At 48.1% G+C, this 251291-nt stretch overlaps 2 protein-coding genes across 3 annotated transcripts in view; one reads left to right on the top strand and one right to left on the bottom strand.

The window, feature by feature from the left end:
* The first annotated feature begins 16177 nt into the window (after window positions 1–16177).
* On the top strand, window positions 16178–209979 carry COL26A1 (collagen type XXVI alpha 1 chain). Of its 2 annotated transcripts, none has more exons than XM_081053623.1 (13): window positions 16178–16518; window positions 67111–67233; window positions 102292–102389; window positions 187748–187809; window positions 194809–194962; window positions 197192–197290; window positions 197923–198075; window positions 199083–199163; window positions 200974–201026; window positions 204725–204760; window positions 205924–205971; window positions 207639–207723; window positions 208464–209979. In XM_081053623.1, the coding sequence occupies exons 1-13, from the start codon at window positions 16361–16363 to the stop codon at window positions 208622–208624; spliced, it is 1311 nt and encodes a 436-aa protein (XP_080909749.1). In that variant the 5' UTR covers window positions 16178–16360; the 3' UTR covers window positions 208625–209979. The 2 variants fall into 2 exon arrangements, with proteins under 2 accessions (XP_080909749.1, XP_080909750.1); XM_081053624.1 differs by having other exon boundaries at window positions 16203–16518; window positions 102286–102389.
* Window positions 209980–248927: 38948 nt separating this feature from the next.
* Window positions 248928–251291, bottom strand: part of MYL10 (myosin light chain 10) — a gene marked incomplete at its 3' end in the record, with an annotated part of 8638 nt that continues 6274 nt past the window's right edge. The window contains exons 6-7 of the mRNA XM_081053398.1: window positions 249329–249377; window positions 248928–249026 (exon numbers count right to left, since the gene is read on the bottom strand). Coding sequence (XP_080909524.1) covers window positions 248928–249026; window positions 249329–249377 — 148 coding nt within the window. The remainder of the gene's footprint in view (window positions 249027–249328; window positions 249378–251291) is intronic.

The following is a 251291-nucleotide window of genomic DNA, read 5'->3' as shown; positions in this document are numbered from 1 at the left end:
GGTGGTCATTTGGGGCTGGTAGTTTATGAGCTGAAGACCCTTGCCTGGAGCCACTGGCAACTCAGACTTTCTGGGCTCTGTCTAGACACCAGCAGTGTGCCCTTGGGTAAGCATTAGTCTTGTTTGAGCCTCTGTAAAATAGGAATAGTAACCTGTACATTGTGGGATTATTGGGAAGATCACATGAGGTAATGGATATGAAGATGCTTGACACATATCAGGCAGAACAACCAACGGCCCTAGCAACCAACCGACCAACCGACCAACCAACCAGCATCATCATCATCATCATCATCAACAACAACAAAGTGGTTTGATCCAATCAGTTTGGGGGCCATCCAAGAAACATCACAACAAATCAGGCTGTTCCTGGCCATGGTTGGGTGGGTAGCTGTGTGAGGCAATGATGGATGTGTAAGGAGCTTGGGCTCTGCAGCTGGATAGCCTGAGCCCGCAGTGTGGCTCCACCACGTTCCAGAAGGGTGACTTTGAACTACTTACTTAATTGCTTTGTGCCTCAGATTTCTTGTCTGTAAAATGGCTATAATCATAGCACCTGCTTTATGTGATTGTTGTAAAAACCAATGTGCCAACCCAACTCAGTACAGTTCCTGGCACCTTGGCAGGGCTCCACCACTGTCAGCTTTTATAACGACGCAAACGTGGTCCAACTCCAGCAAGGTGCTGTTTCATGGACCCATATTTCACCACAGGCATGAAAAATTGCAAAGACAGGTACTTCTGATCAGTACAAATTAGGACCCAGGAAGAAGCTTTATTGGGTTGAGCAGTGCCATCAAATGAACACCGACTAGCTATCGTGTTGCCCCGAAAATAAGACTTAGCTGAACCATCAACTCTAATGCGTCTTTTGGAGCAAAAATTAATATAAGACCCTGTATTAATATTATACCCGGTCTTATATAAGATCCGGTCTTATTTTAATATAATATTAAAATAAGACCGGATCTTATATTAATTTTTGCTCCAAAAGACGCATTAGAGCTGATGGTCCAGCTAGGTCTTATTTTTGGAGAAATATGGTAAAATCTACCCAGCAAAGAGCAAACGTGAGGATTAATATTTCAGGAAAGGATTCCTTTAAATGTCCCTCACAAGCTTTTGGCCCATGGCACAGCTGTGGTGCCAAGGCTGGAAAGGCTGCTGGGCTGCAGAACGGCAGAGCAGATCATAAACCAAAGGCATGCTTTCTCTTCCATGGATGGCAGGAGAAGCTGCCCAGCACCACAGGATGGATAGACATGAGGTTCCCAGGGAAACGAAGCATCGGAGACCAACATCACGTCGCTTCTGTCATCAGCCAGTTATAAGGAAAGGCCGGAGAAGTTTGGCAAGTTCTTATTTGAAAAGAGATCTCTTTGCCCCAACTGAAGGCTCTCAAAATGGTGAAAGGGATTAATCAAATTGTTTGTGACAAAGACCATGAAAATGAGAATTTAAGTTGAAAATTAGGAGCATGTGAAAACTAAAAGGCACAGTTCTGGCCAAATAACTTGAGGCAATTCTTAACATTCATAAGGGATATGTTATGAAGCCAAGGAGAGGCTGGAAAGCAGGAGACAAATGCTTTGGCCACCAAGTTGTAGTGCATGGGGAACAGGAGACATTGTGGGCATGTGGGGGGAACCATCTGATTGATGGTGATGAAATCGGCTGACATTTGTTGATCCCTTACTTGGTGCCACACCCGACTTCAGCCACTTGGCACATATCAACTCATTTAAAATCCTCAACAACCTAATAGGTAGGTACTATTATTACCTTCATTTCTATTCGAAATGAAGAACCAAGGCACAGGGGCTAATCTGTTTGAGGCCGTCCAGGATTTGAACGAGGCCAGGACCCAAATCCCCGGCATTACCCTGCACTTCCACCTTGGTGGTGCCAGCATTACGGTGGAAAGTATGACACTTGGTGGCCTGGAAGGGAGTCTTGATCAGGGAAACAAAGCAAGCTGGTGACAAGACTGTCTCTTTTCAGAGGGAAGCCTCAAAACCCCTTAACAGAGAAGAGTGCACACCGACTTCCTTTTTCTCTTCCATCTGCTTCCTCTCCTCTTCCCCCTTCTTTCTTCTTAAGAAGAACTTGTTACTACAGACAATTTAAAATATATACCCATTATATGTTTCAACAATGATAATACATTTTCAGTCTCATCGTATCTACCACCATCATTTTTTCCCCTGGAGTATTTTAATACAAATCCCAGACATGTCATTTCACCAGTACATACATGGGTTTAACAGACGGGGACTTTTCAAAAAGCATAACCACTATGTCATTATCACACCTAATAAAGTGAACAACAATTCCTTCATATCATCCAATATCCAGTCCATATTCAAATTTCCCTGATGGTCTTTAAGATGTTTTCACAATTGATTTGTTCAAATCCGGATCCAAACAAAGGCCACACATTGTATCTGGCTGTTACACTCTTAAAATCTCTCTTTTTTAAAAAACTACCTTTTAATTTTGTAATAATTTTAGATTTACAGAAAAGTTACAAAGCTAATGCAGAGTTTCCGTATACCCTTCATTCAGTTTTTCCTAATGTTATTATCTAACACAACGATGGTGCATTTGTCAAAAGTAAGAAATTAACATTGGTACACTGCAATTAACTAAATTTCAGAGTTCATTTGGATTTCATCAGTTTTTCTACCAATGTCCTTTTTCTGTTCCAGGATCTGATCGAGAACACCAACCACAATGCATTCCGTAAGTCTCTTTTAATCTATAACAATTCACCTTCTTTTTTTCCTTCATGTCCTTGATGTTTGGAGAAACCATGTCAACTGGCCCGGAGAATGTCCTGTGCTCAGACTTGGCTGGTTGCGTCCTCCTGATGTTGTTTAACTTGTTCCTCTGTCTCCCGTGTTTCCTATACATTCATGGTTAGATGTGGAGGCTTCATTAGACAGAGGTTCCATTTCTCTCTTAGATACAACGTTTTCATGGGCAGTGCTGTGTATTTCCTATTACATCACATCACGAGGCACGTAATGTCTGGAGGTCCCACTTGCAGTGCTTTTGGGAGGATCTCTTTGAGCCCACATTAAATATTTGCTTTCGTTGGCTTAGTATTCTTTTTGCATTAGATTTTTTGTTTTTTGGAGATGTCTCGTGAAGATGTTTGTCTTTTTTTTTAAAATTTATTATTATTATTTTTTTAATGAGGGCACAGCGCACAGTGGCCCTTGCGTGAATCGAACCAGCCACCTTGGTGTTATCAGCACCACGCTCTAACCAATTGAGCTAACCGGCCACCCCAGGAAGATGTTTTTCTAATCAACACTTACCAGGGGCAAAATATCAATGCTGGTCATTCTACCCTTAAAATGAACACAGTCAAAGTTCTCATCATTATCAATGGTAAGAAGTTTGCAGAACAGGAACCAAGTTGGGCTACCTTTGTCCTGTTCTTCTGAGAGACACTGCAAAGATGGAAGTGCGAGAGGTTGAGCTGTGCCTGGAATGAAAGAGACGAAACGGACTTTGTGGCTTCGCTCAGCTCATCTCGTGGGAGGTATGACAGAGGGCTTAGGGTGGTGCAGCAGCCATGGGACATGGATGAGGACTCTGCCGCGAGTGCCAGGAGCTGGTTGACCTTGGGCAAATTCAGGGCCATTGGGTTTAGCTATGCAGAATGTGTGCTGCATAAATCCAGGGCAAAGCACTCCCATAGATTGCAAAGTGAATGGCAACCCTTGCCGTTGTGCAGTGTATAACCTACACAAATGTACGTGACCACCCTGGGAAGTTACACAGTGCTCAGTGGGTCCCAGTTTTATCTTCTATGAACTGGCTGCACCAGTCAGGGTCCTGGCAGGAAACAGAAAGGACCCCACATGGTTCAAATGAAGAGTCTTCAGTGAAGGAGCCTTAGAGAGGTGTGGGCAGGATCAAGGGAGCAAACAAGGGGTGGGGAAACACTTTGGGACTAATGCTGTTGGGGCTCACTGAGAGCTGGAGCGTGGAAGGGGCACTTGGCAGCAGCTGGAGACATGGAAGGACATGGTTATTGTCAGAGATGCCAGAGACTCGGGTGCTAGAGCCGGGAGGGAGCAGGGAAGAAATACCCTAATTTTGCTCTCGCTCTCCTCCTGGCCACCTCTCTTTGGCTAATTCCTCCCATTGTCTGGACCAAATGCAGCCAGAGGGGTTCAGGCTCCAGGCTCAGAGCAAGGTAGAGAAGGAGGTGGGTCAGCAGGGGTGGGGTGCCAAACGGAGAAAAGCCAGCACTTCAAGGGATCTGGGATTGGATATTAGACTTAAGACCCCTTACAACTCAGGACCGTGGGAAGACCCCCCCCTGGGTCCATAGGCACCCACTCAGAATGGAACACCTGTCTTGGCCCTGTGGACCCAGAGAGGGGTCTTGTTTCTTCACGAGCTTTCTTCTATGGCAGTACCCCTCTCCACCCCCCTATGATGGTTTCCAGCTTCTACTTTTGTCCCTCCTCTGGCTTCCCATGACCCTTAGAATGATCCAGACCTCCTCCCCCCGGCCCTTTGCTTGCTCCATTCCAGCCATAACAGCCTCCTTACTCTTGAAAGTTATCACGTTCTAGCACTTGCTGTTTCCTCTACCCGGAGGGAAAACATGCACTCCTTCTCATATGCACTCCTTCACGTCATTAAAGTCTATGCTTCACTGCCACCTCTTCAGTGTCACCCCAAAGGCCAGCCCCCGCCTCTCCATCGAAAGCAGCATCCAACATCCCTCATGACACTTGAAGTTAAAAAGTGGAATTCCTACTGTCCTCTTGTTTATTGCCAGAATCCCTGAGCAGAACACAAGTGTCCCGACGTGAGGGCCTTGGTCTGTCTTGTTACCAAACACATGGTGGATTCATTTCCAATGGTTTTACATGAAGTAGAGAACTCTCTTCCTTTCCTAACTTATTCTATTAGTTTTGTTAGGGATTTTCTTTCAAACGATTCGCCTGCTGCAATAAAAAGATCCTTACAGATAAGTGCCTGACATGTCCTAGGCACTCAATAAAGATTTGTCAAATGAATCAATGAATCGATGATCCTATATGTGTTGGGGGTGGGGCATCAGGGGTTGGGGGAAGGAGCCAGGGCCAGCCGAGTGGGGTGTAGTCCTGCTGGGTTCCCTCCTGGGCTTCTCGTGATCTCCTCCTCCATTTCTGTCTCCAGCAAGGATTTGCCTCCTGAGCTCCAGGTCTGTCCCTTCAGTGATTTTCCCGAGAAATCTTGGGTATCCTAGATGCCCCCCATATTCAACACATCTCCACATGTATTCCTTTCTTCTGTCACCCCTGGCCGCCTGCTCTCCATTCCCAGGCTCAGTTCATGACAATTCTAGAAGTGGGCAATATATGCAGTGACTAAGGGCCTGACCCTGGGTCCAAATCCTAGCTCTGCCCATGACCTCTGTGTGCTTTCATTTTCCCATCTGCAAAATGGAGATAATAACAGCATCCACCTCATTAGATTGTTGGGAGGAATAAAAGAACATGTAGGTAAGGTGCTTGGGACAGTATCTGTATCCAGTAAGCTGGGGCTGTGTGTGCCACCCATTCTCACCGTTAGCGTTGCTCTGTTTCCTGGGCAGGGACCCAGAGTCATCCTAGATACCCCTCCCCACTTCGTGGTCCTGCTATTCCAGCACCACCCAACAGAAACATCGTGGAAGCTTTGGATGGGATTTTGAATTTTCTGAAAGCCATATTAAGACACTTAAGATAATTAAGGAAAATTAATTTTAATAATTTTATTTGGTGCAATATATAAAAGAAGCTCATTTTAGCACAGAACCAATGTTAAAGTTATTAATGAGAAATGTTACATTCTTTTAAAAATTTGGAATACCACTTCAAAACATGGTGTGTGTGCTATACTAACAGGACTTCTCTCTTTGGACCAGCCACATCTCAAGAGCTCGATGGCCACATGTGCTGATGGCTATGATATGAGATGGTGCAGGTCCAACTGGCAGCATGTTTTGGGGATTCTCTCTAATCTGCTCCCTCATCACTGTGTCCACTAATCTTTCAGTTTCACTTATAACATTTCTCTGCAAGAGCTTCTGAATAAACTTTCCCAGCCTGTCAACCTTCCCTGCTCCTGCTTGCTTTACTTTCTGCACCCCGAGAGACGTTTCTGAAATGTAAACCTGATTACTTCTTGTTAAAGGACGTCCTGTTTAAACCCCTTCAGTGTGCCCATCCCCTGCGAACGGGACACCTTTGGCCCTAATGATGTGGCCCTGCCGGTCCAGCCATGTGGCATACCTGTAGACTCACTTAGCTATCTCCCCAACTCCTTAGGACAGGAACTGTACCTTTCTTGGCCTCTGGGTCCTGGCACTGAGCCACGTACAGTCTCATGTTAGCTCCTGCAATTTCCCAACCCTGTGGCTATGGCTTGCTCTGGGATTTATAACATGTAAAGGGAAGTGGTGAGAGATGATTTTAGAAAGGTAGTTTGGGACCAGGTAGTGACGGGCTTTGAATGCCAGGCCAAGGAGAGTTCAGACTTCTAAATTTCTTTTTTTTTTCAAGGAGGGCGCAGCTCACAGTGGCCCATGTAGGGATTGAACCAGCAACCTTGGTGTTATTAGCGCCCTACTCTAACCAACTGAGCTAACTGGCCACCCTAGAGAGTTCAGACTTTTAGACAGCAGGGAGCCACTGCAGGTGTTAGAGGGAGAGCAGCTGGGGCAAGGAATGAGGCCAAGAGGGCATTTTGACCTGAGTGTCAGGCTCAAAATGAGGTCAAATCCAAATCCTTGGCACCTTCTGCAAAGGCCTGGAGGGGAATGACATGATCTGCATTCTAGAATAATCTTTTCTGAAAGCCAGTTAGGGATGGGTTGGAGAGAGGAAGTGAGGAAGAGAACGAATACACCCTGAGCTTCTATAGGCCAGGCTCTTTTCTCACATTATACGTAGGAACGTATGTAGAGATGAATTTTCCTAGTGACCCTTGCAGAAACCATTCTTTCCCCCTTATAGAGAGAGAAGGGAACTGAAGTTCAGGGAGGTGAGGACATTGCCCAGAGCAACTAAGCTGGGGTCCTGTTGGGCCTGAATGCTTACTGGAGGGCCTGGCAGTGGCAGAACGAAACCAAGGAGACACTAGGGCAGGAGCAGGCTGGCACCGTACCCTGAGCACGACACCCACACCAGAGGGGTAGCAGCCTCTGGGTGGCACCAAGAGGTGTGCACTGGACTGTGGGGGCCACTTCCCCAAGGCCCAGTCTCTCCGGGTGGCCCCCTGAGGGCACCCAGACCAGACTGAAAGAGCCTCCCAGAGGAATCAAACAGCTGCATGGGGCTTTAAAACAAAAAGGGTTACTTACTTGGTCCCCCTCCTCCCCATAAGATTTTGATTAAATTGACAGGGTCTTCTGGTCACAATCAACGCCTTAGCTTTAATAATGCCTTGATTTTAAAATCCTTGAAATAATTTTTGGCTCTTTTAGCATGAAAAGATTTTCCCTCAAAGCCTTTAATTCCGCAGTCTTCTATTTTTCCAATCAAAGGAAAAATGATTCCAGGATGTTCATGGTCTTAATTAATGACTCTCTAATCAGAGTTCCACTCCGACTGCTTTATCTCCCTCTTCCCCCCTTTTTTCTGGTTTCTCAATGAAGGGCTTATCTAGAACTTTTTTCAACTTCAAACAGACACTTTATAATAGTAAATTGCAATAAGGTTTTATCAAGTGGAACAACCTTTTCATTCTCTTTCTTCTGAGTCTTACTATCAAAGCCACCCCTTAGGGAATATGGCCTGCCTTTCTGTCTGGTTTTCGGCAAAACATGCTTTCTGAGAAGCACGGGGAAGGTGTTTTAGATTATGTACAACAAAGACCTCCATGGTGTGAATCCTCATAAGATGATGGTGGGCTGATATTTACAAGGCTTTTTGGAGACTTTTGGTTTGACGATCACACCTGACAATTTGTAAGTGCTGAACTCAATAGTTTCGGATAGAGACAAGAGGAGAGCAGTCACCGCTCCCTCTTGGAATGAACGACGAGTTCCTTCTTTGGTCTGGTCATCTACAGGACCTACCTGACATTTTCATTTGTGGTTCTCTCTTTTTCTTTGTCACACACCAAGAAATAACAAGTAAAAATCGTGTCATTAAGGGCCCAAAATGTTCATGGATGTCTTCCAGATGCCACCCCTCAAAGGGCGGTTTGGCCCTGGCTCTCTACTTCCTGGGGGTTTGGGAGAATGATTTACTGATTTACTCAGATATAAGCTCATGTTTATTAAGCTGTGTGAGCTTCAGGCCCAGAGAGACAGAGATGACTGGGGAGATACCTTTGGTCTTGGTGTGTGTGATGTGTTGTGGGGGAGATGGCAAACATGTTAAGAAGTAAGCATGGCAAGGGGAGGTGGGTGTGGCCACAGAAGGTTGTGGAAAGATCTCTGGGAGCACAGAATGGGCATCAATTCTGTTGGAGGGGTTGGTGAAGAGCTGAATCCTGAAGAAGGCTCTCCAAGAGGAGACAGAGGGAGGGTGGAAGAGTGTTTTAGTCTGTTCTGGCTGCTGTAACAGAACACCACAGACCAGGGGGCTTATAAACAACAGACATTTATCTCTCACAGTTCTGGAGGCTGAGAAGTCCAAGATCGAGGCTCTGTCAGATTTGGTGTCTGGTGAGAACCTGTTTCCTGGTTTATAGACTGCCTTCTCCTTGTTGTATCTTCATGGTGGAAAGGGCAGGGAGCTCTGTGGGGTCTCTTTTAGAAGAGCACTAATCCCATTCGTGAGGGCTCCACCTTCATGCCCTAATCAACTCCCATAGGCCCCACCTCCAAATACCAACACATTGTGGTTAGGATGTCCACATAGGAATTTGGGGGTTGGACAGAAACATTCGATCTCTAGCAAAGGGCATTCCAGATAGAGGGAGCGGTCTGTCCAGTCATGATAATGGGAAAGATCTTGGCCTGTTGAGGGAACGCAAGTGTTGCTCTATGGCTGGAGCATAGGGACGGGGTGTGTGGAAGTGGGGGATGACAGAGGACTGGGAGGGGCATAACAGGCAGGCAAAGCAGACCAGAAACAGGTGGCAGAGAACGGAAGTGTCCAGTCAAGGAGGTGAGGATGGGGAGCTAGCAGAGGTCTGTTTCTAGAAGCAAAGGGATCACACAGTTTTGGAAAGAGCTTTCTGGCCGTCACGCAGGAGAAAGGGCAGAGAGGGTGACAGGAGGCCAGGGCACCTCTTGGGGAGTTATTCTAAAAGCCCGTAGAGGGCCTGATGAAAGCCAGGTGAAACAAGGGCTTTGGCCGAGGTTGTGAGAGCTCGCAAGGGTGGGAGCGTACAGGGAAAGGATCTAAGAGTTGGCTAGCCTAGACTGGACCTGGAGACCCTGACAGATATGGGGCAGAGGAGCTGGATTTCAGTCTGGGTGGTGGGTGCATGCTGGAGAGACCCAGCTGGGGTGGAAGTTGGCTCACAGGCTGTAGATGTCCTGCTTGTCTCTGCAGGGGGCTAGTGGGCGCTGACATCCAGCCTGGGCTCTGTGGACAGAGTCTGATGGGGGCTGTGTCCACCTAGGAAACGGGACACTTTCCCTAATTTGCACAAGTGTGGGGAGGCAGTGACCCTAGAGTGGGGTTCAGTTCCTCACCTGCCGAGTTTGAAGGAAGATGAGGATTGAGAGTCCAGGGGTGGCTCACGGCAGCAGCCTAGGATGCTAGGAGGATGGGGGCTTTCAGAACAATAGCACGGCAGCAGCAGGCAGCAGCAGTACGACCCTGAGGTGATAGTTCTTCGGGTCTGGGACTGGCCCCCTGTGGTGTTTGGTGTTTGCACACACTTTTGATTTTCCTCTCTGAATCTGTAATCCCCACCCAATTCAGCCCTCCGACCTTGGCTACCTGATGCCACCTCAGCCTGAGCATGGTCCCCAAAGTCCCACAAACAACTATGCCTCATGGTTTTCTCATGAGCCCTGGACTTTTCAGGGCTAGAGGTGAGGATGAAACCCTGCAGTCTGGTGGGAGGAGAAAGAGACAGACCGCATCACCACACAGAGCCCTCACCCTGGAGCTGCCTCTGGGAAAGGGCCTCACTCCAGCTGTTATTTGTGCCTGCAGGTATGTGCATGTACCTGGTGTGTGTGCAGGTGTGTTGGGCTGCGCATGCACTTTCTGCTCCACGCCAGCCCTTTCAGCACATGATTCTGCTTTTGCCCCTTTGCCCTGCTCCTACGGGGGCACCACCAGGCCCTCAGCCTCCACTTGCTCCTCTGCGCTGCTAACTTTGGATTATATGGCATCGAGGACAGTATCTCTTTATTTGTACACCTCCTAAAGATCCTGTAAGTCCCACTGAAGGCAGAAATGATGTCTAGCCAGGGTGGGCACCACCGGAGCCTAGCACAGAGCCTCACCTGTGCAGCTGGGTTTTTCATGGATGAAGGTTTGCTCAGTGAGAAGGAAGGACACAGCCGAGGAAGTGAAAGAGAAGAATACGACCTAGATCCTGCAAAAATGCAGATGGATAGGTATCAAAAGGTCAAACCTTGGGCTCCTGAGGTCATTTTCTAACAGCTTCTGTGGGGCGAAAGTCCCCTTTGCACCCAGCCACAAAACCACACCTATGTCCTTAGTGTACAAGTCAGGAAAGGCTGGGTGATGCTGCTGCAATGGCAACTGACATCTCAGTGGCTGAACAAAATAAAAGATGTCCCATGCTAGTTAGAGGGTGGGGTGGGTGGGAGGGAGTGTCTTCTGCACTCAGGGATCCAGGCTGACAAGGGCCAAGCCCAGGGAACATTCACTCGGACAGGGACAGACAGGGCTTGGGAAACCCATACTCCCTCTTCTCTCTTTGACCCAGGTTCCTTCTGCTCATAGCCCATTGGCTAGAGCTAGTCACGTGGCCCTGCCTAGCTGCACGGGAGGCTGCCAAGGGAGATTTTCTCTGTGCCCAGAGAGGACAGGGAATCCAGATGTTGGTGAGCACTAGTAAAACCTACTATACTTATTCATGCCTATTGGGGAAGATTCTACAGTTGCTCAGACTCCTTTCTTGACTTTAGAATCTAGAATCACAGTCTGAGGGCCATAGGTAGTGCATTCTGTTTTATTTCAATGTTTCTGCAAGGTGTTACCCTTCTCTGCCTGGATCCCTCTTGTGACGAGAAACTCAAGTCTCGCCCCCTATACTCCCACCACCCCAGCAAAATCCAATTGTGGACAACCTATTACAAATTTCTTCCTTATATTCAGCTGACATCTTTCATCCATTGGCTTCCAATTCATCCTTGGGGCTCAGGCAACAAATTTAATTTTTTTTCCTGCATGGCTTGAAAGATCTGTGTCACTTCCCTCTAATCCTTCTTCCTCTAATTCCAACATCCCTTTTGTAACCCAGCCCCTACCTGCCCTGGCGACTTCCCCCTTCATTTACTGTTGGCTTGTTTTACCGTCAGCTCTCGTGGGAGGAGCCCCAAGTGCTGAGCTGCAGAACTGGGTAGTGGAGGGGTGTGGAGAGCTGGGCAGGTCCTCCACCACAGGCCCTCAGCTCGGGGCTCTTTTGTACAAGACATCATGATGTGGATTCATTGTGTTTGAACCTCCTACTACCTTCATGCCTGTGTCAGGGTAAAGCTTTAGTCCCCTGCAATGGACTGAATGTTTGTGTCTCCCCACATGCATATGTTGAGATCCTAACTCCCAATGTGATACACGGAGGTAGGTCCTTTTGTTATGAGGTGAAGCCCTCCTGAATGTGATTAGTGTCACTATTCAAAGCACTCCTGAGAGCTCTCTCACCCCTTCCACCCTGTGAGAACACGATGAAAAGACAGCTGTCTATAAACCGGGAAGCAGGCTCTCACCTGACACTGAACCTGCCAGCACCTTGATCTTGGACTTCCAGGTTCCAGAATTATGAGAAATAAATTTCTGTTTTTTCTAAGGCCTGCCCCCGCCCCGCGCCCACTGTATGGTATTCTGTTATAACAGCCTGAACAGACTAAGACATCGCCTTTCTCATGTATCACCAAGTAATCTCATTAAGCTCCTAGGGAGGCATTTGTTTAGCTGTGTCTACATTAGCCAGCAGTCAAACTTCTTATCGCTACATTTGTGTTGGGCTTTCAGCGTTGGCAATTGGGCAGACTCCATATTTTTTAACGTTCTTTTAGGTTTTGCTTTCAATAGATTTTTTTTTTTTTGCCCTTCGAACGTCTGGTTAAGATCACGGACTATTTTGTGGTAGCCATCTATTTTGCTGTCTTCTGAATGCCTGCTCCACTGCCAATGTTTGGGCAAACAGGGTAGGCTTACACTTGTAGGTATGCTGAGCAAAGAAGCGTTCCTTTTATAGGGCGTGGGTGGAATTTGGGGGGTGTCCAGGTAAAGAAGAAAATTCAGGGTGGGCATCTTCCAAAATACCCATGTTTTGCTCATATTTTGCCCCAGCCAAGCACAGAACGTTTGGAGCAAAACAAAGAAGCCCTTCTGTTGTGACAGACCTGCTACGGTGAGTCAACTCCAGTCCATTTCTGTGCGGTCCTGGGATTGGAACAGCTGGGAACATAGAGAAATCAGTATGAAAACCACTCTGTTCCTACATTGCCTCCCTGAACTTCTGGGAGAACTGCAGACTCCATGTCCTGTAGGGCAATTGGGGGAGGGGGTTTCTGTTTTAGATTAACAGGAGGATTTATCATGCCAGAAGGTCAATATTTACCTTGGCTCCAGCTTGATGAGTATTTACTTCTCCGTTCAGTGGCTCTCTCTGCTGACTTCAGCAGAAGTGAAGATCTGCTTTTTGTCTGCTGAGGAGGATGCTGACTGATATTTTCTTATCAGAAAGGCCTGGAAACATAGTTGCGGAGGAGCCCACTTCTCCGGTGGTGGTGGGGGGTGGGTTTATCTTTCTCCACCAAGAAATCTGATCCCTCTTTGTACAAACAACCCCGTTTCTAAGGTGCTTCTGAACTTACAGAATGGGAAAAGCACAGGATCCCAGACAAATCACTTCTCTCATCTCCTCGGAGAAATCAGGATTATTAGAACGCCTGCCTGCCTGTCCATGTCAGTGTTGTGGTGAACGGTCGTGGAAATAAGGACTCCGTGAAGGCTCCCCCCCCCATTCTTACTTGTCCAGTTTCGATTTTATCGAGGTTCTGGGGGTTATGTGATCACCAAAGGTAACCAAGGAAGTGAGGAAGAAGGTGCCAGCTCTACAACTGGGGCCCCAACTCCAAATCTTTAATGCTTGATTTTTCCAGCTCCGGGGAACAGTGGCTTCTGCATCTACTGAGGTTTTAACATGTATTTAGGGAGCGACGCGAGCACAATTCTGAAAAATAGAGACAAGCACTTGTGTGGAAAGCTGATCAGAGACCAAGGAGGGGTGCTAACATTTGAAAATGCGCTAGACTTTCCGAGGGCACTGCCACGTCCTTTATTTTAAACTTTCTCACTTTTGCCACCCACAAATGTGTTTTATATTTAAAAGTAACATAAATTGCACATTTCACTTTATAATATTCCCGTTTAGTATTTGTTTCCAAATGAAGTTTTGTTATAAATTGTTGACCGTGCAGTAAGATGCATCAGGTTAATCCCAGGGCTCCACGTCTTCTGAGAAAGCTCCGAGCACTCCCAGGTATGAGCCTGCTGGCCTGCCCCACCCTGGGGGCTTGAAAAGGGTGGTGGTCTTCAATTTTATCCCTCACCAAAGTCTTGCAAGCACTAATAATTAAGCTTATTGGGCATTATATTGTGTCAGGCGCACCATTCCAAGTTATACAAATAATTCATTGAATTCTTTTAGAAAATCCATGCTGTTATTATTATGATTTTACAGATGAGGATGCTCAGAGAGGTTAGGTAACTTGTGCAAGGTCACACAGTTGGTACTTGTTAGAGTTGGACTCTAGTAACTGGTGTTCTCTGGGGGAAGTTTACAGTGTGATACCACATAATCCTCCAATCTTCTTGGATCCCACGGCCCCCTTGAGGGGTGCTACAGCTGAATATCTTGCCTAAAAGAGTGGCGACTTAATAAGGTTGGGTATAACCACAGCTGCCTTGGAGACAGGAAGGAGGATGAAGGGAAAAATGAATTACATGTGGCCGGAACTGGAAAGGTATTCAAAGACAAGCAAATCCATTCTTTATTGTTTAATCCAGGTCGCCTAGCAAGTTAGTGGGGGAGCCAGGAGCTGACCTGGGGCTTCTAGGTCTGAGTGGTGTGGGTGATATCACATTTCTTGATTTTATGCATTTTTGTCCTTTTCTCCCTCACCATCTAAATGGAACCTCCTCTTGTTTTGCAGATGATTTGTCCATACTGCCTGCTATCTTTTGAAGAAAAATGGCCATTTTAATGCCTTCCAAAAGAATAGTATAAGCACTTTGAGGATGAGAACCTTGTTATTTGCTTCTCTAACAGCCTTCGCTGCACCTGGCACGATGCTGGACACACGGAAATATCCCAGTAAACATTCGCGGGGCCAGAATGAACTTATTGTCCTTGTGTGAAGAGGAGGACCAAACTGGACAACTGCTTCCGTCCTGAAGTTTATGGGATATATTCATTCTTTTCCTAAAGCTTTTGTCCTCAAAGAATCTTGTGCTATATGGAGTAGAGTTATCCCTTCCTCTTCTTGGTCCCTCTAGCTTGGGTGCAGCCCATGCCACTGGATAAATGAGTTTAAGGTAAAAATAAAATTCTTGTTCCGTTACTGTAATGCCTGCAGCATGAAGGCAATTCACAGCAACAAAGAATTTTCTGGTCTTTAAGATCTCATTATGCAAGTAAAGGAGGGAAAGGAGGAAGACAGAATGCTTACAAATTCCCGGGGCTATGTGTGACCTCATCATTTATTGTATGTTAGCCAACTGCCCAAGGAGCACAGTTCAGATTCCTTTTGGGGGAGGCACTGAAAAATCCCCTGATAACCCAAATTCTCCAGATCTTTTAGGCCTTGGGAGAGGGATGGAGGATCAGATGAAGGAAGTGGTCCTAGGTCCAAGTTATGTTTCCAATTAGAGAAATTCTGAGATGGACTCTATTTATCCAGATTCCTAGATGGAGACTCTGGTCTTGGGAAGTGTGGAAGTTCCATTTAACAGGCCCTGGCAGGAGTTGAGGGAATTGAGTGGATAAGGATGGGTAGTTTGGGGAGAGGGTGAAGTGGGTTGGATATATCTCGGGATGTGTATTCCAAAGGTACCTATGGGATGTGTACATATTGGGATGTGCAAACAACAGGGCAAAAGCCACAGGAGTGCTGCAGTCCATCGAGCACTTCCATATTGAATGGGCTTTCCAGTCCTATAGGCATTTTACAGACAGCAAACTCCCCACTGTCAGCAGGGCAGAGCCATCCTTGGGCCTCTGCCAGCCTCTAGAATGCTTTTGGGAGAATTTGAAGGACTCCCAGCTTGGGGAGTGAGGCACATGATGGATTCAGGTCACACCTGTCCCTTAGGTGGGATACAGTGTGTTGGGGATCCTGCAGTCCAGAAAAGACCTACTTGGGGGCAGGCTGGCCATGGGCTCATGTGTGATCTGGGATTCAGCCTTTTCACCTGTAAAAGGTGAAATTGTATTACATCTCCCCCAGTTCCTTTCCAGATTGGATGCCTCACGCATCCGTGATTCTAGGGACAACTTCTCACCCAAATTGAGAGCTTCCCTCATTTCCAGCTACTTCTCACCTTGGAGACACAGCTGGAGAGGTAAGGGTTGGAGGTGAAAGGGGGAAAGGATTCTGGGGAAGCCTGGGTGTGCAATGGTTTGGTCCAAAGAACCCTGGACAAGGAGCACGTGTTTTTCTGGCTTACCTTTTTTGAGCCTCAGTTACCATCTCTGAAAAATGGGCATGGTACAGCCTCATAGAGAGAGCAATGTTGGTATTAAACAATTTTGCCAGGTGAAACTGCCAGGTACAGAGTGGGTGCTCCATAAGCGTTTGCAGACCCGAAGAGGGTTTGGTTGGGAAGGTTCTAAAGATTGTACATGCGGGGACCCAGGCGCAAGATCTGGCTTGCAGGGCATGCCGCTTCTAGGACCCCCAGAGGAACTCAAACCCCAGCTCTGAGGCCACTGACGCCTCCTCCGCCCCGGACCGCCGAGGGTTAATGAGAAAGCCCCACGCCCCCTTTGACGGCACAGAGCCCACCTCGCAGAATTTGAAAAGGCAGCCCTGGAGAGGCGTGGGCGCCCTCCAGACACTCCCAGCTCGGACCCGGGCTCTGCTCGCTCGCCGGCTCGCTCGCTCTGCTCCGGGCGGGGCCGCGGGTTCGGTCCGGCCGCCGGTGCGCTCCCGACTGTCCTCCCGCCCGGGACTCCGGGCCCCCGCGGGCGGCCGCGCAAGATGAAGCTGGCTCTCCTCTTGCCCTGGGCGTGCTGCTGTCTCTGCGGGTCGGCGCTGGCCACCGGCTTCCTCTACCCCTTCCCGGCCGCAGCCCTGCAGCAGCACGGCTACCCCGAGCCGGGCGCCGGCTCCCCCGGCAGCGGCTACGGGGGCCGCCGGTGAGTACGAGCGGCGGTGGGGCCTGGGGGCGCCGGGCGGTCGAGGACTGGGGGCTGGGGACGCAGAGTGGTCCGGGGCTGCAGACAAGGACAGTGGGGGCTGGGGGCTGGGGACGAGGACAGTGGGGGCTGGGGGACCGGGCGGAGGGCCTGAAGGTGCGGGGCCCACCCTCTCTCCTCTTTTCCTTGCTCTCACAACCTTCGCCCCTTCGGCTCCCGGCTGCTAGTGGAGGTGGCTGAAACCTGCGGCCGGGGCGCGGAGCAGGCAACCGCGGCCGGCTGGGGTTGTGCGGCTCCGTCCCCGGACGTGGCCCGGCTCACATGGCCCCGCCGCGCTTACCTGCGCGGCCGCGGCTTTGTGTTGGGCAGCAGGTTCCCGGGTTGCCAAGGCCGTGCGTCCAGGTCCCCCGCCTCTCCTGTCTGCTGCCCAGGGACACCGGAAGGGCGGTTCTGTGCGGTGTTTGGGGCTGGGACCTCGGAGGAGACGCCCCCGCGGCGCCCCAGCCTCCTGGGGACGTAGAACCGGCTCTGATCCGATGGTTCCGCGCTGGGTTTAGGAAGAAGCCGGGTCCCTGAGCTCGCGGTCCCGGGACCCACGGCTGCCTCCTCCTTCGCCGGCAGGTGGCGCCCTGGTCACCGCTGCGACGCTTAGGGCAGCATCTCCTCACCCGGCTGTTGAATTCCCCCAGAAAACGCGTTAGCACGCAAGTAAAAGTTGCCAAATGCCTCATTTGCGCAACTCACTCGAATTTGGCTTTTCTCCATTTAATAGTAATTACGACTCACACGGCTGTAATAGGTCTCTAGAACACACACCATGCATTCATACCGTCCATCTCTTTTGATCCTAAAACCACTCCAGGATTAGCTATTCGAGTGTTATCTTTCCTTTAATTGAGGAAACTGAGGCCCAGAAAGAGAGACAGAGAGAGAGAGAGGTCCTCAATTCGGTGGCAACTCAGGACTCGACCTCCTGAATTCTTTCTCCCAATCCTGTAATTTCTACGGCATCACTCCGCTTGTGGAGGAAGGCAAGAGACCCCAGTTCTTTTCTCCTCCTATTTACCAAACCCGGGAGTGCGACCAAGATGAATTCTGGCAATGTCTTATAGGAAGGAGACAGGGATATTTTGTGCTGGGAAGAACGTGCATTTAATGGCTGGATAAGGCGAGACTCAGAAAAGCTTATAAAAGTGCTCTGGAAAACTGCATGCAATTTTATGTCCCTCATTCTGTTTGGAAATACTTACCCAAAGCTTCTATTAGTATTATTCTCCAAGCACCCACAGTAGTGTGGCCTCTGCACACTTCCATATGAGAATAGTCTGAAAAATAAGCTTTTCAAGTTGCAGAATGATATGTGTAGCATGATCTCATTTATGAAAAAAAAATTCTGATCTATGTCTAGGTATATAAGTGCCTGGAAAGAAAACGTAGGAAACCGTTTTCACGGCTTCCTGTATGGAGAGACCTTGGGCTGAAGTGGGGGGAGGGGAGAGAGTAAAAGAGAATGTCATTTTTTTTTTATCTCTGTCTGCTTGTGTCTTGTTTGCATGTTTTACAAGAAGCGTATATTCATGCATTACTTTTGTAATTAAAAAGTGTAGGGGGGGGTGGTGGGGAAAGGCTCCTGCAGCCTGGAATATTAACTCTTACAGGAGCAAGAGGTGAAGCCATGAAGGAAGTGAGGGCATGAGGATGGGGGTCTGGTGTTTGGTGGGCTGGAACTTGGGGACCTCTGCAGAAACTTGGAAGGGATCCTTTTAGCACAAATAAAAAGAGGCCCAAACAAATGTGGTCATCTTCCAGAACTCTTTCCATCAAGTGGGAGCAGAGAGAAGGTATAATTAGGTTCAGGATGGATCTGGATGAATCTGTGGAAAATGGATTCCCAAATCGGATACCGGGAAGTGTTAAGGAGGTGTGGGGCAGGTTCCAGGAGCTTGAGTCTGACGCTCCAGCTGAAACAGCCCTTCCACGCAAAGCCCAGAGTGAGATTGCGGGCTTGAGCTGGCCTGGTTGCACATGTGCCTGTGTCTTAGGAGCTGTCAGTCACAGGTGGCCCTGTCCTTGAAATTCAAGAGCCAGAAGCAAAGGGCTTGGGGACAGCATTTGGCATGATACCCTTCACAGCTTTGGCTCTGTCCGTGTGTTTATAGTGGCTTGGTCTCAGTTGATGGGCAAAGCGACAGAGCTGTTTTTGACAAATAGTCTTCCTTTATTTCATGATATTGTTCCTGTTGGCATCTGATTTTTGGATGTGGTTTGTGTTCTCCCTTCTGTGTGTGTGTGTGTGTGTGTGTGTGTACTCGTGTGTGTGCCTGTCCCCACCTTCCTGGGCCAGGCAACGAGTGCTGGGGGCATCTTGCCTTACCCAGGGGTGTTTGGCTCTGGTCATCTCTGTCAGAAGCCCAGGGTGGACCCCATTGTTTAAGCTATTTTGGCAAAAAGAAGAGAACGCCAATACCTCAGAGGGCTGTTTCCAGTAGAATCTTGAAGCCCTGTGTATGGGCCACTAATGGTTTTCGCCAGCCACACAGCTGTTCAGATGCCAAATAAAAGATGAAGGGAAATGGAACATTAATTGACTGGAGGGCTGCACGAAGGATCCAACACCCCAACTTCCAGCCCCAGTTCTTCCATTCTACTCTAGTAAGTTTGTGACACTCTGTAAAGTATGCAAATCTCACTCACCTCTTTCCTTCCCTCCCTCCCTCCCTCGCTCCCTCCCTCCCTCCCTCCCTTCTTCCTTTCCTCCCTTCCTCCCTCCCACAGATGTGTAGCAGGGGTCTTGTCTGTTGTCTCCTCCTTACCTCTGTATTCAACCCAAAAGGGGCTAAAACAGCAGCTGGTGATCAGAGCTCAGGGCACAATGAATGAGACTGGAGAAGGGCCTGTACCTCATCCTCAGCTGGAGCGGGGAGAAGTTTTAACCTGGATAAAATATAAAGTTTAATACTGTGTTTCCCTGAAAAGACCTAGCCGGACAATCAGCTCTAATGGGTCTTTTGGAGCAAAAATTAATATAAGACCCAGTTTTATTTTACTATAAGATCGGGTCTTATATAATATAATACAATATAAGACCGGGTATAATGTAATATAATATAATGTAATATAATATAATACCAAATATAATATAATACCAAATATAATATAATACCGAATATAATACTGGTCTTATATCAATTTTTTTTTTGCTCCAAAAGACGCATTAGAGCTGATTGTCTGGCTAGGTTTTATTTTTGGGGAAACATGGTGGATAGGTAGCCACATGCTGCTGAGCAAATTACTTAAATTATCTAAGTGTGTTTGGAGCAAAAATTATAGTAAAATAATTATTTTACTATAATAATTTTATAATAAAATAATTATAGTAAAATAAGACTGGATCTTTAACATAATATAATATAATATAATATAATACCGGATCTTATATTAATTTTTGCTCCAAAAAACGCATTAGAGCTGATTGTTCAGCTAGGTCTTATTTTTGGGGAAACACTGTATTAGTTACTGGAGTGAGAGTATTCTTCTGACTAAGAGAAACCAGAAGAGCTGTGGGACCTGCTGGGTTTCAGCAGAGGAGAGAATGAATATATCCAGAGAGTGGGTCCATGGACAAAAAACAGCGTTCCTTTTTGCTTCTTTCCTGAAGAATGGTGCTCATTCCACAAAACACTTACTCCTCTATAGGGTCTGAGGCCCAAGGACAAATGGAAGCCACATACCATAGGGCTAAATATCTACAGGCTGTGAATTAAGCTACCGATGTTTAAATAAGTAGGTTCTGTCCTCCAACCTTGATGAGTATACCTTTGCAATGACCTGGAAAGCCAGGTTCAAATGAGGAGTTCTTAGATGCCTTAGAATTCTGGACTGGAAGATGGTGGCAAGGGGAGGTGCTGGCCCCGGGCCCATTCTCTACCCTGGATTCCTCCTACACTGTGAATGGCCTTATGCACAGGCTTATGCACCACCCAACCTGCATGTCCACACCCCTTGGCCTAGGAATGGGCACACTGGCTGTGGGGGTCTGCCCTGGCAGGATGGCCTGGGAGAAATGGCCCTGGAATTAGGCTCAGAGCCTTTTGGGCAGGGAACCTGGGTCCCCAGACCCAGGTGTAGAAGGAGGCAGGAGCCTGGGTGGCTGCTTTCTCTTGGGCCCTCAGACTCGTCATCTCACGGGAGGGGCACAGCTAGAGGAGACCAGAGCAGGGTCCTCTCAAGTGAAGGGCCCCAGGGTAGGGCCTCCTTGTCCAGGGTAGGGCCTCCCTATGGATCTAAAGGCCACTGCTCCTCTCACCGCAATGGGGTGGGGACTCTGGTGCTGCCCTAATTCATAATGTGGATTTGTACAAATTCTTTAACTTCCCTGAGCCTGTTTCTGGGTCTGCATGCTGAGTACTCTATGGAGACCAGGATTTGGGGTGTGAGGAGCGTTGCTAGTTGCAGGGGGCGGAGCCCACCATCCCTTGCGGGACTCCAGGAGTTGAACTGGCAACCTGTGGTTGAGAGCCCACTGGCCCATCTGGGAATCGAACCGGCAGCCTTTGGATTTAGGAACACAGAGCTTCAACCCCCTGAGCCACCAGGCCGGCCCAAAGGTTGGCTTTTTAAAGCCCATCCTAATATAGCTACGCGGTATTAGTTATTTCTCTCATGCCTCTGTTTCTTTGCATATGCTATTTCATTTTCTTGGAATGTCTTCCCCTGCTGAGCTAGATGCCCTCCTGGGAGCACCTGAAACAGTCTGCTTACCTCTATCTCAAGGTTTCTCCTTGAGTGCCCTTGACATGGTAGACTGGATAGTCCTTTGCTGTGGGACCGTCTGTGCATTGCAGAATGTTCAGCAGCTGCCCTGGCTTCTACCCACTAAAGGCCAGTAGCACAGACTCTACTTCGCAACTGTGACAACCAGAAATGTCCCTAGATACTGCCAGATGTCCCCTGAAGGGCAAAATTGCACCGTTAAGAACCACTATTCTCTCTGAAGCTGAACATTCTGATTTGTGGGACATTTAAAAAAAAATACTGTATTTAAATTTTTTCAATAGAAACTTTCAAGCCTACGCACAAGTGGATGGACCCTCTCTGAGATTTGCCAACCATTACATTTTGCCACACTTATTTCACCTTCCCTCCCCAAATACTTTTTGTATGTGTATATGCTCATGCATGTGTAGCATTTTAAAATAAATCCCAGACTCTTGTTCATTCCACTGGTAATATTCAGTATATGAGGTCAGACAATTAAGTTTGTGAATTTATTCTAGAAAAAGTGCTACATACCTCATTGCTGAATATCACTACGGTCAACTTCGAAGTACTCCCCTTGGGAAGCTATGCCCTGATGACAGCACCTAACCCACCCTTCAAAGCAACTTTTTGAATTCTGTCTGGAATGGCCATCAAAGCTGTCATTGAATTACCCTAGATGTCCTGAACGTCATCAAAATGTCTTCCTTTCAATATTTTCTTTATCTTAAGGAAAGAAAGAAGTCATTGGGGGCCAGATCAGGTGAGTAGGGAGGGTGTTCCAATACAGTACTTGTTTACTGGCTAAAAACTCCCTCACAGACAGTGCCGTGTGAGCTGGTGCATTGTCGTGATGCAAGAGCCATGAGTTGTTGGAGAAAAGTTCAGGTCGTCTACCTTTTTCACGCAGCCTTTTCAGCACTTCCAAATAGTCAACTTGGTTAACTGTTTGTTCAGTTGGTACAAATTCATAATGAATAATCCCTCTGATATCAAAAAAGGTTAGCAACATGGTTGCAATGAGTTTGCGAACTTAATTGTCAGATGGTGTTCACCTGATTCCTTACCACCATGCCGTTACTACATCTATGAAACTCACAATCATTCCCTACTACCTCTACTACTACTCCTCCTCCTCTACCTCCTCCTCATTATTATTATTTATTCCTTATTATTGGATTTAAAGTTCAATCCACATTCAGATTTCTCTAACAAAAAAATTTCTTTATTCTTTGTTCAAATTTGGATCAAAATAAAGTCCACTTATTGGTTGTTGTGTCTCTTTAGTCTCTTTTGATGTAGAAGAGTCCTTTCTCTTTAACAAGAGTGCTTTTCCCCCCATGACATGATTTGTTGAAGGCCTGTTGTCCAGTAGAATACCCATGTTCTAGATTTGGCTAATTGCTTCCAAGTGGTGTAATTAATTTGATCCTCGACTCCCTGTATCTCTTTTATATTGGTAATGAGATGTAAAGATTTGATTAGATTTAATATCTCTTTTTTTGGGGGGGGCAAGAATGCTTCATAGGTCCAATTTATCATATCATATCAGGGTGTGTTGTGAACTGAATGCTGTGCTCCCCCCAATTTCATGTGTTGAAGCCTTACCTGCAATGTGATGGCATTTGGAAGTACCATCTTTGGGAGGTGATTATATTTAGACAAGGTCATGAGGGTAGGGCCCCATGATGGGGTTAGTGTTTTTATAAGAAGAAGGAGAAAGATCAGAGGTCCCCCCGCCTCTTTTTCTCTCTGCCACGTGAAGACACAGAGAGCAGGCATCTGTCTCCAAGCCAGGAAGAGGGTGCTCACCAAGAATGGAATCTACCAGCACTTTGACCTTGGATTCCCTAACCTCCAGATCTGAGAAATAAATGTGTGTTGCTTCAGCCACTCAGTCTATGGTATTTTGTTACGGCAGCCCGAGGTGACTGGTATGGGAGGACACGATGTCTTTTCCGAGAGAGCTGGGTGTTATTCACCAGAACACCCCTGCCTGCAGGTTTCCCCCTGTATGTTTCTCTTTTCCTTGCAATTTATTGGTTGAAGAAACTAGGCCCGATATAGGGTTTTCCTTGTTCAGCAGTTTGTTGATTATATCCTCATGGTACCTGTTAACATGTTTCTCTGTCTTCGGTATTTCCAGAAAACTAAAAATAGGATAGAGAGGCTTGATTGGATTTTGCTTCTTCTCCTCTTCCTCTATCATTATTATTATCATTATTATTATTTTGTCAAAATTATCTCTTTGGTTGTGTACTAGTCGTCCATCAAGAATCATCTAACAATGTCTGGTCATCTCCCTGCCTTGTGATCTTTCTCTACATCATTATTTTGTGAAAGGTTGCAAAATGATCCTATTCTAATTGACATTTCTTTTTCATTTAATTACTGGAATACTTGTATAAGTAATTTTCCCATTATCTACTATTTGTAGGTAGCCATGTTTTGAATTGTTTTTCAGTTTATCTTTCCATTGTTTCTTTTTGCAAATGTAAGTGTGTGTGTTTGTGTGTGTGTGAATCTGCCTCCTCCTTTTCTTAAAAAGTGCTTGGCTTTTTTTTTTTTTTTTTTGCTTTACAATATGCTATGGAGACTGTTCTATATCAGGGCATAGATACCTTCTGCATTCATATTTTGTTTTCACAATTTTTTAAATTGTGGTTAAAATACACATTGCAAAATTTACCATCTTAACCATCTTTAAATGTACAGTTCAGTGGTATTAAATACATTCATAGTATTGTGCAACCATCAGCACCGTTCCTGTCCAGAACTTTTCATGTCTCCTGCATTCATTTTCACAGCTCCATGCAGTTTATTCAGCTCGTCCCCTACTGAGAGACATTGTGTTTTTCTAATCTTTTGTGTCACATATAATGCCACATTACGTTATTGTGCATTATTTATTTCATATTTTCGCTAATGAATCCTTAGTAGAATATATTTTTTAAAGTGGGTTTTCTGAGTGAAAGTGTAAAGACATACGTAATTCTGCTAGATGGTGTCAAATCACCTGCCAGAGGGGTTACACCATTTTGCATTCCCACCAGCACTTTTTCCTTGGGACACATTTTGAAGAAGCCACTATATTGATGCCGGATCAAAATGGCCTTGCGGGGATGAGAGTAGACTTCTCTGGCCTATACCACCTGGAAGCCCTGGCCATCTCTAACATTTGCGGGGCTGGAGGCCAGGGTACAGATGACTACCCACATACCATATGTCTCAATATTTAAAAGTTATTAAGTTTACAAACTGTTAAATAAAATATATTCTCTCATTGACTTTGACAAACACACCCTCCTAATGACCCAGGGGGCCAGGCTCATGTTTAGAAGCCCTGTCTCCCTTGAATTTTGTCCTGGACCCAGTGGTGCAGGGAGAGCCACCCTTCACTTTCCTTCTTGTCCCAGCTGACTCCTTGCCCCTGGTACACACATATTGTGGACACTTTGGCCCTAATCCAGACCCCTCCCCCACCCTAACATCTGCCACATGGCCATACCTTGTACTCAGCTGTTTGGGGAAGGAATTCCAGGTCCTTGGGTACCTGCGCTTAGTCTACAAGTGGGGTGTGGGCGCTGGGGGTCATGTGCTCTTGGCCGCATAGTCTCCTTGCCCTGTGGGGAGGGGCGTGGCTGGAAGTGGGGCCCTTGAAAGCACAGCGCAGAGGGTGAGGCTCTTCTTGCCCAGGTTGAAGGCAGTTCTGTGTAAATGTCACCTCTGGGGAGATGTAGAGGTAGCCCTGCGGATGGAGTGAGGACATGTGTATTCCAAACCTTCGAAAGTTGGATGACTTGTCACCAAATGTCCTCAGTCATAAAAGCTGTATCACAGTGACTGAGTTAAGTTGTTTGCGTTCCTTCTTAAATGTTTCCTTCTCCTATCTTTCCTGCCTTAACTGCTCTTCACCCCTCGGTAAACTGTGAGTGCCAAGGGGACATCACCCAGGGCTCAAAATAGAGTTCGGCTCTGCTGATTGTGTTGAGTGAACCCAATTGCATCCACCAGGGACCCACCAAGACCATGACGGTAGAGTGGGTGTGGGTCCTACTGAGGGTCACTCTTCAGTCCCCATGGCATCAGTCACACAGTGGTCCTAGACGTATAGACTCCTTTCAAAAATAACAAGGTGCTTCAGGAGGGAATGCTCCAGGATTGCTCACAGGGACTCATTTCTGCTCTTTTTGAAACACGACTATTCTGTTCAGGGATTTTGCCCATTTTCAGCCGATTCTAAGAAGTCATGGCATGGAATTCAGAACTTGCGACTGCTTTTTGTTTTCCATTTAGAAACTCTCTGGCAAGTCAGTTTAGGAAAGGGTCTGATCCCTGACACGACACTGCTGCAGCGGGACTTGTCTCTCTCCCCACTTCTCCTTCTTCCCTTTGTCTCTCCCTCCTAGTCTCCCCCCTGCATTCATGTCTCCCTAGGCAGGACCATTTGACCAGTGCAGAGTCCAGAGCCTTTTGCTAAGCAGAGTCCCATGCTTGGAGTTTAATGCTTTGTGCTCACCATCTTGAAATTCTCAATACTCTTATTTTTAAATATGTGCTTTGTAAGTGAAGTCTGATGAGAACAAGGAGCATACTCTGGGACTTGATCGTCAGCTTGTGTCATGTTCCACCTCACACCGCCTCCTAACCCCTCCCTGGGGAGGTTCGCAGCTGCTTGCTTCGCACCCTCTGGCACCCCAGGTCCACTGGCTTCCACCTGTCCACCCCTGCCCAATGACTGCTGCCACCTCTGCCTCTGGCTGGTGGTTTAGTACTTTTAATGGCACATTCTCTCCAGCTCTTTTTTTAAAGGAGGGTGCAGCTCCCAGTGTCCCTTGCAGGGATTGAACCGGCAACCTTGGTGTTATCAGCACCACGCTCTAACCAACTGAATTGCCCGGCCACCCCCATCTCCAGTTTTTTATTTGCACTGAGTCCTACAAATTATTTAGTTGGTCTTGCTCCCATGCTAGGAAGAGCATCCCCTAAAGAAGCAGAGCGCTGATGGGCTCATCATGACGAACTGGGGAGATAAAAGAATTGGATAGCCAGCCCTATCCCTCACTCAGGAAGTGCAGAGCCTGGAGATGGGTTTTAATGGCCTCCCAGGTGCTTCTTTTGGTGCAGCCAGGTTTAGGAAGCACTGCATGGAGAACAGAGTTTCTTGAGATTCTTTCATCATGACCCATAATAAGAAATACCTTTTATATGGTGACTGAGCATGCCTGCCGACGCACGCACACATACACATCTGAAACAAGTTTCACGAAATAATGCTTACTGTTACCATATGTGATACTGTCTTTTTTATTGTATTTCATAAAAAAGTGCTTGCCAAGACTCAGAAAATGGATTCCACAGCCCCTTCAGGTTAAGACCTGCTGTGGGAGACCCCACTTCCTGGGGGAACGCAGGGCACTCTGCTTCCCGCACTCCTCAGTTCCTGCGCACGTGTGCACACATGCGCGTGCACCTGGACCTCCAGATGATCTCTGACTCTGAAGTCTCTTGCTTATTGCCTCGGCTAAGCTGAGGTGATGAAGTGTCCCCTCCTCACTCCAACGCCTCTCCCATACCTCGGCTCCACCCTCTTCTGGGACAGTCACAAACACCCCTCCTTCAGGAAGTCTTCCCAGACTGACCTCCTTGCTCTGTTCACCTGTCTGTGGGCAGCTTCCTGCGCCTCTTGTATCTATGACTGATTGTGGTTTGGGTCCTGAGAACTCACTTCCCACCTCCCTTCCCCGCAGATGGAATCATTTCTCCTACCTGTTTATGTCTTAGCGTGGCCCTGACTGTCCTGCCCGGGGACATGAGTGCATGAGCCTGCGCTGCCCACCACACACCCCTGCCTCTTGGGAATGTGAGCTTATCCAGGCCTGGCACTTAACTGCCCAACCTTCACTGGACCCACAGTAGGCAGGCTGGAGCTGGGGACTGAAATGGGAGGGTAGGGGCACTGCCCCAAGGCCTGCACAGGTACCCTGGTGCCTTATTTCAAGAAGTTACTATGAAGCACCTACTGTGTACTTGGCGCTGGGGCTGGGGGTAGTGAGATGATTAATGATTCAGATCCAGCCTCTGCCCTTGATGAGCTCAGAGACTGGTTGAGGAAGGCAGACCCGTGAGCAAGTGTGGAATTTGGTACAAATGTGTGCAAAGTGGGGTGGGCAGGCAAGGGACATGTGAGCAGTTACTTGTCTAGGGGAGTTAAGGTGTGTGGGAGTTTGGGTGTCTTTGTAACTCAGTTTTCTCCCTCGTAAAATAGGGATGATCATAGTATTTACTTCAGAAGGTTGTTCTAGGGCTTAAGTGAGTTAATAAAGTGCTTAAGAAAACATGTAGTGAACCCTATTAGGGTTTGTGACGTGTAGTGTGCTAATGTGCTTTGCAATGTCGGAAGGATGGGATTGTCACAACACAGGAAGCCATGGAACCCTTTGTTAGGATGGTGTTCCAGACGCCAGGTGTTGGGAAACGCTGGCCTGGTGGATAGGGCTATATGCCAAGGAGCATATAGGAGTCACGTGTTAAGTGGGTCTTACAGGATGAGCAGGGTGGTCTCAGCAGTGACTGGGGCGTACATTTTGGGTGAACAGAACAACCATGTGAGGGCAGGGAGGCGTGACACGCCTGACATGTGGTTAGTGCAGTTGAGCTCCGAATGGCTGGAGTGTGGGCTGCGGGCAGGCAGGGGGCAGGCTGAGCCTTTCGAGCCTGTGTGCAAAGTCCCTTTTCTGCCACCCTAAGGAGCTTGGGTTTTATGTCAATTCAGGATCAAATTGGGTCTGGTGCCAGCTTTGCTGGTGGGGGAAGACGAGGCAGAGAAGAAGAACCAGAGGAGGGAGGCCAGCTAACAGTGTATGGAGACCTGAAGTTGCAGAGGCAGTGGCGATGGAACAGGGGGAGAGGAGCGCTCAGAGTCCGCAGCTGGCAGTACCCCGTCACTCTGTGGACTGGGGATAGGCAGGGACAGGTTGCAAAGTGGGGCTCCTGGCCCTCCCAATGCTTGGGGGCTGCTGGGGGACGGCTGCTTGCTTCTGAGAACATAGCAAAGACTCTTCAGTGTTTTCTCGGTTTTGACAGAAAGGCAGTCATGCACCCTGTGTTTTTGTAAAACACTTATGTTTTTCCTCCACGGGGTTTTGTAGCCAAATTTTAGCATCCAACACCTGGCTTGCATATACCAGGTATTCCATGGCTGCTTGTTGCGTGAATGAATGAACGAATGCCTTGACTTCTCTCCTCTGGGAAACTGAGACCATGGCCTCTGCCCCCATGCAGTTCTGTCATTCTGAAGGGTCCTGGAGAGAAGCCTTGTCTTCCCTTTGTCCCCACCAGGCCAGTTCTGGAAACCACATTTAGAAGAGCCACGGAGGCCACACGCTTTAGGGGTTCCTGCTTCTTCCTTTGAAGTAGGAGTGGGTGGAAAAGGGGGAGTTTTCCTGAAAATCACACTGAATGGCCTTTTCCTAGGCCCCAGGGTTTTCTGAATCTCCTCTCCCTTCATCTCACTCTCTCTCCCCCACCCCAGCTTGTCTGTTATTTTAAAATCCATTCCCAGAGAAACAATTCCTATGGCAATAAGAACACCACTCCAGGCTTCTCTTGGCTTGAACTGGTCCGACACTTCATTGCCGCTTCGAGAGTGTGTGAGCTGGACCCCAACCAACTCTGCCTGGGGCGGGGGAATAGAGTAACAATAACTAACTGTTAGAGGATTTTCGGGAATCCTGCAGCAGATCCTATGGAACAAGACACACGGCATACTGTTCTCCCCTCAGAGGAGTCAGAGGTCCCAGCCTTTCTTCCCTGGTCTTCCTTTTCTTGTCCCAGAAACCAGGCTCTAGATGTTTCTCTTCGGTGGCCTGTACGAGACCACCTTGAAAGGAGCTGGACATAGTCCAGGTTAATTCTGTAACACTCGGGGAGAGAAGAGGGGGCTCCCACAGGCTCGCGCCTTGCTGTCTGCCCCACCCCCAGCTGCCTCCAGAATGATCTGCAAAAGGTCAGAGCTGGCCAGGCTGCCTGCTGACCTTTGCCAGCTCCCCCTGCCTGGATGTTTCCGGAGCTTGTTCTGTCAGGTGTTAATGGGAGTTATGAGAAGAAGCTTGGAAGTGCTTGTGAAACAAACTCAAGAGTTTCCTTAATAAAAAGGGAGGGTGTGAAGAGCAGGCTCTGGAGCCAGGCTGCCTGGGTCTGAATCCCTGCTCTGGGTGGCCCTGCTTGAATCACCTGACCTCTTTGTGCCTCAGTGTCCCCATCTGTAAAACGGGGATGATCATAACATTTACTTTATCAGGTTGTTCTGGGGCCTAAATTGAGTTACTATTATTAAAGTGCTTAGGACAATATCTTGTAAACACTATGCAGCCTCGTAAAATGATAAAGGCTTTCCCAGAGCGGGCAGTGTGCTGATGGGCCTCGCAAAGCTTGGGAAATGGGGAATTTCACAGACGTGTGAAGCCACCAGCACCTTTTCCAGGGAGCGTTTCATTAAGATGGTGTGCCAGATGATGTGCTTTGGGAAACGCTGGGTGAAGGTTAGATGCCTCAGCAGTTTATACTGCCCCTCACCCTTGGGAGCTGGCCCTAAGCTCTCTCGCCAGGGTTGTTTCCAACCTCAGCGTGCAGTCACCTACCCTGGTGCTTTGGGGGAGCCAGAGGAATACAGAATCGAAGGTCCCTTGGGACTCCTGCTCAGGTTTTCAAGGCTTCGAGTGAGGAGTGGGGGGCTGGCCTCGCTCCCAGTGGAAGCACAGCCACTGGAGGAAGAACAAAAAGGTGAGCTCACCCCCAGAATGAGAATGGGGAGCAGGTTAGAGGGCCTGGGAGCCCGAAATGCCTATGGTGAGGTCAGGGGCCAAGGAGTTCTACCAAACTTCGTGTCCCAAGGGGTGTGACAGCCAAGGGAGCCCCAAGTGCTTTTTCTGGCGAGTCTCCTGCAGCTGGCCTGTCATGACTTGCCAGGGGACCCACAGTCAAAGAGGCACTTCCCTCATTGACTCGGTGCCTCACAAGTAACATGAAACTAATAGGATTGGGCTGAGATCAAATGAGGAAATGGGTTAAATATGCAGACTAATTATTACTCAGCGGTTCCTGCTCACTGGATAAAGGCCCCGCTTTACAGATTTACATCTCCCTCACTCTACTGCTACCTCTCTGAACAAAATTGGGGCGCACCAACACTTGCTGGAGGGTGTGTGTGTGTGTGTGTGTGTGTGTGTAAGTTGTTCGCACCCATGAAGGGCTGCGGTTTGCAGCTCAAATACTTTATGTCTTTGTTTAAAAGTTTCTGGCCCCCCACTCCTCCCCACTTTTGGAAGGATAGGGACTGTGTGGCATTTGCTGAGAAGCCCAGTTCGTAGCACTAGGAGGCCCAGCAGAGTCTTCTCTGCTTGGTGCCATTGTGAAAGGCTCAGGCTTCTCTCTTCTCTAGGGGGTAGCCTCTGGAATGAGGCCTTGCTGCAGGCTGCCTGCCCACCCTGCCACCCTGCTGTCCCCTGGAGGCATCAGGGCCTGTTATACACCCTGGGCCTGCCATTCGCATTTGGGAAGCCTTTGTGGGAAGGTGGCAGTTTCCTTCTGATTTGGCTCCGGCTGTCTATGCCCCAGCCAGTTGCCTCTGGCATCTGACATTTTTGTCATTCCTGCTCCCCTAGAAGGGCTTATCTAGGAAATCAGCACTTCCCTCTTCCTGTCCCTCTGTGATGGACTTGGTCACAAGGTTCTTGGGGTCTCAGAGATCTCAGCCTGACTGGGCACCTCTCCCTCTCCCCCCATTTCTGGGGTTATGAAATCCTGGGCCTCTACAGGGTTTGCCATGCCCTTCCTCTCATTTGTTCCACAGTGATGATGATAATTAAATCAGACCCTGAAACTCTTCACGCAAGAGCACTGAACATGTGGGTTTCCCTGGAGAAGCAGCTGAGCAGGTGGGAGAGACCCCTACTTCAGGGGCTGAGAGAGATCTCTGTCTTCACCCCTTGTCTCTCTGGGTGCTCTGCTCACCACCAAGTTTGCCTTTTAACTTCAAGCCACTTCCTGCCTCAGGGCCTTTGCACCACCTAGATCAGTCTTTGTTTTCTCTTGGCCTAGCTAACTTCTCAGAGATCACAGCTCAGAGATCAGCTTAACACATCACATCTTCAGGGAAACTTTTGCTGGCCCCGAAGGTGAGGTCAGGGCCCTTTGTTAAATGCCTTCAGAGCTTGTTCTCTGACTTAGAGGCTCATGATAACTGTAATATATAATTCTAGGATTATATATCAATCCTATAATTAATCAATTGATAATTAGTTAATAATTGTCTACCCTAAGGCTGTAAATTCTCTGAGGGCAGGGATCCCATCTGTCTTATTTGGCATTGTACCTCTAGGTTCTCGCAGAGTGCCTGATTACAGAGAATATCCAGAGAGAACAAACCACTTTGCAAGCTGTATTAGTTTCCTGTTGCTGCTCTAACAAATGACCGTAAACTTTGTGGCTTGAAACAACACAACTTGACTTCTTACAATTGTCAAGGTCAGAAGGCCGAAATAGGTCTCACTGGGCTGAAAGGTATTCCAAGGACTGATCCTTCTGGAGGCTCCAGGGAAGAGGCTATTTCCTTGCTTTTTCCAGCTTCTAGAAGCTGCTGGCATTCCTTGACTTATAGCTCCTTCGTCCGTCTTCAAAGGGCATCCTCCATGCTCTCTTTCCAACATTTCCTTTCTCTCTGACTCTGATCCTTCTGCCTTCCATCTTATGAGGACCCTGGTGATTAGGTGAGGCCCACCCAGGTGATCCAGATCATTTTCCGTCCTCCAAATCCTTAAGCACGTCTGCAAAGCCCTTTTTCCCATCTAAGAAAACATATTCACAGGGGTGGCCGATGAGCTCAGTTGGTTACAGTGTGATGCTGATAACACCAAGGTTGCCGGTTCGATCCCCACATGGGGCACTGTGAGCTGCACACCCGCCTTAAAAAAACAAAAACGAAACAAAACAACTCCCCCCCCCCCAAAAAAAAAAAAACACAACAAAACCCAAAGAAACATATTCACAGGTTCCAGCGATTAGGATGAAGACCCCTTTGAGGGCCATTATTCAGCCTACTGTACAAACAGAAATGAAAAGGGAAAGATACATCAGACATTTGGGGCCTTGAAGAGTTAGACTGATCCTAGATTTCAAACAGTATTAAGGACGAAAGTGGCTTTGAGCAACAAAAGCCTGTTAAGATTCAGCCTTGTGTGAAGAATCATGATAAAAGCATGACCTTTCCACACACGTTTTTGCATAGGCTGTGAGGTAGTGTTTAACTTTAGTTCCCGCCCAACCCCCCCAAACACACATTTCTATTAAATAATCCATTCTTTACCAATAATTTGAAATGCCACTTTCATCATATACTCAATTTCCCTATATACATGGATAATCCTTCTTCTGAACTTTTAACCTGATCTGGTGCAAAAACCACACTATTTTAATCTTTATTGTATGTTTTGTTAGTTGATAGAGCAATTCTTCCTTCACTGCTCATCTTTATCAAAATCATCTTAGCTGTCCTTGTACATTTTTCATTTGGGGTGAATTGTAGAATCATTTCTTCTAGTTCTATCAAACATGCTGTCTGTTGGGGTTTTGATCTAGGTTGTGTTGACTTGCGGATTAATAGAATTCAGTGTTTATAATGTTGTGTTTTTCGAGAACAAGGTATACCGCTCCATTTATCTAGATCTTGTTAGATTTTCTGCGGCATTTTATAGTTTTTATTGCTATCATGAACGAGTTCCTTTTGTTCCTTGACATTTGTAAATGTTTATGTCTGGCAAATAGGAAAACTGTTGACTTTATATCCAGCTACCTTCATGCATTTTAAAAAATATTTTATTGCTTTTTCAGGTGATTCTTGAGGATTCTCGACGTAGGGAATCCTATAGTCTCCCAATGGGTGTGTGTGTCATTGTGTGTGTGTGTGTGTGTGTGTGTGTGTGTGTGTGTATGTGTGTTATCGTGTGAGTCAAAACCTTGGTTGAGCTGGAAGGAAGGTGCTTTGTGTTTCTTACAAAGGATGACAGAAGTCAAGCAGAGAGAAAGGGGGTCTGGCAAGTGGGTGGTGCTTAGGTCCCATGCATAATCATCTCCTCTGCTCTCTCTTCTCTCATCCTTGTTCACTCTGAAGAGAGGCAGATGGTGTGTGGGTCCAGGACATGGTTAAAAGATGATAATATCTTTGCCTTGCTTCTTGGTTTATAGAAAGCACATTTCATGGTGTCAGGGTAGCCTGGATTCACCTACCTTTCCCTCCCCTGCCTTCCCCTGTTTATTAAATAAAAAGCCCAATAATGGCCTGTGGTTTCTAGACTCCTCGTAGGGCTGGTCGTTCTGATTTCAGGCTATTGTTTCTGCCATTATCGCCCATGTGTCCTCTCCCCTCCTGCCATCAGAAACAACTTATTTTTCCCGAAAACAGTGCTGGACGAGACCACGAGCTGTTAGCTTCTGTTTGGTTTTTCTCTGTCTCCCCAGCATCTGTTTGAGGGGCTCCAAACGCTGAGCTGGGGGTGGGGAGTGTGAGAGTTTACTTCCTCCCTCTGCCCAGCTTGTCCTACGCTGGGAGATACAGTTAAAATGAAAATCAAGGGCCACCTTGACTAGCAGAGCCAAACACATGAACCTGTGTCCGTCCACAGAGGTGTCGCATGTAGGTGCTGTCCCCCCAAAGTGCAGTTGGCCCAGAGCATTCCTAAGAGTGAGAGAACAATGTTTCAGACCGGCCTGACACACTCTTACAGGCTGATGCTAGCTGTCTTTTAGTCCAGGCGCTCGCCGTCCAGTTCCCTCAAATAGGCTGGGGCTGGCGGTGTAGGCTGCCTCTGGTCCCTCTGCACCTGTTGGTGAGCGTGTGGGGGAATCAGAGGGACAGCTGTGCCCTAGAGAATACAGAGGGCCAAAATAATGAGTGCGTGGAATCTTGGGACACCCTAGCAGAGAAGATTCTGGGGATTGTCTGCCTTGCTCATCACTGTATCCCTAGCACCTGCCAATATAGACCCAGAATTAAATTCATGCTTGAGGGGGGTGGGGCGTGGGTATCTGCTGGCCGTGCAGAGTTGGGTGGGTCAGTTTACAAAGGCTCAGCCAAATTGAGCTGTGGTGGGCGGGCCTGATAGCACAGACCTAATACTCAGAACTTTGGAGTCAGGCAAATATATGTCAGAAACTTGGCTGCCCCTCTAGCTGTGGGCAAGTTCCTGTTAACTTGCATCAGTTTATACATCTGTGAGATGGGACTAATCGAAGCCAGTGCCTATGGGAGCATTAGGTGAGCCATTTGAATCAGGAATGTGTGTGTTGCCCTTGGAATCCAGTGTGAGCAGTGTCCCCTGGAGCTGATCGAACTGTATTCTGGATTGTGTGGCACCTGGCCGAGTGTCTGCCATGAGCAGCTTCCCCCGGTTCTGGCCCGGCTTCCTGTACTTTTGTTTCATGCGCTTGTTCTGCACCTTGGCTGTATGCCCCCGGGGTCAGGAGCCCTGTCCTACATGGCTTTGTCTGCCAGGGCAGGTAACCCAGGGCCGAGCATGGAGTGGGGGCTAAAACAATCTCTCATTGATTCAACTACACCAGGACCAACTGGGCCGCCGCTGTGTTTACTTCCAGGCCGAGAAGTCCAAGTTGCTCAGGAGTTCGTGAGCCTGAAGTTGCATTCTAACCTGGAATGAACCAGAGAGTGAATAAGAAGCCCAGTGGACCCTGATGTGGTGTGAGGGCCCAGGCAGTTGCATGAGCAAGGGGTTTGGCAGGAAAGTCCAGTTTTCTGCCAGGTCACTGGCAGGAAGGTGGTAATGCTGGAAGTCATCTGCTTGCTGGCCTGGAGCAGCTGCACGTGGGGACAGCTGTCTGAGCTTCGGACATAGGATCTGCCCTGAGATTAATAACAGAGCCCGCCGGGAGCAGAGAGAGGCTTGGGTTACCGTACCAGGAAATTCGCCTGCCCTGCTGACAGTGGGTGGGTAGCCTGCAGGATGGATGGGCTCCGGGACCTGGGGGTGTCTGGGCAAGGCAGCTCACCACTGGTCGAGCCAAATCCACCCTCTTGGGATGTAAACTGACCCTCCCAAGAACTACTTTCTTTCCGCTGGACTCGAAACCAGCAGGAGCTGATCTCTAAGACTTATGTGAAGAGTTGGGAATGGAAACCAAATGTTGGTGTCAGGTAGAGAAAGCTGATGGAAGCCCGTGGCCCAGCAGGCCTAGGACTGGCAGAGGCTTGGGCTCTGGTGGCCAGCCCAGATGTTTAGGTGAAAGGGGCCTAACACATTTTCTTGAAGGAAAAAGTTTATTTTTTCCCCGATTATATATATTAGAGCTCCTTTGGAAATACGGAAAAGTGAAAAGAAAGAAATCATTTATAATTTCATTTTTTAAATTTAAAAATTTTCTTCTTTTTATTGTGGTAAAATACACATAACATAAAATTACCATCTTAACCACTTTTAAGTGTACAGTTCAGTGGTATGAAATACATCACATTGTTGTGCTACCATCACCACTAGTCATCTCCAGACTCTTTTCATCTTGCAAAACAGAAACTCTCCCCTCATTAGACACTAACTCCCCACTCTCCCCACAGCCCCTGGCAACCACCTTGCTACTCTATGTCTAGAAATTTGACTCCCCTAGGTAACTCATATCAGGCATCATACAGCATTTTTCCTTTTGTGAATGACTTGTTTCATTTAGCATAATGTCCTCAGTGGTCATCCATGTTGTAGCATGTGTCAGAATTTCCTCCATTTAAAAAAAATTATTAGTTTCAGGTGTACAAAACAACATAATGATTAGACATTTACACCCCTCACAAAGTGATAACTCCAACCAATCTACTACCCATCTGACACTGTACATCGCTATGACAATACCACTGACTGTATTCCCTATGCTGTACTCTACATCCTGTGACTATTTATATATTTTTAATTATAGTTGACATTCAGTATTATTTTGTATTCGTTTCAGGTGTACAGTGCAATGGTTAGGCATTTATATAATTTAAGAAGTGATAAGTCTAGTACCCATCTGATGGCACACATAGTTTTTACAACATTATTGAGTATATTCCTCAGACTGTATTTTCATATCCCCATGACTATTTTGTGACTACCAATTTGTACTTCTTAATCCCTTCACCTTTCTCACCCATCCCTCAAAACCCCCTCCCATCTAGCAACCATCAGTTTGTTCTCTGTATCTATGATTGTATTTAAATCTGCTTTGTTTGTTTGTTTATTCTGTTCTTTAGATTCCACATATAAGTGAGATAATATGGTATCTGTCTTTCTCAGTCTGACTTATTTCCCTTAGCATAATACCCTCTATGGCCATCCATGTTGTTGCAAATGGTAAGATTTCATTCTTTTTTATGGCAGAGTAATACTCCATTGTATAAATGTGTCGCGTCCCGCGTAACAAGGGCAGTGAGGAGGCGAGAAGGGGCGGTTTGGGTTAAGTTTTTAAGCAAGAAACAACCAGAGACTTAATGCAGTTAAATCTCTCCGAAGACCAGGGGTCTCAGTCTCGGAGGGCTGGAGCCCAGAATAAAGCTGGCTGGAGGTTTTTATTGAGAGGTCTACAACTACAAGAAAGCAACATTATTTCTTACAAGGTCTGTGAGGCTCAGACTTCCTAACAGAAAAATGTTTATTCCAGTTACCCTTTGTCTGTTAACAGTCGAAGCACAAGGTCCCAGGATGTTTTTACCTAACGTATGTACCTTTTCAGGATCATGTCTTTCACATTGTAACAACTCTGTTGAGAGAAGTGAAACCAGGTGCAAGGGGAAAGCCAGAGCCGGCAATAGACTTTCCCAAGCAGGGGGAAGGGGAGGCAAGGCCCCTTCCCATACCTGTCCAAGGCAACTCATTTGGGGTCCCCACTCGGTTCCGCCTGGCTTAGATTGTATCTCCCGTGAGATATCTTACCCGTCTTTGGCTGCAAACCATCTTTTGGGGACCAGACAGAGAGACATAAGGTGTAAACAAAGGATGGAACAGAGTCCCAGAAAGGCACAATTTCACAAACTCTTCTTTCCTTAAGGAAAGACATGAAGGGACATTTGGCTAGGCTGTTGTACGACAATATAAATGTATCACAATTTCTGTATCTAATTGTCTGTTGATGGATATTTCAGCTGTTTCCATATGTTGACTATTGTGAGTAGCACTGCAGTGCACAGAAGGGTGCATATATTTTTTTCGAATTAATGTTTTGGATTTCTTTGAGTAAATACCCAGGAGTGGAATTGTTGGTTCATAAAGTAGTTCTATTTTTAATTTTTTTGGTAACCTCCATACCATTTTCCATAGTGGCTGCACCAATTTGCAATCCCATCAACAGTGCATGAGGGTTCCCTTTTCTCCTCTTCCTCGCCAACGCTTGTTTGTTGATTTATTGATGACAGCCACTCTGACAGGTGGCTCATTGTGATTTTAATTTGCATTTCCCTGATGATTAGTGACGTTGAGAATCTTTTCATATGTCTATTGGCCATGTGTATGTCCTCTTTGGCGAAATGTCTATTCAGGTTGTCTGCTTATTTTTTAATTGGATTGTTTGGTTTTTCTGGTGTTGAGTTGTATGAGATTTTTAAATAAAATTTGGATATTAACCCCTTATCAGATGTATCATTGGCAAATATCTTCTCCCATTCAGTAGATTGTCCTTCTGTTTGTTGATAGTTTCCTTTGCTGTGAAAAAGCCTTTTAGTTTGATGTAGTCCCTTTTGTTTATTTTTTCTTTTACTACTCTTGCCCAAGGAGATATATCAGTAAAAATATTACTAAGGGTAATGTCTGAGAGTTTACTTCTTATATTTTCTTCTAGGACTTTTATGGTTTTAGGTCTTACATTTAAATTTTTAATCCATTTTGAGTTTATTCTTGTACATAGTGTAAGAAGGTGGTCCAGTTTCATTTTTTGCATGTATCTGTCCAGTTTTCCCAGCATCATTTATTAAATAGACTGTCTTTACCCCAATGTACGTTTTTGCTTCCTTTGTCATAGATTAAATGACCATAAAAGCATGGATTTATTCCTGGGCTTTCTATTCTGTTCCATTGACCTACATGTCTGTTTTTATGCCAATACCATGCTGTTCTGATTACTATAGACTTGTAGTATAGTTTGATATCTGGTAGCATGATACCTCCAGCTTTGTTCTTCTTTCTCAGGATTGCCATGACTATTCAGAATCATTTATGGTTCCATATAAATTTTAGGATTCTAGTTCTAGTTCTGTAAAAAATGCCATTGGTATTTGGATAGGGATTGTGTTGAATCTATATATTACTTTGCATAGTATGGACATTTTAACTACAGTAATTCTTCCTATCCATGAGCATGGTATATGTTTCCATTTATTTGTACTTTCTTTAATTTCTCTCTTCAATGTTTTATAATTTCCTGAATACAGCTGTTTTACTTCCTTGGTTAAATTTATTCCTATGTATTTTATTTTTCTGGTGCAATTGTAAGTGGGATTGTTTTCTTCATTTCTCTTTCTGATAGTTCGTTATTGGTGTGTAAAAATGCAACTGATTTCTGAATATTAACTTTGTATCCTGCTATTTTACTAAATTCATTGATCAGTTCTAATAGTTTCTCGATGGAATCTTCGGGGTTCTCTATATATAGTATCATGTCATCTGCAAATAATGACAGTTTTACTTCTTCTTTTCTCATTTGGATGCCTTTTATTTCTTTTTCTTGTCTGATTGCTGTGGCTAGGATTTCCAGCACTATGTTGAATAAAAGTGATGAAAATGAGCATCCTTGTTTTGTTCCTGATCTTAAGGAGAATGTTTTTTAGCTTTTCCCCATTGAGTACGATATTAGCTGTGGGTTTGTCATAGATGGCCTTTATTATGTTGAGCTATGTTCCCTTTATTCCCACTTTACTGAGAGTTTGTATCATCAATAGGAGCTGGATTTTGCCAAATGCTTTTTCTGCATCTATTGATATGACCATATGATTTGATTTTTCATTTTGTTTATGCATTATATCAAGTTAATTGATTTGTGGATATTGAACCAAACTTGCATACTAGGAATGAATATCACTTGATCATGGTGTATGACCTTTTTAAATGTATGAATGCTGAATTTGGTTTGCTAATATTTTGTTGAGGATTTTTGCGTCTATGTTCATTAGGGATATTGGCCCATAGTTTGCATGTTTTGTAATGTTTTTGTCTGGTTTTTGAATCAAGGTAATGGTGGCCTTGTAGAATAAAGTTAGGAGCCTTCCCTCCTCTTGAATTTTTTGGAATAGTTTGAGAAAATAGGTGTTAATTCTTTTTTGAATCTTTAGTAAAATTCGCCTGTGAAGCCATCTGGTCCAGGACTTTTGTTTTTTGGGAGCATATTGGTTACTGATTCAATTTCATTAGTAGTAATTGGTCTGTTCAGATTTTCTGTTTCTTCTTGATTCAGCCTTAGAAGATTGTATGCTTCTAGGAATTTATCCATTTCTTCCAGATTGTCCATTTTCTTGGGCATATAGTTACTTGCTTGTAGTATTTTCTTATTTTTATTTATTTATTTATTTTGTATTTGTGTGGTGTCTGTTGTCATTTCTCCTTTTTCATTTCTGATTTTGTTTATTTAAGTTCTCTCTTTTTTTTCTCAATGAGTCTGGTTAAAGGTTTGTCAATTTTATCTTTTCAAAACACCAGCTCTTGGTTTCATTGATATTTCGTATTTTTTTTAGCCTCTATTTCATCTATTTCTGCTCTGATCGTTATTATTTCCTTCTTTGTACCCACTTTGGGCTTTGTTTGATGTTCTTTTTCCAGTTCTCTTAGGTGTAAAGTTAGACTGTTGATTTGAGAATTTTCTTGTTTCTTTAGGTAGGCCTGCATTGCTATGAATTTCCCTCTTAAGACTGCTTTCGTTGTGTCTCATAGATTTTGGGTTGTTGTGTTTTCATTTTCATTTGTCTCAGGGTGTCTTTAGACTTCTTTCTTGATCTCATTGTTGACCCATTCATTATTTAGTAGCATGTTATGTAGCTTCCATGTATTTGTGTGTTTTTCAGTATTGTTTTTCTTGCAATTGATTTCTAGTTTCATACCATTATGGTCAGAGAAGGTGCTTGATATGATTTCAATCATGTTAAATTGTTTTGTGGCCTAACATGTGGTCTATCTTGGAAAATGTTCCATGTGCACTTGAAAAGAATGCATATTTTGTTGCTTTGTGGTGAAATGCTCTAAAAATATCAATAAAATCCATCTGGTTTAGTGAGTCATTTAAGGCTGCTGTTAAAGTGTTGATTTTATGTCTGGAAGATCTGTCCATTCGTGTAAGTGGGGTGTTAAAGTTCCCTACTGTGATTGTGTTACTGTTACTTTCTGCCTTTATGTTGATCATTATTTGTTTTATATATATATAGGTGGGTGCATAAATGTTTACTAGGGTTATGTCCTCTTGTTGAGGACTTGTCTTTTATTATTATGTAATGACCTTCTTTGTCTCTTATTATAGTCTTCGTTTTGTCCGATATAAGTATTACTACTCCAGATTTTTACTCGTTTCCATTTTCATGGAATATCTTTTTTCATTTCTTTACTTTCAGTCTATGTGTGTCTTTCAATCTGAGGTGGATTTCTTTTAGACAGCATATTCATGGTCTTATTTTCTTATCCATTCAGTTACCCTATGTCTTTTGATTGGAGCATTTAATCTATTTACATTTAAAGTGATTATTGATAGGTACATAGCTATTGCCATTTTATTATTCATATTTTTTATCTTCTTTGTTTTCTCCTTTCTTCTGCTTAAAAAAGTCTTTTTAACATTCCTTGTAATATTGGCTTGGTGGTAATGAATTCCTTTATCTTTTTCTTGTCTGGTAAGCTCTTTATCTCTCATTCAATCATAGCCTTGCTGGGTAGAGTAGTCTTGGTTGTAGGTCCTTGCGTTTCATCACTTTGAATATTTCCTGCCACTGTCTTGTGGCCTGCAAAGTTTCTGTTGAGAAATGAGCTGATAGTCTTGTGGGAACTCCCTTGTAAGTAACTAGTTGTGTTTGTCTTGCTGCTTTTAGGATTCTTTCTTTGTCTTTAACCTTTGCCATTTTAATTTTGATGTGTCTTGGTGTGGGCCTGTTTGGGTTCATCTTGTTTGGGACTCTGCGCTTCCTGGACTTGTATGTCTATTTTCTTCTCCAGGTTAGGGAAATTTTCAGTCATTATTTCTTCAAATAGGTTCTCAATTCCTTGCTCCCTCTCTTCTCCTTCGGGTACTCTTATGATGTGATTGTTGTTAAGGTTGATGTCCCAAAGATCCCTTAAACTATCTTTTTTTTTTTTAATTCTTTTTTTCTTTCTGTTGTTCCAGTTGGGTGTTTTCTGCTATCATGTCTTTAATTTAATTAATTAATTAATTAATTAATTAATTAATTAAAACTTATTGGGATGACAATGGTTAGTAAAATTATATGGGTGTTAAGTGTACAATTCTGTACTATGTTATTTATATATCACATTGTGTGCTCACCACCCGAGTCAGTTCTCTTTCCATCACCATATATTTGACCCTGTGTACCCTCATCTACCATCTCCCTCCCTCTACCTTGTCTTTTAAATTGCTGATTCAATCCTCTGCTTCATCTAATTTGCTATTGATTCCTTCTAGTGTATTCTTCATTTCGGTTATTGTATCCTTTATTTCCGACTGGTCCTTTTTTATGGTTTCTATGTTCTTCTTTATGCTTTCTATCTCTTTATTGAAATTCTCACTAAGTTCCTTAAACATTCTATTTTAGTATATGTGCTGCCGAAGCGAGCACATCCTTAAGCATTCTTATAACCAGTTTTGTAAACTCTGGTAGGTTTTATAGCTTTATTTCTGAATGGCTTTCTGAAAAGCCATTTCATAGTTTTATTTCTGGAGGTTTCTTCTGTTCTTTTATTTGGGACATGTTTCTTTGTTTCCTCATTCTGGCTGCCTCTCTGTGTTTGCTTCTATGTATTAGGTAGATCTCCTATGTCTCTCAGTCTTTGTTGGGAGTAGGTGTTTGCTTTATGTAGTAGGTGTCCTGTGTGGTCCAGGGGCACAATCTTTCTGATCACATATGCTTGTTGTTCCAGGAGTGTCCCTTTTGTGTGTTGTGTGTATTCTGTCATAGCTGAGCCTTGATTGCTTTTAGCATGCTAGTGTGTGGGATTGACTCCCAGGCTGACTGTGAGGATTGGCTATGCCCACAATGTAGGAGCTGCTGTGTGTGTGTGGGGTGACCCCTCAGAGGGAGATCAACCTTCATGGGCTCTTTTGTCTGTTGAGATCACTCTTTGGGGTTAGCGAGGTAGTGCTCTGGTGTGGTCTGAGGCCAGCCTCTGGGTGTGTTGCTTCTGGTGTCTCTTGGGAGAGGCTCCCATGCAGGCCAATTTCAGCCTTGCTTGTTCCCAGCCCGGGGCTACTTGGTAGGAGCTACAAAGCTATATGCAGTTGGTTGTGCCTGTGCTGGACCTGTAGGCATGTGGGGGTGGCTTCGCTGTGAACTGAGGCTGGCTGCCATCATTATTGGGCCTTAGCAAAAGAGCCAGGTCCCCCAGGCCTGTTGCTACCTGCTGGCTGTTCGTAAGGCTCAGCTGTTGAAAGAGCCTCCTTAGGTGCACAGGCCAGGCTGTTTGAGTTGGTGTTGAGAGTACCTCTGGTGATGCAGCCCAAGCTGGGTGGGGCAGGGTCCCAGGGAGTCATGAGGTGTAGCCGGTGGTTTTTACAAAGTTAATGCAGTTTCAGGTTTTGCACCAGTGCCGGGCACACGACCACTTTGCAAAATTGCCCTGCGAACACTGTGGCCCGCCATTGCTTGCCTCAGGCCCGCAGATCCCCGAGAGCTGCCCAAGAGCAGCTGTGGCATAGGCACTGCCCACTCCCCCAGAGTTCCCTGGGCCACCTTGGGATATCCACTACTGTAAAGGCTTCCGCAGTTTGTGGGCAAGGCCTGCACCCAGGAGCTGGGAGTGCCCCCAGCAATATAGTACTAGCAGTGCAGGGCAAGGACCCAGGGCATCACAAAGGTGGTGCACATGTGTGAATTTTACCAGACCAATGTGGTCTCAGATTTGGCCTTTTGGGGGAGTGTTCAAATAGAAAAGTTGGTGCCTTCCTGTAGGCTACCTGTGAGGCAGGCTCCACACAGGAACAATAGCTCCTGTCCCTCCAGCCTTTGGCCCAAAGCCACACAACTTAGTCTTTCCCGGTATGTCTCTGGCACCTCTTGAGTTGCCACCCCTCCATTGGAGACCAAGTGAGTGTTTGCAAACGAGTAAGTCTGTGTGTGGTCTGGGTTTCCAGCTACCTTCCATCTCACTGGGATGGACTGACAGAGTCCTCGCTGATTTTCACTGCCAGATGTTGTGGGGACTCCTCTTCCCAGAACAGGACTCCTGGGCTGGGAAGACCAGTGTGGGGCTGGGACCCCTCCTTCTTCTGGGGAACCTCTGTCATCAAGGTGTCCCTCCCGGTGTTCAGCCACTGTCTGTGGGTTTGGGGCCAGACTGTTTCATGTCTTCCCCTCCTACCAGTCTCGATGTGGCCTCTTCTTTATATTTTTAGTTATAGGTGTTCTGTTTAGCTTGTCTTCAGATGATTTGTGAAGTTGATTGTTCTATAATTTATTTGTAATTTTGGTGTGATCCTGGGAAGTAGTAGACATAGTGTTTACCTAATCTGCCATCTTGGATCTTCTCTGAATTTCCTCCATTTTTAAGGTTGAATAATATTCCATTGTATGGATATACCACATTTTGTTTATCCATTCATCTGTTGATAGGCACTTAGGTTTCTGTTACCTTTTGGCTATTGTGTGTATTGCTATGAACACGGGTGTACAAATATCTCTTTGCGTCTCTGCTTTCAATTCTTTTGAGTATATATACCCTGGGATTGTTAGATCATATGGTAATTCTATTTATAATTTTATGAGGAACTGCCATACTGTTTTTCATAGTGGCTGCACCATTTTACATGCTCATGAATAGTGCAAAAGGGTTCCAATTTCTCCACATCCTTGCCAACACTTTTTATCTTCTGTTTTGTTTTTTTTTTTGATAGTAGCCAACCTAATGAGTGTGAAGTGGTTATCTCACTGTGGTTTTGATTTGATTTATCTAATGGTTCTTGATGTTGAGCATCTTTTCATGTGTTTATTGACCATTTATATATCATCTTTAGAGAAATGTTTATTCAAGATTTTTGCCCATTTTTAAATCAGTTTTTGTTGTTGTTATTGAGTTGTGTTATTATATATTCTGTATATTAACTCTTTATCAGATATGTGTTTTGCAAATATTTCCTCCCATTGTGTGGGTTGCCTTTTAACTCTGTTTGTTGTGTCCTTTGATGCACAAAATTTTAAAATTTTAATGCAGCCTATTTTATCTGTATTTTCTTTTGTTGCCCATGCTTTTGGTGTCATATCCAAGAAATTCAATATAATGTATCTTTTGCCCTATGTTTTTTTCCTATGTTTTTCCCTAAGAGTTTTATTCTTTTAGGACTTATGCTTAGCTCTTTGATCCATTTTGAGTTACTTGTTGTATAGGGTGTAAAGCAAGGGCTCAGTTTTATTCTTTTACATGTGGATACCCAGTTTTCCCAACACCATTTATGCCTTTCCCTGTAATTCCATTTTTGAGAGTCATATTTCCTTTCGCTCTTTGCTCTGTGCTTGTTTGCTTACCTCTCTCTCTCTCTCTCTCTTTTTCTCTCTCTCTCTCTCTCTCTCATCTATTATTTTGCAGATTTGAGTTCACTCTGTTTAGGAGGAAGGTTAGTATATTTAGTTTGGGGTCCTGCCTTTTCTTTTAACACGTTGTCCCAGAAGCCTCAATGAAGTAGTCTTTATTCATTCTCTAGATATTCCAGATGCCCGTGGTTTACCAGGGACTGTCAGTTGTTGAGTATGGAGACATAATTCAGGAGGGGTTACTGTCAACGTCCAATAGAGGAGAGTAAATGAACAATTATCACAAGAGTCCTGGAATCACAAAGGTCTGGACAAAGGGATATGAAGAAATAGAGGCAGAAGCAGTGTGTACCCTGGAGACCTGGGGAGGCTTCCCAAAGGGGGTGACCTTTGAGGTGGCTCTCAAAGAAGAGCCAGAGAAGGCGAAGCCTGAGAACAGGGAGTCAGCAAAGTCTCAGCAAGGGTATGGAAGGGGGCCCTGGCATGGTGTGGCTCAGGGTTCTGAAAACAGGAGGTGGGAAGCAAGGATGGAGGTGAGCATGGGCACCTGATGGAGGGCCTGACCTGCCAGGTAGAGGAGCTGTGGTTCGTCCTGGGGACCATGAGGAGCCTCTGGAAGCCTGGAAGGAGTGGAGGGACGTGAGCCTCCAGATGAGATGCTGGGTCACAGGTGCAAATAACTGAGGACAAATTAAGGGACAAATGAGTGAAGACAAGACCACTCTCCTCTGGGAAACCGAGGCACTCTCTCCTTCCTCCAGAGGAGGCCTGTAATTTCAAGGGGTACTGGGGTGAAGGCCTTGTCTATGCTTCGTTCCCACCTAACCAGCTTTCCAGAAGCCACTTTAAAGAAGCCACGAAGGCCACCAGCTTTAGGGGTCTTGCTTTTCTGTTTGAAGTGGTAGTGGGTGGAGAAAAGGGAGTTTTCCTGAAAATTCCTTGAGACTGCCTCAATGTAAATATCTGGTGAGGTCTCAGGGATTGGGAACCACTTCTCTGGGGCTGGGCAGCTGCAGGGGGCTGTGCTGCAGGCCAGGCTATGCAGGGAGGGGAGCTTGCCAGTGAGCCTCTCACAGACCCCGAGTTCTGCGCCCCTCTCTCCTCCCTATGTGGCTTCAGAGCTCTCTCAGGAGAGCGTTGCCCCTCCTCAGGTCTCCGTTTTGGCCTGTGCCCTTTGCCCCTGCCCCGCCTCTCAGGCCTGACCTGCTAACGAAAGCCTTCTGTGTGGAGGTCAGCTCTGCCTGACTATGGTAACAGAGGCCTCACAGGGGACAGGGCAGCGGAAGGAAAGGGGGTTGGGGTGGGCCCCAGCCCTCAGAGCAGGAGCAGATGGTGAAGAAAAACATGGGCTTGTTTGCCTCTCTGGGGGTCCAATTCTAGTACAAGATGGAAGTTTCTCTGGTTTCTGGAGTTTGCTTACACACAGCGCATATGGGAGTGTGTGTGAGGGGTGTGGGTCACCCCCTTTTTTCTGGAAGTCCCAAGGTCTGATGGGGATTCTGGTTGTTTACCTTCCTGGGGGCCTGACTTAGGACTGTGAATTCACTGGGGCAGACCTGTGACTCACCTTTGGGCCCTGCATGTCCCGGGTATGTGTCAGTGAAGGGTCCTGGGAATGATAGTTGGAGCCAGGAGATTTCAGGAGAAACCTCATCTTCCTCGTCAGTCCTCCTAAGTCTTCAACATGATTCTCTGGGGGAAGGAGTGATCTCTGCATTTGGGCCCAATTTTAAAGGCCTTTCATATTCTGCAGGCTTTAGGTCGGGGATAAATGATAGCCTTTGTAGTTTTAGGCTGATGACATGTACCTGGGTCTGTTTCTCATTTCAGGGGCAGGTCCCCCTCTCCTACCCCACCACCCCAACCCCCTACTCCCTGACCCCCCCGCTCCCCGCCATGGGGAAATGGGCTGGGAGACGAAAAGGGACTTGTCCAAGGTCATACAGTGGGGGCATGACTGAGCCAGGGCTGGAATCTGGGTCTTCTGGCTTCACATCCTGCATCATCCACATCATGCAGCTTAAGGTATGCATTTGGATTGATGGGGTGGCAGGGTGTCATACCCTGTTTCCCTGAAAATAAGACCTAGCCAGACCATCAGCTCTAATGCGTCTTTTGGAGCAAAACTTAATAGAAGACCCGTTATCATATTATATTATACTATACTATATTATATTATACCCAGTCTTATAGTAAAATAAGACCCGGCATTATGTTATATTATATTATATTAATTATATTATATTATATTATATTATATTACATTATATTACATTATATTATATTATAATTATATTATACCAGGTCTTATAGTAAAATAAGATCGGGTCTTATATTAAGATTTGCTCCAAAAGACTCATTAGAGCTGATGGTCCTGCTAGGTCTTATTTTCGGGGAAACAGGGTAGACGCAGTATATTAACAGAAAATGCGAGGCACAGACATTGATTACTCACAGTTCTTAAGATGAGGGGCATGCCAAGCTACACAGGGCCACACGGGGAAGCACCACGGGGCAGAGCTGGAGGATGGAACAAGAGCCTTGTTGGTTTTGAAGGAACAGGTGAGTGAGGGTAAGCAGGTTTAGGATTGGCTAGTTTGGATAATTTCAGTGCGCTCTGGGATGTAATGGCTGTCCCTAGTTGTCTGGTAGCTAGTCCTGGGTGACTAAGGCCGGTGGGTAGTTCCAGAGTGTGAGAGACCAGAAAGGAGGTAGTTGGGATGTGGACTCTGGATTGACTGGTTTGTGTTTAAAGAGCATGCCTGGGGGCAGGACTGGGGAGGGTCGGCAGTGATGAGGGAGCAGGAGGCCAAGGCAAGGCGTGTCCAGCATATGCATGCAAGGCAGATGTTAAAGAAACTGGAAACATGGCTAATACCGGATCATGTGTGTGCCCATGTCTACACCAGCTCAGAAGCAAGTGTAGACATGGCTGTTGTGGCGCTTGGAGGAGCCCCAGTTTTTAGCTGACGTGGCCTCAGGAGGCAGGGGCACATGTTACTGCTATACGCTGCTTTAACTTGGTAATTAATTAGTTGACAAATTATTTGTTTAATATCTGTGTTCTCTGTTAGACTATAAAATTCCTGGGCTGAGAGACCAGGTCTACTCTGCTCACTCCAGTGCCGGAATATCCTAGATGCCTAATGACAGTGATCCACACTTCACTAGTGGTTACTACGTGCCAGGCGGTCTTCTAAGTGTGTTCGGTACATTATTAACTCATTTATTCCTCACAATGAACCCACAGGTTAGGTGGTATTATTATCTCCACTTTGTAGGAAACTGAGACATAGGGAAGTTGAATAGCTTCTGCGTCCGTGCTTTTAATCACCGTGCTACCCGACCTCTCAGTGCTTGAGAATGGAGGATGAATGACGAAGGAAACGCAGCCGAGGGTGACATGGTATGCCCGGCTGCGGGAGGGCCGTGTACACATGTGTCTGCACCCATACTGAGCTGTGGGGGTGCATTCCAGGAGTAAAGCAGAGCAGTGTGGGAGCACGGGGGGTGTGGGCTTCAGAGGGAGGAGCATGGAAGTGGCTGGGGAAGGAGGTCATTCTAGGCAGAGGACTGAGAAGTTGCTGGGGGTTTCACGGTAGAGCTGGGACTTGGGGCCGGGAGGTGGGTATAGGGGCAGGAAGGGCTCTCAGGTAGGTGGAAATGGCAGCAGCAGAGGTGCCCCGAGGGCAGTGGGTCTGGCCCTGCCAGTGAGGCATGTGCACGCGCCTCCTGCGTCCCACCCGTAGGGACCTTTGCACAGTTCCTTTCTGCAGTAGTTGTTTTGAACCACACACCCTCTGTATTAACTAGGGACCAAGTTTCAAAACCAGGCTTATGGTGACCTCTGGGAACCCCGAAAGGGTGATGAAGGTTTCTGACCCAGTTCCCACTTGTCTGAACTGTGCCTCCCTCCAGACGCCCTGTGTGACCACCTCCCGGCTCTTTGGCCTGGCCAGCTATGTGTGGGAGGCAGAATAGTGGCCCCAAGGATGTCCACATCTTACTCCCCAGAGCCTGGGACTACGTTACCTTATACCAGGGGTGTCCAAACTGCGGCCCGCGGGCCAACTGCGGCCCGCAATCCATTGTTAATTGGCCTGCAGCAAATTCCAAAAATATATTTAGTTTACTTAAATAAACCAGGTGAGGCAATATGTACTTCACCTCGAGTGAGTGGCCCGGCTGTTTGTGTATTTTACCGCATATGGCCCGTGGTAAAAAACGTTGAAAAAAGTTTGGACACCCCGGCCTTACACGATAAAATCACTTTGCAGATGCGATTGAATAAAGATGTTGAGATCAGAGATTATACTGGACTATCGCAGTGGGCATCTAATCACAGGGTCCTTATGAGAGGGAGGCACGAGGGTCAGAGCGAGCAGATGTGACAACTGAAGCAAGAGGTTGGAGTGATGTGAGAAAGGGTCCTTCAGCCGTGGAATGCGGCAGCCTCCGGAAGATGGAAAAGACAAGAACAGGTTCTCCCCTAGAACCTCCGGAGGGAGCTGGTCCTGCCAGTCTGCGATTTTGGCCCAGGGAGACGTCTGACCTCCAGATAAGCAATGTGTGTCATTTTATATCACTAAATTGTAGGTACTTCGTTACAGCAGCAACCACTATTGCCCTAACTTTCCGTCGCCGTAAAGCAGGTTTCTGCCCATCAATGGATGACGGGATAAAGAAAATGTGGTATTCACATGCAATGGAATCTTATTCAATCTTAAAAAAAAAAAAGAAGGAAATCCTGCCATTTGTGACGACATGGTGAACGTAGAGGACAGTATACTAAAATTAGCCAGACACAGAGGGACAAATACTGTATGATCCCAGTTACAAGAGGAACCTAAAATAGTCCGACTCATAGAAGCAGAGTGGAAGGGTGGTTGCCAGGGGCGGGAGGAGGGGGAAACAAGGAGGTATTAGTGAAAGAGTTCAGAGTTTCAGTTATGCAGGATAAATATACTGTACAGCCAGAGGCCTACGGTTAATACTGTATTGTGCACTTAAGCATTTGCTAAGAGGACATCTTATGTTAAGTGTTGTTGTCACCAAAAATTAACAAATAAGAGGGCAGGAGAAAACATTTGGAAGGGCTGTATGTGTTTATGGCATAGATTGTGGTGATGGTTTCATAACTGTATACTCATCTCCAAACTCCTCAAGTTGTATCCATTAAATACACACAGCTTTGTGTATGTCAAACGCCCTTCGATAAATTGGTTTAGGAAAAAAAAACCAGGTTTCCAAGACTCACTGTCATACGGTTCCAAGTGTCCTTTTGTGAGGTCTCTTCTGGAAGGGAGAAAACCTTATCCTGAGGAATTCTAACCAAAAGCTCAGCCGTCCCACCACAGGACTGATTAAAAGAAACCTTCCTAGCGGGAAAACTGCAAGTCATTAGTTTTCAGCTTTTTCATGTGTGACCATTGGGTGGCCTGGTTCAGAGCATTCTGCAGCTTGTGATGGCTTTAATTTTGTTTTCATCCCATGGTGAAACCACAAACAAATAGAAGTGCCTTGGCTGCCCCCCCCCACCCCCCCACCCTGGCAGCTGAGCTCCTGGGACTCTGTGAGGTGCAGAATCCCCTCCTTGCTCCTTGGAGTTGTCCTGTCTGCAGGGGTTCCCCGGAGGAAAGCTCCTTAGTCGGTGGGGCTGCAGGGAAATGGCTCTACAGAAACAAACCAAGAACTTGAGATGGGTCTCCCTCAGATACCGGCAGAGTTGCAATTCTTCTCCAGTGATTTTGTGCCTTTCTTGTGGCCGGATGAAAAGTGAGGGGTAGGTGGGCTGCCTGGCCAGAGGGCCATCTGCCTTCAATTAGAGCAGAGAACAAAGGGGGTTGAGGAATTGCCTTCGATGAGGGTAACTGGGATTCTATAGAGACTGCGGCCTTGCAGAGGGATCTCAGCCCCGGGGATCATGCACTCAGGGGCTGCTGGAGAAAACCTTCTAGAGCTTAGCTCTGATGGCTTCCGAGGCGTCATGCCAAGGTTCGAACCCCTGCGGCATGGCATGCAAGGCCTTTCGTGGCCTGGCTCTTCCCAGCCCGCTTTCCATCCTCAGTCTCCCTTCCAGCCCCACAGAGCTGCTCCACTGGCAACTCCAGAGCTTTTAGGCCTCTGTGAATGCCTGTCCTCCTCATGAACATTCCTCAGCCCTGACTTGGAGTGAGGCTGATACTGGATACTCGGAGGACACATGGCTGAGCAGGATCTGGTCCTTTCCATCCCTCTCAGCCAGTATGGATGGCCTGGAGGGAGCAGGATTTCATGTGTCCTGGGAGAGACCTGTGAGGCTTGGACCGACATGGCAGGAGTGAGAGGGATAAGCAGTGGCCAAGTGGGTGCTAAGGAGATGGCATGAATCTGTGACGTGGGTGAAGGGGCTGAGAGGAGATACCCAGAGAACAGTGCTGTTTGCTGAGAGAAGAGCTGTGGGAAGGGAAGCTGTTTTGGTGTGTGGGATGCTGAGTTTGCCTTTGAGCTCAGGAAGGTGCAGTGCCGGGATGTCCTGGGGAAGCTGTCCAGGGGCCTGTCTTCTCAGTAGAGGTCTGGAGTGGACAAGATCCCTCAGGGTGGGCATAGAGGGGGAGGAGGAAGGCCTCGTGGGACCTGGGGACCCCAGCATCCAGATGAAGCTCAGTGAGGAAGGAGGAAAAGCGAAGCTGGTGGAGCTCAGAGAATCATGAGGGGAGACTCAGGAAGCAGGGACTGAGAAGTGCTACATCACCATGAGGCTGGGGAGAGGACAGAGAAGAGGCCTGGCTGGACATTGCAGATGTACTTGTGGATGGGAGGGGCGGAAGGCCGGCAGGCAGGGGGCAGGTCCAAGGAGGATGCTGAACCTGGAGCGCAGACTCCTCTTTGGAGAACCGTGGCCCTGAAGAAGAGCAGGGGAGAGAAGGATGGCAATTCCCTGGCAGCTGTGGGGACCAAGGTTTGGGGTTTGATGAGAGAGTCTGGAGCATTCTGATTGTTGGAGCAGGAGCTAGTGGAGAACATGGGGGTTGGGGGACCCCAGGGAGTGCACTCCTGTGGGCTCAGTTCCTAGTGGATTGGGAGGTGGTGCTGCCGGGGGAGAAGGGAGAGGGGGGAGGGGGGGCCCCCTGGGGAGACCAAAGTGCCACCTGCATGGAGGGCCCTGCCCAGGCGGGGCTGTTGCTCTGAGGGCCTCCACGCTGTGTGGCTGGGGGGTGTTCCTTCCTCAGCCCAGGCCTGGGGCATTGCTGGTGGAGAGGGCTGAGTGGCAGGGGAGCAAGGAGTGAAGACAGAGGGGAGCCCATAGGTGCCTGGGTGAGGCTTTGGGGCGGGGGGTCAGAGTCCCTGTGCTGCCACCTTCCTGACCCTCCCAGGCTGAGCCAGACACCTCCTCCTCAGGGCTCCCCCAGCACCCCAAGTCCTTGCCTGTTCTTGTCACCTGCCATGTTTCTATAGTTCTTTGTGTCGTTTGTGTCCTCTTCCCACATTGTAGGTCTGCTTCTGTCAGTGTTGTCAGCCAGTGAGGTGTCATGTTCTGGTGCCTAGACAGGGCTTAATAAATGTGAATTGACCGAATGGCTTAGAGTTGCCCTATTCTGTTTTATTTTTTTTTTAAACCTTTTTTTCTTCAAAGCATGACTTAAGTACAGTAAAAGGCACAATCTTAAGCAGACGTCTCGATGCGTTTCCCTGTGTGGGCATTCTCACATCACCACCGTTTAGACCTGGAGAGAGAACATTTCCAGCACCTGAAGGCTCCGACAGGCCCTTGCCCGGGTAGCACCCCTCCCCACCCCTCTGGTGATCACTATTCATTGAATAGCTCTGCCTCTTCTTGAATTTCATGTAAACAGAATCATACAGTACAGACTGTTTTGTCTTCTCTCATCAGTACTATGTGTGTGAGATTAATTTATGTTGTCGCAGGGACCACTGTGTTCTTTTTCTGCTGTGTGGTGTTCACGGTGTGAATTCGGTACTTAAGTTCTTCATTCTCCTCTTGAGGGACCTGTGGGTTGTCTCCTGCCTTACCCATCTTATCACCTATTGGTGAATAAGAGCTGCAGCGCCTCGGCTCGAACCTGCTAGTTTCAAGTGAGATTGAGGCTCGGAGAGTAGGGGTCATCCCAGTTATCTGCAGTCACAGGCAGAGCCAGAATGAGGCCCCGTTTTCTGTCTCGCAGGCCGGAGCTTTTCCCCCAAAGAGGGCAGAAATATAGACGACAGAGCTTCCTCAGCGGTGCCGCTTACAGGGTTCAGGGCGGCCAAATCCATATGTCAGCTGATGCTTGATCATCCAGGGCTCTGTGAAAGTCAGCAGGTCACAGAGGCCTGGGCGGTCTGCAGGGTGTCCGAGTTCTCACCTCCTGACCAGCAATAACGGCGATAATCAGCGGTAGCAGCTGCCTTTCTTCCTGCTTTGATGTGAGCCAGACCTAGTGCAAGCCTTATCTGCACGATTTATCCTCGTTCCTGCTTCCTTGTCGGTGGTGCCAGGGAAGCGGGTTCCCAATTCCCTCCCTAATTGTCATCACTCCCCAAAGAGGGTGCAGAGTCCTCAGAGGGACTCTGCAGGGGAGGGGTGTGGACTTTGCTGATGTGAGGTCCTTCATCATTAGATCATAATTGGGTGGTGATCTGCTTACGTCGATCAATTGCCTGGCTAGAGTAGAGCGGAGTGGGAGGAGGGGCCACCAGCCAGGGGGAAGGTGGGCGAGGACTGTTTGCCCAGGGGTGGAGTGTGGCCCCCGGGTATGGGCAGGGCTCTAACAGACTCAGCGTGGGCTGGAATCTTCTAGATTAGAGATGACAATGTGTTTGTAGAATTAACAGAATACAATGGACATCCAGATGCGTCATCCACCCAAGGCCTAATTACAATTCTGGGAGGGGGATGAACAAGTATGAATAAAACTAGCTGCCATTTCCTGAGACCTTATCAAGTGCCCCACTGTTCTGGTACCCCAGAGGATTTCATCATTTAATCCTCACAACAACACTTTTGGTATTGTTATTATCCTAATTTTGCACACAGGGCATGAGGCATAGAGAGGTTAAATCACCTGTCCAAGGTGCTCAGGTTATACCTGTTTTACAGATGAGGAGAGCAGAGCTGGGAGAGAGAGGGAGGGACCTTTGATCCATGTCCCATGTCCCTTGTCTCATTCGCTGTGCCTTGGCTCCTGAGGGTACCCTCGGAGTAATGCGTGGTCACAGACAGCCAGGGAAAGGGCGACCCCTCCCTGTGCACCTGGCCAGTCACAGCCCCAGTTCCTTCTCAAACGCACCTGTATGTATTGCACTCTGCAGCGTTTCTTCTCTTGTATATTATAGAGGGTCTCTAAAAGTGGGCAAATATTTGTATGAAGAATCCTATTTCTAATGGGCTTTCATTCTAATTTTAAAGATGCTTTCCTATGGGAAATAATCTGATGGTAAAATATGCCAGACTTTGAAAGTAAGAATCCTAAAGTTGCTTCTTTCAGTACACACTTTATGTACATTCATCTGTACCATTGAAATCATTCATAGGCAAACATTTCACTATCACTTACTTGATGCCAGTGTCATGGAGATACAAGTCCAGTGGGTGTCTGCTCTCAGGGACTAGAGAATAGAGATGGTGGTGTGAGCCCACATGTGCCTTGTGGCTATGAGTGGGTGGGCAGAGTTAGGGGTACCAAAAGGAGAGCGTCTAGCTTGTCCAAAGGGACAGCAAAGATTTGCGAGAGGAGAAGCCGGGTGGGAAGGGCGGGAGGGGGCATTCCTGGAAGAGACTACTGGGGAGCTAGAGGCCCAGATGTGGGAGGGGATCAGCTCAGCCTAGGTAGGGGGTGGTAGGGCCCACGTTCCGGGGGGAGCTCGGAGAGGGCCCACCAGAGAGCCAGACAGGGCTCAGTTACAGGGGCCATTTCAAGGGATGGTGGCTGGAAATGGACTTTGTACTTTCCAGACCTTAGTCTACACCGTCTCGGCACCTTCTTCCTTCATTCATTTGTTCATTCAACACATAGTCACTGATGTGGACCCTGTGCTACATTTGGGCCAGGGGCCAGGGATGCAGGAGCTCAAGGTGTCCGCCTCTGGAAGATGCAGTTAGACAGGGCATGTAGACAGCAGCACACATCTGCACATGAGATGCCCCACACACGTGGCTGGGTCTTGCTAGAAATTCTCACCGAAACTTGGCTTAGGGATGATTTTTAGACGCAGCTGTTTGCAAACTACCTGCCTGGAGAGGTTGTAGGGCTAAGGCTTTCCTTGACACTTCTAGCTCCGTGGGCATTAGAAACCTGGCCCTGGCTGGCTGCAGGACAAGAAGAGGCCATTTGCTCAGCCAGTCTGGTTTGCCAACTGTCTGACTTCTGGATGAGAGGCAGCGTTGCTCTGGCCCTTCTGTCTATTGCTGCCATTCCTGCATTCCTGCTCCATCTGCTGCAGAGGAGGCAGAGGCCCAGAGAGGGTGGGGCCCGGTGCGAGCTCACACAGCCATCCTTACAGCTGGACCCCGACCCAGGGCTCTGGAAGCTCTTGTGAGGGAGAGCTCTGGAACCCACTGGCTTATCTTAGAGGGAAAATGCAGGTTCCAGTGGTATCTAACCCACCTTTCTTCCACCTGCTCAGGGGTTTAATGAGCTGCCAAGGATTAGTGCTACGTAGTGGCAAGGCGCCTCTTAGAGGTAGGAAGAAAAGGCAGGTTTGAGAAGTGGTGATGCCAAAGAAAAGGCAAACTTTGTAAACAGCAGGATTGAATGCACAATGCCGTGTTCATTCCCAGAATCTGAGTTGCTTCAAGTTTTCTGGGGCCTGCCCTTCCCAGGGGAATTGAGGAATTCCTTAGAGACACAGACAGCTGTGGATTGCAGGGGTGCCACTGTTCTTCTGGAAATGGACGCAGGTCCAGAAGGTGTCCTGCTCACGAGAGACTGGCTAAGTTATAATTGTGTGTGATCCTTTGGCGGGTATCAAATGCCAAATTCCACAGCCAGTCCCTTTCAGCAGTCACATTCCTCAGATTCTTATCAGTTTTCTTCCCCCCTTCAAGTGAACACTGGGAACCAGTCATCCCACTGATTGCAGGAGGATAGAAGAAAATTAAAAACACAGGAGTCTTGGCTTTCCTCCCAATTCTGCCACCAGCTTGACTCTGTCACCAGCTTGCTCGTGCCACCTTGAGTCCTTTACTTCTTGGGGCCTCGTTTTCACGCCTGTAAAGAGGGGGTTGGGACAAGATGCTTTTTGGAAGGCCCCCTGTAGTGCAAAACTTTCATAATTCTCCATTTAAGTCCACAGCGGGATGCTTTCTAGACAATATACCTACATAAAATTCTGTGTGTCTCACTGAGAGGGCGGCTTTTCTGGCACACGCACGGCAGTGGCAGCTGAGGAGTGGTGGCTCTTCCATGTGTCCCTCCCTCAATGGGAAATGTTACACCCCCTGAGATGCTGCAGCTGAGACTTTCAGGGACTGGCATTCCGAGTTCCAAGGGGGCAGGCCCTCAATGAGTTTGTATCTCCCTGCCCAGCAGTCCACTGTGTGGCCTATGGCTATACCTAATTGCAATCACAATCACGACAGTAACTACCACTGTCGTTCCTTCACAAGTGACAAACTGCTTACCCATTCATTTATTTTTGTTGATGTTAGGTGGCATGTTATTACTCCCATTTTATAGATGAGGCAACTGAGGCTCAGGGATGGTAAAGCCTGTCCAGCTAGGCAGAGTAGAACTGGGCCCGGAGGCTGGTTCTCTTGCTCCACCCAATTCCTGGGCCTCACACGGTGGCCACACAGCTAGCCTGGGACCTTGCATGAGACAGGGGCTCTGACCATTTGTAGAAATGGTGACTGATGCTACCTTGGCCCACAGCATCCGGAGCCAGTACCTTGGCTGGCAGTCAGCAGTGGGAGTCACGAGGTACATGCTATGATGAAGTTTATGGACGTGAAACATCTACTTCCCAAGGAGCCTAAAACCGCAAACCCAGGGGCTGGTCAAGCCAGAGCAGTCTGATCCTTACTGACCCAGATATAGGCTATGAGACTATCCACGAAGATGATCTAGTGGAAAAAAAAATGCAGATATCATATGGGCAAAGAGCACAGTTTTCTTTTGTTTCAGAAGAGAAGAGACTGAGCTAGTTCAGGATCGTGATTATATTTCCATTATGAAGTAATGGAAAATAATTTATAGTTTAGTAGTAACCCCTACTATCTGCCTAGAGCTTTACAGTCCACCAATTACGTTCTTATAGTTATTGCTCTTGATACTTCTGGCATCCCTTGGAAGGTGGTCTCCCATTTTGCAGATGAGGAAACTGAGGCTCTGAAGTTGAAACTTGTCTAAAGCCATGTAGCTGATCAGTGGTACAAGTAGGACACAAAGTAGGCCTCCTGATCTCACATTCTTATGCCTTGATTGTTCTGTTTGATAGCAGATTGTTTTGATTAGGATGCTTTCAGATGTGAGTCGTAAAAACCCTACTGACATGCGCTGAAACAACAAAGCCATTTAGTATTTCACATATTAAGAAACGAATGGCTTCAGGCCTGGCTAATTTGACCCCATCAAATGCTCAAGGACCCTGTTTGAGCTGTTTGCTCTGCTTTCCCCAGGCTGTCTTCCCTCATGGCTCTAAGATGGCTGCCATAGCTCCAGGCATCATGTCTTCACATAACTGTGTGCAGAAAGAAAGACGAGTTTCTCCTTGCAACCTCCCCTCCCCCATAGGAGATACTGTTTTTCCAGAAGCCTCTGAGCTTTCTCTTGTCATTGACAAGAACTGAGTGAACATGCACAAACCTCAACTAATGAGATTATGATTTTGCCCACATTTTTTGAACTTATTGATGCCCAGAGTCTGAAGAAAACTAGTGGATCTGTTAGCAAGGAGGGAGGAGGAGGAGATGACTTTTGGGGACCCGTGTCATATATGAAAGGTCAGTTATGTATGCCTGCCTCTCTCACAGTCTGTTCTAAAAGGCACAGAGTGCCTGCCGCAGGGGGCCCTAGGTCCCCTGTTTTGTACCATGTGACTTCCCTCACAGCTGATTGGACCAGGGGTGAGCATGTGACCCAAAGCAAGTAGGCCTGCTGGGGCCTGGCGTGGATGGAGGAGCTGGGCCAATCAGAGTCTCTCTGTGTCTCAGGAAATAGAACTTGGGAGGGAATGAGGTCACTCAAAGTGTGGTCTGCAAAGACATAAAAAAAGCTCGCACAAGCATGTTAACCAACTTTGTCACTAAGTGCACATTTTTCCTTTTTGGGAAAGTTATTAGCCTGTCTGGCTTCTTCTGCAACACAGGCATGGTGATAGGTCTTAATTGTAGGTTTTTATAAGGATTGCAGGAGGGAGATGTATCAGAGGCTTGCCACAGTGCTCAGTAAACGTTATTCTTATTTCTGTTTTAGTTTCTGACTTCCACCAGGCAGATAGGGTCACTTTCCTGCCTCCGCAGCACCAGGAAGCCTGTTATACGTGCATATCACTGGGCCCGTCCCCACAGAATCTGAGTCCGTGGTGGTTGTGAGAGATGGTCCGTTTGAGAAGGACCATCGAGGACACAACTGCTGGGTCCTTTCCTGATCTTTGATACACTGAAAGCTCTGGCTTCTGCAGAGGTTAAGCTCAGGCCAAATGCATCATGGTCCATGGTAGATGCTGAAGACTGTTGGTGGGTCCAGAACAAACGTGTAGCACCTTACTAGGTAAAAATGCTGGTCGGTTCCAGTGCTAATAGTGCGCTCTGTTTAGCCAGAGTGCTTCTCAGCACGTGGTCTCCCTAAATGTATGCAGGAACGCTGATCCCATGGAAGGCATTTGGCATCATCCTCTCGCAGCTTGTCGACTCTGGCACGCCTATTAATGGGAGTAGCTGTGGATCAGTACTGAAATGCTCAAAACCACATGGCCTGTTCGGCCAAATCATATACTCCCTGAGCTGCCCCCATGCGAATGGGAAATTCAATCCATAAGTGGCTGATGTTCCATGCGGGGTTCTTTCCAGCCTTCTCTCAGGTGGGGGAAGCCTCAGGAATTCTCCTCTGTGGAAGGTGCTAGAGAATGAGTGCAGACGATAATGAAGTGTGGGAGGAAGCTGGGAGGCGGCTTGCGGCACAATTGTGTGCTCTCGGTCTGGAATCCACACACCTCTTTCGTCCATTGGGCCTCAGCGCTGGACCCTGGTGTCCATGTTATCACTCTCCTTTTTTTTACTGAAAGATTGGGTCAGTTGCTGTGAGGCTTTCATTGAACATCCTTTCCCTCTGAACGTCCGTGACCTTGAATTTACTTAAATTTCCCCCAGTATTGCCTCGAAACAGATTATTCCAGTAAAAATGATCGTGAGGAAATCTACCTGCTTATGCAAACACACCTACTGGGTTTTGCACCCTAAAAACTGAGTGAGACTTAGTGTAACATACACTCACTTATCCTTACGTAAACAAAACCGGAGCTCTGGATAGTGGGTTAGATGGATGAGCGCTGGAGAGAAACCTCAGCCATAGAGAGAGACACTTACTTTGTTGGGAGATTGTGTGGTAGTCCAGATGTTGGCCTGTTTTGGGCCCACTTTGCCCGAATAGGGGACAGATGATGATGAAGATCACATAGGGGGCTGCGGCCATGAGTGCCTTTATCGACTGTGTCCATTTATCCCAACTAGGCTCAGCCTCCAGCCTCTGCTCACCTTTCCCTACCCCTCACCCTCACCACCAGAGGGTCCTTCTGGAATTCCAGAAGGGTTCCCCTCTAGTTAAAAAACCTCCCATGTATTCACCTCCTCTTCTCCAATAAGGTGCATCTCCCAGCTCCTCTCAGGTGGACCGTGTATCTCCACCTCTCACCCATTGATTGGCTGTCCTGCCTCTGTCACCCCTCCCAGGACAGGGCACCCACTACAAGCATTATGGGTAGCTCACTCTTCCCCTTGACCGGCTCTCCCAGGAGCAGGCCCCCTCCTTAGCTTTTAGGTTCTGACCTGACTCTGGGCCCTCTGGGGCCACATGAGCAAGTTTCATCTGGTTCCCCAGCAATATCCGTGCTGGAGAGCTGTACTCCCAGAGCTGCCCTCTCCTACCACAGCCCTCAGCTTCTGCTCAGTATAGCTGAAGGACCCATTGCCATGTGTCCTCACCTGCTGGAGATGGTGGCTATGTGTCCCAGGGCACGGGACCTTCCCCTCCACCTCCACAAATCTTGGGCTTCTGACTGTCCTCCTCCCGTGAACACTCACTGCTCTGCAGGTCAGCCTCCCCTTCTTCCCATGGAGTCCTGTCATTTGTTCGTAGGACAGTGGCCACAGTCCTCTCTTCCCCGTGCATTTGATGCCAATTTGTCTTTCTTCCTGCTGGGGCTCACAGGTTGACTCTCCAGGAAGCAGACTCTGCAATGGGCTCCAACATGGAGGATGGGCATCTGGAATGGCTCTTAGGAGTGATGCCTGTGGAAAGGAGGGGCCAGAAGCAAGTGGGTACAGAAGGAGTAGTTGAGCTGTGATGCAGGCCCAGTAACAGCTACTGATGACCTCCTGGGGAGCTCTGCAGCTAGGATGGCCCTTCAGAGTTGTCCTGATAACCAGGCACTGATGGGAACTGCCCTGGGAAGAGCCGAGCCTTGGGTGAGGCAGCTCCGGACAGCTGAGGCAGTACCGGGAGGGATGGCTGCTGATAGATGGCTGCTGACACTGCTTCTGGCAGTTGGGGCTGAAGGCCCTTCCTAGAAGGGGATCGGGGTGGCACGGCCTAGTATCCACCACACGTGGCTGGGCGGCGGGGAAGGGGGAGCAAGGGTGTTCTCAACGTTATTCTACTAAGATGGCCTGAGATTGCCTTTGTGCTTTGGAGGCCGAAGCACACACCTTGGACTCACACAGAACTAATTGTTGGTGAAAACCTCTATGCTCCATCTGGGGCTTGTTCACTGGGTGTCTGCGGCTGCAGTGCTAGACTCCACATTCACCCAGTCATGTTTCATCCTCTTAGATTTAGCTGGGAGATCTAGCTTGGATCCCGACTCTCTCCTAAGTCACAGACTCCGCCCTCTGTCTGCTAGGTCCTGCTCTTCTGCAGTTTCCGTCAGCAAGGCATGTGTGTGACATGGTCCCTGGGGTGTGAGATGGTCCCCTGGGTGTGAGATGGTCCCCGAGTGTGAGATGGTCCCTGGGTGTAAGATTGTTGGTGTGAGATGGTCCCCCGAGTATGACATGGTCCCTGAGTGTGAGATGGTCCCCCGAGTGTGACATGGTCCCCCAAGTGTGACACGGTCCCCCGAGGGACTCGCTGATGAGGGCCTGCCAGGGGATATTGTGTTTGCTCTCTGACTCTCGCTGTCTTCACTGGCAAGGTGGATGCAGCATAGGGTTTGGAATTAGAAGTCTGAGCTTCGAGACCTAAACAGACCACTTAATGTATGACCTTGAGGCTCCTCTAGAGTCTCAGTTTCCTTCTCTATAAAATTCCTACCTGAGAACTGTTGAGAAGATTAACTGAGGTCACATACGTGTGTTAGTTTACTAGGGAATGCCAAGACAAAGCTCCACAGAGAGGGTGGCTTAAACAACAGAAATTAATTTTCTCGCAGTTCTGGAGGCTGGAAGTCCAAGGTCAAGGTATCAGCAGTGTGATTTTTCCTGAGGCCTCTCTGCTTGGCTTGCAGACGGCCTCTTTTCCCTATGTCTTGACATCTTCTTCCCTCTGTACATATTTGCATCCAAATTTCCTCTTTTTATGACACCAGTCATAATGGATTAGACCCCCTGTCCCATGACCTCATTTTAACTAATTATCTCTTTAAAGACTCAATCTCCAAATACAGTCACAATCTGAAGTACTTGGAGTTAGGGCGTCAACATATGACTTTGAGGGTAACACTCCAGCCCATAACAGTATGCAAAGCTGTTTTGCCAACCATAAAACAGGTCTTGGGGTGCTGAGTCTGACGGCCTACAGGAAAGGGTCTCTGTATGGTCAGGAGCTGGGCCAGCTGTTTGTGCCAGAGTTGCTCACTCTCTCTGGTAGGGGCTGGGAGCTGGTTCTTCTGCCTGCATCTGTCCAGGGACCAACCAAAGCTCCATGGGCTCTGCTTCATGGGTGTGGCCTCAGATCCAGTTTGGCCAATGCCTTCAGGCTGAAAACCTTGGTTCTCACAGAGCTTTTTGAACTCAGCTGGAAGGCAAATCCCCTGGAATGGCCTTTCTGGGGGTCAGGCGGGATGTGGCCAGGTAATTAGAATGAGGGCCAGGTGCCAAGGGGCCTGAAACTGAATTCCCCTAACCTTGAGGTGGGGAACTGCAGCCATGGGAGCAGAATCTGCTGGGGTCCCAGGCCTGGCACAGCGGAACCTGGTGAGTGGATGTGGAGGGGAGAAGCTCCTTCTGGGACATAGGGCTCAGGGTCAGATGAGCACATCTCAGGGGATCTGCTCTGAGCCTGCTGTCCTCAGGAGCCATCTGTAGTCTTCTGGTATGAAAGGCTAGGACAGGGCCCTATGGAGCATGAGGTGGGAGTGCCTTCCTGGCTAGGGGGTCTTCCTGGAGGGGTTGGAGCCTGAATGGAGACTGATAGGGTGAGTAAGAGTTGGCCGAATGAAAGAAGGTGGGATGGCATGCCAGGAAAGACAGTGTGACAGTGTAAATCACAAGATGGAGCACGTGGTGGGAGCCATGGGGGGTGGGGTGGGGAGCTAAGAAAAGTTTCAAGAGGGAAGGTGACAGACAGCTTTGTGTTTGAGGGAGTGCCCTCTGGTGGCAGATAGCGGAGACTGCAGGGAGACCGGAGGGGCTGAGGCTGTGGTGAAAGATCAGCGTACCTGAGTGAGGAAGATGGGAGGAGGGCAGGGATGGGTGCAGGAGGTCGACTTGCATGGCTTGGGGGCTAACTGGCCATGGGGAGTGAAGAAGGAAGAAGGTGCAGTCTGGGGGCATTTGCCCCTGGGGGACCTGGGTAAAGGGACCTAGAGATTAGTGGTGCTGGTCACCAAGATGGAGCAGGTTGGGTGTGGATGGTGATGAGCTCAGTCCTGGACAGACTGAAATGGTGTGTCTTGAGGTGTCTCATGGGCTATGATGATGTGTGACCACTGTCCATCATGTTGGTGTTTGGGAGGAAGCTCTGAGGTGACTACGTGGGGATGGAGTGGTGCTGGACAGGGAAATGGGGGAGACAGTGGTCCTCGTGGAGAGGGATTGTCGAAGCCCTGGGGCTTGGTTCAGGCTCAGAGCTCAGGGTCCTGGGGATGGAGGGTAAGTGTAATATCGGTCCCTAAGGGAAGTTCAGCCAGGAATATGAGCTCAGGCCCGATGACGGGGAGGGGAAGTAAGGCTTTGGGGAGGAGGGCTGCTGCAGTTGCATTTCCCTGGGCGGCAGGCAGCATCAGACATGTTGGTTAGTTATGTTCAGAGGTGGGCATGGGTCAGGGGTGTCCGGAAGGCCCCTTGATTCCATTGTGACATAATTTCCTGAAGCCACTTAGCACTTGTTTTCCCAAAGGACCCTAAATTAAGGATTTCACAGCTCAGCCAAACAACGGAGCCAAACACTTAGTGAAAGCCTCTGTGGGAGCAGCCCACGAGTGTAGTGGAGCAGGGCCAAGTCCGTCACAACTCCCCTTCAGGGAGTGGGCCTCTTCTCATAAGGAACGGACCCGGAAGGGAGCAGGTTGGTCCCCCAGGATGAGAGTAAATTTCCCATCCTGGACCCTCCAGGAGAGCTCAGCTGGGGAGGAGGTGGGAGAAGACGTTGCTGAAATGATGCCCAAATATAACTCCAGTCCCCTCCCATTCTGATGAAGGCTGCTGAGGGTACCCTCTCTTCCCAGACAGTCGAGGCTCGAGGACCAGCTCTGCCACTTCCAAATTCTCTGCCCCTGGACCATTCCTTCTAGGAGGGTCATAAAAGGGGTGGACATCTCCCGCCAAACTAGTCTCTGGGTGGAGTTATCTGTAGCCCATACAACCCTGTTCACCCACCACTATGCACCCACCATGGACAATGGTGGAAGGTGAGGATGGGTGAGTGTGGGTGGTGGCATGATGTCACCTGCCAAACAAAAGATTTAGACATGAAGCTCAGGACACAGGGGTCCTAGGTGGTAGCAGAAGCTCGGATGAATAGGGTTTTGAATTCCATCTGAAAAGCCCTGGAGCCCTCTTTCCTTGTCTCTGCCTGCCTTCTTAGTTGTTTTTGGCCACATTTTGATTTGGGAAGCCATTTACAGCCCATTAAAAGATCAAATGTCTAGAGATGATGAATTGAGGCATTTGAAAATGATGAATTGAGGCATCTGAAAATGTTTTCCAATTCACAGCTCATTTCCCTATAGAAAGTCCTGACCTAGTGTGATTCAGAGGTAGGACAGTCTGTCTATTCTGGACTGCCAGGGGCAGATCTCTGGGTAGAGCACTGTTTTCAGATTGGACAGTAGTTCATCCTGAAGAGAATCCCACTGACATGGTGCTGACGCTCCCTGGTAGAGATGAAACAACGGTTCGTGAGGCTGTTGATGTCTCCTGCACAAGTTCCAGACCCAGGTTCCCCGAGTAACTGGCACAGGCGGGAGTCCTGGTTGGAGATGGGACCCTGCTGGTCCTCTGGCAGGAAGGCTGGATTCCCTTCCCAGCTCAGGTTTCAGCTAATGGCAACGAGCTTTAACCTCCCAGTACTTCTTTTCCCATCTGCAAAATAGGAAGGGCAATCCTTAGGCTCTTACGAACATTGTGGGGTTTCAGTAACCAGCTAATCAATAATGATATCTTAGGGTATGTAGTGACACACAATTTACACACCATTAAGCTGGATGTGCTCATTTATTCTTCACAATAACCTTGAGAGGTAGAAGTTTTCATTTAACTGAGGCTCAGAGAAGGGACATCTCTTTGCTCAAGTCACACAGTAGGTTGGCGCAGAACCAGGTTTTGAACTAGGTGCCTTTGAGGAGAGGGATGGTCTTTTGACTGCTTTTTCATTTTCTTCTGTGCCTATTGGTAATGTATATTTTCCTAGAAAGTTGTCAAGATTTTGAAGCATTTTGATGTGAGATTATATATATTTATTTTGTTTTACTTTTTCCTTTTGTGGTTGGTCAGTTTTGTGTCCCCTTTCTATCCTTGATAGTATTTATCCTCAGATTCAAAAATATATTCAATTGTGTATTTTTCTACTGCACCTAAAGTTACATAGCTTCTGTATCCTTTCCTTAAACAAGACAAAAATTTCAGCAGTTTTTGTTCCTTCTGTCCCCCATACAACTTCCCCTCTTTGCCATGTTCCATATTGCAATCATCTTGGATTTGAGATCAAGGCTGTTATTAAGTTTTATTATTGTTTCTTTGTTCACTCCTGCTTCTCACATTTAATATATTCCTCTTATGTTCTTTATCTTATGTTGCTGGAATACATCCTTCAGTAATTCTTTCAGAAAAGGCAACTGATGAATTTTCTAATATTTTGGGCGTCTGACAATTTCTTTATCTCACCTTTGCCTTTGAAGGAGGATTGCCTGGAGTTAGTCCCCTAGGAACTTTGAAGTTAATTGTGTCACTATATTCTTGATGTTGCTGATAAGAAATCTAATTTCAATTGATTGTAGATAATGTTTTTCTTTTCTTTCTACAGCATTTAGTAGTTTCTTTTCATCCTGCATATTCTGAGATTTCACCACAATCTGTCTGTTCATTTTGCTTGGCACTTTCAAATTAACGTATGTCTTTCTTTAGCTCTTGGAAATTTTATTATTTCTTTAGCTATATATTCCCTTTGCTCTCTCTGATCTTCCCTTCCAGAGCTACTAATAGATATATATTGGACCTTGGTCTGTCTTCTAGGTCCCTCACTTTTTCTCCCACAATTTCCATTTCTTTTTTTCTTTGTAGTGTGTTCTTGGAAAGTTCACCGCTCAGATTTCCAGCTCCTCAGCTCACTCTTGAGCTGCATCCATTCTGCTGTTCAGACCATCTGTTGAGCTTTTTATTTTCATAGCCATACATTTCATTTCCAAGATATTTAATTTTTTATTCCATAATATTTTTTAAGAGTGAAAAATTCTCTTATTATGATTTAAAAATTATCTCCATCTATTTGCTTTATTGTTTTTCCCTGAGGTGTGATTTAGTCTCTGTCAAGTTGGTGCCTTTTCATGGTGTTGGCATTTTTTTCTCAAGAAAATTTGAAATTCCTTGTACTTGGTGTTTTCCATTAGCTTGTCTCTATATCTCTGTTTACTGGCACTTTACCTCTTGGAGGGTTAGCGGCATAAGTGAAGGGTAGAGAGTGTGCAAGAATTCAGTTGTCTGACCTTGAGAGGGTCCCAGTTTCTCTCAGAAGTCGTCAGCTTTTAGGCACTCGGATCACATCCGCCTCAAAACAGGTGAGTCCCTGCCTGATTCTTGACATCAGCAGGGATGGGGATCTGGCTCCTTCCACTGTGGTCCTATGACAATCACCTCAGACCCACCCAAGGCAGAGTCCTTCGATGGCTTCCCACTGACTTCATGACAAGACCCACATCCAGCCTGGTAGTTACCAGCCTGTTTTTTTTTCCTGGCTCCTCCCCTTCCTCCAGCCTTTGGGCTGCGTCTACTTGCACGCAGTTCCCTGTGAGGTAGATGCATACTGTGGTCTATCTTACCTCCGTACCTCTGCTCCCTCCTCTGCTAATGCCACCCCCTCTCATTGCCCCCACACTTTTGGTCAACTGACTCTTATCCTTCAGGTGGTTGGCTTTCTTCTTAGGAGCTGGGTGGGTGGATGCCCTGCTCTGTTTTCAGAGCTCCCTCGTTCAGGACGTGGCTGTACCTCTGACCCTGTGTTCCAGTGGGTCGTGATCATCTCTGTGTCTGTCTTCCCCACCAGAGTGGGATTTCCCAGCAGGCAGGGGTACGGTCTTCTTCACTGATTCCACACGGAGTGTTTGATGACTGCAATGATGCCAGGGTTTTGTGGCCAAGGGGGGTGGGTCCTCTCCCTTCCCCTTAGACGTGGATGGAAAGTCTCAGTGGGCCTCTTACCTAAAAGGATGAGCCCCCACCCAGGCTTATAGCGGCGTCTTTTGACCCATAGTTGGCACCTCAAGAACAAGCAGTGCTGATGTGACTGTTGTTCTCCCCACAGGCACTGGTGCCATCACACGGTGACACGGACGGTGTCCTGCCAGGTGCAGAACGGCTCGGAGACAGTGGTCCAGCGTGTGTACCAGAGCTGCCGGTGGCCCGGGCCCTGTGCCAACCTTGTGAGGTAAAGGCTGCTGGGCTGGCCGTTCTGCCCTTCCTTTCTGTTCCCTTGTGTGAATCCAACCCGAGCACAGCTACTGGGAGAGGTGTGGCGAAATGATGCTCAGAAACGTGTTGAACATGCATTTATGAAACTCCTTTTGTGTACAGGGCATGGAGGGCGGGTGTATGTGTGTGCAAAGATGAAAGGGACTTGCTCCCACCCTGACAGAATCTTACAGTCCAATGGTCGATGAGTAGGGTGAGGGGATGGGAAGGGAGGAAAAGGGCCAAGTGAGGCTGAAGGGGGAACCAGCCTGCTGTGGGGCTACAGACATGGGCCTGTGATGCCCTTGGAAGTCCAGCTTGCCTCCAGCCCTGACTCTCTTATCAACTCCGCTCCCCTTGTAGCTCTACCCTCTCACCACGCCTGCGTCCTCGCCAGCTGCACCCTGGACCAAAGCTTTTAGTGGGTCCTCAGCATTCACAGGGAAAAATTTCTTTTCTTTTTTTTTTTAATTAAAAACTTTTAAATTTTTAAATTACAGTTGACATACAATATTATATTTGTTTCAGGTGTACAACATAGTGATTGACATTTGTATAACTTATGAAGTGATCACCCTGTTAAGTCTAGTAACCATACATAATTACTAAAATATTATTGACTATATTCCCTATGCTTTACTTTATAACCCTGTGGCTATTTTTATAACTGGCATTTTGTATCCTTCACCTTTTTCACCTATGCCCCAAACCCTCTCCCATCTGGCAACCATCAATTTGTTCTCTGTATCTATGAGTTTGTATCTGTTTTGTTTGTTTTCTTTTTTACATTCCACATAAAGGTGGATCATATAGCATTTGTTTTTCTCCGACTTATTTCACTTAGCATAATACCCTCTAGGTCCATCCCTGTTGTCACAAATGGCAAGGTTTCATTCTTTTTATGGCTGATTAATATTCCGTTGTATATATGTACCACATCTTTAGCCACTTGTCTGTTGGTGGGCACTTGAGTTCCATATCTTGGCTATTATAAATAGTGCTGCAGTGAACGTAGGGGTGCATATATCTTTTCAAATTAATGTTTTGGATTTCTTTGGGTAAATACCCAGAAGTGGAATTGCTGGATTATAAGGTAGTTCTATTTTTAATTTTTTGGAGGAAACTCCACATCATTTTCCATAGAGGCTGCACCAATTTGCAATCCCATCCACAGTGCATGAGGGTTCCCTTTTCTCCTCTTCCTCGCCAACACTTGTTTGTTGATTTATTGATGACAGCCACTCTGACAGGTGGTTCATTGTGATTTTAATTTGCATTTCCCTTATGATTAGTGATGCTGAGCATCTTTTCATATGTCTATTGGCCATGTGTATGTCCTCTTTGGAGAAATGTCTATTCAGGTCTTCTGCCTATTTTTTAATCGGGTTGTTGTTGTTGTTTTTTCTTTGCGTTAAGTTGTATGAGTTCTTTATGTATTTTGGATATTAACCCCTTATCAGACGTATCATTGGTGAATATCTTCTGCCATTCAGCAGGTTGTCTTTTCGTTTTGGTGAAAATTTCCTTCGCTGTGCAAAAACTCTTTAGTTTGATGTCTCATTTGTTTATTTTTCCTTTTGTTTCTTTCGCCCAAGGAGACATATCCAAAAACAATATTTCTTTTTTTGGGGGGGGGGTATCTAAAATTTATTGTACAGAACAGAGTAGGCACTCAATAAATATTTGTCAAATATGTGAAGTCTAATTAGTTAAAGTAGACTTACTATTTTGTTTTTAGTTTCTCAAAGAAAAAGAGAAATTTTCAATAAAATATGTAATAGGTAATAGCTTTAGATCCACACAGCGGACAAGTAAGCTATTTTAAAAGTATCTCAAGTTCTTCTCCTTCTCTTCTTCTTTTTAATCTTCCTTTCCTCCTTCCTATTTATTATCTTTCCTTCTCTTTCTTTTTTTTTAAGTTTATTGGGGTGACAATTGTTAGTAAAATTACATAGATTTCAGGTGTGCAATTCTGTATTACATCATCTATAAATCCCATTATGTGTTCACCACCCAGAGTCAGTTCTCCTTCCATCACCATATATTTGATCCCCCTTACCCTCATCTCCCACCCCCCCCCCTTACCCTCTGGTAACCACTAAACTATTGTCTGTGTCTATGAGTTTTTGTTTCTCATTTGTTTGTCTTGTTCTTTTGTTGTTTTTGGTTTATATACCACATATCAGTGAAATCATATGATTCTCTGCTTTTTCTGTCCGACTTATTTCACTTAGCATAATAATCTCAAGATCCATCCATGTTGTCACAAATGGTCCTATTTCATCTTTTCTTACCGCCGACTAGTATTCCATTGTGTATATATACCACAACTTCTTTATCCATTCATCTATCGAAGGACATTTTGGTTGTTTCCATGTCTTGGCCACCGTAAATAAAGCTGCAATGAACATTGGAGCACATGTGTTTTTATGGATAAATGAAAAACAATATTTCTAAGAGTGATGTCAAAGAGTTTACTGCTTACGTTTTCTTATAAGAGTTTTATGCCTTCAGGTTTTATATTTGTCTTTACTCCATTTTGACTTTATTCGTATATAGGGTATAAGAAAGTGATCCAGTTTCATTCTTTTGTATATGTCTGTCCAGTTTTCCCAACGTCATTTATTGAAGAGACTTTCTTTACCCAGTTTTGTATTCTTGCCTCCTGTGTTATAGATTAAATGACCATATAGGCATGGATCTCTGGGCTCTCTATTCTGTTCCATCGATCTTTGTGTCTATTTTTATACCAGTATCATGCTGTTTTGATTACTATAGCCTTGTATATAGTTTGATATCAGGTAGCGTGATACCTCCAACTTTGTTCTTTTTTCTCAAGATTGCTTTCGCTCTTTTGGGTCTTTAATAGTTCTATACAAATTTTAAGATTTTTTTGTTCTAGTTCTGTGAAAGATGCCATTGGTATTTTGATAGGGATTGCATTGAATCCGTAGATTGCTTTGGGTAGTATGGACATTTTAACAATGTTAATTCTGCCTATCCATGAGCATGGTATATTCTTCCATAAATTTGTATCGTTTCCCATTTCTTTCTTCCATGTCTTATAAATTTTCCCAGTTAAATTTATTCCTAGGTATATTTTAATGCAATTGTAAATGGGATTGTTTTCTTAATGTCTCTTTCTGATAATTTGTTATTGGTGTATAAAAATACAACCAATTTCTGAATATTAATTTTGTGTCCTTATTTTCATCATTTTTTAACAGAGAAGTTCTTAAGTTGGGATCCCCATTGCATGCAGTGTTTTTGTATAGCTCATTTTGCAAGGGGAATAGCTAAGTAAATGGGTATATGCGTCCATTTCAAATTTTTAGACAAAGGACTGCTTTTAAATGCTGTGTTAAAGTGATGGCCACTGGATCCATAATAATGAAAAAGATGCTGACCCCTCCCTTCCTTTTCAAGAGAGGGCAACGAGACCCTCCCCTCCCCTACGAGCCCAGGAACTGAGTTCTGAGGCTCTCCTGCCTTCTCATCAGCAGGGAGCTTCAGATGATAGATGGCCACCCCCTGGTCCTGGGAACATCTTCTGAGAAAAAGGGTCTTTGGAGTCTGGTCTACAAGTGGCCCTAACATGGTGGACTTTGGCTCTTGGCTCCATGTGAGGAGTGGCTGCTCTGCTCTTTAAACAGGGAAGCTGGCTGGCCCTGGAATGCATGGCACTGAGAAGCGAGGCTATGCTTCTGTGTCACAATTCTGACTCCTGTCAGTCTTGCTCTTTTCAACACAGAATTTGACTTCGGCAAACTAATATTGTATTCAGAGTAGAGACATAAACACGAAGAGTTGTGCATTTCTATAGATTTCAGCCAAATTGGACATTAGTTACAATCCCATGTGTTCAGTACACCCCATAGTGAGTTATCAAGGTGGAAGCAAAAATGTGCATGTGTGGGCACGCACACACATGCGTGTGTACACACATATGGGCACGTGCATGCCATTGTATTGTATTTGGGTTCAGAAAATAAACTTTAGGATTTCCTTTACTGAAAACCCTTAGAAGGAAGGAAACAGGGGGCTGACTTTCTTAAAGTCAGAATTACAAGTTGAGGTTTTTATACTTTCTAAATATAAGTAAAGGTTTCTAAATGTACCTTTAAGAAAAGCTGAACAAGCTCACTACTGAACCGCTGACAACGACTTAAAAAATTTCCAACGATCATTAATTTTCACAACTACCCTTTGCTTTATGACTTAAGCAATGATCTGAACACTGTTTCAGAAACCTTAGGGTCCGGTCTTCATTGTGGGGGTTTCTAGGCCTTTCATGGGCTTTCCTGACTCTCCTGGGAGTCAGGAACTGAGAGCAGAATGTTCCATCAGAGCGGACATGCATTTGTCATGAGTCTTCTCTTTGCGCTCAAAACTTAGCAGGGACTTTGTTAAGTAGAAGTTAATTTCCATTCTTTTAGAGGAATTCCATACTTCTGGTCTTAATTATCATTGTTACTTTTATTACTATTATTTTTTAAGGGAGGAAGGGTTAATACACTTTTCTTTCTCACCGGTAACTCATATGTAAGTTAGAATTGGGGTATACCCGCTCTGTGGTCTTGGGACCGCTGGCTGGGCAGGTAGAGGAAAGATGGCGGATTGCATCACTGCCAGTGATGCAAAGTGACTTACTGGTCCACGGTCACAAGCGCAGTCAGAACAGATTGCATTGGGTTTGACTCTGGCCCATCAAACAGGCCCCAACTGGATGCTCCTGAGGTTTCAAGGCCCAGCTCCCTTCCTCCTGCAAATAAATATTTGTTGACCTTCTCCTCATTGAGGCCCCATGGAGAGCATGGGGTGAAAATACAGACCAGTCCCTGAATCAGGGAGTTGACAGTCCAGTGTGGGGAAGAGTTGGGCATTAGTCGAAATGCCACTGAAACAGATGCATCGGTGTGTCTGTCATTGCTGCTGTGCAGGTACAAGGTGCCCTGAGAGCAGAGATGGGGTGGGGCTCCCGACCTGTGGGGAAGGCCTTCCTGAGCAGGGGCCATTCTGTGGAGGGGGCATTTACTGAGATAAGAGAAAGCTCAGTATTGTGCACCCCTGTCCCAGTATGGTTATTCTGCTTCTTAGTGTAACATTTTTTTAAAGTATAAGTTTTCTGGAGTCTGCCTGCTGCAAGAGTGTATATGCTGGGCTGACATCCCTGAGCAGAGCCCCAGGGTAGGAGGAGCTTGGGAGGAGCAGGTTCCCAGGATCATGACATTTGTGTCTGTTTTCCCATGTGTGTTACCGTACTTTGGGCTGAAAGCAATGGATGATATTACCAAAAGAGTCTTCGATAATGGGAGCCTATTAATCTTGAAATAAATATGGGAGAGGTGCTTTGTAAGAAGCACTCTGAGAATGCCAGCTGAGGCCACACCTTGGTGAGCTATGAGGCAGATCCCAGGCAGTTGCCCCCAGGCAGCTCCCAGTGGGCATTTAGGCCCGGGCAGCTCTGAGCTTCATTTCTCACTCTGATGTTAGGATGGCAAAGCCCAGTGGAGCCCAGTGGCTGCCTTGTGCCATATCATGTTGCTTATAATCCTGGCTGCTCAGCTGACTTGCCACCTCAGCAGTTACATACGTGTTTTTTTGTCTCCCCCTCCTACCATTTTCTGAAACTGTGTGGGACCTGGTTCTTGTTCCCTTTGAAACATTTTGGATGTTTTCATTTGTGTTCACACTGACCTTTTGCAGGGAAAACAAGATGGAGTATGATTATGGCATGGATTGATTGTAATCTGCTTCTCCCGGTTCTCCACTTCCTTGGTCCACTTCTTCCTCTAGTTTAACCATTGCTGCAATCTCCAGGTCATGGATATATCCTAGGTTTCCTTTCTTTCCTTCCTTCTTTCCTTCCTTCCTTCCTTCCTTCCTTCCTTCCTTCCTTCCTTCCTTCCTTCCTTCCTTCCTTTCATTTATTTAAAATTGAGATATAATTGACGTATGACATTGTATAAGTTTGAGGTATATAACCTGTTGGTTTGGTACATTTATACAGAGGATGCCAAAAAAAAAAGTATACACATTTTAAGAAAGGAAAACTGTATTAAAATTGTAATACTCAATATGTACTGATAAAAAAAGATGAACACAAGTCACATTTGACTTCTACAATTACAAGAGGTGCTCAAAATGGTTTCCATCAACGTCTAGACACTTCTGATTACTGAGAACTACTGCTTGAGCAACCTTGTATACATGTTTTTGGCACCCCAGGTATATTGCAATATGATGGTTACAGTAGCGTTAGCTAACACCTTTGTCACATAATATCTCGATTTCTTGTCATGACAATACAAGAAAGAGAAAGAGGAAAGATAATTCATTCTTATGAGAGCTGGTGCAAATTTGTCAGGATCCCTGTGATAGGTTTTGGTTGGCGCTGCTATAGTTTACCTTATGCACAAGAATCCATCAAATGTGTCATCTGAGATGAAGATATGGTTATATTTGAATGGATATTAGTCAATATCTCACTGGGAAAGGAAGAGGCTGTTCTCATCATCACATGAAAACAGGCTGCCCCTTGCTCCTTTTATGCCTCTCCTGTTTCCTTCTTCATTTCTGACTCTTGAGGAAGGAGTTTTTCTCGTGGCCCTGGGCACAATTCACCTGCCCTCTCTTTCTGTGGTATTTCGTTCACGTTTTTTTCTATATGTGTCACGTCTCTTTGCTGTCCTACTACATTTCCAGCCTGTTATGTATGGGTGTTTGGGGTGAGGGGTGTATAGTAAGGGGGACTTTGGAGTTGTAAACAAACAAACTAACTAACTCACTAACAAACTAATAAAACAGCCACTTCCAAATGGTGCCGGACCTGCCATTTCAGAGGAACTGCCTTGCATGTTTTATGTCTCAAATCTTTGGAACGTTAGGACAAAATACCTTTAGACTTGGCCTAAGCAAAAAGAAACTTTGCAAAGATAACAAGAAAGCAATTATTATGACTACTGGCCTCATGACCACTGGACTAAAAATTAAAAATGTTATTTAGAATTAACATCACTATGTGTGTTATCTGTACCAGTAGATTGTCCTTTTCTAATTGATGTAATGGTTCCCCTTCCCTTTCTCATAAATACCTATTGCCCTTGTCTCCTAATCAGAACACTATTAGGGCTTCTGCCTGGACCAGTGCATCCTGGGTAGCCACTCTGACTGATCTCAATAAATGCTTGTTGCCTCTCTCTTTGAAAGGCCTTTTATTTTCAGATTAGTGGAGTCAAAAAGACCAGCTGTGACTCTGAGCCCATTACTTACCCTCTCTGAGCCTTAACTCTAAAACAGACAACACCTGTTTCTTAGTTCAGTTGTTCGGATTCCAGAAGACAAATTGCTGGTTAGTGCTGTTCCTGGTATGATTTGGGACATGGTAATGACTGTCACTTATTAACTGTTATTTCTCCCTGGTGAGTGAATTACCTCTTCACCTTTGAGGTCCAGCTGCAGCCTCCGCTTTGCGAAGCTGTTGCCTGCACCCTCCCAGGCAGAATTGATAAGTCCTTCAGTTATGTTCCCCCAGAATCTTCTGTGTCCCCTCACAGAGCACAACTGGGCTTGTTCTGGTTAATTGTCAGCCTGTCTATCTTTTCTGCTGGAGTCTGTCCCTTGAGGTCAGGGATGTCTGTTGTTCATCCTAAGATCCCACTAATGCTTTTCAAGTGTCTGGAGAAGATTATCACCAGCTTCATTAAGTTTAGCCCCCCTCCCCCCTCCTTTCTGCCTCCAGTCTCCACTCCCCCACTGCCTGGGCTGCTCACACCCCATAGCGAGGGCTTCCCTCAGCTGGGTCCCTTAGCCAGAGGTGAGCCACCCCCCAAGGGAATTCCTATTTAACTGAGGGCTCCTGGATCAGGCCTCTCCCAGTCATGTGCAGAATTGTGGGCATTCCAACCAGAAAAGAGTAAGAATGACAAGGAAGCTTGGAGAATAAATGACTGTTGAAGCCAAGTCAGGGTGGGCATGATAGTGAACTTGACCCCCAAACAGGGGCAGTTGTTGGGTGTGATCCTGTGAAGACAGCCCCTGGAAGGAGGTGTCCACTGGCTTGTCCTTTTTTAACCTGACTGTGCCCAAGGGCAGAGAGCCTGCTGGTGGGGAAGGGCTGGTCAGTGGGTGAGGACAGGAAGTGAGAGCCAAGGCGCTCTGGGTGACACGTGATTGGATACTGTATGGGGAAGGGCTGCTCTCTGACCCATGTGTCCGTGTGTCCGAGCCCTGGACTTGCCTGGGTCTGTGGCTGAGTCAGGAGTACTGCCCTCTTCTGTCTGTTTGCTGACCTCCTCCTGCCTTCTCCCCTGTTTGGGTGTCTGAATCTGGGCCCAGACCCCAGCCCATTCCTCTCCCCAAGTCCACTCACTCACCATAAGCTGCACCAGGGAAGTGGCTTGGTGTGGAGTCAAGCTTAATAAATGGTTGCTGATGGACCAGCGCCATCACCTGGACACGGGGATTGCCTCCTTGGAGTGCTGGGGATATCGGGACCTTCTCTTAGGACACAGGGCTGTGCCACGTTCCCACCACTCAGAATCAGCGATGGCTGCGTCACATCTCTTTCTCCTAGAAATGAGCTTAGCTTTGCCTAAAAATAGGTGACGTGATTTTGAGGTGCTACGAAAACCCCCACCCCAAATAGCCCCTCCCAGGGTGCACAGAATGTCTTATTTGTTTGTTCACTCACTCACTCCCTCATTCACTTGTTTATTTGTTCATGCATTCATGTTTCCTTAGAGGCTGGTTGCATGACAGGCCTGGCTAAATGACGGTGTACTGCTATCTGTCTGTTTTTGAAGAGATCACGGGCAAATAAAGGATAGATGGTGGCTGGGGTCTGGGTTAAGCCAGTCTGCTGAGCGAGGGCCACCTCATCCTAATGGGGGCTCAGAGAAGGGTCCTGTGAGGAGGCGACATCTGAGCAGAGGCAGGGCTTCCCAGCAAATGGAGGGAACAGCTGGAACACCAGCACATGGTAACCATGGTGGGAGGGACTCAGGAGCTCCAGACCCCTGCGTGAGGCTGGGCAATGACAGATGGTAGGGGTCGGTGGATCAGGAGGGGCCACAGTGCCTGTCACACAGGCCCACCGCACTCACCGGAGTTGGGGCTTAGCTGGTCATTCCTCTGATTTCTGTATCATCTAGTCCAAGAGTTTCCAGTTAAATAGACTTATCTTTCCACCCTTCCTGCTGCCTGACGGACACCCTACTCCCCATGAAGGGAGCACCTTGGGCAGTGAGGGCCCAAGGAGTAGGAGGGTAAGGTGGTGAGAGCTCCCTGACCTGTTACACTCATGCCTGGAGCTTCCTGCTTGCTCAGAGCTCTGGGTTTTCTGAGAGGAGCATGATCTCCACATTTTGCCGCCTGTGGAGTTATGACAGATGGAATGGTACTTGGGCATGACCAGCAGCCTGCCTGACCCCCCAGGCCACAGAGCAGAGTTCCTAGGGTGTATGGCCCTTCCACTCAGGAAAGAGGAGCTCTTATTCCGCTTTAGGGAGGCCTCTCTGGCCCTCCTCCATCCGTGCCCATCCTCAAGGGGCAAGGAGTCTCCGAGGCCAAGGGTACGTGAGCATGAGGAGACTGCGTGCCTCTTCTGGGGACCTCTGGGTACTTCTGGGTACCTCTGCATTCTCTGGGTACCTGGCTAAACAGCCCTGAGTGGTTTCCAGGCCTGCACTGGCCTCTCCTCCGGGCCTGAGGGACCATGTCTGTTGAGGGCGCACCCAGAGCCCTAAGGAGCAGGTGGAGTGGAGGGTAGGGATGGAGCCGGGACATGTGAGCTGGGTCCACACGCAGTGTGTGGGTCAGAGCTGGGGGTAGGAAGAAAAGGGGTGGGGGTGGGCGTCTCACTTGTTTTGACTGTAAAATGATGACAGGGCCCTCCCACCTCATGAAGTTACTAGGGGTGATTCAATGTCTGCACTATGCCGTGTCCAGACCAGTGTCTGGCTTGTGATAAGCCCTCAGGAAGTCGGTTATGAGAAGAGGCACAAATGTCAAGTGAGCAAACAGTGGCTGGTGAGAGAACACAGAAGCTAGTTTGTTGCCTGAGAGCTTGGGACACCTGCATCAGCGTCTTCTGCTGCCCACCCCCACTCCGCGCAAAGTCTGGGCTAGGGCAGGAAGAAGGGGTTTCTGCATTTCTGTGTAGTTAGATTTGGGGATCAGCATGGCCAAAATCCTTGGTGGGGCCTCTCTTTGCAGAGGCCTATGAAGTCAGCACATTATTTCATTACATCCTGATGACATTTTTATGACAAAGTATGCAGGTGGGGGAAGGGAGGGTGTGGTTGTGAAAACGTGAGTGTAACAGAATCTGGGCACGTTGAAGCCTATTTGGAATGCACACGGGGACTGGCATGTGCCCCAAATTCCTCCCTGTGCCCCCACCCTCTCCCCTAGGAGCCCCATGTATGTATTTTCCTTGCATTTGTTAATTCACTCAACCTTTTCGACAAGTATTTATTGAGAGTGTACTATGTGGTGGGGGTGAGGGGAACAGGATGGAGAATAAAACCAAATCCTCTTTCTCATTGAGTTTATATTCACCAAATATGAAAACAGAAGGAAGGACCTCTCGTAATGAGTACAGAAAATTAAAACAGGGTGATGTGACTGAGCATGAATTAAAGGTACTTTAGAGGAGGTGGGAGAGAGACTCTTTGAAGAGATGACGTTGATGCTGAGCAATGAGTGTTGAGAAAGAGCCTCCACGTGAAGACAGGGTGAAGATAACCGGTGTGAAGGCCCAGAGGCAGGGAGGTCCTGGATGAAGGGACAGAATGGAGGTGTCTCCAGAAGCAGAGCAGGAGAGGAGGAGAGTATAGACAGAGCTTAAGTTTGAACTTTATCGTAAACGTGTTGGGAAGCCATTGAGGGTTGTAAGTCGAGATGTGAAATGACCTGATTTAGGTATTGTTGTTTTTTGAATTAAACTTTCTATTTTGAGATCATTGTAAATTCACACATAGTTGTAAGAAATAATACAGAGAGATCCCATGTCCTTTTATCCTGTTCCTTTCCATGGTAACATCTTACAAAACTAGCATACAATGTCACAATCAGGATTGACATTGATACAATCAAGACACAGAGCATTTCCTTCACCACTAGGACCCCTCGTGTTGCCCTGTTGTAGCCTTACCTACTTTCTTCCTGCTCTTACCCCTCCTTAACCTCGTCAGCTCTAGCAACCACTAATGTGCTCTCCATTTCTATAATGTTGCCATTTCAAGAGTGTAATCAGATAGTATGTAACCTTTTGGGAATGGGTCTGTTCACTTATCATAATTTTCTGGAGAGTCATCTCTTGGGTGTATCAATAGTTATTCCTTTGTATTGCTGAGTAGTATTCAATTGGATGGATGTACCACAGTTAGTTTAACCATTCATCTGTTGAAAGACATTTGGATCGTCTCCAGTTTGGGGCTCTTGTGACTAAAGCTGCTATAAACATTTGTGTCCATCCAGGGTTTTGTGTAAACATAAGTTTTCATTTCTCTGGGTAAATGCCCAGGGGTGCAATTGTTGGGTCATATGGTAGTTGCATGTTTAGTTTCTTAAGAAACTGCCAAACTGATTCCAGCGTGGCCGTATCATTTTACATTCCCACCAGCAATGTCTAAGTGCTATATTCCAGTATCCCTGCCAGCCGTTGTATTTATTTGTATTTATATTGTATTTTATCTTAGCCATTTTATGTAGTATATTTTATTGTGGTTTTAATTTGCGTTTCCCTAATAGACAATAATGTTGAACATCTTTTCATGTGTTTATTTGCCTGCTCTATATCTTCTTCGATGACATGTCTCTTGCCCATTAAATGGGCCATCTTTTGAGCATTTAATTGGATTGTTTGTTTTTTTACTGTTGAGCTTTGATATTTCTTTATATATTCTAGATACTAGCTCATTGTGAGTTATGTGGTTTGCAAATATTTTCTCCCACTCTGTGGCTTGTCTTTTCATCCTCTTCACTACTTCTTTTGCACAGTAAAAGTTTTTAATTTTAATGAAGTCCAATTTACCAGTTTTTCCTTTTCTGGATTGTGCTTTTTGTGTCAAGTCTAAGAACTCTTTGCCTAGCCTTAGATCCTGAAGATTTTCTCCTATGTTTTTTTCTAAAAGTGTTATAGTTTTTATGCTTGACATTGATGGCCACGGTCCATTTTGAGTTAAGTTTGGTATAAGGTGTGATGTTTAGGGTCAAATTTGTTTTTTGTTTGTTTTTTTGGTCTATAGATGTCCCAGTTGCTCCAGCACCATTTGTTGAAAAGGCCGTCCTTCCTCCATTGAATTACTTATGCATATTTGTCAAAAATCATTTGGGTGTATTTGGTCGGTCTATTTCTACATTCTCTTTTCTGTTCCCTGGATATGTAGGTCTCCAGTTCTTCCAGTACCATGCAGTCTGGATTGCTGTAGACTGATTTTCCCCACTTCATTCTTCTTTTCCAAAATTGTTTTAGCTACTATCGTTCCTTTGTCTTTTTATATAAACTTTAGAATAATCTTGTCTATATCTACCAAAATCTTGATGAGATTTTCACAAGAATTGCATTAAACCTGTATTTCCACTTGAGGAGAATTGATATCTTCACTTATTTAAATCTTTTTTGATTTATTTCATTTTCTTCATTGATTTCTTATAGTTTGCAGCATGCAAGTCCTGTTCACTTTTAAAAATAATTGTAAATAGTTGTGTTTTTTTGGTAAAATTGAATTTTTAATTTTGATGTCCATATGTTCATTGCTAGTATATAGAAATACAATTTTTTTATATATATATTTATCTTGTATCCTCTGACATTGCTAAACTCTTATATTAGTTCTGGGATATTTTTGGTAGATTTCTTGAGATTTTTTATGAACACAATCATGTCATCTGTAAATAGAGATAGTCTTGTTTCTTTCTTTCTGAGCCATATGTCTATTATTTGCTTTTCTTGTCTTTCACTGGCTAGAATTTCTAGCACTCATTGAATAAGAGTGGAGAGAAGGCTTTGTTCCTAATTGTAGGGGGGAAATGTTTCACCATTAAGTATAATGTTAACTGTTAGACTTTTGTAGATGTTCTTTATCAAGTTGAGGAAGTTCCTTCTATTACTATTTTTCAGAGAGGTTTTATCGTGGGTACTGAATTTTGTCAAATTTTTTCTTTTGCATTGATTTACATGGTCATATGATTTTCTTTAGTCTGTTAATAAGGGGATTAACATTAACTGATTTTGGAATAGTGAACCAGCATTACATCCCTGGCATAAAGTCCATTTGGTATATAATCTTTTTCTATATTCCTGAATTCTATTTATTAACATTTTATTAAGAGTTTTTGTGTCTGTATTCATGATGGATATTGGTCTACAGTTTTCTTGTTTTGTACTGCCTTTGTCTGATTTTGGTATCACGGTGTCATAGAATGGGTGAAGTAGTTCTCCCTCTTCTATTTTGTGGAAGAGATTGTGTAGAATTGGTATTAATTCTTCTTAAAGAATTAATTTGGTAGAGTCCTCCAGTGAAACCATCTGGACCTAGAGACTTCTTTTTGGAGAGTTTTTAAGCTACAAATTCAATTTCCTTAGTAGTTACAGGACTATTCAAATGATCTGTTTCATATTGAGTGAGTTGTGGTAATTTGTGTCTTTTGATGAATTGGTCCTTTCCCTCTAAGTTGTTAAATTTATATGTATAATGTCATTCCCTATTTAATTCCTGATGTTGGTAATTTGTGTTTTCTCTCCTTTTTCCTTTGTCAATCTTGCTAGAAGTTTCATTGCTTATTTTCTATTGTTTTTCTGTTTTCAATTTCATTGATTTCTGCTGTTATATGTACTGTATCCTTCTTTCTGCTTGTTTTGGGTCTCTTTTTCTCTCCTTTTTGGAGGTTCCTGAGATGAGCTGATTTAGGTTTTGAAAAGATCACTGCTTGCTTTGGGGAAAATACCCACAAGCAAGATCATGATGGCGCACACTAGGACGATAGCTGGAAAAGTGGAGAGAAGTGGGTGGCATCCTGAGGTGTTCTGGAAACTGAGATGACAGGAGTGTCTGATCACTTAAGGGCAGAAAGCAATCAGCGAGAACCCCAAATTTTTGGTTTGAGTGTCTGGCTGGCAGGGCATGCCATGTTACTGAGTTGGGGACATTGGCAGGAGGTCATCTCTAGGAAGTGGCAACCAACAGCTCGGCTTTGGCCAAGTGAAGCTTGAGATGCCTACAGGGCATCCATGGGGGGAGGGGTACCGGTAGGAGGTTGGGTGAAAAAGCCTGGAGTACCAAGAAGACTGGGGTCTATGGCCCTACTCTATTTCATGGATTCTAGGATGCCATTGGTAGGAAGAAGTGCCTTATCTTATGATCACTGAGAATGCTGTTAATTACACTATAGCACACTGTCAACTGTAATTGAATCCCAATGTCAGAGAGGTTAAAATGTAACTGTATGTGCATGTTAGAATTGAGGAAATGTGGTATGATTGAGAATCATGAGCATGTAGGTGGTATTTAAAGCTGTGGGCCTGGAGGTAAACATGGGATTCAATAGGTGGAGAACGGGTGCTGATCCTGGAACAGTCCTTGTACCTGAATCCTAGAGGTGGGGCTGAGGAGGAGGGGCCAGCTAAGGAGGGGAGGAGCATCAGGAGAACCTGGTGTCTGGGGAGGCGAGTTTAGGGAGAGGGAGGGAGAACATGCGTCTCCCAGTGCTTCTGGGTGGATGGCAGGAGAAGGAACAACGATTCACTATTGGATTTGACAAAGTGGGATCACTGGAGAGCCTGGCAAGTACAGTTTCGGGGAATGGAGGAGATGCAGGCCTAGATGGCATGGGTGGACGAGAAAAGGGGTGAGGAAATGGAGACTGGAAAACTCAGGAAGTTTTGGTGTGAAGGAAACATGAAATGAAATGGGGCTTGGAAGCTGAGGGCAGCCTCTGGTCAATGGAGGTTTTCGTTTGGTTATTTTTTAAGATAGGCGGTGCAGGAGCATGTTTTTAAATTGCCAGGAATGATCTGGAAGAGAAGGGAGAAGAGATGGCACAGCTGGGCAGAGGCTGGCTGTAGGATTCAAGTGTGGAGGAGCCCAGAGAGGGTGGACTGGGAGCGGGAAGGGAAGGGAGCCATGTCAGAGCAGCAGTGGGAGGGAAGGCCGAGGTCGGGAGCACCCATGACCCACGTGTGTCCACCCACGTGGCTCTGAAATGATCTGATTTGGGGGCTGATTCTGTCCATAACCCATGAGCGTCCGAGAGGCAGGACCGTGATGTCCTCGTCCCAGTCCTCCCGAGGCTCACTGCAGGGGCTGGCACATCAAGGTGCTCAACAGTGTTCATTACATGCATCCATCTGCTGGTTAAATGAAAAAACCAAAACAAAGAAAATTGTTATGCAACTGTGTGCCGTGTGGATTTTCCCATTCTGTGATTTTTTAAATTGGATTTTTGGACTGTTTGTGTGTGTGTGTGTGTGTGTGTGTGTGTGTGTGTGTTAAAGGGATGAGGATGGCACCCAAAACTAATGTTTAAGGACAAACATGAGGCCCAGAGGACCATGTCAGAGGCCCAGTCAGTCTACAGCTGGTGCAGAGAGAGGGTGAGGGGCCCTGTTAGGCTTGGTCTGGCCTCTGGGAACTCCGGCCTTGACTCAGGTTTCTCAGATCATGTGTTTGGTCTGTTCAGTTTGTTCAATCTTTATGGAGCACCCCAGTGCTAAGCACTAGTGTGCAAAAAGAACATGCGCTGGGGGGACATGTCAATCAAAGATTTACAGCAATGGGAAGCGTGTCCCTGCTATGAGACCTGGTGCTGATTTCCCTGGGGGAGCCACATTAGAGCAGAGACGAGGGTGATGAAGGGATTTCATGAGGGAAAGGAAGGTGGGAGGGGCAGAGGAAAACAGCCTGTAGGGCTAGGCAGTGGGCCCTAGAGGGAGCCCAGGCTTGGGGTGGGTGCCCTGGGCCAGTCCCCTCCCTACTGGCTTCTTTAGCTAGTTTCTTAGTGAGGGGCCTGGACCTGGACACTTCCCTGTGAGGGGACAGCTTGGGATTAAAGGAAGGCAGCAAGGACAAGCCATGTTTCCCCTTTCTGTGCTTTAGTTTTCCATTCTGGGAAATGGGGACAAAGCCCCTGCCTTGCTCTGGAGTGGAGATCAAATAGCTGCTGTGCCTTGTTCACTGTAGTGGGATGCCAGGAGTTATTGACATGCCCTCCTTGCCCTCCTGAGGCCCGGTTCTGCTGTAAGAAGGGGTGGGCCGGGCTGCAGGGCCTGGCAGACTTGGAAGGACCAGCTCCAGGGCTGTCTGGGTTAAGTTTCCCTTGCCCACTTCCCCTGCCCTCTGGTGTCTTCTGCCCCCTCAGAGCTCTTTGATGGCATTAGAGCCAACCTTTTCCAGATGTGCTGAGCAGAGGGGTCTGCCCGAACTCTCCAGGGCTTCATCTGCTTCCTTCATTCCCCTCCACCAGATGGTCCCCTGCCAGCTGACCTCCCCCCTCTGGTTGGTTTGCCTGTTGCCTGAAAGGCCACGTGAAGTCTTGGACTTAGTAATTTCTCAAAACATGGCCTTCTTTCTTGCCCCTCCTCCTTAGTTGTCCCATGTGGATCCAGAAACTTCCAAGGCTGCCTGCCCCAGCAGTGGGAACGTGTCTGGGCTGAGGCCACCTCCTTCGACCTGGCCACCCAGTGGACGGTGGTCCTGGGCCTGAGTGGAAGGGGACGAGCGGGGGGAGGCCTGGGCAGAAGACACTATTCCCTGGGCTGTTGTATTTTCTACCTGGCGTTTAGGGAAGACTGCCTTGGATTCTGGGGAGGCCAGAGGCTGGAGACCCCGCCTCCTGCCTCAGAACTGCAGTGGGACAGGCCCTTCCCCTCCCACTGGCCCACCGCTATTAATCAACAGATTAATAATCTACTGACTCCCTCTCTGAAACCCCCACACCCGTTTCCTGTTGAGTCTCCCGTCTGTCTCGGTACCTCCCAGTCTGGTCCTCCTAGCGGTGGTCCCTGGTGAGGAAGTGGGGCCAGGGTAGGAGCAGAGGCCTACAAGTTGAAATGCCCAGGGAGGGAGGGGGAGCCTGCTCCTCCAGGCAAAATCTCTGGGCTGGCAGAGTTGTTCCCTGTCCTGGAACCCACCGAATCACCTCATGATGCTTTGGGGACATTACCTTTGGAGGCCAAAGAGCCATGGCCTCTGCTCACAGACCTCCAGTGATGGGCACCTCATACCTCATGGCATCCCCTTCTTCAAATGCCCTCTCACGTGACTGTGACACCTGGGGCACCTTTGGGGACACACAGGACACATCTGCACATTTTGTACAGTTATTGAGCAGTTATTGAGCAGCCGTAGGACCTCAGCGGGGCCCCTTGGAGGACCTCATGACCTCGTGGAGGGTCCCAGGAGCCTGCAGAGGGCAACACTGTCCTCCAACTGCTCAGGGTTGAGGGGTCAGCTTCTGTGGGTTGTTGAGCAGATGAGAACACGCTGGCCCCATGCAGAGGCCTGTTTCCGGCAAACCTCTGCCACTTTATAATCTGGAGCCTGAGCCGCAGTCCCCTGCTGCACAGTGTGGCCGTTCACCCCTGCCCCGCCCCTTGTTTGACCAGCAGCCGCCAGACTCACTTCCCTGATTCCCTTCTCTCCCTTCCCATCTGGCAGCCGCAGGTGGGGTCTTGCTTGAAAGCTGGTCTTATCAAGACACTTCCATGGGCCACAGTCCCTGGGTGGCTTCACGATGGCCGGGAGGGGTGACACCACAGTGGGTCCACAAGGCTGTCTGTTGAGGGGTGGAAAAACCACATCAAATCTTATGTTTATTATTTAATCTAACAAATAAGAGTGAAATTAAGCTCACTGATTTTTTATATATGCAGAGATAGTAAATAATACATGTGCGAGTATATATACATGTATAAATTAATATGCATGTATTGTGAACTTCAAAGTAGTTTACTGATCCGGAGCATGTTCTGGAAAGCCTGGAGAGTACTGGCCAGTGCAGTGTCCACAGCCCTAGTCCACACTCTGCTTGCACTTGAGGCTTTCACAGCCTAGCTCTCGTCTGTGGCCTGGCTGCCTATCAAAGCACTCTGCTCCCCAAATGCACCAAATTTCATCCCAAATTTGGGCTCTTCTGGTGCTGGCTGCGTTCTCACCCTGAGGTCCTTCCGAGGTGGGAGGCTTTTTCTGACTTCTCCTGGTAGAAGTGGCCAAGCCCTGCCCCCAGGCCTGTTACCCTCCGTTTCCATGGGTGTCTCCCAGCCAGACACCCTGAGCTCCTCCAGGGAGCCACCATGTCTTGGTCAGCAGTGCAGTTCCCAGCTTGGGAGTCCGTCTGGCACACACTATTTATTGATTGTTTCACTCATTCCACCCATCTTTATTGAGTGCATATGATGTGCCCCACCCTGAGCTAGGCCTGGGGTGCAGCCAGCAGCTTAGTGGAGGACACAGATGTCAAGCAAATGATTGCCTGATGGGTGTATAATTATAAGGGTGATAAGTGTTTGGAAGAGAAATCACAGTTCTATGACAGTGTAAATTGAGGGGACCCAGTCGACGGTCGGGTGGGTGGAACTGAGAGTCGGCTGGTCAAGGAGGGCCTCTCAGAGGAGGTGGGCCTTCAGGAGAACCCTGGGGAGCCCTGGGAGTTATTGGGAGTCTCAGGCAGAGGGAACAGCAGATGACAAGCCCTGACATGGGAAGGAGCTCTGCTAAGAGCTCTGTCTGGGAGAAGGACAAGCAGGGAGGCAGCCAAGGTGGATAGTGGCCGGATCTTAGATGTCCGTGTGGTGTACTCAGGATTTGGGTTCTATCCTAAGATTGAAGAGAAGGTAGGCAGGGCTATGAAGGAAATTTGTGCTTTGAAAACACCACTGGCGCTTCTGTGTGCAGTCTGAAGGTGGGTGTGAAAGCTGGGGTGCCACTTATGGGCCATTGCTGCTGTCTGGGAAGGAGGCTCTGAAGGCTGGACAGAGATGAAAGGAAGTCTGTAGACCCTGGGATTACTGCTGTTTGTCTTATTGTGGGGGTGGTCAGGGTGCTGTTCTGACCTGAAAGGGATCGTTCCCTGGGGTGAGGGGTGGAAGTGGGGCAGGGGGCTTCTCTGCCCCTTGGAAACAGCCTTACCTCTTATCTCACATAGGCCCTCAGGACTCTGTGTGTGTACACTTTTGTTTGTTTCTTCTTGACAAATAAAAATTGTGTATATTTAAGGTATACAACATGATGTTTGGATATAGTATTTACACACTATGAAATGATTACCACAATAAGCGAATTAGCACCTCCCATAGTTACCATTGTTTTCTGTGTGGTGAGAACACTTGGGATCTACTCTCTTAGCAGATTTCAAGTATATGATACATTGTTATTAACTACAGTGGCCACGCTGTGCATTAGGTTTCCAGAACTTTCTCGTTTTATAACTGAAAAGTTGTACCGTTTGGTCAATACACCCTGCTTTCCCCCACCTCCTAGTCTCTGGTAACCACCTTTCTACTCTTTGTTATTCTGAGGTTTATCTAAATTTCTTTTTTCAGTTCCATGTATGAGATCATGAGACATTTGTGTTTCTGTGTTTGGCTCGTTTCACTTAGTATACTGTCCACTAGTTTTATCCATGTTGTCTCAAATGACAAGACTTCCTTCTTTTTATGGCTGAATAATATTCCATCGTGTATATGTGTATATAGATCACATTTTCTTTCTTCATGAAATTTTAAAATTAAATGTACTGGGATCACATTTTCTTTACCCATTCCTCTGTTGTTGGACACTTACATTATCTTGCCCATTATGAGTGATATTGCAAAGACCATGGGATGCAGATACTGATTTGGTTTCCTTTGAATATATACTCAGAAGTGGGATTGCTGTATCATACAACAATTCTATTTTTCATTTTTTTAAGGAACCCTCCATACTATTTTCCATAGTAGCTGCACCAGTTTACATTTCCACCAATAGTAATCTTCTTTACTCAGTCCACTAATGCAAATGCTAATCTCTTCTGGAAACATACTCACAGACACACCCAGCAATAATGTTTTACCAGATTTCTGGGCATCTCTTAGCCCAGTCAAGTTGACACATAAAACTAACCATAATAATAGCTAACATTTATTAGCCTTTGTATCTCCTTCCTGGAATTTGTATAAAACATTTAATGTAAATCTGTATTAGTCCACTTGGGCTGCTGTAACAAAATGTGATAGACAAGCTAGCTAAAGCAACAGACATTTATTTTTCATAGTTCTTGAGTCTGGGACTTCCAAGATCAAGGTGCTGGCAGATTTGGTTCCTGGTGAAGTCCCTCTTTCTGGTTTACAGACAGCTGCTTTCTGTGTCCTTACATGGAGGAAACAGAGAGAGAGCTCTGATCTCTCTTCTTTTTGTTATAAGGACATCAATCCCACCACAGGGGCCACACCCTAATGACCTCATCTAAACCCAATACTTCCCAAAGGCCCCACCTCTAAATACCAACATTTTGAGGGTTAGGGTTTCAACATGTGAATTGGTGGGGGGACAGACATAAATATGCAGTCTATAATAGCTTCATCTGTTTTTTATTTAGCATTTACATTTTATTCCTTTTTTCCCCCATGTATGAATTCTTTTTTATTTATTTATTGGGGTGACAATTGTTAGTAAAATTACATAGATTTCAGGTGTACAATTCTGTATTACATCATCTATAAATCCCATTGTGTGTTCACCACCCAGAGTCAGTCCTCCTTCCATCACCGTATATTTGATCCCCCTTACCCTCATCTTCCACACCCCACCCCCCTTACCCTCTGGTAACCACTAAACTATTGTCTGTGTCTATGAGTTTTTGTTTCTCATTTGTTTGTCTTGTTCTTTTGTTGTTTTTGGTTTATATACCACATAGCAGTGAAATCATATGGTTCTCTGCATTTTATTCCTTTTTGAGTGATTTAAAAGGCATAAAATTCAAACTCCAAAAAGAAGAAACAAGTATACAGTGAAAACTAAGGACCCCACCCACCCTGGAGGTGATCCCCGTCATCAGTTTCTTATGTTTTTTTCAAGAGATAAAGAATTCCAACTATGTCCCCAGTGAACATAGATGTAAAAATTCAAAATGAAATAACAGAAAATAGAATTCAGTGAGGCATAAAAAGGTTAATCCATCATGACCAAGTGGGACTTATCCCAGGAATGCTAAGTTGGTTTAACATCTGAATGTTAGTTAATACAATTCATCAAAATAACAGAATAAAGGAGAAAAACTATGTGATCATCTCAATAGATGTAGAGAAATCATTTCATAAAATTCAATGCCCGTTCATGATTAACAAAAAAAATCTCTTTTTTTTGTTAGTAAACAAGGTATAGAAGGGACTGTCCTTAATCTAATAGATAGTATCTACAATAAAACCTACAACTAACTTCATACTTAATTGATGAAATATTGTACACATTCCCCCTTAGTATGGGAACAAGAAAAGGATCACCATTATCACTTCTATTCAACATTATACTATAGGCAATAACACAAGGAGAAGAAATAAAAGGCATACAGCTCAGAAACAGATATAAAGAACTCTTTATCCACAGATGACATTATTGTGTACATAGAAAAATCAAAGGAATAGGCAGATATAGAACTTGAACTAATAAATGAACTTATCAAGGTCATTGGATACAAGTGTTCCCCACTCCTCTCAATTCATATGTTGAAATCTTAACCCCCAAGGTGATTAGGTCATGAGGGTGGAGCCCTCATGAATGGGATTAGTGTTCTTATAAAAGAGACCCCAGAGAGCTCCCTCGCCCCTTGCCACGTGTGAAGACACAGCAGGAAGATGGTTGCCTACGAACCAGGAAATGGGTCCTCACTAAATACAGAATCTGCCAGTGCCTTGATCTTGGTCTTCCCAGCTTCCAGAACTATGAAAAATTAATTTCTGTTACCCTGTTTCCCGACAATAAGACTTAATCGGACAATCAGCTCTAATGCGTCTTTTGTAGCCAAAATTAATATGAGACCCGGTATTATATTATGTTATGTTATATTATATTATATTTTATATTATATTACATTACATTACATTATATTATATTATAATGTCATATAAGACCCTGTCTTATCGTAAAATAAGACCGGGTCTTATATTAATTTTTGCTCCAAAAGATGCATTAGAGCTGATGGTCCTGCTAGGTTCTATTTTCGGGAAAACACGGTATCTATGAGCCACCCAGTCTATGGTATTCTGTTGTAGCAGCCTGGATGGACAAAGACACAGGTTAATATACAAATAATGAATAACTATTTACTAGCAGAAGCAAGTGGAAAGTGAAACGTAAAAAACCTTCAGGTACAGGGAAAAAAAAATAAAACCAAACCATTAATACTTTTATGGATGAATGTTTGTATCCCCCAAATTCATATGTTGAAGCCCTAACCCCCAATGTGACTGTATTTGAAGATGGGGTCCCTAAGGAAATAATTAAGGTTAGATGAAGTTACAAAGGTGGGAGGCCCCGATCCAATAGGATTAGTGTCCCTATAAGAAGAGACACCAGAATGCATGTTCTCTCTCTCTCTCTCTCTCTCTCTCTGTCTCCCTACAAACACACACACACACACACATACACACACACGGCCATATGAGGACACAGTGAGAAAGGGTCTGTCTGCTAGCCAGGAAGAGAGTAGAGTCCTCACCAGAAACTGAATTGGCTGGAATCTTGATCTTGAACTTCCCAGCCTTCAGAACTGTGAGAAAATAAATTTCTGTTGTTTAAGCCATCCAGTCAATGATATTTTGTAATGGCAGTCTGAGCAGGTGAAGACAAATATTTAGGAGTAAATTTAACAAAAGCTATGCACCCTGCTGAGAGAAATGAAAGATCTAAGTAAATGGAAAGTTCTGCCATATCATATTCATGGATAGGAAGACTCAATATTATTAAGATGTCAGTTCTCTAGAAATTGATCTATAGATTTCGTGTGATCTTTATCAAAATCATAGTGGGTTTTTTTTATTTTTTGCAGAAATTGATAAGTCAATTTTAAAATCTGGGAATGTAAAGGACCAAGAAACCTAAGACAATCTTGAAGGAGAATAATGTTGGAAGATTTACATTACCACCAGATTTTAAAACTTACTATAAAATTACATTTATTAAGACAGTGTGCTTTTGAGTGCAAGGATAGAAAAATAGATCAATGGAACAGAAGAGAATCCAGAAACAGATCCAAATTTAAACAATCATTTGGTTGTCAACAAGGCGCTAAGATACTTCAGTGGGAGAAAAGGTCTTTTTTTAAAAAAATATTTATTGGGGTGACAATTGTTAGTGAAATTACATAGATTTCAGGTGTATAATTCTGTATTACATTATCTATAAATCCCAGTGTGTGTTCACTACCCAGAGTCTGTTCTCCTTCCATCACCATATATTTGCTCCCTCTTTACCCTCATCACCCTCCCTCACCCCCCTTACCTTACTCTCTGGTAACCACTAAACTATTGTCTGTGTCTATGAGTTTTTGTTTCTCATGTTTGTCTTGTTCTTTTGTTGTTTTTGGTTTATATACCACATATCAGTGAAATCATAGGGTTCTCTGCTTTTTCTGTCTGACTTATTTCGCTTAGCATTATACTCTCAAGATCCATCCATGTTGTCACAAATGTTCCTATATCATATTTTCTTACCGCCGAATAGTATTCCATTGTGTATATGTACCACAACTTCTTTATCCATTCATCTATCGAAGGACATTTTGGTTGTTTCCATGTGTTGGCCACCGTAAATAAAGCTGCAATGAACATTGGAGCACACGTGTCTTTATGTATAAATGTTTTCAGATCTTTTTGGTAGATACCCAGGAGAGGGATTGCTGGGTCATATGGTAATTTTATTCATAATTTTTTGAGGAACCTCCACACTGCCTTCCATAACGGCTGCACCAGTCTGCATTCCCAACAACAGTGGATGAGGGTTCCTTTTTCTCCACAGCTTGTTACTATTTGTCTTGTTGATGATAACCATTCTGACTGGGGTGAGGTGATATCTCATTGTGGTTTTTATTTGCATTTCTCTGATGATTAGTGATGTTGAGCATTTTTTCATATGTCTATTTGCCATTTGTATGTCCTCTTTGGAGAAATGTCTCTTCAGGTCCTCTGCCCATTTTTCGATTGGGTTGTTTGTTTTTTTGTTGTTGAGTTTCATGAGTTCCTTGTATATTTTGGATATTAGGCCCTTATCGGAGGAACTGTTTGCAAAAATCTTCTCCCATTCAGTTGGTTGCCTCTTTATTTTGTCGATGGTTTCTTTTGCTGTGCAGAAGCCTTTAAGTTTCATATAGTCCCATTCGTTTATTTTAGCTTTTACTTCCATTGCCTTTGGAGTCAAATTCATAAAATGCTCTTTGAACCCAAGGTCCATAAGTTTAGTACCTATGTTTTCTTCTATGCACTTTATTGTGTCAGGTCTTATGCTTAAATCTTTGATCCATTTTGAGTTAATTTTGGTACATGGTGACAGATAGCAGTCCAGTTTCATTCTTTTGCACGTGGCTATCCAATTCTCCCAGCACCATTTATTGAAGAGGCTGTCTTTCCTCCATTGTATGTTTTTAGCTTCTTTGTCAAAAATTATCTGTCCATATTTATGTGGTTTTATTTCTGGGTTCTCAATTCTATTCCATTGGTCTATGTGTCTGTTTTTCTGCCAATACCAAGCTGTTTTGATTATTGTAGCCCTGCAATACAAGCTAAAGTCAGGGAGTGTGATACCTCCAGTATTGTTCTTTTTTCTTAAGATTGCTTTGGCTATTCGGGGTCTTTTGTGGTTTCAAACAAATCTGATGATTTTTTGTTCTATTTCTTTAAAAAATGCCATTGGGATTTTGATGGGGATTGCATTAAATCTGTATATGGCTTTGGGTAATATGGCCATTTTAACTATGTTGATTCTTCCAATCCATGAGCACCGAATGTCTTTCCATTTCTTTGTGTCTTCTTCAATTTCTGTCAAAAATGTCGTATAGTTTTCAGCATATAAATCCTTCACATCCTTGGTTAAGTTTATTCCTAGGTATTTTATTCTTTTTGCTGCAATTGCAAAGGGAATTGTTTTTTGTATTTCTTTTTCTGAGATTTCATTGTTAGTATATAGGAATGCAATGGACTTTTGTACGTTGATTTTGTAGCCAGCAATTTTACTGTATTCGTTGATTGTTTCTAATAGCTTTTTGGTGGAGTCTTTAGGGTTTTCTATATATAGCATCATGTCATCTGCAAAGAGTGATAATTTAACTTCTTCATTCCCAATTTGGATGCCTTTTATTTCTTTCTCTTGCCTGATGGCTCTGGCGGGGACTTCCAACACTATGTTGAAAAGCAGAGGTAATAGGGGACAGCCCTGTCGTGTTCCTGAACGTAGAGCAAAGGGCTTCAGTTTTTCACCATTAATTATGAGATTAGCTGAGGGTTTGTCATATATGGCCTTTATTATGTTAAGGTATTTTCCTTCTATACCTATTTTATTAAGTGTTTTAATCATAAATAGATGTTGTATCTTGTCAAATGCTTTTTCTGCATCAATTGATATAATCATATGATTTTTGTCTTTTATTTTGTTTATGTGATGTATCACATTGATGGATTTGCGGATGTTGAACCATCCTTGTGCCCCGGGGATGAACCCCACTTGGTCGTGATGAATAATCTTTTTAATGCATTGTTGTATTCGATTTGCTAGAATTTTGTTTAGGATTTTTGCTTCTGTATTCATCACAGATATTGGTCTGTAGTTTTCTTTTTTTGTGTTATCCTTACCAGGTTTTGGTATCAGGGTAATGTTGGCGTCATAAAATGAGTTAGGGAGTACTGTCTCTTCTTCAATTTTTTGGAAGAGTTTGAGCAGGATTGGTATTAGATCCTCTTTGAAGGTTTGGTAGAATTCACTAGTTTAGCCATCTGGTCCCGGACTTTTGCTTTTGGGAAGGTTTTGGATGACTGATTCAATTTCGTTACTGGTGATCGGTCTGTTTAGATTTTCCAGTTCTTCATGATTCAGCCTTGGAAGGCTATATGTTTCTAAGAACTTGTCCATTTCTTCTAGGTTATTGAATTTGGTGGCATATAGTCCTTCATAGTATTCTTGCATGATCCTTTGTATTTGTGTGGTGTCCGTGATAACTTCCCCTTTTTCATTTCTGATTTTGTTAATTAGTGTCTTCTGTCTTTTTATCTTAGTGAGTCTAGCCAAGGGTTTGTCGATTTTGTTAATCTTTTCAAAGAACCAGCTCTTTGTCACATTAATATTTTCTATTGTCTTTTTGTTCTCTATTTCATTTAGTTCTGCTCTGATTTTTGTTATTTCCTTTCTTCTGCTGACCTTGGGTTTCGCTTGTTCTTCTTTTTCTAGTTTTTTAAGGTGTAACATGAGGTTATTTATTTGGGATTTTTCTTGTTTCTTGAGATAGGCCTGTAATGATATAAATTTCCCTCTTAAAACTGGTTTCGCTGCATCCCCAAAATTTTGGTAGGATGTATTTTCATTGTCATTTGTTTCTATGTATCTTTTGATCTCTCCTCTAATTTCTTCTTTGACCCAGTCGTTCTTTAAAAGTATGTTGTTTACTCTCCATGTATTTTTGTTTTTTCCTGCTTTCTTTTTGCAGTTGATATCCAATTTCAAAGCCTTGTGATCAGAGAATATGCTTGGTATGATTTCAATCTTTTGAAATTTGCTGAGGCTGATTTTATGTCCCAATATATGGTCTATCCTTGAGAATGTTCCATGTACACTCGAAAAGAATGTGTAATCTGATGTTTTAGGATGAAGTGCTCTATATATGTCAATTATGTGCATTTCATCTAATGTGTCATTTAGGGCTGCTACTTCGTTATTTATTTTCTGTTTGGATGATCTATCCATAGCTGTCAATGATGTATTTAAGTCCCCTAGTATAATTGTGTTTTGGTCAATTTCTCCCTTTAGTTCTGTTAGTAGTTGCTTGGTTTATTTTGGTGCTCCCTGATTAGGGGCATGAATATTGATGACTGTTATGTCTTCTTGTTGTATAGTCCCTTTTACCATTATGAAATGTCCATCTTTGACTCTTGTTACCTTTTTCACCCTGAAGTCTGTTTTTTCTGATATTATGGCCACACCTGATTTTCTCTGGGCACCATTTGCTTGGAGTGTCAATTTCCACCCTTTCACTTTGAGTCTATGCTTGTCCTTGTAGCTGAGATGTGTCTCTTGTACGCAGCATGTGGTTGGGCTTAGTTTTTTGATCCAATCTACTACTCTGTGCCTTTTTATTGGTGAGTTCAGTCCATTTACATTTAGGGTGATTATTGATATGTGAGGATTTCCTGTCATTCTATTTTTAGTTTTCTGGTAAGGGTGTGTCTCCATTGTTTCTTTGCCTTTTTGTTGTTGTCTATTATTTCCGTGTGGTGGTAGTCTACGATGTTTCCCTCTGTTTCTTCTTTTATTACAGTATATATTTCAGTTCTGGATGTTTTTTGAGTGGTTACCCTTAAGTTTATGTAAAAGAAAGTTTGATATTTAGAGTATTCCATTTTCTTCAGCACACTTACTCTCTCCATTCCCATATTCCAGTTCAGGCCTTTAGTCTCCCCCTTTTTATGTTGCCACAAATTGTCCCTGTTGATAGTCGTCGAATAGCCTCCTTTAGTATTTCTTGTAGTGCAGGTCATGTATTAGAAAATTCCCTCAGCTTCTGTATGTCTGCAAAGGTCTTTATTCCGCCTTCATATCTAAAGGATGTCTTTGCTGGATATATTATTCTTGGCTCATAATTTCTCTCTTTCAATAGTTTGAATATTTGGTTCCACTCCCTCCTGGCTTGTAGAGTTTCTGCTGAAAAATCTGATGATAATCTAATGGGCTTTCCTTTGTAGGTTACTGTCTTCTTTTCCCTGGCTGCCTTGAGGATTCTTTCTTTGTCGTTGATTTTAGACAGCTTTGATACAATGTGCCTTGGAGAAGGTCTGTTGGGATTGAGGTAATTAGGTGTTCTATTTGCTTCTTGGATTCGAGGATCCATTTCTGTCCACAAATTTGGGAAGTTCTCATCAACAATTTGTTTGAATATATTCTCTGTTCCCCTCTCTCTTTCTTCTCCTTCTGGTATGCCCATTATTCTTATATTGCTCTTTCTGATAGAATCAGAAAGTTCTTGTAGAGTTCTTTCATTTCTTTTTAATCTCAAGTCTCTTTCTTCTTCCATCTGTGATTTCCAGGTTTCTATCTTCGATGTCACTGATTCTTTCCTCCATCTGGTCAACTCTACTACCTAAACTGGTTATTTCATTCTTAATTTCTTCTATTGAGTTCTTAATCTCCAGAAATTCCATTTGATTCTTTTTTAAATTTTCAATCTCTTTCGTAAAATGCTCATGTTGTTCTTTGATTGCGTTTCTGAGTTCATTAAATTGCCTTTCTGTGTTTTCTTGCATCTCGTTGAGTTTTTTTAGAACTGCAATCTTGAATTCTCTGTCATTTAAGTCACATATTTCCATATCTTTAAATTCCTTTTCTGGAGACTTTTCACTTTCTTTCTGAGCTGTCTTGTTGCCTTGGTTATTCATGGCAATTACTGATTTATTATTTATCTCCTGGACATCTACAGGAGTGGCTTCTGCTACAGGTTGATGGGAAGAGGTCTTTCGTTTTCCAATATTTGTTGGAAGAATGTTTTATTTTCTCTCCGACTGTAGCCTTTTTTCCCCTCTCTCACACAGTAATGCTATATTTTCTCTGCACTTTTCCAGCTTTTCACACAATGTGGGGATTACCTGGGAAACGGGCTTGTCCTCTGTTAACAGTTTGCCTGGTTTATAGGGCGCCACGTCCCTGTGGGGATGTGGAGAGCTTTTGAAGTTCCAAAGCTCTTTCTGTACCAGATTCAGAGCCCATATGTTTCAGCAGTTCTGTTTACTCCTGCAGGGATCCGCCCAGATAGGTGGGGCCAGGGGCGGGGTGAGTTGTGAGAGGTGGCCCAGAGCAATGGTGGCGACCACCACCACAGCCAGTCCTGCTTCCACAGCTCCCTCCCCTTCGCCGGAACTAGTTGGGCTGCTAATCTGTGTCTGCAGTCCACAGTTCTCAGAACAGCAAATATCCTGTCCTTTTGATCTGACACTGCTACTTTATCGTTTCTAGCACAGGGCAGGTGGGGGCGGGGCGAGCTCTGGTAGGGTAGAGAGGGGGCGGCTAGTGTCAGTGCCTAAGGCTTCCGTTCTCCGCTGGCAGTGAGGGCTCAAACCACCATTTTCAGCCTTCTTCCCTCAGTCTTTTCTCCAAGGTCTCTGCCGTGAGCGTTGTGTTCAGCCGTGTTATATGCTGCCCCCTCAGCCCTGTGGACCATAAGTGGAGCCCTAGCAGTCCGAGCTCTTCCCTCTCCTGCTGCTGCGGTAGTTCCGGGATGCAGTGAGCTCGGAGCACTGAGCGAGGTCTGCGTCCCGTGCCCGCGCGGCTCCGTCCCCGCACTTCTCCCTTCACTTCTCCCTTCCCTCCTCCCCCCCACACGCGGTTTGTCCACCTTTAGGTGAATTTAGTAGTGGGCCTGTTCGTCTTGCCTGTCTGCTGTGCAGTGAGTCCTTTGTGGAGTTATTGTTGTCCTATTAGTTGTAAATTCCAGGGGAGGTTTACAGAGGCTCCACTCACGCCGCCATTTTGATGACGTGTCCCAGACGGTCTTTTTTTTGACCTTCTTGATGCTGGAGCAAGTGGTTAGCCAAATGAAAAACAATGAACCTTGACTTCTACCCAACAAATAATAAAATTTAAAAATTTGTAAATTGGACTTCATCAAAATTAAAAACTGATTATCATAAATACACCTGTAAGAAAATGAAAAGGCAAACCACAGATTGGGAGGAAACATTTGCAATACATATATGTGACAAAGGTCTCCTATAAAGATATATATTGGGGTGGACGGGTGGCTCAGTTGGTTAGAGCGCGAGTTCTGGGCAATGGGACTACCAGTTCGATTCCCACATGGGCCACGAGCTGCGCCCTCCACAACTAGAATGAAGTCAATGAGCTGCTGCTCAGCTCCCGGGTGCTCAGATGTCTCAGTTGGTTGGAGTGCGGGCTCTCAACCACAAGGTTGCAGGTTCGACTCCCACAAGGGATGGTGGGCTGCGCCCCCTGCAACTAGCAACGGCAACTGGACCTGGAGCTGAGCTGCGGCCTCCACAACTAAGACTGAAAAGACAACAACTTGAAGCTTAGCGGCATCCTCCACAACTACGATTGAAAGGACAACTTGACTTGGGAAAAAGTCCTGGAAGTACACACTTGTTCCCCAATAAAGTCCTGTTCCCCTTCCCCAATAAAATCTTTTTAAAAAAGTAAAATCCCATAAAATATATGACGTATGGTTATACCAAATAAAATTCAAATCCCATGGTAAAATGATAAAAAAGAATATATATGTCTTACAAATCAATAAGGAAAAGACACAAAAACCAATGTGAAAGTGGGCAAAAGTCTTGAACAGGTACTTCGCAAAAAAGATATTCAAGTGACAAACACAAAAAGAGGTTACTTTATTTAGTCAACAGGAATTGCAAATTAAAATCATAACGAGAGTACTGCATACAGGCTGGAATGACTAAAATGAAAATGACTGACAGTATCAAACCTTGGAAAGGTTACAGAACAACTGGAACTCATACACTGCTGCTAGGTGTGTGAATGGGTTCCTCCAAACAGGCCATGGAAACCTGTTTGTAGCATCTACTAAAGTTAACATGTATCCATCATGTGTCCCATCAATTCTATTCCTAGGTACATATACTCTAGAAAAATGGAAACATCTGTTTACAAAGACTTACATGAGCACCCTCATAGCATCTTTTTTCTATCAGAGCCCAAGACTGGATACAACCCAAATGTCCATCAACAGAAGAATGGTATATTTATATAATGGAATATTATGTAGCAATAAAAAGGAACAAAATAGTTCTATACTTAACATGGATGAGTCTCACAGACATAATGCATGAGTGAAAGAAGGCAAACACAAATGATTGCATGCTGTAAGAGTTCATTTGTATGAAATTTTAGCACAGGCAAAACTAATCTCTGGTGAGAGAAGTCAGAAGAGTGGTTATGTGTAGGGGCTGGGTAATCAGTATGGAGGGGGCAAAAGGGAACTTTTGAGGGATGGGAATGTTGGTGTACCCATAGGTGTAAGTTCATTGAGCTAAACATCAGATTTATCTATTTTACTGTATGTAAATTATATTTTAATCACAGAAGAAAACAATTCCATCATAATGTGAGGAGTGAACTCAGTGCTATTCCCTTCATAGAACTTGTGACAGTATGTGGTCACGTTCACATGTGATATATGACTCGTAGTGCCACAAGCTCTGACGGAGTGTGCCTGCCTTCTTCATTCTTGTATCCCAAGTGCCTGGCACACAGCAATCTTTTGGTACGTATCTGCTGAGTGCACGGAGGAGTGTTGGGTTAAAACCAAGCTCTGTACCATGTGTTGTGGGAGGGCTGAGAAGGGAGCTTGTGAACTCTGGCCAGGGGGCGGGGGTGTTTCACAGAGGAGGAGGGGACATTGGAATCACACCCTCAAAGCTCTTGGGGATTTTTCTCAGGCAGAGGAAAGGAGAAGGGCAGGTAGGCAGCCTTCACATGCAAAGGCCCAGGGACAGGAAGAACAGCTTGTATACTGGAAGTAGGAGCCTTGGCTGGTCATGGCAGGGTAGGTAAGGTCTTATTTACTGGCCTCAAAAGTTTGGAAGGTTTTGAGAGGACAGTCATAAAAACTGGGTCTGCATTTTGGAAAGACTACTGGGTTTCGGACTGGACCCTAGCGGAAGAGCTGAGAGTTCTTCATGGACGCAGGAGGTTAACCTCTTCAGGTTCTTGCCCAGACTGGGGGACAAGGCACCAACACTGAGCCTGCCGTTGGCCTTCAGGTGAGACTGGAGGGGGCAGACACGGTGAGCCCTACCCTCTGGGCTGGTGAAGCAGTGCCACCTACTGGTGTGCCCTGCTCTAGGACTTCACAGGCCATCTGGTTCCTTCTGGTTCCAGACTGGGACATGCTGGCCCGTGGCCTCAGAATGAGGGGCAGAAAGACTTTATCTGGGGGACGAGCTCTCCCTCTGGTTCAGGGGCTCAAGGTTGGTAACTTGTGCAGCTGTAGGGAGGAAAAATGTTACCCCGTACTGAATGGACACAAACTAATATTGCTAAGCTCTGCCAGTTCTGCCTGCATTTGGACCTCATTTCCACCACCTTCTAGCAATGTGATCTTGAGAAACTTAACCTCTTTGTGCCTCAGTTTTCTCATCTATAAATTAGGAATAGTAATAGTGTCCACCTGTTAGGGTTGTTATGAAAATATAAAACACTCAGAACAGTGCCTGATACATGGTGAACATTCAGTCAAAACTCTTATATCCATCCCTGTTACTATTACCTTTAATCACCATCATCATTCAAGACATGGACTGGAGAATGCCTGGCGCATTTGGAGAACTCACGGGCTGGAGGCTGAGGGGTGGCCTGTGGCACAGGGGGCTGTGTGAGCTGGAGAAGGGCCTGCACAGGTGGCTAAGCAGCTCGGACTCTCCTAATCCCCGTGGTGATTAAAGGGTGCAGCCCGAGAGGCACGAGCTCAGATCTACGTTTTGTAAACCTAGCACCTGTGTATTTCTTTCTGCTTCCAGTGCCTTGCACACGTGCCCTTCCAGTGAGCCTCATACTCCACATCCTGGTCTCCGTCATGCAGACCAGGCAACAGGCTCCGAGAGGTTAAGAAATGTGTGCAAATCCAAGTGGTGAACTAAGGACAGAGCCCAAAGCCCAGGGCTTGTGCCCTGCCGCCTAGGGCTCCATCTACCCCCTGCTGCTGAGGTTATGGGGGGACCCGATCGTGGCATCACATTCACTGGGCAGGACATGAGCCGCAAGCTACTTGACCCTTTCGTGCCCTGCACGTCAGCCCTGCGTGTATTCTGAAGCTTTTCAGGTTCTCTCAGCTGGAGCAACAATCTTACTCCCGGAATGAATTTTAGAATCGATATCTTTTTTTCGGTTTTTGTTTTTGTTGTTTTTTTTCCAGTTTTATTGAGAAATAATTGACGTATGTCACTGTATAAGTTTAGGATGTACAGCATGATGGTTTGATTTATATACATCGTGAAATGATGACCACAATAAAAATGGAATTTTTAAACTAAATTAAAGCTTCTCCCTTCTCCCATCTAGGCCTGTTTCAGGCTGGGAGACCTGCATCAGGAAGGAGGTGTGAGGGTTGAGCCTGTGAATGAGAACATGGGAGTGTTGAGTGTTGTGGGTATGTGTGTGAAAGCACGTGAAAGCATGTGACGGGATGTGTGAGTGTGTGAATGAATCTGTGTTATGAGTGTGAAAGTGTGTGTTGTTTGTTATGCAGTTCAGTCTGTTTGTACTCCTTGGACGCAGGCTCACCAACCCACCTACGTCCCACCAGGCCACCTGCTGTAAGGAGTGGTGAGCACAACGCTGTGCCACACTCAACCCCCAGGGCCTACACTGCTTCCTTGGGGGGCTCTGAGAGTCCAAAGGCCTGGATTTGCTCTCCAGGGCTCAGCTGTGGGCACCTCTGTATGCAGACTTCTGGCCCCTCGCTTGAAGGTTCCTGCCCCTGGCTTCACACAGCCATACCCCTTGTAGATATCCAGAGGGAAGCCGATTTGCTGGAATGTGTACGAAACATGAGTGAGAGTATTTTTTTTTAAGAGAAATTAGTGTAACAGGATTGTTCAGATTCAGTGCAGTATTTCTGAAATTCAGGACGTGACTTGTGTGTTTTCCTCTCAACAGGGTGTCTCGAAACAGCATGCCTGCTGCTACCAGTTAATTAATAATTTTTCCACTTGTCGATTAAGTTGCTTGGTGTCAGCAGATTCAGATTTTGTGAAGTCACATAGTTTTGCGTTCGAGAAGAAGTTGTGCCAACTTGATTAAGCAGCAAAATTATAATGAGGCCTGTTAATAAGAAGCAAATAATAAGGCTGAATTTGTCCTCCTTGTGAAATTGGGTCATCCATGTTATATTCACTGTTCTTGGCGTTTCACAAAATTCCAAAATAAATTTGATACAAAATAAGCATCAAACTTCTTTTTAAGAAAAAATTGAAAACTGTAGGACTATGAAATCTGACCATGGAATCCATAGCAGTTTGCAGAACATTTTATTGCTGTAAGGGTCCCAACTGCTGGAATGTAAGTTGTCATTGAAGTCTCTCTCATCCATTAGGCTGTGATTTTCCTGAGGGTGGGGACAGTTTTATCAGTCTGCGACCACAGTACGGCATGTAGTTGGTGCTTAATACGTGTTCATTGGATGAATCAACAAGAAGAAATAACAATTGGGGGAAAGATTGGAATTCAGTCACTTGTGGGTAGATGGAATTTGTGCAGGTTATTTTTCTTTTCCATATTCATTATTGGGCAGTCATAAGAAAGCATCATAGACTGCGGGCTTCAACAACAGACATTTATTTTCTCAGGCAGCTGTCTTCTGCTGTGTCCCCACATGGCCTTTCCTCAGTGGGTGAGAGTGACTCTCTTTTTTTCCTTTTCTTATAAAGCCATCAGTCCTATTGGATTAGGGTCCCACCCTTACAACCTCATTTCACCTTAAATATCTCCTACAGGCCCTATGTCCAAATACAGTCACCTCGGGGGCTTATGGCTTCAACATATGAATCCCAGGGGACACACTTCAGACCATAGGAGTCAGTGTGCAGGACGTTTCCTCATCACAGGTGTTCACCCTTGGAGACTTTCAGGAAGACAGAGCTGGAAAGAACTTGAGAACACACTTGGCATAGAGAGGGGTGGTCACTTGCCCAGGGCCACACAGCCAGTGGCACAGAGCCGGGGCGGCTCCCAGAGCCCCGGGCTGGGCCAGCTCTGCAGGGGTGGGGTCTGGGGGTGGGCAGTTGGGTGCTCACACTTTCCTGACGCTGACCTTGTGTTAGTTACAGGACTCTGATCAGACCCACATACAGAGTGTCCTACCGAACGGTGACGGCGCTGGAGTGGAGGTGCTGCCCTGGCTTTACCGGGAGCAACTGTGATGAGGGTGAGTCCACTGGGGCACAGAGGCAGGGGACGGGACACTGGCCGGTCTGGGCGTCAGAGTTCTGGGGGCTTCTTCTCCTGCCCTTCTCCTGTGAACATGTCTTTGTTCCTCCACATTTCTTCCTTCCTTTTCCCAAGCACCTCAGAACCAAGTGCTCTGGACTGGCCAAACTGGGGGGAGCCTGCCACCCTGCCCGTGGCACTGAGGTGGGGTCCTTGTGTGCATAGTTTGGGTAGGCAATGGAGGAGACCCATGTGCCCTGGCCTGGGGGAAATGATTTGACTTATAGCCTATTGCTTCCTCTCCGGCTCTGACTTACCCAGAAATTAGGGCAGGCAGAGCAGGAAGTTTGGGCTCTGAGCAAATGCAGATGGAGGTCCACCAGCCTTGGAGCCACGTCTGTTGTAGAATGAGGCAGATAAACCTGGTGGGTGGCAGCAGAAGGAAGGCCTCTCCTGGCTGCCCCTGCCCTTCTGCCCGGCTGGTGCCCAGTGGGAGGACAGGAGAACGGGGCCTGGAGCCGAGCCTTCCTTCCAATGCCTGGGCTGGGCTCAGCTTGGCTCTGGGAGCCTGATGGAGCCAGACAGCTGCACTCGGATGGAAGTCAGAGATGGCCAACGGCAAATGTCTGCCGTGCTCATAGCGTGGGAAGGCAGGGCCTGCCTAACGAACAGGTTTGCAGCCCATCTTGTTCCCAGTATACCTGGCCAGTCCGAAGCCTCAGGGGTCAGTTTTGTTGGAAACAGTAGTTCTCATCAACCTTGACTTTCTAACAGAATTATTCTCTCTCATCTTTTTCATTACCTAACTTACTGATTTTGTTATATATATGCTTTTATAATATAAGCAAAGTGATAATACAATTATAATAAGTTATAATATAAGTTAGATATGTGCTTTTATTATAAACTGCCTAATAACATAACAACAGAACTAGCAGTAATAGTGATGATGATGGTGCTTCCATGGGTCCGTGGCCCAAAGCTGAGCTGAAGGAAGGGGCTGGGATATAAAAGGGTCCTGTTTGAGAGCTGCCTGATCCTGGGAGTGGAGGGTGGGTAGCCTTCGGGGCACAGGACTGCCCTGGGCCTTTCCTTGGGGAGGAGCAGGGGGGAGCTCAAGGGTGAGGGGTGAGGGGAGGCCTCCAGGTGGAGGCGTGGGTGGCAGGACCCTGTACTATATGTGTTGAATGAACACAACTCACACCAGTTCCTCGCTGAGGTATGAAGTCCTCAGAGCACGTGTCAGTGCATGGCTGTGGGGAGAGATATCTGCTCTCTAACAGAACAGAGCAGACCTGTTCTCTAGATTCTGCAAGAGGCTGGAGAGGCAAGGGTTTCGAGAGAAGTGATGGATTTACCCTTAAGTAACTGACTGGGCGATTTTCAACCATCACTGAAATGAGCACCGTTGGGCTCCGCCCAGTGGAGTACTGGTTTACCATCATGGCCTCACTTTTATAAGACCTCCTACAGCATTAGGAAGGCTTCCAGGCCTTTCTCTCAGCTCCCAGAGAACCCAGGCTTCCCCTGGCCACCTGCCCCCCCACAATTGCCTGAGGTGACTATAATCGTGTGTCTGCCTCTTGCCACCCTGCGGGACTGTTTGGTTCTCCTAAGGGTTACTGGTCCTGGCCTAAATGGGTCCCCTTCCTCTGTCTCCTGGAAACCTCTGCAGCATTATAGCATATATGTTTTTTCATCTATCTTCATAATCTCTTTATTAGAGAAATGAATGAACTACTAAATGAAGTATAAGTCTCAAAATGTTTAAGTCATAATTCTCACACAAGTCAATAGTGAGCTTGTGTTTTATTGAACTCATTTGATGAGGGAACCAACAGAATGGCAAAGCTGGTTCAAAAGAGGATTACAGAAACTGATATATATGCTGATTGAGGTGCCCCAAGACCACCTTCAGGTCTGATAATTCACTAGAAGGGCTCACAGAACTCATGAATATGTTTATGGTTTATTACAGTGGAAGGAGACAGATTAAAATCAGCCCAGGAAAGAGATGCAGGGGGCAGAGTCCACGAGGGGTCCACACTCAGAGGGTTCAGTTGTCCCCCGCCCTACCCCCAGTGTTAACCTCTCCCAGCAATGACTTGTGACAATGTGCTTGGGGTATTGCCAACCAGGGAAGTTCCCTGAGCCTCAGTCACATATATGAGTTCAGACAATGAAGTTCACGAACTCATCCTAGAAAAAATGCTACCTACCTCATTGTTGAATAGCACTACGGTCACCTTCGAAGTGCTCCCCTTGGGAAGCTATGCACTGACCCTAGCGTCTAGTCCACCCTTCAAAGCAATTTTGGAACTTTTTCTGGAATGGCCATCAGAGCTGTCATCATATTACCCTTGATGTCCTGAATGTCATCAAATGTCTTCCTTTCAATATTTCCTTTATCTTTGGTAAAGAAAGAAGTCACTGGGGGCCAGATCAGGTGAGTAGGGAGGGTGTTCCAATACAGTTATTTGTTTACTGGCTAAAAACTCCCTCACAGACAGTGCCGTGTGAGCTGGTACATTGTCGTGATGCAAGAGCCATGAATTGTTGGCGAAAAGTTCAGGTTGTCTAACTTTTTCACGCAGCCTTTTCAGCACTTCCAAATGGTAAACTTGGTTAACTGTTTGTCCAGTTAGAAAATTCATAATGAATAATCCCTCTGATATCAAGAAAAGGTGAGCAACATCGATGCAACAAGTTCACGAACTTAATTGTCAGACCTCGTACACTTGGTGACTGCCTACATGGCTGAGCTGTTCCTAGCCCTTTTGGAGGTTGAGCTGGCACTGCGTGGCCCACGGATGCCATAAATATCACATTGTTAGCATAGACTGGCATGTCCCAAGTTTCCCAGGTCAACAAAGCCACTTTCATCGGCAGGCCCTTCTAAGGGTTTAGAGATCACCTCCGGGGAGCCATGTGCAAAGGCCAGACCTCTCTCTGGGTAAGATCAATTCATCGCTGTTATATCCATTACATTTTCTAATCCATTTATATTTATATTATTTATATTATATATCATTATGTCTATAAATTATATATGTATATTACATATAATATACACACACACATATATATATATAATGTGAAGTATATTATATATACATATATGAAATAATATCACTATAGGACAATAAAAAACAAAACCTTTGTGCTATCCTCTCTACCGAGCAGAAATCACTTGCACCTTACCAGTTTTGTACAAGTTAACATCCAATGTTGCAGAACCTGGGCTGTAATCCGTAATATGTGGTAAATAAGCAAAGTGACATTCTCCCAGGGAGTCAGTGGCACTAAGGTTCATTAGAGAGTGCTCTAGCATGACATGAAAAGGTGAAGCCATCACCTTTTTGCCCTATTGCCATGTTTTGGGTTAGCCTTCTTGAAGATGAGTGGATGAAGCCCAGAGGGCATGTCCAGTGAAGGGCGAAAGACGAGGGAAAGACGAGGCGTGCCTCCTTCAGAAAGCCTCAAGGTCAAGTGGCTCCCTACTAGCTGTGAGCACAAGGCTTCGTGATGGTGAGGATTCCTGCGAGTGTGAGGACCTGGGCTGAGTTTGGGACTGGCTCTTGAAAGCCTTTGTAAAGATTCTACATTCCTGAAAATGAAACAATGAAGACAAAAGGTGAAATCAAGGCAGTGCCTGTGACTTGAAGCACATTCCTAAGATGCCTGTGGAGGATCCTGGGCCATTTATTCCCACCCAGTCCCATTGCTGCCTCTCAGAGGTGTGTTTTGCTTTGGGTCAGATGAGATTTGCTAGGAGAAGCATCTTTTTTCTTTGGCTGTGTCTGGTCTTCCTTCCAAGTGCTCAGGCCTCTGGTCTTACGACTCAGGACTCGTACTGCCTAGGGGTAGGAGGCTCCCGCCGCCCAGGTGGCCTCTTTCTGGGCCTGCATTCTCCTTTCTGTGTCTCCCCAGATCCTTCTTCCTACTAGACTCTGTTCTTTCCTCCCCGGATACTCCAGGAGTGCAGGCTAAAGGCTTGGGGATACTATCTTTCATAGATATGTCTATATATAGTTGACCCTAATTATTTGCAGATTCTGTATCTGTGAATTGGCCTACTTGCTGAAGTTTACTTGTAACCCCCCGAATCAATAAATACTTGCAGCACTTTCGTGGTCTTTCACAGATATGCATAGAGTGGTAAATGATTTGAGTCACCCAACTCTCATAACTCCCAACTGAGGTCGCAATGGCTCTGCCTTCTTGTTTCAACTCTTACACTGCAAACAAGTGTCCTTTTCAAGATCTGTTTAATGCCGTGTTTTCCACATTTTTAGGCTTTTTTGGGTGATCCCATTGTTTAAAATGTTCCCAAGAGTAGGGCTGTCTAGTGTTCCTAAGTGCACAACGGCTATGATGTGTCTTTTGGAGAAAATACATGTGTTATATGAGATTTGTTCAGGCATTGGTACTGTTGGCTGTGAGTTCAGTGTTAATGAATCAACCGTATATATTTAATAAGGCATTTTAAAATAGAAGTACACATAAAACAAGGTCACATATTGATCAGTTGATGAAAATATTGTGACCGGACGCTTACCCCTGTACTTCCCCTAGGAGCAATGGTTCAGTATTTGCTAATTCAGAGTTCCCGGTGTCTTTATAGAACACAACTACCATGAATAATGAAAATTAACTGTATCTATGAATCTTTGTCTATAAGTATATTTATAGATCTACAAATATATATTTTTTCTTAGTAAAAAAGCAAGTACATGTGTAGAAAAAGGGAAAACATCCTCTTAAGATAACCTCAAGTCTCGCTTTGGTGAAATGCCTCCAGCCTGCTTTCTGTGCTTACACGTCAGTTGTAATGCACATGCTGTTTGATAACTTTCTTTTTCAAAAAAGTTGTCATGAACATCTCTCCTCGTCGATACATAGCTTTCTATAGTATCATTTTTAGTGGCTGCGGAATTTGGTTACACATCTTATTAACTACACTGCTATTACAAGATATTTAAGTTGCTTCCAATATTAAATTATTAATAACATTGTTGTAAACATCTTCTTTTTAACTGAGGTAAAATTAACACACACTGAAATGCACTAATCTTGCATGTACGATTTCTGAGTTTGATAAATGCATAAACATTTCCATCATCTCCCAGATATTTCCCACCCCTAAGCAACCACTGTTCTAGTTTCTATCATCACAGATCAGTTTTACCTATTCTTGAACTTCATATAAATGGAATCATATAGTATAATTCCCTTCTGTGTATAGTTTCTTTCACTTAACATAATTTTTGAGATGTGTTCATGCTGTTACGTGTGTATCAGTAGTTTATTCATCGATGTTACTGGGTATTATTCCATTATTCCATTGTATAAACAACCACAATTTTATTCATTCATTCTCCTGTGGATAGATATTTGGGATGTTTCTAGTTTTCAGCTTTATGAAGAAAGCTTCTGTGAACATTCTTGTGTATGTCTTTCTGTGGACATATGTTTTTATTTCTCTTGGGTAAATCCCTAAGAGTGTAATTGCCAGGTTGTGGTATATGTTTAATTTTATAAGAAAGAGCCAAACTCTTTTCCAAAGTGGTTTTACCATTTTACACTTCTACCGGGAAAGTATGTTCCAATTGCTCCAAATCCTTGCCAACATTTGGTGTTATCCGTCTTTTTTATTTTAGCTATTGCAGTGGTGTGAAATGCTCTCTCACTGTGATTTTAATTTTCATTTCCTTGCTGACTAATGATGTTGAGCATCTATTTGTATGCCTACCTGATATGCTTACCAGCCATTCTTATACCATTTATTTGTGTGTGTGAAGTGTCTAAGACTTGCCCATTTTAAATTGAGTTGTTTAATTTTATAAGAAATAGCCAAACTTTTTTCCAAAGAGGTTTTAACAGTTTACATTCTCACAAAGTATGTTCCAAATGTTCCATATTCTTGCCGACATTTGGTGGTATTAGTCTTTTTAATTTTAACTATTCTAGTGGGAATGAAATGGAATGTAATTGTAGTTTCTTCTTTTTTAAGACTGTTTTGACCACCTTCATTCCTTTGCATTTTCATAAAAATCTTACAATCAATTTATTAATGTCTACAAAAAGCTGTCTGTTGGGATTGGGATTAGGATTGTGATAAATTTATAGTCCAATTTTGGAAGACTGGATATCTTAATAATGAGTCTGCTGATTCATGAACATGGTATAGCTCTCCATTTATCTAGGCTTTTTAAAAATTTTCTCAGCCATGTTTTGTAGTTTTCAGAGTAGAGAGCATGCTTGTCTTTTATTAAATTTATTTCTAAATATTTTGTAATTTTGGGCCTTTTTAAAAAATGGAAATGCTTTTAAAATTTTCATTTTCTAATTTTTTTGCTGCTAGTATATAGAAATATATTTGATTTTAAAATATTTACGTTGTATACAAAAACTGTGATAAATCTATTTATTAGTTCTAATAGCTTATTTATTGATTCCTTTGGATTTTCTACCAAAACTATCATGTCCTCTGTGAATAAAGACATTTTTGCTTCTTCCTTTCAAATCTTTATGACTTTTATTTCTTCTTATTGCCTTATTTGGCTGGCTAGAACTTCAAGTAAAATATTTAATAGAAGTGGTGAAAACAGACATATTTGCCCTGTTTCTGGTCATAGTGGGGAAGTTCTCAATATTTTATTATTAAGTATGTTGTTAGTAGTAGATATTTCACATATGCTATTTATCAGATGAAGATAATCACTTCTATTCTTAGTTTGTTGAGAGTATAGGTACTGAATCTTGTCAAATGTTTTTTTCTGCATCTATATTAAGGTGATCATATATTTTTATTCTTTATTTGTTAATGAGACAAATATCATTGATTTAGAATACGAAACCAACCTTTTATTCCTGGGAATAACATTATTATTACTGAGATAAACCTCATTTGGATGTATTATTCTTTTTTATATTTCCATATTTGATATTTATCTGTAATTTTCTTATAATGTCTGTTAGTTTTTAGTTACGAGGGTTATGCTGTTCTCATAAAAAGAATTAGGAAAATTTCTCTCCTCCTCTATTTTCTGAAAGCACTTTTTTTTTTTTTTGTAAAGTTGATATTACTTTTTCCTTAAATGTTTAATAGAATTCCTAGTGAAACCATCTGGACCTGTAGTTTTCTTTGAGGGAAAATTTTTGATAGCATATTCATTGTCAAATGAATTTGATAGCATAGGTTTTATAGATATGGGGCTATACATAGATACAGCGCTATACATGTTCTCTAAATTTTTAATAATTACTTATGCATTTTACAATTTAAATTTATTGAGGTATAATTTACATACAACTTATTACATGTACATTATTTATGCACAACAGAAGTGTACAGTTCAATAAGTTTTGACCCCATAAATATTTTTCTATACAATTCTCTACTTTCTGGTTGGTATTCTGTCCACCAAATTTGCTTCAGCCTCCCTGAACTCTGGTTTCTTTCTCTACAATTCAGAGAAATTGCCATGTTCTACTTAGTCACCTCTCCCTGTGCTCTGGTCCAGAAGGTACCTCTAGGAATCACCTTGTTTGTTTCTCTTCTCTCAGGAATCATTGTGCCACGTTCAATGTTTGTGAACATTTGTTTCATAAATTTTGTCCAATTGTTGAGTTGTTTATGGTGGGAGGGCAAGTTAGTATAAGTTAGTATGACTGGAAGCAGAAATTGCATATTTCCCTTTGTTGGAATTTAGTTATACTTCTCTGTATCATTTCTCAGTTGTTCTTCTGAGGATTACAGTCTGCTACCTTAACTTATTGTATTAAACAGAGTAAATATGGGGCTATTCCATGTAAATTGGAAGAAACTATTAATTGTACAATTCCATTTATCCACCCCCACTATCTTTTGTGCTACTGTTGCCATATGTTTTAAATCTAAATATGTTATAAAATTCACAATTCACTATTACAATTTTTGCACTAACCAGTCAGATAATCTTTTTAAAAAAATTTTTATTGGGGAATAGTGTGTTTCTCCAGGGCCCATCAGCTCCATGTCATCATCCTTCAATCTAGTTGTGGAGGGCGCAGCTCAGCTCCAAGTCCAGTTGCTGTTTTCAATCTTTAGTTGCAGGGGGCGCAGCCCATCATCCCATGCATGCGCCCACCATCCCATTCGGGAATTGAACTGGCAACCTTGTTGTTGAGAGCTCGCGCTCTAACCAACTGAGCCATCCAGCCGCCCCTCTGGCAGCTCAGTGGCAGCTCATTGTCCTTCAATCTAGTTGCAGGGGGTGGGGGGCGCAGCTCACTGCTCCACGTGGGAATCAAACCGGCAACCCTGTTGTTCAGAGCTCGCTCTCTAACCAGCTGAGCCATCTGCCGCCCCCCAGATAATCTTTTTAAAAAGTGGAAGGAGGAAAAAAAATAGCCTTGTATTTATCCCATAGTTAGCATTTCCAGTGATCTTTAATCTCTTCCTGGAGCTCCGAGCCTCCATCTGGTATCCTTTATCCTCAACCCCAAGAAGTTATTTCAACATTTCTTGTAGTGCAGATCTGCATGCAATGAATTCCCTCAACTAAAAGAAAGTTATTTTAGTCTTTATTTTGCCTTAATTATAGTTAATAAATAATTAATTAAATTGCGGTAAAATACACATACCTAAAATTGATTATTTTAACCATTTTAAAGTGTATAATTCAGTGGTATTAAACACATTCACAATGTTTTGCAATCATCACCACTATCTAGTTCCAGAACTTTTTTTTATCACTCCAGAGGGAAACCCTATACCCATTAAACAGTCATTCCTCATTCTCCTTTCCCTTAGCCCTTGGCAACCACAAATCTGCTTTCTGTCTCTGTTGATTTGCCTATTCTGGATATTTCATATAAATAGAACCATACATTTTATGTCTGGCTTCTTTTACTTAGCATAATGTTTTAAAGCTTCATCCAAGTTGTGGCATATATCTGAATAATGAATAAAATTCCATTATATGGATATACCACATTTTGTTTTTTCATTCATCCATTGATGGACATTTGGGGTGTTTCCACCTTTGGCTATTGTGAATAGTGCCGCTATGAGCATTCACATATAAGTTTTTATTTGAACACCTGTTTTCGATTCTTTTTTGATATGTACTTAAGATGGGATCTCTGCATCATATGGTAATTCTTTGTTTAACTTGCTGAGGAATTGAAAAACTGTTTTCATAGTGACTGCACCATTTTTACATTCCCATCAGCAAGGTACAAGGGTTCCATTTTCTCCCATCATCATCTCCGATACTTCATTTTCCATTGTTTTCAATAATATTTTCATTGCGTTCATAATTCTGGATTTTTTTCTTTCAGTGCTTTATACAGATTGGTTAGTCCATTGTCTTTTGGCACTTACTGTTTCTGGTGAAAAGTCTGCTGTACTCATATGTTGTTTTCCCCTCCATGAATGGGGTCCCCGCCACATTCAAGATTGTTGTTTTCAAGATTTTACTTTATCTTTCAGCAGTTTGACTATGATGTTACCACATAGGATTTTCTTAATCCTGCTTGGGGTTCTTTGTGCATTTGGATCGATAAGTCAATTTTTTAAAACCAAATTAGGAAAATTTTGTTCATTATTTCTTCAAACATTTTCCCGCCCTATTCTCTCCTGTCCTCTCAAGATTCCATTTGCACACATGTTGGTTGCTTGATATTGTCATTAGGTTATGTTCTTTCCCTCTCTGTTCTTCAGATTGAATAATTTCTATTGATCTGTCTTCAAGTTCATTGACTCTTTCTTTTGACATCTGTAATCTTCTCTTAAGCACATCCAGTGAGATTTTCATTTCGGATACTGTACTTTTCAGTTCTCGAATTTCCACTTTATTTTTTGTTTATATTTCCATGATAAGATTTTCTCATCTGTTCACTCATCCTGACCATAATTTATTTAATATCCTAGAACTTATAGATAATAGCTACTTTAAGTTCTCATCTTCTATTTCCAACATTTGGGTCATCTTAGGGTTTGTTTGTATTGACATTTCTCTTGATTTGGGTGACAATTGCTTCTTTTCTCCTCCCTCCCTCCTTCCTTTCCTCCCTCCCTCCCTCTCTCTCTTTCCCTTCCTTCCTACCTTCCTTCCTTCTTTCCTTCCTTCCTTCCTTCCTTCCTTCCTTCCTTCCTTCCTTCCTTCCTTCCTTCCTTCCTACCGTCCTTCCTTCCTTCCTTTTCATGTTAATAATTTTGGTTATATACTGAACATTTCGGTATATTCTAGAGATTCTGATTTCCTTGAAGACTGTTGATTTTTGTTCTAGCAAGCAGCTAAATCACTGTAAATTTCTTAAGGTTTGGTTTTTATATTTTATTAGGGTGGGTATGTAAATCCCTTAAACCTAGGATATAGTTTTACTCCTAAGGCATAGCCTTTCTGTGGTTTCAAAGGCAAGTCCTAGGTGTTTACTAAATCCCCTAACTTGGAGAGATTCAAGCTCTAAACCATCTTCCTTCTGTTGGGTAGCAGCTGATAGCTCAGCTCAGCTTTTGTAGCTTTCCCACTGTTGTTTTCTACTGAGCTCATTGGAATCTCACTTACACATGTATGGTTCAGGGATCAGCCAAGGATTTCGGTGGGAGTTTGTACATAGAGTTTAGGGCTCTCTGCTCTGTGTGCCTACTCCCTTATTAGATTCTTCTCTCAGTTTCCATGTCCTCTGGCAGCCTTAAACCTAAACCACTGCAGTTTTTGACTTGAGTTTTGGCCACCCTGCACTGCCTGAACTGAGGTGTGTACCCAGGGGAAAGGTCATGTAATGTAGAATTCACTCAGTGCTATTCCCTTTTTGCAAGGATTGAGTTCCCTCCAGTTTCTGCTGGCTTTATGTTGGTCTCTAGTGTCTTCAAATAGTTGTTTAAAATTTTTAAAATCTAGAGTTTATAGTTTTTATCCAAAGTAGAGTTAGTCTGATACAAGCTACTCCATTATTACTGGAACTGGAAATTTATGGACATCTTTTTAGCTAAATCTTTGTCCATACCTTTAATAATTTCTTTAGGATAAATTCCTATGCAGAATTATTGGGTTAAGGCTTTTGAATCATAGTGTCAAATTAGCTCCTAGAAAGGTTGCTGATTACACTGGTGTGGACAGACTGAGAGGTTCTAGAGGCCAGAGGGTGTTGTCATCATCTGTTTCCCTTTGTGGTGCCCAAAAGACTCCCTGACACTCCATTAGGGTTCTGTTAAAGCTGTACCTGGAACATGATATCAGCCAGTGCTGATCCAAGAAGTAAGCATTAGCATGGGATACACTACCGTTACTTCACCACTAGATTTAATTTTAAAAGTAGTTCCTTAAGCCGCATTCCACCAGTAGATGTCCCTCCAGTTAGTTCAGTCAGCTGGCAGCAGAGGTAACACCATCACTTTTATCAACAAGCATATCATCATGTCATCGTTTTTTACCTTTGAAATAGTACTTTACTCTTTAGAAAAGGCTTTCAGTCACATTATTCTATATTTCCGTGGTATCGATGCTGCTATAGGCTGAATGTTGATGTGCCCCCCCCCCATTCAAATGTTGAAACTTATTCCCCAATGTGATGATATTAGGAGGAGAAGCCTTTGAAAGGTGAGTAGCTCATGAGGGTGGAGCCTTTATGAATGGGATTAGGCCCTTATATAAGATACCCCAGAGAGCCCCTTCCCCACTTTCTGCTATGTGAGGACATCTGAAGAAGGTAGAGGCCTATGAACCAGCAACTTGGCCAAGTTCATCCAGCTGAGAAGTAGCCTAAGTAGAATTAGAACCTGGTTCTTCTGTCCCTGATGGAGTGCTTTTTAACTCTAAGCCACCTGGAACATTTGAGGTCTTGAGAAATCCCACCCAAGTTTTCCCAACACAAGGGACGGGTCCCGACACAAGCTGGACTCTGGGCTGGCCCCTTCCTGCAATACCTAAGATGGCCTGGTCCATAGTGTTTTGGAGGCCAGATCGCATGTTGACTTGGTGTTGTGGAGAAGATCTGCCACAAATTCATTAGGAGATGACAAGTTTAACTTAAGTAGGGGATTTTTCCTCTCTCTCTCTCTCTCTTTCTCTCTCTTTCAGCTGGAGTCCTGGCCAGGACAGGAACTGAACCCCCTGGGCCCCCATATAGGCAAGGGAAGGCCCGGGGTGAGCTGGCTTAGCTAGTGCATCCAAGCATTGAGCTGATTGATTTGAGTCCAAGACGATGTTGACATTTCACCCCTGGCTCAAGCTCTGTGTATGAGTGTGTTTGTGTTTTGAATGGCTGAGGGTTCAAAGCCAGAAGGAGTTCTCCTGGGAGGAGGCTGCAACCTCCTGGCCGATCTGCAGAGCTCAGCATTTTAGGGAAATGATTCTCAGTGAATCTGATCATGTTTCTGAGACTCGCTTAAAAGGAGGGACAAGCAAGTAGCACCATTTATTCAAAGTAGCTGAGTGCCTGGGAGATTCTAATCACTGTGCTAGATGCTTGGGTCACAGCGATGAAAAGGGGACCTGAGGAGCTCTCAGGCAGGGTATGTGTGTAGGGGAAAGAGGTTCAGGGACAAGAGAGTGAGCAAATAATCCTAATACTGTGAAATAAGGGCATTGCTAAAGATGTTTGAGGTGTTGTGGGACCCAAAGGAGGTAAAGGATTCGGGGGAGTGGGGGTCTTCCTCCTGCTTAAGGCCTGGCCCTTTGGATCTGGCTTAGCTCATTTACTCAGGACTCCGCTCCACTGGGCATCCCCTCTCTCCTGTGGTTTCCATCCTTCCTGCTCACTCGTTCTACCCTATCAGCACATAAGCACAAAGATCATCTCTCATCTTTAAGAAGACAATCTTATTAACTTTGCATTGCCTTTAAGCCCCGGCCCTGACTTGAGCTTCCTTTCCCAGCCAAGCTTCTTGGAAGAACTGCCCTCCTTCCCCAACTCAGCTTCCTTGCTTCCAGGGTCTTCTCTAACCTGTGAGGCTGGGTCTCTGCCCCACTTACCACATAGAGAGTCTTTTTACTGTCTGACCTCCATGCAGTTTATGTCCCTGTCATATTTATTTCAATTTTCCCAGCCACCAGCAAAGAGCTGGAACCTGGATTGTTTCTTGAATGAACGAATGACTGCAAAAGCAATTTTCATGTGTGTGAGATATGAGGTTCAGCTGGTAGATGTATGATTATCCCCATTGTACAGATCAGTAATTGAGGGGTAGAGAAATACTGATATTGCTTATGTGAGGCCCTGTAGGGTCCATGGGTGAGGGGGAGGCTGAGTATGGCAAGAGGAAAAGGTCATAGTTGCTGCTGGCTGGCTGTCTGGCTGACCTGGGGAGGACATTTCATAGGGCCTGAACACCTGCCTCTCTCCTGGCATCTTCGGTAAATTTTGGGTCCTGGCCTAGTGGTGCGGCAGAGCTGAAGGTCTGCTCCAGTGGGCATCTCCTTCTGCTCTCAGCTTCCACTGACAGCATGGCTGCACTTGATGAGATTCTGGGCCCTTTGATATTGCATTGCAGCCTGGAGTGGTTCCAGCTGTTGGGATGGGTTTTGTTCTCAGACAAGCATCTTTCGGCACCTCCTGTCATGCTGTGTGGGGCTGTGAATATCCACAGATGTCACCTGCCTTTTCTTTTTCTGGAAAGAGCTTGCACAGGGGCTGGCCCATGTCGCAGGCACATGGCTCGGCTGCTGGGCTGTCTGCACATCCAGAGGGCTCTCAGCACTCCCCATGGTGTCTTCTTCTCCCAGGGGCATTTCACAGGGTGTGGCAGGGGCCAGAGTGATGCCAGAGATGATTGTTAAGCTTTTGAATTTTCTGAGACTCTTCTGGGTCAGGGTTAGGCCACCTGGAGCAACACGGGCATTTCCCCAGTGGGCAGAGGGACCCTGCGTCTCTCCAGGTGAAAGACAAGGCTCTCCTGTCACTCACTCCATCATGCTGAACGCAGGGAGGGAGTTGGGGTCTCCACTGAGGTGTGGGAAAGGGCAGAGCAGAGCCCAGGGAAGTCAGTCTCTCTTGCTGTATTCAGCTACCTCTTTGAGAGGTGAGTAGAGGCTAGCTTGGAGATGGAGCTGGAGCATGAAAGCTGGAATGGTGCAAACATTCTGGGGGTGAGATGGAGGAGGCTACGGGTGGCAGAGGAAAAGAGGTCAGGCAAAGGGCAGCAGATGTGCATTTCACCCTGTCCCGTGGCTGGGCCAAGGCAGCCTTTGGGGAGGCTGGGATCTCCTGGTTAGCTATAGGGTGAATATGTCTGTCCTGCATGTGGCCTGGTAAATACCAGTCGGCTTCTCTCCAGTACAGTCAGGAGCGGAGTGGGGGACTTTTTAGAGTCCCGCACGTTGTGGGGGAGAAGTGGGGGAGATAGGAGAAAACATAAAGAAAGAGGTAGTTATATTATTCAGCAGATCACGGAGTTGGTTTTCTTCCTTCTTCCCACTATGATTCTCTCAGAGAAAAATGCAAATTAAAATCACAATGAAGGTATCAACTCACACCTGTCAGAATGGCTGTCATCCACAAATCAACAAACGAGGCCACACGCTGGGGGTCAAGGTCACACACTTGGGCTTTGGGGGCCAGAGCACTCAACCTGTCTCAGTAGCACAGGGAAGCATTTTCAGAATTTTCTGGCTGGAGGTGGGATCCCAGGAGTGAGCACATCTCACCCACACTGTGGCCAGGAGATGGGAAGGGTCTTGGCCATTGTCATCAGCCACCTGCTCATCTGTTTATGCTGTCCCAGGCTGGGCAGATCCAGTGGCCAGTGGAGGCCGTCTGTCTACCCCAGCCCACCCTCAGGGTCTATGGGGTGGATTGTTTGGGGCCTGTCCTTGCTTAGCGGAACCCATGGCCAGTTATGGTGGATGGTGAGGGACCGACCCCACCCAGGGAGCACTTGTAACTCGACAACTCCATCTTCTAGGTAGCTTTGCTTTTCCTGGGGTGGAGGGAGAGCTCAGCAGCTGACAGCACTGGACCCATCCTAAGAGTCCTAGAACTGGGACATACCGAGGAGCAGAGAGCACAGGCGTCCACAGAACGAGCCTGAGCAAAGAAGCCAGGAGCCCCTGCCTGAGCTGAGGAGGTCCTTACAGGGAGGGTTCCTACAGTGACCCACGATCTTAAGGAGTGATTCAACTGGCAGTCACCCTCTCTTTTCCCAGAAGAAATGTCCACACCTCCTAGAGGGCGAGGACAGGCCACAGATGACAAGCAGAAATGGGCTCATTGGACTAGAAGTTCTCTGGTAAAGCCTGCTGCTATCCTGACCCTAAGCTCAGTCTTTTCTAGAAAGAGGAGGAAAGTGGAGGGGGTCCAGCCCTCCTCAAGTCTGGACAGAACATTTCTCTCTCTCTCTTTTTAAATTATTTCTTTTTCTCAGTTGCAGTTGACATTCAATATTATTTTATATTAGTTTCAGGTGTACAGAATAGTGCTCAGACATGTATATAGTTTATGCAGTGATCTCCCCAATTAGTCTAGTACCCACCTGGCAGGATACACAGTTGTTGCAACATTATTGACTATACTCCCTACGCTGTACTTTACATCCCATGTCTGTTTTGTAACCACCAGTTTGTATTTCTTAATCCCTTCACCTTTTTCACCCAACTGCCCAACCTACCTCCGCTCTGGCAACCATCAATTTGTTCTCTGTATGAGTCTGTTTCTGTTTTGTTTTTAAATTTATTTTGTTTAGATTCCACATGTAAGTGAGATCATATGCTATTTGTCTTTCTCTATCTGACTTATTTTACTTAGCGTACTGCCCTCTAGGTCCATTAACATTGTGGCAAATGGTAAAATTTCATTTTTTATGGATGAGTGATATTCCATTATGTATGTATACCACATCTTCTTTAGCCAATCATCTATTGGTGGGCACTTGGGTTGCTTCCATATCTTGGTTATTGCAAATAGGTGAACATAGGTACCCAGAAGTGGAATTGCTGGGTCATAAGGTGGTTCTGCTTTTTTTTTTTTTTTTTTTTTTTAAGATTTTATTGGGGAAGAAGGGGAACAGGACTTTATTGGGGAACAGTGTGTACGTCCAGGACTTTTTTTCCAAGTCAAGTTGTTCTTTCAATCCTAGTCGTGGAGGGTGCTGTTCAGCTTCAAGTTGTCCTTTCAGTCTTAGTTGTGGCCGGCGCAGCTCAGCTCCAGGTCCAGTTACCGGCAACCTTGTGGTTGAGAGGACATTCTCCAACCAACTGAGCCATCCGGGAGCTCAGCGGCAGCTCAGCTCAACGTGCTGTGTTCAATCTTAGTTGCAGGGGGCACAGCCCACCATCCCTTGCAGGACTCAAGGAGTTGAACCGGCAACCCCGTGGTTGAGAGCCCACTGGCCCATGTGGGAATCGAACCGGCAGCCTTCGGAGTTAGGAGCATGGAGCTCCAACCACCTGAGCCACCGGGCCGGCCCAGGTGGTTCTATTTTTAATATTTTGAGGAACTTCCAAACCACTTTTCATAGTGGCTGCACCAATTTGCCATCCCAACAGTGCACGAGGGTTCCCTTTTTTCCGCATCATTGCCAACATTTGTTGTTTGTTGAATTATTGACTACATAGGCATGGATTTATTTCTGTTCTGTTCCATTATTTCAATACCATGCTATTTTTATTACTATGGCCTTGTAGTATAGTCTGATATCACGTAGGGTGATACCTCTAATTTTGTTCTTGATGATAGCCATTCTGACAGGCTATCAATGAGGTGGTGTCTCATTGTGATTTTAATTTGCATTTCTCTGATGATGAGTGACATCGAGCATCTTTTCATATGTTTATTGGCCATGTGTATGTCCTCTCTGGAGAAATGTCTATGAGTATGCAGGTCCTCTACCAATTTTTTAATTGGATTGTTTGGTTTTTTTTTGGTGTCGAATTGTATAAATTTATATACAAATTTTTATACAATACAAATCTTTATAAATTTTGGATATTAACCCCTTATCAGATGTATCATTGGGGAATATCTTCTCCCATTCAGTAGACTGTCTTTTCGTTTTGTTGATGGTTTCTTTTGCTGTGCAAAAAACTTTTTAGTTTGATGTAGTTCCATTGGTTTATTTTTTCTTTTGTTTCCCTTGCCCAAGGAGATAGATTAGAAAAGACATCACTAAGAGCAATGTCAGAGAGTTTACTGGCTATGTTTTCTTCTAGGAGTAGTTTTATGGTTTCAGGTCTTACATTTAAGTTTTTAATCCATTTTGAGTTTATTCCTGCTTATGTCATAAGAAGACGGTCCAGTTTCATTTTTTTTGCATGTATCTGTCCAGTTTTCCCAGCACCATTTATTGAATAAACTGTCTTTACCACAATGTGAATTCTTGCTTCCTTTGTCATAGATTAAATGACCATATAGGCATGGATTTATTTCTGTTCTGTTCCATTATTTCAATACCATGCTATTTTTATTACTATGGCCTTGTAGTATAGTCTGATATCAGGTAGGGTGATACCTCTAATTTTGTTCTTTCTCAAGATTGCTGTGGCTAATTTGGGGTCTTTTTGTGATTCCATATAAATTTTAAGATTATTTGGTCTAGTTCTGTGAAAAATACCATTGGTATTTTGATAAGGATTGCATTGAATTTATATATTGCTTTTGGTAGTATGGACCTTTTAACAATGTTAATTATTCCTATCCATGAGCATGGTACATGCTTCCAATTATTTGTATCTTCTTCAATTTCTTTCTTCAGTGTCTTATAGTTTTGTGAGTACAGGTCTTTTACCTCTTTAAATTTATTCCTAGGTGTTTTTGTGTTTGTGTGTGTGTGTTTTTGATGCAATTGTGAATGGGACTATTTTCTTAGTTTCTTTTTCTGACAGTTCATTATTGGTGTATAAACATGCAACTGATTTCTGAATATTAATTTTGTATCTTGCTACTTTACTGACTTCATTTATCAGTTCTAATAATTTTTTGGTGGAATCTTTAGGGTTCTCTCTATATAATATCATGTCAACTGCAAATTGGACAGGACATCTTCTTACAGATGATCCCAGTGTTGGTCAGAGAGGGCCCACCCAGCTCTCAGGACTTGGGGTTGAGAACTTTAAGTGGAAAGCTGGGCCTGGGCCCTTCTGGTGAGGAGAGGGGAGAGTGGAAGATGACATCGCCTGGAACTGCCGAATCAGCTGCCCTTTACAAAGCACAGAGCTCTGGCTGGGTGAACCTGCACTGTTGGTGCCTGACTGTAATCCCCACCAGCCACGTTGGAGCTGGGGGATGTTGGCCTGGAGCAGGGAGGAGGTTTGTGTCATGCCTTGCAGCATGAGGTGGTAGGGTTGCTGGAGCCCTCACTGGATCTCACCAAGCTCACTCTTTCCACCTCCCAAGGCTGTGTCCATGGGCCCCGAGGAGGCATGATGCCTCCCTATCAGGCTCTGTTCTGTGAGCAGTGGTGGAGCCATCCTTTCCCAAGAAAGGAGAGCTGCCTTCTGGGCTGCACAAGTGCCCTGTGGGGAAGCTGGACCCAATTTATTTTTATGAGGTTACAGCACAGTCTGTATTCACATATCCTCAATAATGCGCTCCCTTTCAACCCACTTGTCTTAGCTGGGGCTGTTATAACAGAATACCATAGACTAGGTAGTTTAAACAACAGACAACTCTGGAAGCTGCAAAATTGAAGATCAAAATATGGGCAAATTCAGTTCCTGGTGAGAGCTCTCTTCCTGGCCACCTTCTCACTGTGTCCTCACATTGCCGGGTGGGGAGAGGGAGAAAGCGCTCTCTGGTGTTTTATCTTATAAGGACACTAATCTCATCATGAGAACCCACCCTCATGACCTCATCTGAACCCGATCACGTCCTCAGGACCTCATCTCCAAATACCATCACCTTGGGAGTAGGACTTCAACACGAATTTTGGGGGCATGCAGTTCAGTCCATAGCACCCCTTTTTCTCTGAATTCTTTACAGCTAGGGGTTGGAGGGGGACACTTGGTCACTTGGTATCCCCTTTTGTTTGTGTGTGGATGTGGCCTGTCCCTAGTGTTCCCAGTGATATCAAGGGAACCCTGCAATCTGGAGCTTCTGTCTACCCAAAGTTTACTGGGGGCCTGGTCCCTAGTTGACAGCCACTGTCTGGTACCCTGAGTCCCCAGGGAGCCCCGTGGTCTAAGCAATCACTCTGGTGAGAATCTGGGTTTCAGCAGCCCTCTGAGATCCTGCCTCAGACCTTGTCCTCAAATCAACCCTCACATGACCATCAGGGGGACCCCCTACGGGGCAGATTGGACCTTGCTGCTGCCCTGCTGAAAACCCTCCATCACTCCCCTTCCTCCACAGGAAGATGTCCAAACTCTCTAAGTCTATGTCTCTCTCTGGCCTCAGCTCCACATCTCCTCCTCTCACAATGTAAGCTCTAGCAAAACTGAGCAGCTTTTCATAGTCTAAACACATCGGATTGGTTCCTGCCTCTGTGCCTTTGCACTGGCTGTTCCCAGGCTCTCAATGCTCTTCCCTATGTTGCCTTACTGTGGAACTCCTCTGTCACCCTTTAAACCCTTGTGTAGCTGCCCCTTCCTTTTGTTAGACTTCCCCATCTCACCATCATTGAGAGAGGCGTGATCAGCATCTGTGCTGCTTCTGTACCCTGAGCATGCACTCATGGCAGGTAGCACTTTGGGTGGTGAGCTATTGAACAACTTAGTAGACCCCCCTCCCCACCCACTGGCTCCCAGATGACAGGGCATGGATCTGACTCCTCTGTGACCTTTTGCGCAGCAGAGGGCCCAGCACGTAGGAGATGCTCAATGAATGTTTATTAAATCATGAAAGTTTGGCTTCTGGGGTTCTGTACAAGGAGAGAGTTCCTGCTCAGAAGACCCACACTGGGCTCTGAGGATTCTGTTTCCGCACAGCTGAGTATGTGTCCATCTGAATTTGAGCCAGGCCCTTGCTCCGTGTCCTCATCTGTAAAATGGGGGCCGATCAGACTCAGCCTGGTCTAAGGTGTCCTGGCCTGGGCTTCCTCCAGATGGTGGGATTCTGGGCAAGGAATGTCCTGAACCAAACCGCTGACACCAAGCCTGGGCCTCTTCCTTCCTCCAGCTTAAAAAAAAATGTGGTGAAAAAACAAACAAACATAGTACCATCTTAACCATTTTTAAGCATACAGTTCAGTAGTGTTAAACGTACTCACTCTGTTGTGCAACAATTGCCAACCTTTTTCTCACCTTGCATAACTGAATGTCTGTACCCAATAAACAGCATCTCCCCATTTCCCACTCCTGCCATTCTACTTTCTGGTTCTATGAATTTGACTGCTTTAGATACCTCATGTAAGTGGAATCATACAATATTTGTCTTTCTCTGACTGGCTTATTTCACTTAGCACTCAAGCTCATCTACGTTGTACCATGTGACAGAATGTCCATCCTTTTTAAGACTGACTAATATTCCATTGTATGTATACACCACTTTGGTTGACCCACTCGTCTGTCGATGGCCGTCGGATTGCTTCCATCTCTTGGCTATTGTGAATGGTGCTGTGATGAACATGGGTGTGCAAACATTTCTTCAAGGTCCAGCTTTCATTTCTTTTGAATATATACCCAGAAGTGGAATGGCTGGGTCATGTGGTACTTCTCGTTTTAATTTTTTGGAGGAACTGTCGTACTGTTTTCCACAGCAGCTGCACCATTTTATATTCCTACCACCAATGCACAAGGGCTCCAATTTTTCATCCCTCGCCAATACTTGCTATTTTCTTTTTTTTTTTTTGATAGTAGCCATCCTAACAGGTGTGAGGTGGTATCTCACTGTGGTTTGGATTTGCATTTCCCTGATGATTAGGGATGTGGAGCATGTTTACATATGCTTGTTGGCCCATTTGTGTATCTGTAAAGAAATGTCTCTTCCAATACTTTGCCCATTTTTGAATTAGGTAGTTTATTTTTTTATTCTTGAGGTATAAGAGTTCTTTTTAGATTCTGGATAGTAACCCGTTATTAGATATATGATTTGTGAATATTTTTCTCATTCCCTTGGTTGCCTTTTCACTCTATGTCCTCTGATGCACAGAAGCTTTTAAGCTTCATATATAATACCATTCGTTCTATTTTTTCTTTTGCTGGCTGTACTTTTGGTGTCATATCCAAGAAATCATTGCCAAAGCCAATGTCACAATGTTTTTTCCTGTGTTTTCTTCTAGAAGTTTTATAGTTTTAGGTCTTATGGTTAGGTCTTGAATCTGATTTGAGTTACCTTTTGCATATGGCAGTAGGTAAGGGTCCAATTTCAGTCTGCTGCATGTGGATGTCCAGTTTTTGAAACATCATTTGTTGAAAAGATTGTCCTTCCCCGCCCCCAAATTTTTTTAATGAAAAATTTTAAACATGTAGAAAAGTTAAAAGTACTTTACAGTGAACACCCCACCCCACAGCCACTATCTAGATTTTTCTATTTACCATTTTACTGTATTTGCTTTGTGAGACATCTTCTTCATCTCTTCATCCCTCTCTCCATCTTATTTTTGGCGCATTTCAAACATGCAGACGTCAGCCCACCTCTCACCTGGGCCTCTTACATACATTTGTATCCAGCACGTGTTTAATGCTGAGGGTCCTGGGCTTTCATGGACGTGAGCCATGTAGCCTTAGGACCATCCTGTGAGGAAGACATGGGCCAACCTTTTCATCTCTGAGTCCCCTCTGTCCAGCCAGTTCTCCTCATTAGTGCTGCAAGCTTTTCCTTCTTGTAGGGAATTGCTTGTGCACCTGGCTTGGTCTGCACCCGGGAGGGTTGTACACCTACAGCCATCCGCGCATTGCTGGGGAGTTAAAGAGCTAAGGAGTGAGAGAGCTCGGCTGCCAGGGCCATGACGAGAGCCTTCCGGAGAATCCTGCACTTCTGGGCTCAGGGCTCCCGCGTTTGCCTCTGAAGAAGGGAGAATGGCTTGAAAGAGAGGGGAGAATCATTTGTACATCCTTGAGTCAGCTTTCCAGCTGTCCTCAGCTAGGGTGGCCATTGGTAACTTAAATATAAGGCCAACAGCACATTAGCTGCAGATGTAGGCGCCGGGGCGGGGGCAGGAAAGGGCCGCTTAGCTTTCTCCTCAGTGAGAAAAGCACCGTCAGGGTCAAATGTGCATTTTTCACATGATTTTTATTTTCCAGACAGGCGCTGAGGTGTAGGGGAACGACTGGGGCTCATTTGGGTTGGGTGTTGTAGGATCAAATCCATACCTCGGTTTTCTCACCCCCCAAAATGGAGGTAGTCCTGGACCTTTTGGGGGTTGTTTAGAAAATTTTATGAGGTCATGTATAAGAAAAACGTTTGTAAAGTAAAACTGGAGGCATGTGTTATTTACGGTTATCAATGACTTCAATTCTTATTGAAAGAAATAAACATCATAGAGTCTTTTAATAATGGAATTTCATTAGATGATACTAATCAAGTTGTGATGGGAAGCTCTGTTTTGGACATTTGAAGCCTCTTGGCCTTTACTGGACACTTGTTTTCAGGTAAAGAGCTGGCAGTGTCCCCCTGAAGCTTGGAGAATACTAATTTTCATTTCCTTTCTGTGGGGCTGGAGGCTTAGCTGCTGATGAGGAGGCTGGATGGTGCCTCATGGTCCCTGGCTCCCTGGCCTACCTGGGGAACAGGTTAAACATGGAGACCTCCAGGACCTCCTAGCTCCCCGGACAAAGAACTTCTGGGGGCTGACCTACGTGTCTGTGTGTTTAAAACCTGTCTCTCCTGCAGGTGGCCCAGGTCAGTGATGTGGGTCTCAGTCAGGGATATGAGAAATGCTACTGCAGCCCTGCTCCGTGGGCCAAACTGGCCCCTCTGGGGCCACTGATGATAAATCTGAAGAGAAAGCTCTCAGGAATTTTGCTGTCTTAGTTAAAAGAAAAAATTGCCAATTTACCTTCTGCCAATGTATTAGTCAGTGTTCTCCCGAGGAGCAGAACCCAAAAGATATATGTAGATGCGCAGAAAGAGGTTTCTTATGAGGAAATGACTCACAAGATTATGGAAGCTGGGAGTCCCGCCGTCCACCGTCTGTAAGCTGGGGACCAGGAGAGCCAGTGGTGTAGTTCCAGTCCAAACTGGAAGACCCAAGAACAGGAACACTGGTGTGTGAGGGCAGGAGAAGATGGATGTCTCAGCTCCAGCAGAGAGAGCAAATTCATCCTTTCTTCACCTTTTGGTTCTATTCAGTCCCTCAAAGGGTTGGATGAAGCTCACCTGCATTGGGGAGGGTGCTCCTCTCTACTCAATCCACCAATTCAAATACTAACCTCTTCTGGACTCACCCTCACAGACACTCCCAGAAGTAATGTCTTACCAGCTATCTGGGCACCCCTTAGCCCAGCCAAGCTGACACATAAAATTAGTCATCACAGCCCCTGAGGAAAGGCCCCCCCACTCCTACCCCTTGTGGCCCAAGAAGGCCAAGGCAGTTCACAGGGCCAGTTCACACGCGAATCGAAACAATGGGAAGTCCAGAGCTGTTACAGTTTGGGTTCCCCAGAACACAGACTCTGGGAGGGAGATTGGTGCAGGAAGTTTATTGGGGGGGTGCTCTGAGGACCAATACCTGTTATGGGAAGGGAAGCAGGGTGGATGGAGTAACGTGAAAAGCTGGGCTGTAATGCAGCCTCGGTGAAGGCCAGCCTGCCACAGGGGAGCTCTGACATGGAAAGCCCTTCAGAACTGCCTTGAGCTGGGGACCAAGTGTTTGGGTCCTTATACTCTCACGTTGGTCGGTGATTGGATGTGGCCGTCTGTCTTCTGCTGAGGCCATTCCTGAAGGGGCAGACTGAGGTGAGCTGCTAGCCCACAACCTTCCCAGCAGTGGGAGAGTGAACCGTATGTCCTGACGGGCGACCCAGGTGGTACAGCATCCCCAAAGAGGGCCTCAGTTGCTTCTTGAGGTCCATCCAAATGTTCCAGTGCCCACATAGTAGACGCCAAACCTGGACCACGTATTGTTCTCCATGTAAAAGGTCACAGAATTCGTGATCACGTGGGCAGCACTGAGTTCAAATCCTGGTTCCTTTGCTTTCTTTTGGCATCAGGTGACCCTTGGAAAGTTGATTGAACCTTGAACTTTAGCTTTCACACCTATAAAACACGCCAAAGCGGATGTGCTGAAAACAAACAGAGCACCCCCTTCCTGCTGTCATCCAATGCACCAAGGGGAAGATACAGATAAGGACCGGAGATCGGAAGTTTCAGCTGAAGCACAGAGACTGTTTATCCAAAATGAGACAGCAAAAAAGCCTGGGAGGGCCTCTTGGAAATAGTCTGAGAGCCGTGGGTCCCCCACCCCACCCTGTGCTCCCTTCACCATGAGTTATGAGAGAGGAGACTTCACATTCCCAAGGCCTCCTGCAGCCCCGCCCACCTGGTGGCCTATGTCTGCCTCCCACTTGGAGATTTGGAGGTTGGGCTGGTAGCAGCTGGGATGGAAGGGCAGGGCTGGGTGGGCTGGAGGGAGGGCTGCACGCGTGTTGGGAAGGCAAAGGGGGCTGGGAGGCTCCTGTGGGCCAGAGGTGATTGCAGCAGAGCAGGCCAGAGCAGGGTGGTCCTAGGTCCTCCACGGTTTGGCTCTCCCCTCGTGCTGGGAGCTTCTCTCGGATTAGATACACACAGAGGAGTGTTTCTACCTGCAGAGAGCCTGAGCCTGCAGAGCAGATGTAGTGCCTACTGTGAGGTGGCACAATGTTTTGGAGGGGGTTCAGCCCAGGAAGCTCTTGGTGCATGATGTCAGGTGCTTTTCCAGCCCCAAACTCCCTGGCAGGTGGCGGAAAGATAGCTGGGTCCCTGCCCCCAGCCCTCGACAACTAAAGTGACAGCTCAAGGCTGACAGTGGGATCTAGGCAGGGGCTAGATGGCCTGGGGCATCTGCTGTGGTCCCAGTCCCCACACAGATACCTGGGTCCTCATGTCCTGGGTGGAAGTGCTCTTGCCTTGAGAGAGGTTGCTTCTTTTATATCTCTTTTGAGTGCCACACCCTGGCCTCGTGTTTGTGGGTAAGGCCTGCTGCATATTCCTAGTCCGCCATCATATGGTATCTCTTCTCTCTTGCTGAATGGACTCAGTTTCCCCAGTCCTTTTGCAGACCAGGCAGACCACCATGGCCTCCATTCTTGCTGTCCTGCCTGATTCTCCCACCCCTGAGATGCGTGGTTGATCAACTATGCCTTCCCAGCTCTATTTAAACATTTTTCTTCCAATGACACATGATTAACTAAGGCCAGTTTGAGGTCCACTGTGAACTCAGAATGTTCTCTCTGCACCGTTTTAACAGAGTTGCAGCCGCTGGGCCCTGGGCTGGAGAGGCGGCAGGGAGTTCCAGCTTTGCTGCCCAGCCAGAATATTAACCCTCTTACACCCTGTGCAAGACATCTGGGTGGTGGTGCTATAAGGCACCAGGCCCCTTTCTATGTAACCAGAAACCCATGGACAAAGTGTGGGGGTTTTACAAATAGGACAAGCAGTCCCTGGCTTCCACTAACCCCCCTTTCCCCCCCCCACGACCACCCCTGAGCACAGAGAATGATCCAGGCCAGCTGGCTCAGGGCGAGAGTGCCCTGGGAGTCGGGGTGGGGGTGGGATGGCTTTCCACCTAGCTTGGAGGAAAGAAATGGCTAACCACCTCCCCCTTTCTATTGTCAAGCAACTGGCTAATTGCTTTGCTCCTAGTGGCTCAATTTCCCAGCTAGAGCTCCCAGATGGGGATCTGTGCTGGGCTGGTGTGTCATCCATACTCCCAGCACAGTCTGTCCCTGCTGAGGGATTCTGTATCCCTTACCTGCTTGGACACTGGAAAGACCACAGGCTTCAACCCAGACTAAGGCCTGAAATCCTGGCTCCTCACACTCTCTCTGTGGACAAGCCACTTCTCTCTCTGAACCTCAGTTTCCTTGTCTGTAAAGTGGGCACAATGATGGCCGCCTTGCAGAATCGTTAATTCTATTGTATATCAAATGAGGTGAATAAAAACGTACCTGACATGGCACACGCTGGCACATAGTAGGCCTGTAATAAATAGTTCTTGTTACTATTATTATTCTCCCAACTTGCCCAGTGCTAGGCACAATGGTATTAGAAATACACATGGACTGATTTTAGTGTCTTCTCCGTCAAAATACAGTTGCTTAGAACTGAAATGGACGTGAAAATAATTGTTATGTCCGTGTGTGGGGGGTGGGGGTGAGAAAGAGAGAGAGAGAGAGAGAGAGAGAGAGAGAGAGATTCAGTCTGTGATTTTTTTAACATGACCGAGATCTGAGTACAACATGGGTTTAGGCCCACAGATTCCCTGAACACCAGGGGCCACAAAAATGGGGTTCACTCAACTACCAGTAACCCTGAGAAGTCTGACAGGTGGAGAGCATTAGGAGTCTCTGGCTCAGCTGCCAATGATGGGAGCCCTGGGCTGAGGGCCAGGTGAGTGACCTCACCTGCAAAGTTACTGTTTAGAGAGCAGAGGTTTGCAGCAGGGGCCTGGGGTCCAACCAAACGCCCCTTGAAGGCAGCGGGTGCTGTGAATGGTACTTGGGAGGCAGCAGGTGGTATGGACAGAGCTTAGGGTTTGAAGCCGGAAGTTGTGACTTTTCCTGGTCGCGTGACCTTTGTAAGTCACCTGCTGTCGGTTTCTCCTCTGGAAATGAGTTCCTAGTAAGTCATTCTGCTGGGGAGGAAGTGCCTTTGAGGTCTGTGAGCCCATGGCTCTATGCTCCCCTTGGTGAGGCTCCCCACTGCCACGGAACAAGGCCGTTGTAACTACAACGCTGAGCTCTGGTGATTGTAAACTTCCCACAGAACGCAGAACGAGGCATACCTTACCATGATGTCATGTCTAGACACCCAGGTCAGGTATAAATTATGGAGACAAAGTAACATGTTCAGTGGTTAAACTGTAAAACTTTAACGAGAGATTTCTGTGACTTGAACATGTGCTGGGGAAGACTGTTCTGGGAGGGAGGAGGAGAGGGGCTCACTTCCCTTTTCACTTCCTCTCCGGCCATCTGTAGGCGCAGGCACCGCCTTTGAGGCAAGGCCCTTAGGACTCAGCAGAGACTCTGGTCCCAGATGACTGCTTTTTCCAAAGCTGGAAGTGCCCAGAGCTGGTTTCCACAGACCTGATTGCTAGAGGTCTGTCCTGATGAGCTGGGTTGACGTCAAGCCAGTCATGGCCTTGAAGGGCCTCAGTTTCGTTATCTGTAAAATGGGGGCAGGAGAGAGAATCTTCTGGCACAAATGTTTCCATTTCCTGATCCTCTACAACCTGGTGGAGAGAATAAATAGACACGCATGTTGAGCAGAAGAAATGCCTTTAGTTTAAGACCTACCTCCTGGGGCTATGGTGATGAGAAATTTGGCAAGACAGAGGAACGGCTTGGTAGGCTGTAAAGTGCTATGCAGACATGAGGGGGCCTGTCTTGGAAATCCGGGATCTCCTCTGAAAAGGGCTGAAAACTGTGCTGTAGAAACTTAAAGGATATCTTTGTGGAAAAGATGGACACTGTTGTGTGGGTTTTGTTTTTGTTTTTGTTTTTTTCTGACATCAAATTCATCCTTCCAACACCAATTCTCAAATTCTTACACCTGAACTGAGTGTTTAACCCTTCAATTCACTTCTGACATTAACTACCCAGAGTTAGTGCAGACCCCACAAGTTAAGGGCTCAGTCCCACAAGACTGCCCCCCCCCTTCCGACGCCAGCTGCAAATGAGATCCCCAGGCTGCCTGCACTTCTGCCACCCTACTGACTACAAACTTGTGGGTTCCCTCAACACTCCCCTCAAGTTTGATAATTCTTTGGAATTACTCCCAGAACTCAGGGGAGACGTTCTGAGAAGTGTGTTGTTAGGTGATTCCGTCATTGTGTGAACATCATAGAGTGCATTTACACAAATCTAGGTGGTGTGGTCTACCACACTCCTAGGCTATACAGCATAGCCTTTTTCTCCCACACACCTGTGTAGCACGTTACTGTATGAAACAACAAAAGATTAAATCAAGCACAAGAGGAAATGATGCAGTCAACAGACGAGGTAAACACATGTCTGAGGCTGCTGCCAGCGTAGCACGGCATACTGTTTTACAGCAAACCTTTTTTTTTATCAGAGGAAACAGTGCACTTTAAAGTGATGATAAAAAGTGTCATAAATTCATAAACTAGTAGCATGTCATTTATTATCATTATCAAGTATTATGTGCTGTACATGATGGTACGTGCCATCCTTCGATGCGACTCGCAGTGCGGTAGGTTTGTTTACACCAGCATCTCCACAAACATGTGAGTCATGCGTTGCACTTATGAAGGCTAGGATGTCATTAGGCAAAAGGAATTTTTCAGCTCCGTTATAATCTTACTGGGTCACTGCTGTATATGTTGGCCATTGTTGGCCGAAACATCGTTAAGCAGTGCATGGCTATACTTCTGATTACAGTTTTATTCTAAAGCATACAACCCAGGAACAGCCAGATGGAGCAGATGATCAGGGCAGGGTAGGGGGGAAGGAGCGTAGAGCTTCTGTGCCGTCTCCAGGGGCAACCCCCTCCCAGGACCTTTTTTTTTTTTTTTTTTTTTTAAGGAGTGCGCAGCTCTCAGAGGCCCATGCAGGGATCAAACTGGCTACCCTGGTGCCATCAGCACCATGCTCTAACCAACTGAGCTAACCGGCCACCCCATCTCCCACTATCCTGATGTGTTTACCTACCTGGAACCCACTGTTCAGGGTTTTTATATGGGGTTCCATTACATAGGCACGATTGATTAAATCATTTGGCCATTGGTGATTGAACTCAATCTCCAGCTCCTCTCCTCCCCTTCTCAGGAGGTGGAAGTTGGGAGGTGGGGCTGAACCTTCTGTCACAGGGTTGGTTCCTCTGGCACCCAGCCCCTAACCTGAATCTATCTAGGGGTCCATCTAGAGTCACCTCATTAGCATGAGCTCAGGTATGGTGGAAAGGGGCTTGATAGGAATAACAAAAGAATTTCTTATCACTCAGGAGATTCTAAGCGTTTTAGGAACTCTGTGCCAGGAACTGGGAACAAAACCCAAATATTTGTATTTTATTATACAATAGATATGAAGGCCTTTTGAGCTGGGATTAGCACTACGTGTGCTGAAGACGCCCTCCTCGGGGTCTTGGTATCTGACAATAACATTCCATGGTGCCAGCAGCCATGGGGCACAACATAGGGGCCTGCTTCCCGACACCATGTCCATCATAGCATGAGGTCACACAAATGGCTGAGGGATAGAAGAGCATTTCAACAGGGTGCTTGGTGCTTCGTGAGGCTCATGCCTGTGCTGTGTAGGTGGACCCATTTGATCATGAATGGCTTTGGTGCCGCATGATACCAAACCATATGTGCTGAAGACATGGAGCTCTGCGATCCTAGGACGTGTGGACGACGGTCGTGTTCAGCACACTGCAGGAAACGGCCCCCCAGGAGACCACTGAGCAGCTGGGATGAGGACAGCCCTCCCCTCAGCCAAGTGTTCCACCATCAAATCACATTTATGAAATGCCCACGTTCTCTTAGAAGCCCATAAACACTGGAATCTGTGGTACAAACCCTCACTTCTTCCAGCTGAAGTGTTGCAGGGACCCAGGGGACGGTTAGGCTCTGTGGAAGAAGTGCATTTGGCCCTGGGTCCCCTGTTCCCACAAGAACCTCTTAAATATTCTTTGTGGCCAAGCATTGCCTGGAGTTTCCCTCAGGAAGGGCTGTGTTTCCTGACATGGGGTTGGAATGTTCCAGGATCCCCATGCCTCACTGCTTTGAACAGTTATTTATTGCCTGTGCCTCTCATTCAGCACTTCTCACATGCTTGGTTTTTTTCTTCTTTTTCTCTCAATCGCCTACGTGTTTATCTTCCCAACTAGTGTGTGAGCTGCTGGAAGGTTGGATTTTTCTCAGCTGGTTTTTGGTCTGGGAGGACCCTCCCTACCCAGAGGACAGAAAAAAAAGGGGGGGGGTATTTGGAACCTCCAGGCCTACAGTCAAATCTGGCCCCACCACCTCCTAGTTATGAGGTTCTGGACAAGCAAAGGATGTCCCTGAGCCTCACTTTGCCCATCAATGAAATGGGAAAATTAAGGCTTACCCTTCAGGGGTGCTGGGAGGTCTAGAAGTTCTGGAACTTGCCCAGCTCATGAGCCCCCAGGGCACAGGTCCAGTGGCTGGCATGTGGAAATCAGATGCTGCCTCTCAGCTGGCAGAGCAGTGACTCTCCAGCATTGTTTTCTTTTACCTTCCCAGGAATGCCATGGAGCAGGCAGGTGTCCCTGTATTCCCATTTTACAGATGAGACAGATGAGGTTAGGTGGTTAAGTGAGATGGATGGTACGTGACTCATCCTGGACCAGAGATCAGGTCTCATCTTTGCACTGCACTGCACTCACTGAGGAGGAAACGACACGAATAACGATTACAATACGGGTTTGTGCTGTTGCTGCAGCTGGCACTGGGCCTCCAGGCTGTGGGGAGAAGGCGCGGGCATGAGGAAGAGAAGCAGGTGGTCAGTTGGTTGGCTTGGCAACAGACTTAGTCTTCAGAGGCCTTATTCAGAGACCAAGGGAAAGGATGAGTGTCAGGGCCCCTGGGTCACAGGGTAAACTCATGCAGCAGCGGTGGGTTTGCATGTATTGTGAGTATCCGTGTTGGGTTTAGGAGGTGTGCTTGTATCTAGTATGTATAATAGGATGTGTGTGGTGACTATGCATATGGTCCGTGTATGCATAACGTTAGTGCCAGCGCATGCGTGTGTGAGGGTGGGTGCACTGCCTGCGCCCAACGTGTGTGAGCAAGAGGGCTGGTGTGTGTAAGGTACTGTGTGTCTGTGCGGTATATGTGTACTGTGTGTGTGTAGTGAGTGTGGATTATGTTTGTACTTTTGTGCATGTGTGTTCATTAGTGTGCAGTGTGTGAGGTTTATGTGTGTGTGGTGTGTACAGTAAGCCCTCAGTGACATTCTCCTGGACCAGTTAGATTCCCCCAAGAAAAGGTGTCTCATCTCTTACTTGGAGGATGTTTGGCCACCTGTGTTCTGGAAGTTGAGCTGGGGAGGCGGGCTTGGTGGAGAGTGACTCGACATTCAGTGTATAAAGTCTCACTTAACCTGCTCATCTTCAGTATGGCTCTCTCACGCTCAGTCATTCCTGCCGTCCTTCAATTGTGAGATCCTCTTTTTTTCTCTCCAGAAAATAAGTCTCCAAGTTTCTGCCTGAGTGGGCGTGAGGACCTACAGACTTCTTATCGATTTGAACCTATCCTGTTTTTAACACCTCCGTATATCTTCACTCTTCTAAGTCCTGATATGCTGTCATTTTGGGGAGGGGTGTTCTGCAGAGTAAATGAACTTTGCTCAGCTCTCCTGTCTGCTGACTTAGAACTTGACATTCTTGGGTGAGCAGAGTCAGCTACCATTTGCCCATGTGTTTTGCAGTTTCCACGTTTCTGCTGCTGTTGGGTCCTCTCCTATTTTCTTTATCCTTGTCCATTTATTTATTTTTTAAAAAGGAGCTTTCTTGTCACTTTAGTTGCAGAGGGAGGGTGTTTCAGGAGAGTGTGAGGGTAAATATGTCTCTGCTATCTGGGCTGAAAACAGGTGAGTCGAGGAAATGGCATATCCCTTTGAGGTAGGCCACAGCACAGTGCAATTTGGTTCAGCAACCTATAGTACCTCTTGCCATCCTAGTGGTAAAATTAAACTCTGAATTTTCAAAGTTTACATAGGAAATATGTAAAAAAGTAAAATGTACATAAAGTACCCCATAAGATATTTATGTACCCACCACTGAGTATAAAGTTTTTAGCATTGTGTCTGATTTGTTTCATACAATTTTTTTTTCTTTTTAACTTTTTATTTAAAAATAGTTCATAACAGTCTATTTTAAAGACATAAAATGTTACAGGTATGGCTAAAGTCAGGTGCAGCTAAAGCCCTACCATCCATGCCTTTTTCTCTCGTTTCCTTTCCCACATATAACACTAATCTCAGGTTGGTGTGTGTCATTTTCAGGCAAATTTCTCTCTCTCTCTCTCTCTCTCTCTCTCTGTAGTATATTTTGACTATGTGTTTAAAATGTTATAGATGATGTTCTGCTGATTTCATCCTTTTGCAGCTTGCTTTTGAGCAGCTTAAGATATTTGTGAGATCTATTCATATTGACTTTGTAAACTTCTAGTTCATCTATGTTAATTGCTTTCTAGTATTGCACTGCATGAAGATGTTACAGTTTATTTATCGTTCCTAAAAGACATATTGCTTTCAGTTTTCACAATAGCAAGTGAAACTATAGATAATATCTATATCTTTGGATCCTCATGCATATGAGCAAAGGCTTGCCCAGACTGAAAATGCTTGTCTCTAACTCTTCTAGATAGTATCAAATTACTGTCCAAACTCATTGTTCCAATTTCCACTCACCAGCAGTGTATAAAAGTTCCCCATTGCTCCCTAGGTTAGCCAATATTTGGTGTTCTCAGAGATGATATTTTGTAACTCTGATGAATGAGAAATTATATTTGAAAGATTTGTTTCCCCTAATACATCTGAGTTTTAGCTTCTTTCAGTTTTTGTTTGTCCAAAAATTATTGTATTCAGCCATTACTCTTGAATGATACTTTAGTTGGGCATAAAATTCTCAGTTGACCGTTACTTTTCCTCTGTGCTTTGAAGACATTATACCATTATCTTCTGGCCTCTTTTGTTGCTGTTCAGAGGTCTACTGAAGTCGTCTTTGAAGATAATTCAATTTTTTCTTTGGTTGATTTCAAGATTTTTATCTGTCTTTGGTGTTCTGCAGATTCACTGTGATTTGTCTAGATATGGATCAGTTTAGTTATCTGTTTGGGATTCACTGAAATCCTTGAATTCTTGATATATGAAGATGAATATATTTTTAAATCAATTCCAGAAAACCCCAAGGCATTATCTCTTCAGATTTTGTCTTTACCATTTTCTCTTTTCTTTGCTTCTGGAACTCCTTTTAGACAGAGAGAATCCTCCATGTCTCTTGACCACTCATTCTTTCTATTTCTTTGTTTCACCTTTGCATTTTGGGCAATTTCCTCATATCTAGCTTTATTTTATTAACCTTATCCTCAGCAGTGTCCCTTATGCCTTTTTACCTATCCATTTAATTTTTATCTTTAATTACTATGTTTTTAATTTCTACAAATTATATTTAGTCCTTTTTTTATTTCTGCCCTATTCTCAACTCTTTCTTACATCTTTAATATTTTTAAACATCATATCTATTTCATATTTACTTTCATATTGGAATTATATTTTCTCATGTTGAAGTTTAATCTTCCTGATTCTTATTTGCTCATGGTTTCTCACTCATGGTAGCGTTTTTCCTTATTTGTTTTGTAATTTTTTTAGGGTGAGCTCATCTTTGTCACAGCTTGTTTTTCCTGTGAGACTCCCTTGTAGCCTGGATTGTAGAACAGTTCTTCCACAAAGTTTTCACAAGACATTCCAGAGTATCACTGGTTAGGAATAGATTTTTATGTTAATTTCTTGGTTTGTGGGTTTCTGGATAAATACTTGTGAGTTTCTAAGATTAATTCAAACTCCAGATCCACATGAGGCACAGCCTGAAGCTTGGATGTATCAGGGGAAACTTTCTGTTTAAACTTGGGTAAAAGGCAGAAGCTTCATTCTCCCCTCCCGGTGATTGGCAGACAGGCCTCTAGCAAACCTTTCATGGAAGGTGCCACCCTTTCTCATTCCATGGACCCTCAAAGCACGTGGGTGTGAAAACCCCACACTGAAGAAGCTGGATTATTATGATGCCCCCCCGACCCCCTGCCCCAGGTCAGTTATTGCATCTGCTCATATAGTAATTACTCTATTTTCAGTTTCCTCTTTATTCTTGTAAGCATCTCTTTTCTTTCTTGGGAACTCAGGAAACTCTTGGGAGCTTATTCTATGCATTTACAATAATTTTTGTTATATTTATCCAGAATTTCTAAGTGTTTATAGCAAGAGGTTTTTTCTGATTTTCTTATATACTGTCATGTTAGAACCTCCTTGATCTCAATTTTTTCATTTATAAAGTGGGGATAATGTTGCCTCCTACAAAGTGTTATCAGGATTAGGTAAGGATTTACATAAGCAATCTAGCCACATGGTAAGTGCTCGACAAATGCTAGCAATAATGATTATTGCATTGATACCATATGTGTTTTTTCTCTTGATTGATACAGCAGATTAATGATGGGGAGACATTCTGAGAAATGCATTGTTAGGCGATTTCATTGTTGTGTGAACATCATAGAGTGCATTTACACAAATCTAGGTGGTGTGGTCTACCACACACCTAGGTTATACAGCATAGCCTTTTTCTCCCACACACCTGTACAGCATGTTAATATACAAAACAACGAAAGAGTAAATCAAGCACAAGAGGAAATGATGCAATCAACAGACGAGGTAAATACATGTATGAGGCTGCTGCCAGCGTAGTATGGCATACTGTTTTACAGCAAAAAACAGTACACTTTAAAATGATAAAAAGTGTAATAAATTCATAAACTAGTAGCATGTCATTTATTATCGTTATCAAGTATTATGTGCTGTACATGATGGTACGTGCCATCCTTCGATGCGACTAGCAGTGCAGTAGGTTAGTTTACACCAGCATCTCCACAACACATGAGTTATGGGTTGCTCTGGGGTGTAATGACAGCTATGATGTCACCAGGTGATAGGAATTTTTCAGCTTCATTATAATCTTGTGGGACCACTGTCTCGTATGCAGTCCTTTGTTGATTGAAATGTCATTATGTGGCACATGACTATATTTTTGTGTGGCTTAGATGAAAATAAAATAGCTAATTTTCTCCCAGTGCAAGTTGTGATCTTTGTGCCAAATTTATCCTGAGAAGAAGGTGGGGAGGAAGCAATGAAACTAAAAGTGAATGTTCACGTTTTATGCTAGTTACATTAATATGTATGATCTCATATCATCTGTGTAATAACCCCATGATGTTGAATGTAACAGTCAGAATGGACCAGGTTATACTTTGGTAACAAACAGCTCCAAGATTTCAGGAGGTTAACCCAACAAAAGTTTCTTTTGTGCTCAAGCTGCATGGCCAGTCAGGTCAGTGGAGGGCTCAGCATCACAGAGCTCCTTAGGGCTCCAGGTTAACGGAAGTGCCACCAATGTGCAGCTGCACTCTCTGAAACAGGTGGGAGACTGCAGTGCTGCACTTGGACTTTTCACTGTCTGAACCTCTTATAACTTATCTGCCCAAACTAGTCACGTGGCTCTGGTCAACTCTAAGGGGTTGAGAAAATGTAGGGAAGAAAATGGGATCTTGGGTGACTACATCTGTCTCTGGCAGAACAGAAAGAAGCGAACTTTTCTCAAACACCTTCTAAGTATCCAGGATTGGGCTAGTACGTATCCTCTCTCTACTCTCAGCAGTACTGCAAGGTTGCTTTGCATATGAAGAAACCAAATGAAGGTCAGAGTAGTTAAGGAAGTCATGCAAGATGCCACACTTAATTAGTGGCAGAGCCAAAATTTGGCTTCTACCCGCTGATTCCACATCATATATTTTAACTGGGTCAGAGAAAGAGCCAGAGAGAGAGGGACAGCAGAAATACAGGGAGGTGAAAGCAGTCCAGAGGTCAGCTCTGGCCATGTTGGTGCCAAGAGGTGATACTGTCTCCACATGGAGCCCAGGAGTGGGGGTACCTAATCAGCTTTTCAGCTCACCTATGTGAGGTGTTCACCCCATGGCTTCAGAGGCAACTCCTGCCATGCCAGTCACATGTGTATCTGGAGACACATTCCGTAGTGGGGCATGAAAGCCATGTGATAGTGTGAGTTTGGGTCCTTTGTGCCATAGGTTGTTATGCTCCAGGGGCCACTAAGACTCCCATACACCATACACTTTGGGAGCTAAATGAACCTGAAGGGATGTGGTTTTCATGGTCAGTTCCTTCTCTGTGCTGCTCGGTAGCTTGTCCTGGCCTGTGTCCCTGGAGCTGTGGCTGCCTTGGTTTACATGGCTGCTTTGGGCAAAATGGTGAGGCCTTCATCTGATTCATCTCTGTATCCCCAGTATCCAGGGCAGGGCCTGGCCCTGAAGAGTCCTCAGGAGAGGCTCTTTGGTGGGATAGACCTGACTTTGCTGGCATCTCCAGGAGCAGGTTGCCACAAACCTGTAAGTGCTTGAGCTGTGGGGGAGTGGCCTAAGGAGATTTGGAGGTGGGTCCAGGCCCGGCTGCAGCATCTAGGTGACCTTGGCAGGGCTACGTCCTCTCCTTCAGCCTCCAACTCTCATCCCCGATGGTGGTGTGGAGGGAACTAAATGATCTCAGTGGGTGTGAGATTCTCTGGGATTCTGGGATCTTTCTTTGCCCTTTGGGCGTGGCTGAACCTTGGGAAATGGATGGTCAGGGACTGTCAGCTCTGTGGAGGAACCAGCTGAATTCTTGATGCCATGCCCCCTCCAGAGCTCGAGGCTCTCTGCATCCTGCTCCGTGAGGACTCTTCAAGCTGAGACTTGGGGTTCGCAGACCAGGCTCAGCAAAGAACTTGAGGAGGGAAGGAGCTGGGGTTCTGGACTCCCAAGCTGGGGGTCCCCCACAGGCAGTTCTTTGGGGGCAGGCTGGAGACAGCCCCCACCAGCCTGCCTCCTCTGCCACCAGCAGCTGCGGGGAACAGGACGGGGCTGCATTGATAGAATTCCTGTCTGCAAAGGCCACGCAGTTGTTTTAAATTAGCATACAAATCGACATTAGTGTAGTACATCTGTTGTTAATCCACGGCCCGGTGGAAGGGGGATGCCAACACGTCGTTTATTAGGCACGTCGATCCCATAATGTCCTTTTTTGCTGCCTTTGTCTTCTATCGAATCCATAATGGGTTCCAGGATGTCTTTTATTTTGCTACAGACCACGTTTCCTCCTGCCTAACAGATCAGAACATAATGGATTCCAGGATGTAATTTATGCTATTTTGGAATCAGACTGTACTATTAATTCTGAAGCCTTCGGGCAATCTCCAGGGAGGCCGGAGCCCTACATTTGCCCCCATGGCCATCAGACAGGCACTGGGAACCCAAGCACAGTCCTGGCCCGGAGGGGGAGGAAGGGAGCCCAGCCCACAGCTCCCAATTAAGGGAATTCCAGGCAGCTGTGGGAGCAGGAGCCAGAGGGTGCTGGGGAGTAAGTGTGTGTGTGTGTGTTGGGGGCGGGGCTGGGGGGTGGATGGACAAAGGAATCTGAGAGGATGCGGGGCTGGAGGGAGGAGCACAGGTGTTCTAACAGCCCTGCCATGAACAAACCTTGTGGGGCTTGTCCTGGACCACGGTTGTTGAGCCCCTGGAGAAGTCAACATGGACTATGAGCATGGGGGCGGGGGTGACAAAGCCCCAGGGAGGTGCCTCCTGGAGGAGGGCAAGGCCACGTGAGTAAGGACACTGTCCTTGGAGCCACCAGGCCTGAACCTGAGGCTAACAGCGGACTCTGGGAGGGTCACTGCCCCTCGATGAGGCTGATATTCTCCACCCAGAGCCATCATCTAGCTGAGAGAGATAGATTAAGTGTTGTGGACATGTGCAAATCCAGGAGACGTCTGCAGATTGTGTTCCTGGGGGTGGAGCTGTGTCCAACTCACAGCCTAGTACATCCCCCAGCCGGGTGAGTCCCTTACACCTGATTTGCTAAGCAGGTGAGTGGGGCTGTTGCCAGCCCACAGGGTGCCTTCATGGGAGAAAGGCACCCCGGCCTCTGGGAGCCTGAGGCCCTGGGAGTCCTCTTTGATCAGGCCTTGGGGGGGTCGACACACTAGGGTCTCTTCTGTGCCCTGTGCCTTGGGCCACAGACCTGGAACACACCCCAGGCTCTGAACCCAGGGGTGCATTGCCCAGGCAGATCCTAAGGGGCCTCCTGCCCCCAGCCAGGGCAGTTGATATCGGGGGGCGGGGGGGCTGAAGGGGAGGTATGAGCTTCTGAGTGGTCTCCAGCCTCCTTGTAGACCATCACACTGTGGCCACTTACTGCTGTCCTACTGGGGCACCCTCCCTCCCTGGTGAGGCAGCCTCTTCCTCACCAGACAGCCTGGGCTGTAGCCTGAACCCCCAAAGGCTCCCCAGGCATGCCAGTACCCTCTGCCTGCTGCCAGGTCTTGGGAGCTGGGGGCTGACTTGGTCCCTGGGGCTTCCTCCATGACTCAACCTTTCCCCTTATACATGTGGTGTTCATTGCTCTCTCCCCACCGGCCTGGACCCCTCTGGAGGGAGGGACCCAGGACCAGCCGCTCTGTGGGGCTTGTGTTTTGAAGGCTGTGAGGAGGATGGAGTCCAGGCCCCCCGCCCCTGTAATGGCATGCTCAAGGCCAGACCTGAACCTTCAGTCACCTCAGCCACCACTCTGTCCCCAGGGCCTCGGGCCTGCTTTGCCATCTTCCATGTGAGGGAAGTCCACTCCCTAAAGCTGGATCCGGAGGGGTTCTGGGCAGGAATAACCACTTTCTGGGCGGTCAGAGCCCTTCCCAGCACAGGTCTTTGAGACCACAAAACGAACCCACAGTATCACAATTGGGGCTAGTGCAGGATCTTTTACATTGCAGACTTTAAAAAAAATTATGGCAAAGTATACATAAGATAGAAGTTACCGTTTTAACCAGTTTAAGTACACAATGCAATGATACGCAGTGCATTCCCATTGCTGTGCGACCGTCGCCACCATCCATGTCTAGGTCTTTGTCATTCATCCCAATTACATCGCAGACTTGAAGTGGGGAAAAGAATTTCACTGTGCATCCCGCCTGTGGGGGACGTGAACCCTGTGTTCAGCACAGGGTTGTCTCCATTTTTCATGGGCTTTGAGTTTTTCACAACTCTATAAAGTTGTACAAAACTGGGGATAATGTGAATGATTCTTGTCCATATTAACGTAAGTGAATGGAGTCCAGGGGCAGGCGGACGGTTATTGCCCTTCGATGGGCCCTGTTTGCATTCATGCACAAGTTCATTGCAGCATTCCTTATTTGCTACATGTTCTTGTGGTTCTGAGTTTTTTTGTGTGTGTGTGTTTTTTTAATTGCTGATAGCATCTTACTGGTTTGTTCTCTCTTTAATGCGTTAAATAAAATCTTTGACACATGTTCATTTGATAGTTGTACGAGAGCCATGGTTTTCCCTTTGGTTAGAATTGGTCTTTTAACGACAAGATTTTAATTTGCGGCGTTGGAGGAGCTGTGGTTTAACCCCTGAAAGTCCTCACGCAAAGTCACGTTCCCACATGGGGTCGGAGTATGTGGACACTTGGCTGGGCTGGGGATACCCTGTGTGTCCCTCATGGATTCACCCTCACTTTTCACAGGAACCTGTGGGTGTGTAAATCTGACAGATGAGAAAGTCACATGGCGGCCCCAGGGAGCCTTGGTCTAAGCGGGGGCTGAGGTCTGGGCCTTTACCCAGCTGCAGGAAGGGCAAGACCTAGGGTCTTTTCAGCTGTTAGAGCCCAGCTGGGGAAAGAGGTGCCAAATAGATTCCATCCTTTGTCACCCTGAGAGCAAATGACAGCAATTGCACGGTCAGTCAGCCAGAGCTGGAGGAGGCCCTCAGATGGTTTCGCCAACTTGCTCATATTACTGCTGAGGCCCCAAGGCCAGATTTGGACCAGCAGGCACTTCCTGTGTGCCAGAGCCCACACTGAACTAATCATGTCTGTCCGATCTGGTTGGCTCTCAGACATCCCTGTGAGGTGTGGGTGTGCGTGTGGGTGTGGGCACTGCCTCCCATTCAGAGATGAACCTACCAAGACTCAGGAAGGTCAAGTGGCCAGCCCAAGGTCACACTGTGGCCAGGTGGGCAGAGTGAAGGGTCCCTGACCTCCCCCCAACATGAGGGAGGTCAAGAGGCAGAGAGAACCAAGTAGTCCCCAGTGGAACAAACAACATTTCTGGGCACCTGGAACTACTCAGACAATAAGCTTTTGTTTGGTTCAGAAGAAAGGGAGTGTTAAAGAAAAAAACAAAACAATAAAAAGCATTTGCAGGGGAAATGTAAATACTGCCTGCTGGGTGGCTGTGCATTTGGTTGGAAAAATGCATCTGTCACTGGGGGGAATTGCAGGCTCAGTTTCCTTCCGCAGCTGTCTCGGAGCAGGCAGGTCACCTTGGACCCAAGGCTGCACGGGGGCTGGGCCCCTTCCAGGGCTCTGTGGATGGTGGAGCTCCCTTTGCAGCTGGCTCTCAGCAATCATAGTATTCCCCATATCTCTCTGTCCATCTGTCCTTCTGCCAGCTCCCCAGGGCCATTCTGAAAACAGTGCACTTTTATGGGAGGCTTGGTGGTAAAGCTGAGAGACGTAGATTCAGAGTCTCTAGGTATATGAACTGAAGCCCTTTAAGCCACATTTTCCTCACCTGTAAAATGGGGACGTTATGCTCTTCCCTGCAGGGTGTGGTCAGCTCTGCCACCTACTGAAGCTGCCTCCTACTCTTTCACGAGAGCCTTACAGAGGACGTGTTCAGTGACATCATGTCAGTAGCTTTAAATTGGCCACGATGGGATTATTTATGCCGTAGAAACCAGCAAGTGCTCCAAATGAAGGGTTGTCCCCACGGAGAGCAGGTTTTAACCATTTGCCAGCACACCACTGGTGGTTGTGCAAACGTGTAGCAGGTGGTCGGTGCGCGGCACTTGGGACGCTTGCCCCTCTGAGATGTGAGGGCTGTGTTGTCAGCGCAGATACTGAATTGAAGAGGGTAAGAATTGACTTCTTGTGGAAACAGCGTTTCCTACTTTGTTCTCTTGCCCAGACAGTGGATCTTCTGGGAAAGGCTTCTTTGTTTTAGCTTAAGGGGGAAAAAAGCAGTAGGGAGAAGGACAGTTGACCTTTGTACAACATGGGTTTGAGCTATGTAGGTCCACTTACAGTCGTTTGCCAAAATAACGACGCTTCAGTCAGCGACGGAGCACATGTATGACAGTGGTCCCATAAGATTATAATGGAGCTGGGAAATTCCTATCGCCTGGTGACATCGTAGCCTTCATAACATAGTAGAGCAATGAATTACTCACGTGGAGATGCTGGTATAAACAAACCTATTGTCCTGCCAGTCACATAAAAGGATAGCATGTACAATTATGTATAGTACCTAACACTTGATAATGAAATTTATCGATTATGTTATTATCATGTTTATGTACTTACTATATTATATTATACTTCTCATCTTTCTACTTATACAAAAGTTTTCTCTTTTTAAATAATTCTTTATTTTTCAATTACAGTTGACATATACTTTTTATATTAGTTTCAGGTGTACAACATAGACATTTATGTAACTTACGAAGTGATCACTCTGAGAAGTCTAGTGCCCATGTGACACCATACAGAGTTATTACTATAGGATTGACTATATATTCCCTATGCTGTACTTTATATCCCTGTGACTGTAACGAAACAAGTTTTCTGTAAAACAGTATGCTGTGTTACACGGCAGCCTGAGACACTTGTGTTTACTGCATCTCGATGGCATCATTTTTTCTTGTGCTTGATTTAATCTCGTGTTGTTTTTTACAGTAATGTGCTGTCCATCTTGTAGGAGCAATAGGCTATACCATATAGCATAAGTGTGTCGTGGGCTACACCGTCTAGGTTTGTGTAAGTGCCTCTATGATGTTTGCAAAACAATGAAATTACCGAATGACGCATTTCTCAGTATGTATCCCTGCCGTTAAATGGCGCATGACTGTATCTGTGGGTTGTTTTCAAAAAATACAGTCGGCCCTGTATTTATTTTGAATCCACAGTTTTCACATCCATGGATTCAACCAATCTTGGATCAAAAATAGTATTTTCGCATTCCCAACAGTGGTTTCCAAACCACTGATTGAAAATATTGTTTTCGATTCATGGTTGGTTAATCTGCGGATTTAAAGGGCCAGCTGTACTTAAGTTTTGGGGGAGTCAAAAGTTATATGAGGATTTTTGACTGCTCGGGGGTCAGCCCGAACCCCTGAGTTCTTCTAAGGTCAACTGTCGAGGTGAAAATAATTTGGATAATGATGATGGTGATTTGTCACTATTTCTTGGGCAGCCTCCAGGTACCAGGTGTGGTTAGCAAACCACAGGCCTTGTTGTATTTAATCCTCAAACAAGGCAGTGTCAACGTCCCTCCTTTCATGACGTAAGACATAGAGGAGTGGTCACTTAGCACAGGGTCACCCAGCGGGTAAATGACAGAATTGGGGTCGAACAGGATGTGTCTGAGCACCAAGCACATCCTTTCCCATTCTCACTACACTAGGGAGCGAGAAGCTGGGACACACCAGGCTGCCCCTCACCCTCAACCTGGCTGCTCCCAGAGCAGCCCCCTTCTCAGCCCTCGTCCCGCACCCTACCTAACTGGCCACTCTTCTTCCTTTCCACCTTCATCCAAGCTTAGGGAGAAGTGCTTCCATGCCATCCCCTCCCTGTTTGCCCAACAGTCTCTACTTGTCTGCAAAGGCCCAGCTCAGAAGTCATCTTCTCTGTGAATTCCCCCGACTTCCCAGGAGTCCTGTAGTGCTGCCTTTGCCCCATTGTTCAGAGTCCTCACCACCATGCGTCTCAGCCAGTGGTTCTTTACCTTTGGTGCCACAAGCCCCTTTCACTGTCTGCAGAAGCCTGAAGGTTTTTTCTCAGAAGGGTGTTTTAACATACCTCAAATAAATGGTCAGATTACAAATTACAGCAAAATGTAGTTATTAAAATTTTAAAAAGGTACATATAGAATAGTGTGTGTGCTTCTTTACCAACCCACAAATAGCAAGATCTAACAGCCGGCTTGCTGACTCCCAGAATTTCAAAATAGTGATGAGTGTAGACGATATTTTGAGATAGCTGCAACAATTGTGATGTGAACCCCATGAATTCTATAGGGAACAAAACTATAGCTACTTCAATTTCTGCATTGCTGTTGATACTGTCCTTAGTACATTCATAAATGGAAAGAAAGGTGAAATAGTAGTTAGAGGCTGATGAAAATAAAGATATCATTTGGTTTTCCATCACAGTTCACAAACTCCTGATTGTTACCCTTGGGCCCTGGCTAAGCACCTCTGCTCCAGAGTCAGGGTTCTTTTCGGGCCAGGGTTGAGTTCTGTCCGCCATTTCCAGTACTTAAGTCATGCCTGGTTTGGACCAGGCAGACAAGCTGGATATAGTAAATAGTTGATTTGTTGCATGAGTTGAGTGAGTGAGTAAATTAAGTGAAGGAAGGCACAGCAGACGGTCAGGCCTCATTCTTTTCCAGGCTCTGGTAATCCAGCTGCTCTGCTCTAAGAGCGTGAATGTGACTTGGCTTGGCCGGGCACCGTGGCGGGGAGCATATGCTGCCCGGAGCTCTGCAGGGTGAGACCCCCTCTCTGAATCAGCGCTTGTCACATGCTGCCCGACTGGCTGTGATTCATCTCATCTCTCGGGGAGAGGGGCTGTGCTCATCACGCCCAGGCTTCCCCACGGCTTCCAAACCTTCCTCCTGGCAAATGCAGCCTGAAGGAGCTGCTGCGGTTTTAGAAATTAATTGACGTGATACTATTCTGGCCCAGAGAAAAAAGATATTGAGTGTTGTCTTCAAGGGGCATTACACTATCCGCAGAGAATGTCAGGCTATCAGGGAGCCGCCCGGGAAGAGAAACCATCGGCCCAGCTGTCACCGGCACGCAGTGCTGTAACGTTATCTGCTCAACACAGACCAATGTCAGTCAGAACCAGTGCTGGAGGCTCTGGCAGGCGGGGCTTTGCAAAGCACGTGGCCTTGATTTCCCTTTCTTCCTAAGAGAAGCTGTCTAGCTCCCCAGGTTGCCAGGGGACCTCCGATAGTAGGATTTGGTACAAGGGCACCGGCAGGTACTGTGAGTAGCCTGGGGTGCTGTACCACCAAATCTAGACACTCTGGGTCCTTCAAAGGCTTTCCACACAACTAAAAAGGGGTTGCTCAGTGTCGCCCGGCCCCCAGCAGCTCCACATCTCACGGCACACCTGACTTTCCAAGACCATTTGTCACCATCTGGAATGGAGCACTCCTACTGGGCAGGGTCTCGAACCAGCTGACGCCTGGACCAGTGAGCTGTGGCCAGGGCCATGGGGCTGGTGGCAGGCCACACCCAGCAGGAAATATCAGGGCTCAGGAGCCAAGAGTGGTTTGGCACTGGCCCCCAACATGGGCAGGGAGGACCGTGGACCTCCCGAGCACCAGAAGCCCTGTGGCCTCATCAGAGTGAAACCTAGAGAAAGGGCCCCCTTGGTGCTTTAGCCCCCAACTGGTGGACGTTTATGTCTCAACAGGCATGCATGCCTGGCAGGCAGGAAACCTTGCATCATTCTGAGCCTTCACTTCTTTTCTTCCTCTGGGTCTAGTTTGTTACTAAACTGGGTCTGCAGCATGTGGGAAGCAAAGCAAGGGCTGGGCCAGTATGGTTGCTGGCAGGAGAGGCAGGTGACCATTCTGCTCCCAGTGTTTGGAGCCATGACCTGCAGTTTGGGGAGCAGGAGGCTCATCCTATTTTGTGTATACCTTATTTTGGCTAACCTCTGCTGAGCACCTTGAATGCCAGGCACTGGCCTGAGCCCTTGAAAGGCATTTAATCCTCATTTCATGCCTACAACAATCATGAGCGACTGGGGTCATTTTTGTAGATTAGGAAACTCCTCTTCAAGGCCGAGAGAAGTTGAATAGTTTGCCTGAGCTCACCCAGCTTGTAAGTATGGGTGCCGGGACTTGACCTTGAACCTGTAATGATCTATGCCCTGCACCACTAAGCTGTGTAGCCAAACGCTTCTTCAGACCCTGTGCTAAGTGCTGGAAAGTCCAAGCGGAATAAAGCCCAGTCCTCGTCCCTGAGGAGCTCACACCAGTCAGGGAGGGCACAGACACGTAGGCAGATAAACTGGATATGGCCCAATATGTGTCCTAATGGAGAACATGGGGCGGGGTGGGGTGGCACTCGCCCCCAGGGGCCTGGGAGGGCTTCTCAGAGGAGGCGGACCTGGAAAGATGAAGAGGAATCGGCCAGATCAAATGCGTTAGAAAGGTCCTCTTGGTGAGGGGAACAAGTGCGAAGTCACGCAGGCAGGCTCAGGGAGAAGCTGGTGGCTCTTTGTATGCCCTTGAAAGGGGTGGAAGGAGGGGCCTGGAGGCCGGACACGGTGATGCCTCGCCCAGGCTGCCTTGAATTCCGAGCTGTGGCAGTGGGGAGCCAGTCAAGCTTATCAGCAGGGCAGCGAGCAGAGCTCAGACCCTTGCCCTTACAGGAAAACTAAACCCAATGCTGCCTCCCGTGCTGGCTTCCTTGGTACTTCCCTGGGTATCCTGCCTCGGGCGGGGACCTTGGGAATCACATCAGAGGGATTGACAGGGGAGGTCCAGGTGTGGACACAGTGGCCTGGGGTTGTGGCATGAGCACTGGGCCTGGCATTGGAAGCCCTAGGCTCTCTCAGCTCTGAGCAGCGTGGCGGGCCTTGCATCTCATTCCTTTAAGCCCCGGTTCTTATCTGGAACACGCGCGGCGTGCTCGCGACGGGGCGCGCCCCCATGAGTTCTTTCGCGATGGTGGTTTGAGTTCAGGGGACTTTTGGGAACAAGCGCGCAGGAGTGTGTTTTCCTTGACGTGCTGGTCACCGGTGTTGGCGAAATCTGAGTAGGCACGTTCCCAAGACAAAGGCTATTGTCTTTTGGAGACAGATTCTTTGGGGTTTGCAAAGTCGAGGGAGGCAGAAAGGCGGGCGGGCTCTGGCTCCCTGTGCGCGCGGCACCCCCGAGAATCTGGTCTCCATTGAGCGCTCGCAGGCCTGAGTGTAAGCCGATCCCCGCACAGCAACGGCGCATTAATGAAAGTTTTGACAGAGAGATTTCATTTTGGAACTCACATTCCCTGAAGGGTTTGTAATAATTGCGCTTGAAATGGAGCCATTCGGCCTCAATGCTTTCCAGATTGGGGGAGCAGAGGTATGCTCCTTCCCAGGAAGGTCGGGCTGCAGAGGGGCTGCCGCGGGAGGTGCTGCGCGGTGGGAAGCCCCCAGCTCTCTGAGTGGACGCAGGGCCACTGGCTGACCTTGGGACGCACGGCTGTGACCTCTGTGTCCTCCCAGCCATCTTGGGAAGTGGGCATTAGGACTGTCAGGTTAGAGCTGAACAGTGGTGGTGACGTGACTTGCTGGGGTCTGAGTCACAGACCAAGTAGGGACAGATTGGGGCTCCTGACCCCTTCCCAGGCCCCTTCTTCCTTCAGGCAGAAATGCACTGGGGAATGTCTGCCTCCTAGAGCCAAACCCTCCTGTGATCTGTTCTGAGGTGTGTGGGGCCTTTCTCCAACTTGGCTTCTGCCCCAAATAGGGCAATTTAGGGCCTGTGCACTTCCTGTTTCCTTCAGCTGGGACACTCTCCCATCGTGCACCCCCCCCAACCTGTTTTTTTACTTGGCTTTCTTGCTCCCCCTGGCACTTTATAGCCCCTACATTCCAGTACTATATAATTGACTTAATATTATGCTAATTATCTTCACCACTGGAATGTAGATCCCTCTAGGGCTTTGTCTACTGTGTTTCCTGCTGTATCCTGTTGCTCCAAAAATACTTGGAGAATGAATGAATGAATGAATGAATGAATGAATGAATGAATGAGTGAATGAACACAACAGGACCAGGCATCTTGAAAAGTGACCTTCTGTCACATGTGGCTAAGGGTGTGGTGGAGGGGGGAGTGGAGAGGCCATCAAGATGGCCCCACCCAGATTCAAGGAAGCTCGTTTCACATGTCAGTTTGGGCCAGTTTTGTGTGGTTTGTTCTTCGCTGGAATTGACACATGGGCTTTGTGTGTCTCTATCATCCTGCCCCCAAAGTTGCAGGGATGGAAGCCCGGCTCCACAGCTCTCCATGTGCCTGTGCGTGCTCCTCTTGGCCTGAGAGGAGGTAAGGCCAGATTACCACCCCCTTTTCATATGGGAACACTGAAGTTCAGAGATTAAGGAAGATCTGACCTCATGGGGATTGGCACTTGGGGGACCATAGAGATCACTGAGTCTGCCCTCCTTCATAGCCTCTGACCTGACCCCAGGACTGGAGGAAGGGTACCCACCACGGCAGCTTTGGGGGATGAGGATGCCAGGGATTCAGGCAGACCTGGATTCAAGTCCTGGTGACAACAATTCTCAGTGATAATATGTGTGCAAATCACTTCACCTTCTCATTTGTAAAATGGAGATAATCATGCTTTGCTCACAGGGTTATTGAAAGGATAAAGTGACATCATATTTATGAAACAGCTATATAAGCTGATGAGCCCTCTCCAAACGGGATTTTGATGAGGGTCGTTGACACCGGTGTGATTGTCATGGTGGGGAGGTGACGTTGGCTCCCTCTAGCAGGGAAGGTTCTGCAAACAGCCAGGCTCCTATAGGAGGGAGGCCCCTCCCTGCATTTCTGGGGATGGCTACATTCATCTGCATGCCTTCTGTAAGAGATAGGAGCCTAACGCACACCAGGAGAGGTCCACAGCCAAACTGCACAGGGGTGTCTTGGAGCTGGCCTCAGGATGGATGGGAACTATGGAGTCACCTCTCTTGCCCGCATCTCCCCCCCTTCTCCCGGATCTCGTTCTCTGTGTGTCATCTTTGGGTCTTTCTCTGGAGTGTGTTCCCTTCATTCCAGCAGAGGAGTTTTTCTCCCCAGCATAGGACATGGGCACGAATAATCCAAACTCACAGCCTTATTGCTTGAGGCCCAAGAGGAAAGGTGGCTCTTCCTGATGCTGGAGAAGGAAAAACTCCCAGGGAAGGATTCTGATTGGTCCAGCCGGGTCACATGCCCACATGATCTCTCTGCTGAACCAGGAGGGCAGGGGTATTTAAGAAGATGGCACCTCACACTTTCAGAGTCAGGAAGATGAAGGACTGTCCCTGAAATAAGGGGGACTGTTACTTGAAGATGGCAGAAGGGGGCTGGAAAGCAATGAATGTGCCCTTTCTAGGGATAGATGCCAGGTGGTATGTGAAAAGTGGGACTTGTGGATATGTCAGGAAACACCTTTATTATTGTCTCACATGCTCCCTTCAAAATTTATTCAAGGGGGAAGTTCCACCCCCACTCTTCAGCAGAAACTGGGTTCCCCATTGACTTTTCTGATCCCTTAGTAGGTTATAGAACATTTGATAGTCAGTGTAAGTCACAAACCCAGTCATTCATTAACCAGAAATGTCTATTTCCCTGTCATAATCAAAACTCCAAACTTGATTTAAAATGAAACTGGCCTCCTTCCCCAGTTGGGGCTGCCATGGACTGGCTACTCAGAGTGAGGTGGGCATTCTCACGTTCTCCGTCTCATTGTCACTCCACCCCTATCCTCAGTCTCTCCAGGACTGGAGCAGGGGTGTGGGGCCGAGATGAGGCCAGAAGACTAGGAGAGTTGCTACTTGTCCGACACTCATTAACGGCTTCTCCCCACAGGGCTGCCATGCTTAGAGTTGCCTTTTTCTGGGGGTGGGGGGAGGCACCTCCCCATCCCAATCATCTGGGCAAATGTACTTTTTTCTGGCAGCTTATGCCTTTTCCAATGTCCAGGAATTCTAAGGCCAGCTCCAACTTCTGCTGAGTCCTGTTCATCAAGAAGGAGAGGATCTGAGATGATGGCCCTGGTCAGCCCACTGTGTGCATGACTCATATCTGGTCTAGGGGAAAAGCCCCACAGTCTCTGCTCAGAGAAGCTGAGAGTGCAAGCTAATCCTGCAGTTCTTGTTGGTCCTGCCACCAAAGCAGCCAGCCAGCCGACCTCTCACCTTCTAGATTTTCAGTTGTAGGGAACTCCTGTTAAGCTTGATGAGTGGCCTGGCCAGCCGTCCCATTGAAACCTGCTCACCAGGCTTGAGGTAAGAGGAGGCAGGCATTCTGAGTTATACAGCACATCGCACCCTCTCCACATGAAACTTCAGAAATCCTTTCAACCCTTTTATATTTTGATGGGAGCGGGTTGTCTAACAGGTTCTTGGTCACCTGCTTTGAACTTTCTGCATGATGGTTTGTTTCTGAATTCACTGTGGTATTTAATAGCTTGGTGCTTCTGTGGAAGCTTCCAGTTGAACATCCTGATTCATAATGGAAACAATACCACAATTAATGAACAGGTTTTCCTTGCCAGGCACTGTGCAAAGCACTCTGCAAGAGTTCTCATGGAATCCTCCCAACACCATGAATTAGACCTTATCATTACATCATATTATGTTATACATTATATTATAACATTATATTATGTTACATTACATTATATTTCATATTAATATAATATATAATTATATAACATAATGTTACATAATATTATTACTATTGTTATCCTCATTTACAGATGACAAAACTGAGACTCAGAGATTGCGTGACTCACCAAAGGTTACTCAGCTAGCAAGTGGCCAGTTGTGACCAGGCCCCTGTTTAACCCCCAAGATTTTCTGCCTTGACCCTAGTGGGAGAGTGAGAACAAGATGTGTCTCTTCCCAAAGTTCATTTTGTGGGAAACGTTCCACCTGAGGGGCAGAGGCAGCCTCGAGACCCTAGCACAGCCGGAACTGCTGGTCTGTACCCGGCTGGAAGGAGCGGAATTATACTTGCAAACCACTCCTTTCCCTCCTGAGTGCCCTCTAACCTTAGGGCTCCATTAGGAGTTGGCATGTTTGAGGAAGGGTGTGTAAAAATGCCCCGTGGGTGTCTCCCTTTCCACTGGCCAACATGTCCAGAGCCTGGGTACCAGCGGCCCAGGAACCACATAGAAAGGTGGCCAAATGGTCATGGAACCGGGCCTGCTGGGCTGGTGGCATCTCTTCTAGGTCATGACGAGGCCCAAGGAGCCTGTTGTATGTTACCTTCTGCAGAGACCCCTCATCTGGGGAGGAAGGGGGTCTTTTGACAGCAAACCCTATGATCACACACTTGCAGGGTATTCCTTTTGGGTGTTAGTCGTTGGTCATTCTCTAAGTTGCACTCATGTTTAATCCCCACGTAAGCTGACCACCTACCCACATTGGTCCAGGATCATTGACTACAGGATGGAGCCAGGCCTCTGGGGCAGGGCCGTCAGCTTCATTAGAACCAGATTCTTCTTGCGGGGCTTAGGAGTTGGGCCTCATATCCGTTTTATTTTTATTCTTATTAAAAAGAAAATTGTCCTGATTATCTAAACTAGGCTGTTAAATATCACTTAGGAATCTGCCAACTGAAATAAGCCTACGGGATTAGGGAGGAAATGGGTTGGTGGCCATGAGAGCTGTTGGCCAGGAGACCTGCACACATCCCCACGCCCACCCTGCTCCAGCTCCGCTGCCGCCCTGTTGGGGCTGCAGGGGCTCCCCAGCTCTGGGGCGGTGGTCGGGCGAGGCTAAGAGGGGATGTGAACTCAGAGGTGATGCCCCTGAGAGATGGCATCTTTTCAGGTCCAAAATCTCTACCTTTCTTACAGATTCACCGGGCTCCTCCTTCAGGATGCCTCCGCCGGTCTGTCTAGAAGGAAGCCCGGCTCTGTAGGAGCTGCCCTTTTTATGGCTCGTGTCCCTCTCTGCCCCAGGCCTGGATTCCCTGCTCAGCCACACGCTCCACTGGGCACCGTGATCCTTGGGTTAATGCCCACAGTGCCCAGCACAGGGCCTTGTCCACAGTGGTGCTCAGACTCTTGGTGTCATATGTTCATGGAGTGTGTGCATGGGCCAGGTGTGTACATGTGCCTTGTAGGCAAGCATGGGCTGTGTACATAGAGAGTGTGCCTGAGACGTGTGTGTACATGAGCTGTGCAAACAAGGGCTGTGTATGCAGGCATGGGCTGCGTGTGTACATAGTAGTGCGTGTGTTTGGTGAGTGTGAGCGTAGGATGTGTGTGCATGGGCTGTGTGTGTTTGTGCATAGGCTTTGTGAACATGGGTCTGCAATCTTAGTTCAAAGCGGCTCTCTAGAAAAATACTCATGATCCCATCCCTGCCAAAGCCTTAGATGTCATTGGCCCAAACCCCTTTTTTTCCAAGTGGAGAAACTGAGGTTCAGAGAGGCTACTGGGCATTCCATACCAACTGGCCCCGACTCAGAAACTCCTTCAAAGCTGGAGGCTGAGACTTGTAAGGGACTGACAACTCCCAAGGAGGAGACAGGGCTTGGGAGGAAGTTGGGCTGGAGCCCTCCCATCCCCAGGGACCCGTGAAGGGGGTGGCTAACAGCTGCAGCCAGGGGTGGGGGCAGGGGTAGCAGCTTGACTGGGAGCCCCTTCCCTGGCCCAATGTGGGTGGGTGGCTCAGCCCTTGGGGGCCTCATCCCATGTATTCTTCGGGGACCAGCCCTTCCCTTGGCATGTCCAGCAAGGGGCTGCCCAACCTCTTCTTGAGTATTTCTAGGGAGGGCACACCCTGCGCCCCACCCCCTCCATCCTGGAGCAGCTCAACCTCTCTGCAGGAAGCTCGTGGTGTCTCCACACTGACTGTGTTTGTCCCCACTGGGGCCCACCTGTCCGCTCTACCTCCTACCCTCCATGGTTCCTGCCATCTCTTCCTACCCAGGGTGAACTGCCCCAGTGCAATGGTGGAAAATAAGTGTGAATCAGGGCCTCTCAAACTGTCCTGTGCACAAATCACCTGGGGTCCTGTCAAAATGCAGATGTGGATGGAGTGGGTCTGGGGCCAGGACTGAAAGCCTGCATTTCTAACAAGCTCCCAGGAGAGTTCAAGGCTGCTGGTCTGTGGACCCCACTTGGAGTAACAAAGGTAATACTAATGAAACAAAGAGCCAAAAGAAGGGAGCCTCAAGGCCAGATGTGGGGACCCTTGTCTTTCCGCCAGAAACTGTAGGCACCGCTCATATTTGAGGGCAGCGAGGGTGTTACCTATTGAAGGAGCTGAGGGGCTGAGTGGGCAAGGGTCGTTCTTTTCCTCAGAAACCCATTGCTGCAACCCTCTTTTGGGTGATTGAATGCAGCTCCAAAGCTATTGTAGAAACCTGTTTGGGCTACTATGGGTCTGCCACTTCCTGTTTTACAGTTCTTCAATATTTATGGTGATTTCCAGGGAGGGGACCGTATGTAAGGCACCAGCTGCCCCTTTCTATAGGGGACCCAGGATGTAGGGAGGCAGCCTACTCTGGACCCCTGTGTCTGTTTCCCGCGAGCCCCAACTTCCCAGCCCCCCCTGGGCTCACTGCCCCTGTGTGAACTGGCATCCCCTCTTGGCCTCAAGCTGACCCCTTCTCACACTTTGGGATTTAGGGATCAAGGCTTTGTGCCCTTCCCCATCCATGCTATTCCTGATTTGGGGGTTTCCATCACCCTCCTCTCCATGCCAGATGCTCCAGCCTCTCTGTCTGTCGGAGTGACTCCAGGGCTGCTGCTGAAAACTGACATGCATGCTGGGGTCTGTGATTCATAAACATCTGCCTTCTGCTGCCTTGTTGGTCCTTCTCCAGGGCCCCAGACACCAGTGGGGCAGAGAGGGTTTTTATGATTTTTTAACTTACTCACTACACACATGAGGCCCCTGAGCTCAGAAGATTTCAGTCAGTTGCCCACAGTCTCCAGCCACCAAGCGCCAGAGCTTGGATTCTCGATTGTCTGGATTCTCTGACTCCAGTGGGAATTTGAGTCACTCTCAGCCCCGCCCACAGTATGTGTACGTGCATGCATGTGTGTATATATACCTCTGGGTGTGTCTATGTGTCCAGCCATGTATGTGAATGGGCCTGAATGGGTCTGGATGTGCTCGTATGTGTGAGCAGTGTGTGCGTACATATGTGTGTGTGTTTGTACATGTATGTGTGTGTGCTTGTCATTCCCCTGCCATTTAGAAATGGCCGAAGACTGTGATGATTACAGGAAACTACATCCTGCAATATTTGCTTTTCGTTTTATTTGTGTCCCACCCTGAAACCTTTTAGGCAGCTATGGCAAGTGGAACTCGCTTGGAACCAGGCCCCAGAAAGCTCTGGTAAGCTGGGGCAGGGCAACCCATAGAATGCAAGAAAGGTGAACAGGGAGGAAGGGCAGGGTCTGTGAGTGGGGCTTGTACCCCAGGCCTGCGTCTCTCCTAAGGGCTGTGTGAGGCCCGGCTGAAAGCTCCTGGGAGCAGAGGTCCAGAGTCTTTGGCCCTTGGTGAAGTCTTCTAGAGGCGCAGGGTTCTGTCATCTCTCAAAGAGCAAATGCGATCTTTGGCCTCCCTCCTAAAAGAGGTCCCAGTGCTCTGGCAGAGTCTGATGGAGCCAAGTCACGTGGTGCTCCAGCACTGCCCTGTGCCAGGTGCTTTAGATGCACTAGATGCCACCACAGCCCAAGGAAGTGGGTGCCTTTAATATCCCCATTGTGCATATGAGGAAACTGAGGCTTGGAGAAGTTAAATGACTTGCCCAGGGTCACCCAGCTGAATAGAGGTGAGGCTGGACTTGGACCCAGGGCTCACTGCCTCCCAATACTTCTGAGTGCTACGTGCAAGTCAGGTGACTTGGGGCAAGTTAGCCGACTATAGAATGGTACCCACGAGGAGAGAATGACCGAACAGATAAGAGAAGCATGCCTGGCACATCCTAGGTGCTCCAGAAATGGTCCTCTTCTGCCTTTTCTCCTCTTTCATGCCTGTTAGGGGGGTGGTTAGCAGAGCTGGCTGTTGTCCACGTGAGCTGCCCAAGGTAGCCAGGCCTGGACACCAGGGCCTGCAGCTGGAGACTGCAGAGTGGGTGTGTTGGGCCCAGGACACATCCAGGGGAGACTTGTCTATGCTTCCCAGACATCGAAAGAGCTGCCATGGGTGGGGAAGGAGGCCAAGGTCTCTCGGGGAGGACCCCAGTGGGCACACCTGGGACCATGGGACTAAGAAGGAGCAATGACCTGGAGGCAGTCCCGGAGAGGCAGTGGTGGGGATGTTGAAATGAAGAGCCAAAGAGAACAGTGAGGGGACTTGATAGTGTTTAAGGCACCCTCTGACTGCGTGTAATTGCAAGGACCCCACAAGATCCAGCTGGGGCTCAGGCCACTCCACCAGCCCAGCTCCACTGTCCCCACCCAGACAGACCAGAGAATGTCGGAGATGGAAGTCATCTTTTGATGTCTGGGCCAAACACCTTCACTTATAGCTAGGGAAACCAAGACCCAGCAGCGCAGAGACAAATAGGCACTTGCAGAAGGTAACACAGAATGTTGTTATAGGCTAGACCCTCAGTCTTCTGATTGCCTGCTGGAGAGCTCTTCGCTCCCCCCGTTTCACTTCTGAGAATGCTAAGACTGTCCCCTGCCCTCCCACCATGCTACAGCCTTTGAATTCTGCCACCCCGTCCTCCCCCCTCCCCTCTGCCAGGCTGGAGGTAGCCTCGGTTTTTATAGAGGGAAAGAACAAGGTAAAAGCAGACCCATTCAGAGCAGACCCATTTAGGACAGATATTTGAGAGTCACCAATTACCTGATCCTCAAAGACATGCCTTTAACTTCCTTCCTGCTCGTCTTGATTGCCGAAGCCAAAGCCGGGCGGCCTCCTGGAATCCCGACTGTGACAGGCATATTGCAAGCACATGTTTTCTGTGTGCAGAGCTGTTCACAATAAACCAATGCTGAAAACCACATTAAAATGAGCTGGAGGAGAGGGAATCACTTTGTAACATGCTTTATTTTATTTTATTTTTGACTTGGAAAGAAGCATGTCTTGGCTGCTAATCAAAGAGCTGGTGGGGGCCTCTCAGCAGAAACCAAACCAGTCCGCGGCCAGACCTGCCCGCCTGGCCCCCTCGGACAGCAGCTCCCGCTCGAGGGAGCTAAGAAGAGGCCCCCAGACCATGGGTGGGCCATGTGGCTGGTTTAGAAGCTGGAGGTGGGTCCTCAGTGCCAGCCTAGGTCCACTATATCCAGGCTGTGGGACCCTGGACCTCTTTCTTCCCTTTGCCCAGCTGCAGTGTTCCTGGGTATCAGAACTCCATTTGTTCCCCAAAACATGAACTCCTTCGCATTAGTGAGTGGGATCTGCAGCCCCCCTGGAGAGAGTATATTTAAGGATCTTTTTGGCAGGGGACAGTGACTCAGGGTCCCACTGTGGTGGGATGGAAGCACATCCTGGCTTCACCTCGACTTGCTGAATCCACAGGAAGATCCTGCTCCTTCTAGATAACTCTGCGAGATGGTTTGAACCATGTGGGGTTCCCATCCGCAGTGATCAGCATCTCGAATCAATGGCTCAGACTCTCAGATTCATTCTTTTTCACTTCCAACCATCCTTGGGCTGTCCCTCTTAGATTCCCACGGTTCCCTCACCCCTACATGTCCAAAAGCCAACTCATCACCACTTCCTAGAACTGCTTCTGATTGTTGTTGCTCAGTGACAAGCATCACTCCATCTATGGGCTGTTGAATCCGGAAACCTCAAAGCCCCAACTCTCTCCTGTCCTTGTGCCCCCAGTTCCAGGGATCCCCATCTCCTGTGGATTTCTTTGTCCACGTTAGCAGCCCATCCCCTCTTCTCTGGCCCCTGTCCATTTCTTAGGTTAGACCTTGTCTACCTATCACTTGGCCCGCTCCAGCTGCTTCTAGTCTAAGTTGGAAATTAAACATCCCCCTTCCCCGTTTGAGACCCTTCTGGATATAAGCCAAACAGCACCACCACTAGTGCTCACGGTGTCTTTGTGCAGATTAAGAAAACGCGCCCCTTCCTCAAGGCGCTTGACTGCCATCTGCTGGAAAACGGTTGTAATAAATATACAAATCAGTGAAGACTGTGCAGTGATGGCGCCCCCTAGGGTTGTGCATGCGCAGTGTCCTGAATCCAAACATCTTGTGGCATGTGGGATCCTGAAGGCCCTCATACCTCCCGCCCCTTTTATCCACTCACATCTTACCCTTTAATGATAACGAAGTGTTTGAGGCTCTAAACATACCCGACCATGGTGGTTAAGAATGTAGACTTGGGAGACAGAATCCCAGCTCTATCACATAACCTGCTGTAAAATTCGTTAACCTCTGCATCCAATCAGTTTCTTCATCTATAAAATGGTAATAATAAGATAGTAGTAAGTAATAGTAAGATAATAGTAAGAACTTCCCCATTGGGTTGCTGCAAGATTTAAATGAGTTAATATTTGCAAAATGTTAAAATAGGGCTTGACATGTTGAAAATGCTCTATTAGTATTTTTCTTTTATTATTACTGTTCTCTCTCACCCCTGTCCTTTTGCATACATTCTTTTTGTTGAGAACTCTCTCCCACCCTGGCCTGCCTCTTCTCTGCTTGGCCAACTTCTCATCATACCTCAAGGCTTAGAAAGCCTTTCCTGACCAGAGTCAGGCAGCTCCCCTCCCCTCCTCCTCTATGCTCCCCTCCTCCCTGGGCGACCCTCAGGCATAGCTCTAACAAAAGCTTAGATGTCTCTGGACTGTGAACTTCTTACCAGCAGGGACGAGGTGGTATGTGGGTCTTTATTTTCAGGCCCCGGCCTAATGCTGGCCTCAGAGCAGGAATGTCCCAAAGCTTGTCCTGAAAATGACCACTCGTTTTGAGCATTTTGCTTTGTAATGCTGATTGTAAGCAAGATAGCCATTATATAAGGGATCTCAGTGCAAAATGGTAAAATAAATTAAATATCCCTTAATCATTTATTTAGTACGTAAGCCCTTTTACAAAAGGGAGCTAAAGAGGAAAAAGGAATAATAACACCTAATATTAATTGACCATTATGGTGAGCTCCTCATGTGTCTTCTCAGGAGACCAACAACAATCCTATTCATAGTTCCATTTTACAGAAGAGGACACTGAGGCCCTAGGAGTTAAGGAACTTGCTCAAGGCCCCTAAACCAGAAGGGGTGGATCTAGGATTGGAGGCCGGGTCTGACTGATTGCTGGGGTGGATTCTGACCCCTGAGGGAAGAGGTGGGGAAGCATTCTATATATCTAAGACTGGGAAGACTGTGGGGTATAGGTGGGGCCTGGCACCCCAGGGGCAGGGAAAGGGTAAGACAGATGCAATGGGAAGGGTAGTATCCAGGCCTTTGCCCTCTGGGTCTTTGTTTTGATATGATGGCCATTCCTGTGGGAGCAGTGTGATTGTACCTTGGGTGATGGGAAGTGAAATGGGCATTGAGCATCACACCAGCCTGGGGGTCAGAAGCCTGGGCTGAAGTCCCAGCTCTGTCAACGGCTGTGTGGCCCTGGGAGAGTCGCTACCCTCTCTGAGCACCAGCTTCATCATGCTCATATCACACCTGCCTCAGGCTCGCAGGCAGCTGGCGAGAAAGGCTGTGTGAATCTGCCCTAAGAAGAAGCAGTGCCTGTGGGGAAGGAAGTCTCTAGTGAGGTTGGCAGTTACCTTATTGAAAGGAGACTGAAATCTGGGACTGGGGGATTTACATTTCAAATCGGAAGTGACGCCATTTCAGACCAAGACTCTTTCTTACTGGGGCATAACTTTGTCTATCATCCCTGAGGCGGTTCCATGCAGTACGGCAAAGCCCAAGATGTCTGATTGGACATGTCCTTTTATGGCTCAGCTCTGGGAAAGGCTGGCATGAGCTCTCCATGGGCAGATGGGCAAGACTTATTGGTTCAGAGGCCCAAGAAAGAATGGGGTGGGGGGCCCATCCAGGCTAGGAAAACCTATTCTGTGGTTTATAGTACATTTTCTGGTTATTTACTTATTTATTAAATAACTTATTGAGGTAAAATTCATGTACCATAAAATTAACTATTTTAAAAAGAACGATTCATGGCATTTACTACATTCACAATGTTGTGTAACCACCACCACCTCTCTGATTCCAAAATATTTCCATTAGTTTAAAGTAAAACCTCATAACGAATTACGCAGTTTCCCCCCATTCTTCCCTCCCCTCAGCCTCTGGCAACCACCAATCTACAACTGTCTCTCTGGATTTATCTATTCTTCTATGTCATATAAGTAGAGTCACAATATGTGACCTTTTGTGTCTGGCTTCTTTGACTTAGCATAATGTTTTGGAGGTTTGTCCACGTTGGAGCATGGATCAGTACTTTGTTTCTTTTTATGGCTGAATAATATTCCACAGTTTGTTTATCCATTCATCTGTTGATGGGCATTTCAGCTGTTTCCACCTTTTGGCTATTGTGAACAGTGCTGCTATGAACAGTGAGCATATGTGTATAGGTAGTTGTTTGAGAACCTGTTTTCAATTCTTCTAGGTATATATCTAAGAGTAGAATTACTGGGTCTTACGGTAATTCTGTTTAACTTTTTGAAGAAGCACCAAACGGTTTCCCATTGTGACTGAACCATTTCTCATTCCTACCAGCAGTGTACAAGGGTTCCAATTTCTCCACATCCTCACCAACACTTGTTATTTTCTGTTTAACAAAATTTTAATGGCTGTGAAGTGGTATCTCATTGTGATTGTGATTTACATTTCCCTAATAACTAATGATGTTGAACATCTTTCCATTTGCTTTTTGGCCATTTGTATATCTTCTTAGAAGAAATGTCTATTCAAGTCCTTTGCTCCATTTTAAATTGGGTTGTTTGTCTTTTTGTTGTTGAGTTGTGTCTTTTATATATTCACTAGGTCCATTTCAGATATATGATTTGCAAATAATTTCTCCCATTCTGTAAGCTGTCTTTTCACTTTCTTGAACGTCCTCTGACGCACAAAAGTTTTAAATTTTGATTCAGTGCCATTTATATATTTTTTTCTTTTGTTGCTTGTTCTTTTGGTGTCCGAAGAATACATTGCCAAATCCAAAGCCATTGAAATCACCCTGTGTTTTCTTCTAAGATTTTATAGTTTTAGCTCTTATTTTTAGGTTGTTGGTCCATTTCAAGTTAATTTTTGTATATAGTGTGTGTGTGTGTGGGGGGGTCTAACATCATTCTTTCACATGTGGATATCCAGTGTTCCCAGAACCATTTGTTGAAGGCTTTTTTCTCCCATCGAATGATTGTGACATCCTTGCTGAAAATCAGTCAGCCATAGGTATATGGCTCTGGTTTATTTTTAAAGCCTGGATCTTTCCCTGGCTCTGCCACTTCCCAGCGTGTGCTTTGGGGAGGGTCTTATTCTCTCTAAGCCTCCATTTCTTTGTTTGTGAAATGGAAACTTTGGGTTAATTCACCACTGAGGCTGAGTGGTAGCCTCAAAGATGTCATGTTCTTAGTTGTAATTGCCTTGGGTCGGTCAGTTCTGAGTTGGCTTTGCTAGTGTGGGGTGGGGATTGCCCCTTCCTTGCCCCTACATCTTGCCGACCCCTCTGGCTTCTGCAGAGAGCACATTTCCCTTTCCCTTTGGTTTAGCTACTGAAAATCTTAAGGGTCCTCACAGACTCAGGTAGCTAATTCTCCCGCAGACCTTGTGATGAAATTGGACTTTCAACCTGCTGTTCTGGGGGCAGCTAGTCTTCCATCCACCTCCCTATTTATTTTTTTTGCAACTCTGAAAGAATTTTACCAATAAATTGGAAATTAAATCCTAAAATCAGACCCAAGTCTCTGTTGTGTTGCCAGGATTACATTTCTGTTGTGGTGGTGGGTGCTGGGAATACGGCAGTCCTGAAGATGTCAGAAAACTCAAGCCCTAACCAATGCCCACCTGCACCTCCCTCCTCCTCAACAACAGTGCTTGCCGGTGATCTGTCCTGTTCCTTACTTTCGAGGAAGAATGCTTACATCTGTATAGAGCACCCGCTGACTCTGCTTGACTCAATGTGGGGGTGGGGCTGGGATTCTTGCCAGCTCACTCCTGTAATTCTCACCATAGCCATGTGAGGGCGGTAGAATGGCCCACAGGACAGGTAAGGATGCTTACTGCCTTACCCTGACGTACCCTGGGAGGCCCTGGGAAGCCCTGGGAAAGGTTCCTTAAGTGCTGACTGGATTTCTGCCAGGCACGTTTGGGGACATCACTGCCTCCCCACTTGCCTCCTTTTGTGGAGGCCCCAGAAGGAACTCCTGTGACTTATGGCAGAAGTGCAAGTTTAGTTTTCTCCGGCAGCTGGTGGTTCCCGTCTTAGAGATGTGATCCTTTGCTTCACTGTCTGTAAAGCCTAAAGCCCCATTTGTACCTGATGGTTGACGATTGTGGCAGTTCTCCCAGTGCCACTTATTATACCCTCACTTACCCCTGGTTCCATTTGACTTTTCCGCCCTGATGTTTCCTCCCCTCCATTTTCCCACCTGCTGTTGACCTGTTGCACTGCAGGAATGTGTCAGCATCTCTAACCATTCTTCCCTCACTTCTTCATCTGTAAATGGAGGAATTGAACTGGACAATCAGGGCAATGATTTTAACATACAAGGGGCCATGTATCCCCTACTCTGAGAACTGGACAAAGCTCTGGGCAGGTTGTCCTAAAAACATGCTCAGACACAGATAACCTTGCATATAGTTTCCAAGGGTTCAGCAACTGTGAACACCTGGGGGGTAGCCTGTTCTCTCATTAAGCAATCAGCATCTAAGGGCTTTCAGCTCCAGGGGTAAAACAAGGAGAGAGCTCGAATCCTTGCTGAGCCCCATTTCACATAGATAGGGGCCGCTTTTCAAATTCTGAGGCACCTGACTGCTCACCACAGTGGCCCAGACCTTTTCAGCTGCCCCTTTGGGATAAATACACATAATTCTGTTGGAGCACCAGACCCTTCAGGACCACCTCACCCCTCATAAGTGGGGAAGAAACCAAATGTTCTTGGGGAACAGAGCAACGTACTGAGGAGGTGGGCTCAAGGTAGAGCCTCAGCCAGCTTGCAGCTGACCCTGGACAAGGCCTGGCATCTCTTTGGTCTGTCCGTGAAATGGGGCTGAATCGGGACACCCCTGGTGGGAGCGTGTTAGCACAGGGAGCTGGGTCTCTCTTTATAGAGAGGGGATAAAAGATTCCTCGGCCTCTTCTCAAGAGTGGAGCTCATGCCTGTGTTCCCTAGCTGGGACTGAGTCACAAAAATTCTTTTATGATCCGTTTTCTGGCCCTCACCCCTGTTTTTTTTGGAACTCTGAAGCAACATCCTAAATTTTCTCTGCCTAATTTTAGTCTCTAGGAATTGCAGCCAGATGATGTCAGACTGAATATTAGATGCCATTGGTCTTCCCAGGCTGGGCTCTGTCACCAGCTCCCTGCAGCTGCCCCATCCCCTGGGGTCAGGTGTGGGCCTGGGAGATGGCACGGTCATCAGCCAAGAGTTGCGCTGAGGCTGGGAGTGCTGGGAATCTTTCTTCGCTGTAGGAAATACCCTCCGCATGCAGTATCCCCCTCAGTGTGGGGCTGGGAAAGCTTTTCCCAAAGGGAAGGGTCTGTTCTCCCTCCACCAGCAAGCCTTTCTAGAACGCCCAGTGCAGGCCAAAAACCTACTGTGTGTCTGAAGAAGTTCCTCCTCTCTGAAAGTGGACCCCATCCACCTCCCTCCCTCAGCCCTGGAGCCTCTTCCAACCGCAAATTTTCAGACTATTTTTTAGAGCAGTTTAGGTTCACAACAAAATTAAGCGGAAGATACAGAAATTTCCCTGCCCCCACCCATGATCGCCTCCCCCAGAATCAACTTCCCTCACCAGAGTGGTGCATTGGTGACAACTGATGAAGCTACAGTGACTTACCATAATCACCCGAATTCCATTAGGGCTCTTTCTTGGTGTCATACATCCTATGCTTGGAGCACCTTCTCACAACCAAATCTGATCTCATCATCTGGAGGCAGATCCAGGCTGTGGACTCTGACACTTATACAATGTGAGGGGCTTTTAAATAAAAAGAATACATAGGAGACACTTGTTTGTCGAATTTTACAAAATCGTGTGTGCATGCAAACACATTGCCCGAGTTTCTCTTGAGGCCTTGAAGGAGCCCTTGTAAGTGAAGTTTCCAGAAATGTAAGCTTCATGGTAACGCCTCCCTCTGCTTCTCATTCTCTATAAAATTGTTCATCATCTTCTGTCTCTCTAAGGATAAATACCAAGCCCGTTCGCTAGCTCGTGGGGCCCCTGTTCTAGTCACCCTGGCTTGGGCCATGCTGCTCATTCTGCAGTCAGGGCCCCTCTACCTGAGTAGCTTCCCTGCCATCTTCACCCGTTCGCTCCCGCTCAGGAGTCTCCACCGACAAATCATATTTGAATTTGAGGCTCTTCTCCCTGTTCTCCAAGTGGCCCATCACTACTGCCACCACAGCGCATGAGACACTGCAGTAGCTGTCTGCTGTCCCCGTGTCTCCTATAGCAGACGCGAAGCTTTCTGAGGGCAAGTGGACCCATTGGCCTCTGTGTGTGCCATAGCCCTGAGCTACAGCATGGCTCAGGAAAGCATCTGCTGAAGAAATGGCTGGTGGAAGGTTGACCGTGGAAAAAGTAGAAGGAGAAGCATCTGAGCTGTGCTCTTGTCCTGTCTGGAACCCTCCACGAGCCTTAACACAGCTGCCAAGCCTCTTCCAAGTCAGGCTTGTTTGGACTTAGTATCCCTGTGCCTCTAGGTGTGGCTGGGTGATACATTTGCAAGAATTATCCCCTGCTTTTCTTTTATTATTATTTTTTTTTCAGAAGTTATTTATTTTCAGTTACAGTTGACATTCAGTATTAATTTGTGTTAGTTTCAGGTGTACAGCATGGTGGTCAGACACTTATATAGTTTATGCAGTGATTCCCCGAATTAGTCTAGTACCCACCTGGCACTATACGTAGCTGTGGCAACATTATTTACTATATTCTCTGTGCTGCACACCCCTGCCTTGCCAATGAGAGGTATTCTCCTGAGCACTCCATTCCTGGCCTCAGCGTGTAGTCGTTTCCTCCCCCAACCCCCAATAACTTTATTGACCCAACACCCTTGGACCCCAGCTAGAGGGAGAGATTTAGGATGTGGACACCCCTGACCACTGTTCCTTCCTTCCCTGCTCCCTGCCAGCCCCAGACACTCCAGGTTCGTGGCCATGGAAGCTGTGATGCTGGCCTGCTGCCCAGCCTTTTGTATCTCCCAGGATGGACCAGACCAACGCCCCCCCGCCCCCCCCCCCCGCCCCAGGGCTCCTGCCACTGAGCTTCTGCATCTCGTGGACTTACCTAGAGTCCCAGGTGGGCTCAGGCTGCTGGGCCTTTAAGAACTCACCAAGCTGGAGGCCTCTCACGTGGAGATGCTTCCTGAGGCTCTCCTATCATCATGTCATAAAGCTCGGGGGTGCCATCCCCCCTCCGTGTGGTGGAGGTTCTGCATCCTGCACGGAGATGGCTGGTCCAGGGCAGCAATGCTAACTCTCCCTGTGAGGACCGCATTCCAAGTTCCCTGGCCTGGGGAGGCAGTGTGGGTGGAGGAAGGAGCCGTGGGTGGGAAGTCAGGCAGATCAGGGTCATGGGGCGAGGGGGCTTATGATCCATGGTAATCTTGGCTAACTCCCATCTCCTGAGTCTCTGTCTCTTTATCTTCAATGGAGATAAACAGATCCCCGCCGCCTTTTCACGTAGAAAATGAAGGATGCCTTGGTCTCTCCTGGAATTTGCACTTGACCTGGGTTCTGAAGCCTTTGATCAAGCTCACAGTTCCTATGTCCTGTTCGAGGGGTGGGGCTACAGTCTGCTTATAAACAAGTGGTGCTAAATATGGGCAGAAGCAGCCCTGCCTGGAGTATCAAGGGGCGATGGCTTCCTGGAAGCCCCCGGGACCTCCAGCCTTCTGCCATGGGCCCCCATGCTTCCACGTCCATTGCTCGGCCGTGACTGAGGTGTGTGTGAGGAGGGCACAAAAACAGCAGCCTTCCCTCCCCTCACAGCCTCACACACAGGCTCACACGAAATGACCTCATGCCTGCCTACGAAACAGACTCAGACAAAACACACAGGTAAACACACCCAGGCTCGCACAAATGCAGCCGTTGTGAACTCGTGCACATGCACTTGTGCATGCGTGGCCTAACAGGAATGTGTTGCATTTACACACGCGTGCACAAGCACACACACACAAACCTGCTCACACATAGGCGCATATGCGTGGACTGGGAGGCGAGAGGCCACACCGAGAGTCTTGAGGGCCAAGCGGAGGAGTTTGCACTTTGTACCATAGTTGACGGGAGCCTGTTCTCTGCAGGATTTGAGACTTTCCTTAAGAGAGCTGGTAACAGCCTGGGGAGCCCCGACAGGGCTGAGACGGCTGCAGGATTGAGAACTTGCAGAAGCCTGAGCCCTGCTGGAACTGGCAGGTGGGCTTCGGGCTCCGGCCCAGCTTTGCGCCGAGTGGCTGAGTGTTCTTGGGCAGATCCCTGCCCTCCCTGGGACGCTGTTCCTATCTCGAGAAGATGGGGTTTGGCCTCAATGTTTGCTGAGCGACCACCCATGGATACAGCCCTCTGGGCCTCCGGGGAATGCTGGGCCTCTCAGACCAGCCCAGTGGTTGGGAAAGGGGCCTCATGGTTGAGGACAGATCCTGCCTCTTCCGACCACCAGACAACTGGCAGAGCCATGGGCAGACCTGAGCAGGAGCCTCGCACTTCCAGCATCAGTCTGGGGAATTATCGACCAAATTAGGCGTGGAAACTACCTAATTACCATTTTCCCTTTCCAGTAATTCCAAATTGTTCTTTATATTCTGGTGACGCCACCCTCGGGTAGCCTTCCCTCAATACCCTGCCCCAGCCCCTTGCCTTCCTTGGCTTCCTGTTACAATGGTCTGGTGGGGTAGCTCTCCCAGAGCTCTCAGGGGCTGGGTCTGTGGTCTCATAACCTGAATCCTGAATACCCAAGACAGTGCTCCCTGGCCAGTGTGTTGGGCAGTGTTTGTGAAATGAATATCTGTGAGGTCATTTGCTATCTATTGCTGCAAATGTTGGGCAGTGGTAAGTGCCTTCCTTTCCTTAGAGAGGATTCTGTGCTCCAAAACTTTCCAGGGGTATTTCTATCCGAGACATACTCCAGGAGCTGATGCTGAAAGCCTGTCCTCCCCTTCACATACAGCCTCAAGCCTGCTTCCTGGGGCTGGCCACCGTTCCTGCCTGGATCTCCTAGACCCTCACTTTTCACAGGCCTTGGGGACTGAGAGAGGGAAGTCTCACCTCTTGGCTTTTGAGTCAAGTCTCAACTTGGAATGACCTACAGGGAAGGCTTAAGAGACCGCCATGATGTGTATGTGTATTTGTGTATTTGTGTACACATGTTCATGTGTTGTGAGTGTGTGTGTGCATGTTGCGTGTGTGTGTGTGTGTGTGTGTGTGTGTGTGTGTGTTATCCCAGCATCAGAGTCCGCACGCCCATACAGCGCTTGGACGTCAGAGCTAGACAGGTCCTTGGGGATACACACACACACACCATATTTTTGTGAATATATGTATGTATTTATATATATGTGTATATGTATGCTATGTAAAGAACTTCGGGCTCCAGGGATTTGGCTCTGGCCCAGGAGCAGGAGCGCTGTTCATGCTCAGTAAAGGGGTGAATGTGGAACCGAGCATCCCACACTGAAAAGCTCTTTACATTTAGGCACAGATTGTCTCTTAACACTAGAGTACTGTGATGTTCTACCAGCATGTAAGTATTGTATATTAGCCTGAACTTGGTAGGCTAGCTGACTGGTAAGAAGACAGCACTCTATTCTTTTGCTTTATTCATCAGCATTTTCAAGACACACTTCCTTTACATTTTAAATAAAAATTTAGCTTGGAAAGAAAAGCAGGATGAGGCCGCTGGCTCTTTCTCTGACTCCTCTCCATGGCAGGGACCAACGGTGGGGGCCTGAGGACCCATCCAGGAACTTTGGCCCCCTCAGGCTCCAGGTACCCAGGTCACCTAAGAGGACAGGTTAGGTTACCTGGGTACCTGCTGGTGCTGTGGTTACCTGTGGTGGGGGTGGTGGGGTGGGGATGTGGGTCTTGGGAACTTGGGACCAAGGTTTACTTGAGCCCGAACAGGGGTTGGGTGGGAGGGCTCCAGTGTTGCAAGGAGTGAGAGATGAGACTTAGTTAAAAAGGCGCCAGGAAAAGTCCACTCCTAGCTCACAGAGGCAACGAGGAAGCTTGTCCATCTGGACTCTGGATGGGAGAAATAAGCCTGAGAAATCAAGGCCTTGGACTTCTATGTCCCACAGTTTCAGGACTCGAATTTATCCTACCTCTGTGGTCACCAAGTTGGTTCCAGATTGGAGCTATAAATGATTCAAGTGAAAAATCTAAAATAAAATATTAACAACAAAAAATAAACAATCTGATTAAAAATTGGCAGAGGACATTAATAGACACTTTTCCAAAGAAGACATTCAGATGGCCAACAGATATATGAAAAAATGCTCAACATCACCAATTATAAGGGAAATGCAAATCAAAACCACAGAGATACCACCTCATACTTGTTAGAATGGCTACTGTCAATAAGACAAGAAATAACAAGTATTGGCGAGGATTAGAGAAAAGGGTATCCTCGTACACAGCTGGTGGTAATGTAAATTGGCAGCCACTACGGAAAACAGTATGGAAGTGCCTCAAAAAATTAAGAATGGAGCTACCGTATCACCCAGCAATCCCTCTTCTGGGTGTCTACCCCCAAAATTTGAAAACACTTATTTGTAAAGCTATATGAACCATTATGTTCATTGCAGCATTATCTACAATAATCAAGATATGGAAGCAATCTAAGTGTCCATCAATGGATGATTTGATAAAGAAGATGTGGTACTTATAGACAATGGAATGCTACTCAGCCATAAAAAAAGAAAGAAAGAAATATTGCCATTTGCAACAACATGGATGGATCTTGAAAGTATCATGTTAAGTGAAAAAAGTCAGACAGAATAGGACATATGATTTCACTCATATGTTGGATATAAAATTGAAACCAACGAACCAACCAACAAAACAAAACAAACGAACTCATAGACACAGACAACAGAAGGATGGTTACCAGAGGGGAAGTAGAGTGGGCAGAAGATGAAGAGCATAAAGGAGAGTCAAGTATATGGTAACGGAAGGAGACTAGACTTTGGGTGGTGAGCACACAGTGGGGCATACAGATGTTGTATTTTAAACTTGTACACTTGAAATTTATGTAATGTTATTAACCAATGTTACTCCAACAAACTTTAATTAAAAAATTAGCTATTCAAATCCAGCAGTACACAAAAAAGTAATAGATCATGACCAAGTAGAGTTTAGAAAATCTATGCATGCAATTCAGCTCATTTACAGTTTAAGAGATGAAAGTCAATACCTATTCATGATGAAAACTGCAAACTCGGCGGAGAAAGGAACTTCTGCCCGCATAAATCTCAGCTACCAATCCCGCAGCCATCAGGTCACTAGCCTAAGTGAGTAGTTAGAAGCGTCCCTTTAAATTCATGAATGGATTCAGAGGTAGCTATCAGACTTCATGAAATACCTCAAGTTAAAGGAATAAAACATAAACAGATTGGAAAACTTCTATAATGACAAAAGGCAGTGTTAGCAAGCCAAAAAGACACAAGCCATAGACTAAGAGGAGATATTTGCAATGTGTAAAATTTACATCGGGTTGGTATCAGAAATACAGAAAGAACTACTGTGAATCCAAATGAAAAAGGACAATCCAACAGAAAAATGAGTCAAGAACAGGCATTACATGGTGAGGGGAGTCGGGAGAAATGGCTCAAAAACCTATGAGAAGATGTTTAGCCTCATTAGCAATGTGGAAAATGCAGATTCAAACCACAATGAGATAGCATTTCACACCCACCAGATTGGCAGACTTTTGCAGTCTTGGATGGCTGCCTCTGGGGCTCTGGGAGCTCCCAGGTATGGGGAAAAGGGGTGTTGGTGTTGGAAGAGGCAGGGGGCTGGATGCCTCCCCATCAGGGAGGCTTGTTCCTGACTCCTGTAGTCCTTCAGGACTTGGGCCGCAGCTGGGACAGTGAGCAGTCCCAAGGCAGTGGTGTTTGGGTCCTACCCGAGTGCCTCCCCACCCTTCCCTGTGCCCCATCCCAGGCCCTTGGGGTCTGTCAGAGACTGCTTCCTTGTAATCTACTGGTGTCAGCCTTCTCCCCTCCACCCCACCAGGCAGCCAGATGTGCCTCTGGCTGCGGTGCATGGGTCTGGTCTGCAGAGCTGGAGGGCAGGAGAGAGGAAGAAGAGAACCGAGGGTAACTGGATCAGACTGCCCTTCCCTTATACTTGGACACATCTCTCCCCCATGAGAATCTACCCCCCCCCCCGCACACACACACACATACCCTTAAACCTCAGAGAGACTGAAAGGAGGAGATTGGGTCTCTCCACTCCCCCCACGCTCCAGCCCATCTGTGGTCAGGAAGCAGGCATCAGATGCTGAGGCCAGCCTTTGGCGGTCCTCCCACCTCCCTTGCAAGGGCTTTGCGTCTGGCCTGAGCCTTCTCCCGTCTTCCACTCAGTGAGTCCAGCTGGGTTCTCAGAAGCCTGGGGTAGGACCACTGTGGATGCCAGCCAGCCCTGTTCATAGGGCAGAAGCTTCTCCCACGGCTCCAGACCAGCATCTGGGTGCTGGAAAACATGTCCAGTAGGAACTCCAACCCAGTAACCTTTCTCAGTGCCTGAGCAGAGAGCTTTCTGTCCCCTTCCTTCCTCAAGCCTGCACACAGACAAAGCTGCTGACCAAGGAGGATTGGCATTTCTGGATCCCAGACCACCTTTCACCTTTCTGGGCTGGATTATCTCTTGCCCCTCCTTAATCGTAGGGATAATGTTATCTTCTTCACTCTCCTGGCAAGAAAGGGAGATAAGAGAGAGCTTTGTAAAGGCTCTGCTCTCAGTGGTATTGTATGGACTCATTCTCACTATGGTGTAAATGACTGAGGGACAGTAATGAGGTGCCCACTTCAAGAAAGTGAAAAGGCTGCTGGATGCTTGCCCAGAATGGATTTTAGCTCTGGCTCAGCAACATATTCAAATGTGAGACTGTGGCCATGAGCCACTTACCACCCCAGAACTGTTTCCTAATCTGTAAAAAGAAAGGGCCAATGAGAGAGCTCTAAGGGCCTTCCTGGGCTTTACAATTGTACGGGAGATTCGCTTTCTAATAAGAGTACAACGAACAGCTGCCCTTTCTCGGGCATACACTCTGTGCTAATCCTGCTTTCTCTCTAACTGGTTCAGGGCCCGAGGAGGTGGCCTTGATTGATTATTCTTGTCTTCTGGACAAAGCAACTGAAGTTCAGAAAGTAAAGTAACTTTCCCAAGGTCACACAGCTTGTTGGGAGGCAGGGCCCAGGGAGATGACTAAGCCTTAAGCTATTAGGCAACTACTCTAAATCCTGCACCAATACCTTTGTGTTGTTCAGAAGTGTTTTAAATTATACCGGGGGTGGAGGAAAGTGTCTCTAAGAAAGAGCCAGATTGTGTCCGAGTCATCCCCGAGGCTGGAAAATACAGGCGATTGGCAGAAATAGCCATTCTCAGTGAGGGTCTCTGCCTGGTAAGAAGAAGGGCCCCATCGAGTGGGCTTTTGGTTGCCATGGCAACCTTCTCTTGCTGGGAAAGGTGAGGTCCAGGTTTGAACCTGAGAGTCAGGAATCGCATCACTTGCCCACTCTTCCTCCCTGGCCTCCACCCATTGTGTCTCACAGGCGACCAGGTGAGCCTGGGCTCCAGCCAGACGCCCTCTGGCTAGGAGGGGTGGAGGGGGCAGCTGTCCAATGGATGGTGGCACCTGAGGGGAAGGGAAGCAGGAAGGGGGCAGGCCAGGCCATGAAGTATGTAAGCGGCAGATGATGCCTGAGGGAGCTGAGCCCAGACTGCCAGTTCCACGAAGCAGGTAGGTTCTGTGTGGGCACTACACCCCCGCTAGATGTGGGACGGGCCACATTACACGCTGCCCCCGTGGGTGTCTGAGAACCAGGGGTGGGGGCACCAAGACCTGCCCACCTCTTGCCCACCTTGAGCCCAGGGGTCAAGAGGTAGCTGATTGGGGCCTCTGGGCTCCCACCCCCTGCTGTCACAGCAGAACAGCTTCTCTTTGATTTGTTATGGATCTGTGTCCCAGAAGCAATTATGTGTAGAAGAAAGACTTCTTCCTTCCAAACAAAACAAAACAAAACAAAAAAACCCCAAACATTTGAGAACTGCTGCTCTGAGCTCTTCTCCAACGTGAGGTCAGGGCCGTGGTCCCTGTAACCTGGGATGTGGTCTCTGACACCCAGCGTCAGAGGAAGCATCCCACGCTCACCTCCCAGCTCCCCTAAACAACCATCACAAGGCAGACGGGCCCATGAGGAGACCAAGGCCGACCCTGGAGCCCAGCTGAACCAGGAATTAAAGCTGAAGCCACCTTGGGCCTTCACATTGCCGTTGGAGGAGTAGCAACCCTGGGAAGGGCAGGGACCTGCCCAGGTGCGTGCAGAGAAAGATGCAGAGCTGCTCCCAATCCTCCTTCCTCTTTTCCCAGGTCTCTTCCTCTGCTGACCCATCCAGTCCTACCACTGAAGGACGGGCCAGTGACTTTGTCTTTAGTTCTTAAAACTCTGCTACCATTTCTTTCAGAAAGCCCCAGTGACTAAAGAGATGGCACCCCTGCTTGCTCTCTTTGGGCACCTTGTCTGTTTCTCCGAGAGAGCTCATGGCTCCCTCCTGAGCTGTGACCGATGCTTAGAGGTCCAAGGCTGTGGATACTTCTCACAGACCCCTGGGCTCCCAAGGGCCCCAGCAGAGTTGGGCAGCCCCCACCAAGGGATGGAGGCCCCTTGTCAGCCAGCTTTGCTTTATGGCCCCTGAACCTTGACCTTGGACTTGGACTCCTATTAAAAGGGATTCTTTCCCAGTGACACACAGCGATGGCAGCACCGACTCCACATGTCCAAGTGGGTCAAGAATCACAGCGCTCATCCCCCTCTGCTGGGCTTGGTGTCATCTTTCAGGCCCCGGCGAGGCTGCCTGCCAGCTTGTAGGACCCTGGAGATATTTATGATTTCTTTCTGGATGGAGAAAAAAGAGTAAGAGCGCTTCAAGCAATAACTTCAGATTAACAACACGAATCTCAGAAATCCACCAAAGAGAAGCAGTTGAATCACTGAATCCTGAAAGATAAAACGTACTCGGAGACGACAACCGCCAGTTTCTTGCTCCCACAAATGGCTGCAGAGACTGGATCCCTTATTTTTGTTGTGATAAAATCCCCTTCAAGTGCTGAGGGAACATTCAAAAGACTTGAAATCTTCTGCTGAGCAACTAGCAACACAGCTGCCTTCATCCAAGCACCCCCAGCCGCAGAGACCACTCTGTCCCCAACAGAGGGCCCAAAAGTACTTTATCCTGCAGGTTTCTCACGCCTCCACACTCATGCCATTGGTTTCTGGAGACTTCTCCCAGCCATGCCAGTCTGAAGGAAAGTCAGTCCCCAGGCCATTTGGAACAGTGCTGAGGAGAAATATATTAATTGAGTCAAACTCACCTGCCATAACTTGCTATGACTTGCCTGTCCAGAGGTGAGTTATACTTACCTCTGGGCCACCTGACCGGCAGGTGATGCGGCCACCACAGGGTCGAGCCAGCCTCAGGGGCCTCAGGGTCCAGGCACTAAAGCTCATGCCCCTTTCTCGGGTGCTCTCACCCATAGTAGGGTTCTAACTCCCTTGCTTGTGAGGTCTCCAAGGTGGCCAAAGCAATAGGAAGCAGGGAACCACTCAGGAAAGAACACAGGCTTGGGAGTGTCTTCCCCTGCCTGTGGGTCCTGGGGCAACTTTGCAACGTCTCCGAGTCCCCACTTTCATCCTTTGTAACGGAGGAATCCAAACACCTATGTGAGAATGGGTGAGGCACAGCTGTGATGCCCAGGAGAGCCTAGAATTGTCCAGGGAGAGTGGCTCTAGTCACATCATTACAAACAGCCGGTGGGAACTGAAAAGAAAATACCTGCTGAGGTCAATTAGTCTTAACAGGTGGGAGGACTCAGGGCACCCATAAACCCACACCCAGAACCCAGGGCTCAGGAAGTCCAGCAGTTAGTGAGGGCAGAGGGAGGGTGCAGTGGAGATGGGCATTTAGTTTAGGGGCAAGCTGCCCTCCACCCTTGGGTATCCCTGTGAGTAGTTAGCATGAGGCGTGCTTGTAAACCTCTCCTTGAGAGGATGGTACTTCTTAGATGAATTTCTCTCCAAAATGGTCCAGACACAAAAGGCTCTGATGGACAGAGGACTGGCTCTTTGCTGCTTAGAGCCCTAGGGGAGCCTGAGGGCTCTGTGTTCTCCCTACCTGTGCATGCCCCAGACAGGTGTTTTTGGTAGGGGTGGGCTTGCCCCAGGAGCACGGCCAGAGACCCTCAGTCCCCTCACCTTCAGCCCCAAGATGCTCCTGAGGGTTTCTGGATGTCGAGGCAGCTGTCCCTTCCCTGCACGTTCTCCCTGGGCAAACAGCGGGGATTCAAGGCCCGGGCACCGTTCCAAATCCAGAGGCAAAAGTCTGGACTGGGCTTCCCGGCTGTACATGGCAGGGACTACTTCTCCATTTTATCGTGAATGAAAGCTGGGAGCCCACTGACAGAGAGCAGATAAGCCAAGATGGAAGTGGGGTCTCTGCTCCTCACCTGGACGCCGCCAGCGGGCAAGCAGCCTGTACCGGCCGTGGGGTGCTTCACAGGGCATCCCGCATTTCACCACAGAAGCCCGAGAAGAAGCTGCCATGACATGATTTGTCTGCTCACAGGAAGCAAAGGCCTGCTCCTTTTTCCGTAGGAGAGAGAAGAGGAAAGGTGGATGCCCAGCTGATGTACCTCCTGGCTTCACTTATGACTGCTGCCTCAGAAAGCGACAGCCTGATAGGGCCAGGAGACAGCGTCAAGTCTGTCCCTGCACCTGACCATGGGAAGCGAAGGCCCAGAGAGGGCTGCACCCTGCCCAAGGACACACAGCACAGTTCCTGATGCCAACTCCACTCTCGGTCCATCAGAAGGCAGGTGTTTACAGAGCAGGGGACCAGTCAGTCCTCTGGCCTCACAGCTGGTGGGTCCATAAATAGGGGCTGGCGGCCCCTCCCCCTGTAGCCTTTTGTGGTTCATTTGGGTTACTTTTGATGGAGAGGCCATGGGAGGGGTGGGATAGGTGGGGTGGGAGGACCCCTGGCCTTCCCGAGAGGAAGACAATGGGGTTTTGTCAAAGCTCTGTGTGACCTGGGAAAGTCCTCTCCCCGTCTGAGCTGCCCTGTGAACAGTTAGAAATCCAGCCACACAGGTACCAAATGAGGTCAGAGGGTAAAAGGGCTTTATAAAACCATGGGCTCTGTGTAAACTGAGAATGTTTCTTTCTGTCCCTGTGTCGGGACAAGGACCAGAAACACACACACACACGTGCCCACATGCATGTTCTTGCATGTCTGCATTCTGGTGCGTGGACATGTGGATTGCCCCCCAGCCACACCCCCTATGCCTCAGCGGTGCCTTTACCTCTAGGAACCAGGGATGCTGATCTGAGGACCCTCCCAGGTGCCAGCCCCTCTGTCCCTGCAGCCCCTACCCGATGCCACTGCCAACTTGGGTTTCCTCTTAGTTGGGCCCAGTTGCCCTCTGGGGGAGAGGGACAAAGGGAATATGTCCGCCCTATGTACCAAAGGGACACAGCTAACTTTGGGGAGGGGTCTCATTTCCTAAAGAAATGCATTTATTTAATTCCTGATGTTTCCCCACAGAAGTCGAAGGCCTTACGTTTTAGAAAGGAAATGCTGTGGTGCCCTCAAGCTGGGGCAAGGGGCCAGGATGGCATCTGGGGAAAGGCTGTGGAGCCCCAGCCCAGGGCCCGCTGTGTGGGGGTAGGAATTCCAGAGGACAGCAGGGTGGGGGCTGGAGCTGGAAGGAAGTCATTAGGGCAGCGCCCCAAGGGACTTCAGGCCTTTCCGGCAGGCCAGTTCCTAAGGCCGGCCTTGGGCTGGTCAAAAGCCAGGAGCCACCCACTGACTGCCTCAGTTTGAATCCGGGCTCTGTCACTTACTAGCTGTATAACTTTGGGCAGCTACCTAACCTCTTTGTGCTTCAGTTTCCTGTCTATAATGGAGATAGTAATGGTCCCTACCACATCAGGTTATTGTAGGAATAACATGAATTTACATGAAAAGTATTTCATCAGCGTAGGTCTAGCTCTTCCAACAGTGTCCAGCACATAGGAAGTGCTCCGTGAATGTGAGTCGGTTTCTTCCTTTTTTGATCATTATTATGATCTGCATCGCTCCACATGGGCCAGACCCTCTGCTCTTGTGAAATCGGAAGAGATCGTTTTCATCCCTCTCCTCCCGTGGTGACACAAGCCAGAATGTAACGAACTTCAGCATCAAAATATCTTCCTTATCTCTACCTTAAGCCCTTTCCGCTTGTTCTGGCCTTGGTGGAAATAGAAAACAGCTGCTGGAGGGCTGCAGTACTTCCCGTGCACAGTGAGGAAGTTCCTGGCACAGAGATGCCAGGGTGTGCAGGGACAGATGCCCCAGGGGCACATACCTCCCTGTGGGAGGAGAGCAGCCCCCTCCCTCCTTCCTGGTCCCCGAAGGTCCTCCAGGGCAGGCCTCCTGCACAGGGAGCTGAGGGTCTCCTTCCAAGGAGACCATCCCAAGGGCAGCACTGTCCCGTCCTGAGAGGACACACAAGCATCTTTGCAGCCCCATGTTTAGAATACAAGAATGAATGACACATGGTCCCTGCCCTCAAAGGGTTCACAGCCCACAGGGCTGAGGTGTACCCAAAACATCATCCTATCCAGGGTGCCAAGTGCCGTAAGCGTGGTGCATGGCAATTGATGGGAAAGTGGGTACCTGAGCCCTCCTGAAGTGTTGAAGGAAGGCTTCCTGGAGGAGGTGGTGCTTAGGAAGGAGTTTGCTGATCAATGGGGTGGGCTGGGAGCCATTGCTAAATGAGATAAGATAGGCAAGGCCAAAGGCCAGGAGTTTGTCTTCAGGATGACAGGGAACTTTGGAGGGTGACAAGTTAGATTGGTGGTTGCGAATGAGCAGGAGAACAACTCAACATGTTTTCCCCAAAGTGACTGCACATGGGTTCCAGCACCTAAATCAACAAGAACATTCTCATCATCTTTGAAGCCCTCCTCTCGCCTCTTCCAGTAATTGCCCTCCTGAGGTAACCACTATAAATGCCAACACCTTAGAGCTATTTTGCCTGTGTTGGGACTTTCGATAATTGGAATCACACAGTGTGTGCGGTTTGGCTCTGTCATGTTTCACCCGACGCTATCTCTGAGGTTCATCCACATGGCTGTTTGGTTTGGTTTGTGCACAGTTCTTACTGCGTAGTATTCTGTTTTGTGAATATTCAGTTTATTTATCCAGTCGGCCATCGATGGGAATTTGGGTTATTTAAAATTTTTGGTTATTCTGAGCAACACTGCTTGAACATTTTTGTACATGGCTTTTGATGAACATACTTATTCATTTGTGTCAGATTTATATCTGGGGATGGAATTGCTGGATCACAGAATGGCCTTCTAATCAGCTTTATTAGAAATTGCCAAATGATTTTTTAAGTGGTTATACCACAGACACTCCATCGACACCATGAGAGTTCCAGGAGCTCCCATCTACTGTAGTACTTGGTGTTATCAGTCTTTTTAATTTTAGCCATTCTGGTGGGTATGTGGGAGTATTGCATTGTGGTTTAATTTGCTTTTCTTCCTATGGCTGAGTTGAGCCCCTCTGTGGATTGGACTATTGGACTATTGGCCAGTTGGATATCTTATTTTGTGGCTATATGTATTCCAAGAATCCTCTTCTACTGGGTGACAGGCCTCTTCATTCTCTTAATGGTATCTTCTGATGAAAAGAAATTCTTCATTTTAAAGCAGTTCACTTTATCCAAGTTTCCTTTAATGTTAATTCTTTTTGTGTCCTGTTTAAGAAACGTTATCTATTCTGAGGTCACGAAAGTAGTCACCTATGTTTTCTTCTAAAAGCTGAATTATTGTACCTTTTACATTTAGATCTACAATCCATCTGGAATGAACTTTTATGTGGTGTGAGTTAGGGATCTGATTCTTTTATTTTACTTTTTCATCTGGATATTCAATCGACCCAGCACCATTTATTGAAGACTGTGTCCTTTCTCCACTGTACTGCATTTGTGCCTTTTTCATACACCAGGTGACTTATAAGTGTGGGTCTATTTGTCTTTCCTTGTACCAACAATACAGTCTCTTAATTACTGTACTTTCACAATAGGTCTCAATTCTGGGAGTATAAGTTTTCTATATCATTTTCTATTTCTTCTGGATTGCTTTGGCTATTCTTAGACCTTTGTATCTTCATATACATCTTAGAATCAACTTGCCAACACACACTCACACACACACAAAGCCTTCTGAAATTTCCAATGGGATCACATTCATCCTATAGATCAACTGGGGGAGAATTAACAGCTTTACAACATTGGGTCTTCCAATCCATGAATATAGTATGTCTTTTCCATTTATTTAGATCTTCCTTAATTTCTTTCAGTGACGTTTTATAGTTTTCAGTAGATTTTTTCCCTAGACAATGATGCTTTTGTGAATGGTATTGAAATTTTTCATTTTCTATTTGTTTATAGCCAGTACATAAGAATATAGTTGATGTTTTGTAAACGATCTTTGTTTTCCAGTGTCCTTGCCAAATTAATTTAATAATTCTAATAATTCCTCTTTAGATTTTGTTGGGGGAAAGACGCTGCGTGCAAGACCCATTGACCTTGAACTTTGGTCTGGATATGGAGGTAGAGAGGGAGGAAGACAGACTCAGCTATCTAGGTCAGAGAGCCCCTAGAGCCATGGCGGGGTGCAGAAGTCACAGACTTTGTCCATGTCCAGCTCACTATGGCCTCATGGCAAGAGAAACCTGGGTCCTGATTCTGACCTTTAATTGACAAGCTGTGTGACCTTGAGTACATTGCCGAACTGAATCGTATCCTCTTCACTCACAAGGAAGGGCAATATGCCAGGGTATTTCTGTCTCTTATCCAGTAATTGCCTGATAAACACTAGTGAATTGATTTCACTTGCCAGTGTTGCCCCTTTCCCCATGGGGTGTTTCTGAACATTGCCAGAAAGTTCCACAGTCCAGGGGCTGCTGATGTGGGTGCCAGACATGGGAGTGGAGGTAGCCAGCTACTATCGTGTTCTGAGAAGCTTCAGTATAGTGAGTCCTTCAGGGATTTGTGTTTCTACAGTGAAGACCCCCATGCGAGATTTCCCCTCTCCAAGAAGGAACTCAAGTTACTCTTCAATAAAAGTCTTGGCAGAAGTTCCCGAAAAATCTTGCCTTCTCTGTGATCCCTAATATAGAAAAGGATGGAATTTAATTATTCTGTCCTGTCCATGAGCCCTAAGGCTGGGCCTGGCAGGCAGCCACAGCTCTATCCAACCAGCAGGCTCCCTGTCCCTCGATGGGGTTCATTGCTCTGGCATGTTTTGGGGAGCACAGGGGAGGCACAGGGCAGGGCCCCCACCTTCAGCCTGACCTTGCCTTCTCTACCCTTCCTTCTGGGATATGTGGCTTAGAGAAATCCAATCTGTCTGCAATTACCTGGGCAAGCAGCTCTCTAAAAGGTAACTGGACAGGTGGCTACCCAGGCCCAGTGCCTCTCTGCTACCCATGAGGCTGGGCTTAGAGCACCAGAGGGCACCTTAGAACTGCAGGCTGAACTGGAGACACACAGACTGGAAAAATCTAGAATTATCAGGCCACGGTTTCCCCAGAGGCCTGGAGACCCTGGATATCCAGCCTGCAGCTGACTTGCTTTCTCCACAACCGTCTGCGATCCTCATGGCTAATTGGATTCCTACCTGTTACACAAGCTTAAGCAGGGACCTGAGTGAGGTCTGTTTGGGCAGGTTGCCAGTGTGAGGTCAGACCGAATCTTGTAAAGGTGAGAAGTGGGGAGCCAAAAGCAGACAGTCAGGTACATGTCCGAGCCGTGTGCTGTTGGGCTTGAGGGTCAGCACCATTGGTCTGCGTCCTCCTCTGTAGGTGGGAGGGACAGCAGGGTCCCTCCTGCTGATGCAAGGATCTCAAGAACATGGAGAGCCCTAGCACTGGGCCTGAGTGGGGCAGGTGCACGGTGAACAGCAGCGTTATGTCAGACATTAAGTAGTTCAGTGGTTACAAGCAAAGGGCTTGTGCTTCCAGGTCAGTTTCTGGTTGGGAGACTGCAGCAAATTTGCCTGAGCTCACTGTGCCTCCCTTTTCCCATCTGCAAAGTGACGATAGCAATCTAGTGCCTGCCTTAGCATTGCTAAGTGTCTTACACAGAAAGAATGGGTGTAAGAGGCTTAGACCAGGGCCAGACCCAGAGCAAGTGCTCAGCAAATGTTTCACTGGCATTGGTCAAAGCTCAGGTCCGCCTCTTCAGGAAGCCCTCTTGATCTCCCCCACCTGGAGTTGGCCCCACCCTGCACGGGAGAGGCCCACAGATGGACACTGCCCTTCAGTACAGCCACTTACATGTCCAGAGGCCCTTGACGATAAGGCCACTTGCCCCTGGCTCCCAATCGCAGAGGAAGCGTGTCTGTAGAAGGAATGAAGTACTAAGGGTTGCTGAAATTTTGTGTTTTTATTTGCTAAATCTGGCAGCACCATCTTTAAGGCAGCTGGAGTTGAATCACAGAACCCTCCTATAGGTTCAGGAGACCCTGCCCTGCTTGATGAGTCTTTGGTTAAGACCTATTTGTATCAGTCAGGTTCCCTAGAGAAACAGAACCAATAAGGTGTGTGAAACTCAGGTAGGATATGCTGCTACAGTCTTGAGGCAGAACTCCTGCTTCTCTGGGAAACATCAGATTTTACTCTTAAGGCCTTCAACTGATTGGATGAGGCCCACGCACATTATACAGGGTAACCTGTTTTACTTAAAGTCCACTGATTGTAGATGTTAACCACATCTCAAAATAGCTTCACAGCGACATCTAGACTAGTGTTTGACCAAACAACAGCACTAGAGCCTAGCTAGGTTGACACATAAAATGAACCTTTACAGGCCTCCAGCCTCTTTTTAGCTGTCAAGTCTCAAGGCTGCAAGGATTCTAAGGGAGGCCACAGATGTGGGGGGACTGGTTCCTCTCACCCCAGACTAGAAATGTGAGCATCAGAGCCATTCCCCTCATGCTCTTTGTAACATGTGTTCTGTTCACATTGATCTCTTCTGAGACCTGTTACAGTTCTTAGGGGTGGGTCAGGGAGAGAATATCAGGCCCATTTTACAGATGAGGAAACTGAGGCTTAATGTTCAATGACTGCAAAGGTGTTGGCTTGGCAATGGAGCCACATATCTAGATTCTTCACCTTCAGGACACAAATGCAAATGTCTCCTCACAATACAGGAAATCCACCAGCAAACCAAGGATGGGCCTCATGGCCTGTGGTAGATAGTTGGGCCCTGAACTGAGGTAAGAGACATGGGGTGGCTTATCTCCCATGAGGTCATGAACTTGGCCAACTCCCTTTCCCTCTCTGGGCCTTGGTTTCCCTACCTGTAAATGATTTTCAAGGTCTTCTCCTGCTTTGTTCAGAAGTCTAAGAACTATGAACGAATGACCCTCACGAGGTGCATATTTCCTTCATTCCATGAATATTTATTAAGAGCCTACTGTGTGCCTGCTAACATGTGGAACTAGAGCTGGGTTCATGCAGAGGGGAACAGAGGCCACCAGCCCAACAGGAACAGGGAGCTGTCCTCAGCATGGTAGTGGCCCTGAGGGGAGCGGTCACCAAGCCAGGAGCTCAGAGCTGGAACAGGTGGAAAAGCCAGGGACCCTGGTGCTGGTCACTCTCTGGGAGCCACTGTTAGAAGCTGGGGCAAAGGGACCAGGGCAGGCAGACACCACTCTCCCCTCAGTTCTCCCACCCCACACAGCAACCCTAATGAGGTAGGGATGGTTGGCTCCATTTTTAGATAGGGAAACTGAGCCAAAAGAATAGAACATTACCCAGAAATTTTAGAAAAACAAGGGCAAAACACCCATAATCCTACCACTACAATTATGTCTTTTTCCACAGTCCATTCCTTGACTATCCATCTCATATAATTATAAACAGAATACAAATACAATTTTGTATATTTTTGACATAGTATCATGAGCATGTTTCATGTTTTTACTCAGTTAAAACTTTATATTAGGTGTATTAAATGTTTATTGTTTTAAAAGGGCAAATAGTCCTTCAAGGCTTAGAATGAGAAAGAGAAGTCCCCTGTATCCCTCTTTACTTCCAATTTTCATTCCCTTTAGTCAAGCTTTATATATATATATATATATATATATATATATATATATATATATATATATACATATATGTGTATATATGTATATATGTATATAGATATATATATTTCTCTTGGTTCTTAATCCTAGAGACTTTATGTCGACTACCTCCTGTGTAAGGATCTGGTGTTTTTTCTTCACCTCAGATCCATCTTCCAAGTCGTCTCTTCCTCCCCTCCTCCCACATAATTGTGTCACAATTTGAGTTAAATCAATAGACAATGAATCGAGGATAATAATAAAACAAATACTGTTCACAGCTGATTCAGGTAGTATACCAAGGTGCTTCTCTTTGCTTTAGACTTTTCATTTTTCTGGAAATTAATAATTCATTTTATTTATTTATTTAGCTTTCTATGCCATATCATAGATATTCATTACTTGGCATGTCACTAATTCACCCCAGCTTTTCCAAAAGAAAGTTTAATTCACAATTCCTTACATTCACACACATCAGGGCTCTCTCCTTTCTAGAACCCTCTGTCTCTTGTGGTCCAGGAGTGCTATCATCATGTGACATTCCTTCATTTCCCTTCTTAGGATATCCCTTTGTCTCTGCCCTATGCTGAACTTCTTGTCTTTGTGTTTTCCTATTTTGGGTCTTTCTTTCTCTAGTTTACTCTTTTGTTTTGGTGGAGTACATCCTTCAACATCTTCCTGAGAAGGGGTGCATGGAGTATAAATATTTTGAAACAATGTATGTCTACAAATGCCTTCATTGTACCCTCAAACTTTAAGGGATAGTTGAGCTGGGTACAGAATCTTAGCCAGAAAATACACTTTCCTCAAAAGAATACCTCATCTTGAAGAATGGAGGGAGCCATTGGGTTTTCGGGAAAGCTCAGGTGGTGTGTCCTGGCTGGAGGTGATTAACCTGGATAGATGGGCTGGGGCATGCTGGTGAGAGCAAAAAGGCAAAAGAGACCATGGCAAGCAGGGTGAGCCTTAGCCAAGACAAGGACTTTTTCCTGAGAGTGATGAAAGCTGTTCAGCATTTCTGACAGAAGGTGAGATGACCAAAGTCTCACTAGAACAGGAAGATCTTAAGTGACGTACAGGCCTCAGTGGGGGAGGAGGGAGGCACTAAAAGAATGTGTGGCCCAAGACTGACCTTTTGATAGGAGCAGGACTAACACCATGTGTTGTAAGATAGAAAGGTGCCAGACGTATCTGTGTTGGTCCCAGCCCATCTCTTGTTCCATTGAAGAAACTGAGGCAACTCAGGACCTCCTTGTTCCTATGGCCCCCTGTAAGCATTCATGACCAACCCACATTGCCTGTCCCGTTCCCTGTCCCCATAGCATCTGATCCCATACACCTCCTTGGAGCTTTCTTCTTGTAACAGGGCCTAGGAATCTTGGCTAAAATCAAAGGTCTTGGGGATGGTGGTGGTTTAGGGATTTCCTCCAGCTGGGCCCTGTTGGGTTGGTCTTCCGGTGACATCTACCCTGCAGACCCATCTCCAGGCCCTCTCACAGAGGGGACTGGGTCTCTGAAGACAGGACCACCCAAGTATCCTGGTTTCCCCTGTTAGTGTCTCATGGCCCATGCCTCAGAGTGGACTCACTCTGCCTCTTTAGATTCCTCTGCAATAGCCAACTCCTACCTTCTCAGGGGCTAGCTAGGGCTTGGGAATCCAGCCTTATTCAGGAGACAGGTCCTGAATTCTGGGTGCAGAGCTATCACCAGTTGCAGTGCTGGCCAAAGGCAAATGGCAGGTGGATTGGCAATTACCATCCTACTGTGGGTGCACAGAGCCTAGCAGTGACAGCCTAATGGCGAGGATGCAGGTGGCAGGAGCAAAGAGTCTAAGACCCTGAGGCCCTTGGAGCTGATCCAGTGTAAACCCCTTTTACAGATGGGAAAACTGAAGTGCAGAGAGGTGAAATAAGGGCCCTTAAGCCACATAGTGAGTTAGTGGTCTCTATGGTTCTCTTTCCACTGACCACAACAGTCTCTCTCTCTGTCTCACACACACACACACACACACACACACACACACACACACACACACACACACTGGTTTGTCTGGCACATCTACACTTCCAATATACACATATTGGCAAAGATTTCCTGACAGAGGTTTCTGCATCTATGTCCTAAGCACTAGGTAATGTGCTGTGGCCAGGTGCTCGTGGGCCTGTGTGTGGTGGGGAGGAGGGCTAGGAATGGGGGACTCCCAGAATCTGCAGACCCCGAGAAAGTTAGAGTCCTCGTCTTAGGGAGGGAAACCTGACGCCCAGAACCGGGTGGGCAGGGCCTTGTCCAGCCGCAGAGCCACTCAGTACCATCAGTGCCATTTCCATGTTTCCATCGCTCCATGAATAATTAGGGAAAGTTAAACAAACATAATTTAATTGCCTGTTGATGACAGAATGCCAGGGGAACCATAAAACCTGCCTGGTCTCAGAGCGCCTGCCAGAGCAGGTGGCATGGGGAGGCTAAGCTGGCAGCCTCACCCCTGCCCACTGGCTGGGCCTCCCAGGTCTCTCCTCGGCTGGGGAGCTGGACCCCTGTGCTCACTGACAGCCAAGCCGCTCCTCACCTGCCAAACAGGGTGCCCAGTGCCAGAGCAAACTGGGCCGGGAGCCAGCACACTTTCCAGAAATAGGTTCCTGTGAGAGCCCGAGGTTCGCACCTCCCTTTGCTGACCTTCCCCCCTGCAGGGAGCCCTATTTGTTGCCTGAGACCCTGGAAACACTCTCTTCAAGGCCCCAGATGTGGTTAGAATGGTCCCTGGGTGGGGTTGGGGCTCTAATTTACCACTCACCCAATCCTGCCTCCTCCTGTTCTTCCTGCACCCCAGGGTGGGGTGGTGCCCTCCTGTGGCATGGAGGGGCCAGCTGGGGCTCAAGCCGGCCAGTCCTCTTCCAGAGACTGTTCCTCATAAGACATGGCTGCTCAGGACAGTTCATGGGCCTTTGCTCCGAGGGCAGGCACCCACATTCACAGCCCTGCCGCCCATCCCATCAGTATTAGCACAGGGTCACCAAGGGCCTCTTGACCAGCCACCTTGGCTCCAGGTGGATGAAGGAATGGTTGGGTGGGGAGAGAGGTAGATAGAAGGGTAAGGGGTTGGATGGGTGGGTGGTCCTGTTTAGGACCCTGATTGTTTTGATCTCCGTCTTTCCCATTAAAGGCTTCTTTCAGAGGCCCAGGAACCCTGAAATACTGGACTGTCTGTATTTAAGACGGAGGCACTAAAGCCCCGTCAGGCTCTTACCCTGTGGCTTGGTTTTGTTGACTGGGGGCCTTTGGAGACCCAGCTGTCTCACCAGGGGGCCTCCCCCAATGTCAGTGCCCGTGTGCCTTTCCCCTAGGATGGGGGGTCCCTGTGCCCAAGGAGAAGCCCTCCCCTCTCCAGCCTGGGCCTGTCCCAGCCTGAGGGAGGAAGCCTGAAAACTCCCATCTCCTCCATTTTGAATTTGAAGAAGCTGGGCCTTTCATTTACTCTTCTACTTCTCTTTGTTCTGTGGTTTATACCTTTTCCTTTCTTTACCATCCTTTTTCTGGGAGAAACTAGAGGGAACCGTGTGGGTTCACCCCCCACCCCCGCCCTCATTTAACCAGAAAACCATCCTCCTCTGACTGGTCTTTGTGAAGTCCTACCCCAACCCAGAGTCAGACAACTGTATACATTCTTCTAGTTGTTTTAAAGTTTCAGTGTTTACACCTCAGTCTTTAATCTGTTTTATGTATTGAAGTTACTGACAAGGTTTATTGAGGCGGGGAGCTCTGTTCCTAAAAACTGCTTATAAACCATTGACTGGGCCCAGCCCTGGGAACAGGGAAGGAGGTGAGAGAGAATGGGGTCTCTGCGGCTCACGTAGTAGGTCTGGTAAACCCAGGTAGGGCGAGTGAGCAGAAAGCAGTGGGTATCAGCCTCCCTGGCCCTGAGGCCGGGCACCCTCAGGAAGGACACAGCCTGAGCCACCTATTCTCATGGCTCAGAGACCCCTGGCTGTCCCCCCACAGCTCTCACAGAGCCATCACCATTTTAGAACAGGAACATTAGCAAGGTGGGCTGATGGTGTGGGGGTCTGTGGAACCCGCTGGTGGGCATGCAGACCTCGTTGCGGCCCAAGGGGCCTCCGCACACCAAATGGGACCTATTGAGTTACCCAAATACCTCCCAGGTTATGGGTCTGTTTAACCAGAATGGGGTTCCTGTAGGGTCAGGCTTTGAACTGCGTGAGGGATTTAGGCATCCCTTGACTTCTAGAGCAATAAAAGTTCTTTAGAACAGCTTTGAACCATCTATTTCCTTATTAAAGAGCTCTGGTTCTCTGGGGGAGACAGACATAAACAAATAATTACAGCCCACGGAGATGTGTGCCTGGGGGTTAACCATTAGTGGTCTCCTAATTGGCCTTCCGGCTTCCCGCCCCTCCCTCTCCCACCCACTGTACACTTTGCTGCCAGAGTGAGCATTTAAAAATGAAGATCTGACCTTGACTTTGCTGCCCGTTGGCCTCAGAATACTTCCAAGCTACTCTTGCTAGTACCTCTGTGTTAAGATCCAGCCCACCACTCCATTGTGGTGACATTTGGTGACTCCCAGGGGTGCTGTGATCTGGCCAGGCTGCTGGTAGACCCCTATTCTGTTCCCCTGTGGCCTCAGCACTTGTTCTTCCCTCTGCTGAATCTGGCCTCTCTGCGCTTCTTCACTCAGCCAATCACTGTGTACCCCTCAGGCCTCACTTTAGATGCCACTGCCTCCAGGATGCCCTCCCTGACCAACGACTACCCCAGACTGGCTTTGGTGTCCCCCATCATCCTCTCTTGCACGTTCTGTTCTTACAGCCCTACGGTAGACCTTACCAGCTTGTAGCTATTTGCCCATCTCCCTCCCCAGATTATAATTCTCAAAGTCAGGGAGCCCATTTCATTTATCATCCGTTTATCAGCTATATTTCTGAGCCCCTACTTTGTGCCAGGTGCTGAGATTCATGGGCAAACAAAATAAAGACTCCAGCCCTCATGACGCTCTCAGGCTGACAAGGCATCCAGGTGCTGGCTCTGACACTTTGCTGAATAAACGGATGGTACAATGTGCTGTGGGCGCTCGGAAAGGAGGCTAGGAGTTCAGGCAGGCTGCATGAAAGCGGTGCTGATGATAAGGCCCTGAAGGATGAGTAGGAGTTTTCCAATAAAGGTTCTTACAGGCATACTAATCAGATTTCCCTGCCGGACACCTGGAGGCTGGGTGGCTCTCTCCCTAGCATCTATACTCCACTCTCATCTGGGCTCTTTTCTTTTAGAATGCATGAACTGTACCCGGCTCAGCGACATGAGTGAGCGACTGATCACGCTGGAGGCTAAGGTCAGACGGTTTGGGGAGCCTGGGCCTGGGGAGCTGGCTGGTGGGAAGGTGTATTAGGTACCTGCAGAGTGTGGCTGGGGAAACCCTGGCCGCAGGGAGCCCAGCAGGTCTGAGCAACCTGGCCTCTGTGCTGGGTACTGCTGCGGCTAGGTGGCTCGGGGTGGCCTTCTGAAGGCTGGGTCAGCCTCCTGGAGTTGGGAAGAGGAATGGGGAAAGCAGCAGATCTGATCCCGGGCAGAGGCTGGTCTCAGTGTAGGCCTTGGGGGCTGAGGGGGTGGATTCCCAGAAGTTGAGTCCTCACTGGAAAGAAGAGGTAGAGGCTGTCCCCCCAGGGCTGCTGTCCCCCCAGAGCTGCTGTCCCCAACTGTGGCTCCTCCTCCCGCTGTGTGGCAAAGGGGCTGGGCACAGAGGAACTGATGGAGGAGGAGCCTCCCAGCACCAGCCAGCCCTCAGCCTGTCTACGTCAGGGGCGGAGCAGGTCACCCCAGAGACAGAAGGACTGATAAAGGATAAGTATTAATTTGTGATGGCCCCATGCGGGCATTGGGAGAGGAGAGAGGAAGTAAGTCAGGGAAGAGGGGGATATTCAAGGTGCAGATGGGTTGCCGGGGCAGGTTACCCAGGAGACCCCTCCAGGAGCTGGTGCAAAGCGTGCTGCAGAGGGGGCCCTCAGGGGTGAGGACGCTCGCATCCCTCATGGGGCGAGGCATATGCTGGCTTGTATTCCCGGTCACTCTGGCCTGCCCCCAAGCTCACTTATATGGCCAGAGAAAGCCCTTGGCTGGTACAGGTGTAAAGAAGGCAAAGTAGGGGGGTAGGGGCTGGGCGCATTCTCTTTAGTACCTCCTAGGGTCTGAGAGCAGACACCGAGTGACTGGCTAGAGGGGCTGGGCCTAGGGGAAGAAGGCCTCTCATTCTCCAGGGAGCCGCTTGGGGCAGCGAAACTGCAGAGGGCGGGAAGTCGCCTGGCACTGGGAGGCTGGATTTACCCGAGCCCGAGGCAGGTAGTGCAGGCCAGGAGGGGGCGCCCTGGCCATAGGAGGCAGAGCGAGCGTGGCCAGCTGGCAGGAAGGACAGAGTGAGGCCAGAGCACCAGGTGGGCTGACAGACCCCCCACACAGCAAAAGCCCTGAAAGCAGGCCCAGAGGTCAGGCCCCCAGCCCAGGAGAGCCCCCCTGCAGACACATGTACACACACACACACACACACACACACACACACACACACACACACACGGATACCACAGAGACACAAAGATACACATGGACAGACAAACTCATACATAAACACAACACACACATACACACAGACACCACGTACACATACAGAGACACACATAGACATAGACACACACACAGACACATATATACATACATAGCTACAACATACACACAGATACCACACACACACACACAGACACACAGGCCAGGGTGCCGACTGTGTGTCCTGGGGGTCAGTGACTCTGGGGGACTGGGGGTGGAAGCCTTCAGGGAGCAGATGCTGCCATGTGGGCCAAGCCGGGGATGGAGCTGCCCTAGGAGGGGCTGGGGTACTGGGGAAGATACTGGGGTGAAATTCTGGCACCCAAGATTTTAGAGAAGGTGGGGACCCTGGGCCAGCTGCCTGACAGACATTTTCCAGGCACCTGAAGCCTCTGCATGGTTTGGCAGAGCAGTGGCCCACAGCCTGCCTTGGCCCCAGCCCAGGACCTCAGGGTGTTAAAAGTCACAGCTCTGGGGGAGGACTGGCACAGGGCCAGCTGTCCCCACCCACCTGGCCCTCACCCATGCCCTCCTGCCATGAGCAATTCCTTCCCTCATCTTCCTGGCCCTGACACCTCCCTCCAGCTTGGCCCCTGCAGCACGGTCTCAGGCAGCAAGCCGGGGGCCAGGCCTGCTCTCTGGTCCTGAGCGTGAGTACTGTGGCCACTCTGCAGACCTTGGGGCTTGGGGCAGGGACAGCAGGATGTGTGGGAGGAGGCAGGGCTGGGACCCTGTCCTGGCAATAGCTCTGTCTGGGCAGGTCCCCCTTAGCTCTGGGCCTCAGTCTGCTGCCCTGGAAAATGGAAATTGAAGGAGTCACTTCTCTGCCCCTCACTGGGTCGTTCTGAGGCTGATATACAGGGGGCAGCTCAGATGGCTCTTGGGTGGGGAGTGGGAGAGGTAGCTTGAGTCTGGGGTGTGCAGGGAGGTGGCTGCATCATCCTCCTGTGGGGAATCCAGCTCAGCAGCCCATCTCCTTCCGGATTCCCAGGTAGGGGCTGAGAGACTCCTATCTCAGCTCCTTGTCCTGTCTCATTCTAGCTGCCCCCCTGCCTGCTCCATGTCTAAGTGTCTCCAAGAGAGACAGGGCCACTAGGAGTTTCGTTGGCTTGGGTCAGAGGGCCTTGAGAGGCAGTGGCCTGGAGAGGAAGAGGGACACAATGTGGGTGATTTGTCAGATCAGCCCAGCATCCCCAAGGGCTGTACCAGGGCCAGGTGAGCCTGCAGGGGTCAGAGAACATGGAGCTGGGGTCAGCCAGGCCAGAGGCTGCAGTCTGGTGGCTGATGGCAGAGCCAGTCAAACCAAGTGACTTACAGAGCTGCAGCCCAGAGGCCTAAAAGCTGAGTTATACCCCCTCAGACAAGAAGCCATTTTGGTGTGTAAGGAGGGACGCATTCAGGTTTAAGTAACAGAAACCTCGCTCTGGGCAGCTTATTCCTTAATGGCATTTATTGTTTGTTCAACTAAAGGTCCAGGAGTAGGTGGTCTGAGGATTGGTTTGGTGGCTCCAGAACCCATGCTCTTCACAGCCTTCCCTTCCCTCTTTAGTGAATTGTCTTTTGTCCTTATGGTCCGGGCTTCATGCTTATAAAGTGGCTGCTGTAGCACAAGGCATCACATCCTAACACTGTGTTCAAAGTCAGGAAGTAGAGGGTGAAGCAAAGCATCCCAGCAGACTCATTATGTCTCATTGGCCAGCAGTGGGCTATATACCCACACCTTAGTTGCAAGGGAGCTGGGAAAATGAGTACCTGGACAATTAGGATTCTTCCTCTGAGACATACCCACGGGTACACAATAGGGAGTTCTGGAGCAAGGGAAGAGGGGGTGGTGGGGTCCGGGCAACCATCAAGGCCTGCTCTATTTTAACTTGCTATGGGTACCCGAGTTGTCCAAGGACCCAGACCTAGCAATTGATCTGGGATCCCTGCTACCCTCTTTTCCTGGGACATCTGGAATGGCTGTTGGAAGCAGGTAGGGCAGAAGGCCAGAAGGACAAAGCTTCCTGCCTTCCTTCTTCTCCTCCCTCTCCGTTTACGCTCTGACTTCATGGACCACAGGGAGTGGGAGGGAGCCCGAGGGAACTTCCCTGCGTGAGGGTCGTAGGAGCCTGGAGTTCGGCTGATGTCTGGTGCCACTCAGCCAAGCCACAATGACATCATTAGGGCCGCTGCCCTCGAAGGCCGCGGTCTGGTTTTCTTGGGCCGAGTCCCCACGCCTACTGCTGCCCGCCCTGGTGAGCTCATGCCCAGCAGGGGTGGGATCAGTTTCTCCAGGAGGACGTCCCCGGCCAGGCTAGGAGGGCTTGGACTCCAGCCGGGGCGGATGCTAGCTTGGCTGTGGTCAGTGCCCCTCTGCCTGGGTCCGTGGGCTCTGTGGGTCTTGGTGTCTATATGGGAGGTGGCCTAGGGAGAGGTGAGCCAGGCCTTTTATGTGGGGACAATGCTGCATGTGGCAGTTCCCTCCAGGAAGCCCAGAGCCTGGCCATGAAAGACCACCAGGGCCTGCCCCCAGGAGCTCAGAGCAGTCCCACCTTTAATCCCTCTAAGCTGCCCTTACCCCCTACTGCTCGTGACTACTCCCTGTTAAATATGTCCATATGGAAGTTCCCTTGAAACACTGCAACTCAGCCCACACCCCCATACTGGTCACCTTTACCCCCAGTCTTGCCTTCTTCCATGCCCCTGTTTGATTGGTGGCAATCCCACCATCCCCGGAGCCAGGCCAAAATTGGGGGAGTCCCTCCCACCTTCACCCACCTCCCTGCCCCCAAGCCTCAGGCACCAGGTCCTACCAGTTCTCCTCTCGCCCACTGTTCTGGGTCCCCCCATCACCGGCCAACCACAACCACGTCTCCCTGCCCCTCCTCCCTGGCTCCTCCACTGCCCCAGAGCCCTTGCCTGACCGTCCAGCCAGCTTCCCAATGCACACGCTGCAGTTGAGGCAGGAATTGTAACCCTCCCCTCCTCCCAGGGTTTCCGGGGTCAGGAGACTGGGTTCCAGCCCCAGGCTGCTGTGTGGTCTGAGCCAGCGGCTGCCCATCTCTGTGCCCCCATGAAGCTCTGCCATGGCTAAGGCTGTGGCCGCGCTGTGGGGAGGTGGACGAGGCTCCAACGGGGCTCTGGCCTTACTGTCTGCTTGGTGGGTGACCTTGGGCAAGTCACTTGTGTCTCTGAACCGCTATTTCCACCTTGTCTGTGATGTGGCCACAGTGACCCTTCCTGCCTCATGGGCCCTGAGCACCAGGGAGGAAAGGGGCTCAGAGATGCCACCAGAGCCTCTCGCGGCAGGAGCCCACCTGCCCAAAACAGATGGAAACCCTGAGACCTTGGTTCTCAAGGATCCTCGGAGACTCTGTCACGCAGGCCCAGAGACACTGCAGAACTGGTGGGGGTGGGGGTGCTCAGTAGGACCCTTTGCCGCACACCTCGGAAACCTCAGCCCCGCCCGGGCCTCAGCCCTGTGAAGGCAGCTGTTTGTCCCCGTGAGCCACGAGCATCAGCAGGAGGAACCGGGCGCCCGTGGACCACACACCCCTATTCTCTCATGAGCCTACAGGATCAGTGTTATCACCCGTATTTTGCTGATGGGAAAACTGAGGCTCACAGAAGTCATGGTGCTTGCACAAGGTCACATAGCGGCCACCTAGTGGGAGAGCTGGGATTGAAACCAGCCCTCATGGCAGCAGGGCCTGAGCCTCCCCCATGGGGCAGCACTTCTCCTGTGCCAGGATCTGGGACCAAGAGCAGGAGGACGCCTGATCCAGGTGGTCCTGTTTCCCGAGGGCCCAGCTGGTGATATTGCTCCCCCACCCCAGCCGTTGGCACAAAGCCAGTGTACAGGGGCTCAGGGGGTGGCCCTCTTCTGCTCAGAGGGTGACAGCCTGCAGGCAGGAGAGCACTGGAGTCTCCGGGTCTTCCTCAAGAGGGAAGGGCAGGGCTGGCAGAGGGCCCTGTAGGAGCAAGGGGCTGGAGGTGGGGAGTCTCGGGGCATAAGCGGCCCTGGGGTGGTTCAGGGCTCCTGGAACACAGCAGAATGAGGGAGCTGAAGGTGACACCCAGGACGGGCAGGGCAGGATGAGGAGGGCACTTGTGTGGGGACATTGGCTATTTGAGGGAGGGGACTGGGAAGGGTTTGCTTGGCATGAGGTCCTCATCGCACTGCTGTGCTGGGGAAGGGGGCAGATGGAGGGAGGGATGACAAGGGACTACCGTGGATGCTGGGGCCACAGGCCAGGGGAGACATGCCGTGGTCGAGAGCACAGGCAGGCCAGACCCAAAGGCACTGGCTGGGGCCGAGGGGAGGCCAAATGCACAGGCCCCGATCCTTCGGAAGTAGGGAGGCGGGGGTCAGTTCAGGAGAGGCCTCTGGTGTTGGGGTGGGCCCAGGTTGGTCAGGATGGGGGTTCAGACCTGGGGCTGGGGTTTGATTGCCTTGGGTAGCAATACCTGTGGAATTAGACATCAGTGATCATGACAAGCGTGGGACCCCCCAGATAGGCCCACTCTCAGCCCTGTTCTCAGAACCCCCCTCAATCACGGGGTGGTGGGTAGTTTTGTCTAGCACTCCAGCAGGATGCAGGGGTCTGGCTCCAGAAGTCTGGAGGGAACCTGAGACACCAGGCTTCTTCCTTCCCGTCGGGTCGATGGGGCACTAAAACCAGGGACACACGGCATGGGAGCAGGAAGCCGGACTCCATTTAATACGGCTCAGAGACCCAAGTCCTCCCCCGCCCCCCCCATAACCCCCCTTAGGTTCTCTGCACCTGCCGGCCTGCCCTGCGCCGATCCTGAGCACGCAGCGCCCCCTGCTGGCCTCTTTGGAGGCAGCAGGTCTTCACGCCTGAGGCCCCGGCCCCAGGTCTGGCTCCCAGTTCATCGGAATTAGGGAGTCTCTGTGCCTAGGCCCTGGGTCTTTGTAGTCTTTGACCCCTGCTTCCCTCAAGGGGAGAGGACAAGCTTTCTTTCTTTCTTTCTTTCTTTCTTTCTTTCTTTCTTTCTTTCTTTCTTTCTTTCTTTCTTTCTTTCTTTCTTTCTTTCTTTCTTTCTTTCTTTCTTTCTTTCTTTCTTTCTTTCCTTCCTTCTTTCCTCCCCTCCCTTCCCTTCCCTTCCCTTCCCTTCCCTCCCCCTTCCCTCCCCCTTCCCTCCCCTCCCCTCCCCTCCCCTCCCCTCCCCTCCCCTTCCCTCCCCTTCCCTCCCCTTCCCTTCCCTTCCCTCTTTCCTCCATATCTCTCCCTCTCTCTTCTTCTTTCTCTCCTTTTTGGTCTTTCTCTCTCCCTCACTCTCTTTTTCTTTTTTCTTTCCTTATTTTCCTTCCTGCCTCCCTCCTTCCATTCATCCATAAACATTCCCTGACCACATTGTTTGTGCCCTGAGCCAGGCAGTGTGGGGGACAAGTATGCCCAGTCCCCTCCTTGGGAGGAGCCAGTGACGTGGGCAGGACCACAGTCATTTCTCCAATCCCAGCGATGGTTGCTGTAGAAGAAATGTGCAGGGACTCTGAAAGGGTCTGATGGGGTCCTGCTTGAGCCTGAGGGTCCAGGAGGGCTGTCCTGAAATGGGAAGGAGAGGAGGGCAAGGGTGGGAGAACATTCTAGCAAAGGGTGTGGTGGTTCCCCTGAGGAGAGTCACTGCTCAACCCAGCAGTGAGCAGCTGCGGGTTTCATGAGGCACCGTCCCTGTCTGCACGTGTCCCTGGCCTGGCCTGAGCCTGACCCTCTGCCCTTCTCTGGCCCAGGTTCTCCTACTGGAAGCAGCAGAGCGACCCTCAAGCCCAGACAATGATCTCCCAGCACCCCAGAGCACCCCACCACCCTGGAATGAAGACTTCCTCCCTGACGCTATCCCTCTGGCACACCCGGGGCCCCGAAGAAGGCCCACAGGCCCGGCCGGTGAGTGAGGTCTCCAGGACGGCTCAGATCAGCCACAGAGGCCCCGGTCATGGCCTCCCAGGGCGTCCACATGTAGGTCACACACTAGGCCTCTGGGTCACACGTGCCCACATGGCATTTTAAAAAGTTGAGCTAACATATAAAAACTGGAGGATTTCACATAAAAATCAGGATTTCTAGCTTCTCTTAGAAAAATAAAAGATCTAGTCATTGGGGCTAGCAGTCCTGCATGGAAGCAACTGGCTGCAGCTAAGTCATGTCTGCCCCATCAGGTGCTGCCCCGGCTCTGCCGTGTGCCGCAGTCCCCACCGCTCCTTACTGCCTTACAGTCCAGCTACTGTCCTCATTAGCTGCCCTGCTGCTCTTAGCACCTTCACTTAGGCCCCCAGCCCAGCCTCCTCCTTGGTTGGCTCCATTTACAGCAGCCCCTGCCTGCATACCCCCAGGGACAGGGGACTCACTGCCCCGCACCACCTTCTGGGGCTTCCTTGCTAAACATTCTGACTGGAGTTGGAGGACATCTGCTGCCATGTTATTTTCTCCCTTCCCTCCACATTTTAAAGTCAGGGATAACAATTTCTCTCTACAGCTTTCATTCACTGGCTGGGGCTCCACCCTCTGGGCCTGCAAATAACAATGATAACTGTGATAGCAGTAGCTTGAATTGTTGAATGCCTACCTTGTGCCGGGTACTGTGCTGAGCCTTTACTTGGGTGGATGTTTAGCTGGCACCTGTCAGCATAGCTGAACTCAGGGATTTAAGACTGGTGTCTCTTCTGACTGGTCAGTATCCATGCGGTGCCAGTTATTAAATATTTTTATATTACCCTCGGCTGGATAGATATCCTTTCTCGTCATTCCAGTAAGCTCATAAAGCTTGGAGTTACAGAGGAGAAAATAGGCTCAGAGAAGTGACTCCTGGGGTCACCCAGCAAACCAGGGGCTTTGTCCCCATGATTCCTGGCCCCACTGGGGAACTTTGGATGTGATGCTCTCCTCTCTCCTCTCAACTAAGAAGTTGAGCCCCCAGCTTCTTAGCACCCTTGCCCTGACTCAGCTCTGAGCACACTCCCTGAACCCCTCTTCCCTGCCTCCTCTGCCCGGTTTCATGTATATGCCCATCCTGTTCAGCGGGGAGAAAGCGACCCCCTGCAGTGGGAGAATTAACCTCCAGTGGCTACTTCTGGGGCCGTGAGAGGAGCAGATATTCTGCATTCTTCTAATGAGGCTGAGGCCGTGGGAGGAGGGGTGAGCCCACGCCTGTTGTGGGCGTGGGGGAACGTCTCAGTCTGGACCCCCTGGCCTACTTCTCTAGCCACTGTCCCTAAGGTCCCACCACAGAGGGCTGCCCCATGGCCTCTTCTTGTGACTGAAGAGGAACAAGATTGCCATCCGCAGGAGGACCCAGGCCCCAACCCCCCTGGGGATGGGAGGAGCTCTGGGTCTTCTGGGACAGACCTTTCTTTTTCCCAGGGAAGTGCAGTTCCAAGGAATGGCCACCAGGTGAGGCACAAACCCTATAAATGGTGACATCTGAGTGCTCCCTGGAATCCCAGAGAGCAGGTGAAGTCTCCCCAAACCAGTGGCCCCTGTAAAGCCCTTCCTCCAGGACCACAGTCACGCGCATTTGGAGCTGGAGGGACCCAAAGAGCCAGCGCAAGCCCTTACATCGGTCCAGCAAGCGTTTGTGAGCACACTCTCCAGCCATTTCAGAGGGAGAAGGGGCTGTCGCCAGGCCACATGATGGGCTTCTTACTGCTCTGTCTCCTCTAGCTCACCCTTGGGGCCTGGAGACCACAGAGCTGGGCAGGCGTGTCCTTTGGGGCTTTCTGGGGCCTCTGAGGAGGCCTTACTGGGGAGCTCTTTACCACAAGCCTGATTCCCAACCCTGAGCAGGGAGCCCGAAGGATATGGAGAAGGGGTCCTGACTCATCTCCAGCCTGGCTCTGCCACCTTGAGCAAGGGACCACACCTTTTTGCACCTCAGTTTCCCCACATGTGGAATGGGAACAAAAGCAGCTCTTGATATCATAGAAGTCAATAGGGACAGAAATGTTGTGTAAATTGTAATAACTGATTCGAGCTGACTGTGAGCCCTTTGCCCCACCAGGGAAGCCAAAGGTGGGTGGGCTCCTGGGCACAGGTCTGACCAGACAGCACAGGTGGTCAGGCCTGGAGCCACCAGCTCAGCTCACAGTGTCCTCAGGCCTCTTCTCGTGCTCTCCCCAGGGCCCCCAGGGCAGACGGGACCACCAGGGCCTGCAGGGCCCCCAGGCTCCAAAGGTGACCGGGGCCAGGCAGGAGAGAAAGGCCCAGCAGGACCTCCCGGTAAGGACACTGACTTTGTCCTTTGTCCACTGGGGGCTGGGGGCTGGGGTCCCCCGATCCAAGCAGGTGAAGCATCCCACGCACCTCCTGCACTTGCTGGGGCGAATGATTACCACCTGGGGGGGCGCCGGGCTCACCTCCTTCCACCAGCACCCTAACTGCTGCCCATCCCAGGCACGGGGCTGAAGGAAGAAGAGAATGCTCTGGGAGCTGTGGGTGCCGGTGTTGGAGTGGGCCTGCCAGGAGCTAGGGGCTGTTCTCAGCCATTTAAACAACACCCCCGAGAGCCACAAACTCCTCCTGGGTCCCGCAGCGGAGCGACCCCTGGCCAGCCTGCCTGGCACCCTTGATGCTCTTGCCCCAGAGCTGAGGTTCCCTAGAGGGGGCAGAAGGTACCAGGCCAGAGCTGTTCCTTTCTCCCTCCCCTGCCACCCAGCTGCTCCAGGGTCCCATCTGCATGGGGCCGGGAAGGGGAAGCCATTTCATTTACATTCCAGGACAGCTTTCCAGGAAGACTGTGGTCTAGAGGCCACCACTGACACCAATTCTGTCCCCTGCAGGGCCTGTTTCCTGTCAGTAATGGTGGCTGGCCGGCCCAACCCTCACGTGACTCCTCTTCTCCCCATTTGCAGGCCTCTTGGGGCCGCCAGGGCCCCGTGGGCTTCCTGGAGAGATGGGGCGCCCTGGACCCCCTGGCCCTCCTGGCCCAGCAGGCAGTCCGGGCCTACCTCCAAATGGCCCCCAAGGCGTCCTCTACTCCCTACAGCCACCTACCGACAAGGACAGTGAGTGTCAACCTGAGGGGGGAGGGGGCAGGCCTAAGCTGCCCTGTCTGCTGGGGGATCAGCCCTCCCCAGAGGACCCCGTGAAGGGGCCCAGCAGTGAGTGGGGCGTCAGCTTGGTAGTAGACTCCACCAGGTGGGGGTCCCTCTCCTCCAATACTGCTCCCCCATCCCACTTTGGCCCCCGCATGACCTGTTTCTGCCCTGGTGCTTAGCTCCTGCCCCTGGGGTCCTGACACCCCAAACGTCACTCTGGTCTTTGGCCTGGCTTCGGTTTCCCCACCTGGCGATGGCAGCACCACTGAGATCATCCATTGTCACATCTCCTTGTCACAAATGCCATCGCTGCAGCATATCCAACAAATGTTGATTGAGTACCTACTGTGTGTCGTCACTGGGGACGCAGCAGTGAGCAACACAGACCGGGGCCACAGGCTAGTGCAAGAGGGTACATCTGAGCACCCAGAAACACCTGCCTACACGTGGAAAAGCCCATGTGTGGAGAGAGGGGCGCTCTGGCTGTGCTGGTCAGGCTCTGAGGATGGGGCAGGGAGAAGTCATGTGAAGCTCGCCCTGGAAGAACCCAGGTCATGGGAGACAGACCCCACCCCACCTTCGGGCCCTGATGGAGGCAGCTCAGAGGGTGAGCAGGGAGGGCTTCCTGGAGGAGGCCGCGATGGAGTGAGCCAGCTGGGTACATCAGGATGGGCACATGGGTAGAGCCTGGAAGAGAGTGCCAGCCTAGGGCATTGGAGAAATGAGCAAGGTGGGGCCAGAATGTAAGGGCCTGGAATATTCAGGAAAGAGTTTGTCTTTATATGAAGCCCTCTGACCTGGCCGCTGTGTGCTCTTCTGAGCAGTGGGAGCCATAACATCTCTTTGCCAGGGCTGCTCTGAGGCCCAGCAGGGCCTGGGGTGCCTGTCCTGGCTTCGGAGGGGGGACCTCAGTTTCAGCCTCCCAGCCGTGCCGGCTCCACCCTGGCGTCACAGGCCACCTGCTCTTCCCGTAGATGGAGACTCACAGCTGGCTTCTGCCGTGGACACGGTGCTGGCGGGGGTCCCAGGGCCCCGGGGTCCCCCTGGCCCTCCAGGTAAGTGCAGAGAGCAACAGCAAGGCTGGCCTGGACCGGGTACCCCCTCCTGGGTTGAGCCCAGGCCAAGAGAACTTGGGGGTTGTCTGGGGGCTCTGGCATCGGCAGGGTGCTGGGAGTTGGTCTGCCCTAACCTGCTGTGTGGCCTGAGGGGAGGCATGTGGCTTCTGAGTGGCATCTTGCCTGTGTGACTGGGCACAGAACCCCAAGCTCCTGGCATCCACATGAAGCAGTTCAGGGCTGCCCTTGTGTGGACCAGGTGGGGGTACACTGGAGTCCCAGGCCCAGGGAGCTCGGGGGGAGCACTGGGGAGGCTCAGGCGGGCAGGTACCTATGAGAGGCAGCAGGCCCATGGCCTTTAGGTAGAAACCAGGGGCCCAGGGGAGGGGACGGCCCTGGGGTGTGATGGGCTGAGCCTGGGTCTGGCTGGATCCCCACCTTCCCCAGACCCTCCCTGGAAGGAGGGGCCGTGCAGGGCAGGGGCCACTGAAGCCCTGTGTGGATGTCCCCGGGCCCAGAGCAGTCACTCCCTGTCATTTGTTTACTCTCCTACACATTTGGCAAATATTCACTGAGCATGGTCCTACCTGCTGGGCAGTGCTCTGGGTCCCCGGGACACTGGTGTTACTTACATTCTAGTGGAGGAAGGCAAACTGTGCAAGTACTGAAAGTAAAGTCCATAGAGCTGAGAGAGTGATGGACGGAAAGCAGGGCTGGGCGAGGGCCAGGGCAGGCCAGGGCAGGCCTCATTTCAAAGGTGAGGGCTTGCTGGGAGGAGGTGAGGGAGTGAACTTGAGAGGACCTGGGGTCCTCAGGTGATTTGCTCTGACTGGAGAGAGAGGGTTTGTTTTGTAACTAGACTCAGTCCAGCTGTGCACCCACCTGGGGTACACTTTCCTGCACCTGTCCTCCTCAAACATGGGGGTGCATTGGTACAGCCCAGCAGGGGGCTCCCTGCAGCCCAGGAGGTACAGGTCCGTACGTGCCACCAGGGACATAAGCCTCACTTTTCCCAAGAGTGCTGGAAGTTCAGTCATGAACGCTGTCCCCCATGCTGGACACAGGTCGCCCAGCCTGACCCTCTGGGCATTCCCTGGCATATGGGTGAGACAGACATGTAAACTGAGGGCAGCCAGGAGTGGTGGCTGGTCCATGTCGAGGGTCTGCCTAGGGGAGAAGTGGGGGTAGATGGGGAGGCTTCCTGGAGGAGGTGATGCTCAGCCTGAGATTAGTAGGAAAGGCCAGTAGGAAACAATTTGTGGGGACGTAGAGGGCATGGAGAAGCTCCAGGAGGAAGGAACAGCTTTGGCAATGACACAGAAGCAGAGGAACTTTCTGGGAGGGTATCTGGGGAAGGGGGTTGAGGGGCCAGGCTGAGAGGCACCTTACTGAATGGTTGTTCTGGGTGTCTGGATGGTCAGGAAGCAGTTGTAGTAACCCAAGTAAGAAGGATGATCTCAGAGAGGTCATGTCCAAAGTCCGAAGAAGGGGCAGATGTGGGAAAAATTTGCCAGAGGACCGGTGGCTAGGGATGATGCAGGGTGGCCTCGTAGATGAGGCCCTGGGAGGAGGGGCAGGTTGGGGTGTAAGGGCTGCATGGAGAGAGTGGATGGAGGTGGGCTGTCCGCTCTGAGAATGGGCAAGGCTCCCCCTTCCCCCACCATTCATTCACCGACCATTCATTTGCTGTCCATGGAGACAGACCCAGGGCAGGGGCTGGGGTGGAAGGGTGGGAATGTCCCTTTCCAGAGCTGATGGGGGACGAGGGGCTTCTCTGGCTCCAGGTGACCATCTGTCACTCTGCTGACAGGTCCCCCTGGACCACTTGGTCCCCCAGGACCCCCAGGTGCACCTGGATCCCAGGTAAGGCCTCTCCCATTTCTGTCGGGGGAGGGGACATTGGCTTCCTAGGAAAGGAAGAGCTAGGCTTCTTGCCTGTAGGAAGGAATTAAGTCACCTGGCCCCACCCCACCTAGGCCCAGGTGGGTCCCACGGGTACGTAGGTGTAGGATTCTTGTTTTATTAACAACAGCGGCCTTTGCTGCTCATTTCCTCTATGCCAGGGAAGTGTTAGCATCATTCCTGTTTCATAGATGAGCTACCTGAGACCCAGAGAGGCCAGCATCACAGAATGTCCACCCCAGCATGTCACCCCTCCTCCCCAAGAATCGCCGATGTGAGAGGGGCACCCCAAACCCTGGCTGGGTGTGTCCAACCCTAGCTTGCTGTGCCTTTCTAGCTGTATAACCTTGGCTAGAAGGCGGACTTTCTGGGCTGTGGCTTCCTTGACTGTGAAGACGGGGGATACAGGGCCTGCCTTGTAGATTGTTACAGGGGACAAAAGAGAAATAAAATGCCAGGTGGAAGTGCCTTGTGTTGAAGGAACGCAGGGACCTGGGCGAAAAATGACACTGAGGAGGAAGAGGGGCGCAGGATACCTGGTGGAGGCAGAAAGGGTGGTGTTTGCGAATGTCCTGCCATGCAGAGCTTCTTACAGCCCCCATCCTGGATCTCATGCAGACCAAGGGCTCCGCTGCCCTGGAGCTCCACTCTGGGGCAGGGGTGCTAAGAGGTGGCCCCCGCACTATAAGACGTGTGGATCCAGGCTTGGGTCTGTGGGCACTGGGACCTGGGGCGTCCCACACGTTCATTCATCCGTTTAGTCACTTGGTATTTCTCACGCTCTGGGAGGGTGCTGGCCTCCCATCTGATGACAGTCAGGACGAGGGGTCACAGTGCAGCCCCCTAAAGCTTACCTTCTAGACATGAAAGAACCAGTGTCCCAGGATTGCTTTGCACCCTGTGGTTCCTGCTGTGTGTTTTCCCATCCGGAGGATGCAGCGTGCAGGACAAGGGCCGGCTGGTGCGTAGGCCATGGGGAGGGGTGAATAGCAGCCCCGGCCAGGGACATGCCGCACGCAGCATAGGGCAGAGCAAGAGCGGATGTGGTGCGGACCAGGCTGGGGGCAAGGCTGGGGGGGGCAGGGGCTAAGCGGGGTGGGAGGCCCCAGGGCTCATCTGCTCCTGAGTCAGGTGGGACGCACCAGGTAAGCCGAAAGTCTAGGCCCCCAGGGTTATCCTCCTCTCCTCTCCAGCCCCCGGCCACAGGCCCTGGAGAGAGGAGTTGGGGGCAGGTGAGAGAATGACAGTGATCAAGATGGTGGTGAGGGACAAAGAGGCCCAGGAAACCATAGGAAGCAGCTGGAGGAGAGAAGTGTGGCCGAGCTCCACACGCCGCGGGGGCTCTGTCCAGTGGGGCCCCTCCAGCTGCCCCAGCCCAGAGCAACAGGCAAGGTCAGGGCGACGGCGTTCCCCACCCTGCCCCACACTTGCTCATGTCAGCTGCTTTCAGGGTCTCATCATTTAATCCCAGCAGCGATGGGGAAGTGGAGGCTCAGAGAGTTTCTGTCCCTTGCGGGAGTCACACAGCAGGGTGGCAGAGCTGGGATCCTGGCTGGGCCGGGGTGACTCCAGGCCCCTCGCAGGCTTTTTCCAGCCGCCTCTGGCCCTTGCCAAGAACACAGTGGTGCTCTGGGGTGGCCTTATCCTGCCGGTCTATTTTCAGGGTCTTCCAGTTCCTTGTGGGCAGATCCTCAGCTGGCTTTGTAGACCATGTCCTTGTAGGGACCCAGGTCTGCAAGATTCCAAGGAGGTTCAAGGGTCTGAGCTGCTTATCCAGCCCCCCTCAAGAGGGTGTGAGCAGGAATCAGCATGTAGGGTCTTTGGGCTGCTGGTGTGTTGACTCCTTATGTCCTTATTGTGGTCCTTCTCTAAGGCTGGGGACCTATGGCCATGGCTGGGACCCCACAGTGCACCAGGCCTGTCACTGGCTCTTCAGGGCCCCAGTGGACAGGCTCTGAAAAGCCCTTCCAAGACCCACTGCCAGGGCCTGTCCAGGACCCCACATGGCAGGGATAGAGATAGGCTCCAAGGTTAGCCCACTGACGATGTCAGAATGGCCAGCAGCCTCCTCTGCTCACCACAGAGGGACTGTGGCTTCACTGTGGACGGTGGGGCTAGTCTGGTGACCTAGCCATTGTCTTCTTCCCTAGCCAAGGAGTCAAGCCCTCTGAGGATTGGGTGTTCCTCCCCGAGGTTGGTCAGATAGAAGTGAGCAGGGACAATGGTGAAAGACCAGGTGGCCCCTTCTCTCTCCTCTAATTGGGACAGATAGGCTGGGGTTTGAAGCCTAGCTCTGCCAGTTTCTAGCTGGTGATGCTGAGCAAGTCACTGACCCCTCTGGGCCTCAGTTTCCCCATCTGTGAAATGGGGATGAAAATCCTTCCTAGGCAGGTGAGGAACGAGAGGGATAATAGATAGAAAATGCCAGGCCCTGAGGAGATCCTTAATAAATGCTATTCATGAACCAAACATCTCCTGGGGCCTCAATTGTGACAGACATCGTACTGGACACAAGAGCAAGGACGTGGGGACCCCTGCCCTTCGGTAGTTGATAGGCTGATAAGGGAGGCAGATGATGAAAAGGAAGAGTCATGAGAGAACTAAATGAGGCAATGTGACAGTAACTGGGAAAGGGCCTATTGCGACAGGAGGGGTATGACAGACGTGAGGAGGTGACACTTTGGCTGAGACCCGAGGCACCAGAGGAGCAGCCACGAAAGATGCTGAGAAAGGGCAGTCTGGGTAGAAGAGTAAGCGCACAGGCTCTGGGCAGGGAGGAGGCTGGGACACCCTGGGCAAAGACGAGTGTGGTCTTAGATGAGGCAGAGAGCGGACAGGGCCTCATCTGCAGGGCTGCAGTGAGGGAGCTCTGAGTGTCAGGGAGGGAGAATCCGTAATCTGATTTATGTCTTTAAGAGGCCCCTTGGCTATTGTGCGGGGGCTGGGGACATGGGGAGTGGAGCAGGGAGATCAGGGAGGGGGCCACAGCAGCACAGAGGGGGACACTGGACGGCAATTTGCATTAAGGTGGTTGCAGTGGAAGTGGCCAAGTGAACGGACATATGTAGAAAGTGGACCTGACAGGTCTGGCTGATAGAATAAATTTGGTGAGTGAGGGAAAGGGAAGGTGAACTCCCAGGTGTGTGCTGGAGCAGCTGGGAGGACCATGGAGACATTTCCCAAGAAGGGTGACTGTGGGGTGGGGGCAGGTATAAAACCCAGGAGTTCCCTTTGGAGAGGTGGAATGGGGCGCCTCCTGGTGGGGATGTGGGGGACGCTGAACAGGGGAGTCTGGGGCTCTGGGGAGCCTTCCCCTGGGCACCAGCTCTGATGGGAGTCCACGTGTGGGACCCTTGCGGTCACCACTACTGTCACCGTCTTATGGGGGGGAGGGGTGCGTGGTTTTCCATCCATTTCCCTTCTCCCCGTTTTGCAGGTGAAAAGACCGAGGGCTCAGCTGAGGCTCACTGAGGAGCCAGTGCCAAGTGGCTCCAAGACCTGGGAGGCCCCCAAGTGTGGCCTTCTCATTTCCTCCACACCATCATCTTCCCTCCTATATTTTTCAGATCCAGAGCCCTGTGCAGGGGGAGCGGGAGGGGAGGACTGCGGGGTTGGCGCGGGCCGGCAAGGGCTAAACTGCTTTGTTTGATTTTCTACAGGGCCTGGCTGGAGAGCGGGGCATGATGGGGCCATCTGTAAGTGTGGGGCTGTGTAGATGGGCCACTCCTAGGGCGGTGGGCTCTGGTATGGGCCCAGGGTACCAGGGGAATGGGGTCTGTTCCCAGGCAGCCTTGCCTGAGCTCAGCCCCACAGTCTGCCCAAAATATCCAACCCAGCCGGGATGGGGCAGAGGAGAGTAGGGGCAACCTGAGTACAGTACTAGCTTCCCAAGTTGAGAAGGGTTAGCCTTGGGGGGTGGGGAGCACCCTCAGTGGGAATGTGAGCAAGGACTGAAATAGCCTCCTGTTCGGGGGTTTGGATGAGAGTCCTGAGGTGTCTTCCAGGGAATCCAGACACCTGGGTTAACGTGCTATGTGATCTGGATCATCCCTTTCCTTCTCTGACCTCCCATAAATAGGAGACGTAGGCCGCTGACCTCTAATTTCCCTTCTTGGGAATAAGAATTCTTGATTCTGAACTCCTGCCTATAGGGGGAGAACCTCTTTTGTGCTCAAGCCTTACATGGGAGATGGGGTCGTTCTGGGGTGGTGCTGATGCTGATCTTTGCTGAGCACCTACTATGTGATGGCCACAGTGGAGGCACTCTTATAGTGGATTTAAGCTTCACCGTTACCCAGTAAGACCACACTTTATTATCCCCGTTTGCCTGAACTGGCAGCTTAGAGAGGGTAAGTAACTTTACCAAGGTCACACAGCAAGGCAATGCTAGGGCCAAGATTTAAACCCAGGAGAGTTAGCCTCTAAAGCCGTGTCTCCTCCTGGGCTTCTGTCTAGTAATGTATAACAACACTTTCACAGCACTTTAGGCACCAGGCTCCGGTCTAAGCTCTTTATCGATGTTGTTTTACTTAATCCTTCTAATAGTCCTATGATGTAGGTACGGTTATTACCCCCCTTTTAGAGATGAGAACACTGAGGCACAGAGGTAAAGTGCCTTGCTCAAGGTCACACAGGTAGGTGTAATTGTGAGGCTGGCCCCGTGTTGCAGGCCTGAGATCCCTGGAAGAACCAAGAAATGAGCTTGGAGGGCCCCAAAGCTGCCCCAGAAGCAGCGTTAAGCCCCTAAAGACAACTCTCAACAGCTCCCCCGCCAGGCTGTGCAGGGTGACCAGGCCTTGGTGCCCCCCAGCTCCCCGCTCACCCCTCCCTGATTGTTGACTGCATGTTTTCTCCCTAGGGTGAGCCTGGCGGGAAGGGCGAGGAAGAAGAGAAAGCTGCTGCAGAGGTAACTGCTGGGCCTGCACCTCCCTCCTGCCTTTGGCTGTGTCTTAGTGGCAGAGAGGACACCCCCCAGATCCATCCTGACACTCCTCAGTCCTGAACGTGGCCCCAGCCCAGCAGCTGACACAGACGAGGGGAGAGGGGATCGCAGCACAGTGTGAAGAGTCTGCATTGGGGGTGGCACCGATGGGGTGACTGGCCCAGAGCTGGGGAGACCCTGCTGGAGAGGGCAGGAGGAGCTATGGACCTACAGAAGAGGCTTCAGCCTGTGGGGTCCCTCTCCAGGGACAGGACTCTCCCATGAACAGCACCTGGCACACGGATATGCCCACAAGGTCCCAGGCTGGTGGCGTAAAGGGTGTGTGGACAGGTGGACAGATAGACAGATGGCTGATGAATGTGGGAGAGGACAGTAAGGGAGTGAGGATGGGAACACGCATGGCCCTGGGCAGGAGGGGCAGGGAGGGACACGGCCAGGGCAGGGACGTGGCCATGATGACCCTCTACCTTCTGGGGAGGAGGAGGGGTGCTGTGGCCTGGGATTATTGCTCCAGGGGGCGAGAGCCGTGGGGCCAACAGAGGAGGCCTTGCAAGCTGATACTATGAATCCCCTGAGTTGGTACATGTCTCCCCTTAAGTGAGTGAACTTGGGGAGGCTCCAAGCACGAGCGTATCTGGCAAGGTCCTTGTCTGACTGAAGACGGGGGAAGTTGCTGGAACCAGAGCCACTTATGGGTGCAGGAGGCATGGAGGAAGATGAGGGTATTGGAGCATGAGCAGATTCACAGGTCACTTGTGATACCAGACTGAGGGGGTACATGTGATTTCATAGGAGTGCAACCTGTGGCCCAGGGACATGGGGCTTAGCTGCGTCCCTGACAGCAGGGCCTGGACCCTCTGCTTCTCACCGGAGACACCCCCATGCCCGATACCACTCACAGCACAGCTTCTGGTGGACTTTGGTTCCCTGGTGGGAAGTCCTCAGTCCTGTAACCCAGTAGGATGCTTTCCTTCCCCCCTTTGTTTGGTTTTAAGCTAAATTAATCTCAATATCATGACAGGTGTCATGTTACACCGGCAAAAGCTTCCTGTTTTGCTGCTGACTCCAGGTGGGGCCTTGTTTCTTCACCATTACCTTTCTTTTCAAAGCGGCCTTGATACCTGTCTTCTCAATATGTCAGCTCATTCACATGTCTCGACACACAAGGTCCTTTACCCACATGTCGGCCAGGTCACAGAAATGCAGACTCTGAGCATCTCATCATCACGCAGTCCTGCCAGCACTCGGAAGTGGGGTCTCTCCCCCTTTTCTTGCCAGGCGGCCACACCTGGAGGGCTCTCAGGTGGGCAGTGCCAGGAAGGAAAGCAGCAAAGCTCCCCCACTGTGGACCTGTGTGAGATGCTCTGCCCAAGGCAGGGTATTTTCTGGAAAGGGCACACGGGGGAAGCAGTCAGGCAGCCACGGAGTAGGACAAGCCCAAGCTCGAGGGGACAGGCCTAGGTGGGAAACGCGGGTTTCTTGTCATTGAACAAGAATTTGAATGCCATCCCTGGCACATAGTAGATGCTGGCTGTTGTATCAACGATGGTGACAGGAGGGAAGAGGTGAGGGCTGGGATAACAGGTACGCTGAAGCAGATGGCTCTGACCCTGGCCGCCCGTCCCCACCAGGGCGAGGGGGTGCAGCAGCTGCGGGAGGCCCTGAAGATCCTGGCAGAGAGAGTCCTCATCCTGGAGCACATGATTGGGATCCACGGTGAGCAGTGACCAGGGTCTGGGGACAGGCAGGCCCCGAGCTGGCCACCACATTGGGGATCTCCCTTCCCTCTCACCTCCCCACCCCTGGCGGCTGGGGCTGTCTCTGGTCTCCCTGCTTCCATGGCCCATCCCCTTGGCTGCCAGACGGTTTTCCGCAAACCCCAGTCTGACCCTGCCCTTCCCCTGCTCAAGGACCCTCAGCGGCTCCCTGCTGCCCATGACTGACATCCAGCTGCATCAATTGCCTCAAGTCCCTCCCCAGCAGAGCCTGGTGCCTAGTGACACAGAGCCACCATCCGGTCACCCCAGGCCCCCTCCCACCTCGTGCCTTGGCTCCAGCCGCGTCCTCTGCCAGCTACACACTAGTTCCCACTTCAGGACCTGCTCCAAGTTCTCTCCCTCTCTGAAGCCGGCCTCCCCTCTCCTCACACTGCTCTGTGGAGCCTTCTGTTCCCTCATAGCGTGGGGCTTCCATGTCTCTCCCTGGCACACTGGAAGGCCCTGGTGGCAGCGTGGCGACTGAGCCTCTGTGGGGCCTGGAGCCCAGCCCTGGTCCGTATGTGTTGAAGAATGAATGAATGAATGAGTGGGTGAATGAATGGATGAGTGAATGTGTGTGAATGCATGAAGAGTAGAGAGCCCTGTCCTTGCTGGGCACAGCGCACACTTTGCTGGCCGGGGACCAGAAGCAAAGGTGCCTTGAGTGCTCCCAAGGCCACCCTCCTGCTCTCCTTCCAGATCCCCTGGCGTCTCCCGAGGGGGGCTCCGGCCAGGATGCTGCCCTGAGAGCCAACCTCAAGATGAAGCGTGGCGGCGCCCCCCCCGATGGCTCCCTCACTGCCCTGCTTGGCCCCAGTCCTGTGCAGAAGAGCACTGGCCAGCCCAGCAGCGGGAAGTAAGGGCCCAGCTCTCCAGGACAAGCCCGGCCCCACCAGAGACCCAGCCAGCCCTGAAGCCTGTGCTGCCACTGCTTCCTGAAGGCACCCCTAGTGGGACTGGGCCCCAGGCATAGACAACCATGAGCGACATTTGCTCCCAGGACTTGGGGGCCTTGGAGGCAGATGGCACCTCCAGGGGCAGGGACAAGGGGCTCTCCCCTTGTCCCTGCCCTCCCCCACCCCCACTCCCTGCAGGAGGCAGAGTCTGAGTGGGCTGGGCGGGTGCGAGAATAATCATAACACACATCATTTGCTGAGTCCCTGCAATGCCGGGGCCTGTCCAAGGAGTTCTCCCCACGTTGTCTCATTTAACCCTTAGGAGGTAGGCTAGTTATCCCCACTTTACATGGGGAACAGAGGCTTGGAGAGGGTAAATAACCTGCAAGACCACCGGGCCATGGAGGGCTCGGGCAGGATTTGAACCCAAGCCTTTCAGTTCCTTAACTGTATATCCAACCATCTTCCCCACTTTACAGGAAACTCCGGAAGGGTGGGCATAGGGCTGCGGGGAGGCTGGACCGGCCAGCAGGAAGGAGGGCAGGGCCCTGGGCCTTCTTCCTTGACTCCCCTCTCCTGGCTTGTGGCCAGGGAGACCCCTAGTAAACTCATGACAGTCACATGGACCTGGGGACTGCGAGAGGAGCATGGGGGTGTGAAGGTCCTCCTCCCAAACTCTCTGAGTCCGCCCACCCCCACCGGGGTCTTCCCACCCCTGAGCCGGGAGGAGGCTGTGTGCACCCTCAAGGCCCCATCACGTGCAGCCCTGCCCTCTCGGGGAATCTGTGAGGTTGACCATTTCTGTGTCACATGGCAAATCTAATGTCTCTTTGACGAAGGAGAAAAAGAGGCTGCCAGAGTCCCAGGCTCTGTTCAGGAGAGATGCCGCCACCCTCAGGGCTGTGGGCCCAGGCAGCTCTACAATAGACCCCATGTCCCCATGCCCCAGAGCCACTCACAGCCTCTCAGGCCACGGGTCCTCTGTGACCCGGACCACCCTGGTGCTCCTCTCTCTCTGGGCCAGGACCCGAGCTCAGCGAGGACCACAAACTCAGAGATTCACAGGTGCTGGCACCACCCCGGGCACGTCGCCCCCTGGCAGCAGGAGCAACCCAGCGCCAGCGCTCCTGTGGTCCTGGGAGGCTGTGGCCTGTGCCTGCGGGCCCTGGTAACCTCTCCCCGCCCTCAAGGCCCTGATGCCCCTCATGAAGCTGGCTGTCCTGGGGCCAAGATGTGGCCTCCCACAGGCCTGTCTCATGGAAGGGCAGCCCGAGGCGGGCAGGAACTCTGTAATACTCTGATAATAAAGGTGCTCTCCCAACTGGGGTTCTGGTGCTATGTGGCAGCAGCTGCGGGGAGGCCTGCTGAGCCCGGCCGCAGTGACCCCCAGGTGTGAGGGAGGCTGCCCCTGGAAAGCCCCACATCTAGTGACAGTGTGGCTGGATGTGAGGACAGGCAAATCCTGGCCAGTGTGACACACATGGCAGGGGGTGGCCGTGGGGCCACATCAATACCGTGGACTGGGCGGCTAATCTTCTGGGGGCACGAGGAGGGGCCACAGAGGAGAAAGGCGTCTTCAGGATCAGCAGGAGTCAGCTAAACAGAAAAGGGCTCTGCAAGTAGGGCGGACAGCAGCCCCAAAGGCTTGGAGGGGGGAAGAGAGGGGCTCACTGGTGACCCTTTGGGCAAGGTGTACACAGAGTGTGTGTGCAGGGGAGCAGGAGGGAGAGGATGGGCCAGACAGAGGCGTGCGTGCTTCCCCAGACCGCTGAGCCCCTTTCTCTTTCTCTAGACCACCCTTTCAGCTCGCTGGAGGCCCCCATGCTGTCCCGAGCAGCCCCTGGGAGACTGAATACCCTCTGACAATCTAAGTCCTCTACACTTTGGTGACGCAGGCTAGGAGGCACATCATTCCCCCAGACCCCATAGCAGAATGGGGCCCTAAGAGACTGTTCTGCGGACCCAGGACGCCAAATGTACTGCAGCGTGGCCCCCGGCCCAGGCTCTGCGTGGGCCTCGCCCCCCCCCCATGCCTTACGGGTAGGCATCTTAGACCAGGTGGTTGCTGCTTTGGGAGGGTGTGAACTAAGCACAGCCATGCAGAGGGGTGTCCACACGTGCACATAATGCCCCTCAGTGCAGGACAGAAGCAAGCGGGGCAGGGGAAAGGGGGGGTTCAAAGGGTCAGGGGATGGCCATCCGGTTCCAGTGCAGAACTCTGCAAGCTCAAAATCTGAAGTCAACCTGGCCTTCCAGGTCCTTATAAAAGATATTTGTCAAAGCAGGCACATATAGCATATTTTATTTAAATTGGTTAGCTCAATGTATAACTTTAAAATGTTTAGACATGTGGGAAACCTCCATTTGTCCCCTGGATCCTTCATGGTCCAGGGCTTGCCTGGGTGGAGGCTAGCAGGACCTGGAGTGAGCCCACCCAAGATGGGAACACGGTGTCCAGGTGTGCCAGGCCCACCTCAGAGCTGCTGGGGGCAACAGGGGGTGCAGGAAGCAACCAACTTCCAAGGGGAGGTCCCTGCCAGCAGGGTGGACAGGCCAATTTGCAATGTGTTGGACCTCAGAGGGGGCCCCAATCCCCAAAGGCTGGGGCTGTGGTACAGGGTCTCCCCAGGGAGGTGGTCATAAGCTGGTCCTTCATAAGGGTGAGACCAGGCACTGTCCTAAACACGTGGCAGGCGTTACCTCCCTTCTGCTTCGCAGCTGCCTTCCTCATTTCATGGAGGGTCAACTCAGCCCCAGAGAGGCTGAGTGGCTTGCCCAGAGTCACACAGCTGGTCGATGGGAAGCTGGGTTTCTGAACAGGTCTGTGGCACTCAGGGAGGCTGTGCTCTCAGCTGCTGAGTTCTGGAAGGAAGAGTGGAGTTCACAGAAACCAAGAGACAGAGGGGTGGCATTGCGAGGAGGGCATGCGTGAGCAGAGTTCGCAGGTGGGTGATGAGTAGAGCAGATTAGGGTGGGCAACAGAGGGAATTCTCACAGGAGACTGAAGCAGCTACCAGGTGCCGAAACTTGGAGGACACTGAATGCCGGAAGGGGAGGAAATTGACCCACGGGAGACGGACAGCTGTGGCAGGTTCTCAGTCTGGTCTTTCCCCTCCATCTGGCCCCAATGATCTTTCTGAAATGCAAGCCTGATAGCAGTCTCCACTTTTTCATGAATCTGCAGAGGCTCCCCTGTTCCTGGGCTCTGCTGCAACCTGGGGCTTTCAACAAGTGACAGCAGCACCGGCAGGGTAGTCGGGCCAGGGCTCCTGTCATTGGCTGGCTTCATCTCTGTCCAGCCTATGGGTGCTGGTTGGAGGGAGTTTGGGGCACGTACAGCCCCAGCGATAGCACAGTTCTTGGCTTTGGGCAAAACGCTCAGCTCCATCACCTGGATTGGGCCCCTCTGGTCCTTGACTGTGTCCTGTGCCATCAGCGTCTTTGTGCCCATGTATGGAAACCCCGAATTGCACTTCCGACCAGGTGCTCAGCCTACAGGTCCCAGTGGTGACTCCGAATGGTGAAGCAAGTTACACAGTGCCCCCAGGTAGGATGCCGTTAGTGGGCCTCCAGGGGGCAGCCACCCTCTGCTGCCCAAAGCCGCCGCTCTGCCCCCACCGGGGGTGGGGCTTCCGAGGATCAGCCCAGGGTAGGGGGAGAGTGAGAGGAGGGCTGAAGGACCCCCTGCTGCCTCAGGCAGCTGTGAGCTCCCACCCCTGTGTCTGTCTGCATGGTCCACCCAGGGGTTTGATGAGGGAGAATTTACAGGGGTCCGCCCCACCCTGTCTCCTCCCTGAGTCTGCTCTGCTTTCCATCCCCCAGGCCCCCTCAGGGTGCACCCCAGCCTCTCTCCAGGCACTGCTCCATACACACACTTCTCCCCTGTGCCCCAGTGTCCACATTAAATCCAGCATTCCTTAAATGCTGACGGGCTCCAGGCCCTGGTATGTGTATGTGCATGCGTGTGCGTGTGTGTGTGCATGTATGTGGTGGGACGGGCTGAAGGCACTTCACTAACACCTTCCCTTCCGGGTCCCCTCCTCTGGGTCTGGAGCAGCCATAGTCCTTGTTGCCCCCAAAGCCCTCGCCTATGTCCAGTTCCATAGGACCCTCACCTTCTTGCCCCCCGCTTAGCTGAACCCAGAGGAGCAAGGCACAGAAAAAGCGCAGGCTCAGGCAGGGCCCTGACTTTGGCCTGCCCTCTCTGTGAGCAGGGGCCCCGAGGTCTCCTTGGCTCACTGCAGGGACCCTTTTGGCCAGCAGCCAAAGCAGAAATTCATGATCCCCTCAGTTAGATGGGGACTCTGGCAAGTGCTCCAACATGGCAGCTACAGGGTGGAGGGGACTCGGTCTGGGCTGACCTTCAGTGGCTCTCACCAGGTCAGCTGACCCTGCTGTTACATTATCGAAACATCTATGACTGACAGCCCAGTTCCTCTGTGTCTCCACCATCGTCCCTCCTATGGACCCCCTCCCCCATCCAGGCTCCCTCTCCAGTGCAGGAGCAAGGTCTATTCTGAGCGGTGGGTCCTGCACTATATTGTTCCTAACATATTTTTAATGTCACTCCCAACACAAGAATGAAAAACTAATGGAAGGGCTGGGGTTAGAGGCATGCTTTGCCTCTGCCTGGGGACACATCATGGCCTCAGGCAGAAACTCGCAGCTGGTGAACTGCCTTGGGATGGGAGACCTCCCAATGGAGGGACTGGATGGCCTTGGTCAAAAACTCAGAAGGCCAGAAGCCCTGGTCATCCCAGGCTGGTTCCTCTTGGCATTCCAATAGGACTCCACATTTCCTGCTGTACCCCCTTGGACTGGAACTTAAGAAAACATGGTAGGACCTGTTTCCAGGGACCAGGAGAGAATCAGGCTGTGGCTGGAAGTTAATCAGACACTCACCTGATCCCCAGGGGCTCGGGGGCCACCTCTGAGCATCTCCCTTCCCAGAATGCCCTGGGTGAGGTTGGTCCACTCCAGGCTTAGCAGGAAGGGCACCTGGGGTGGGTGGGGGGGCATATTGTTCTCATGCTGAGCTTGGTGTGTCCCAAAGACACACGAGGGGCTGTTCTTCCTCGTGGGACTCTAGCTCTGGAACCCAGCCAGAAGTGGTCCAGGCCTCACCTCCCTAAATCAAAAAGGTGCCCTTACAGCTCTGTCCCCCACCCCCACTAGGCTGTAATCTTCTTGTGGGCAAGGTCACATCTGTGTTCCCAGCGCCCAGCAGTGATCACTGCAGTGAGTCACAGGATAGTCTCAGTAGGACAGTGACTCTTTCCGAGACTCAGAGAGGCAGTGATTGAGATGGTGGACAGGGGTAGGCAGGGCCTGGGTCAGAACAGAAGCCCCTCCCATGCCAGCTACCCACACCTGCAATCCCAACTGCCCTAGGGTTTCTGGAACACCTCTCTTCCAAATGTGTTTTATGGATTATAAAAAAGAGAATTTCACGAGATTTTCAATTACTTGAATTCTAGGGAGATTTATTTCCGATGTTATTAATAAATTCTAATGCCAGCTATAACTTTCAATTGCCAGTTAATGAACTTGCTATCAATGCATTGTAAAAGGCAAATTAAATACTGTTTCAGGCAAGGGCTGGTAAATCTAATGAGCCAGTGTGGCCCGAGGAGACAGCAAGGCTCCTGTCCCAGTCTGCCTCACCCCCTCACTGATGGGTGTGTGACATGGGCAAGTGACAAAAGGGCCTCAGTGTCCTCGTCTGGAAAAGAGGATCACAGAACCCAGCTCCAGATCCTTCACGGTATCTGGGGTTGAAGCTTTTTTTATTCACAGGTAAATGTATCGAAGTGTCCCAAGGGATGACGAGTCCAGAGTCCTGGCTCGGGCACCCTGGGCTGAGTGACTGTACAAGTTTCCTGAAGCTGCTGTAACAATTGCTAGAAACATTATCCCCTCACAGTTCTGGAAGCTAGAATCCAAAATCAAGGTGCCCACAGGCTCCAGGGGAGAATCCTTTCGTGCCTTTTCCAGCTTCTCGTGGCTCCAGGCGGCCTTTTGGCTCATGGCTGCGTCGCTCCACCCTCTGCCTCCGTCTTCCAATGGCCTTCTCCCATATATCTGTCTTGTCGTCTGGGTGTCTCTTACAAGGACACTTGTCATTGGATTTTAGGCCCAGCTGAGTAATCCAGGATGAGCTCTTAATCTCAAGTACCTTCATTCCATCCGCAATGACTCTCTTTCCAAATAAGGTCACTTGCGGAGGTTCTGGGATTGGGACTTCAACATGTATCTGGCAGACTGGTCTTCAGCCTGCGATAGTGCCTTTGGGAAGTCTTACTCTCTCGGGGCTTCCACTTTCCACCTCCACCAACAAAAGTTTGCTTCACTGAACTGCTAAGAGCAGCTGCATGTGCGTCAGGCACTGTGCTGAGCCTGTCACGTGTATTGACTCCTTTAATCCCCACGCTAACCAGATGAAACAGGTGTTTTATTGTCTTCATTTTGCAGGTGAGCAAATTCATGCACAAGGAGGTTAAGTCACTTGCCCAAGGTTATCCATCTAGTAAGCGGTGCCAGGATTTGAACCCAGGCTTTGAACTGTGTAACCTATATCCCCTTCTTTGTAATTGAGCTTTTTTTTTCAAATTGAGCTATAATTTGTAATTGCAATTTAAAATGTTAAAAGTAATTGCAAAAACCGCAATTACTTTTGCACCAACCTAATACATACTGTTCAATTCATCCATTTCAAGTGTACAATTTAGTGAGTTTTAGTATATTCGGAGTTGTGCAATCATCAGCACAATCAATTTTAGAACACTTTCGTCACTCTCAAAAGAAACCCTGTATGATTTATTAATACCCACCTCCCAATCCTCCCATTTTCCCACCCCAAGGCAACCAGCAATTTGCTTTGTGTCTCTGTGGATTTACCTACGCGTATTCTGGGCATTTCATAGACATGGAATCATACGTAGTGTGGCCTTGGTGACTGGCTTTTTCCACTGAGCATAATGATTTCAAGGTTCATCCGTGTTGTGGCATATAGCAATACTGCATTATCTTTTATGGCGGAACAGGAGCCCACACTCTTAAATGACATGCAAGGTCTCTGGCAGCTCTGTAGGATCAGCATATTCCAGCACCGTCAGCCAAACCCTGAAGCTTGATCTGTGAGGATTCCGTAGGATGCGGGGGGCAGAATCTCTCACGCCTCTCCCCACAGCACTGTCCTCTCTACAAGATTCCTGGTACGGCAAGAACCCCAGCGGTGCCGGGTACCAGTGGGCAACGTAGAATGCCAGCCATAAGTCGTAGGCACGTCTGAAGTCGGGTTCTTCTGCCCTCACCTGGGGTGGAGCTTCCTGACCTTTCTTTCAGAGTGGCTCACAGAGAACAGGATATTTGTACAGCACTTGGGGTAAATAACCAGGGTTGCACCCAACAGATGTGCCCAGCCAGAGTCTATGGGTGTCCCAGCACCACCCTGGTAGCCCCTAAGGAATCCATCTGCAGCGCAGGGCTGGGTAGCTCTAATCTCAGGTTTCAGGGCCTGCGCCCAAAAATTGCTCCTGTTGGATGTGAGGAGGGAGGAGAACTGTTAGTTCTTCAGTGACCCAGGTCCTTAGACGGTTCTCTGTCAACAGCTGAACGGGGAAGGAGAGCATGAGAGGAAAGACAGTTGGACCAGGGCTCCAGCAGGCCTTGGTACCTGAGTCCTCAGGGAGAAGTAAGCAGGGTGGGTGGTTAAGGCTGGAGACCCAGGTCCAACAGCACTGTCTGCAGACATGCCAAGTAGGAGGCCAAGGGACCACCTCCAGACCCCTCATGCCGACTGGGACGAGGGCTGCTTTGATCATAAGCAAGGAAACTTATTACAAGTGCCTCAAGTAATAGGAGCTTATGACAAGGCTCCATGGATCTCTGGGGACCCCAAGCATAGGGGTGGGAGTAGGGACAAGTCCCAAGGGAATAGTGCTGGCTCTGATTCAGCCTTGGGGTCTTGGCATCGGGAGGAAGGTGTTGATTAGCGACAGCTCTGCAGTGTGTTCATTCGCCCTCACTGAAACCCGTTGTTCTGCCTCTGGCCTCAGCGCTTCTGCCTGCTCGTGACCTCTGCATCTTCTTATGGCTTGCCATGACCTCTCACTTGCTCTCGCCTTGCAACAGGTGGCTTTTCAGCCACCCGATGTTCACAGTGATTGTCAAGCATCTTCATTGTTTCCACCCACCCCAGCACTCAGACTCCCTGACACCTCCCTCCTCGCCGCCTTCTTGGGCACAGGCCCACGTCTTGATCCTGTCCCCCACTCCAGGCTAGACACAGATACCCTATAAAGAAGGACTCCAGAGACAAGGCCAGACGCTCCAGAGAGCAAGAAGTGTGGACTTTGCTGTCTATTGGCAACAGCGGCTGCCATCCAAGGAGGGGAAGAGGTGCCAAGGGCCCCAAACTGGGCTCTTGCTGGGCCAGCAGCACAGTCTCTGTTCTTACATTAGAGCTGCGTTCTTAAACATGACCATCCTACCCCCACCCTCCACTATTCAAGGACCTTGATGACGGCCCTCTTGGTTCTCGGGACATCACAGGAGCAAATCGCTGTCCACATTCTCACCTACTTGCCCCATCTCTTTCCATGTTTCAACCATCCTGGCAGGTCCAGCTGATAACAGATTGGGCACGAAAGGGCCTTGGCCTTAATTTTCCTTCTGCATCATGGCTATAAAGGGAGAAGTTTTTTAAAAGACAAACCAAAAGGTGTATCTTAATTAGGGAAGATGAGCAATGAGGCCAGACTGAGCCCTGCTGGGCATCAGATCTCCACTTTGTAAGAACAAATGCTTTTAAAGCAGCCTGTTACCATGGTGATCACCAAGCCTCAGCTTACTGAGGTGGCATTGCAAATCTGTGGGGAAAGAACAGATTATTCAATAAATGATGCCGGGACATTTGCTTAGCTATTTGAAAAAATAAAATTAGCTCTTTCCTTCACACCATACTCCAATATAACTTTCAGAGGATTTAAAAAATTAAATGTAAAAAGAGAAATCATAAAAACTAGAAGAAACTGTAGATAAAAATTTGACCTTGGGGTGAGTCAAGACTTTCTAAACATAAAAGCAATGGAAACAACTAAGAATAAGGCAGAATTTAACATATAAAAATTTAAATCTCTTTATGTTTTAAAGAACCATTTAATTAAATTTATTGGGGAACTACAAATAAGGCTAAAATAGTTGCAAAAAAATATGACCCAAGGTTAATACCTCTAATATATTAAAAGCAACTACAGATCAATAAAAATTAACATTCCAATAGAAAAATGGTCAACAAGAAATGTACAAAAGAAATAAAAATATACAATAAACATATTTTAAAATATTCAGCTTCACTGGTAATCAAAGAAATGCCCACTAAACACCAATCAGATTTTTCCCCATCAGATTATTCAAGATTGTTTAAAATTATATTACCCAATCTTGTTGAGTGGAGTGAAATTGAGCACTCTTCCCTGTGAGGGTGCAAATATAAGGATAATCAGTATAAAATTTCTGGGGGAAAATTTGACTTTATACCACAAGAGCTTTTAAAATGTTCATACCATTAACTTGGTACACTTACTCTTGAGACATCCTAAGGATATGGCCAGAATTGAAGCCAAAAATGTGAATACAATAATAGTCATTGTAAGTATTTAACAGAAATTTATACTTTACTCAAACATGAGGACATGGTTAAGTAAATTTTGGTACATGAATATGATTAAATATTGTGCAGCCATTAAAATAATATTTTGAATAATATTTAGTGGTATGGAAATATGTCCGTGATATAATGTTATATAGACAATAGTATATCAATGGAGGTTCTTAGCTTCTGGCAATTGAAACCCACTTTGATTGGCTGGGTGGAGCAGAAAAGGAGTTCATTGGAAGAATGCTGGAGGGCTGAGAATCATCAGGAACAGGAAAGAACCAGACTGAAAAAAGTCAACAAGACAACCGCAAACAGCCCAAATCAGGAACCTTCTGGTAAGGAAACTGCTTGGAGTACTGCTTTGCACGGAATGTCTCGGCAGCTCTGATTGGTCAAGTAAGGGAGGCACTGCTTCCTTCAGAAACATATCGTGTTTCCCCGAAAATAAGACCTAACCAGAAAATAAGCCCTAGCACGATTTTTCAGGAGGACATCCCCTGAACATAAGCCCCAATGCATCTTTTGAAGCAAAACTTAATATAAGACCCGGTCTTCTTTTTGGAGAAACACAGTAGAGTGGGGAATTCAGCACAGTAAGAAGGGAATTTAGTGATTCAAGTGCTGTTCCCACAGAGCAAGCTCTGAGTCAGGTCAAATAAAGACATTCCTTGAGAACAGAGCTTTTCAGGGAACTGCCAGACAGGTCAAATAGTAGTTATTCTCTGGAGATGGGACTTTTGGGGAAGCACCAGACCTGTTCTTTCCTTTCTATTGGCTGCTGGGCTGCTGGTTTTCATAGACACCAGCCTTCCGAGACTACCACTTTTCAAGCCTACAACAGCTGTCAAGAGAGAAATTGGAATAAAGCAAGTTAAAACTTCACAACGCTTGCCCTTCTCACTGTGTTTTAGCCATTTTTTTTTTAAATCAGCACTCCTCAGATTGTTGCAAGCCGTTAGTGACTTCCAAAGTCATGAAAAAGTTGATTTTGACCATTTTTTGCCATCATTGTCTCTGCTTTTATAAAGAAGGATAGTTTTTGAAGTCCTTACTCTGCATTCCGGAAGTGCTTCCCCCTACCTGTTTATATACAGAAAACTTTATTGGAACACAGCTCTGCCCATTCATTTGTACGTTATCTATACTGCTTTCATATTACAATGGAAAAGCTGAGCAGTTGCAACAGAAACTATATGGCCTGCAAAGCCTAAATACTATATAATTTAGGCCTTTGCCAAAAAAGTTTGCCAGTCCTTACAGTAAAGCAAAAAAGTGATATAACGATTGGAAAGGAAGAAGTACATTGCCATTATACCCAGATGAAATCATTTTGCATTTAGAAAATTTTTAAATCTGTGAACAACTTGTTAGAATTAATAAGTGGGTTTAGCAAGGTCAGGTTATAATGCCCAATTATAGGATTTCTGGACCCAGCTAAGAAAGTGTAAGTCCAGTCCACTTTAGCTTTCCCACTGACTATAGCTAAAACGCTTGGACAGAATACATAAAGCAGCTATGAGGACTCTGAAAAGTAAATCATAAGAGGGAGTTTAGGGAGGGAAATCAAAACTCAAAGAGTAATTGAAATAGCTGTGAGTTCCCTGGTTTGTTGGTTTGTTTGTTTTTCTCCACATTTCCAGGTTAAACTCTAGCACAGCCCACATCCTGGAATTCTGAAGTAGATGGAAACAGGATAAGCTCTAAGAAAAACCCTGTCTTTTTGGCCACAGAACCAGGAATGGGGTATCTTGCAGGACAGAGAGCAAGAACGGAAATCCCAATTTTTTTCTTTCACTTTTAACTGTGCTTTTTCTCGAGATAAGCCCCAGTCAAGAATCTGCAGTCGTGGGGTGGCAGCAGTCCCACATGCACCTAAAACTCTGAGAGAGAAAAAAAAATCTCTGATCACCTGGGCAAGAGGCCTCTGTGATTTGAAGGGGATGGGGGATCCCAATATTTTTCTCTTTTCTCTTGCCACTTCTCCCTGAGGTCGACCAGATGTAGGAAGTGCACGATAGCATGGAGAGATCAAAACGTTGACTTTCTAATGATAGCACCAGGAAAAGGGGCCTTGGAGAGTTGGAGTGTGGAGGTGGGGTGGGGTAGGGAAAATCTTTTGGAGGAAGGAGCTAGGAAAAGGGATCCTTTTACTGTGTGGCAAAAAGTCCCAAGGCTTAAGTTGTGCCTGTGTGGAACTGACCTGAAATAGCACAACGAAGGCTTTGAGAACTGAGGTCAGAAAACTCTCTGCAAGGAGCTGGATAGTAAATATTTTAGGCTCTGTGGATAACATATGTTCTCTGTCATTTATTCTGTCTCTCTCTCTCTCTGTCTCTCTTTCACTCCATCTCCTTCTCTCTCATTTCTTTTTTTTCCTTTTACAACCCATTACAAATATTAAAACCAGTTTTATCTCAGAGGCCTTTAAATAATAATTCACAGGCTGCATTGAGTTTGTGGGCCATAATTTATCATCCCCTCATGTAGACCACTACCGAGGTCACAAACTGGCCTCTGCGGAGGTAACACATGCGATGGGCCAGAATAACATTGCAAAGGTTTTTAAAATGTAGCTTGCATTGCAATCACAGCTCAGAGGAGGATCAACTCTTGGGGTCTGAACCCAGACACAATGAATTCCTTCTTTTAAAGAAGAATCAGCATCTATCAGAAGATTTTAATAGGACTCAGAATTTCCGAAAGTCATGTGCAAAATTCCCGAATAAAATCCAAAGTTACTCAACATGAAAAGAAACAGAAAAATTTCAATAATTCTCAAGGGAAAAGATAATCAACGGCTGCTGTATAGTCAGTGTTCTCCTGGGAAACAGAAGCAGTGGGACACATAGTATAGCTATAGATAAGAGGAGATTTGTTATAGAAATTGGCTCATGCAGCGATGGCAGCCAAGAAGTCCCGCAATCTGCCATCTGCAAGCTGGAGAACCAGGAAAGCTGGGGGTTTAATTCAGTTCAAGTCTGAAGGCATGAGAACCAGGAGCGTAAATGTCCAGGGGCAGGAGAAGATGAATGTCCATCTACTTCAGATATGAGTTTGCTGTCTCTGCCTGCATGCCTCTGCCAGCACCATACATAGGCTTATAAAGTGACTGATTTCCCAATCTGGAAACCTGCACAACCATGCCTTGTACTGAGAGGCCTATTTTTACAGCAAAGGAGGGACAATGGATGCATGACAATGGGATTCATCTTCCTCCCAACTACTACATTCCCTGCAAGCAGCCAGCCTGGTTGACCATTGCCTGTTTAAGGCTCGGCTAATGTGCCAGTTTGAGGAAAATGCCCTGCAGGATTGGGGGCTTGTATTAAAATGTACTTAAGATTTGTTTTAATTGGGTGTGGTGAGGCCAACAGATCAAGAGAAGGCTGCCACACAAAAAAGAAGGTTTTACTCACAGTTCCCTAGAAACAGAAGCCATGGCACGCCATGCAGAGCCACATGGGGAAGCGCCTGGTCAATCAGGAGGCAGAAAGATCAAGGGGAATGCATAGGCAAAAGGCTTTATTGTGGATTCAAGAAAAGGAACGGGTAGGGTAGGAGAAATGGGCCGACTAGGTTTGGGATTGGCTAATTTGAATAGTTTTAACAGGCTCTAGGGCATACGGACTGCCCCTATTTGCTTGATGCCTGGCCCTGGGATGATTAGGGCACAGAAATATTACCTTCTGGAGTTTAAAAGCCAGATAGAGGAGGTGATTCACAGCGTCGGCTCTTGTTTACATATCAAAGGTACATATGAAGGCAAACCATTTACTATCTCTAGGAACTAGCTAAAGTTTTCCATCTTTTCCCTTTCAACCCATCTGTGTCTTTGGAGCTAAAGTGCGAGTCTCTTGTAGACAGCATATAGCTGGGTCATGTGTTTTGCTGCATTCTGCCAATCTTTGTCATTTGGTTGGAGGGTTTATTGCATTTACATTTAAAGTAATTACTGATAAGGAAAGAATTACTTCTGTCCTTTTGCTATGTTTTCTATTTATCTTATTGCTTTTTTTTGTCCCTTATTTCCCACATTATTTCTTTTGTGTTTACTTGATTTTTGGTAGTAAAATGATTAAATTCCTTTCTAATTTCCTCTTGTGTTTATTCTACATATATATCTATTTTCTTTGTGTTTGTCATGGGAATTGCCTTTAACATCCTAACGTTATAACACTTTAATTTGAATTCAATAATATACAGAAACTTCTCCTTTACAGATCTGTCCCCACTCTTTTCAGGGGTTGATGTCAGAAAATTACACCTTTATACCTGTGTTGCCAAACACAAAAACTTGTAATTCTTTTAAATGCATTAGGTCCTGAATTATGAAGAAAAAAAGATTTGGAGTACAAACCAAAGTTACAGTAATACTAGCTTTTATGCAACAATTTTTGAAGTATTAGTTTCTTAAATTATGTAGAAAACAAACAAAAAGTATAGTTACAAACCATTGTTACAACAACACTAGTTTTGCTAATTTCCCATTTACCTTTATTGAGATCTTTAGTTTTCCATACAGCTTAGAGTTACTGTCTAGTATCCTTTCATTTCACCTTTCAGTACTTCCTTGAGTATTTCTTGCAGGGTAGGTTTAGTGGTCACAAATTCACTCAATGTCTGTTTATCTGGGAACTCTTAATTTCTCCCTCACTTTTGAAGGACAGTTTTGCTAGACTTAGGATCCTTGGTTGACAGTTTTATTCTTTTAGTTCTTTGAATATATCAGCCAACTGTCTTCTGGCCTCCAAAGTTTCTGATGAGAAATCTGTTGATAATCTTTTTGAGGATCCCTTGTATGTGATGATTCTCTTCTCTCCTTTTGCTTTCTCTCTTTGTCTTTGAAAGTTTGATTATAATATGTCTTGGTGTGGATCTCTTTGAGTGTCTCTTCCTTGGAGTTCATTGAGTTTTTTGAATGTTTATATTTATGTCTTTCATCAAAGTTGGGAAGTTTTCAGCCATTATTTCTTCAAACAGTCTCTCTTCCCCTTTCTCTTCTCCTTCTAGGAGGGTGGCCAGGGGACCACAATGTGTGTGTTGGTCTGCTTAATGGTGTCCCACAGGTCTCTTAGGCTTTGTTGGCCTTTCTTCAATCTTTTTTCTTTCTGTTCCTCAGACTCAATTTCCATTGTCTTATCTTCAAATTCACTGATTCTGCTGCCTGTCCTTTGCATCACTGTTTTTAATAGTGAAATTAAAAACATTTTAAGTTATGCTTTTTGGCTCTTGAATTTAATTTTGGTTTGTTTTTAGGTTTTCTCTCTCTTTATTGATATTTCCAAATTTTGTTCACATGTTGTTTTCCTGACTTTCTTCACATCTTCCTTTCTTTGAGCATTTTTATGACAATTGTTTTAAAGTTTTTGTCTAGTATATCTGCCATCAGTTCTTCTTCAGGGACCTGTTTCTGTAGATTTCTTTTGTTTCTTTTGTATGGACCATATTTTTCTGTTTCTTTTTATGCTTTTTTTCATTTTTGAAAAAAATGTATTTATTTTCCAATTACAGTTGACATACATTATACTTTTATGCTTTTTCAGTAATATTTTTTTTTTGGTTGAAAACTGGATGTTTGAATCCAGTTGAATATCAAATTATGTCTTAACTCTGAAAATAAGATTCTCCCCTTCCCCAGGGTTTGCTGTGTTTTGTTATTATTTAATTTTTTTATTGTTTCTGGGATGTCTCTGTGCCAAGGATCAGCCTGAGATGTAAATATAAGGTCTTCTTAGATCTTTACTGAGCTTTTCCCTGGGCATGCATGGTCAATTTCTAATTTTCCTCATATATGTGGTTGGTTTTTAATGTCTTAGTCTTTAATGTCTGTCTTTCAAAGAAAAAGCAAAAAAGGAAGTGTGGGGATGAAATTCCCTGGAAGTCACTTCAGCTGAAAGAGGAGAGGTTTTCAACAATAGGAAATGTACAACAACAATGGCTGTCTGCCTCTTTGTTTGAACCTCTGTGATCAGAAGCCATAATCAAGGATCAGAACACAGATCCTTAATCAAGGGGTCCTAGGGAGGGTGGCCAAGGAACCAGGAGAGGCACTTCTATTGTTAAGGGTGGCTGCTATTTACTGACACATATGGAAGAGACAGTCATACTGGTGTGTACTGGAAGAATACCAGTTCTTATTTCCAATTGTGACAAAGTTCAGAGCATAGTAAGGTAGCTACTGGTCTGAGACTTGAGCAGGTTAAATCATTCACAACCAGTTTTTCCAAGTATGCATAAAGTTCCCATAGAAAAATCCCTTTTTGGTGGTTATCTGACTGCCTGGTATCCGGCATGTGCAAAACAGATAAGTGACTATTTCTCTACTAAATGGGGCTTCAGCCAGACGTTTCTCTTGTTTTGTTTAGTTTGATGATCAGGTTCTTCCAAACATTACATTAAGATACTTAGAGTAATAATCATGGTGATAACAGAAAAATGACATTTATGGGCACTTACTGAATTCCAGGCACTGGGGTAAGCATTTTACATGCAGTATCTTGTATGTCTCCTATTACTCTCTGGAGTAACCATGACTGTTACCTCCATTTTCTTGATGAGGAAACTGAGGCTCAGAGAGGTTAAGCAGCTTACCCAGGGTCGCTCAGCAGTTAAATGACAGAGCTAGTATTCTCACCCTTGCTCTGGGCCGCCACTTAAGTGTCCCCATGAGATCCAGCACCTAGCCCAGCACCTGACACAGTGGGTGGAGTCAGGGCCCTGTGAGATGGGTTCATCTTTGCATTCTGGCTCCAGGGCAGGGCCGCGCTTAGAGTGTCCATTGGCTTGTGTCTGCTCCTCAATCCTGTGCACACACAAATGAGACCAGCCCCTGCTATCCCTGGATGACTAAGAGAAGCCTTGAACTCTATTCTGGATCAGCCTCATGAACTGCTGTTGATGTTCTTTGGACATAATTTTCCGTGAGACAGGATCATTTGGAAAGCCATAAATACACATTCAGATGCATGTGATGGATAATAAACTCGGCTCCCACGAGTCACTTGAGCCCCCATAAATCTTGGCTACATTTTCTTCCCTGGTGTCTGTAAATCAGTCCCTATTTCTGCCTTCTTTTCCATCATCCTGGTGGCCTCTCCCTGCCATTGTACTGCAGGTAGAGGTTCTGACAGCCAGCCCCACAAGCTGCCCTCTTGCCCTGCACACCTCCTGCCACAATCGTGGGGGACCCAGACATTTGCCTGTTTTAGCCCTCCTTTGTGATTTTCTGAACAGCAGCTGCCCCACATATCATGGTTTACATGAGCCTGATGGAGTTTTAACAACAGACAAGTTTTTAAAAGCAGGCTATAGCTGCGCCTTGCCTCTCCCCTCTCCTGGGCTGTGTCCCTGTGGCTGTTTTCATTGACAATGCGCAAGGGGCAGGGAATACCTCTTGGCGTCTGGAGTCAGACACGGTGGAATAAAGTGGTTCTGTAACTAGAGATTGCAGCCAAGTCCCTTCTTTGGGCCTCTGTGCGGCTCTGCAGGACGGAGACGTGAATCCTTATTTCCCAAGATTGTATTACTCAGGGTGATAATATTCAGGTAATCAAAATTAGAAAAAGCCTCAAACCTCAGTTGTTTAAGCCAACACAGAGGTTTAATTTTTGCCCCTATAAAGTTTGATGTAGAAGTATTCCCCCATCTTATAGCTTTGTTATCTGGCTATATGTGTCCCTCCAAGATTGCTGCAGCAAGAAAAGAAAGAGATGAAGAGACTACATTGGCTCCTAACTGCTTCAGCTCAGAAGTGACACGGGTCATCTCCACTCACATCCCATTGCCCAGAACTAGTCATTTGGCCCAGGTTAACTGCAAAGGATGCTGGGAAATCGAGAGGTGAATGGCTAGTTGGTGAGCATTCACATTCCTGTCAGAGTGGTTGTGTTTAATTAAGAGCAATTCACAAGAGAAAGCAAAGATAAACTCTAGCAGAACCTGAAGATGTCAAAGGTGAATATAGATTGGGATTGGCTGATAAAGGATTTATTCCCAGCCCTCTTCCAAAATGGCATAAGGTGGTCCCTGCTCATGGGTAGAACTTCACCAACATGCCTCCCTTGGGGCCTGGTTATAAAGGGCCCAAAGCCAGGTTTCTAATAGGTGCTCAGGAAGTGGGGTTCGTCCAAGGCCTCGCCATTTTCCATTGTACAATGCATGCACCCTGAGGGTTGATTGAACTCGCTCTCTTCCACATTCCCACCACCCACCCTGCCCTTGGGCTGGCACCTAGCAGCAGCAGCCGCCTTTCCCAACCCCTGGCTCCTCCCAGTCTTCCTTGTGGCTTAAGGCTCCCATTATTTAAGAGGGTGAGAGGAAGGCTGCCACCCACAGCTGGGCCCTGCCTGCAGGAAGCCCTCTGTGATTTCCCCAGCTCTTATGAGTCTGGGGAGAGGCTAGGTTGCTTTCAGTCTGTAGACTGTGCCTGAATAGGGAGGAGGCGATTTTGCATATGAGGGTCTCCCTCATCTCTGGGCCGCTGGCCCATTGAACAGCCTCCCACAGCTGGGCCATGTGGTTTCACAGCTGGAACTTTTTATACATGGTCTGCCCCCCTTCTTTAAGCATAGAAGCAGTGGGTCATGTTAAGATGGGACTCTAGCAGAGCCTTGAGATATCAGGGATGAATACAGGTTGGGATTGGCCAATGGAGGATTTACACCGAGCTCTCTTCCAAGCAGGAAGTCCAGAAGGGCAGGGCCTAGTGTGGTTGGAGGAAATGGACTGACTTGGTGCCCTCTGCTATCAGGGCAGGAAGTTGCAGCCCCCGGGGCCACCTCTCTCATGACTGAAGGCAGCTAGCCTAGAATGAACCAGCCTAAACTGTAGGGCCGATGCCCCAAGTTCTAGTCCTTGCCTGGATGCTAATTTAACCTGTGGCCTTACGCCAACCCTTTCATGCCTAGGCCTCAGCTTGCTCGTCTGTAAAGTGAGGACTATATTCATCCTACCTACCTTTGTAGGTTAGCTACAAAGCACTTGAGAGAGGGTTCAAGGTGGGGCTGGGTGTGGGAGTGGAGGATGGGTGAGACAGAGGACCCTCTGTTGGAATCTAAAATCCCGCCTGTGACTAACTCTGGGCTGGGGCAAGAATTCTGGAATTGAGGTGGCTCACAGAGGTCTGCATTGGACCAGAGGGGCTGTTCCTCCTCTCTCCTTCCTCCCACTTCAAGGGTGAAATCTGCTGCTTGTCCCTGGGGGAACTCTCTTTTTCCACCTCTCATCCTCAAAAGTACCCCATAAAATACCAAAAATAAACACTGTGCATGGCTTCATTTGGGGAGGGCTTGTCTTTCCCCTTTTATTACTTCTTACCACGACAAAGAGCCTTTCATCTTGGTGCGCCAGGGTCGTTGACCCCAGGAGGCAGGACAATGGCAGTGTGTCCAGGCCTCTTCGGTCAAATGAGGACTCGCTTCTTGGAAAGTTGGGGCAAGCACAGGGGGCTGCCTGGGGGAAGCAGTAAATGCTGAACAGATGAGGAGACTTGGGCCTGCGTTTTGAAGGATGAGTAGAAGTTTGTCAGGTGGAAAAAGCAAGGGGAGAGCATTCCCAGCAGAGGGACCAGTATGTGCAAAGGGACAGAGAGAGGAATGAGTGGTGTTCTGGGAGCAAGCAGAAATTCAGCAAGGCTGAATATTAGGGTGTCTGAGGGAGGAGATGGTGCCTGGAGGGTGGGAGGACTGGGTTGTGGAGGCCTTGAATGCCAGGCTAAGGAGCCCAGTCTTTCTCCTGGGGACCATGGAGAGTCGAGGAAAGTAAGTGAGGTGGGGACACCCTGGGATATCTGTCCACCAGGGACAGACTTTGTGACAGTGCCGCTTCTCAGTGTATCCATGAGGTTGTGGGTGGCAAGCTGGCCCTTTTCCCCAAACTCAACTTCCTGGGCAAAGGAAGTCTTGAAAGAATCTAAAATGAGACTCCACATAAAATGACTCTTTTAAAAAGTCAACATTTCCGTGATTTTGTAGAAATTAATCAGGAACACATGCGTTCCATTTTTCATAAATTGCAAGGGATCAAAAGGGAAGGAAAAACCTCTCAGGGTAAAAGACAATGTGAGTTCCATCACCAGCTGAAACACCCCACACCACTGCGTTGGAGCATGGGGCCTTCCCTCCATGTGGCGTCCCCTGTGTGCCCTAATGGATGTGGGCCCCGGGCTGGGTGTGGGACACGGAGGGGCCTCAGACACAGCCCCGACCCTGAAGTGCTCCCCGGTGTGAGGGAATGCCGGCCAGTGAGGGGCGATGGCAATTGGTGTGACCAGTGCTGGGAGAGAAAACAGAGCTGGAGGAACCCAGAAGAGGCCTCTAGCCCAGCCGATAGCCGATGGAGGGAACAGGACAAGGGACAATTAGAGAAGAGATCAGATGAGAGAGTTGGGGACAGATTAGCACTGTCTTGAATGCACTGCTAAAGAATCTGGATTTTCCTCTGCATTTTCCCCATAGCTATCTGAAGGCCAGAGCTTGGGGACAGAAGCTCCATTCAGCCTCTCTCTCACAGTGGGACCTATCTTCTACCTCAAACCCAATGCCCTCGTCTGCAAAATGGGGATAATAATGAAGCCTACTTCCCTTAGAGGAGCTGTGGGCAAGTGGGCACTTGCTTGGGTCCCTGTCACCCTGGCCTTACCCTTGCTGCCCTCACCTGCCTCTGCCCACCTGGAGCCAGCAGTCAGAGGTGAGAGACATGGGGAGGCAGTCATTCTCCTAGGCTTCTGCCTGCCAGTACATTACATGTCTGAAGGCACAGTGGTTCCACAGCATAGAAGAGAGAGCGGGGCCTGTCAGGTCCCCACACTCCTGCGTCCATCCCACGGTGGTCAGGAGGCCTGCCCACGACACGGGCTGGGAAGGCCCTTTGTACTGCAGCCTCTGCACACCAGGTCAGGGCTCCTCTGTTCCCTTCCTCCTCACACCCGCGCTGAGCACCCCCAGCCTGAGCTGAGCAGCACCCAGCCTGCCCGGCCCGCCCCCGAGGTGGGCACTGTGCCAGTCCTGCGGGCGGTGGTGAGATAATCCGGCTAGACGGGCTGCCATCTTGGCACGGCCCGAGGCGCCCCGGGCCGCGGGGAGCTTCAAAAGGAAAATTAATGTCTCTTACCAGCAATTAGAGGAAATTATTTAGATAGAAATCTTGTTTTATATCTCCTCATCCTTGTTTTTCAATCCCCAGCCTTTGATTTCTTTCTTCTTCAGGGATTCTCAGAAAGACACTGAAAGCCCGGCCACGTACCAGGGCCTAATGAGCGCAGTGGTGCACCTGGCATTGGGGCCTTGCCTGTGGAGGCAGCTTCTGAGGCGCTGTGCCTGCGAAACCCAGCCCTGGTGTCTTCCAGAGTGGCGGGCAGACCCTTGGCGATGAGGGCCATACTCCCAGGGTGGTCAGTCGTGGGTGGGCCTCTGCCCTGCCTGGCTTTTTCGCTGCCTGAGAGGGTGGCACTGGGGCCGAGGCCTGGCTGAGGTGGCATGGTGCCGAGGGTGGGCCTGGGGGCGGAGGCGACCGAGAGACAGCCTGGGTGAGGGCCAAGACTTCTCCTCTCTCAGCTGGAAGACCCTCCTCACCCCATGTTCCTCAGCATCTTCCCGTTGCCTCAGATGTGGTCCCAGCTCCACAGCCTGGAGCTCAAAGCTCTGCAGGTCTATCCCCACCACCTTCCTGGCCTTACCCCTGCCCCCTCCACCACTCATCCCTCACTTCAGCTGCCCAGAATGCCTGATTTGTCCCAGAGGAAAGCTAAGCTGCTGTGACCTGGGGTCCTACACAGCCTTGGCCTGAAATCAATGGCCTTATCTTTTTGTACCTGGCCAGCTCCTGTGTCTCCTTCCAGGACCAGCCCTGCCTCATTTCCTCAGAAACGCTGACTCGGAGTCCGTCTCCCAGAATGTTTAGTGCTCTCAGCACTTCACCCAGGCCTCTGCCCCAATCCCATCCGTCTATTCATGGACTTGCTCCCCTCAGAGCTCCTCGAATCCAGGGAGCAGGTCTGCTTCATCTCTGAGTCCCCAGCACTAGGTAGCCCAAAACAGCTTCAGAAAACTTCTGCTTCAATGAGGGACACCCAGTGGCAATGACTGCCTGAGTAAATGAATGAACGAGGGAATCAATGGAGCTTATTGGAAAAGGCATCAGGAACGAAGTGTCAAGAGACTAACCTTGACATGTGCCTCAATCACGTCCTCCCTGTGTGATATGGAGCAAGTTGCTTTATCAGTATTTCATTCAGTGTTCAATTCTACAGATAGGATTCATGGTTCTAGCCCTGCCTTCAAATTAGAGTTGTGAGACTACAACAAAATTAATGAGCTGAGAATGCTTTGCAATTGTATTAAAGAGCTACCTTTTCTTCCCTTCCGTCCTCTACCCATCCATGATCCATCCATCCATCCATCCATCCATCCATCCATCCATCCATCCATCCATCCTCTTGTCCATTCACTTATCAACCACTCACTTGGCCTCTTATGTGCCAAGCCTGTGTTGAGATCTGGGGTACAGAGAGGGATCAGAAGCAGCCTGCCTCCAGGACCCCGGTTCCAGGGACAGGTCATGAGTAGCAGCAGAAAGGCCTAGGCAGGAGCTGAGAGGGAAGGCTGAGCACACAGTCTTCGAGCTTCCGCTTCTTACTACCACCAACGCACCTGCTCCACTCAAGCTCAGCTTGCTTTGGGAACCCTAGGAGAAGGGGAACATTTTTGCCAGGAGTCCAGTTAGGGGGGTAACTGGAGGGCGTAGAGTTGGAGGTAGAGGTGAAGAGTCAGGGAAACCCAGGCACAGAGAGGTTAAGAAATTTGACTACATGACTAGGAAGCTGCTGAACTGAGACATGGTCCCAGAGCCACACTCTTAACCTCTGCCTATACTGACTGGTCAATAGCCTGCACTATGGGACCTAAAGGCAAGTGCCCAGAAAGCCTCTAATCAGTAGTTGCCCAGCATTTGCTTACACACTTCCCTTGACAAGAAGCTCACTACCTTCCTAGGCAGTGAGGATCCTCTAAGAACAGCTCTGTGAACTGCTTTTTCTTAGACGGAGGTCCATGTTGGCCCTGGTTCTGCCCTCTGGACCGTGTACATTCCTGCTGTTTCAGAATGTCCCTGCAGAAACTTGAAGATAGCAGTGGTGTCCCGAGCCTTCCCTTTCCCAGCCTGGGACCCCTCTAGGCTCCCCCAGATACTCTCACCTCCCAGCTGTCAGTCTGGCACAGAGGGCCAAGTGCATCTTCAGGGTCATAGGGGAGTGGCGGCAGCCCAGGAGATCACAGGAAGGAAAGTACTTTGTGGCATTTATTTGGGGTCTTAACCTCACTCCTCGCCTTGTTCTAGTGCCTCCAAACACTAGCTTACTAACTTTCATCAGCCAATAAATCCTTTATTCACTTCATCGTATTGCATTGTCTTCACTGCTATAAAATGCCTTGAATTTATTTTGGGGAGAGAGTAGAGACGAATAAATAAAGCAACTAGCCAACCTGCCTGAGTTTCAGGGGATGGTCACATCTGGGTCCTTTCTCCATGATCACTAGCCCACTCCTCACGTTATACACACCATGGATCTCCATGGGCACCCACCCCACTCTACTTTGCTCCATGGAGTGAGAGGAGGGGGATAAAAACTTACCCAGGGGTGCTGGAACCTGCTCATGCCAGCTCCAAGAACCGACTGTTAATTTCTCAGTAGGTTGCAGGCCGGTTGATGTCATGATGATATCTTGAAATCAGCCATGGTGAGAGTACTCATACCAGAGGAAGTGGCAAATGCTACAAACTGTGGCTTTCCCCCACAATTTGCAGTGCACGACTGAATTTGCCCCTCATCTTTCCTCTTCCCAGGAACTTCCAGTCATCAAGTGGGGAGAGCCCTGGGTTTACCTAATCCCAGAGACCCCAATCCTCCCAAGAGTCAGACAGGGTCCTCAGGGGACTTTCCCATTGCCAGTCTGTCCTCTGTGTTCTCTAGGGGCGACAGGGGTTCAGAATCATCCATTCATGTACACATTCAGTATATATTCAGTGCTCAATATTCACATTGAGCACTACCATGTATCAGTCACTAGGCTGGGAACCCAGCAATGGGACAGGGCTGCTGTCCTTTACCAGCTAAGGTGGTGGGGGCGCTGTTCTGTGCTCCATGCACTATACACATTATCTCACTTAATCTCACAACACCTGGCTCCATTTTATAGATGAGAAAACCACCGGCTGGAATGCCAAGTGAGTAGTTACCAGCTCCAAAGACCCAGACTTAGCACTCCAAAATGATGTTGATAGTGAGTTTTCTCTTGTTTGACCTTCACTATAGCTCTGAGAGGAAGCCATTATTGACACTATTTGCCACTGAGGAATTTGAAGCTCAGAGAGGCTGACTGGTCCACCTTTTAATGAAAATGCAGAGCTCTCTCCCCAAGTCCAGGGAATGATGAAGCGTGAGCCCCTCCTGGGGTGAGGCCCTGAGTCGGACCACTGAGTTCTTGTCTCAGTTCTACTCCTACGCTAGCACGAACTTGGACAAGGCACTTCTCACCATCTAAGCCAATCTGCCCACCTAGCCCTGACCTCCCTCTGAGCTCCATCCCCCTGTACCCCTGACACTTGGGTTTCATCATGGGATGCCCCATGGACACTGGGAACTTACATGTCCCAGGTGGGACTCTCTAAGCTTCCATCTCTCATCTGTGCGTCTAGAATAACAACAGTTGATACTTTACAGGAATGAGATACAACATCATACTTTCAATGAGCCCATTGTAAGTGCTCAATAAATGTTAGCCATCGACTGGCTGGGAATGTATGCCCACTATGCCGCTGGCTGTGGTACTCGTGTGTAGCCCATGAGCATTCAAGCACCCAGCGATCACTTGAAATCTACACCAGTTCATTCATCCACCTGTTGACTTTGACAGGTGGTATTGTGGATTAAAGATGGCCACAGATTATTTGTTACTCTCTTCAAGGGATCTATTTCCTCTCCCCTCGAGTCTAGGCTGCTTACTAAGCCCTGTGTAAGCCCTGTGACTGCTTACTCCATAGAATGCCGTGGAAGGGATGCAGTGCCAGTTCCAATCTTAGCCTTTAAGAACACTGGCAGCTTCTGCTCCCTCCCTCTGGAACACTCTCTCTTGGAATCCAGCCATCATGTTCCAAAACATGTGGGAAAGACCACATTCAGGCATTCATTCTGACAGCTCCAGCTAAGAACTCAGCCAACATCAAACATCAGTTGCCAGTCACACACATGCACCATCTGGGATGTTCCAGCCCAGTCCAGCCCTCAGCTGGCTGCAGCCCCAGTGAGTATTTCACGAAGCAGAAGAACCTCCCAGCTGAGCACAGTCAACCCAGGATCATGAGATTTAGTGAGGTGGCTATTGCTTTAAATTACTAAGTTTGGGGACAGTTTGTTGCAACAACAGGTAGCTACAACATATGGTATAGCCACTTACGAAATGTATCTGCATTTCTAAGTATTTATTTACTTTTTTTTTAAAAAAAAATATTCACCATTCTACACTATAGAACCGAAGTCAGGAAACTATGGAAAACAGCCTGCTGTCTGTTTTTGTACAAGACAATCATTCTGTAAGAATGATTTTTACATTTTTAAATGGCTGGGGAAAAAATCAGAAGAACATTATTTGGTGACTGGTGCATGAAAATTATATGAAATTCAAATTTTGGTCTCCATAAATAAAGTGTGATTGGAACACAGGCAGGCTCATTCATCTATGTCTAGTTCATGGCTACTTGTGTGGTTGTGGCAGAGACTGTATGGCTGCAGAGCCTAAAAGATTTACTGTCTGGTGGCCCTTTACAGGGAGTTACCAACCCTGCTGCAGAACATGAAATATGCATCACTATTTTGAACTTAAAACACTGCATAAAAGGATTTGTATGTGTTTCTGAGCATTTATTTACTTAGTCCACTAAGTGTAAAAAAAAAAAAAAAATCCCACTGTGGTCGTTTTTGCTGACTTATTTGTTTAGTATTTAAAAGTTTCAAAGTTTTAAGAAGTATAAAAATGGCCAGTGTGCAAACATCTAACAAATTATGGGAGGAATGTTAAGAAAGCATTCGAGGAGAGATCAGAGTGAAACGTTCTAATGATGGGGAGGGACTGAGGGTTTTGAAGAAAGAATAAGGACTGGAAAGTGGGCCCCGTGGGACAGGGACGCTCCCTAGCTCCCGCGCCATCCCTACAGCCTGCCTCCTTCTGCTCCCTGCTTCCCACCATCCCCACTGTCCTGCCCTGGTTAGTGCTCCAGGCCTTGTGCCTCTTGCTAGGGGGTTACAACAGCTGTCCCCCTCCTTGTCCCTTGCCTGCCTCTCTGTCTTCACACTATACACCGTCCAAAGGCCTGTGAGTTGGCCAGCCCCCATCCTGCACAGATTCCTGCACATACCCTCTCTCTGCCCTCCCACCTCCCTTTTCCTGTCTAGAAATCTAGGCCAAGCTTGTAGTGCCCCTCCCATCCACGGACGAGCATTCAGTCCCTTCTCTGTGCTCATCCCTCTAAGATACCACCAGCCACGTCATATTTTTCAGACTCACTGACTTGTATTTCTTTTCCCTGGGTTGGAACACCTTGAGAGTGGTGGGGCCCCAGGGGAGGTATCAGAGCCAAGCTGCAGAATGAAGGAGCCCCAAAGCCCTTACTAAGCATTTGGGTATCAGAAACCATAAGGAAGCTGAGTGGGTCAGACAGCAACCCCCCTCCCCATGGCCCACCTGCTGGGACCAGGGGTACGGAGAGATCAGGGCCCCCTGACTGGTGGGTATGTTCAGGGCCAAGACCAAGCTACCCCCACTCTTGCCACCCTCGCCTGGCCTCTGGCAGGGGTACCCCCTGCTAAGCTGGGCACTGACAACTGGGCTCTAGAGAACAAGGGACCCATTCAGGGCGCAGGGCTGGGCAGGCCCTACTTTCAGGTGAATGATCTCACCTGCGGAAACCCAGTGGACCTGCCAGAGGGCCTCGTAAAGCCTTTGATGACCCAGTGTGGAGGACACAAATCACAGGCCCCCAGGCCTCCCGGGCCTGGCCAACACCCCGTTTCATGGACAAACATTCAAATCCAGAAAAGGGTGCAGATGGGTGGGACTGCTGTATGCAGGCAGACAGCAATGTGTCCACCTGGACAGCAAGCCCAGGCCCCAGTGAGGCCCAGACCTGCCAAATGTCCTGTGCACCTGGTGGGCAGGGCAGCCCAGCCCCCTTAGTCCCTGCTCTTGGGGACACAGCAGCCTGTTTGCTCTGGTGAGTCGGCTTTGGCAAAGCTGACTGGTGACATCAGGTAGACATACACCATCCCAGACTAGTGGCCCTGACACCGAGGACCCGGCTGGAGGCTGGAGCTAAAGAGACTTTTGGTCTAGGCTTTGTCCTCTGATGGCCACCAGCTCCCTGCGGGGAAGGGACCAGCCTCAGGGAGCAGCTGGTTCAGTCTTGGATGTAATCTGCCAGAATTCCTTGGCCTGCAGCTCATGGGAGGCCCCACTTTTCTGTGAGCTCACAGGGCATGGCCTGGGAACCAAAGAGGAAATGGAATTCAGATGGCTAAAGAGTGCTACCCTCTGCCCTCCTGGCATGCCTTCTTGGCTCCACCCGTGAAGACAGGGCAGCAGCCTCTGGCTTTTCCAAGCACTCACAGGGCAGGAGTCCTGCATAGGGCACACGTGCCCCTCTTGTGTCCAGCAGTGGCCTCTATCATCACTCTGTGGGCAACAGCCTGGGCTTCCCATCCGTTCTCCACAGGAAAGGCCATGTGACAGTGCCCACAGCACCCACACCCCGGACAGCAGCGTCAGTGCCCTCAGGACAAGCACCCAGATCTGGCTGGAGGCTCAAGGCACTGTCGCCTGGCCCTGAGGCCCTCTCCCAGCCTCAGGGCCTGCCTCCGGACCACCCACCCAGCTTGGCTGGCTGCTGCCTCCTAAGCTCCTCCTGCTTTGGCAAGCCCAGCTCACTGGTGCCCAGGCTTCTCCCTCCATCCCTGGCAGCAAGGGCCTCTCCCTCCTCCAGGCCTCACAGGACCCTGCGTACCTCATACCACGGGTTGTTTGTGGACGTACCCACCGCTCTCTGGACACAGCTGCTCAAAAATGGAGCGGCCCTGACCCCCAGTGCCCAGCATGGGACTGGCCAAGGGGGTACCCGCCAGTGGTTTGCAAAGTGACTGATGCACTCAGGAAATCTCTGGCCAGTGGAAACCAGCCTGACCACTCCTTAGGAGCAGAAAGATGGCAGGCTTTGAGGGCAGACAGTCCTGGCCATCTTTGGCCGTTGGACAAGTGTCTTAGCTCCTCTGAGTCTCAGTTTCCTCATTGTCAGCAAGCAGATTCTAGCACCATTTTACCCATTCTGGTGAGCGCGCACCCTGCCGAAGTTTTCATTTGCATTTGCCTTACGAGAAATGAGGTTGAGTGTGTTTTCCGGTCTTTATTGGCCATTTGGATACCCTTTTTTGTTACTTAACTGGGTTTTTTGTTGTTGTTATCTTTCCATTATTAATATGTAGGGTTTTTAAAAACTATTTGTGGAATATGAGATCTTTGTCAAAATCTATTGTTGCCAATATCACAGGGCTTCAGAGAGGCCCAGCGCTCAATGTGCTGTGCTCAGGAAATACCACTCTCTTTTCCAGCTCCAGGCATCTCCCATTACCTGCCTCTCCAGATCCATCTCTTTCCTCTATCCTTAGTTCATCTAAAATTCTCCTTCCTTCTAGGTCTTCACCCTGTCCCAGTGTCTGCCTCAGGGCCCAGGACTAGCCCCCTCGCAGGCTGCAGTAGCTCCAACCTTGAGCACTCTTTGGGGATTCATGTCCTCTGTGCTCAGCCTCCAGGGAGCAGACCAGAGCCAGGGACGGAGCCCCAAAGCAGGCAATCGGGAGAGCACTGGGCCCAGAGATCTCAGCTTTGGCTTCGGGGGTCCATTTTGCCACTTCTTGCCTGCATGTCCAAAGGCAAGCTACTTTTCGTCTGAGGACCTCAGCTTCCTCATCTGTAAAATGGGCTCTCCTGCCCGCCTGGCCCACCTCCTAGAAGTTGACAAGCCTGAACCTCAGAATAGAAGTCCAAGTGCTATGAAGGCTGTTAAGGTGTGGCCCACCCCCTACCCTCCTCAGTAACAGGGAACTCACCCCCTCACTGGTAGGTTTGCAGAGAGACAGCTCTTATTCATGAGTGCCTCCCTGGATGGAGGTCCGGTGAGGGTTCTTAACCCCAAACCAGGGTTATTCTGGGCCCAGCTGGATCTGTGGTCCCATCTCAAAGTCTCCCAGTCTGGACAGTAGGTTTCTGGGGTACCCACTCCCTTTCCATTTTATTTGGATGTACTCAATCTGGCTCAGGTCTCCAGCTTTTACAGAAGACTCCTATCTTTTGGCAAAAAACGTGATGAAGCTTGGGGGTGGGAAAGGAAGGAGAAGAACCAGTAATTACAGAGCTGGAGGGAATTTCCGGCAGGGGGTATTGCATCAAACAGGAAGCCCACATAGAAAGAGGGCAGTCTGGATCAGGATGGCTGTCCCAGATCCTGAGCCTATGGCCACATTCTGGGTCCTTTCATCGTCCACCATGACTACTGGGAAGCTTGCTGCTCCCACTGGAGGGTCAAATGGCACCAACAAGACCCTTCCCAGTGGAGGTGTGTGGAGGCTGAGAACTGGTATCCTTGGTTGATCCAACACCTGATGGGCATGCTGAGGGGGAAAAGAAAATGTCTGGGGAGTTTAGAACTGGAAATGGCTGGAAGTGTAATGTAACTCTGTTTGCAGACCAGGAAACAAGGGGTCGCAGAGGGGATCACGCGCTGGATGGTGGCAGGCATTTCCTCCCACCCCCATCATCCTGGGAGGCCTCACAGGTTCCCAAGTAGATGCTTGGGTTAGGCTACACAGGAGACCCCTGGAAGCCCAAAAGGAGAGGAACCCCTTCTCCCAACAAATTTGGAGGAAGTTGTGAATTAGGCTCCAACAGGTGAAGCTCCTCCACGTTGTTTCTCCTTCCCCTCACTCGGTCCCAGGGCTTAGGCAGCCTCCATTCTCTCCCCTGGACATGGGAAGAGGACAAAGATCCCTTCCCTCTGAATGTTCAGCCCACTCCCGAATTGCCAGCCTTCTGGTGTCCCAGGATGCAGGACTCCGGCAGTGTGAGGACTGCTTCGTGGACTATCCCCGGTTACATGGGGACCAGCAGGGGCCCACCTACTCAGAACAAGAACATCGTTGATAAGTGAGAACAGCAAAGCAATCATTGTTGCCAGGCACCGTGTGTCCCTTCCGTGCCCCTGTGACACTCGCAGAAAACCATTGATGAAAACACTGAAGCACTGGGTGGCTTGCCCAGGTCCCACAGCTAGCGAGTAGTGGAGCCAGGACGTGAGCCCGGAACAACTGCAAATCTGGTTCTAGGGTCACCATAATCACCACCAAGGGTTTCAGCTAAATTACCAGGAGTAACCTGTATCCCTGAAAGACAGTTGTACCAGCTGTGTGGTAACCTAATGGTAATAAGCAAAGTCTGAGGAGCCAGACTGCTTGGGTTCAAATCCCAGTCCTGCCACTTATTGGCTGTGCAGCTTAGAACCAGTGTCTTACACTCAGTTTTCTCATCTATAAAGTGGGGCTAGCAATAAGTTCTATTTCTTGTGGCTGTTGGGAGAAATGCGTGAGTGCCTACAAGCACAGTGCCTGATACAGGGTGGGTGCTAAGCATTTGCTGTCATTGTTTACAGGAAACTGAAACTCAAAGAAGTGAAAGAGCTTGCTCTGCCATTCAGCCAGAAACGTAGGCAGGCTGAACTCACATTCAGACTTGTCTGCCCCAAATTGCACATTTAATCTGTGCCAGTAGCTGCCCAGGTATGCCCAACCCTGGAGACCTTGGGGAAGCCAGAGCGGGCGCGGCTGCTCAACTGTCAGTAGGTGGCGCTGTGGGGCCACACGGCTGCACTTGCGGCAAAAGCTGTGCTCAGACACCAGGTCACACACAGATTGGGGTTCCCCCACTCCAGGACAGACCCTACACCAAGTGCTGCTCTGGAACAGAGTTATCATTCTCTGATGAGGACTACAAGGGCCCAGAGAGGTTAAGTCACAGGCCCAAGGTCACACAGTTGTAAGGGGCCCCCATGTTCCCCCAATGAGATCCCCAACCCTGCCCTCATGCCACCCACCCCTTCCTCACAGCCTCCAGAAGGCCGCAGTTACTCTCTGGAGCTTGATGGGAACCAGGCGTCCCCCCTCTGCCCCCTCCATGGCTGGACATTCCAATGAAGCTGAAGCCGCCAGCTTTGAAGTCAGAGCTAAGCCCCAGATTAGGGTGGCTCCAGGCTGGTCTGTTTCTTTCAGCCCCTTCAGCAGGCCCACACCCACAGCCTCAGACCCACCCCCACCCCCAGTCTAGTGTCCTTGTGGCACAGAGAGGGAAGGACCTTCACAGAAAGACACAGCCCCTCTTCTGATGCCCTCTCCCTGCTAACTAAGGAGCCCTAAGTCCCCCCATGACCTGCCATCGGCCTGAAATCCCACCTCACAGCCCCCCGACATTGCCCAAGAGGCTGCATGTTAACGTGTTGCCCCCGCCCCATCACAATGACACACACTCCTTAGCACCCATCACCCCTTGGACAGGAATGTGATTCTGAGCATATTCAGGGGTGTGGGGCGAATGGAAAGGAGAGGAAAGGGGGAGGCAACTGGGAACAGCAAGCTCCCTCTGGGCCTCAGCTTCCTCATGTGTTCACAGAGCACTTCGCACCTCAGGGACCCCGAGGACCCTTCTGGCTCAGCCCGTTGTGGGCTCTGATTCTGGTTGGACCACCCTGAAGCCGCTGGGTGGGGGAGGGACACCCACTGCATGCCAGGCAGCGGGCTGGGGGCTTTCTGTACCACCATCCTCCTGCCCTGAGGAGTGACTCTGGTTCTAAAAGCCATCTCTGCCATGTGGTTATCATCTCTGGCTTGCATACCTCCTGTCACGGGCAGTTCACTCTCTACCGAGGTACCTGTCCACCTAATGGCTGAGGCTGGCAGAACGTTCTTCCTTAGAGCAGTCCAAAGGCTGGGTCCCTGTCACTGCCAGATACCTGCGTGGCTCTGCCTTCTGAGACCCCGGAGCCAGTCCTCAGGACAGGGATATGAAGATAGGACCTCCCCACCCTGCTCTCACAGGTTCATAGGACACTGTCCCCAGCCTCCCCTACCCCCATTCTGGCCTCTTCTCCTTAGGCTCACCCCTTGTTCCTCAGAAGTGGGGGGCCCAATCCTCCTGGGGTGAGCAGGACCATCCCCTCCTTTGTCCTGGTGGAGGCCACTCCGTGATTACCGGTGCTAAGTGACCTCAGCTTCTGGTCAGTGAAGTCTGCTGACCTCACAGCCTGGAGTCACAGCATTGGTGGGTGCCTGTACCAAGCAAGTTTAGCTGGGTGGTCTCAACTGAACCAAGAGGAAAGACTGGACACTTCATCAGCTCCACCCTTACACATAGGCACTGGGCAAACCTGAGCGCCCTGTGCCACACCAGCTGGGAGAGGCTGGGGCAGAGGGGCAGGCGGAGTGGGGTGGTGGCTGCCGCCTGGGACTGAGCTGGCTCCTGAATCACCCCTGAAGTTTGTCTTCAAGACAATCAACTCCAAGCTTGCGTGCATGCCCAGCAACAAAGTCTTACGTGGCTGGGAGAGTATCTGTCTATCAGCAAGCAGCCATACTCCCTTGGCCCCACCCTACTGGTTTGGGGTCCATGATGGAGCCTGTTTGTTCAAGGAGATTTGAACTCAAGATTGAAAGCTAACACTTTCAGCATAGGGGGTTGGGAACCCATTTCCAGAGAGTTCTGGAACATTTGCTTTCAGAATAGTCTCTCAAAGCCTCTTCTCTAGAATTCAGCTCATCCCAAACCTCAGTAATTCCCATCCCACATTCATGATTTTTGCCCTTAAGTATTGTTTACATGAATTGTTTTCCTTAAATCAACTCATGTATATACATTTATTTTAATGAAAGTTTTTCTAAAAAGCTCAGTACCAAAAATGAAAAGCTAGTCCCACGTGCCGTAAACAGAAGATGACCATAAAAATATGTAGAATGAAACAAAGTGATGCTGTTCAATTCTAGCTGGCTGCTGTGGCCAAAGGAAGGCTCTGGCCTGTGGTCTGCTCCCTGCTTCTTAAGAAATGGGCTGGCCAGAGACGCACCAGCACCAAACCCAGCCTCTCTCCTTGATGTAATCTTTCTGGAAGAAGTCTCCCTTTCTCCATCTTTCACCCGAAGGCCTGTCATCATCCTTTCTTTGTCTGCATTTCTCCCATCTATTCTTCAGGTTTTCACCTCCTCCAGGAAGCCTTCCAGACTGCATCGAGCAACTCCTCTGTGCTTCCTCAGTTCCACAGGCTTTTACAGACTTTGCACTTGTCACCCTGGGTTATTAAGTTGCATCTGTGATCATGTCATTCTCAGTGAAATGGAAGTGTCCCTACTCCTGGAACAAAACTTTATCATGGCCTACACAAGAGGCTTACTCCCTCTCCATCTGCCCCTGGGCCATTGTCCACCTCTCTACCATCTTGCGTCCTTTTTGCATCATGATGTCATCACTAGTCATGGTGTCTGCCTTCCCCTGCATGTAGGCTCAGTGGGGGCCCAGATGATATCAATCTGCCCACCAGGGTACCCCTAAGCCTGGCCTGCGTGAAGGAAGGAGCCAACCTGTGAGGTTAGTCTATCATTATCTTCACTTTCCAAATAGGGAAACTGAGTCATGGAGAGATTAGTGACTTGCCCCGGGGTCACCCACCTAGAAGTGGTAGAGCAAGCTCAGGCCTCAGGCTCCAGAGCCTGCACAGGTCCCCCCACCTGCGATGGTCTCTTTTGTAGGACTTTTCTTCCCTTGTGAAGTGAGCCTCGAGGGCTTTATGTGTGAGACAGACGGGAAGAGACAGACACGGACAGACACTTGGAGGCCCAGACTAACCCTCAGCCAGACTGAAATCTTGGTCCAGCCCAGGGCTCAGCTCACAGCAGAAATGGAGTAGAATTTCCCACCAAACAGACTGTGGCTATGGGGACGTCCCCTCGGAACCTCAGCACATGCCTTCACCACCCCTGAGGCCTGAAATTCTACCAGGATGTTTCATTGCTCCAAGGTCTAGTGTTTTTGGCTGAGGACACCATCAGCACCCCCTTCCCCCTATTCCCCACTGTCAGCCACTTCCTGGCTGTGGAAAAGAAACGGTGCAGGACCATCCCCAGGGTTGCCACGGAGACACAGAGTGATCGTGCAGCCTCATCAGACACAGTCTCTCCAGCAGCCTCTGGGTCCTGGAGGGACCTGGCCCTCCCAGCGGTCAGCAGAGGCTCCCTAGGAGATTCCCGCCCAGCCGGCTCCAAGCCCCTGGGGTCCATCCTGGAAAGACCTTCAAAGGACTTGGCCATTCTTGAATGAGCGCCAGGAAGGAATCTGCTCTCAGGGTCAATTTAGCCAGCCACATGGGTGGAAAGAATTTGCCGTTTCTCTTAACAGCTACCCCCTCATCATTTACACAGGGGCCACTGTCCGAAGGCCCCGGCTGACAGATCACAGTGGAAAATGAAATGCCAAGACCCAAGCGTCTCCCTGAGCTAATTACCCTCAATGAGACCCAGCTGTCTGGGGAAGCCGGCGGGGCCAGAGCAGGGCCAGATCCTTGCACCCAGCTTCCTGGGGATACCTAGGCCTGCAACGGCCATGTCTGGGCATGTTGCCCATCACCTACCAGGTCTGGGTGGGGGCCGCCAAGAATTCCAGGAGAGCCAGTCTGGCCAGCTCATGAGAGAGGTCACTTTCAGTTCAGTACAGCCAGGCAGGCAATTGAAGACGGCAGATCCCTGAGACCCCCAAGAGCTACAGGGTCCCATTCTGCTGGAGGGGAGACTAAGGCCCAGACAGACAGGGCACGCCCCATGGAGCCCCAGGGACGGCTGTAGACTGGGTGCAGGTCCTGGGCTGTCCCTCTGGCCCGTAGTGTCTTCTTGGAGGCCCAGAGCCTGGAGCACTGGTCATGGAAGCTGCCTCCAGAGGCCTCTGCAGTTCAGAATCAGCTCTCTGGGCCTCCTGGAGTTGATTAAATGTTTCCTAAGCGTCTACTAGATGGCAGGCCCTGTGCAGGGTGCTGGGGATACAACGATGGACACAATCCAACCTAATCCCAGGCTTACAGCCCTCTAGGGAAGACAAACCCCGCTGCATCTCCCTAGTGAAAGTACTCGGTACCATGAAAGTGCACGGAAGGGGATTTGACCCATTCCAGGCCTCAGGGTCTCGGGATATGATGTGAAGCTGAGAGCAGAAAGCTGAGTAGGGGGTAACTGGGCAAAGGACGGGGTGGTGCCAAGTGGGATAGCGTTCCAGGAGAAGGAAGAGCATAAGCAAAGGCCCTGTGGCAGGAGGAAGTGTACGGCACTCAGGAACAGAATAAAGCTGTGCAGCCGGAGCCAAGAGCCAAGAGGGCAGTGGTGCAGGGGGAGGTCAGGGAGGCCACAGGCGTCCTTGTCCCTTTAAGAAGGTGATTCTGGGTATGACTCAGGAGAGACGATGTGTCCATGAACGTGTATGCTCCCCCCAACTTTTCTCTGGCTTTCGGGAGCCTCAGCCCCCACCCCTGGAAGGGACAGCTCTGTCGACCACCCCAGCTACCCAGACCAGAGGAGGACCTGGGGGAACCCCATCTGGGGGTCTTGTGGAGCCAATCAAGAGTCATGGAGACTGAAGGCTGATGGTAATGGGCCCAGGTCAGGGGCAGCCACCAATCCTATCGCTGGAGAGAGAGGGGCAATGAGCAAGCACTCTGTGGACATAACAAGAAAGACAGAGACCAGGGTCCTGGAGCCATCAGCAGCCGCACAGCTGGCCTGCCACTCCCTCTTCTCTTCCCTTATTTTCCCTAGGCCACTGGAACCAGGTCACAACTCAGAGCTCCCTGAAACGGAGGTGGGCCCTGGAACAGAGAAGGTACAAGTGGATGGGTGTCTAAAGGATGGAGGAATGAATTGGCAAAGGAATGGCTCCCAGTCTTCTCTTCTAGGCCGCACGCACGGAGCCCCTCTGGCCTTCCCCACTGGTCACCCTGTGTCCTTGTGGAGCCAGGCCACTACAGGGCAGGCAGAACTAGGTGACAAGGAGCAGGGCAGCCGGAAGTTGCCAGGCAGGCGAGCAGGTGCCTGTGGTGTCCACTCCCTCCAGCTTGGCTCTAGCTTGGTTCCTTAGGATACAAACAGGTCTGACGAGTTCCTAGCAGCTGAATCCTTGATCTCCAGGAAAGCTGAACTCTTAGAAAGCAGAGGGTACCAGGCCTGGGCGGAGGGAGGGCTCTTTTGGAAGACTCCCCTTTCTCACCCTTGGGCCTCCCCTACCCCTGCTTGCAGGCCTTTTCCCTTGCGTTTGGAGCTCTCCCTCTCTCCCCACCTCCCCCAGAGGGAACAGGAGCTCAGGAGGGCCAGAGACAAGGAAAGGGACCTTCTTGTTGTGACCCCAAACACAGTCCCTCTGCTTTGGGTGGCAGTGTCAGGGAATGCCAGCAGAAGCAGGCTCAGAGCCAGGCTATCTGGGTTCCACTCCCAGCTCCGCTATTGACCTTGGGCAAGCTCTGCATCCGTTTCCTCCCCTGTCCTCACAAGGATAAGATGAATAAGAGCACTCGCAGACCTTAGGCTGTTGCCTGGAACATCGGATCCCATGTTGTCAGCATTTCTCCACCCTATCTTCTACCTCATCACATCCTCCAGCCCTCAGTTCCCGCCTCCCAGCCAGCCAGCCACCATCTCTGCCTGGTCCTCTTCCTGCTCGAAGTGCTCAGAGTTGCTTCATTTCTTCTTGTTGTCCCACTGCCCTGTACTGGCTCATACAGGCCCTGGCTCTCCATCCCACACTGGCCACTACTTCCCTTGGCATCCACCCGCCTCCTGGACCGCACCACCTCACACTTGACAGGCCCCAAACCAAACTCCGCCTCTCTCTGCAGAGCCATTTCTCCAGAGTTCTCTGCCCCAGGGCATCATGAGCTCAATCCCATTCAAACCCATCATATCGACCCTGCCTTCTGACCACCCCTCTCTTCTCTTTTCTTCCCTCTCTCCCTCCTTCCTTCCCTCCCTCCCTCCCTCCCTCTCTCCCTTCCTTCCTTTCTTCCTTCCCCCCTTCTTTTCTTTCTTTCCTTCTTTCTTTCTCTTTCCTTCTTTTTTTTCCTCTTTCCTATAAACATAGTAAAGGGCATTAATTGAACAAATCTTAATTATACAGTTCGATCATTTTTCATATAAGTTTATATCTAAGTACCCACCACACGGATTAAGACATAGAGCGTTTCCAGCTCCCATAAGTTTCTCTCATGTCCTTCACTTTGACCCCAGAAGTAATAATTATTCCGCCTTCTAACTCCATAAATTAGTTTTGCCTAGTTTTGAATTCCACATAAATGAAATTAAAAAGTGTGTACTCTTAGACATGGAGATCAATGAACTAAAAACGAGAGTCCAGAAATCAACCCATACATCTCTAACCAACTGATTTTTGACAAGGATGTCAAGACCATTCTTTGGGAGAAAACAGTCTTATCAACAAACGGTGCCAGAAGAACTGAATATCTGTAGACAAAGAATTAAACATACAAAATAAGATGGCTCAAAGTGCTAAATTTAAAAGCTAAAACTATAAAACCCTTAGAAGAAAGAACAGGCATAAAAGAATTCTATCAAGAAAGTGAAAAGGCAACCCACAGAATGGGAGAAACTATTTACAAGTCATTTATCTAAAAAGAATCTAGTCTCTAGAATATATAAAGAACTCTTACAACGCAACCACAGAAAAGACAAACAACCCAATTTAAAAATGGGGCAAAGAACCTGAATAGACATTTCTCCAAAGAAGATATACAAATGGTCAATAAGAACATGATAAGATGCTCAACATCATTAGTCACTAAGGAATGCAAATCAAAAATAAAATGAAATGCCACTTCACACCCACAAGGATGGTTATAATTTTTAAAAAGAGAGAAAAATAACAAGGGTTGGTGAGGATGTGAAGAAAGTAGAACCCTTGAACGTTGCCGGTGGGAATGTAAAATGGTGCAGTCACTTTGAAAAAGGTGCTTTGAAAAGCAATTTAGCAATTTCTGCAAAGTTAAACATAAGAGTTACTATACGATCCTGCAATGTCACTCCTAGGGATTTGCCCAAGGTAATCAAAAACATGTTCCCACATAAACTTGTACATGAATGTTCATAGCACTGTTATTCATAATGGTCCCAAAGTGGGAACATCCCAAATATCTGTCAAGAGATGAATGAAGGGCCGGCCTGGTGGCTCAGGTGGTTAGAGCTCCATGTTCCTAACTCCAAAGGCTGCCGGTTCGATTCCCACATGGGCCAGTGGGCTCTCAACCACAAGGTTGCCGGTTCAACTCCTCGAGTCCCGCAAGGGATGGTGGGCAGCGCTCCCTGCAACTAAGATTGAACACGGCACCTTGAGCTGAGCTGCCTCTGAGCTCCCAGATGGCTCAGTTGGTTGGAGTGCGTCCTCTCAACCACAAGGTTGCCGGTTTGACTCCCCCAAGGGATGGTGGGCTGTGCCCCCTGCAACTAGCAAGGGCAACTGGACCTGAAGCTGAGCTGCGCCCTCCACAACCAAGACTGAAAGGACAACAACTTGACTTGGAAAAAAGTCCTGGAAGTACACACCACACTGTTCCCCAATAAAGAACTATTCCTCTTCCCCAATAAAACCTATTTAAAAAAAGAAGACAATGTCATAATAAACAAAAAGAGAGATGAATGAAGAAACAAAATATGGCATAACCTTACAATGGAATATTATTCAGCTATAAAAAGGAATAAAGTAGTACAACACAAACCATAAAACATTACGCTAAGAAGCCAGACACAAAAGGCCATATATTGTCTGATTCCATTTATATGAAATGTCTAGAATGGCAAATTCACAGAAAATAAAAAGACTGGTGGTTGCCAGGGACTGGGTGCAGGAAGGATGGGGAGTGACTGCTAATGGGTTTCTTCTTGGGTTGATGAAAATGTTCTGGACATAGACAGTGGTGATGGTTGCACAACATTGTGCATGTACTTAATTCACTCAATGCCACTGAATTAGATACTTAAAAATGGTGAATTTTATGGTATGTGAATTATATCTCAATACAAAACTTTTTTAAGGATACTCTTATGAATGTTTTAAAAATAAATAAAGCTCTCTTTTGTGTGTGTCTTCTTCCATGTTATGTAACAGATGACAGCATCACCATGTTGTCGTGTGTACCCGTAGTTTATTCTATTTTTATAATTATTATTTTTGTTTTTTGTTTTCTCTTTTTCTGTTTTTTTCTTTTTTTGTTATTTATTTATTTATTTTTTTGTAGTTTATTCTTATTGCTGTGTGGCATTCCGATGCACGAACGTATCATTTATCAGTTCTCCTCTTGATGGACATTTGTCTTATTTCCAATCTGGGACTCTTATAAATCTGCAAATTTTTACACCTGTCTTTTGAAGGATGGATGATGGGCGTTTTGGTGGTATATACCTAAGTACGGAACCGCTGGCTCAGGATATGCATATATTTTCACTTTAGCAGGTAATTCCAAAGTGGTTGGCCCACTTTACACTCCTGCTACCAAAATGGAAGTTTAGTTTGTTCCACATCCTCACCAACACTTGGCATTGGCAATCTTTTAAATTTTAGCCGTGGTAGGCATGCACTGTATGGAATTTTTCATGTGTATTTCCCTTATGAGGCATGACGTTGAGTATCTTTTCAGGTCTTTATTGGCTGCTTGAATATCCTTTTTTGTCACTACCTGGTCTGTTTGTTTTGGTTGTTATTTTTGCGTTACTGCCATGTAGGATTTTTTTAAAAACATGTTTGGGATATGAGAACTTTGTCAAGATCTATTCTTGTCAATTTCTTCTCTAACCCTGCATCTTGCCTTTTCACGTTCTTCATGCTGTCTTTTGCTGAATGGAAGTTTTTAATTTTTATGAAGTGCAATTTATGCACTTTCATTTCCTGGTCGGTGCTATGTTTGTCCTGTTTAAGAACTCATTGCCTACTCCTTAGACATCCCTTGAATCTACCCCTCCAGGTCTCTGCCCCCCTGTGTTCCCACCCCGATTTGTGTCCTCTTCACTGCATGATCTTCCTGCCAGGGACAGGACGGGCTCATTGCTGTGTTCCAGGACTGGCACTGGGTCTGCCATATACTAGATGCTCAATAAAAGCTTCATAAATGAAGGCAGTGTCCTGTGGCCCAGCTGGGGATCGTTAAAACTGCCAATTAGTTCTAAACACCAGCTCATCAGGAACATGTGAGCAAAGCCAGGGAAGTAAAACGTTTTGGAAAAACCAACAACATAGGAATGTTTAGCTTTCTCTCCAGCTGGAGCATTAATCACGAAAACTCAGATCTTATTAGCATTATTTATTCTTGCTTTGCCCCCAACCCACAAGGCGAGGAGAGCCTGTTCTTCAAACACATTGGCCTCAGGAGCTCTCCATTGCTGGCCCCCACCCCCAGTGTCTGCTGCCTCCAACTGCGGGGGAGGCTCATGATCTTCTAGTCCTTCTCTTCACCGTGTGTGATGACATAGCACAGGTTCCTGTAGTCCAGGTTGCCATAGACATCTGGTGGAAAAGCGGCAAACATCTGCTTGACCTGGGGAAGGAGCAGGGAGTCAGCCTGGACCAGGGCGAAATGGGAGCCAGAGCAGGCGGTCATCCAAGGAAGTCAGAGTGCAGCTCGAGGCATCGCGGTGGAGGGCACAGAGGCCAGACCACAGGCCAGGGACCCACCGCCACCCCATCCTTCTTGTTCTTATCCAGGGAGTCAAGGGAGATATCATCTCAGCGTCTAAAGAAGAGTGATCTGGGTGGGGGTGACTATTGAGAGTGTTGGGTTGCACCTCCCAGGAAGACTCTTAGCGGCACTGAACAGCACCCTAAAAAGCCAGTGCTTACCTCCTCCTCACTGAACCGGTCTGCCTGGGTCATGAGCTTCTCCTTGATGCTGCTCAAGGGAGAGAAAGGGTCATGTTCAGGGGAGGGCCGCCCTGTGCGTGGACACGCAGATCCCGTGGTGATGAGGGAGGTGAGCTGTGGGAGAAGGCCTGGCCCAGGAGGACACCAGTGGGGGCAGAGGTTGGGGCTGGGGCTGACCCTACGCCCCCAAACAGCCATATGGTCTCAGAGGGCCCCTTCAGCTCTGAGCCTCAGCTTCTTCCTTTGTAACATGGACTCTCCTCCCAGCATCAGGTGGGGACCAAATGAAATGACCTTGGGGGCCATTCTGATGTCCCATCGTGCACTAATCAGCAACTTCAAGGTTACTGACGGCAGCCTCTTTGCCTTGGTTCTAGATGCACTTCTTTCCCAGTTTGTGACGGTCGCTGACAGCTGCCTAGTGCTCTGCAGTGTGCAAGGTGCTTATAGCCAGGAGTGGGAAGGCCTATCCAGGTCCACTTCCTCCGGGGCCTGCCCACGTCTTATTTTCTCCTCACGGCACTCATGGGAAATGAGTGCCATTGGCCCCCTCTATAGAGAGGGAAACTGAGGTTCTGGAAGGGTAATGATTTGCAGGGGTACCGTGCGGCCTATCCCCCAAGTGGTCCTGGGCAGCTGCCCACAGAGGTCAGAGCTGCCTGGGCCTAGAGGACCAGCATGGCAGCTGCATTGGAGGCTGTGCCGGGAGGGACTGATGACTTAGGATCTGAGGGGGCATGGGGGGGGGGGCGGCAGAAGGCTCTCAAGGGAAGCAGTGGGCAGGAATGGGATCAGAGGCCTGAGCCGGGCCCTGAGCACCCAGGCTCCTGTGGCGCCAGCACCAACAAGCCACGCTAAGGACCAACGCACATTTTCCATTATTTACGTTACTACAAGACAGTCACAGTTTCCAGCTCTCCAAGCTGGGGACTTGCACAGACTCTGTTTCAACCAGAGCCTCCTCTGTGGCCTGCCTGGCGCGCAGCCACATCTTCCAGGTCCCACATCCCCAGGGTGGCACCTTTGATTCCCAAATAGGGTCCCCAAAGGGTTCCTCCCAGCCCTGACCTCGAGGTGGTGGGAGTGAAGGTGAATGGCAGTATAGGGGTTGGTCCAGGCTATTCCAGAAGGTGTCCCAGCACCTCCCTCAGGTCCCCAAGACGGGAGTGGGAACCATACACCCTGAGGGAGGGATAAGGGAGAGGGATGCAGCCTGGAGAAACCTTCCTCACCCCCTCCCCCGGGGAGTGTGTGACTGTGGGGACAAAGCCCCAAAAAGCAGTTTCCAGGCTCTCGGCCTCACATAGAAAGGTGCTGGCTCGGGTAGTAAATGGCCATCAACTGTGATCAGATGCCAGCAGCTGTGGCTAGTTGGCCGTCAGCTGTAACCCGTAAGCCATTGGCCACTAATATAACTGCCGTGGCTACGCTAGCAAAAAAGAAATGGGGGCTAGCAAGAGCGGATTGCAGAGAGGCGGATGCCGCTGGTGAGAATATATTGGTTGGATTCCCCTACCTATGGCTCCGTGGGTGTTCCTTTTTGGCCTTACCGTGTCCTGCGTTCTTATGTGGGGAGCGGGACCAGAGACCCTGCCGGACGCCCCGGTATGACAAATGGCGCAGCGAGCTGGGTCTCCTGCGTGACAGTGACTCACAACTTTGGGGGTGGGAACGCGTGAGAGACAAGACAGACCCTCCACACTTCCCCACTGCCTCCCTGCCCCCTCCCACCCCACCTCCCTTAAGTGATGATTCCAGGGCAGCAAAACTAGCCTCAGAGCCAAGCCCTGAGGCATCGCAGTAATCGGTTAGGAAGTCTACACCTGGGGAAGAAATCTTGCCTGCCCAGGACCACCCACAGGCCCTGCGAGCCCTTGGAGGCTCTGAAGGGATGGCCCAGAGACAGCTCAGAGGTCAGCCCCGTGTGCCTGGCCCTGGACAG

This window comes from Rhinolophus hipposideros, assembly GCF_964194185.1.
Source record: "Rhinolophus hipposideros genome assembly, chromosome: 7".
Taxonomy (NCBI): Eukaryota; Metazoa; Chordata; class Mammalia; order Chiroptera; family Rhinolophidae; genus Rhinolophus; species Rhinolophus hipposideros.
The sequence above is the reverse complement of the archived record's forward strand: the minus strand, read 5'-3'. Positions and strand labels throughout refer to the sequence as shown.

Excerpts from the sequence above, each read along its gene's own strand:
- COL26A1 (XM_081053624.1), top strand. The coding sequence starts at position 16,361 with ATGAAGCTGGCTCTCCTCTTGCCCTGGGCGTGCTGCTGTCTCTGCGGG. Across the intron at positions 16,519-67,110 it reads AGCGGCTACGGGGGCCGCCG|GCACTGGTGCCATCACACGG; the intron begins GTGAGTACGAGC and ends TTCTCCCCACAG. Across the intron at positions 102,390-187,747 it reads CGGGAGCAACTGTGATGAGG|AATGCATGAACTGTACCCGG; the intron begins GTGAGTCCACTG and ends CTTTTCTTTTAG.